Source organism: Anastrepha ludens, chromosome 6 (genome assembly GCF_028408465.1).
Source record: "Anastrepha ludens isolate Willacy chromosome 6, idAnaLude1.1, whole genome shotgun sequence".
NCBI lineage: Eukaryota > Metazoa > Arthropoda > Insecta > Diptera > Tephritidae > Anastrepha > Anastrepha ludens.
The window spans coordinates 15,953,459-16,241,816 of record NC_071502.1 but is presented as its reverse complement, the minus strand read 5'-3'; the positions used below and the strand labels follow the sequence as shown (position 1 = coordinate 16,241,816).

The window sequence follows — 288,358 nt, the reverse complement described above, 5'->3', positions numbered from 1 at the left end:
AGAGAGAGACATAGAAAGAATATATATATAAATAAATTCACAACATTTGCAGAGAATACAAATAGACAAAATTTACAAAAAACGGAGAAGGGTCGACCGGTGTAGGTAAACGCCGGACACAAACCGTGGCAACAACGCGCACTACTCCGAGCGTTTATCACCCGCACAAGTGCAGCGATTCTAGAACCGCAGCAACGGCACAAATTACCAGAAGGCAATACCAATAAAACCGACGCCGGAATTAATACCACTTCATAGTACGCACAAGCACTAGCCAGGAAACAGAAAGGCAGTGTTATTTCTCACTAGAAATCAGCAACCACAAGCAAACTTAGGAAAAATAGCCTAAAGTGTATCTAAGATATATATAAGGTATAACTCTCTCTCTCCTTCTCCTCTACGTTATATCTTTTTTCTCTCTCGTGGAACGAAAATTTCCAAAACGTTGCATGGCCTTGAAATTTTACTCTCCATTCTCGGGCTAAGAAGTTTCACTTCACAAATTTTCATTTTTGTAATATATGTAAAAGAAGTTAAATAAAAAGCCTAAAAAATTTAAATATTGTTTTTCATTTTTTTTATTGTAAAAAAAATTACTGAAAATACTCTAAATTTTCGAACTCTACACCACCGGGACTTCTTAAGCTATCAGACTTTCTGGTGCGTACTCTTATTTCAAGGCATTCAATTGATAAGAATGTTGACCTTAATGCTTCCAATAAACTATTTTTTTTTGATTTTTGTTTTTTGGAAAAATATACCGATCAGCACACATTTAAATTGGGATTTGCTTTATGAATAGGATTACCGCTATATACTCTTTAACCTTTAACTATATAAACCACGGCAGAGGTTTGCCAGGCAGTTGTAGCAGCCAGTGGATTGTCCGCAGCTGTAGAGAGAAGAATTTCACTGAAAATGACTGGACCTCCTTCGAATGAAATTAGTCAGCCCATGTTGCTGAGTACACAACAGACTTCCGCCGGTAATAGACTACTAATACGATTTTGGAGTTTGAAGCCTCTTCAGGCTTTGTTTCAAAACTGAACTAAAGGGTGGTTAAGTTTCAAAAGCCGGTGTTGATTTTGAATAAAATACAATTCTTTTAAGAAATTATTATCATTTCTCTTTACTATGACAATATTGGTATGGCTCAATTACGCATGGAACAAAATATCAGCCAAATGGCCGCCGCAGCCTCGACGGCACACCTCCATCCGATGGTCTAAATTTTCGATGACGCTGAGGTATAATTGAGGTTCTATGCCGTTAATGTACCGAATTATCTCATCCTTTAGCTCTTGAATTGTTGCTGGCTTATCAACGCACACTTTTTCTTTCAAATAACCCCAAAGAAAGAAGTCCAACGGTGTCGTTGACGTTTAAGTGTGGTTCACATTCAACATCGGCCCTTGAAATTTAACCACCCTTTAGAAAACGAGCCTAGTGCTAAAAATTGTGATGGTAAACGATGCTTGAATTTACCATTTTAGTATCAACTTGGATACCTGACCGCTATGACAAAATAAGGTTCATTTGCTTTATTGTTTACTCAAGGCAGAACAAGTAGGGTTGTAGGTATGAAAAAAGCCAGTTGAGAGGGATCGACTTAAGACTACTCATAAGTTACCCCACCTGTTGTTGTTGTTCCAGCAGTATAAACATTTCCGATAAAAGTAGGGGGAATGCTGCTGGAGTGACAGTTCGAATCGTTCTAGCAACGTAGCCATGGAACTGCCAACTGACAACACCAGTCGCTATAAACTATGCTCACATCTGCCCCAGATGTGTCTGTCCTGAAACACAATACTGGCAATGTTCGGCCTGGACTGGATTAAGATTAATATTTTCTTATGAAAATCAAAGCTATACCTTTGACTTTCAGGAATACAGCTCCCAATTATTCATAAATCTTCCTTATTTAGTCTGAAGGTGAACTGGGTATTGGAGATTACGGGTGTGATAATGGAACGCAAAAGATTTTCTGGGGTAGAGTCTTCCTCCATAGCCGTCATATCTCATACCGTATCTTAGTAGTACATTTGAATATCCCGGCTAGAATTTCATCCAGTTTAGTGAGTGAAAAACTTGGTATTCTGTCTTTTCTGAGTACACACACGAAAATTACAAATAAAGATGTCAGTTCTTATTAGTTGATTTTTTAAAGATTAAATGAAACAAATTCGGTTTAGTATCACTCTTTTGAAAAAAAAGAACATTATTTCCACATATATATAATATTATATATGTACGTAAGTATCAAAAGTAGAGAACCTAAGGTGTGACCCCCGCATGCACAAAGCTTTTTCGCATACAAGAAAGGCCTTTATCTACGTACTAAGTACTTCTATGCACAAAATAAGTCAACAAAAGCACACAGATTCAATTTAAATTTTGCATTTGAGTAAAAGATCAACTATTCTTCGCCTACAATGGCTTCAAGTGTTTGGCTGAAAGATAGCATATGCAAATGGCTGGGAAATTTGCATTTGAAAAGGACTCCATTGGACGCATGCTGTGCGCTCTTAAGCATGTCCTCCCAGCTGGAATTCAGAATTGCTGTTATGTAGCTCGCATACAAAATGTATGCACACTCTGACATATGTGTGTAAGTGTGTGTACATTTACATTTTATGCGCAATTTACATATGAGCACCAATACATGCACACACATATAGTATGCACGCGTGTACGTCTTGATATGAGTGTCAAAGTTTATATTATCTACAAGTCCATATTTGGAAAATTGTTCAAAATGAAATAAAAATTCATAGCCAAGTGCTTTCTAATGCCTTTCTGCATGTGCGCGCATTTGTCAAGTAACAAAGGCCGGTTTAAGCAGAAACTTAGCCAGGAGTTAAATTAACGAAGGTTTTTAGATAAAAAACTCTTATTAACGGAATCCTTTTTTTATTTGCCACATTTGCTACAAGAAGAGACAAATGGGAATGGAAATAGAAGTGAAAAAGAAAAGTGGGAATGAAAAGGGCAAGGAAAAGCAGACAGAAATTCAGAAGGAAACAGAAATGGAAGTGGAAAACGAAAATGGAAGGGAAAGAAGAAAAAAGAATTGGCAATAGAAATTCAAAAGAAGAGGAAAGGGGAATTTAAAAAAAGGAAATGGAAACGGAAACGAAAGTAGAAGTGTAAGTAAAATAAAGCAGAAGGAAAAAGAAATGGAAAAGAAGAAGAGGACGGGCAAGGAGAAGGGGAAACGGAACGAAAAGTAGAAGAAGTAAAGCAAATGGAAAATTAAAAGGAAACCGAAAATGAAAATGAAAAGAATAGCGTAAAGAAATTCGAAAGAGAAAAGCAGAAAGAGAAAGGAAGAAAGCAAAGGAAATGGAAATGAAAGGTGAAACTGATAAGGAAATGAGAAGGAAAAGAAAAGGAAAATGAGATAAAGAAGTAGAAGAAGAAAAAAGGAGATGGAATGTAAAACCGAAAATAAAAGTGAAAGGGAAGGGATGTTGCAAAAAAGGAAGAGTAGGGAAGTGAAAGCTAAATTCGAAAAGAAAAAGGAAAACGAGAAATGAAGAGGGAAAGAGAAAGCAAAAGTAGAAGAAAATAGAAAGAGCTAAAAAAAGGAAAGGAGAGGAAGGAAAGGAAGGGAAAGAAAGGAAAGGAAAGGAAAGGAAAGGAAAGGAAAGGAAGGGAAAGGAAAGGAAGGGAAAGGAAGGGAAAGGAAAGGAAAGGAAAGGAAAGGAAAGGAAAGGAAAGGAAAGGAAGGGAAAGGAAAGGAAGGGAAAGGAAGGGAAAGGAAGGGAAAGGAAAGGAAAGGAAAGGAAAGGAAAGGAAAGGAAAGGAAAGGAAAGGAAAGGAAAGGAAAGGAAAGGAAAGGAAGGGAAAATAAAGGAAAGGAAAGGAAAGGAAAATGGAAAGGAAACCAAAATAGTAAGGTGAAAAGATATGGGAAAAAGGAGAAGGAAAATGGTAAGGAAAACAAAAACGAAAGGTGAAAGGATATAAGAAAAGGAGAAGGAAAATGGTGAGGAAAAGAAAAAGGAAAGGTGAAAGGATATGGAAAAAATGAGAAGGAAAATGGAAAGGAAAATAAAAAGGAAAAGTGGAAGGATATACAATAGAAAAAATGAGAAGGAAAATGGCGAGGAAAACAAAAACGAAAGGTGAAAGGATATGGAGAAAAGGGGAAGGAAAATGGAATGGAAAACAAAAACGAAAGGTGAAAGGATATGGAGAAAAGGAGAAGGAAAATGGTGAGAAAAACAAAAAGGAAGGGTGAAAGGATATGGAAAATAGGGGAAGGAAAATGGAAAGGAAAGCAAACAGGAATTGTGAAAAGATATGAAAAAAACGAGATGGAAAATGGAAAGGAAAACAAAAATGAAAGGATATGGAAAAAAGGAGAAGGAAAATGGAAAGGAAAACAAAAAAGAAACGGTGAAAATATATGAAAAAAGGGGAAGGAAAATGGAAAAGAAAAAAAACGAAAGGTGAAAGGATATAGAAAAAAAGGAGAAGGAAAATGGTAAAGAAAACAAAAACGAAAGGTAAAAGGATATGGAAAAAAAAGAGAAGGAAAATGGAAAGGAAAACAAAAAATAAAAGGTGAAAATATATGAAAAAAGGAGAAGGAAAACGGAAAGGACCAAGAGGAAAGGTGAAAGGAAATGGAAAAAAGGGAGAAGGCAAAAAAGTGAGAAATGAGAGCGGGGAGGAGCATGAGAAAGGGAATGGAAAGAGAAAGGGAATGGAAAGAGAAAGGGAAAAGGGAAGGTAAGGGAAAGAAACCAGAAAAAAGGAAAGGGAAATGGGGAGGGGAAAAGAAAGGAAATGCTAAAAGAAGTTTCTAATGAAGACTGAAAGAACAATAGTAGAATTAAGAACCACCTGCTGAGTCAGGTGATACCAAAGCAACGCAAAAGCCACTAACAGCAATTAATTTAAATTTAATATATAATTGGCGCGTACACCCTTTTTGAGTGTTTGACCGAGCTCCTCCTCCTATTTGTGGTGTGCGTCTTGATGTTCTTCCACAAATGGAGGGACTTACGGTTTGAAACTGACTCCGAACGGCAGACATTTTTATGAGGAGCTTTTTCATGGCAGAAATACACTCTGATGTTGCCATTGCTTGCCGTGGGGCGAGCGGTATTAGAAAAATGTTTTTCTTAATTTTGGTGTTTCATCAAGATTCCGATCTATGCAATATACCTTTTTATTTAATTATTACAAAATTTTAAATGTCTTTGCTCTAAATTTTTAAATAAAATTCGAATAAGTCCGTGAAATATTACTAAAAAAGAGAAGTGCCAAGGGTGAGAAGCACTACGGGTAATGAAAGAAAAGGGAAGCCAACTCTACCGCGATTTATTAGAGTGACCAAATTAAAAATATATAAAAATGTATTTACCACGTGCTGGGTTTTCTATTGGCGTCAGCTCACATGGTGGAAAGCTTTTTAGAGGTGTACTACCTAGCAGCTGGTGTACTACCTTCGGCTGTGAGCGAATTTGACAGATATGCCGACGTCATTCGTTTTGTGTTTCACTAAGCTAAAGCTAAATTTTGTGAAGCACAAAACGAATGACGTGCAATCCAAAGTTCTCCTCAAAAAAATGTTGTTTTCACCATACCTAACGAGCAAACCTGTGCGTTTCCACGACATCCGGGTCGTTATATCCGGCCAAAGACTGTCACTCCAGCAGCATTCCCCGTATGAAAGTACGGGGAATGTTTATGCTTCTACAACAACAACAACAAGCAAACCTGGTATCTATCGTCCTTGGTCAGCTCATAATGGTAGATATTTCGGTCGGGGTCAATCATCTGGGTTGGTTTCAAAAATAAGTGCAGGTTCCGAAACTTTCTATAATATAATCTAGAAGAATTAATCTGATAGATTTCGGGTTACACATTTTATATTAATGCCAGTGTATTTTTAATGAATTTTGGACATAAATTGGTAAGCTCTGCAAAATAACGCAATCGCACCACAAGTTTTACTAAAATTTGGGAAAAGCTGAGCTGTTTCATGGCAAATGGGGTTTCAAACGGAGTGGTGCTTTATTATGTGATTCACTAATCAGACGCTGAAGAAGGTATTTTGACCTGCGGAGGTTATTATCTTCATATGTTGATAGCAAATGGTAGTCACGTAACAGAAATCAATTTAATTATATAGGGTCTTCCAATAAGATTTGTTATTTTGATATTCAAAAAAAAATGGTATTTTTTAATATAAATAATCAGATGTTTATTTCATTATAAAGAGCAAATTCTGCCGTTAATAGTGGAAAATAACATCAGGCAAATGACCACCACGACCGACCACGCTTACAGGACAATATTCTTTTCATGAAATTTTTCATTAACCGAATTACAAAGTGGCTGCCCTATGTCCTCGATAACCTCACGAATTCCATCTTTGAGGTCTTGAATCGACCCTGGGCTGTTGGCGTAGACCTTCTCTTTCATGTGTCCCCAAAGAAAAAAAGTCACAAGGTGTTAAATCACAAGATCTCGGTGGCCAATTGTGATCACCTCTTCGAGAGATAACACGGTCCGTAGACTTTTCCCATAAAAGATCAATGGTTTCGTTGCTTGTGTGGTACGTAGCGCCGTCTTGTTGAAAATGAACGTTGTCGAGATCAATATCATCCAATTCCGGGCATAAAAAATCGTTAATCATCTCTCTATAGCGATAGATAACACCTGTTATTGGAAACCCCTTTACTTGCAAAAATTTGTTTTTACTTGTATAACTCACAACTTAAGTGGCAATCTTCGTATTTGATGACATTTCAGCTACATTTGAACTGTTAAGAATGATGTCAGGTTTTCCCAGCAGGGTATTTAGTTCAGAGCGTGTACGTGTCAACACTCACACATGCATGGGTTTGCATATGAGGCACTTGCAATATGTGATCTTAATCATTTCAAGTTCTTATGTCAAATTTATGCGTTTGACCTAAATATCGCTACTGATACTAACGACGGCAACTGGATTAAATACATACACATGCATGCATATGGCTTTGTGCCTGTGTGTGTGTGTGTGTGTGTGTAATACGTTTGTAAGAGTAAAGCACCTGGCGTTGACCATTATTTTGAATTATTTGAAACCCGACAATTTCGGGCCTGCCACAGTATCGCTTAAGTGGAAAGTCCCATTTGTGGTGTTCGGCAGAATTGATGAGCTAACAAATTTATAGTTGGTTATGCATATTTGTATGAACATTTACCATATCTGCGTATAATGCTTGGTATATGTGTATGCGTATTTGCATACACTGAAGCTGGTGTATTAATGAACGCTTGACTTTGTGCTTGCGTATGCAGCTTTTCCATAATCTAAAGCATATTGAGTACCAATAAATGTTAATTTGATTGTGACTTCATGCCTCCTACCTCTTTTTGGTATTTGTTTCCTAATGGAAATATGCTAATTCATAAAATTCATATACTTGCGTATTCTCGAGGGTGCAGTCCTGCAGGAACATCCACTCGTGCGCTTCTAAAGAAACAAGATTATGGAGCAAAATCGTGTGAAATGATTCAAGTATTTTGGGGATTATATTATTACCTGTAAAATTTCGAAAACAAAATTTGGTTTTTTTTTCATAAAATATTAATACAATATTATATAATCCTTTAAGAATATGACAAAAAAATTTTTTGAATATAAATTTAAGTATTTCTTATATTATAGATCGTCAATCGTGACGACTCTATTCTTTGAGTTCGAGCGCTGGGAGAGGTATAGTTACGTTGTATTCAAACTTTAGACGCGTTTTTCTCAAAACTACATTTTTCGAATTGGGGTACACGATAACTCGAAAAGTTATTGACCGATCTCGCTGAAATTTTACACACATTTTGTGATATTACTTTCTATGTGAATTTACATTTTCGAAAATGTTTCGAAAAATAATTTTTTCGAAGCAAAAATAGTATAAAAATTCGCCCCAAAATTCATTTTCTAAGCATTTTATTGCGCGATTTTTTTCCATTTATTTTTAATTCATATAGACGTTATGACATTAATAAACAAACAAAATTTTGGTTTTTTGTATTCAAGTCACTGACGCCGATGCTACAATGCCCGCCGATTGAGAAGCCCCGGTGTGACCTTCCTGGAAGAACTGAGCGTACATCCGCCATTTTAAATGATTAAAATAAAAAAAAAACTTATTATATTATTTTAATGTGTATATAAACTGTGTGCCAATTTTGAAAAAAAATATATTGACTTATTCATTTTAAATAACTTTAATGGAAATCAGGGAAAATATGGCCGTTTACAGGTATCTGTCCTCTTATACATTCCCGGTAAGACGGGGACTGGCGTTGTCATGAAGGAGTATGGTTTGACCACCTCGATCAAGTCTTTTCAGTCGAATAGCCTCATTGACGTCATCTAGCTAGACAATGTGGAGGTGCTTGTTGATAGCGGCATTCTTTTCCAGCGTTTCCCATTGCACCATTCCCTCCCCGTCCCACCAAACACATATCACGAACTTCTTTGGATAAAGATGCGGCTTGATTCTCTGCTTTGGCGCATCTCCTGAAGTCACCCACTCCTTTCTTTGCTTCATATTGATTTATAGGCACCATTTCTCATATCTCGTGACGATTCAGTACAAAAAGCCCTGCTTATGACCGCGTGTTCCTCGATGGCGGAGGAGATGCTGAGAAACAATTTGAAGGTGACTTTCTTTGCTTTTTTCGTTGAGCTCGTGAGCCACCCAGGCTCCCAATTGTCCGGTAAATCCCATTGAATAAAGTGGATCGAAAACCGTTTTATGATCGCAGTTCATTTTTTCTGCCAACTCACGACTGGTTTGACGACCGTCCTCCGTTCTCCTTCAAAAATTAATTTCAGACGTTCTTCATCGAATTGGGAAAACCTTCCGCTGCGGGACGTGTCATCGACCTCAAAGACGCCATTTTTGAACTGTGCAAACCATTTCCGTGCTGTAGACTCACCTATGACACCTTCCCCGTGCATGTCGCAAATGTCCCGGGTAGCTTCAGCAGCTTTTGGCCCTCCATGAAAAGCAAAAAAGAACAGGTGTCGAAAATGCTCATTTTTTTTCTTGGGTATTCCATTTCTAAGCATCAAAACCAATAAAAAATTAAATAACTCATAAATACAATTAACATAGTTTTGTACAGCAGAAAGAATCCTATCGAATGAATACTTACCCGTTGCCAAACAGCAAGTAAATAGTTGTAAAGTAAAAGAAACTATAAAAACGCTTTGAACTTATTCCCCAGCCGAATAGTTAAAAAGTTACTCAACAACAAAATTGGATGATTAATTTTGCGCCACCTTGTATGTTGTACAGCTTCCCTTCTTTTGCTTCTTATTCTTATTCTTCATCTTCATCTTTGTCTTTTATTCTCATTCTTCTTCTTCGTCATCTTCTGTTTCTTCCTCTTCTTCTTCGTCTTCTTCATCTTCATCTTCATCTTTGTCTTTTATTATATTTTATTACATTTCTTTACATGAGTTTACATAAAATTCATTAAAATCACAGCTCCAATACAAATAACATTAAATAAATTAAAAAATAAAATATAACAAAAAGAATTTCATTTGTCTTCGATTGGCGTAGATATCCAGCTCAGCTTCCCTTGATGTCGAAGTTTGTCTTCCGTTTGATTTTTGAATCTCTAGCAGTCCTTATTATTCGATCACTGCGTGCCCTTGTTAAATGCTCATTCCAAGCTCGTCTTCTAGCCCATAGAAGTCTAATAATCTCAGTAACTTTCGTTTTCTCTCTTATTTCTTCATTTACGCAATCTAGATGAGTTTTTCCTGCGATGCATCGTAAAATTTGCATTCCAGTAGTGCGTAGCATTTGTTTTGTTTTGCTTTGCACATTCAGCTCGCGCCTCTGCACCTCACGACAGAATGGGTCTTACTACAGATTTGTATATTCGGATTTTACTTTTCGTTCTTAAGTACTTATTCCTCTCTTTTTATGACTCTAAGGCATCTTGTTACCTTGACCACTTGAGCACATCTTTCTCGCACGTCCCTAAGAATGCTGGGGTCACTGGAGATCTCCATCCCGAGGTATATAGTAGAGTGAGTGCTTTGCGAGTAGCCTCCGGACAGTATCTGATGATGCAATTTGCGTAATTTCGGGAAAAGTTCCACTAGATATCCGACCACGTAAACTAAACCGTCTCTATTCAAGGCAAAGTGAAAACCTACAAGGGACCAAAAGTTGGCACAGCGAATGGCGTCACTTGACAAATGGCAGCGAAGATGGGATCATTGTTCTTAAGACCGCTGGACGCACAAACTTATCCCTAACCTTGACACATGGTTACGGCGAAGACACGGAGAAGTGGACTACTTCCCCTCCCGGACACGGGTGCTTTTATGGGTGCAAGTTTTCCAAGCAAGTATTGCGTACGCTACACAAGCAGGATGAAGAAAGGCGAATAATAGAGCTGTTTCTGTACCGGAAAAATAATATTAAAGCACTGTCTGATCACACCGAACTTCCCGACAAGTGCTAAAGCTGACATGAAACAGTGTTCCAGAGGGGTCGACTCAGACATACGGAGCACAATTACGGACGCTTGAGTTAATGACTCACGACCATATCATACGCTTGCAGGAAGGTAGTGCACATGACATTATCGCACCCTTTCAAAGATCCATTTACTTCTTAATGGAGTAATGGAGACTATCACCGACGTACAATCTCCATACGTCTTAGGTTAGGAAAGCCTGGACGCAGGTTTCTTTTGTGGTTGTTATCTACCCTCGATGTAGTGCAAATACGGTCCCGGGGTAGAAGAGGAGAAGGTCTGTTTTAGTGGGAGCGTGCCCCAGATATCATTGGCGCGACGGCATCAATTGAATGTTTCTCACATTTTTATCCTCCCCTCACACAAAACAAAAATCCCGAGGCATTTAAACTTCATCACTTGTTCAATAACAGTTCGATAAACTCGCATCTTCCCGTCTCCCAAAAGTATGTTGGGTTTCTGGCACAAACACAATACCCATTTTGCTTCGTGCGTGCATAGAGAAAATCGGAAAATCGTTCATACTGTTCTGAATAATTCTAAACCAGGAGTTTGCTCCACTCTATAGTTTAGATTTTTCCTGCGGGGTCACATTGGTCTGCATTGATACGCACAGTTGTATGTGTGGCCAAATTTATGCAGTTTGGCATATGGTGTGGTTGGTATGATGATAATTTATTTATATAAATTGGAAATACGAGCCCAAATTGTATGCATGCGAGATGCAGTGCTTCGTGTACTGTGTCACAATACAAGCATACAAGTAAAAATATATACACACTCGCTTTTGTTAAAGACACTAAGGATTCAGTCCATTTCCGTGCTTGCTCCCTTGCACAGCCAAACTTATTTCAATGAGTTTTTGTATGCGTATCCTTGCGTGCCATCTACATAATTCTTACTAATATAATTACTTGTGAAATCAGGCAATTACATCGAAAAATTATCCCTCACATTTATGCGTTTTTTCCGATATATTTGAAATATTAGAGGCAAATGTGAACCTACATAAGTGTGGCAAAAACTAATTAACTGATTAATTTGAATTAGCCTGAGAAAGATTTAGTGTGACTACTTTAATTTTTCGTGCAAATACAGAGGGTATTTTTCAACGGAATTAGTCTTTAAAAAACACTTCAATTTCATACTGAAAAGCAGTCGATTTTATGAAGCCACCCTTCACACATCATGGAAAATAGTACAAAAAATGTGTGTCAAGGCTTTGTTCGTTCAAATTTTAACTGGGTTCTGCTCGTTCTGTACGACTGTAGATGAAAACCCAGACTTTTTAAAGTCAAGTCCTCACTGAACTACTTGACCATCTGGAGCCCGTCCGTACTGTTCGAGCTATGATTTCATAGGACAACAATAAAGGCAATCCAGATTTAAACACTTAAAACAAATGACATACAAAATGGTGAAGAGCCAATACTGACTACGAAGCTCAGTCACTATACAGGAATGCAAGAGGCTAATGCTATTATAAAAACTGCAAAGTGGTTGCATTTCAAATACATATTTAGTCCCCAACTATCCTCCAAAGATGTATGGCGTTATTTAAAAAATCTAAATGTGCGCGACTAGAATTACCCGGTAGTGCCCGTGTTCGAGTCTCCGAGCATGAAACACCAAATCAGAGAAAAAGTTTTTTCTAGCAGCACTCGCCCATCCCCAGGCAATAGGAAAGCTTCGAGTAAATTTCTGCCATAAAAAAAGTTCCTCATATCGAAACCATCTGACGTTTGAAGGCGGCGTTAAACTGCAGGTCCCCTCATTTGAGGAAAAATAGCAAGACGCACACCACAAATAGGAGGAGGAGCTCGACCAAATAACCAATATAGTGTGTAAGCGCTAATTATGAATACTACCCCTTGATCAAAAAGTTACCGGAATATGAGCAGAAAATTCTAATTACAAGTTACAAAAGTGATATTATGGCCTTCAAAATACTCCTCGTCAACTGCAACGCACTTATGCCAACGTTTGATCCAACTTTTCAAACATATTTCGACCTCGATTTTCGACAAAATTCGCTAGCTGCTTCACGTAATCGTCTCATAACTCCCAAATGATAGTCCTTACTAACTTTCTGACCTTGTGAAAAATTTCAAGGCCACGCAACGTTTTGGGTATTTTCGTTCCACGAGAGAGAAAAAAGATATAACGTAGAGGAAAAGGAGAGAGAGAGAGCTATACCTTATATATATATCTTTGATGCACTTTAGGCTTGCAAAAGCATCAATTACTACTTCACGAACTCAAAATTTTATTAGAAAATTCGGTTTAAAAGATGAGTTTCAATTTGAAGGCGCATAGGATTCAGAAATGTTGATATCTTCCATGGAAACAAATGTCATTAGAGATGATGGCATATCCTTGAAATTTGTGAAACTTGTGTTGCCATTTATTCTAGGCACCCTCGTGCACATTACAGACCACTGCTTCACAACTTTATCCTTCTCAACTCAGTGAAAAAAGGCTAAACAGATGCTGATGGTCTTTCAGCTATTTTGCCTAAAAATAATAAATATTTATCTATGGGTACTTTCTTAAATGATTGGAAGTTTACAATCATTACACCTTTTTTAAAAATGGAAGAAAAAATGATGTTCGTAATTATAGGCCGATCTCCAAGCTGTGAATCATATCTAAACTGTTTGAATGCATTGTAAAGGGCAGAACTAATTTTGCGGTTAAGTCTTTAATTAACCCAAATCAACATGGTTTTGTAATTGGCCGTTCTACAGCTACTAATCTTGATGTTTTTAGCGAATTTTGTATTTCGTCGTTTTCCAAAGGGCTGCAAGTTGATTGCGTCTACACTGACTTCTCTAAGGCATTTGACAAAGTTTCGCACGAGATTTCATTAAACACGTTGTCTTGCTTGGGCTTTCACTCCACCTTTCTGCAACGGCTTAAGTCATATATGACGGATAGACGGAGTTTTATCGAACCACTTTGTTGCTACTTCAGGTGTACCCCAAGCGAGCATCTTAGTGCCACTTCTTTTTGTCATTTTTATCAATGCCACAAGCAAATGTTTTACTTTTTCCAATTTCTTGCTCTTCGCAGATGAGGACTCAGTGGATGCTCAGAAGCTTCATTTCGACTTGAACAATCTTCATCGTTGGTGCAAAAGATCGCGTCTACCCTTAAATATTAAAAAATGTTTTCATTTAACATTTTCTAGGCGGCAGTGCATTTTTAGCACATCCTACACCAGTTCAAATGATGTACTACAAAGTGTGGCAGAGTTTAAGGATCTTGAAGTATTATTCGATATAAACTTTTCCTTCAGTGGCCACATTAATTTCATCCTTTCAAACTCATATTCGGTTCTAGGCTTCATCCGTCGCAGTACAACTCCACTGAATATTCTGATCCGTAAACCTATAAATTGCTATATACGTCTCTTGTTCGTTCTCACCTAGAGTACGCGTATATCATTTGAAGACCTTACGACCAACTCTCGATTAATAGAATAGAATGTGTTCAAAAATCTTTTCTTAAGCAAGCATTACGTTCTCTCCAATTTGAGTCTCCTGTTCCATCCTATAATTCTCAGCTAAAGTCTGTAAGGTAGATTATTAAAAATAAAAAGGGCAATGCTACTAGCCCTAGTGGTTATAGACCTGTCTGCATTTTACTAGCCTTTTCGAAATTTCATCATTCACCTACTGCAGTTTGGGTTTAGATCTAAGTAATAGGACTATCAATAAGTTCGTGCGGTTTTACAACAGATGGCGTAACTTGATTATTATTCCATCGATCCACATTTCCAAACATTCATTGGAGAGCTACTGTCGTAAGGCACAAACGTCAGTATAAGTTTTTTATTTGAAGCGTAAACAACAATATTTTTACCACACTTGAAAATGTCGAATTTCGTGCCAAATAATGTGTTTTTGCGGGGAATTCTTCTTCATTATTTTAATATGAAGAAAAAAGCAGCCGAAAGTCATCGTATCTTGGTGGAAGTTTATGGTGAGCATGCTCTATCTGAGCGAACGTGCCAGAAGTGGTTTGCACGCTTTAAAAGTGGTGATTTTGGCTTGGAAGACGAAGAACGCGAGGGTGCGCCGCCGAAGTTCATGGATACCGAATTGGAGGAATTGCTCGATCAAGATCCGGCTCAAACGCAAGAAGAGGTTGCAAAAACTTTGGGAGTTGATCAATCAACCATTTCCAAACGTTTAAAAGCCATGGGAATGATCCGAAAGGTAGGCCATTGGGTGCCGTATGAATTGAAGCCAAGAGACGTTGAACGCCGTTTTATGGCATGCGAACAACTGCTTCAACGGCACAAAAGAAAGGGTTTTTTGCATCGAATTGTGACTGGCGATGAAAAGTGGGTCCATTACGACAATCCAAAACGTCGGGCAACGTATGGATACCCTGGCCATGCTTCAACATCGACGTCGGCGCAGAATATTCATGGCCTGAAGGTTATGCTGTGTATCTGGTGGGACCAGCTGGGTGTTGTGTATTATGAGCTACTGAAACCGAATGAAACGATTACGGGGGATGTCTACCGACGACAATTGATGCGTTTGAGCCGAGCACTGCGAGAAAAACGGCCGCAATACGCCGATAGACACGACAAAGTTATTTTGCAACATGACAATGCTCGGCCACATGTTGCACAAGTGGTCAAAACATACTTAGAAACGCTCAAATGGGATGTCCTACCCCACCCGCCGTATAGTCCAGACCTTGCGCCATCCGATTACTATCTCTTCCGATCGATGCAACATGGCCTGGCTGACCAGCACTTCCGTAATTACGATGAAGTCAAAAAATGGATCGATTCGTGGATTGCGGCAAAACCGACCGAATTTTTCACAAAGGGAATCCGTGAATTGCCAGAAAGATGGGAAAAAGTAGTAGTAAGCGATGGACAATATTTTGAATATTAAATTTGTAACCATTTTACGTCAATAAAGTTTGAAATTTCGAAAAAACCGCACGAACTTATTCATAGTCCTATTACATATAGCTGCTCTACGTCTAATGTAGAAAATACTTGATGATCTAAGAATACAATTTGACAACGATGATCTGATCTATCTTTTCTTTGGCTCTGGTTTTATACAAGGCATTTTATTTGGTAAATTGTGACCTTTGATAAGCAAAAAGCTTAAACACCTTTTAGGATTTTTTGATAGCCCTGCCAAACTTATGATCAGCTTTCAGGAAGACCTCAAATCGTAATGTGCAAGGCTTGCTTCTCCACGTCTTGTTTTGTTAGGTGCGGAGTGCCACAAGGTTCTGTCCTTAGTCCTCTCTTCTTTAGTCCTTTTGTGAGTGATATATTCTCTGCGTGTCGGTGTGTCAATGTGATTGCTTAGTGGTAATAGGCAAAAGAGTTCAGTCATATAGAGTTCTCAAATCTATATATACAGGTTGAACGATATGAAGTGTTACCAACTTCACACTGCTTGTATCTGTAAAACAGCTCATGACATCAACGTCAAAATTGTTGTAATGACAGTCCAAGTCTCAGTTTTTTCAATTTTTTTTTTTCTGTGATGGAATTCAAACATAATAGTGGGATTGCGTTATATTTGACTAGAAAATCACAACCAACCATTGTTCGTGAGCTCAGTCACCTCAAAGTGAATAAAATGTTTGTGTATCGCACTATAAAACGTTACAATGATACTGGTAGCATTGCAAAACGCTACGGAGGAGGACCAAAAAAACCGCAACAACACCAGAAATGGTTCGAAAAGTGAAGGCTCGACTTGAACGAAATCCACGTCGAAGTGGAAGAAAAGTGGCCAAAGAACTGAAAATATCGCAAGACAGCATTCGACGCATATTGAGAAATGAGCTCAACGTCAAGGCTTACAAGTTCCGAACAGGCCACGATCTTTCACCCCAGCAAAAAAAGTTCGGTGCGAAAGAGCAACGAATTTGTTGCGTGGCGAATTTCCTATCATTGTGTTTTCTGATGAAAAAAAAATTTCCCAATTGAGCAGTTCATAAACACTCAAAACGATCGTGTTTACTTGACCGAACGCTCATACGAGAATTTGAGCCTACGTATGGCCACTCGAAGCAATTTCCCATCGCAAGTAATGGTTTGGGCCGCAGTGACCGCTGATGGACGCTCTCCAATCGTTTTTATCGAGCCTGGTGTCAAAGTGAATGCGACTTATTATCGGGAAAATGTTTTAGAAGCTGCTTTAGAGCCGTGGACACGCAAACATTTCGGTCATAGACCATGGACGTTCCAATAGGACTCGGCACCGTCTCATAAAGCTCGTGTGAACCAAGAATGGTTACAAAATCATGTTCCACACTTCATTTCGTCCACACAATGGCTTTTGAATTCGCCAGACGCAAATCCGATGGATTCATCTGGTCCATTTTGGAGAGCAAGGTGAGGAGGTAAAATTTATGGATGCGCTATAAAAAGCGATTATACGAGAATAGGCCAAAATACCTCAAGATTACATTCGAGCAGCATGCAACTCATTTTTTGACCGTTTTAAGGCTATAGCCAAGGCAAATGGTGGTCATATCGAGCTAAAGTGAATATATGTTAAAATTGTAATCATTTTTGAACAGTTTTGTCTTGGAAATCAATAAAAACTAATTTCACACAAAAAAAGTATGGTGTTTTGAATACGTAACACTTCAAACCAGCCTGTATTTTTTTCATATAAAAACGCTTTTCTTCGAGAAGGACTTTTTAGAGAAGCGCGCGCTCGCATAGTTGCAAATCTTGTACAAAATTCCTCGAAATTTCACCAAAACTTTATATTTTTCAACAATAACAGCTTTTAAAATTTTTCAAATATTTTTTTTTTTGTATGCACTTTTATAGCCCATTAAATTTTAGTACAAGAAAGTGCAAGTTTCAAAGAGCTATAAAATACGGTTAATTTTTATTAATTTTTTCGTTAACGGTGCTTAACTTTTTCTTTCATATAAAGAGAAGTTGCTCATCTACTTTTTAATAATGCACGACACTTTTTCCTCTATGGAAAAAAGGCGCAAGACTGTCAGAGAAAATATTACCAAAACTCAATGGGAATTTCGTTCGCTTTCAAATTTGCACAGATTTATGCTACATTTTTCACAAACATTTCCTAAAGATTCTAACACAGGTGGGTAGGTAGGACACACTTAGACCTTTCGTAGATCCATTGTCATGCCACTGCAACTTATCCTCACCCAATGGATTCCTTTTCAAACCATCCGGTAGCTTTTATAAACGAGTTTCACACAAAGTTTCGTTAGTTTTTGATGTGCTTTGTTCGCTACATCGGTTAAAAATGCCGTGTCAAGAGTGCGGAGCCTTCTTCCTCATAGCTAAGCTTTCACACTCACATAAAAGGTGTCTGACTGTTTCTTCTTCTTCTGTATTAAGACAGCTTCTACAGAAATCGAAGTACCGGAGTCCTAATCTTCTAGCGTGGCTGCCTATTTGACAATGACCAGTTAATACCCATATAATTTTTCTTATATATAGTTTCTCTGTTAAATCTTAAAAATTATCGGTCTGTTAGCGAGCTGTTCCATTTCGGCCATGTCTGTCTGCTTAGTTCGCATGTTGTGAGGTTTTGCCAACTTGCATTTACTTTGTTGATGGTTTCCATATCTATCAGTAGTTTACAAGTGGCTAAAGGCCTAGGTATCAGCGTCTAATCTGGTTGGAGATCAAGCGTTGTACCGGTTCGAGCAAGTTCATCTGCCTTGCAGCTTCCTGCAATATTCTTGTGGCCTCGCACACAAATAAAGTGTAGTTTGTAGTATTTAGATACGTCATTTAGAAGTTTAAAACATTCTGTGACTGTTTTTGACGAGTATGTTTTAGATTCTAGCGCTTTTATTGTCGCTTGACTGTCCGTGTATAGGTATGAAGACTTCATTTGTGGATAATAGTCTCGTTTTTATTACCGCAAGCCCCTTCTTTTACGGCAGTGGCTTCCGCCTGAAATACACTGCAGTGATCAGGTAGGTGAAATGATTGGATAACTCCGAATTTATCGAAGTAAACTACCCCACCTACTCTGTTCTCTAGTTTTGAGCCATCCTGTAGATGTTTATATCATTTTCTCTAAATGAAATACTTGAAGTTTTTATTAGTTGATTTTTTTTTTAATTTTACATAGAATAAGAAACTTGAATTATATAGTTTTTCTAATGTGGTATAATCTTTTTTTTTAAAAAAACTTGCCAATATGTAGTGCTTTCCTAATCCTGAAGCAGGGTATATTAATCACTCATAGCCTTAGATTAAGCGCACATGACATTTAGTCATTTAGAATGAAAAAGTTAAATTTTTGTATGAAAACTGTTGTCTAAAGACGCAACCTGTTCAAGTTTGTTAAGTGTTTTTACCGAATATCCACAGACATATTTATGTATGAATGCCAGCTTGCATTTCGATTTTCATTAACTTGCTTTTGGTTGCCACAAGTTATTATTTAATTTCATTAGAGTGCAATCAACTACAATTTTGTACCAGTGACATGATTGAGGTGTTGACAGATGTTATCGTCACATTCAAATAACAATTACGTGCAACGTACAGTGGATAAGTGGATAGAGTGTCGAGTGCACATAATTAAGAGTTTGTGGACTATAATTTCCTGTTCATATACTAATTCAGGTATGGCTCTATATAAATATTTTTGGAGTATTTCATGAGTGATTGGAGGCGTGAAAAGGAACACATGCGAGTATAATTTATTTATTGAAATCAACCCGGCCCAACACGTAGAAATGAAGCTATATATGTATGTGTGTATATTATACGACATAGTCGGTGTGTTCAAATGTATGTTCGAATTTCCGTGAAACCCCTGAATGAAAAAAAAATATATGACAATAATAGCGGCCGCCCCTCGGCAGGCAATGACTAACTTCGGAGTGTATTTCTGCCATCAAGAAGCTCCTCATAAAAAAAATATCTGCCCTTCGTAGGCGGCATACATCTATAGGTTCCTCCACAAATAGCAGGAGGAGCTCGGCCAAACACCGAAAAAGGGTGTGAGCGCCAATTATTTTTTTTTTTTTTTTTTATATTATAATATTATTAAGAAAAATGTTTAAGTTGCCATGCGGATCTACTGACAATGTGAGGCGTGGTAGGCACTTCAATAGATGGGATTATTATGTAACTATATAATAATAAATATTATAAAATATTATTGTAGTTTTGGCAAAAGCGACATTGCCTCAATTGCCCAAATGTTTTGTCGAAATTTTCGCGCCGCTAAACAAAAATTCGAAATTTTATTGTCGGCATATATTTCAATTTTCCAAAGACGTGCGCAATGTATATAGATATTTTTATTAAACTGTTAAGTGGAAGGACGGTAAGCTTGATAGCGAAGTCTTTAAATATATAATTGAGCAACTTCAATCTCCTGCAAGTTTGGCCGAGAATAAGACGAAACTCTTAGTAGAAGGACTAAGAGAAGCTTGCGATGCCTCCATACCCAGGCGAATAATGCGCCAAAACAAACAATATCTATGCCATTGGTGGATCGAAAACATCAAATCATGAATACGTGCGCGCTACACGCAAAGTGCAGCGCAGTAGAGGGCGTCCTGATCTGGTTGAAAATGTTCAAAATTTTAGATCAGCCAGGCAAGAGATGGCGCATTTGATCCACAAGCGGAGGAACTCACAGTCTCAAGCCGACACAAAACGGCCGATATTTTTTTATGAGCAGAAATACTCTCGGTGATTTGTCATTGCCTACCGAGGAGCGACCACTATTCGAAAAAATTTGTTCTTCGTATTGGTCTTTCACCGTACGTTCTCTCTGAATTCCTCTTATAAAATATTGAGCGATTCAGTTCTGGGGCTCGTACGATGCTCTCCAACATCAGATTAAAGAAGTCACACGACAGCGAGTCACCTTGTCTGAAACCTCGTTTGGTATCAAACGGTTCGAAGAGGTCCTTCCCAATTCTGACGGTGCTGCTGGTGTTGAGCAACGTCATCTTACATAGCTGTATCAGTTTTGCGGGGATACCGAATTCAGACATCGCGGCATACAGGTAACTCCTTTCCGTACTGTCGAATGCAGCTTTGAAGTCGACGAAAAGATGGTGTGTGTCGATTCTCCTTTCATGGGTCTTTTCCAAGATTTGGCGTATTGTAAATATTTGGTCGATGGTAGATTTTCCAGGTCTGAAGCCACACTGATAAGGTCCAATCAGTCTATCACTAGGTGGTACAAATATTTATGCAGTTGTTCACCTCCTTCTTTTAAGAGCTCAGCCGCTATATAGTCTTCACCGCTTGCTTCACCGTTTTGGAGTTTCTTAAGAGCCACAACGACTTCGTCCAATGTTGGTGGCAGAATACTGTTTTCAGTATTCCCAAGGCTGTTTTGTCAATAGACATAAATACATAAAAGCCACTAAGCCTTGAAGAAATACTATCGCGGATCAAGGGTAGAAATCAGTCGATGGGGAGGAATGCCATAGTGTTAATGGGTGCCTGTCCCGCATACCATTGGTGTGACGGCACTTTTGATAATGTTTCTGGCATTTTTATTTCGACCTCCTTTCCAAAAAAACAAAACAAAAAAAAATATGTTGAAATGTCACACCTCGCACCTTTCAACTTCTTCCTCGCTGTTGCTTTTGATTTCGCTTGTTTGAATATCAAATATTTCGAACTAAACCTCAATGGAGCTTGGACGACATTTGGTGCACTAGTGACTAAGTTGCCTAGGGCGCAACGACTACGTTGAAAGCAATGCTCTAAGTTAGCAATGTTAAAAAACAGGTTAACTGGTAAAAGGTTGCCAATAAACTGGCATAAAAGATGCATGTGCAAATGTAGCAAAAGTGAGAATAAAAGAAATTTGTGTCCCAAAATGGACTGACTGAGCTGAGCGCTCGATTTAGAAAAGCACTCGACTAGAGTAATAGGAATTGTGACTGTGCAGTGCAAAAACAAAATATGCCAAAGGAATTGTGAAAAGAGAAAATATGACTAAAAGTACAAACACGTTCATACATATATTCACGCATACAAGCACGAATGTAGGCACTACAAAAAACTATGAAAAACTCTACTTTCGGCAAATTAAATTGCGCTCATGCGTAACGTCCTCGCAACTCAAGCGAAATCGGTGAAATACACATAAAAATAACAGCGCAAAGTGCAAAAACGAGTGCCGCACATACATGCACACATACATAGGGGAGTATGCATATGGCTTTACGAGAAATATTTTTGTTTTGTTTTTTTTTTTTTGCTGTTTTTGTGTTTTTTCTACATTTCACTCGTCACTGAAAATATAAATAAGCTCGCAGCGTGCTTTGGTGCCCGATAACCCAAATAAAATTCGAATGGCCAGCAAATCAAAGGTGACCCAGCTCATGACAAAATACATATTTACACACATACTTGCACAAATAATGAGAAATTCGATAGATAGAAGAGCAGCGAATGTCAAAAAAAAAGAAAAAAAATTAAATAACAACTATTTGTTTTGCGAATAAACAAAGTCAAATGAATTTTTTGTAGTGCGCTTTTAGTTTTGATAACAACAAGCAGCATCCGGCTGGGTGCTCGCTAACTAAAAGTGTAAAAGTTCTGCAACTTTCGGCAGGTGTATAAATTGCAGAGGGAGCGCAATCTGACTACAGAAGCTAACGCAGGTGAAACGCATAAAATAATAGCGGAAAATATGAAAATAAAAAATAAAAATAAAACGAAATTGAGTAGCTCGAACTTACGCAAGTGCAAACATTTTTCAAATTGCTAATAGGTGAAATTGGATTATGCAAAAAGGGTATGGGGCGGAACAAATTCGTAGACAAGTTAATGCAATTTGAAGCGCAAAAACTTTGCAAATTTTAGTGCGTAGCTGAACTTTGCTTTAGACCCACCTAGGACTACCAGCAGTGGGGGATTTTAGCAACCAGCTTGGGACAAATATGAATTGCGCGACATGAACTCTTTTTTTTTTTTTTTTTTTTTTTTTTTTTGATAATTTATGGGCTCGATTGCGTTGAAATTTTTGTGAGGCAGGGTGCGTAAATTCAAAGATGTTTTGCAGGGGCCGCAATGGTAGAGGTTTAAAAAATAATAAAATAATATTTATAGTTCAAATTAGTTCAGACAGAGGATAACTTACTTATGAATTATGAATGGTCTGGGTCTCGAGGTTTTTGGATGTACACTAATGTCATGTATCTAAAAATTAGTTGAAATATTTCAGACCTTGGTAGAAAATGCTTCATAATCAAGGTTCGAAAAGGCTAATACAGGGTATCCACTCTTAAGCGGACACCTAACGGACCGACAAGTTTGTCCGCTTATGAGAAAAGTATAAAAAGAGTTCATAAAAAATTATAGTAGAAGGTTCTTAAAACAGTTTTATTTAAAAAACAAGAACATAACTATTATATATACCTATATATTAAACAAAGTTAGAATTTTCATAAAAACTTTTTTTAGGAATTCAAAAAAAAATTTTTTTTTTATATAAAATATTAAAAATGATTTAAGAAAAAGTTAAAAACGTCATAGTTAACAAAATGTAACACCCTGTATAAAAATTGTATATTATTTCTTTCTGTGTTTTTTTTTTGTTTTTTAAACAAAGTCAAGATTTTCATAAAAACTTTTTTTAGCAATTCAAAAAAAAAATTTTTTTTATTGTATATAAAATATTAAAACTGATTTAAAAAGACTTAAAAACGTCATAGTTAACAAAATGTAATACCCTGTATAAAATTTGTATATTATTTTTTTTTTGTGTGTTTTTTAAACAAAGTCAGGATTTTCATAACAACTTTTTTTAGGAATTCAAAACAAAAATTTTTTTTATATAAAATCTTAAACATGATTTAAAAAAAGTTAAAAACGTCATAGTTAACAAAATGTGACACCTTCTATCAAATTTGTATATTACTTTTTTTTGTGTCTTTTTTTTGTTTTTTACACAAAGTCAGGATTTTCATAAAAACTTTTTTAGGAATTAAAAAAAAAAATGTTTATATAAAATATTAAAAATGATTTAAAAAAGTTAAAAAGGTCATATTTAAAAAAAATTTAACACCCTGTATAAAAATAGTATATTTTGTTCTTTGTTTTTTTTTTTTTTGTTTTTTGTCGTAATTTATGGACTCAATAGCATTGAAATTTTCGTAAGTCACGGTGAATAATTCAAAGATTTTTTGTTGGATTCGATATGATCGAAATATTCCAAAAAATAATATTTATGGTTCAAATATTTCGTGAAAATGTTAATAAAATAAAATTAGAGCTAACATTCCCATAGTGTACGAACTACGATTTCTTTCATGTCCCTGCCACGGCTGACTTCGTAGTAGCGCATCCTGTTAACCCAGTTTTTCCCGATCCTGCTGACAGTTGCTCTACTTCACGAATGGCTCGATATCCGCCTTAAGTGCCTGAATTAATATACTAATAGATTGTTCGCACAATATCGGTGCTTCAGGACACCTCCCAGAAAATATGGATGCTCCAATTGACATCGGCGAGACAGCTGATAACAAGATAGCTTGGCGCTAAAAATATCGATTTTGGCGCATGTTGAGTGGCCAGAATTTGGAATTGGAATTTTTAAAAAAAGGAAAGGAGAGGAGTAACACAAAGATAGAGATAGAGATAGAGATAGAGATACAGATAGAGATACAATAGAGATACAGATAGAGATGGAGATGGAGATAGAGATAGAGATAGAGATAGAGATAGAGATAGAGATAGAGATAGAGATAGAGATAGAGATAGAGATGAGATAGAGATAGAGATAGAGACAGAGACTAGTCCTGTGAGAATTTTCCAGATTCTTTGACAAATTTGAGAATATGCTCCGATTTGAGTAAACGAATATTAGTCATTCTCATGACATCGGAACCCAAAATTTGTTGACTTGTTCTAACAAAGGCAGGACACACACTCACTCGGTGCTATCTGCCTCCTCTAATCATAATAGTCAAATCAGGTATTCAATGATTCTAATGGTAGTCAATTGCTGACCCCATGAGTTGCGCCCTGTAGTAATACCGACCATCAAGCGAACGTAGGTACATAATATTATTTTCTCCCAAGCTTTAGAAGAAAGTTCGATAGTTTTCTTTCCTAACAGTTTTGCAAATTCATCGGCTATTTCATTCCCTAGAACACCGCAGTGTCCTGGAACGCATATACCCTAAGTGCAAGCTTATTCCGTCTTGCAACAGAATTAAGGGGTAGTCAGAGGCCCGAAAAAATGATGATTCTCAATAATTTTTTTTCTAGTCAATTGCTTTATTTTACAAAAACAAAAGCATAGCATTAATGCATCATTTTTCGACTTGACTTTAGCAAAATTTCAAAAACAAAAATTATAATTGTAAAAGTTATCGCCATTTGTGTGGAGCCCGTTTCTCCAGAAATCCCTTGCGGTGATCATCACAAGTCCTTGGATATTCATCCTAAAACCAATGGGACAAGAGAAATTAGTTTTATTAATAGATAATCTTGGACCTGATCGAAGCTTTTTTTCAAAATTAACACCATGGTGGCCTCAGGAAATATTTTTCAGATTTTCGAGAAAAAAATTGACAATTAATTGTTAAAAAAAAACCAAAATTAAAAAAAATCCTTCTTCAGGTACGAGTTTTTTATGTTTTTCAAATGTTTTGCTATCTGCTCCGGAGCGCCCGAGCACCATTTGTTAATTGTTGAATAATTCCAAAAGTATTTGTCGGCGGCCGCCGTAGCCGAATGGGTTTGTGCGTGATTACCATTCAGAATTCACAGAGAGGTCGTTGGTTCGAATCTCGGTGAAAGCAAAATTAATAAAAACCTTTTTCTAATAGCGGTCGCCCCTCGGCAGGCAATGGCAAACCTCCGAGTGTATTTCTGCCATGAAAAAGCTCCTCATAAAAATATCTGCCGTTCGGAGTCGGTTTGAAACTGTAGGTCCCTCCATTTGTGGAACAACATCAAGACGCACGTCACCAATAGGAGGAGGAGCTCGGCCAAACACCTGAAGGAAGTGTACGCGCCAATTATTTTTTATTTTTTTATATTCACTTCAAATTTTCGCACAATATTTTTAAGATATTATACTTTAAGAACAGCAGAAAAATCAAATTTTTGAAAATTCTGTCTACCCATAACCCCTTCAAAACTGTTTGCAAAAACAAAAACATATCGGCGTGAAAAAAAGTTCAATATGTGAAAACAACTTTTTGAAATTAACTTATCTTCCAATCTGCCATTTCTAATAAATTTCTTTGATTGACTTAAATCCAAATTTTTTATTTCTTTTTGCAGATGCCGCAGTGATTAACCAAAGCTATTTTGAGTTCAGCTCATAAGAGCACAAGAACATGCAAATCAAATACTCAAAGCAAACAAACTTTGAAGTAAGCCTAATTTGAATATCATTGAGATTTTGGGCACCACTAAAATTTCTAAATCCTATTCGATGACATAAACCACAAAAAAAACTCAAAAGCTCATAGCAAATAAATTTTGAAATAAGGAAAGGCAAAAACAATTTATTACACAAATTACTTCCCACTCATTATCCACCACCATTACCTGGATAGCCAACAACTCTAATACTCATTTAATAGTATGCAAATAAACGGCACTCCTTCTTGTCCCACAATGGCCGCCTCTGAGCCACCAGAACCGCCGCCGCGCAATCCGGATCGCATTAATGCTTCGCTGCACAAGCTAAGTGAATCTGTAAGTACATGCATGTATGCATTTTTCAAACCCATTTTCCTCTGCAAATTGCATAAAAATAAAAATCACACAAGAAAATTCCAAACAAAAAAAAATAATTAAATAAATAAAAACGCCTTCTTTCTTACTATTTTCATTGTGCGCGCGGTATGTAGGTCTATGTGTGTATACTAAAATGCATGTCTATGTATGTGTGCCTCTTTCATAACATTTCTTTAAGCACAAACGTTGAAGAAGTATGAAATGCAAGCATATAAAAAGTCAAAATTATTGCATGCTTTCTATAACTTACTTTTCCCTTTCAACCTTTTCACTGCATTCTTTTCTTCACTTTCCACCTTGACATCCATGCGCATAGCATACCATTTTTTATGTCATTCTTCACCTACATACTTATAGAATATTTGTTTGTCTTCTCACCCGTAGTTGTGTGTGTGTATGTGGGTGTCTGTGTGTAATGCCTATAAAATTCCTTTGTGCACGTTCGCTCAACCGAGTATGTGAATAACTCTCAAATTTCAAATAACTTAAGATCGAATTTTATGCTTTTAAATTTTGCTATTTCCTCCTCACTTCATCTTTCTTATAAACGCCTGAACTATTTCAAGCTTGCTTGCACCTCTATGCATGTGTCCTCTATAGCTACAATCATCGTAAACGAGAATTTAATATTTTTTTGTCGCAGCTATTTTTATTGAGGTATTTTTTTGGTATTTTACACCTTAATATCGCTATGAAAATGATATATTTGATGTTTTTGTACAAATTCACTCACTTTTTTATATGCACAGCAATATTTATTTTTCGGGCTATCGGCAGGTTGGGTATTTGTTGAAGACGAACCAACGATGACTGATTTACGGTGGTGTTAGCCGCTTCGTACTGCTGATGAAGTTCATCAGGTTTTTAATAACAATGCCTGATATATCAAAGAGATAGCACCAATATACTTAAATCTTAGCCCCGTGAAAGGAGAGCAACTAAGAAGACGGCGCTGAGATGATTCCAGATCATCCCCCAAAAAACTGACGCAAAAACGACTTGAAGTAATGCCGAGTCTAACAGCATGGATTATTTTTTTCCCTTCTTCACTCCTCTCGGGAGCATAGTGCCCCGACAAGACTCTTCCATCGTACATGGTTCTGTGCTGCTGTTTTTGCACCGTCGCATAAGATGTTGGCATCTGCTAGTACGCGCAGCATCGACCTTCTCCAAGTGTTTTTAGGTCGACCGCGACCTCTGCTCCCTTGCGGATTCCAGTCAAGTGCCAGTCTCGTGATGCTATCTGGGGATTTTCTCAATGTGTGACCTATCCATCGCCACTTTCTGCGTTTGTTTTGCCTAAGAAGGGGTTCCTCATTCGTTAAGCCCTACAGTGCGTCGTTATAGAATAGAATAACGTCGTCCGGAATATTCTTCAGATGATGCGGAGGTATTTTTTGACGAAAGATTACAGCCTTTGTGTGATGGTGTTCGAGACCAGCTATGTTTCTCTTCCGTACAACAATACAGGCTTTACACATGAGCTGAATATTCGCAGTTTAGAGCGTCTGGAGACTTACGAACTCCCCCATACTGTGTGCATTTGCCCGAATGCCGCTCTTATTTTGTTTAGCCTGCAGTCGACATCTTCATCTGCTCTGCTGTCTGTCGTGATGATACAGCCGAGGTAGCAGAAGCTTTCGACAAATTCCACCGGCATCCGTCAATCAATATCTGCCTTGCGTTATTGTGGATAACTCACATAGCCTTGGTCGTGGTCCAGTCCGACAGTGTGCGCCAACGCGACTAGTTTGTCCGCCTTCGCTTGCATGTCAGAGAGTTTGCGAGAGAGGAGGCAGATGTCATCGGCGAAGTCCTCAAGATGTTTGGTGAAACTCCATACGATGCCTTTTTTGTGCAGGGCTAGTTAGCTCATGATGTCATCAAGGACGATGGCGAAGAGAAGGAGGACAGGGGACAACCTTCCCTTATGCCTGCGTTGGTAGTGTATGGATCGCTGAAATCGCCTTTTTGAAGCACTGCCAATTCGGAGTTCGCGTAGAGAGCTTTGATGAGACGGATTATCTTGGCGGGAAGTCCCTCGCTACTCAGTGCCAGCCATATGTATATGTATACCTCGCAGCCAATCTCCTTTAAGGACACCCACAAGATCCCTCGAGCGCCCCCGATCCACTCATGGCCAGAAAGATTTCGCGACCTTACAAATTTGTGTTAGGTTAGGTTAGGTTGGTATGGTTGCCCAAGAAATGAGCACACTTAGACGAAGAAAAAAGGTTTCGTACTTTGTGGTACCATTACGAAGGAGGTGAGGTGAAAGAGGAAGACCGATGGGATGCGGGGAGAGGGCGGGGAGAGTGCGTTCCTTAGAGTGTGCGGATTAGGAACGATGACTATGCTGCGTTTGCGTGAACCGCTTTGTGCTGCTGATGAAATTCTTCAGATTTTTAATGTCAGCGCCACCTATATCAGCAGGCGTAGCAAAGAAGTAAGAGCCAAGATGCCTGGATCTTAGCCCCGCCAAAGCAGGGTGGCTAAGGAGAAGGTGCTGAGATAATTCCAACTCATCCTCCATACATCCGGCGCAAAAAGGACTCAAGGCAATTCCAAGTCTCACAGCATGCATTCCTCGACAACTTCAGAAGCTCGCCCGAGCGCGCCCAGTCTACACGTGGTCAGAAGGATTTCGCTCGCCCGCCAAAGCAGGGCAGCTAAGGAAAAGGAGCTGAGATGATTCCACATCATCCTCCATACGTCCATCGCAAAAGAGAATTGAGGTCTCACAGCATGCATTCCTCGACAACTTCAGAAGCTCGCCCGACAACTTCTACACGTGGTCAGAAGGATTTCGCATGCCCGATGCTCGCTGAGTTGGTGCCATGCCCATATTTCCAGGAGCAGACCGCAGGTAGTCAGGGGGATCCCAATTCTCTCCTTTTGCGGGGAGATCACCTGACATGTCCCTTGGTTGGCCAGCTCATCCGCCTCACAGTTTCCTGCAATGTCGCTGTGGCCAGGAACGCAGATGAGGCTAATGTCAAAGAATTTGGACGCAATCGAAAGTGAGGACAGACATTCCCTGACCAGTTTCGAATACACCATCACTGACTCGTGGGCCCTTATTGCCGCTTGGCTGTCGAAGTAAATATTTACTTTCTTGACTGTTAGTATGCAAGTGAGCAGCCAATCGGCTGCCTCCTTGATTGCGGCTACCTCTGCCTGGAATACACTGCAGTGCTCCGGTAACCTGAATTTGAGTCTGATGGGGAGCTCCTCGCAGAAAACTCCTCCGCCAAATTTTCCTTCCAACTTCGTTCCATCAGTGAACAAGTTCACCAGACCCTGCCCCCAAGTGTAGCCCCCCCCCCCCCCCCCCCCGTCCACTCTTCCCTTGATGGGGTATAAGTGGAGAAGATCCCGGTTGGACTAAGCGAGAGTACACACTGATGCGTTGACATGGGGATGAACTCGAAGTTTCTAAGGATGCTTGAGTGCCCATAAGTGAGGTTGAGCTTATAACCCGAGGTCCTGAATCTGTTTGCGGTACGTGTAGCGGCGATTCTGCCTGCAATGTCTACGGGTACCACATTTAACACTGCGCTGAGCGCCAGAGTAGGAGTCGTTCGAAGCGCCCCACTGATTCCAATGGGTGCCGACCTCTGAACTCTCTCCAGCTTCTTAACCATTGTCGTCCTCTCTACTGAGTTCCACCAGACTATTACTCCATATAACAAGATAAGCGTTACAATAGTATTAAGGCTATTGTTGCCTTCTTTCCAGGAATGAGAGTGGAGAATGTTTCGCTCGGACTAAGCAGTGGTGCGCATTGATCAGTCCCCAAAGGGATGCATCTAAAGGTCCTAATGATACTTGAGGGTTCGTAATTGAGAGCAAACTTGTAGCCTGAGCCTTTCAATCTGATCGCAGGACTTGCTGCAGGAGCTCTGCCTGCAATGTACCACATTTAGCATTGCCTTAAGCAGTAGAGTAAGAGTAGTTCGAAGCGTCCCACTGATTCCAAGGAGTGAGACCTTTGATTGTGTATTTGCTCCATGTAGCGAATGCTCGAAACTTTTTCATGAAGAAGAAGATACTCAAGGCTGCCAGTAAAAAAATTGTCAAAAACCAACGCGATTTTTGAGGCTCTTTAAATTTTCGCTTTATTGTACCAAACTTTCGTGTGCTATAAAACTGCATACACAGAAATTTTTGTGTTTTCGAAAATTACAAAATTTTGTTGGAAATTTGTTGTTTCTCTCTAATTTGCACAAGGTTTGAAAATTGCATTGACGAGGCTTTTGTATAAGAATTTTTCATTTCACAAAAAAAAAACAAAAAAAAAAAAAATTTAATGCGGAACAAATAAGTGGGCAAAAGTTCTCAATAAGTCGTTGTGCCAGAGCTATTTGTATCTGCGGGCTTTCATTTTTGTCATAGCGCAATCAAAAGTGTTAAAATTGAATTACATACGAGTTCACTTTTTTGGCTGAATTTCCAAACAAGTATTGAACACAACAAACGCTAATTTCATTCACCTCCTCTCTGCATGCTTTCTGATGTCTCTTACGAGCATCACAAGTAAATTAACACCCCACTTCACCAGCTTCTCTAACGCTTCGATAACTTTTGCATTCACCTAAATGACTTCATTTGTGCATTTTTAAACAACTCCAAATAATCTCCTTACTTTCAGAAAAATATCAAATCGCTCGACTCCAGTATTGCAACGATTAACGAAAAAACGATTAACAATAATAAACCACTCAAGCCGATACTATCGCTGGACCACGGCAGTGGTGGCGTCAGCAACATCACCGGTGTAAGTGGCAGTGCTGCCACCACGACAACCGGCACAACAGCAGGACTAAATGTCAAAAGTGTAACACCAGCAAGCGCCACGACGGCTGCTGCTTCGGCCACAGTTGCCGCTTCAACTTTATCTTCCACCGCCAATCTACCAACCTCTACTACCACGCTACAACCAGCCTCACCAGCAGCGGCATTTGTGTATAGTAAACGTGGTACAGCGACGTCGGCTTCGGCGACGACTGCGTCAGCAACGCCAACAGCAACAGCATCTTCGGCAACGGTGTCAGATTTAACGTCTGGTGGTGTCGCTGATAGCGTCTCGCCGCTTAGTTCGAATGGCAGTAGCAGTAATCAAACACTTATCTCACCAATGACGATCGATAATCAGCAGCATCGCCTTAGTTTTCCCAATAAAAACGAGGCGCATGCAACACTTATGGCACAACAACAGCAACAACATTTGAATGGCGCAACTGCAGCAGCGACGCTACTAAATGGTGGCGGCACTAATGCGGGTAGTAATGCATTGAATGCCAATAATCCGAGTGTGAATGCGGCGACGGCCTCGGTAGTCACAGCGAATCATTCGAATGCAGCAACAAGTGCAGGTAGGATGGGGGGAAATTTTTTTTTTTTGTTTTTCGTTCTTCGCTTTAAGAGTGTACGCTAGAATCTAGTAGCCTATTTTTAGCAAGAATTTAAATACAGTTAAGGGTTGTTCTTAGTTTGAGAAATGTCAAGCTTTTTTCGGCGCAATACAGTATTTATATCGGTTATTACAAAAAGTATTTATTTTTAACCGCACACACTTCGGTACAAGGGTATTATAATTCTGATCACATAAAAGTTGTGTATATACGAGATAAATGTATGTATACCACAATCCTAAGAATGATGAGAAGAGTTGATTTATCCAAGTCTGCTGAAACATCCGGTCATCTGCCCGTGCGGACGACAACTCAACTAAATCTCGATATTTTCCAATTAAACTTGTTACACACAAGGAGGTGCAAAATTAATCACCCTATCGGAAAACTTATAATTTTTGCAAATGGCGTCGTATGTCAGTCATATTTGACACTTGTGAACTGGGCACATGATATATGTGAACAAAGAGCGAAAGAGTAGACAATTCAAAATTTAATTAAAAAATTTCAACAAACTGATTCTCTCGAATGTAGAAAAAGGACTGGCAGACCAAAAACTGGACGTGCTTTTGAAAATATTGCTATTTGCTGAATTTAAATTTGAATAGGTCGAGCCAAGGAGCACCAAGAGATTTGGTCAAAAAGTCCATTGTATTTAGAGCTTTAGAAAGAGGGTAGATAGCCAAGGAGGAAAGGGGAAAAATATCAGAGAAGTAGGATAAAAGAGATAGGAAAAAATACAGACAGAGGCAGAGGTAGTTAGTTAGTCCTGTGAGAATTTTCCAGATTCTTTGGTGAATCTGTAAATATCCTCCAGATTTAGGGAACGAATATTACTCCGTCTCACGACATCGGAACGCAAAACACGTAGCCTTGCTCTAGCAAAGGCAGGACACTTACAGAGAAAGTGCTCACTGCTATCCGTCTTCTCCAAGCCCGACAGGCACATCGGGTCTTCAGTGATGCCTTTTGGTGGTCATATGCTTACCCCATGGGTTGTGTCCTGTAATAATACCGACTCCCAATCGAACGTCTTTCCTTCCAAGTTTTAGTAAAAAGTTTGACAGTTTTCTGTTTGGACTTGTCACAAAAAACTTTGCAGTTCTGCAGCGCTCAAGACCGAACCATCACTCTTTATGTAGATTGCCTACATAATCGCTGATCCAATTCTTGATTCCCATTATTGGCTCTGGCCCCTGTGGGACACCGCTGATCCACGGTTGGCCAATTCATCGACAATTTCATTTCCTTGAACACACTGCAGTGTTCTGGAACTCATATAAGTGCAAGCTTGTTCTGTCTTGCGACAGAATTAATCTTCTTCTTACATTCTTGAACAATCTTTGAGGTTTGCTTCGCGTTCTCTAAGGCTTTCAGTGCAGCCTGACGGTCTTTCGACTGACCGATAGCTTTCCAAAGATAGCTGTCGAGATAGACTTGCTGCCCTTTGGACAATAGACCGTCTTGTTTGACGGTAGGTAACTCTACTGTCATTGCCTTTGCCTTGTCAGGTAAAAATTTATCTGCGTTGGATTGGGTCGAGGGTTTCTGGCATTCCCGTCTTCTGTCTTTCTTTGCCTTTCTCTTCTTCCCGTTTCCGTTCCGGAAGAGTGCAACTTTTTTACAGATGAATCCTCTTTTCCCCCGCGCTTTCCCGTTTCCATTACAGATGTCGAAGTTGACGGAGCTTATCTACGTTAGCTATTGCTTCGGCTTTCTTCGCCTTCTGTCTTCTTCGTTTGATCTGCCTTCCGGATAGCACCTGCGTTCGAACCACCAATAACTTCAGTCTTTTTACCGGGACTTACCTGAATTGATCCAGGTTTAACCGTTGTCAACGACTTACTCGATACCAGAGATCCATCTGGGTCTACTGAGAGATTGTCCGCCATCTCCACTGCCTCCACAACTTGTTCAGTTGCTTCGGATCGTTTCGACGTCGATGTATCGCTCTCACCACTGGATGTGAGTTCCGGTCGTAAGCGGATGTGAGATTTGGGCCTGCACATCCGATGCCCAAGCCACCGATTGCTGGACGGGAGCGTTTCTTGAAAGTGGGTTACCTCGTACAGAGAGATCTTTGTTTAACCTCCACATTGTAAGAAAGAAATGCATTTTATACCTCCTGCCAGGCCGTCGGTATGGTAAACTTCCGACGTTTCGCGGATGGGTGGAAATCCAATTTCTATATGGAGCTGCCCTAGTAGTTCTTGTTAGTCTCCATAACATGGAGGTCATCCCCGCGGCAAGGAGACCGACACGATAAGTAATCGATATCTCAACGCTCTCAACAATTAGGCATTCATGAATCAACTATATGGCAGATTTTACCTGTAGGTGTGCTGATGGAGCGCATTTAAATGATGTGAGTTTTCGCATGAAAGTATCGCGAGCGGTACCTAAAAGAATCTAAATTTTCATATGTTTTATTTTAAAACAACATCTTGAAAGACCCTTCAATAAATTTCCTCATCAGTTGTGAGACCCTAAATAAATATCACCGTTAAAGGCTATATATAGTATTTCATAAATAAGTGCACGCACATATGCAAACTGTTATCTTTTTATACGCGTCAGCTATCTGCGTAACTTTGCCGCTTTTGTTTTCCTTTGGCGCAGGCCATTGATTTGCCGCCATATCATTAATGTCACTCATACGTCCCGGTGGGCACATTAAAATTGCTCATCTTACATGAGCAGCAGATAAGTTATTGTATTTGTTAAAACTGTTTGCTTACGTACTCACACACGCACATACACACACACACACACATGCCCATATCAATATTAACACAAGTGTGGTGATAAATTTTCATTTTGGATTATATTAGTATTTAGTGTTTTCTGCCAACATTCACCCCACATTTGTTTATCGTTTTTGAATTTTATGATGGCATTTCAATAGCATTTAAAATATGAGTGTATATACGGAAAAATGAAAGCTCTCGAGTGGAGTTGATGCTTTTTATCGGTCTCATAATTTTATACGGAAGCTGCAACACTTTGTTTGCTTGTTTATGAAAAGCTTTTCCATTCAATTTTCTAATATAAATTGTAATAAAATGAAAAGATAAAAATAATGAACCGCACGTTGTGCATAGTAAAGTCCTCTTTTTACTTTACTTACTAAAAAAATAATACCATATGACGGTAGGCAAAATAGTCATTAGAGCGGGTTGGTATGAAACTCATATTTAGATAGTACTTGTTGTTGTAAAAGCGCCAACAAAATCAGCACTTAAATGCAAGTTTTAAAGTTTTTTTTTCCTTTTATGTAAGCTGTGATATGAAATGATAGAATTTATGTATAACCTTATGGCCTTTGAAGCGAAAATTTCTGAAGTTCATCTGAATATTACTGAAACTCTAATCTGGTTTGTGCAGGAATTAATGAAAACTGGATCACGTGCTATCCAAGGCTTCACTAAAAACATATGTTTTAGGATACTTCCCAGTTACAGAGGTCACTTTTGATAACTCTCTGCACTCTTCGGTCGACAGCTGAGTGCCGCATAAATCAGTGTTAGGTGCTTTCCATTTCCCTAGGGCAGGTCCGTAACCACGGTCCTTCCCTCAGTTACTCATATGGTGTATGGTAATAAACAAGCTGCTTCCTACTTTGCTATTAAATGCTACAGGTAACAAATGCTACATAGGATAACAAAGCCCTAGGCAGAGACGGGTTCGAAAACAATCGTGCAAACCTGGCCGCAGTTGCTAAATGAAGTAGCTCTATGAGCTAAATGTAAATCTGAAGAAAACTAGCATTGCCATTAGTATATTTCTTTAAGGAGTAAATAATGTTTCATTTCATCATATTCTGTGATGCATCTCGTTAGTGCCATTGCTTAATACCTCTTGCCAACAAGTGATTTAGATTAGATTAGATAAGTCCAAGCACACAGTCAGGAGACCATTGTACTACACCCGCATAGTTTCCAGTAGAAAGAATAGAGATAGGAAAGATAAAATGTGGGTGGTAAGACGGATAAATTAGTTTGAGGTCACTCTTCCGCAAATCTCTTGGATTCATTGAAGAAGCTGAAGAGATCCGGAAGAAGAAGAGTATGAACTTTATCCACACTCAGTATATCGTAACCCAATATCCTAAGTCTGATTCTGAAAAACGCCGGACAGCTACAGAGAAAATGCTCTGCAGTGTCGTCATCCTTAAAAGGCATATCGGGCTGACCCCCATGGCAGCCATATGCTGACCATAGGTATTGTGCCCTGTGTTTACACCCACCAGTACTCTCAGGGCCTTTCTGCTAAGTTTAAGAAGAAAGGTCCCTATTTTCCTGTTTGGTTCTTTCCCAAAAGCACTTGGCTACTCTGCACAAGTTCAACCCAGACTAAAGGCCTCTATGGGCAGACCTCATGAAGTCATCAATCCATAGTTGAATCGATGCTGAATTGACACCTAGAAAAGGTGCAGGACCTAGTGGCATACTTTCAGGGCATAAACATCGACATACACCTGTGTACACAATAATATGTAGCAGTGCGCACTATTAGAAAAGTTTCGACTATCTATATACATATATGTTTTATTTTTTTTTTAGAAAATTATAGTTCACACTACAAACAACCCGTTCAACCCTTGTACAAAATTAAAAAAAATTCAAATATTTTAATACGAAATTTTAGAGACAAAACTTAGTACGTAGCTCTCTATTCCACTAATTTCTGGCGAAATATTGTTTTCTACTTGATTTTTGATAATTTTTTCTTTAACAGTGTTCCCCAATTTCTCCATATACCGAATGCTCGATATTTTTGTTTTGCATAAAAGAAAATCCACAAAAAATTCTAATTAAAAAGTTGAAATATTTTATTTCAATTTATTCAATTTTTTAAAGTATTATGAGGTTCGAAATTTTGCGTTCAAAATTTTCGTCGGGATATAATGATAAATAAAAATAAAAACTAAATATTGTAAAAACCCAATAAATTATCAAAACTTTGCAATATGTCGCGCTGCTATTGCAAAGGGTGGTTAAGTTTCAAGAGCCGGTGTTGATTTTGAATAAAATACAATTTTTTTTAGGAAACTATTATCATTTCTCTTTATTTTGATAATATTGGTAAGGCTCAATTACGTATGGAATAAAATATCAGCCAAATGCCCGCTCGGCGGCACACCTCCATCCGATGGTCTAAATTTTCGATGACGCTGAGGCATAATTGAGGTTCTAGGCCGTTAATGTGCCGAATTATCTCATTCCTTAGCTCTTGAATTGTTGCTGGCTTATCGACGTACACCTTTCCTTTCAAATAACTTCAAAGAAAGAAGTCCAACGATGTCAAATCACATGATCTTGGCGGCCAATTGACATCGCCGCGACGTGAGATTATTCGGCCATCAAATTTTCCGCACAAAAGAGCCATTGTTTCGTTAGCTGTGTGACAAGTGGCACCGTCCTGTTGAAACCACATATCGTCCACATCCATTTCTTCTAATTCGGACCATAAAAATTTCGTGAGATGATATCACGATAGCGAACACTATTCACAGTAATTGCCTGACCGGCCTCATTTTGGAAAAAATAGGGCCCAATGATGCCGCCGGCCCATAAACCGCACCAAACAGTTACTCTTTGTGGGTACATTGGTTTGTCGGCATTCACTCTTGGATTATCATTCACCCAAATGCGGAAATTCTGCTTATTGACGAATCCACTGAGGTGAAAATGTGCCTCATCACTCAAGATGATTTTCTTCGAAAATTGGTCATTCACTGTTGCCTTTTCCTGTCTCCATTCTGATCATTGACAACGCTTGAAATGATCAAGTGGCTTTAGTTCTTGAGTCAATTGCACCTGTAAGCGTGTCAATGCAAGTCTTTATGCATAATGTTCATCAATGACGAGCGTGAGAGGTGCAATTGTTGGGCAGGACGACGAGTTGAGGTGGACGGCTCTTCAACCTCACTATCGCGAACAGCAGCAATATTTTCTGCAGTACGAGCTGTACGAGCATGCACTGGTGTTTTCACATCTCCTACAGACCCGGTTTGCTCAAACTTTTGCACAATTTTTCCGATTGTACGCACGATTGTATTTGGACGATTAAATTCACCGAAAAAATCACGAAGTGCGCGATTTGCATTTTAATTTGAACGCCTGTTTTCGTAATAAGCCTGAATAACTTTAACGCGTTGCTCAATTGTGTATCCTTCAATGGTTCAAATTGAATTAGTCTGAAATTGAAAAATGTCAAATGAAATGGAGAAAGAAACTTGACGTTTAGGTGCGATTTACATTTTACATCGGCCCTTAAAATTTATCCACCCTTTATATCCCTGTTGTTGCCAGGTTCCATCTCCCGGTATAGGTAAATGATTTGTATCTTCATTTTTGTTGTTAGTTAGCATTGCTTGCTTTTCTTCATTCACATCTTTTGTCATGAAGGCTTCTGCGACGGTTCAACTACAATTAAAAATCTGTTATCTAACGCTCCGGAGCGCCCGAGCGCCCGAGCGCCCTTTGTTAATTGTTGAATAACGCAAAAAGTATTTGTTGGATTCACTTCAAATTTTCACATAATGGTTTTAAGATATTATACTATAAGAAAATGTAAAAAAATTTTAAAGCGCTTCCATTGCAGCAGTCGGAGTAATTCTCACAGCACCTGATATACCAGGGTTTGTGCTATAGCTGTAATTTGATACCAATGTCCTATGTAGTAGGATAAGCCTTACTATTTGGGTGTAGATACACGATAACTTACTTAAAATGGATGTTCAGATGTGTTAACTAATAATATAAACGCCCATCAGACACATATATACATTCTGTCAAAAAAGTACTGGGAACTATCCAATAAAACGCAAAATTATTGTTTAATCATCAAAATTTATTTTGTCGCCTTTCAAATAGGCTCCATTCAAAGCAATAACCATCCTCCAACGATTAGTGCAGTCATCAAAACACCTTTTAAACGCATTTGAAGAGATCTTTTTCAGCTCTTTCAGCGAATTCTCCTTGTTGGCCTATATCGACTCGAAGCGGCGTTCTCGGAGTGGCAATTTAAGTTTTGGGAAAAGAAAAAGGAAAAAGTCACAGGAGGCTAAACCCGGAGAAAACGGTGGTTATTCGATGATATTTGTTGAGTTTTTGATCAAAAAAGTGTTCACATTATGAGCCCTGTAAGACGGTGCGTTGATCCTTGAATTTTCTTTTCACACATTAGGCCGTTTCCACGCACATTCTCTCTCTCTCTCTGTCTCAAACTTTGCATAAATAAGTAAATAATATTCTTAATTTACCGCAGAACCATTTGGAACGAGTTCCGAGTGCACAACACCATGATAATCAAAGAAAACGAGTAGCATGACATTCACTTTTGACCGACTTTGATGTGGTTTTTGGTAGTTTTGGCTCATGCTAATAGCGCCATTCTGCCACCTGTTGACTGGTTTGCATTTCAAATTTATATACCCACGTCTCATTACCTGTTATGATGCGCTGGATAAACGTTGGGTCCGAATTCACTTGCCCAAGCATGTCTTCAGCCACCTTCTTCCGATTAATTCTTTTAAAGAAAATTCAACTCTCTTGGAACCAGTCGAGCAGCCACGCGTGCTGGCATCTCATGCCCAAATTATAAAATGATATCCAATGAATAAAATGACAACATTTACTTTTTTCTTATATCATGAAATTAATAAGAGTGTGTTTTTGTTGTTGTTAAAAGTGCCTAGCAGGTAGATTCGTTGGAAAATATGTCGTGACTCAAGTCAGAGAAAGACAATGGTGATGGCTGCGGCACACGCTTCCAAAGCCGAAATATTTTCTTAGTTGGAAGGCACTAAAATGTAACCCTCAAGGCCTTTGCGAAAACTAAGACAGCCCACATTATCCTAGCGCAGATCTATCCACTCCGAGTATATAACAGTTGATAGTTCTTTATCTGGGAACCAGCTAAAGCAATACCGAGAAATAGACAGGAAGAGAAATCTTTTAATACTCCACTATGTGCCCTAGACATTGGGTAAAGGCAATTGATAATAACACAGGCCGACAAAATTTTTACCAACATTCAGACCCAGAAACCAGACTATATATTTCCGAAGGTTTATGATGCGCTGAATCCAAATCTGGCCTCAGAATTGCTCTATTAGTTTGACTTTTCGAGATATCCTAACCTAAAAGTGCAAAAAACCCCATTTTTGCCCATATTTGAGGTTATGTAGCCTTGCAGATGTTTTCTTTCACCAAAATTAAAGGATGGCATCTTTAAATACAACGCTTCTTTTTTCAAATGGCGTTTTGTTTACTCAAATATCATTTTTTTATCGCAGAGATATCGCATTTTGAAATTTTCATGTTTCGAAATTTTCCTACACCTGAAAATCGATTAAGATAACATAGACATGATATAGTCGCTTACTAATTTTCTTGGGCTTGAGGGCCTGAAATATATGGATTAATAGTATGTAAATTTGGAGTTTGTGGGAAAGCCTGCTTGCGGTTATGTGGGTTAGCCTGCTCGCGGTATGATAGGGGTGGTTTCTAGGGGTTAGGGCTGTGTGTGACTCGGTACCCAAAGGTTAGATAGTGTAGGGATGTGGTGAGTCAGCACACTTATGGTGTGAGACAAAATTTTAAGAAAAATAAGACTCAATTCAAGAAAATTAGTAATCGAATATATCATGTCTATGTTATCTTAATCGATTTTCAGGTGTAGGAAAATTTCGAAACATGAAAATTTCAAAATGCGATATCTCTGCGAAAAAAAATGATATTTGAGCAAACAAAACGCCATTTGAAAAAAGAAGGATTGTATTTAAAGATGCCATCCTTTAATTTTGGTGAAAGAAAACATCTTCAAGGCTACATAACCTCAAATATGGGCAAAAATGGGGTTTTTTGCACTTTTAGGTTAGGATATCTCGAAAACTCAAACTAATAAATTAATTTTAGTTATCAATCCGAATTTTGCATGGACAGAGAAGCAGATATTAGTTTAAATTATTTCGGATACTTTTCCTTGTAGACTAGTGTAATTAGACCGCTCTTAGGGGAGGCTCCAACTACACTTCTCATAGCTTGTCGAAGCTACTATTCAGAACCTTCTAAGTCTACGAAGAGGGAATGGAGATAGTTTCCGAAAGCCTGCGATGGAATAATTTGGTGCAGAGATTTTCTCACCAGACTTACACAAGGAAAGGTATGTACGATTACCGAAGACAGTTCGTTCACACAACAGTCGGCTCAATGTAAGCGGATTGGCCATAGACAATTGAGCATATGGTACGTCTGGTGAAGAATTTTAAACACAACAATAATTGGGTTCTTCGGTCAAGAAGTCTTGGTAATCTGAGAGGATTGCAAAACAGCTTCAGACTGAGAGCAAATCCATAATATAATTCTTTTCTTTTCTGGTATATCCACTATCATACAACCTCTTCAACTTCGTCGTGGAAGGGGTACTGCAGAGAGCTGATGTTCATCAAATGGCACTATTTTCACAAAAAGTGTCCAGCTCCTTGCATATACTGATGATGTTGACATTATAGGGCAGTGTAAGCGAGATGTTATGTCTATATACATATAATTGGCAGAGCTCTTGCTCCTATTTGTGGCATGCGTCTTGATATTGTTGCACAAATGGAGGGGCCTACAGTTTCAAGCCGACTTTGAATGGCAGATATTTTTTATGAGGCGCTTTTTCATGGTATATGGTAAAATGTTGCGAATTGATTCGTGAGACATGGACGCGCTAAGGTCACGAGCTACCTCTCTCAAGCTTGAGTGATGGTTTTTCAGCACCATTTCCTTGATTTTGTCAACGACTTTGTTTTCATCCGTTGAAGACGTTGATGGGCGACCAGGTCGGGGCAAATTTCCACGACTTCTCGGCTCTCCGCAAAAGTCTTATGCCACTCGTAGACCCGTTTTTTCGATAAAGCACACTCGCCATAGGCTTTCTGCAACATTTTCAACTATTCGGCACTTGAAATTACGTTCAAAACATAAAGTTTAAGACAAATTCTTTGTTCGATATTTTTATCCATAGTGAAAATTGCAGAGCCCACATGCGGTTGACGGATATAATTAAATGCCAAAAACAAGCTTATTGACAGATCACGCGCAAACTCTGCGTCACTACAGAGGGTAGTTGTACCAACATTCCAGCAAAAAAGATTTAGACAAATGTGTAACGCGCCCTTTTTAAATGAACGATATTTTGTGACAGAATGCATGTCCAAAAAAAATGGAACACTTACCAGTACCTAAACAGAAGCTCCAATTTTCTAATAAAGCTAATTGAATCACTCGTGTTTCTCTACACTTTTTGTGTGAACAACCAGCATGACTGTACCATCTACACTAATTATTGCAGATTTGCCACGGCGTATGAGTAATTTAAAACTAAAAGCTTGCTACTAATTAAATATTCCACAATGTCAACACATGGCCACACAATCTACCTACATATGAACAGGAATTAAAAGAAAAAGTCAGCAAAGCATCATTTCCATTCAAAAAGCTACCGACTATTTGCACTTTTCCCACTAACGATTTAATACATATATTAAAATGCATGTGTAAACTGATAGGTTGGCTCTGTAGCCAGGTATGCAAACAACTTTATACAATTCACCGAAAGCAACAAACATAAATACCAACACACATAAATACACATAAATAACTTTGCCATAACACCGGTCACACTTTAAATTCATAACTTCATCGAAGTATGGAATTTAATATTTTCCATTTCCGTATCAGGGATAGTGAAATATGAGTAGCCGTACGTATAGATAATCACTATGGATAGTAAGCATCCCTGAGTGGTGGTGGCCTGGTAGGGGATATGATAATTTGAGCAAAATAACAGCAAAACTTACTCAGAATCCAACCGGAGTGCTGTATGCTGGCTTGTTAGCGGAAATAGCCTAAAATGAAAATGTAGTGGATAATCATTTTTCTGCAAACGGCACAGTGGAGTTGGTGCTCCACAAAGGCAGACTTCAGACTTATTTCACACAGTGGGGCTGTGTATGCTGGTTAGCGCTGTTGAGCCAGATTGCTGGCTGCTGGTCGCCCACACCGCGCATGTAGTCTAGGTTATTCAAGAGGGACTTGGGCGCACATCCACAAATGAATATACATAGTGAACTCTGCCAGCCAATTTGCAGTGTTAGCAACATTCCAATGTCCTTCACAAAATTCTAATAACTGAAGTCTGGTGAGTTTTTTTTGTGTTTTTTGTTTGTAACGATAAGTGCAAATCACTTTCTGACCATTTGGCTTACGACTGGTCTGTGCATCTGTAGTCGAAATATGTAGTGAAAATACATGGGTTGGCAACTCTCTCGTTGCTGCCTGGTAGATTTTACTTTTTAAGCAACACAACACGTCAGTCGTAATGCGACGATGGCAATATGCACAAGCATTCCATTTGAATACGAGATGTGTGCGACAGGTATGCAGTGTGGGCTCTGCGCTAGTTCAAGGCAGCTTGGAAGTTGTTTGAGCTTTTATGAGTTGACTGCCGGCATGGAGTTGTGTGGGCTGCTGCTGAGCATTGTGGTGGGCTGATATCATTGATGGACCATACACGAGACTACCCCCCGTTGTTTGTGCGACAATGATGCGTTGCCGTTTATCGTCTATAGGGTCAGTTTGTGCGCATTTTTGGCTACTCAGACGGGTAGGTTATATGTAATTAAGCCCAGTAGGCGATATTTTCCATGCATCCCAAAGTAAAGTGATTTTTAATGTTCAAGGTGTATGAATATTTTATTATACAATACAAGAATGGGTTGGTTGGTTTAAGGGTGACCCCGCATCGGAGTGCCACATAGACCGCAAGTTGGGTCCGTAGTGTTCCCCTAGAGCTCCTTATATTATATGATTTCCCCACCTAACCGAGATTTTTATTATAGATTTTGGTCAAAGATATTAATTCGTTTCGATAATTTAATGAGAGATTCGATTTTCAGGTCCGAGAGTACTGAAAGATTGTCAATTTTTGGAGAGCCTAGAAGAGCGAGTCGACTCAGCAAATGTCTGCTCGATACTTCCTCATCTTCGTCCTCGCAGTATCTGCACAGGTCGGTTTGAGGAACCCCGAGCCGACGTGCGTGACAAAAGGCAGTGGCCGGTGATAAGAGATTTTATGTGCCTTAGTTCGTGTTTCGAAAGACTTATAAGGGTTTTTGTCTGTTTCAGATTGTAGGATGGCCAGATTTATCTGGTCGTAACGCAAGTAGTTTCCACTCGCCACCTCCTATCAGCAATGTTGTGAAATTCTCGATCAATAATCATTTTACATGTTGAGAGCGGAATGTGGTTTGTGAGTAAGTTAATAACATTTGATTGCGCAGCTCCAGCTCTTGCGACCTCATCAGCTTTGCAGTTACCTTCGAATTCACTGTGACCAGGTATCCAGATAACTTGGACAGAATTCTGAACACTTATTTCGTTAAGAGATAAGAGACGGGATCGAACCACATCTGAGTGGGTATAAGAGGAGCTGAGTGCTCGAACGGCCGCTTTATCTGTCAGTGAATAAGCGGATATCCTCTAGTGATATTCTCTTTTCTAAGATAGCTTTTGCAGCGTACCTAAATGATAGATTGATGTGAAGGGAATTGGAAAAGATTCCAAATCCCACTTTACCGTCTTGTTTTGAACCATCTGTATATATAATCAGAGGGCTATCGATTTCGGTAAGATCTGTCTTCCATTCTTCTCTAGTTGGGAGTGAACAGGAGAATAGCAAGGGTGGTGATGGAAGACTTACATAATAGTCTATGTCGGAAGAGATAACAGTGTTCCTGTTCAGTATGGCCGAATGGCCAAGATACTTTTTCCATTTCGATATAGACAAGAATGGGTTACTGTTTACTCCTTTGAAAGGTCGGTCGCATTCCATAGTTCCAATATTTCCAAAATCTTATATAGACTTGCCAAGTGCCGTCAGTTTTACAAGTTGTTTTTTTCCTGTTCACTCCTGTCGGGACCACAGGCCTGTACAAGACTAAGTCTCACGTTGGTGGAATTGCGCATACGTCAGAAGTCACTGAAGGTTCACCCACTTTCTCCATTTCAGCATGCCTATCAAATCGGAAAATCCTGCGAGTCGGCACTGCAAAACCATGTTGCTAGGCTAGAGCTGACCATCGACAGGAGGGACTACGCTAAGGGCATCTTTTTGGATATATGTAGAGGGGGTTTTTGATAATGCCACTTTTGACAGTATGTGCAGCTCTGCGAGTAGACACGTCGTAGATCGGGTGCTAGTGAATTGGATTCGTTTGAAGCTAGCCCAAAGAATCGTCACGGTGCTGGCGGGGGAGGATCTTCTGGTGTCGTCTGGGGTTAATCGAGGCTGCCCCCAAGGTGGGTGTGCTGTCTCCATTGCTCTGGTGCATGGTAATTGATCCTCTACTCACCACCTTAAACGACTCGGGAGTCTACAAACAAGCATATGCGGACGACGTTACCTGTTTGGTAACGAGCCCTTCGCTTATGAACATCTGTAGAAAAGTGCAGGAAACTCTGGATATTATTGAAACTTGGTGCTGTGCGAATGGGCTATCGGCAAACCCCACTAAAACTGGTATTGTCCTCTTTACCAGAAGGAGGAAGCTTGAGGGACTCGTTCTGCCTAAGCTACAAGGAGGCAACATCCAGCCAGACAAAGAAATCAAACATTTTGGAGTAGTCCTCGATAGTAAACTCCTCTGAAAATCACACATTGAAACAAATACATCCAAAGCACTGACTGCCTTCTGGCCGTGCAAGGGTGCTTTCGGGAAAACGTGGGGTCTAGCAAGGTCCTATGGATCTACGCGGCTATGATGAGACCTATTATCATCACCTATGCATCAGTGGTCTGGATGAGTAGACTCCCTCTCGTAAGAGTCAGTAGAACCTTATCGAGATTACAACGCACTGTGGCCATCTGTTGCACCGAAGCTTTTCCGACTTCTTCACGCCCGGCATTAGATGCTCTGGTTAGTCTACCACCACTTGATGTGGTGAAGGGAAGCCTTGAAGGCCACCTGCAGGTTGAAACACAATGGGAACTGGTACGGCCACTGTTCGGCATTGGAAAACAGACAAGGCATTTACTTCGATCCAACGATTCTCTCCATGCCCCTTCAGTCCATGCCATCAAGAGTCGTGCTCGACAAGAGATACAGTGTGGTACCGCCAAAGGTTTAACTGTGGTCAAACTCAGAAAATGAGCCCGGCAAACTCTGTTTTCGCCTTTTCACGGATCGCACGGTTCCTGCTCTGAGATCTACGCGCAAACCAGCAGGACAAAACTGCATTTTGCAAGAAGCGATGAACTTTGTTGTGGAAATCAGATGGAGAGGCAGATCTGTGTATATCTGCAGCAACAGCCAAGCTGCGCTCCTGGCTTCGGACAGCCCTAACCATATCTAGGGTAGTCGAGTCCTGTAAATCCAGGCTGAACTATGTAGGTAGACTAAATACTCTGATGCTAGCATGGGTCCCGGGACAAGTGTGTATCGTTGGTAACGAGACCTCTGACTGCTTAACTAGAATGGGATTTGAAGCCAACTTTTAAGCCCATTCTGCCACTCCCTTCTGCAGCCATGAAAGCCGCGGTTAGCAAATGGATTACTCTAACCCACAAACGAGCTTCGAAGGCTAAGAGAGGCTGCAGATGTACAAAATGATGTTACCTGTCATGTTCGACCGACTGTCGCAAATCTTTCTGTCAATAAGCAAAAGGGACTGCAGACAGCTGGTTGGACTGTTGACGGACCACTTTCTGTGGGTGAAGCACATGGAAAAGGTAGGCATCTCAGACGGCGTACTCTGCCCAGCATGTGGAGAGGAGAATGAGACGGCGGACCACTTTCTGTGCGTCTACCCCGCCTTTGCTCGAATCAGGCTTGAGTTCTTTGGCACTGATGTGTTAAGAAGCGACCACCTTGGCTCCTTGGCGTCACAAGATCTACTCAGATTTCTTCGGAGGTCGAGTAGATTTAAAGAAAATTCAAAAGGGAATGCGAGTGCAGCACAAGGCAAAATAAAAATAACAAAACAAAAACTAACGTGATGGTCAACACCGACTATTTCTGTGATTTTATCAACTCTCTCCCTGCACCTCATCGGTCCTTCCCCTCTCCTCACTTCCTTGACAATGGTATCACAAAGGACGAATCTCTCTTCGTGCAAGTGTGCCCACTCCCTGGGCAACCATACTAACCTAACCTAACCTAACCTAACCTATCAACATTTTCTTTTACGTCAAAAATGCCTGAACGGAAATATCAACTTGACAACGAGCATAAACTTTAAATTGCTTGATTGATACTTTGGGAGCTATCGATCACCACAGCGATTTACCGTAAAAATAATGGATTACTTGTGAACCCTTATAGGTTGGGTCATATAACTTAAATAAATGTAGGGGTCCTAAATAATAAGGCCTTTATGTGTCTAGGACAACTTTTTCTCTTGGTATAATCTTTAGTAACTTCACTTCAGTATATGGGGGCATCCTTTTATCTCTTTTCCTATGCAACTGTTTTATTTTTTATTCTCTCTTCTTCTTCACGAATGCATTACACTTTCATTCATTCCCCTCGTCCTCGTCCATTTCCTTATCATCCAAACTACTGGACTATAAATGAGTACTCAAACGAAAGGAGGTGTGCAAATAACTCGTTGAAGGATGAGGAAATTGACACACCCAATCTCGTAGTCATCAGAGCAGCAGCAATTGCCTGAAATTATTTGTTTGATATCCCAATGCAGAATACTTCGGCACTAGTTTCCAAACAGTCCAATTTGGGACTCTGTACGTATGTATGTAGATATGCATGTGACTGCACACTCACCTCCTTCAAATGCTAACGTAATAAGAGTGGAATTACCCAGAAAGCAGGGTTATCCCATTTTGCCCTAATGCCAGTCAGTCGAGTAGCGTAGATGTTCATTACAGGCCAGCATAGGCTGACCTCTTTCAAATACTGTCTGTCTGTATTGTCCTTGGCCGATACTGCCTGCCGCCTGCTGCTTCAATGAGTGTTTGCCAGTGTGTTGGTGTGCGCGCGTGTAGCTGCATTTCGGGTCAATTTTCAGCAGCTCTGTGGCCTGCATGCGAGCGCATGCGATAAGACAACTCACAAAACTGCTGCAAACTCAACGGACAGTCAAGGCTTTGCCAAACTATTAAGCCGGACAAGCCAATCTGCGTGCAAAACATCTTTGTATTCATAAGTACAGTTGCGAACACGAAAATGGCAGTACGAAAGAAAATATTAGAATTAAAAAAAAAAGAAATTTTCTTTGAAATTTTTTTGTATTTTTTAACCCAACACAAATGAATTGAAATCAGTTCTTTAACGAAAAACCGAGCGTTTTATAACAAAAGTTGGGGGAGGATATCGCGGGTATTCCTTTAGAAACTGAAGGTAAACTTCGGCGATAGCCTCCGCAATCTACCTCCATTTTTTCTTAGGAATTGCTCCCTCTTCTCCCTTATCGATGACGGTCAATATCTCACCGCCGCTCTTGACGACTTCACTAAATGTTGGAGGTTTATGGTTTTCCCAAGTCTGATATTACTATTTTTACCCATTACAGCGATTTAGCCTGTTCTCCAGTTAGCTGATCTGCTGCTACCTCTCCAAGTCTAAATAAGACCCTATTGGCCACATTTTTGTCGTAATAGCTTTGTTTGGAGGGAAAAACATGTTTAGCATTGTCCTACACTGGCAGCTCGTCTAGAGATGCTAGGCCTTTCTAACGCAGCCTACCGGTTAAACCTGGAAACAGGTGCTGACCCGCACTCCCTGCAAAAGATGGAGCTGAAATATGTGAATTAATTGCGCTAAGCAGAGTTGACCCCTAAACTTCTACCATCGACCGTTTGGAGTCGGGTTTTCCCAAGCCTCCTCGCCACCCGCTCCATCCTGCAGTACTCCTGCTAGGACCAGCCCTCTCGCTCAAACCCCTCGTTTTTTTTCCTTTTTTATTTCTTTCGGGAGCATAGGGCCACGACAAGACTCTTCCAAGGTACACGGTTCTGTGCTATTGTTTTTACACCGTCCCATGAGATGTCGGCAGCTGCTAGTTCGCGCAACATCGACCTTCTCCAAGTGTTTTTTGGTCGACCGCGACCTCTGCTGCCTTGCCGGTTCCAGTCCAGAGCCATTACTGGCGACCTGACCACTACCTTGCTTGCAGCTGTGGCAGTAGTCGGAGTCATCTTCATCGGTTTTTTTGGGAGAACCGTCTTCCTTGTTAGAAATATTTTTATTTAATTTCGAATCAATTTTTGGACCATGAGTGTCGAACAAAGAAGGTCTACCTGTACAGAGATCCATATTCACAGGTAAGACTAGATAGAACCGGAGGTCGGCAGGTATCTGGAACCCTTGGCTATTTTTGATCTGGATCTCTAGCCAATCTGCACTTCGGCACGGGACTAAGCCAGAGCCGAACTTGCTCATCATTCAAAAAGCAGCCCGAACCATAGAAATGGAATGCCCTCGCTCAATTTTGAAATGTAATTAAACGACCCGGTCCACGACAAGGTACCTCCTTGCCTTCGCGGAGGAAATTCAGGGTTAACATTAAAACAGTAACGCATTCTGACCAAGTTTATAAAATATTTGAAGAAAAACTGCATGGAAAAAGTTTGTAGTTACCAAGTTCTAACTAATATTTGGTTGAATTTCCCAAATTTTTTATTACGACATCACAACGGCGGGTAATTGAGGCCACCAGTTGCTCAATTACGGCCAATTGGAGAAAAAAAGAGAGGCGGCCAAGAAAGAGATAGCTTGATGACATCGAAGTCGACTTAAAAGCCATTAACGCTCGTAATTGGAGAAATGAGGCAAGATAGAGACTGAATTGGAGGAAGATTGTTGATAAAACTATGGTCCACCACAGGCTGTGAAGCTAAGGGAGACAGAGAGAAGTTGCACACTTCACCGCTGCGGTTCTTCAGTCGCGCATCTTAAACAATTTTCCAAAATTGTTGATTGTTATTCGGTTTGACATTGAGTAAAGCTCTTTTTAAGTCACACACAGATTTTCTATAGAATTGAGGACGAAGGACTGAGTTGGGCATTCCATAAACTCCAGCTTATTTGCGTGAAACCCACTTTTGGCCTTCCGATTTGTATGTTTAGGTTAATTTCCCTACTGGTAGACCTATTTTATTGGCATGTCGTCACTGTCTTACGGCAACATAAATATTAATGTCAATTTTGTGGATGGGGCCTGTGCCGAAATATGAGAAACATCCCCATACCAATATTTTTGGGCGCCTACGTTTCGTACTACGATTTTAGATTGGAATGCGGCTGATTTTCGGTGCCAAGTGAACGTCTAGCATATGGTTGTGAACCCGTGCCGCCATACAAAACTATTTTAGACTCTATGAAATATTACGCCACATGTCTTGCCTTAAGTATTTGGTATGAGCAGTGGCGTTTTTCGTGGTCTGCAAGCTGCTAATTCAGCTTCTCGTAGTCTTCTACGTACAGGCATATCAGAAACATTTAAGTTCGCTTCTTTTTTAATTTGTGTGTCTGACTTCATGGAACTCGTTTATTATAAGTCTAAAGTAACAAAGGAAGCAAAAAGTAATTTGTGAGTGTAAGGGTACGAGAACATCGAGATATTACGCCGTATAAAACCTAAGATTAAGTAAGAAGTTGACACAATAAAAGTAATGTGACTGTGGAAAGGAAAATGTGAGTCAAAGATCACACGAAGATCTTTGAATTCATGAACAGATTGAAGTAAATTATTATCAATGCTGTAGGATGACTGGAAAACATTTTGAGTTTTGGCGAAAGTGACATGAAAACATTTCTTAATATTTAGAAAGATGCCAGAGTTACTGCACCAGCGAACGAGCGCATTAATGTCCGTTTGCCACATAGGAACATCCTCATTTTTTCTAATGGCCGAAAATATTTTCAAATCATCAGCATACAAAAGAAAGTTGGCAAATGAAAATATACAAATATCATTAATAAATAGAACAAAGAGAAGAGGCCCTAAAATATTGCCTTGTGGCACCCCTGAAGATCCAATGAAAGGTTCCGAACATTCACCCTCATCATTACTACACATCGTCTAGGGGATAAATAAGATTTCAACCATTGAAAGAAAACAGAATGGAAACCAAGCGAGGCTAATTTACGTAATAGAATTGCATGAGAAATTCTATCAAATGCTTTAGAAAAGTCGGTATAAACACAATCGACTTGAAAACCTTCAGCAAAAGTTCCAAAGCAGTATTCACCAAAAGCAGCCAGGTTGGAAACTGTAGACGTACCCGAGATAAATCTATGCTGATTGGGCGAGATTAAGCTCTTAGTTGCAAAGTACATTTTTTCTTTTGCAATTCCATCGAAAAGTTTAGAAATAGTAGAAAGCTTCGAGATCAGCCTGTAGTTGCACACATCATTCTTTTTGCCACTCTTGAAAGTAGGGGTGATAGTTGTGATTTTCCAATCGTTGATAAAAACTCTCGAAGATAGAGATTTATTAAAAATAAATTTGAGAGGAAAGACAATAACCGGGCAGTTTTATCAGTCTGCGAAGAAGGTTTTAACCCCCAAATCCCATTCTCAATATCCGGGTAAACAAGGTTTAAATAGCCAAAATTCAAGAGTGAAAGTGGATTATCATGACAAGGAGAAAACGAGTACATATCATCACTAGTGAAATTAGATTTGAAAAAATCGGCAAATAAATTGGCTACGCCCACAGGAGTAAACGCTGATTTGTCATTAAAACGAGCCGCAGAAGGGACTTGCTTGACTTTTTAGATTTAACATTATCTTTGGAGCACCTTACAATTCTGCGATCGCCTTGCAGCGACAATTCTCGTTTTCGTCCACTTTTTCGCGCTTTTTCACAAATTTGATTGCATTTGAAATCATTTTTGCTGAACATCAAAGAAGAAGAATTCTGTGTAAGATCTTTCATCTGCCCTCAATTTCGGAATCTGCTTCGTTGTTCTGTGGTGAAGAGTTTGACCCAACATAAAAATCATTTTTGAAGGCTACTGCTATTTTCAAGCTCGCAGCTGTAGGCACATATGCACATACAATTTGAATATGCAGGCACATGTTTTGTGCTAAAATTTTGCTTTCACCTCTATTAATTCTACTATTGCGTCTAGGCTGCAAATGTCTTTGTAAGCTTACATGCATACATACACACACACACACTTACACATATATCTTTGTATATGTAGACCAGTTTCAACGTGCGAACACTCCGGCATGCACCAGGGCAAGTTTGAACTTGTATTCATTTTCATTGAGCGCCGCATGGAAGGAAATTCAATTTTCGAACCTGTATTCCAGTAGCTTTCTTCGGTTCAGTAGGAGAAGAGCAGCAATCCTGTCTAATTGCAACTTACATACATAGTTTTTGCTTGTTCGTACAGACATACAGACTGGTTTGAAAAAGATATTCTGATAACCCTCAATTGTATCACTGACAGCAACAAGCAATCTGTGAGTTTTCACTCCAATGACGACAGTTTTTTTTTTTGGTTTTTGAAAATGTGAATTTTTAATTAAAAGATATTATTGCCTCCTACACATCAAAGTTTGCTTGTAGAGCAAAAATTTCTTTATTGCGTGAGTGGAGTGAGTGAAACAGAGATTTTCTTGCACATTCGGTGTCACTTTGTGCTTTGTCAATGATTGTGTGAAGGATGCTTTAGAAGCTGACTTCGATTTTCTCCTCAGATTCGTAATAAATACCAAATTTGTATGTGATGAAGGCAATGTTTCTAAGTACTCAGTTATGCGTTGTAGTCTTTTGGCTTCTCTGTAATGAGTGTGAACATGAATGTAATTTATTTGCATCATCTCTTAATTCGCTTTATTTTTTCTAGCAAAACGGTCTGTCAAACTCTAGTTTTTTTCTCTAAACTAAAATATGTATTTTGAATGGGAATTCAGTATTGACTATTCATTATTCATTTTTCATTATTCCATATTCATTATTGTTTACTCATAATTCATTATTCATTATTCACAATTCGTAATTCATAATTCATAATTCATAATTCATAATTCATAATTCATAATTCATAATTCATAATTCATAACTCATAATTCATAATTCGTAATTCATTGTTCATAATTTATAATTCATAATTCATAATTCATAACTCATAATTCATAATTCATAATTCATTATTCATTATTCATAATTCATAATTCATAGTTCATAATTCATAATTCATAATTCATAATTCATAACTCATAATTCATAATTCATAATTCATAACTCATAATTCATAATTCATACTTCATAGTTCATAATTCATAATTCGTAATTCATAATTCATAATTCATAATTCATAACTCATAATTCATAATTCGTAATTCATTGTTCATAATTTATAATTCATAATTCATAATTCATAACTCATAATTCATAATTCATAATTCATTATTCATTATTCATAATCCATAATTCATAGTTCATAATTCATAATTCATAATTCATAATTCATAACTCATAATTCATAATTCATAATTCATAACTCATAATTCATAATTCATAATTCATAACTCATAATTCATAATTCATACTTCATAATTCATAATTCATAATTCATAATTCATAATTCATAATTCATAACTCATAATTCATAATTCGTAATTCATTGTTCATAATTTATAATTCATAATTCATAATTCATAACTCATAATTCATAATTCATAATTCATTATTCATTATTCATAATTCATAATTCATAGTTCATAATTCATAATTCATAATTCATAATTCATAACTCATAATTCATAATTCATAATTCATAACTCATAATTCATAATTCATAATTCATAATTCATAATTCATAACTCATAATTCATAATTCATAATTCATAACTCATAATTCATAACTCATAATTCATACTTCATAGTTCATAATTCATAATTCGTAATTCATAATTCATAATTCATAATTCATCATTCATCATTCATCATTCATTATTCATAATTCATTATTCATTATTGTTATCATCGGAGGGCGACGCAGATGATAGGTTTAAAAATGTGGGGCGTTGTATCGCACGATCTGGGTGGCCAATTGACAGGTCCCGAACGTGAGATAAAATGTTCACCGAACTCGCTTGTTGGATATCATTTCGCGGTAGTGCTCACCACTCACAGTTACACTACGATTCGCAAGTTCTTTGAAGAAGTACGGTCCAATGATGCCTCCAGCCCATAAACCGCACCAAACTGTGACCTTTTCTGGATACATTGGTAGCTCTTGCAATTCTTCTGGCTGATCCTCACTCCAAAATCGACAATGATTTCTACGCATTGAATATTTAAAGAAAAAAATTTACATACACCCAGCCTCACAATTTCGTACATCAACATTCTGAGCAATTTTGCCTATTGTTTGTTTTGTGTTTTTTTTTTTGGTTTTTTTTTGAAAATTCTTTTTTTATAGAAAAACATAGTTCCTCTACCAAAAACCGCATAAATCCAAAAAAATGTTTTTCATTGCTTATTGAAGAAAATTAATTAAATAAGCAAAAAAAAATAGAAAAAAGTAATGAGATATTTCAGCAGCTTTATACTTCCACTTTACTGTCCTAAAATTTGAAAGGATGCATTGCAAAAATCTTTTGAAGGGGGGATTTGAGATGAGGAGTTTGTGGAATTTTTCTAATATAAATTTAGCATGAAACTTATAAGGACGCTTACACTCTCAAATGAAAATGAAGTGAAAGGAAATAAAAAAAGGAAAAAGTCAAAAACTAGCATGTCTTTCTAGCTATCCAAGTATTCTAAGTATAATGTAAATGGTTAGACTCAGCAGGTATTCAAACATAACGGAACATTGATTTGAAATGCTACACGTTTCGTACCTGTCATAATTTAAACCATCGGAAAAAATAGTCACAAATAGAAAACAATTTTAGGAAAAGAAAACGGCCATGTCGAGAACGAATTTTGAAAAACAAAAAAAATAAAAATAATTGTAAGACACACATCTGCCACTTTTTAGTGTCTGCCTGGCGTTTGTTTACATTAGTCAACTTTTTTGAATTTCTCGCATTTTACCATGGATAATTTTGTTGAACAAAGAGTTTGTTTGAAATTTTGTGCTGCGAATGAAATTTCGTGTTCCGATGCACTGAAAATATGGCCAAAAATATTTGGCGAATCTGCTCTATCAAGAACAAGAGCATACGAGTGGTATAAATACTTTAAAAGTGGTGGAAGATTTGCGTCGTTCCGGACGCCCATCGACGTCGAACACCGGTGAAAACGTGACGGAAGTGAAAGAGATCGTGCTTGAAAATCGTCATACTAGCCTAAGAGAGCTTTCTAGTGAACTTGGCATTTCATATGGAACGGCACAACACATTGTGGTTGATGTTTTGGGTATGAGATGCGTTACAGCCAGGCTCGTTCCGAAGGACCTGAATTTTGTGCAAAAAAAAACACCGAAAGACGGTTGCTGAGGAGATGATTTCTGAAGCCCAAAGTGATTCAACCTGTCCGAGGAGACATGGGTCTATGAAGTTTACATGGAAACCAAGCAACAATCGTCTGAGTGGTGCTTCGAAGACGAGCCGAAACCGAAAAAATCGCGCGAAAGCCGCTCAAAAGTGAAGATGATGTTGACTGTTTTCTTCGATTGCCAAGGCGTAGTGCCCTTCCTTTGGGCCAGACAGTCAATAAAGAATATTTTTTATCCGTTTTTCAAGCATTTGAGAGATGCTGTACGTCGCAAACGGCCGGAAATGTGGGCAAACAATTCTTGGATTTTGCATGATGATAACGCGCCATCGCACCGAGCCCGAATTGTGCTAGCTTATTTGACCAAATACTAAGTAAATACCATTGAGCAAGCACCGTATTACCCTGATATGGCCCGTGCGACTTCTTTTTGTTTCCGAAGTTACCACTTCATAGAAGGAAATTTCAGTCGATAAAGGAGATCGAAGAGAATGCGACCAAGGAGGTGAAGACCATCCTTTCGTCAGCGTACCAGGGGTGCATGGAGGACTGGGTTAAACGTTGGCACATGTGTTACTTCAGACTAGTCATAGTTGAAAGGAGATAAAATAAATTTGCCTGAATTCCGAATGGTTAGATTAGATTAGATTTGTGGGGAGTTGGACAAGTCCAAGGACTCAGTCAGTAGACCATTGTGCTCCACCCGCAATCTACCTACAGGTTGCTTCTCTTGTTTAAGTATAACTTCGAGGTGGGATGTATAATGCTTGCAAATGGCGTCGTACGTCTATGATATTTGACGCTTGTGAACTAGACAGCTGCGTTTTAGAAAAAATCAATCAATGCAGGGCGTGAAGGTCAGAAAAGGTGAAAAAAGGAATTTTTCATATTTAGAAAAAAAGTTATTCACAAAAAAAAAAAAAGGATGATTAATTTTGCGCCACCATATTTAGCAATGCTATACAGCGGCATTTTTCGAACTCCCTTTTAATATTTGAAATATTTACTTTGCTTAAATGAATTTTTCAGTATTTAGCCGTAATATTTTCATGACTCTGCGTTCAGTCCCCCATTAAATCAAAATGAACCGAAATTTTGGAAAAAAAACAAAAATAAATTGAACCTGCGTATCAGAAATATAAGCTTTACTATGTATGTAGTACTGAAAATTCCCACACACATACACATGCGCATATGAAAGATATTAAGAAAAACCAAATTCAATTTTACAGCAGAAATTCATAACTTATTTATTATTTTCATGAAACTAAATGGAATACGAGTATCTGCAATTTCTCCCATTAGAGTGAGTTTTTTGTTTAAATGTAGAGAGTTTTCCATTTCAATATTTTCTCATCTTACTCTATTATGCGCATACTTACATATGCATGAGTGCAATTTCAGTTTAAATGCCACATAAACAAACTGAATCAATATTAATTGCTCGCCCACTTTGATGGCCTATGAGTAGGCATATGTGCTCGAGCACATGTATGTATGTGAGTATGCGTGTATGTGTGTGCGTAGATGCGTATAAACATGCAAAGCTGCACACATTTATTAAGTAATAACGTTTTTACTTGTGCCACATCAAATATTGCCGAGGTATTACATTCAGTATTTCGCTTCAGTTGAATTATACTTTTGTGGCTCCTTTTTCGTTTGAAAATAAATTGTTTTGCGGTTAATTTATTATTGCAAATGTGCAAGCCAAAATCCAATAAAGTTGCAATTGAAATGAGATTTCTTTATAATTTCAAAGAAAAACGTAAAAAATAAATTTAATAAACTGAAATAATAAAAATATTTCTGCAGTGAACTGTAAAAGAAAACAAAACCAAAAAATTCACTACCAACCACAAATAAATCGAGTATATCAAATTTAACGCGTAAAAGTGGCAGAGCCGAAAAATGGTGGCACTAATTTTTGTTGTTGGATTTATTATGCTTTATTACCCCAGAAAAAATATACAGATTTTAAATGTTTTTTTAATGCTCATATTTTTCAAGTAGATTTAAGCCCATAAAGTTGTATTTGCTTAAAAAAGTGGTTACTCATACGCCATGCAGTCTTTATGCGCTTTAAATGGCGCTACTAAAGCCAAGCGTGTATGAAATGAATTATTTTTACTTGGCGCCATGGTTAGAGATTGTGTTGCGATATTTGCCGCAGTTCCACTGGTTGTTGGCTGCTTATCAACGTTTTGTTTTAAACATCGCAAATTCGAAATTTATGAGGGCCTTGTAATGCGGAAAACTACAACTTAATTTAATTAAAATTAAAATTAAAAGAAATACATGCTTCGTTGTATGTTCAATGGGGTAGAAACTGCGGCGCGCCGGTAGGATTAGAATTAAATTAGTGGCGATAGCGACAAAGCGTGCGGTAGGGTGACTTCAAATCATGCATTTATTGTTACTCATACGCCCTCGTGCATAGAAGGTAGAGTAGAATAGTCTATATTAATAATGCAGTGCATTTTAGTGTGTAACTTGATGTTGTAGAAAGCTGGAAATCATGCTAATAAAACAGTGACTTTAAATAACTATAGAACCAGAATTTGATTAAATTTGAATTGTTTTTTTAATGAAAATATATTTATATAGGATAGGTATCGATTCTTACTATCAGCTATATTTTTATCAATATTGACTATTTTGCTCTTTTCTTAGTGCTTACTTCTTTTTTTTTTATAAAAGTATTACTTTAACAAATATCCTTTAAATTTAGATTTACAACTTCTTACAAAATTAGAAAAATTCCACAAACCTTTCATCATAACTCCATGGTTTTTAATTGGAATTTCTGGAACAAATTTGCTATTTTGTATGTAACTTTTTCAATTTTGGTATAAAAACGAGAGGTTGCTAGAAAATCGCGTTGATTTTTTATAATTTTTTTCTTTGATGGTGTTGCGTATTTTTTCTATAATAACAACATCGTTTTTTTTCTGTCGTGGGATAGTCATGATTAGGTTAGGTTAGGTTAAGTATTTGTGGCAGTCGGCTTAGAGTAGCCAACTCACCTTGCAGGCCCGTTGTGGTACCACTGTTTAACACGGGAATCTCCGCGTTTATTCGCAATGGAACCAGTTAGACTTTCTTATGATGCGTGGGATAGGATTTATCCCACCATTGCATAGTTTCGTAAGAGCGTCAAAAGAGTATTTTCCTAACAACCTTACACTACTCCTAACTAAGGCTGGTCAATTACAGATGAAGTGTACTAATGTTTCTTCCTTTTCCTCATCTCTACAACTTCTGCAGTATTCGCATTTTCGCATATACTCCTAGCCTAGAAGAGTGCCTACCCAGCCCATGACCGGTGACAAAAGCCACGACCTTTAAGTTGCTCTCTCTTGGAGAATATTATTTGTTATCCTTAATTTGCAGGTTGCAATAGGAACTCCGATATTGCCTCTATTTTCAAGAAGTACGTTTTCTGTACCCTTTAATACCCTTTAGTACCCTTTAGTAGTCTTGTTATCCCCTTCAATATTTCTATGCCCCGGACTAGATTTGAGGACGGTGCTTAAGGGGGGAGTCTGGTTTATGAGGTCTAAAAATTGCATCTCTTTGCGATTTTTTTTAAGGAAAAAATTAATTTAGCACTGCAAAGTTTTTTCTATCTTTTAATGAACATTTAAAAAGTATAAAAAATTTTTGTACTGGTTAAAATAAGTTGAAAAAAATGTTTAACATAGAAATTAGTAGAGCGCTGCAACGCTGGAGTTTCCAACTGGCGTACAAGATACAGCTCGTAATTATTATCTAAAGCAAAAAATTCAAATGGATTTCTAATTATCATGATTTTTTATTCTAGATGAACTAAGAAAACTGAGAGAAATCCAAAATTTCAACTTTTTGGAGGTCTTAAAGAAAAAAATGCCTTTCTATAAAAAAAAAAACACCAGTCTAACGGTTAGACGCGATAGAAGTGAAACCTTCCGTAAAACAAACTGAGAGAGAATAAGACGAAAGCAGCATTAGGAGCAAGATAATTATAGGTTCATTATAATATTGCTATAAAGTTCATATTTTATTTTCTTCATTTTATTATTATTCATCCTCAATGTTTTCAATTTCAACAAATGATACGAGTGGCTTATGATAGCTAAAATATGATACAAATGCTTTGGTTTCGATGTTGTCAACATGTCTTTGAAATACCGCGTCAATGGTTGTTTTTGATCGTGTTGTCGATTCAGTGCGATTGTTACACATTTTTAAATTGAATGTTGTATTGAGAACGTCAATTAAAGGAACCGCTTTGTCCAATGCAAAATTTACGTTAAGATCGCCACTTAAAATCATTGGAACTTTATTGTAATCTTTTCTAAGTATCCGCGATACTTTTGGTGTATACTTTATTACATTTTCGTGAATGAATTCCGTGATGCTATTTATTGATTTTTTTTTCTGTCGATATTCACGACACTTTTCTGCATTATTTTTCGGCATAATTGCGGTAAATATTTAAAAATGAAAATATTTACGAATATAAAAATACACACGCGGTTGCTATTATGAGCGTCCCCAGCAAAACCTGCGTGACCGAAACTCTAACACAATTACATTTTTTTGAATGTTACAAACACATATGCACGCAGGTTTTGCTGGGGCGTGACCGAACTCTAACACAATTACAAATATGCACTCGTGTTTGTTTGAAAATCGACTTTTTTTTTTGGTTCTCCGTCACCTTTGGAAAATGTGTAAACAGTAAGCAAACTTTATTCATATATTTTTCCTCATTTTTGCATCAGTAAAATTAAACAAACGCCGTAGCCGAATGGGTTGGTGCGTGACTACTATTCAGAATTCACAGAGAGAACGTCAGTTCGAATCTCGGTGAAAACACCAAAATTAAGGAAAACTATTTTTCTAATACCGCTCACCCCTCAGCAGGCAATGGCAAAACACCGAGTGTATTTCTGCCATGAAAAAAAGCTCCTCATAAACATAGCATAAAATAAAATAAAATAACTGTATAAAAAAATTTTTTTTCTTGTGATTCGAACCAAGGATTTTGGATCGGAAGCTCACATTGCTAGCCGCTCGGCTATCGCGCCATGCTGTCGGCGCTGGCCTAAAAGTTATTTAGTTCGTCGCTACGTGTATATGTAATATTCGTAGCCAAGAGTGTCGCTTTTTTCGTTTCACTTTTTCTCAAATCACTCCCAACGATTCTAAAGAAGTTTTCACTTCAAAAATGCACTTCAACTTGGTATAAAAATCTTGAAAATTTTTTTTTTATCTATTTTTAGTTCAAATAGAAGAGAATTTAATACTGAAGGGAACAAGCTATGATTCATTTCAAAAGGTTTATTAGTTTTTTTTCATTCATGTACGCCAATTCAAAAAAATTATAAAAATTCAAAGTCGAGAAAAGAAGATAAAGTTTGTACTAAAGCTGTCCGGTCACAGCGTAACTACCTAACGCTCGCCTACCTTTGGCTTTGTATCTACGGAAATATTGAGAATTAGGCTCTGTAACTTTGTGTGAATATTCTGAAATACTCGTATATTAGGAATCGCTTAAAACGAAAAAACAATTGATTTTTTGACCTTATAAACCAGGCTCCCCCTTAATATCCTTAGAACTGTCAGGCATTCCTGAGCAACCTTTGATCTTAGTATAACTGCATTCATTGATTTGATGACCGCCTGGCTGTCCGAGAAGATATTTATGGTAGATTTTCTTACAGCGTCTTCGTTAAGGTACACAGTTACTTCCTTTCTGGCTAAGACTTCTGCTTGGTGAACGCTACAGTAGTTCGGAAGTTGGACAGATAATTTCAATTTTAATTCTTTTGAAAAAATTGAGACGTCTTTGGGATTGACATGAAAAGTTTATATATAATTTTAAAACAAATTTATATGAACTTTCTTTGGCAAGAAAGGAACAGAAAAATAATTAAATTTGTGCATTTTTTCAACATTTTTTTTTTGTTTTTATTTTATTTTTTTTGAAAAGAACGAAATATTCCAGTAATTTAATTTTTTTAATTTTACTGAATTTCTGTATCTATATCGGGCAACACACAGATCAGAGCTTTATTTTCGCATTTGTTTTTTCAGGTATTTTTGGCTTATCAGTACTAATTTAAATTGCCCCTATCAGGCAACGTTTCCGTTTGATGGTGGCAGTGATGCCGACAATCGGTGTTTATAATTATTGCTGACTGTTTTGTTGAATGATGCAAAGGTGAAAAGTGACTATTCGTTTATTGTAATGGGACAAATGAATTCAGTAAAAAACTCTTTATTTGTGCCCTCATTCGCTGAGGTGATTTGATGATTATTTTTATTTTCTCACCAGTGTTAAATTAATCTAGGGAATTCTGTTTCTATTCATGAGTTTGGCATATTCCTTGATGTGCTATCATTTGCCTTCTTTTGCAAACAGAAATTTTTTTTTTATTAATAATTTTAAATAAATTTCAAAATTCGGAAATATTATAAAAGAACGACTAACGAGATTAACGGCTGACTAACCAGCCGATACATTCAATTGACTTTTGTGACATTTTACTCCAACTTCGACCACCAAAATAAGACCTAAGAAATGAATTAACTGAAGCGATTGAGTGGGTGAGCGAGTGAGTGAGTGACATGAAAATCCATTTTATGCGGCTAACCGAAATGATTGCAAATAAATGCAATCATCCAAAATCAATATTCACAACCAATAACGATGTTCTTGCTACATATACATATACAAGTACGAGGGTTGCCTTTTAGCAGGGTGGCCCTTGCAATACCTGAACTGTAATGCGATAATTTTTAGTATAAAATTTTACTTACGCGCTTCTTTGTTCTCCTTTCAGTGAGTTGAAATTTCATCTCGCCCAAAAGATGGTTTATACTCGTGCATATTTTCGTGCGATGTTTTATTATATTACGTTTTTCGATGTAAAGGGCTTTCCAATAAGTGGTGTTATTTTGATAAAAGTTCAATGGTTTCGTTGCTTGTGTGGCACGTAGCGCCGTCTTGTTGATAATAAACGTTGTCCAGATCAATACCATCCAACTCCGACCATAAGAAAACGTTAATCATCTCTCGATAGCGCAATCCATTCACCGTAACTGTTGTTCCAGCTTCATTTTAGAAAAAGTAAGGTCCAATGACTCCGGCGGATCATAAAGCGCACCAAACAGTCACACGTTGAGAATAGAGAGGCTTTTCATAAATAACTCTTGGATTTTCTGAGCCACAGATCCGACAATTTTGCTTGTTGTCGAAGCCACCGAGGTGGAAATGAGCCTCATCACTCAAGATGATTTTTCGATGGAACTCCGGATCGTGTTCCTGCATTTCAACGACCCAATCAGCGAAGACACGACTTTTTTGATGATCGGCAGGCTTGAGTTCTTGTGTTAACTGGACTTTATAAGCCTTAAAATCCAAATCTTTAGGCAAAATACGGTGTAATGACGTTTGTGGAATGCCTAATTCGACCAAAGAACGACGAGGAATGGACAAACCTTGGTTTTCTTCAACACTTTCGGCTACAACAGCAATATTTTCGGTTATTCTTGAGCGACATGCACGGGTTTTATTCTTTACATCATTAATTTGTCCCAACAGCTCGAATTTTTTCACCAATTTCTGTATGGCGATCCCACAAGGTGCTCCACGATGACCCAAAAATGTACGAGACTTACGAACCGTCTCTGCCAAATTTTCACCATTTTTATAGTGTATCGTTCCATTTTTATTACTGGCACAGTTTCTACTTGTCAAATATCAAAAAATGACAACTTCAAAAGTGACATCTACCGAAATAGTGGGCTATTCAAAATAACACCTGTTATTGGAAAACCCTTTAGATTATCGAGACAAGAGTACATTGATCAACTTACTTTGAATTTTGGCATAAAAGGGCCACACTTCTTCTTCTTGATTGGCGCGATAACCGGTTAAGTGATTTTGGCCGAGTTTAACAAAGCGCGCCAGTCATTTCTTTCTCATGCTAACCGGCACCAGTTGGAAACATCAAGTGAAGCCAAGTTCTTCTCTACCGCACCGAATACTTTCAGAGCCGGAGCATTTGCATTAATTCGGACGACATGATCCAGACAACGAATCCACTGGGTCTTTACTCACTGCGCTATGTTTATGACGGCGTAAAGCTCATACAGCTCATCGTTCCATCACCAACTTGCATTGGTCCAAAAATCTTCCCATAATCTTTCCCTCAAACACTCTAAGCGTCGCTTCATCGGATGTTGTCATCGTCCAAGCTTCCGTGCCATACGTTAGGGCGTGCATGATGCGAGCCTTGTAGAGTGTTAGTTTTGTGCATCGAGCGGGAACTTTACTACTCAATTGCCTACTTAGTCCAAAGTAGCACTTGTTGGCAAGAGAGATCTATCGCACTTAGGCCGCTAAAAAGCAGTTGTTGTGCGTCAGTTGACAACGCAAGATCATCTCGTGACATATCACGATATAGAGGCATTTTTAGGTGTTAGAGGGATCAGCATACATTCAATATTGCATGAGGAATTTGACGTTAGGCAAATGGATGCCACATAATTTGAGAATTGCCTCAAAAAGGACTCGTGTCCATTGGTATAAAGAAATGTGGAAAAAATTCAGCCGCGGTGGTTCCAAGCACTTCTGCGACTTCATGCGAGCAACAGGTGACGAATTTTGGATCTATGCATATGAGGCGAGAATAAAACTACCAAGTAAAGTTAGTAAACTCTAAATGGTGCACAGCCATTTATTAGCCAGAAGTTTTCTGCGAATTGGGAAAAGCCAATCGCCGAAGACCTAATCATCCTTCAGCAAGACAGTGCGAGCTCTAACGTATCGGCTCACAGAAGAGCGTTTTTGGGCACTCAACAGATCGAATTAATGGCTCATCCACTTTTCGGCATTCATTTGGCACCTAATCATCTTTCTTTTTGCTCCTGACCATCCAAAACTAAAATGCGTGTCAACATTTTTCAACACCTGCGGAAGCTCGTTTTTGGGGTATCCACTTTTGAGTGGCAAACGTGCTTTGAAATTTGGTTGAAACGAATGCAGTAGGAGAGTATTTTGAAAAACAGTAACGCCAAATTTCCTTATTATTTTATCGTGATTTCCTTATTGAACGCCAAATGTAAAAGGCAACCTTCGTATAACAACAAAAACTTCCTTTATTGCAAGCGCAAAAAAATCAAATCTAGCAAAAACGAAAATGATTATAAATAAGCAATAAGAAAAAAATCATACCAATGGTTTTTACTCAAATATAAAATTAATGGATTTGGGAATGGCGAGTGCCGTAACCATGGCAACGATGATGATTGATAGTGGACGAGCAGGCGGAAGAACCAAAGTCGAGCAGCTTATAATAGCCAACAAATCCATCAATGCTGTAAACCAACAGCAGTAACAACAGCAAAGGCCAGTAAAGGCCAAAAGCGTATTCAGTAAGAAGCACAGCAACAACAGCAGCAGTTGCGATGGCAGGCGCAATGATAAGTGAAAGTTGAGTTCAGTCATGCATACAGGCAGGCAGATTTGCAGAATTATTGAGAGGTTGCTCACCACTAATACCTCGCTTACTTACCCCCCCACCACCTTACTATTATCACTTTCTTGATAATACAACTACTCGAAAGCTCGCTGTACTTCTTCGCATACCTGCATTCAAGGTGAAGTCCAAAGTAAACAAGACTGGCATCATGGAAATGTTTCTGATGGCGCCATCTTTTTAATGAGTTAGTGCGTTGGAAGCTACATCCCTAGCTGACTGCCAGTGACATTCGGTTCAGTGGAAGCGAAGTTATTGGGTCTAAAGGGTCAGTCTGTTTGTATCATCGCAAAAATGAGTTTCGAACAAAGAGCTAATATCAAATTTTGTTTTAAAATCTGTAAAACGTTTACCGACTCAAATAGATTGATGAAAAAAGTGTATGGCGATGATTGCCTATCTCGTGCCAGAGTTCATGAGTGGTTCACACGTTTCAGAGATGGTTGTGAGGACGTAAATGACAATGAACATACGGGCCGCCCAAAATCAGTAATCCCCGAAAACTCCATCGAAATTGTTCGCAAAATTATCAAAAATGAACCTAAATCATCGTTGAAGTTCATGGAATCGGTGGTGAATATCTCCAAAACATCGATTTATTGCATTTTAACTGATAATTTCGGCTTACGAAAGGTCTGTGCAGGTTTCATTCCACGCAAGTTAACTGAGGACCACAAATTGCTCAGAATTCAACATTCGAAAGACCTCATTAAAGTGGCGAGAGAAGGCGAGAACTTCCTTTACAACATTCCAACTGGTTATGAAATCTGGTGTTTCCAACATGAACCTGAAACCAAGCGTCAACGTGCCGAATGGATGGCCCCAGACGAGCCACCACCCAAAAAATTGCGTTTGGAGAAGTGAAAAATCAAGTCGATGCTAATTTGTTTTTACGATTCCAAGGGAATTGTCCACAAGGAGTTCGTGCCAACGGAACCGCTGACGGACATTCAGGTCAATGACCTGAGACACTCTTTCGAAAAGCTTTTAGATCGCGCAAAACAGTGTATCGAGGCCAGAGGTTAGGTTAGGTTAGGTTAAATGGCTGTCCTAACTTGGGGCCCACTTGAACAAATATTCAAAATGCATCCGTTGTGATGCCACAGAGGGGAGAGGAGAAAGGGGAAGGGAAGGAAGAAAGAGTCTTGGGATTAGAGAAAGATGGCCATGCATTTACAACGACGCCAACGGTAACTGATTTATGTTCGTAATTAGCCGCAACAAACTACTGATGAACTTCGCCAAATTTGTGATATTTAAACCCACAATATCTGCATGTGGGAGAGCCCAAAAAAGTGAGCGTCCAGCGGTCCAAATCTTGGCCAGACGAGATCAGGGCAGCTGAGAAAAAGGTGTTGAGATGGTACCACCTCGTAAACACCTAACGGACAAAGTCCGGTACGGATACCTACCAAACTCGAGTGCTGAGACTTTGTTAGCCTTAGAAGTTCCCTCGAGTGTCCCCGATCTACCAAGAGGGATATCGTAACTTTGCACGTTTGTGGGCTAACCCAGCGCTCGCTGAGTTGACTGGAGGTCCATCATTCCAAGGGTAAATTACAGGTTCTTAAGGGAACCCCAATCCTCTCATTTTGCGACGAAACCGTCTTCAAAGTTACCTGCCTAGCCAGCTCATCAGCCCAGCATTTTCCCTCTATGCCGCTGTGACCGGGACCCCAAATGAGCCTGATGTCGAAGTATTCGGATGCAATCAAGAGAAAAGCCAGACATTCCCCGACCAATCTCGAACAACGAAGCCCAAGTCGCTAATTGCCGCTTGGCTATCGGAGTAAATATATACTATACTTCCTTAACTATAATTACCGAAGTAAGCAACCAATCTACTGCTTCCTTAATTGCGGCTACCTCCGCTTGGAAAACACTACAGTGGTGCAGAAGCCTGAATTTAAGTTTGATGGGGAGCTCGTTACAAATTACTCACACACCAACCCTTCCGTGCAACTGCGAGCCATCCGTGAATATGTTTGCCATGCCTTGCCGCCAGAGGCCAGAAGGAACTCTTTTTAATAAATAAACTCGGAGTTATCAGAACAGGAGCTTTTTTGTCGTTTCTATTTTAGCTCAGACTTGTTTATTTTGGACTACACCTTATATAGACGTATAAATGAAGATGCTGGCAAAAGTTTTGCTATTTAGTACGGTAGGCTAAGTTGGGTTAAGAAGGATGCAATGAGCCTCAATGCCTGAGTAGCAAATAAGTTTAAATAAAACAGCATCCGGATAACTATTTTAGAACCAATCAGCGCATTTCATAAAGTATATAATATTGTGTAGATTGTGGTTATATGAATCTCTGCCACAGTAGAATGTTGAATGTTTCGTTTGCCTTTCAGATTTTTCTCCAATATTACACAGCCATCGATTTTATAGTGTTCCATTACAATTCTATTATAGGTTCTTGGTTCGTTTTGTTGAATGATGTTATAGTCCGGTATGCCAATATAAATGTGTTGTGGATCTTAAATGGCTAATTAGTTGGTCCGCCATATTTCCTTGTATTTTTATACATGGCTTTTGTTCTTTCACTCTGAGCAGTTGTACGTTCTAGCAGGTTGCTGGCCTCACTTGAACGGGTTTCTGAACGATCTTTTTTCTTCTCTGGTCAGTCTGTTTATTACGTTACAGGTATTTCATTTCCTTCTTGCTACCCAGCTATTTCTGGGAGGCGTTCGCCATCTGCGATCGCATCCTTTAAGGTTCAAGCTCCTCCGTTGGCAGGGACAACCTGTACACATTGTCTTATTGTGGTGATTACTCCTTACTGATTATTCCATAGCTCCAATGCCCTTGTACTCGTATGTGCCTACTGGTGTTTATTCGGCTTTTAATCCCACACATAAAGCAGTCATTTAAATCTATTGACTGTGGTGTGCTATATGTCCTAGCAGTGCAAATGGGCCAATACAAATACTGATTTTGTCTATATGCATTGTTTTGTTAAACACTTATACCTGTATGTCTGTGGTGATGTGTTCACAAAGGATCCTGGGTCTTCCTTTACGTACTTGGCTCCAATTGCTTTGTATTGCTGCTGTGCATTTACTTAATTGGCGACGTCTTTAATACTTTTGTTGTTATAGTCGTGCATAGTTTGTTTTACACGAATTTCGTCCATCCTTGGCCACTCCGTACAACAACATTTTTCAAGCGCACGTTTTTTGTTGATTCATTTAACTTTGGTTGCCGTGGTGTAGTCTAAAAGATTTTAAGATTTTTTCCCAGATTTCATGTTGAGATATTTTGTGCATGCTGCCATAATTTCATTATTTTCATAATCATTAAAGTAAATACGCACAATATAAAAAAAATAAAATAAAAATAAATAGAATATAAATAAAAATAAAAATAAATTGAATGACATTTAAATAAAAATAAAAAAAATGAATAAAATATAATTAAAAAAAAAATAGGTGGCAACATCATTAAAAAAAAATTTTTTAGTTCAAACATATTAAATTATAAATTTTTTGACATCCACTTCATAGTACTTAATTAATCTGTACAGTTGTTGACGATTTTTGCCTTATGAGTTATGTGGCAACGCCATATATAAATAATTTTAACTAAAGTTTTTTTATTATTTTGAACGCACTTTGCTTGATACACACATACCAAGCTTTAATTAAATTATGTTATTAATTTTAATTTTTCTTTCAAATTAGGTGGCAACGTCATTTAAAAATATTATTGGATTAAAATTATCTTACTTGAAATTGATTTAATTATGATTTATTTCTTTTCAATTATTAAATTACTGTAATAACTTTCTTAATTTACAAAACAAAATAGATGGCAACACCAGCTAAAAATGCTTTTTTTTATTGAAGCTTTATGAAAATCGTTTCATTTAATATCTATAACTTTATAATCAACTGAAATGTTTGCTAAATTACTACTTTGTAAAAAAATGCAGGTGGCAACGCTATCAAACAAATTTTGTCCGGAATATTTTTTTTTAATATTGGCCTTGATCTTGATTTGCTGTAATACTGAAATCTATTTTTTAATAAATTACTTTTTTCCATAAAGAAATCACTATTTTGTAATAAAATGCAGGTGGCAACGCTGTCAAACATTTTTTTGTACAACAAAGGTATCTTTTCTTTACTCTGTTTTAATTATGATTCATTTCTTTACAATTATTATATTACTGTAGTCACTTCCTTAATTTACAAAAAAAAATAGATGGCAGCACCAGCTAAATTTTTTTTTTTTATTGAAGCTTGATAAAAATCGTTTTATTTCTATCATCCGTAACTATTATCTATAACTTTATAATCAACTGAAATTTTTAATAAATTACTACTTTACATTAAAATTCAGGTGGCAACGCTGTCAACGGAATTTCGTCTGGAACATTTTTTTTAAATATTGGCCTTGATCTTGATGTGCTGTAATACTGATATCTATTTTTTAATAAATTACTTTTCTTTTCAAACTCAAACAGGGGGCAACACCCTGCTAAAATCTATGTTTCAAACAAACGAGCCACAACCCAGTGTTTTCAACAAAAGTTTAAAATTCGGGCAATAGTTTTTAAGTGTTGTTTTTCGAAGAAATTTCTATGGTTTTTTAAGTGCTCATAATTATTTTGAAGGAGTCCAAGGCACTAATTAAAAAAAAAAATTATTATCCATTTTAATTCACGTTACCTTAAGCGATCTATATTCATTCGATTTTTGCCGTAGTTTTCGAAAATTAATTCACTAATAGGGTTGATCATTTCCAGAGTACGCAAAATCCCTTTATTGTTAATTATGAAAATGATCTAAGTCGGAAAGAGAACAATTAAAGCTAATCAGTTACATCAATCAGCTAACAGTTATAAAGAACACAAAGTTAGTCCCTTGCCTAACTCAAAGCTCTGCTCTCTCTTGCTTTCAGATTCCCCAACGAAACTGCGCGAAGAAAATGAACGGCTTGGCGCTGAAATTCACCGCCTCCGCAAACTGTTGGAAAACTCACCAGAAGGCGCTGTCGGCGGAGTGGATCTCTCAGATTCAAATAGCTGCGGCGATGCGCAATCGACCGACGGCAGTGGTGGCATACCCCACCAGCGTGTCGATCGTCTCGAAGCTGAGCTACGTTCGGCGAAGAACCAAATAATGACACTTCGTATCGAACGCAAAAAACTGCGCGCCGATAAAAGTGAACTACTGACGCAAGTGAAACAACTCTGCGCCTCGCTGCAGGATAAAGAACAAGAATTGCGTGATTTCATACGTAATTTCCAAGATCGTGTGCGTGAAACCGAAACGAATAATGCCAAACTGACCGGTGATCGAGAACGCGAGCGTTGGCAATTACTGAAACAAGCACGCGATGAGGCCGAGCGTTCTTTGACGTTGGCGCAACAATTGAATGCACGCGACTTGCAGTTACAGCGGCTGCAAGATCAACTACAAGAGGCACGTCGCCAACTTTCTGGCTGTCTATCGGATCAGGAAAGCTTGCTGTCATTCGCTCCGCTAACACCACCATCTGCCACTTCGGGTATGATTAATCAGATGACAACAACAGTGACAGCGAACAGTGGTATGCGCACTGATGATAGCGGGCGTGGCAATTCGAATTCACTGTCTGCATTTAGCAGCAGCTTGAGCGGTGGCTCAGGTGCAACGGCGGGTGATCGTAATTCATGCTCGAATGATTCGGGCTTGCGGAATAGCAGCGATCGTGAGAGCACCGGTGGAGATTTGAATTTCAGTGACGGTACTTGCGAGAACGGACCATGCATAACAGTTGACCCGGACAGCATTTCGTTGGTCTCCAGCCAAAATATGTATCAATGTATGTGAGGAGCGCATCTGAAGGAAAGCCGATTTATATTGCATTGTGAATTTGTTTTGTTTTTTCTTTTTTTGCAGATGGCACACCCAAGGAGCGTAGTCCAACTCTGTCACCTTTGAACTCTGCCGCCTACTCGAGGTATTCGCTTTATACTCCTTAAAATATAATAATACAAATAGACTAAGATTAATTTTTCTTAGATCTGTGGAGCAACTTGGCTCGCCTGTGGAATCGGATGGTACTGGTGCTGTGGCGCGTAAGTTCACTCCCAAAACTGGAACATTAAGTGCGCGTAATGGACGTGGTGGTACTTGGGGTAGCATTTCACGAGTATTTGCACGTTCGCGTAATAAAAATAAAGCTTTGTCGGCAGATGGCGCTGCCGAATGTAAGTTGAAATTCATCACATACCTGCTGCCGCACATGAATACTAAGCCACTAATCGCAACAACTGTGCATTCTAGTAACTCCTTTTCTTTCAGACGCTGACTACTCTTGGAGTCCACTCTCCGAAGAAGGCTATGCTGAGAAATTACGACTGTTGCGCGACGCTTCACAACTGCCAATGGAAAGGTGGAGAGCCTCACAGGTGCTCGCCTGGTTGGAGGTAGCGCTCGGCATGCCCCAGTATAGCACGCGTTGTGCGGAAAATGTGAAGAGTGGCAAAGTATTGCTCGAGTTGAATGATGGTGAGTTGGAGGCGGGCTTGGGATTGGTGCATCCAATGCACCGTAAAAAGCTACGCTTGGCAATTGAAGAGCAGCGACGCCCCGAAATGGTACGTTATCCCATGATTACACAACTGGGACACACTTGGGTGGCTTCCGAATGGCTGCCTGACATTGGACTACCGCAATATGCTGATTCGTTTCTACACTCGTTGGTTGATGCGCGCATGCTGGATACGTTGTCGAAAAAGGAGTTGGAGAAATTTTTGGGGGTGACGCGAAAATTCCATCAAGCCAGTATTGTGCATGGTGAGTAATAATGGAGAAAATTGATGATAGCTGCTGGCATTGAACAGAGATACTCGTGTGTAATATGTCGGTATTTTTATAGCCGGGCAAGGGTATTCTGATTTTGTTCAAATAACGGTTTTTTGAAATACCCTAATGACGTAAAGATAGCTATGGGGGAAGAGTTGTGCTTAAAAAGTAAAGCGGCTTTCCAAATTTCACAGGCAACGTACATTTAATTTTCAGTTTTCAGTTTTCGATTTTTTTTTTGTTGTTGTTTAATTGTGTTGGTGAACATGTCCGTAACATAAAGCTGTCTAGAGTTTGAAGTGGCCAGCATATTTAGTTTATTTTTGATAGATTAGTTTAAACTTGTTTTGGGAAGCTCGCCGATTTTCTGCTATCGCGAAAAATTTATAAAAAATCGGAATTTTTGGCCAAAAATAGCACAGTCATCTTGCCCCAAACACCGGATTTGCGTCTTTCTTATTCTAGTTATTATTCAATAATAAATATTTTTCGAGAAAAATAAAACGTCACCTAACTTTTTGAACACACCTCGCACAACATTGGCGATTTCTTTTTTTTTCATTTTTTTTATTAAAAATTTTAGATTATTTTTTTTTCATTTTTGTATTAGGACTTGATAATGTCTGATGAGATTAAAAAAACAACTTGGTAAAAACAAAATTTAGAAAAAAAAATTAGGAAAAAATTTTTTTTAGAAATTTAGAACAACAAATTTCTTTGTTTTTTATTTTTTTATTAAAAAGTTTGGGAATTTTTTTTTTTTCATTTTTGTATTAATGGCAGAGATAAGGCTTGAGAATGTCAGATGAGATTAAAAAACAATTTGGTAAAAAAATTAAAGAAAACAATTTAGAAAAAATTTTTTTTAGAAATTTAGAACAAAAAATGTTTTATTTTTTTTTTTTGGTTATTAAAACGTTTGGACATTTTTTTTCATTTTTGTATTAATGGCAGAGATAAGGCTTGATAATATCAGATGAGTTTAAAAAAACAATTTGTTAAAAAAAAAATTAGAAAAAAAAATTATAAATGAAAATTTAGAAAAAAAATTTTTTTAGAAATTTAGAACAACAATTTTTTTTGTTTTTTTTTATTTTTTTATAAAAAATGCTGGGAATTTTTTTTTCATTTTTGTATTAATGGTAGAGATAAGGCTTGATTATGTCAGATGAGATTAAAAAAACAATTTGTTAAACAAAAATTAAAAAAAAAAAATTTTTTTTCTGAATTTTTTTTTTTTAATTTAGAACAGAAAATCTTTTTGTTTTTTTTATTTTTTTATTAAAAAGTTGAGGAATTTTTTTTTTCATTTTTGTATTAATGGCAGAGATAAGGCTTGATAATGTCAGATGAGATTAAAAAAACAATTTGTTAAAAAAAAATTTAGAAAAAAAAATTTATAAATGAAAATTTAGAAAAAAAAATTATAAATGAAAATTTAGAAAAAAATTTTTTTTTATAAATTTAGAACAACAATTTTTTTGTTTTTTTTTATTTTTTTATAAAAATGCTGGGAATTTTTTTTTCATTTTTGTATTAATGGTAGAGATAAGGCTTGATAATGTCAGATGAGATTAAAAAAACAATTTGTCAGATGAGATTAAAAAAACAATTTGTTAAAATTTGTTTTTTTTAAATTTTTTTTTCTAAATTTAAACAGAAAATCTTTTTGTTTTTTTTTATTTTTTTATTAAAAAGTTGAGGACTTTTTTTTCATTTTTGTATTAATGGCAGAGATAAGGCTTGATAATGTCAGATGAGATTAAAAAAACAATTTGTTAAAAAAAAATTTAGAAAAAAATTTTTTTTTTTTTAATTTAGAACAGAAAATCTTTTTGTTTTTTTTTATTTTTTTCTTAAAAAGTTGAGGCATTTTTTTTTTCATTTTTGTATTAATGGCAGAGATAAGGCTTGATAATGTGAGATGTGATTAAAAAAAATGTGTTAAAAAAACAACAAAAAATTTAGAAAACAAAATTTAGAAAAAACAATTTTTTTAGAAATTTAGAACAAAAATTTTTTTTTTCTAATTTTTTTATAAAAAATGCTGGGAATTTTTTTGTTCATTTTCGTATTAATAGCAATTTGGTAAAAAAAAAATTTAGAAAAAACCTGTAGAAAAAATTTTTTTTTTTAGAAATTTAGAATAAAAAATGTGTTTTTTTCATGTTTTTATCAATTGCAGGGATAAAGCTTGATAATGTCAAATGAGATAAAGAAAGAAAACGTTGGGGATTTTTTTTTTTCATTAAAATTTTTTGGGAATTTTTTTATTTCATTTTTGTATTAATAACAGAGATAAAGCTTGGTAATGTCAAATGAGGTAAAAAACAGAAAACTTTCGGGAATTTTTTTAATTTTTTCATTGAAAATATTTGGGAATTTTTTTTTTTCATTTTTGTATTAATAGCAGAGAGATAAAAAAGAAAACATTTGGAATTTTTTTTTTATTTTTTTATTAAAAATTTTTCGGAAATTTTTTCATTTTTTATTAAAAATTTTTGTGAATTGTTTCTTTTTTCATTTTTTTATTAATAACGGAGACAACACTTGATAATCAGATGAGATAAAAATAGAAAACATTTGAAAGTTTTTTTTCATTTTTTTTTATTAAAAATTTTTGGGAATTTTTTTTTTTTTTCATTTTTGTATTAATTTCTGCTATTAAAAAATACTGATAATGTCAGATGAGATAAAAAAAGAAAACATTTGTAAATTTTTTTTTAATTTGTTTTATTAATTGAATTTTTTCTTGAAATATTTTTGGAATTTTTTTTTTCTTAAAAATAAGGTTTTCATAAAGTATATTTTATCCTACAAAACTAAGCCCAATAGTACGTAAAAATGTTTAAAAGAACCGAATATAATTCACTTTATAAAACTCACTACTAAAATTTTCAACATTGAATAAATCTCAAAATTACTCATTTTTTCTAAAGTTTTTTCCATTCACATCCAAAAATGTTTATCTATTATTACTTTATATATTAAGTAAACTATTTTTTTCTTTTGCTTTGAAAAATGTATTACAATGTTTTATATTTTGTCCTCCCCAGGCATTCATGTGCTGCGTATTGTGAAATATGATCGTCAAACTTTGGCTATGCGTCGCGTGCAATCAGAAAATGTGGATACAGATCCGATTGTATGGACCAATCAACGTTTCATACGCTGGGCCAGATCTATTGATTTGGGAGAATATGCTGATAATTTGAAAGGTAAGAAAGGAAGGGTAGCTACGTCGCAAATGCAATTGAGTACCCATAGAAAGTCGCGTATATCAGATTTATGTTTCTGGAACTTTAAAATCCAGTCGCATATGATATAGTTTCTGCTCTTGTAATATCAGGGAAAACTAGCTGCAAATGATTTTTCTTAGATGGCAGTTCGAAAAACAAGTGGAAAGTGTTTGAGTCAAGATAGTTTTTGTGAGAAACTTTATCGCTGCTAGAAAATACTTTCTTATATTTGTTGCTCATAGTGGAAATCGACCCCATAACATACAGCTAATATATACACAAACACACCCTAGTGGATGGGTATTTTCTAATATCAGTCACTTCTCGGTAGGCGGTGGTAAATCTACAAATAAATTTCTGCTATAAAAAGTTTCATACAGAGACCATTTACATATAAAAAATACTCAAAGACGGTATTGATAAGACTAAGGTCCTCCCCAAAACTTCAATAAAATAGACTAAAATTGTATTTAGCCTAATTGTCAAACCTAACTTAGTATAAAATAATCCAGTGACACCTAATTTAGGCTATAGAGTATGACTGCACTGTCAGTGGCACCTAATGGAGTATGACTGCACTGTCAGTGTAAATGAATTTGGGGTGGCAAATAAAGAACGAGCGATACATTTTACACACTTGAAATCGGGGGATCGATAGAGAAGAGAGCAGATGAACTTTTTGTAACCTCTGCATGCGACTAGCCCATTTCCGACAACTCTTCAGGCGAGTGGAAAAACGAGATCGTATATGTTTGCATCTCAGCCCCGCTAGGGTAGGGAATCTGCAGAGTAGATGCCGAGATCATCTCTTCTTTTTATCCTACGCGCAATTGCCCAAATGCCGTAGAAGGAACTTAACTCTATCATCTTAATTGTACAGTATGCAAATAAGTCTCGCACCACTAACGATATTCCCAGTTTTATTAGCATATACATTGCGTCAACCTCTTTCGTGCCCCACGTGGCAGCGCCCCGTACCATGGCAAGGCCACCGTTACAACCAGAGGCGGCCTGATATCAGGAGGGCTCCGTTCGAAGATAGCCTTGTTTAGTCCCCCGGCTGCCAAACCCACCCAATAGGCACGGGTCACATCACACCTTGGGTTGACGGAGTTTTTTTAACGAAGTTTACGCCTTCGGCCTGTCTCGCTCGCGGGAGACCTACTCTCCTACCTTCCATATCTGGGAGGTGTTCTCCTATCCACCCGAGGACGCGCCCTCTAGGGATAACAGGCTCCCCCAAGGGCACGTTCCTAGTGTAAGTTTAATTTAATCAAAATCGCGCTTCAGTGCTACTTGGGGAGTGCCATAATGGTACTTCACCCAATTCACCCAACATTAATTTAAACTTATTTTCAATAAAATTTTCTTTCATCTTCCTCCTTCTCCATTTCTTCAGACAGCGGCGTGCATGGCGGTCTTGTCGTATTGGAGCCATCGTTTTCAGGTGATACTATGGCCACAGCACTGGGCATACCACCATCCAAAAATATAATACGACGTCATCTCACAACGGAATTTGATGCGCTCATTTTGCCTGCAAGGTAAGGAATATTTAAGGCAAATTCTTTGCATTTACTTTTTCTACTATCATATCACCAAAAATTACTCGTATCTGTGTGTATGTAGCGTAAGTGTGTAATGAACTTTTTTTCTGTTAAATGTATTTGCTAGTAAATATATTTTATTTTTGTATTACATAAAAAATAGTGCCTGCGTTTGAGTTGTAACGAATTTGAAAATATTTTTCAATATTCATTCTTAGTTAAATTTTAAATTAACATTTTTCCTTTTATTTTTATATTAATTTTTTATTTATTTTTTTCGGTAAAAAATTTAATTTAATATTTTTTTCGGTAATTTTTTTTTTCTTTTTCAAATTCATCTTGCGTTTTACTTTGCTATCATGCACATATTCAAATAAATAGTAGATACACTCAACTTTGTAGGCTCATGGAGTATCGCATATCAACGCTTGTTAGTCTTCACATTTCACACGCTTGCAATAGTTTTGAGAATACCATATTTTTTTTGTCTAATTTACAATATTTTTCCCTCAATTATTCTATTTGGTTTTAGTATTTTTTCAATCAATTTAATTAATTTCTTGAGTTATTCATTTTTATATGTTTTTTTTTTTTTTTTTGTTTGTTTATCGGGATAGACACAATTAAGTCCATTATACTGCACTCAGGTTCCCTTTTTAATTTGCTTTAAATTTACTCGACCTCCGAAAAAATCTGAGTAGATCTTGAGGTGTCAAGGAGCCAAGGTGGTCGCTTCTTAACACATCAGCGTTAAAGACCTCAAACCTGATTCGAGCGAAGGCCGGGCAGACACACCGAAGATGGTCCGCCATCTGATCCTCCTCTTCACAAGCTTTGCAGAGTGCATTGTCTGAAATTCCCACCTTTCTCATGTGCCTTGCCCATAGAAAGTGGCCCGTCATCAGTCCAATCAGCCGCCTACAGTCCGCTCTGCTTGGTGACAGGAGGAACTGCGACAGTCGGTCGGACATGGCAGGTAACATCAGTTCAGTCCATCTGCAGTCTTTCTCAGCCCGCCAAGCTCACTTCTTCTACCCGTGGCTTTGACGGCTGCAGAAGGAAGTGGCAGAACGGGCTCCGGGACTCATGTTAGCATCAGGCTATTATGTCTACTGACATAGTTCAGCCTCGATTTACAGGACTCGACTGCCCTTGAAGTGGTTGGGGGGCTGTCTAAGGTCATGAGCGCAGCTTGGCTGTCGCTGCAGACACACATAGATCTGCCCCTCTATCTGGTTTCCACAACAAAGTTCATCGCTTCTTGAACAGCATACACTTCCGCTTGAAAAACAGATGCATGCATTCCAAGAGCAAAGTGCCACGTAGACCCCAGAGCCGGAGCCGTGCATGGCGAGGATCGTTGGATCGAAGTCCATGCCTACTTTGTTGTCCAATGCCGGTCGTCCATGAAAATAAATATTTGCAGAAAGTAGACAAACCTCATCTTCAAATCTTATTTGTCTCATGGAAACTAAAAATCAGTCAAATTTCATTTCCCACCTTTGTCTGTCGCCATACGAGAAAAAGTTGAAAAATTTCTCCACCCCATTTAGCACTATGTTGACGGGACTTTTTATATAATATACTAAAAGTAAAACTGCCGAGTACTGCTAGTGTTTTCCAACCAGATGCTTTTGCGATTCTGCAAGCCTACAAAATGCTTAGGGAACGTGAGAGCGAGGGAGTTACTAACATATTTTCCAATAGTCAAGCTTTGACCATACCACGATGCAGATTCAAACTGGTCGACCCCTGCAGGGAGGAGCTCAAATATCTGATCTGGGTTCCTAGACATAGGAATATAGAGGGAAATGAAATTGCTGATGAGCTTATCAGGAAAGAGTTGCATCAATTGGTCTTGGAGGCCTCTTTCTCGGTCATCGACATCCCCTGACTGTTAAATGGGAATTGCTCAACTTATTCTTCAGAAAAACGCAGAACGGATGGAGCGCCATTTCTTCGTGTGCTATTTCGAATGTTCTGAGTCGCCTACGTCTTTCAGGGTCCAAACTGTAGTACTCGTAGTATCTGTATTTACCGGTCATTGTCTGATCAGCACACACACGGGAAAGCTAGGGTTACCATTTAGCCCCCATTGCAGAAGCTGTGGGGACCTTTCAGAGAAGGAGACTGTTGAGCACTTTCTCGGTAAATGCCCGGGTTTGGCAGCTAGACGATTAAGGTGCTCCTTCTTCGACAGCCCGGGGTAGTGATCCAAAGTAAGTCTCATCAACTTTTTCCATTACGTGAACAGCTCTGGCTGACTGTAGATATCTGCCACTTGAAGGTCTCATTATGGCACGAAAACGATGCTTTAGTGCTACTAGGGTTGTGCCAGAGAAGTGCTCAACCATTTCCCCTGCCTACCTGCCTACCGAAAGATTTACATTTACAAGTATTTGAAAAACTTAGTATGCAGCATTCGATGTTTCACGTGCACATGAAATGTTTCGTTCTTCTTCTTCTTAATTGGCGCGATAACCGCTTACGCGATTTTGGCCGAGTTTAACCAAGCGCGCCAGTCGTTTCTTTCTCGTGCTAACCAGCACCAGTTGGACACACCTAGTGAAGCCAAGTCCTTCTCCACCTGATCCTTCCAATGCAGTGGAGGCCTTTCTCTTCCTCTACTACCACCAGCTGGTACCGCATCGAATACTTTCAGAGCCAGAGCGTTTGTATCCATTATGACAACATGACCCAGCCAACGTAGTCGCTGGATCTTTATTCGCTGCGCTATGTCTACATATGTCGTCGTAAAGCTCATACAGCTCATTGTTCCATCGCCTACGATATTCCCCGTCGCCAAAGGGCAGAGGTCCGCAAAGCTTGCGCAGAATCTTTCTCTCAAACACTCCAATGGACGCGTCATCGATGTTGTCATCGTCCACGCTTCTGCGCCATGCATTAGGACGCTCATGATGAGAGTCTTGTAGAGTGTTAGCTTTGTTCGTCGAGAGAGGACTTTACTGCTCGGTTGCCTACTTGGTCCAAAGTTGGACTTATTGGCAAGAGAGATTCTACGTTGGACTTCCAATCTGAAATTTTTATCGATGTTACTGCTGGCTCCCAGATAAACGAAGTCTTTTACAACTTCTACAGTGACGTGGGTGCCGATACGCGAGTGCGCCGACTGTTTGTTTGAAGACAGGAGGTACTTCGTTTTGTCCTCGTTCACCACCAGACCCATTCGCTTTGCCTCCTTATCCAGTTTGGAGAAGTCAGAACTAACAGCGCGGTTGTTAAGGCCGATGATGTCAATATTTTTCCTAGATACCCAAAAAACGTTCAGATCTGTCGCATTGGTCGAATAATATATCCAATGAAGCATCACTATCAATATTTACTCGAACATTCTAACTTCTTTTTTGCAAGAGCGAAAGCGGCAACGAAAATGTGCGCCATCGATCAATAAGCTCAGGATCAAAAGGATATTCACTCAAGTGCTCGAAATTCAAAGCAGAATAAAATTACGTAACGTCTAACAGCAGGCAACCGCCGTAGCCTCATCGGTTGGAGCGTAACTAAACGTCAGTAGTGCCCAGCCTCGAGTCTTCGTGAATGAAACAGCAAATGATAGAAAAAGTATTTTCGAATAGAGGTCGCCCATCCTCATTTGCCATTCAAAGTCGGCTTAAAAATGTAGGCTACTCGACAGGCAATGGCAAAGCTACGCGTGTATTTGTGCATTTTGGAGAAAAGGCTCCTCATAAAAACCATTTGCCGTTCGGAATCGGCTTAAAGCTGTCGGTTTCTCCATTTGTGGAGCAACATCCAGACGCACGCCACAAATGGAAGGAGGCGCTCGGCCAAACACCCAAAAAGGGTGTAAGCGCCAATTATTTATTTCTGTTTTTTAAGTCCAGTTGAATAAATCCCCGGAGCTCGCTTTAGGTCCAGTACTGTTTAAGTTTTTTTGTGTCCTTTTTTTTAGTTTTTTATTTATCTTTTAATTTTTTTAGTCAAATTTATATCTCTTTAATATCTTTAGCTGCAGTCATCCACGAATGAAACTATTCGACTATAAACTATTATGTTTAGACACACACACACACACATGTGGAAAATATTGCTTAAAATCTGCACCCACAAATTTATAAATTAAATACAATTAATTAATATGCGATAGGTTTGGTCAAATAGTGAATAAAAACAAAAAAAACGATTTCGAAAAAGTTTTTTTTTTAGTAAAAAAAATTTTTTTTTTGCTTTAAATTGAAATTAAAACTGGAAACCATTTTTCGAAGTTATTTTACTAGTAAATTATTATTAAAAAAACGGTTTAACAAAAGTTGTGTTTTTAGTAAACATTTTTTTTTTTGTTTTTTGCGTTTAATTGAAGTTAGAACTTGAAACCATTTTTCCGTTAATTATTATTACAAAAAAATGGTTTTACAGAAGTTGTGCGTTTAGTAAATATTTTTTTATTTATTTTTTTGTTTTTTTTTTTTTGTTTTTTTTTTGTTTTTTTTTGCTTTAAATTGAAGGTAAAATTGGAAGTCATTTTTCGAATTTCCTTTGCTAGTAAATTATTATACGCAAATTATTATTACAAAAAACAGTTAAGCAAAAGTTGTGTTTTAAAAAAAATATTTTTTTTTTTTACTTTAAATTGAAATTAAAACTTAAAACCATTTTATCTATCTAATTTGCTGGTAAATTACTCTACAGCGCTATTACGTTTGTTTCTGTTTACTCTTTTCCAATTTATTTGAAAATTTTTTTCTTTTAGTTGTTCAAATAAGCCACTACTTTCATTAAAAACTTGCGTTTTTTTCGACGCCCGCTTTGTGCTAAGTATTTGCATTGATACGCCAGCTGTACAATTTCAAGAAGCAAAAAAAGGCATTTCACAGAAGTATAATTTCCAATTAACAAACCACTAACACTGCTACTGCTAGTGCTGCTTCATTTCCATTTCATTTAGCGCGTTCATGAAAAATCATAAATTCATTCATCTCATCACTTCCCCTGCCCAGCATCTGCTACTAAATATATGTATGTATGCCATTTTCATATTATTTTAGTCTTTTTTTATTTACTGCTGCATTCGCATTCGCATTGAAAATCATTTGCATAATTTCCATTACTAAATAATCGTCTTTCCGCCCGCCTCTTCATTATCGCCTCTTCCCATTGCATTCATAGAACTTCATTAGCAAGTTTCTGTTTCTGTTTCGAACAAATACATATCTACATAAATGTGTTCTCTTTGTATGCATTTATATATGTATGTAGTGAGTATGTACTACATACATACATACATATACTTCTGCTAATCACTTTTTCCATTTGTACTACTCGTAGTTGAATATCTTCATGTGTTTGTGAAAAATAAAAATTCTCATACATTCATTGTTTTTTTTTGTAATAATGAATTCTCTTAAAAGCAATCAAAAAAACAAAAAAAAAAACATTCAAACGAAAAAAAGAGAAAGCAAAAAACTACTAATTAACATCGTTTTCGTCATTTCTCCCATTTTTTCCAACGATGAATTCTTCTCACAAACATGCATACCTCAACAACAACAATAAACTTGAATGAAAAAAAAACTACAATTATATATAAAAAAACTATGGCCTTCCCTGCATTCTGCAGATATATTGTTTATTGTCAAATGGAAGAATTTCAAATGGATAACTCACGACAATTGAATTTGAATCAAAAGCAACTAGGCAGATAAATCGTTGTTAAGTTATTTGATCCATTGCTTTAAGTATGAAATGCTAGATGTCCTTATAATTAATAACTATGTACTACTTACGTACGTACGTACATATGTATGTTTATGTGTATGTGTGCAGGAAATGTTATATGAAAATTTTGAGAAATTTGTGTAGAGGCCGTTGAGCGATACAATAATTAATATGTAATTTATGGATAAGTAGTTGCCTGGGAAATGCGTACTAAATAAATATATAAATGTTGACATTTGTACTTGTGTAGTAAGAAAATTGAGGTTATGATGACTTTGCGGATTTTAAGCAGGAAATGCGGAGTAACACTGTTGTCTACAAATTTAGGAATATAGTTAAATTATAAATGCTTTTCTATAGCGAAATGGAATTTTATGAAAAAACACAGTCTAAAAAGTCGCTTAAGTGTGCCAGTAGGAATGATATGCTGGAAAAATTAAATATCTGAGTGGGAACAGACAAGCTAGAAGAAAAATTACAGTCACAGGAGCGATTTTGACACTATTCGATTGATTTCTAAAGCAAATTAACCAAGAAAAGGTAAATTACTGAGTGGGAACAGTTAAGATAGTTCAAACAACTTGACTTATTTTGAACGTAGATTCGATTTCGATACAATTTGCATGATTTCTAAAGCAAAAAATTCCAAAAAATTTAAATTACACAGTGGGAACAGTTCAATTTGCTCAAAGAACTTCACATTTTGTGAAGTTAGAACAAAAATTATCAACGCCCGACCGATCTCAGCATGACCGAATTGATATCTATAAAAAAATCTGCAGCAAAAGCTGAACTACGAAGTGGGAACAGTTAATGGAGCTCAAACGACTTTATTCTTTATAAAGCTAGAATAAAAATTATAAACGCAGAACCGATTTCAGCACAGCCGAATTAATTTAAAAACAAAATATCCACGAAAAGCTAAATTGCGGAGTGGGAACACATAAGTTAGTTCAAACAATTTTAATTATTGTGAAGTTAGACTAAAAATTATCAGCGCAAGAACAATTTCGGCACAACTGACTCGATTTCGAAATTTAAATTACGCAGTGGGAACAGTTTAATCTCTTCAAACAACTTTACTTAATGTAAAGTTAGAATAAAAATTATCAACGCCGAACTGATCTTATCATGACCGAATTGATTTCTATTAAAAATCTGCAGGGAAAACTGAGCTCCGAAGTGAGAACAGTTAGTGGAGCACAAACGACTTATTCTTTATAAAACTAGAATAAAAAATATAAGCACAGAACCGATTTCAGCACAACCGAATTAATTAAAAAAATATATATATATATATCCAAGAATAACTAAATTATACAGTGAAAACAGTTTAGTGAGCTGAAATTGCTTTTCTCATTGTGAAATTAGAATAAAAAGTATCAGTGCAGGATTGATTTCGGCCCAGTTGGCTTGATTTTCAAAGCAAAAAATAAAAAACCCATTAGATTACGCAGTGAGAACAGTATAATTTGTTAAAACAACTTTACTTAATTAACGGCTCAGAGACGATTTTGACACAATTTGATTAATTTCCATAAGAAATCTGCAGGAAAAGCTGAACTACGAAATGGGAACAGTTGTTCTTTATAAAGCTAGAATAAAAGTCAATAACGCAAAATCGATTTCAGCACAACCGAACTCATTTTAGAAACAAAATATCCACGAAAAGCTAAATTATAGAGTGGAAACAGTTTAATTTGTTCAAACAACTTTAGTTATTGTAAAGTTAGTACAAAAATTATCGCTAGAGAATCGAATTCGGCACAATTGATTTGATTTCTAAAGCAAAGTCTGCAAAACAAGCTAAATTATGCAGTGGGAATAGTTAAGTGAGTTTAAAATATTTACTAGTATAAAGACAATATTAGTTAGCTACGCAAAATTGGTTGCTTTTCCCCTCGATCAGCCAAAGCGAACGGTAGGAACAGTTTAATTACTTCAAACACCTCCAAAAATCATATATAGAACAATAGATAGACACTTGCAATGATACCTAAACGGAAATAGGTCACTAATCTTCAAGGGAATTGCTCACTAATCTCTAATTAAAGTGTAATGTTCATAATTTTGTAAAATAAACATTTTTTAAAAATTAGTTCAATAATTCACTGAGTTTTATTTAGCTTTACTTTTTTTAACATCTGGTCGCATTGCCCGCGATTGCAGTTGTTGTTGGTGTTCTTCTGCTTTCAGCAGTCAAATCTCTCTCTCGCTACTGCAGTGTTGCCTAGCTTTCAATATAAAAACGCACTAAAATGCCCACTTAAAGAAAGTAAAGCAACAAATTTTTATTGGATTACTTAAAAAACTTAGTATGCGTGACAAATTGTCTTTAAAATGTGCGTTTTTTCAGATAAATGGATTATGAATATGAACGATTTAATTTATGAGTTTTTTGTTAAGGGAACGACTTATTTGCTATATTTGAGGTTATGTAACTAAGGTACTCTTTTTGTAAAAATTTCATTATGGTTTCTTTAGTATTTTCTGGTATTTTTTTGCTATTTTTACTATGAATACACCTCTTCATGATGATGATGTCCCACTAAGGATTAATGACCGGAAGAAACGATTACACCTCTATGGTTTTAATTCGCATTCAGTAAATTCAAACGTTTTTTAAAATGTGTAAAAAGATTTTCAATGTTAAGAAGAGTTGAGAGAAGAAGATTTAATATTCGAACATAACCTTAAAAGGTGCACAAAATTATATAATATTTTCACTTTTAAATTTTATAAGAACCAACAAATTTTCATTAGCACTAAAATCTCCTCAGAGTGACCATTTTTAACATTCTTTTGTTTAATAATAAAGTTTTTTTAACTTACAGTTTCGTTAGCTTTGAATTAAACAAAAAAGAAACATACCAAATTTAAAAATGTTCCAATTTTGGGTATAAAAAAGCACTAAATTTGCGAAGAGCAAATGGTTGGCAACACTGCACAACTCGGCAAACGTGATGGCACGCACTCTCTGATGGGCGCAATCTTCTTTCTATCATTCTTGATTTTATAAAGCCAAAATTATCCATCACGATAAAAGAGTTTAACTGGTTTTCAAAACCGTAAACTGAACAATTGTTTTGCACGAAAAATAAATCGACAGACGGGCTCATGCCATTGTCGTTAAATTATTGTAAATATTTTTTTCTTCTTAATATTACAATAAGTAAATTTCAAATTTCGTATATTTGACTTTTATTTGCAATAAATACAACTACTACTACTAGCATTCGAGAGTGCGTAGGCTCAAATCTCCGTGCATGAACATCAAATAATAGAAAAAGTTTGTTCTAAAGCCGTGGCTCCTCGGCAGGCAACGGCCAACCTCCGAGCTATGAAAAACCTCCTCATAAAAAACCATTTTCCGAGTGGGCTTTAAATTTTAGGTCCATCCATTTATGGAAGAACATCAAGACGCACGCCACAAATAGGAGGAGGAGCTCGGCCAAACACCTAACAGAAGTGTACGCGCCAATTATTTTTATTATTGTTTTTTAAGGGGTTAGCGGTAGTCAGAAGGCCGAAAATATTATGATTTTCAATCATTTTTTTTTTTCCTGGTCAATTGCTTTATTCTACAAAAACAAAAACATAGCATTAACGCATCATTATTTGACTTGACTTTAGCAAAACTTCAAAAAAAAAATTAATAATTGTAAAAGTTATCGCTGTTTGTGTGGAGCCCGTTTCTCCAGAAGTCCCTTGCGGTGATCATCCCAAGTTCTTGCAGATTCATCTAAAATCAATCGGACAAGAGAAATTAGTTGTATTAATAGATAAGCTTGTTTTTTTTTTCAAAATTAAATATATGGCGGTCTCAGGAAATATTTTTGAGATTTTCGAGAAAAACCCGACAATTAATTGTTTAAAAAAAATCGAAATATTTGAAAAAAAAATCTAAATTTTTGGGAAAAAATCCTTCGATCAGGCATGAGTTTCTTAAGTTTTTCCAAAGGAGTATAAATTTGATTGAAATCTACCAAGCGGTTTTTAAGTTACAGTGATCACCAGTTCAAAATACATAGTTAAAAAAACGAATTTAAAGTTTTTGTTTTTGCCCGAGCGCCCTTCGTTAATTCTTGAGTAATTCCAAAAGTATTTGTCGGATTCACTTCAAATTTTCACACAACATTTTTAAGATATTATTCTCTAAGAAAATGCAAAAAAAAATCCAATTATTTGAAAATTCTGACTACCCCTAACCCCTTAATATTAGACAGTTCGGAACAGATGCTGCTACTTGGGAGCAGTTTTTATTAAGAGATTTAAGATATGTAATGCAGGGTTGCTATCTTACTGAGGTTATAGGCGCGATATGTGCTTCAAAAGTGGCAGCTAACTTTTTTGAATTGAGTTTACGGTAGGCTGCGTGCTGCGCTTCTTCGCCAGACAACAGTGTTACTACCACCCAGCTGAAATTTAAATATTCAATACAAAACTGAACAACAGTGTGATTAAAGTTTGAAACAAAATCAGTAGCTTTTGATTAAAACAATCTACAACAAACAAACAAAAAAATTTAAAAAAAATCAAAAAAAGAAAGAAAAAAATCCAAAACTGTTTGTCACCTTAAAGCGAACTTTGCTATTTATTAAGTGAGTATAAAGTGAAATGTGTATAAAAATAGCACAAATAATTAGCCCAAGGGTGGAGAATGGTAACGGATAAAAATATAATGCAATATGCACACACACACGCAAATTTTCCATGCGAATTTTTTGCAACCGCTCGTATTTTCTTCTTTTTTTTCGTAATTATTAACATGCAAAATATACGCACAAGCTAAACTCATTAATTATAAAAATAAAATGAATGCATTTTGAATAATTTTTATTAAATTTTTAAGCTTGCATTTCGATTGCATTTTAAGCGTAAAAACCCAGAACAAAAAATAAATAAATAAAAATAATAGCAAATTATTAACCAACAAATGTCGTAGGATAAAATGAATACCACTAGAAAATACTTTACAAAGCAGCAGATGGGAAGCCGATGACGAAAATTGCAAGGAAAAACGAAAATCCTAATACGATGCATTTTTCAGAACCAGTTTTAATTTGCAGAAATCAAAACAAAGAGTAATAGCAAAGGGAAAATAAAAAAGAAAATATTATCACATTAAACGGAAATTGATTAGCACTAATTGCTAATTGATACGAAACAAATCAAACAAATCGAAATATAAGACTTTAACGTAATTAATAGTAGGGAAATTTTAACACACAAAACAAAAAAAGGCCAAAATATCAAAAACGCAACTACATAAATATTTATAATCAACAATCCTCCAACTCTAATTTAAGCAACAACAAAGTACTGGTCACTTTACAAAGCTAAAATTTCTTAGTCAATGAAAAGTAGCAGAATTTTGCGTTTTTTATTTATTACTTTCAACATGCACGTAACACTTTAGCAACGTACAAAATTTTTTATGTACTATACACAGAATTACAAATAAGATATAGAAATATGACAAAAACAAAATCAAACCAAATAAGATAAATTAACTAATAAATAAACGCTCAATCTTAGATGCTTTAGATAAAAAAAAAATAAATTCAGTTCAAATTAATAGGCGTCATAATGAAAACACATTTCCAATAGATGAGCAACAGATGTTGTTAGTAATCGTAAAAAAAAATAAGAACAAAAAATAAAAAAGCAACATAAGCGAAAACAACAATAAATCCACATAAACGAAAACAACAATAAATCCACTCTCCAATTCCAATTGATTTAAAACCTCTCTCCTCCTGCACCGGTCGGCACTCAAACGCCGTGAGCCAGCCATGTTGTTTGTATTACAATATTTAGTTGAAGTTTTTACTCTTACAAATACACGCATTTAGTCCAGCCATGTTGTTTGTATTATTTGAAGTTTTTACTCTCATACCAATACACGCATTTATATTTTTGTACACAACAAAAGTATATTGTAGTGCGTATGAACACACACATATAGAAATGGTGTGCTCGTGTAATACTTAGAATTTAGTAATACATACACATATACTCGTTATGTCACACGAGACCTAACAACAATGGGAAATGCATTAAATACACAATAGTTGCGGAATTCAATCCTTGCCATCATCGATGCGCTCTTGTCTAACAAAATACTCGTACATCTGTGTGCACACAAACATACGCCTTTGTAACGCCACATACATGCATACATATGTTGTATTTAGTCGTCGTCGTTTAGCAAATATTTCATTTCCTTTACTATTTGTCTTTTTTTTTTGTTTGTTTTTTTTTCGTCTTATAGAGTCCGTTAAATAAGCAGCTTAGTAGGACTTTTGAACTGTTGTTGTGTATGTTATTGAGTCGCTGTTTGCTTGCTTTAGAAGCTTTCATTTTGCAAAATTCTATTTCTACTCTGTTTTTTTTTTTTTTTTTAATAATAAGAAGCTTTGAATTGTGAGCGGAAGGTGGACTAAATATTACTTTACAAAACTAAATCGAAACAATGAAATTAATTTAAAAAAATAAATTCTAAATGTTGATAATTCGAAAGCGCTTTGCGCAGAAAGTTGCTTATTTACTAGTACACGTTTTCTCTTATTTATTATTCATTAGGCAATTTCGGTGTTCACTAAATTTACTAAATTCTGCTGCATTGCGCTCAAAGCTGTTGCAATTTATAAATTTAAATTCTAAGTTCAAAAATCGTTTTTTAATGCAATATTTCAATGACTTTGTTTAAAAATTTGCATCAAAGTTGAAGAGGCGTAATAAATTTGGAATCACATTGAATTTTATGCTTTTTTTTCATTTTTATTATTTTTATTTTTATTTCTTTTTTTATTTTTATTTTTTATTTTTTTGTTTTTATTATTTCTATTTTTATTAAAATCTCCGTGCATGAAGCAAGAAAATGATAGAAAATGTTTTGTCTGTCCTAGACAATGGCAAACTTCTGAGTGTATTTCTGCCATAAAAAAGCTCCTCATAAAAAATATATCTGCTTGGCCAACCACCTAACAAGAGTGTACGCGCTAATTATTTTTTATCCCAAGTAAGGCACGTTCATCGTTTTCCAAATATAAACACTTTGCCTGTTTCTAAACAAAAACCCTCAAATTCCATTCCGCCTGCGTCGGCTAGGGCATGTCGTGCGTATGGATAAAGAAGCCAAAGGAGCCGATGCAGAGGAAGACTATTGCTCCGGTGGAAAGACCAGGTGGAGGAAACCCTATGCTCGCTTGGTGTACAGAATTGGAGAAGGCGCGCGCGGAGCAGAGGCGCCTGGAGAGAGCTAGTGAGGTCGGCCGTAACTCGGTAACTGGTTGTTATGGCCACCTAACTAACTAACTAACAAATGCCATTCCTGAACCCCAAAACCGTATCCTTTCCATTCTTACTCCCGCACAATAGTCAGCGCATTATTAGCTTCTAAAACAAGCAAACAACAAAGAAAAACACACAGTTACACATTGCAGCAGTGGCGCCAGCAAGAGAAAGCGGACAATCGCGGTAATAGCGCAGACACACCAAAATTTAGCGAATACCCAACCAGCTGTGCGTTCCTTCTGGCAGAAAAATGTGAAACACAGATGGCGCTTCAAAGCAATAAGAAGACGTTGTTCCCAAGCAGCCAGAGGTGAGCATTCCCACTATTTAGGACTGATAGCGGCAGGCTAATCCCCAACCCTGTCAGAAATCAAAAAACAGATTAACGAAACCAACGCAGGACTGAGTCTTGTCGAGGTCCTATGCTCCCGAGAGGAGAGGAGTGAACAAGGAAAAAAAGAAATTAGTTGGCTCACAAGTTAGCGCAGTTGTCTTATTGTCTTATGTTTAGAGGTCTTGAAACTACAAGCAGCTAATTTTTAGAAATGTAAAAATTCATAATAGAGATTTAGGTACTCTTCTAACACGAATTTTGCACGAATTTTATTTAACACGATTTTCAATATTTTAAGAATTTTTCTCGATTCTAATGGAGCAAATAGAGTGAGTTTTTTCGACGCATTCGAAGCATTTTTAAAGTAGTTTAAGGAAAAGTCTCTGAAATTCGGTAGATTTTGGCCTCGCTGTTTAATAATTTATTTCTTATAATATATGTAATGAAATACAGTGTAAATTAAAGCACGAAACGAATTCTTAAGTGAACTATAAAAATAATTTTTAACTATTGTTTTACATGATTTTTTTACACAAATTTTTTGTACCCGAATTTTATGCGAACATATCTATTGTATAAAAAGCGAGTTAGTCGTATTAGCAAAACAAACAACAACAAAATCAAAAATAATTGATCTCTTTTTCTCCTATTTTCCCAAGTACCTACGGGGTACTTTGCGCATACCCCAAATATATTTTTAACCGCTTAGAGTTTACGACATACAGCAAAACGACACTTACGACACCCTTCGGAATAGCCACACATTTTTTGAAGTATTTCCTTTGGAGATTATTGTTTCAAGTGCAAACGAATGGAGCTCGTCATCAGCTGTATGAGGAAGGACGTACGCAGGATGTACGCAGTATGAAGGGATTGAAGAGCAGGCCGTGCGCTCTTATTTGACTTGCAACTACTTGGTGACGCAATACAACAACATTTAACGAAAAAACACGCGCGTAACACTTGTGATTATTAATCTTCACACACAATTTTTGCAACTTAATTTTAATTGAAACTATTTTCCAATAAAAACATAGTTCATTATTTAAAAAAAAAAAATTTTTTTTTGGTGCACCCTATAGCGACCATCGTGTCCACGACTAAATCCATCGTGATCATCGTGTGCCACTAAATCTACCCCCCCCCCCCCCCCCCCCCCCCCTCTTCCTTTTCTGAATCTTTCCCCTACTCCGGAACTATGGTGCCTCTTCTACTCTCCCTGCATCCGGGGACGCCAGTTTTAGAGCCAGCATCCTGCTAGCGACTCATTTTCTAATTAGAACGGAGGTTAGCATGTCGGTTAAGCGCCACTGTCCATGTTATGTTTTTTGAAGTGAAACTTCTTAGGCGTCGATGGGCGAGCGAGAATGGCGAGTAAAATTTCAAGGTCATGCAACGTTTTGGGCATTTTCGTTCCGCGGGAGAGAAAAAAGATATAACGTAGAGGAAAAGGAGAGAGAGAGCTATACCTTATATATATCTTATGTACACTTTAGGCTATTTTTCCTGAGTTTTTCCTTGTGGTTGCTAATTTCTAGTGAGAAATAACACTGCCTACTTTTTGGCGCTTCTTTGTTGCTGCAAACTTAACTATTGGAAATATATTTTTATACTTTTTGGCGTTATATTTCCTTGGTGCCTACTGTTTGGAGCGTCTTTTGGTCACAATTTTTTTGGCGTTTTTTTTTTTTTGGTGCCTACTTTATGGCGCTTATTTCTGTTTCCTGCCTAGTGCCTGTGCTTACTATAAAGTACTATCCATTCCGTCGTCGGATTTATTGGTATTGCCTTGCGGAATCGCTGCGTGTGTGCGGGTGATAAACGCTCGGCGCAGTGCGCGTTGTTGCCACGGTTTGTGTCAGGCGTTTACCTACACCGGTCGACCCCTCTCCGTGGTTTGTAAATTTTATCTATTTGTATTCTCTGCAAATGTTGTGAATTTATTTAGATATATATTCTTTCTTTCTCACTCTCTCTCTCTCTCTCTCTCTCTCTCTCATTCTCTCGGGCACCTCCCTCTTTCTTTGTCTGCCTTCAAAGTTTCACTTCTGTTTTTTTTTGTTTTTCATTATATAAGATGAATTTCATCAAATTTTCATCGAAATTTCCAATTTTTGAATTCGAATTTTTAGAAACTTTTGAGCATGCAGTTTTCTAGAGAATATTTCCCTCGACGTATGTAATATAATGCAGCTGGAATTTCATTCGGTCCTACGGACTTTTTATTTTTTGCAGAATTTATTGCTTTTGACACCTCTTGTTTTGTTATGCTTTGGATTCATCATCAAATAAATCCTTCACACATTTTTCCCAAGTAGTTTTTATTTCTTCTTGCTCTGAAATTATTTCACTTCCATCCTTCATGGTTCAAAGGTTAAATTATCTCAAAAATACGCTGATTTTTAACCTTTTTTCGATTGTTGCATTTTCGCCCAGATAAAACACACTTTTCATGTGGAGAAAAAGTTCAACACCGTTAGCAAAAGGAAATTTCCAAAATCAACGCGATTTTTGAGGCTCGTGAAACTTTCACATTTTTATACAGGAACTGAATGGTCCATAGAATTACATATTTTTTCTGTTTTTTTTTTATTTTTAATTTCTGTTCAAAAAATTAGAAATTTTGTTGAATTTTGCTAAATGTCGTGCAAAGTTAAGGACTTTGATTCAGCCGGCTTTTGTTGCAGAATGGATTATTGTATATTTTTTTGGAAATTAGTTAAAATTAATTTGAAAAAAAAAAAATTCAATGTAAGATTTTGTAATCACAATTGTTGCGTAGATTATTATATTATTTTTTATTTTTTGTTATTTTTTTTTTGCCGACGAGTGCTCACCAGCCACACCTTTGTAGCGGCAAGCACGTTTTGGGCATCTCACGTCACTGCTTTATTATTTATATTATAAATATATATTTATATTTAAATTAGAAAAAAAAGCAAGAAAACAATTTGTCTTTACTGTTATTTATATCATACGGTTTCTTAATGTATCCTTTTTTCCACTGCAATTTTGCGCACTCAAACACGCTTCATGCTATCTAACCTCACTTTTATGTAAGTAGTAGGTACATGCGCCTAGTAGCTCTTCGAAATGCTTTTATCTGCTGGTACTGCCTCAACTTTATACAGTAGGTTACTGCCATTCATAGCCATTAACTTCTATATGTAACTCAACTATAGCGAACTTTCGAAGACTTCAAATGCATTTACATAACTTTCGCAATCAATTTTATTTAGAGTTAAGTTTGGAAAAAAGTTCGCTTAGCAAACCTAATTTCTCAACTTGCGTCCATTTATTTCACTTCATTTTACTTTCTAATATCTACAACTACATTTGCGCTTACTTGTTTGTGTGTGTGTGTATGCGTACTTGTACTATAGTTCGATGAATTTCTTTTCTGAGTTTTTTTTTTGCTTTGTTTGCGTCCTCTTAATTTAACTTATACATTTTCAACTTATTTTCTTATTCATCTTGTTCTTCTTTCTTTCTTTTTTCATGTAATGTACATATATGAATGCGTCTTCTTCTTCTTCTGCTTCTGTTTCTGCTTCTTGATTTGATTCGTACAACTTTGACGTTGCCGTTGGCTTGTGCTACTTTTTATCTTTATCAATGCAACTTTTACGTTACAACAACAACAACATGCGCACACTTGTGCATACACACAAACCCACAAATTTGTATATGTAACTTTGTGATAAAACAAAACAACAACAAACAATGAACGAAAACTTACTTTTATATATTTGCATATTTTTTATTTTCAATTTTTTTTTTTCATTTTTTTGCAACTACAAATTTTTTATTCAACTTGCTGTCTTTGCTGTCTGTACAACCTCCACAACAACAACAACAACAACTAACGAAAAAAAAATAAAAATAATAATAAACAACCAAAAACCACAAACATCATTAATACTGCCTGCCTGTCATCTACAACTCGGATTCGATAAAACCAAAAAAAAAAAAAAAAAAAAATTCAATTCAAATCGAAAACATCAACAATCAATCATCAACCGCCAAATCAAACACAAAATACGTAACTTGCCCACATACACAAACAACTTTTACTGTCATTACCGTTAAACCACGCACACGTACACGTACATGTACACACACTTACAAACCCATACATGCCTGTACTGCCTGGCTATGCCGCTCGCTGTGTATGTGTTTGTCACACTTCGTTTGGTATGTAACTGTGTATTTGTATTTGTGTGCTTCTCTGTGGAACGAATACTCGTACAAAATACAAAATGAAATGAATAACGACAAAAATTTCAAATACAATACAACAACAACACTAACAAACAAATGTCAAAACCACACACACACACACATACATACATGACAAAACTAAACATTTACGCCAACTAATTTGAATCAACGCCAAATTCCAAACCAATAAAACTAACTCGAAACCAAAAAACGACAAACAAAAACAATCAACACCAAAAATCTCACAAACCACAAACAATCGACATCATTTATTTTTCGTATGGCTGTAACGAATGTGTCACGCACTGTTGTTGTACTGTTGTGTTTAGAGCGACCTTGGGCCAGGGCATACGCTCCGGTTGCGGCATAGTACCGATTACCGGACCGGGCGGCTTGCAACACTATGCCACAACTGATCGCCGCTCCAATGGCGCACTGCGGGTAAGTGTCTCAATGCTACTCACTTACTTATTTACCTACTTACGTAACTACTACTAATTACTAGCTAACTACTTATTCCAACTACTACTACTTATTCACAACTCATATGAATTCCGTATGCTTATTTAGTTTTATTTTTCTTCTTTGATTAATTAAGAATTTTTTCTTATTTTTCTTCAACCACACAAAAATTGTATTGCCTTGAACTACTCGTTATAGTAAAATTATTTGTGTGTATGTGTTTACATTTTTTAAGCAAAGAAAAAAGAAAAAAAAAACAAAAAAGAAAAAAAAAGAAAAAACCCAAAAGGCAAAACTCTTAAACTTTGTTTGCCCATCAGCTGATTCTTCAACTCTCTTTCAAACTTAGTCTGTATTGCTATGCAGCTTTTGTTGTCTTTAACGTTTTATGCGCATCCGTAAAGAAAAAAAAAAAAAAACAAATCAGAAATTACACTAAAAATCATGTCACTCATCACCTACCTATCACTCATACGTAACTAACTACAAAAACAAAAAACTACATTTAAAATATTTCAAAGAGTAATCACTTATTTCCTTCGAGTCTTATCACTTAACTGCAGTTGTTGAAATTCCCATTTAAATGAGCAAATTTCCATGCAATTGCTGTTGTATCAAGGCATGTAAACTCTCTCTCAGACCGCAGTCAACTCAACTCTGCTAGCCTAGCAGAAAATGTTAAGTTAACAGAAGTTAAGTTAACAGTGCATTCCATATTACAAATGGCAGCATTTTTTACAGGGCACTTTCAGGCGAAGTCAGAGACGCAAGTCTAGATTAGATTAGATTAGATTTGTAGGGGGTTGGACAAGTCAAAGCACTCAGTCAGGAGACCATTATACTACACCCGCATAGATTTCAGTAGAAAGAATAGAGATAGGAAAGATTAAATGTGGGCGGTAAGACAGTCATTCTTCCACAAATCTCTTGGATTCATTGATGAGTCTTAAGAGATCCGGAAGAGGAAGAGTATGAACTTTATCCATACTCAGTACATCGCAGTCCAATATCCTAAGTCTGATTCTGGAATACGTCGGACAGCTACAGAGAAAATGCGCTGCAGTGTCGTCATTTTCAAGACAGCATAGGCATATCAGACTGTCGACAATCCCCATGGCAGCCATATGCTGATCACAGGCATTTTGCCCTGGGATTACACCCACCAGCATTCTCAGGACCTTTCTGCTGACTTTTAGAAGAAAAGTCGCTATTTTACTGTTTGGTTCTTTCCCAAAAGCACTTGGCTACTCTGCAAGAGCTCAACCCAAACCAATGTCCCCTATAGGTAGACCTCATGAAGTCGTCAATCCATTGTTAAATAGATGCAGAATTGACACCTTGAAACGGTTCAGGGCTTAGTGGCCAGTTATAAGCTAATAAGCTAACTAACCAGCTGATAAGCTAACTCGTTCCCCGTAATACCACAATGACCAGGCACCCAAATAAGACTAAGACTTTGTTGTGTTTTGTAACACTATTTAGTTTTATCTTACATTCGCCGACTAACTTGGAAGAGCAGCGTGGGTTAGCAAAGGCTTTCAGTGCAGCTTGACTGTCACTACAAATTCCAATACTGCTACCTCGCTACTTTTTCTCAATTAGCCAGTATGCCACATTCACGATGGCATAGACTTCCGTAAGGGATACCGTGGCCATCTGTCCTGTGACATAGGAATATTATGCTTTCTAGGCGTAAAAAATTATGAAAATCGAATGTAAAACAACCAAACTGTCAAATGCCGAGTGAGCCGAAACACCTCCTAGTGCAAGGCTGCTTTGGCTATTAGTGATATCACCACAACTTTTTAGTAAAATTCCATAACTCACTTCTCTTTACTCCGATCAGCCTGAAATTTCGGGAGGTTGCTGCAAAAGTATTATGCTTTCTACTTAGTGCCTTTGTCTAAGTACCATCCAGATCCGCTACCATCACAGACTTTGGCACACTCCGTCAGTGTAGAAAGTGTGCTGATACTCCATTAATAGGTTCTCTAAACTTTACTATTGATCTCTATTTGGAATCAAAACGTACTTCCTACCGAAGCTAACGAAAGGCACCCGATTGTCCATTGGCATCGAGAAGTGTGCAAGTGGCAGTGTGCACCGCTCCGTCAACTGGTGGTATATCTGACAGTGGCCAGTGCTTTCTTCATTGCCGCAGACTCCGTTGAACTTGAGCCTGTACGCCGCCTTCATCGCTTCCTTTAGAATTTGAAAATCTAGAGGTTAAAAGTTCAGAATGGCATTAAGGGAGGGCATCACCAGATGTCGTACTCATGGCACCTGTGATAGCCAAGCTCACACTTCTTTGTAGCCTGTTTAGGGAGTTTACTCTGGAATTATCCATTGCAGCCTTCCACCATACTACAGAGGCGTATGTAATAATGGGTCTTAACAGGGGATGTACAACCAGTGTACTATCGCAGCAACTGCAGTTAATTTTTAGGTGGAAATAGATTATTACTAAATAAAATAAAATTCTGTTAACTGCGCATACAGTGCGTGCCTTTGAAAATCGTACAGTCAATCATATGTTCTGTAACGTTTAATTCTATTTTATTTTTTTGGCTAATTTATCACGGTTATATAGGCTACCAAACACAGCTTTGCTCAAGACTAAAACAAAAAAACTTAAAAAGATGAGAAAAAAATTCGTCAAACCTTCAAAACTTTTATTCGTTAGATGGAAGGAAGCAATGGTTCACCAAGGTCTGTAACGCTAAGAAGTGGTGGCGCTAGCCAAACTTGTAGGCAAAAATAAAATAGTAGGCTTGGACATCTGTGAATTAGAGTTGCCAATTTTCGGGACTTTACAGATCTTTGCGCTTATGAAAAGGTCAAAATATTCAGATAAATTCACGGTTCACCGCAATAGGCGAAGAGTTGTTTTGGCTATCCGAAAGATAGGACAAAGAAGAGGAAAACAACGAACGATACTTGGAAATGTGAATTTGTTATCATCGTCACCCTCATCATTGCGCAGCCTTACAGCCCAGGGGTGAGCTTTAACTTCGATCACGATTCCTTTCCGAGCATCTCGATCCTCATTAAAAGTTCTCCTGTTTATAGCACCCAGTGTTCTCAAGTCCATTAGAACTTATTCAAGTCGTTTAAGTTTTTGGACATCGTCGTGCTTTAGGCGCTACGGAGTTGTATGACTCAATTGATTACTGGGGACGGTCATCCCTCATGCGCGTAATATGACCCAACCTTGGCAGTCTTTGGGACTTCATGTCGCTTTTCACAATGTCCTCGCCATTGCATAACTGCAGCAATTCTTCATTGTCGCGTATTCGTTAGATAACATCTTAATAAAAGAATTATTGGTCTCTTTGCTGCCGCAATTGCTCAGAAGAAAATGTAGTTGAGCTACGAGGAAGTCATCGCCGAGAGAGAGGTGTATTTTGGAGAGTTCGACAAATACTATTTTTTGAAGGGGTTAAAAAATTCCCGGAGTGTTGGGAGAAGTGTATATTTCTAAAAGGGGACTATGGACAAATAATTTTTTTTTTTTTTTTGGAAAAAATGGTGTACATTTTTTTTTTGATCGCTGCAAGCTGCGTTGAAGAGTCAACTAGTACACAAATTTTTTTTTTTTAATTTAAACCCGTTAACATCTTTCAATCAAAATTTCTTACTTATTGAACCTCCCTCGTAGTTTGCGATCTCTCGTTTTGAGTTGAAGATGTTTTGTGACGGATTTTTCAAATAACACCTAAATTTTTGCTGAAAAAAACCGCGGTGGCAGTTAATTGGTATTTAGAGGAAGTTGGAAGTTGCTAGGAATTAAGGAAATATGAGGTTTTTGGCTAAGCATTTTCTTGTAAGAACAAAATGAGCAAAGCTGTTAGGGATTGTCGACTATTTGTTGGGTTTTTACTTTTTTTTCTTTTTTTTTTTACTTATGGAATATTAAAAATTAAATTAATTTAAATTATTAAAAAATAAATTAAAAAATTAAATAAAAAGAAATTAATTTAAATTAATAAAAATGAAATAAAAAAATTAAATTAAAATTTTATAATTTAAATTAATAATGATGAATTCTAAATACAACTCTGCAAACCAATCCTGCTCTCTTATACGAACAATTGTACTTCACTTACATGGAACTTTGTACTTTAAAATTATACACTAGATAGTAGGCGATGCCAAAAATGTAAAAACGGCAGTTAGAATAAAAGCAAGGCATATCTATACAAGGTAATAGCAGTTGTACAAAAACAAAAAGTTACATGTATTTTGTTCTTGCTTTTTTGGCACAAGTGTCAAAATAATTATTTCCAAGGCGAATTGAATTGTGAATAGTAAATAAACGCAAACAACTTTTTTCATAATAACAAAGTGTTCGATTTTGTTATTAAATGAATAAGCAGAGCAGATAAAAAGAAATTTGAGGAGAGATAAGTGTAAAAGTACATTTTGAATATTATTAATATCTTGCAGACAGAAATTACACATGTGAATCATCATCAACATTTGTGGGTCTGCGTTGGGGTGATGTGCATGTAAATGCAAGTAAGCAAGTAAATACTTCCTATATGCAGCACCTGCTATGAGGATTTCATAACTCCAAATTGAAAAGCTGCCGAAAAGCTAGTGAATAAAGGGATACTATAAAAATTCTCGACAAATGTTATTTGAATAAATTAAAGATGAAAAACTAAATCGATTTTTTTTCTATATCCGTTGTGAAATTCTTTATTACGTTATAAAATATCGTTAAACTAATAATTTATTACAGACTGTGTATATACAAAGGAAAATAAAATGGTATTCTTAAAATATAAAAGAAGCACATAATTTATTTCTGAACAGTTTTTCGAATTAGCCATATTTTATTTAAGCTTAAAGGTTTACAAACTACTTTTGTCTTTTTTATTACAATTTCTTTACTTAACTTATAGAATTGATGTTGACTATGATGAACTATATTATGATAACTATATAAATTACATTCGTTATGTACTACACAAAGCTAGCGTTATAATAATGTAACTACATGTACACATACATATATATATATGTACCAAATAGAAACATGGGTATGAGGAGAACACATATGTATATAAATTAGTTTACATGCAGGGGAAAACTGTTTGCTAATTTACGAATTAAAAGTGGATTTGTTCGCATATAAAAAATTAGTTTACTTCAAACTAATAACTATTTGGATTTTGGATGTATTGATTTGCGCCTCATGCTATCCTTACAATCGGGCACTGAATGGGACCGTCTTTTGCAGAAAATGTGTCCTACTCGCAAATGCGGATATATTCTTTAGTGCCATAACATTGCGAAAAGATATTTCAATATTTTTACCACCAAATATATCCATTCCGTCATCGTAAGCACCAATCTATTTGAAACAGTGTCCATTTACCGCAAATAAGCAACCAGCCATTATTAGTGTTTTAAATTGACATTTAAATTGTTCATCTTCATTCCGTTGATTCATTTGTAATGTAACCCCCCAATTGAAGCCACTACACACCAAAGGACTTGCGTTTTATTCAAACGTATCGGGACTAATGAAATCCATAACCTTCACTGGACAAGAGGCTCAGCCTGCTGTTCATATTTTAGTATAGGAAAACAAGCACATCGCCTTCTGCAGCATAAGCGTCTACCATACCGAGATCTGAAACATAAATTGAAACACATAAGACAAAAAGAAAGGAAAGGAAAAAAGAACCCATTTTGCTTACCATCGTTTTGCGCAACAACAAAGCAAATTCGCCTTGACACAAATTTTTGACAGAAATGCCAATTCGCTCAAGGCGAATTAATTAGCTCTTCTAATGATACTACCTTGTATAGATATGCCTTGAATAAAAGCGTGAATTACATCGACACGATTTTTCTTTCTCTGCGCGGAAATACTGCTTCAAATAAAAATTAATTCAGATTAATAAAAATTAAATAAAAAAATTAAAAAAAAATTATTAATTTAAATTGATAATAATTAGTTAAGATTAATAAAAATTAAATAAAAATAAATTAATTTAGATTAATAAAAATTATAATTAAACTAAATTAATTTAAATTAATGAAAAATTTATAAAAAATTTACAAGTAAAATTCTTTAATTTAAATTAATAAAAATTAGTTTAGATTAATAAAAATTAAAAAAAAAAAAACACTAAAAATTAAGTAAAAAACACTAAAAATAAAATAAATTAATTTAAATTAATAAAATTTAAACAAAAAAATTAAATAAACATTTTTTAATTTAAATTAATAAAAATGAAAGAAAAAACGAAATTTAAAATCTTTAATTTAAATTAATAAAAATAAGTTTATATTAATAAAAATTAAATAAATATTAAAATTAAAATTAATTAATTTAAATCAATAAAAATTAAATACAGAAAATAAATAAAAATAAATTAATTTAAATTAATAAAAATTAAATAAAAAAATAAATAAAAATTAATTTAAATTAAAAATTGTTTTGTGGAATTTGTTTTTTTATTTATGGGATTATCGTAGAAAAAATTTTTTTGCTACATTTTGAAAAAATTTTTTTTTTCATCAGTTAACAAAGAAAGTCTATTTCAAAATCATTTCAAACATTGCGGAAAAATAAATGTACGATTTTTATTTTTAAAACTCACTGTATTTACTTATTTCGGTACGTGTTACATATTTATATTTACATACATACATACATACATACATACATACATACATACATGCATACAAACTACTAAAAGGAAACTCCTACGCCGCCTCTGCATTTTCGTCTAACATATCCAGTGTCTTAACTATGTAATGCTCGTTTCGTTCTCGTATCTACTAGCAACTGCACCAGCTACTTACTTGTATATGAACATACGTACATACATACTAAAGTATATCAGTCAGTTTTTATGCAACTTGATAGTCTCAGTGTGTTGCGTAAATTTTCTGCATTCTATATTTTTTAATTTTTATTTTTCTCTTTCTCAATATGTTTGGCGTGTAACGAAATGTTTCTACTACATTTAGTGCTTACTCGACTTGGTCGGTCTCATACATATCTACATATATGGTATACACACAAAACCCACTTACACCCTACGAAATATTATTTATTTAAGAAAATTTATTTGCAAACTAGCCGCCTTATTTGTTGTCATTCAGATGTTGCATGTCGAACGAAGAAAAAAGTAGAAACTCATAAACACGCACACTCTCTCCACCACATTCGCTCGACCCACAAAAGTGAATCCACAACATTAAAGTGCCACATCTTATCGAGTAAACTTTCACTGAAATAAGAGCGCCTAATATATTCAACTGTCAACTTGTCAAGGAATTCAACAAAGATTGATTAAAGCTTTCATGGAACAACGTAACAACAGGAAACTTAGTTTGATAGAAACTTACTCAGAAATATTTCTAAGAAGTGTTTTTTTATGCAGCAATCCATTATGTGGGCGAAACTTTTCCAAATTATTTGTTGTATTGAGATTGGAAGTGCTTTGGGAAGGAAATGATTAGAAGATTTGCGAAATTAATTACAAACCGAATGTCACTTTAAGCAAGCGGCAACAGATATTCGAGAGAGGAACAAACAGTGGGAGAGTGGAGAGAGACTTTTGATTTAGTTAGCAGTACTCTGCCACTCAATACAACTAAAAATACTAACTTTCTGTAGAATTTGTGCATTATTCTACGAGATGCCGCCAACGCCGAATAAGCAAATCAATCGGGGAAAAACCTAGTTTGGCGAAATATGAGTTCCTGTCTTTTCTGTATTTAAATGAGAGCTCGGCAAAGCTTACAATCAACACGCGCACGAGTATTGCTACGCTTTTAAAATCAGGCGTTGTTCTAATACCAACGAAGCAACACAAGTGGCGGCTATGCTGGTAATTTTCTTTTGCTACAGTGGATATACAGGGTCCGGCACACGAAATGTAATCAATTAAAAAGGCCATAAACTTAGTTTCGAAAATTACTTTTATTCAATTCAAAGTAAAAAATGTGTGAAAATAATACAAAATTAAGAATCAATTTACTTTTGCTCGATATGACCACCTTTTGCCTTGACTATGGCCTTGAGACGACCCAGAAACGATTCGCAAGCTGCCCGAATGTGAATTGCCGGTATTTCACCCACTCGCAGACGTTTTTCAGCGCCTCGAGACAGGTGAGCCTGGAGTTCGAACCTTTCTCTCCAAAATGGCACAAAGAGAATAATCCATCGGATTCACATCTCGTGAATTTCAGAGCCGTTGTGTGGGCGTTATGAAGTTCGAAACATTGTTTTTCAGCCATTCTTGGTTCACTCGAGCTTTGTGAGACGTCCAGACTGAAATGTTTGTCTGTCCACGGCTTCAAAGCAACCTTCATAATACTTTCCCGATAATATTTCGCATTTATCTTGACACCAGGCTCGATGAAAACGATTGCAGAGCGCCCATCTGCGGTTAAAGCGGCCCAAACCATTGACTGTGGCGGGGGCTGCCTCCTGGTAGCCAATCGATGACTCAAATTCTCGTATGAACGGTCGGCCCAATAAACCCTATTGTTTTGAGAGTTTACGATTTGCTCAATTTCAAAATTTTTCTCGTCAGAAAACACAATTTTCGGAAATTGACCACTTTCGGCCAAGCAAAGCAACTCCTTCACTCTCTCAAGTCTGACTTGTTGCTGCTTTGGTGTGAGATCATGCACCGTATGGGATCTTGTAAGGCTTGACTTTGAGATCATTTTTCAGTATGCGGCGGATACTAAGGTTAGATATTTTCAGTTCTTTCGTCATTTGATTGGCACTTCGTCGGGGATTTCCCTCAGGTCCCTTCTTCACTTTTTGAACCATTTCACGTGACGTTGCAGTCTTTTGATGACCACCTCCATTACGTTTCGCGATGCTACCAGTGTCATTATAACGACAAATGGTGCGATGAACAAAAACTTTATTTACTTTAAGGTGCTCGAGCTCACGAACAATCGCTGTTGTTGATTTGTGTTGTGATTTTTGTCAGCCAAATATATTGCAATCAGACTATTACTTTTGAAATCCATTACTGATTTTCTTTTTTCGCGTTTACTCTCGGCAAAACTCTTCCGCGCTTGAAAACAATACTCTGGGCTATCATTTACGGTTTCCATGGATATTGAGGTTGTTGCTCGAACCAAAGATTTGTTGAGACTCTCCAAATTTCTGTGAGGTCTTCTACAATTCTGATCACAAACTGCAGTCCAATAGATTCAAATTTGGACTTCCAGAAATCTTCGTATACGTAATACACGTACATACACGTAATACTCAGAACAGAGTACTGCTCTACTGTTTCACCACGCCTTCTAAGACGTCCTCCTGGAACACTTTTGCCACAGCCTTAACCTCTTTTCCGCAGAAATGAAGAGCTGTAACGGCTTTACAAGACACTCCCCACCAAACTATTACGGAGGCTGGATGGTAGAAACTCTGAACACTTGGAACAACACTTTTTGCGTCTTTAGAAGTGTTTGCGTAGATTTTGTGGTTTTGCTTATTAAAAACTTCTTCAACAGTGAAAAGTTTCTCATCTGTGAAAAGAATATTTTCATGACCGTTGATCGCGTGCCACCAAAGAAGTTGTTTGCATCTGTCGAGTCTAATCTTCTTCAAGCGCGTTGCCAAGAGATGACCAGTTGACCAAATGCTTATCTGATTACCAGGAAAGTGAGATTCCATCAGCAAGCTGAGTGTCTTACTTTGCCGCTCCGTGAAGAAGCCATCAGATTTCCTAAGTGACCCCAGCTTTGCAGTTGGGTCCTTTTTCAGGATCCTAACCAATTTCGCTGTGTCACTCAGAGACTCATACCGCTACAGAATTCCCTATATGAGGCTCTTTTTTCAATTCCCGAATAAGCCTCTTGTAGTTCTTCTGAACATCACGGTATCGCTCCCAGTCCTCAGCAAGGTTAGTCTTGAGGGCCCAGTTTAGAAGTTTTCTCGACTCACGCCTCAACATCAGGAGCTCTCGTTCCACCAAGGAACGGGAGTCCGGTTAGGGAGAGGTCGAATTGGACAGGCTAACTCAAAACATTCAGTTAGGGCAGCGTTGAGTTTCTCAACAGCCGCCTCAATGGCCTGTTTTTTTTCGAAGTCTTGGTGGCGTAACGTCAGGGTCCCGCAACGCCTCCCTAAACTTCTGCCAGTCTGTTTTCCTGGGGTTTCTAGAGAGCAATGGCATTTGTGCCTCCTCGCCACACTGAAACTCAATGTACCTGTGGTCCGAGCACGAATCTTCGGCAAGGACCCTCCAGTTCTTGATTGACCACCCAAGTTTTGAGTTTGATAGGGTTAGATCAATCACCTCCTGCCTTCTAGCTGTTACAAACGTTGGCTGTGAGCCCTTGTTATGTAGGTCTAGGCAAGAGGACGCGATAAATTCGAATAGTCGAGAGCCCCGTCTATTGCACTTGCTGCTGCCCCAGATTGTATACTGGGCATTAGCATCGCAACATAGGATGAGGCCCAGATCGCGCCGCTCACAGAACCTCACGAGACTAGTGGCTTTCCCAAATGCAGCAGTTTTGCTCATTGCTGACTCAAATAGCCAGTTATGTTGACGGAAAATACCACTCAATGCGCCAAATGCATTTCTTGCCGAACGACCTTTTTCATAAAATATTTGGGTTAATTTGACGCGTAGTTCCACTGAATTTCATTTCGTGACTAAGTATGCCACAGCCGCTTACCAATTGTCTGAAAAAAGAACGATTAGTACAACATAAATAATTGCTGTTAAAGAGCTGCATCAGCTCTGAATCCACTCTATTTGTTATACGGCTATTACTGTTAACATAACAGTTTCTGTTAGCCCAGCAGAGTTGAGTCAGTGAAAGATGCCAGGTCTCTCAAATAGCTGCATCAGCTCTGAATCACTCTGTATTTGTAATATAGATCTCACTGTTAACATAACAGTTTCTGTTGAACCAACAGAGTTCAATCAGTGAAAGAGAGTGAATTTCGGCACATAAATAACTGCTGCTATGGCTTTTGGAAATATTGTATTAACTCCTTTCAAAACGAGAGTTTACCAGCTTTGTTATAATTGGAATTGCATAGAACTGCAATTAAGAGTCGATGAAAATAGATTTTCATGCGTTCCTTTTAAGATTTTCTTCCCCCATCCTTTTTAAACGACATCGTACAAACTCATCCCTGTTGAGAGCTGCACAGTCCACTACATTCTTAGGTATACTTGGTAGATCACCTAATGGTTTTCAAACAATGCATTTACTCATCTATAAAAGCATTTAACTTTAATGAATGGAAATTTTCAGTTGTTTTTCCAATCAAATTTCTACACTCACGCGCATACAGCCAGACAATTCGTTTAACATTATTTATCTACTAAAGTGAATAAAATCAAAATTAATAACAATACATGGCCTCAATGCTTTTTTGAAATATTTAAAATTTACAAACCCCAAACCAGAATACAGACTTTTTCCAATTTATATTTGAGTAATTAAATAAGAAAAGTTGGTAAAAGTGGCATACAAATTGGATATTTAAGAAAGTAAATAATGAATTAATTATTTAAGAGGTGATTTTCCGACAACAACAAGTAAAGTGAATTGAGTAGCTTAGAAAAATGTTGCTTTTGTCTTTAGTGCGCACACTTACAGGTAAAGCTGAAATGTTACATTAAGCGTCAAAATCTACAGACATTAAAGCATAAAACAGTGAAATAAAAGAGGTAAAAATAATTTTGTGCTGAAATTAAGAAAAGAATTTGGAAATAAGATTAATTATGGAATAGTAACACCACATATACAATACAAAGGCAAACATAGTTGAGTAGGTTATCAAGTTCATGCCAGAGGAATGCAAAAAAAAAACACAAAGAACAAAAAACAACCAAACAGTAGCTACTGTTCAAAGGAAGGATAATAATAATTTATAAAACAAAATTTGATTATCAAAGCTAATATCTTCTTATTAAGCGAGCAATTAAAACGAAACACCTACAAACTGAAACTATAATTCATTAATTAAACGGTAGGTTAATAAAACTTGAAGGTGTCACAGTGAAAAAGAAGAAAATAAAAATTAAATAAATAAATGAGAATACCAACTAATTAAATGGCGCTGTATAAGTGGAATAAATTAATAATAATGCATGCAATCGTTTTTATGCCTTTATTTGTAGTGACATTTAATCAATTTCGATATTTACCTTTGATTAAGTGTAACTTTTTGGGGCGGGCAGGAGCAGGTGGCGGGCGAGTTGTGTAAGTGTCATTGAAAAATGCGACGCGAGGCAGGGCAGTTCACTGGCATACGAGTATAAGTTACAGTGTGTCAACTAAAGGGTGATCTTTTTAGGCGCTATAGGAAAGTTTTTCAAAACAACACGTAAAATTCAGAGAAATGCATGAAATTTTTATTTAAATCGATAGTACATATAATTCAACACTTGAAGATTATTTCATGCAAATGTTGACCGCGACTGCGCTTCAAATGGTCCATCCGCTTAGTCCAATTTTGGCATACTCTTTCCAATGTTTCGGCCGATATCTCACATATAAATGTTTTAATGTTGTCTTCCAATTCGTTAATTGAAGCAGACTTGTCTGAATAGACATGAGCTTTAACAAAGCCCCACCAAAAAATAATCTAAAGGTGTTATATCGCACGATCTGGGTGGCCAATTGACAGGTCCCGAACGTGAAATAAAATGTTCACCGAACTCGCTTCTCAACAAGTCCATTGTCACGCGTGCTGTGTGGCATGTGGCACAACATGGCATGCAAGTCAAGCTCTCGCATTTTGGGCAAAAAAAAGTTGGATATCATTTCACGGTAGCGCTCACCATTCACAGTTACGTTACGATTCGCAGCATCTTTGAAGAAGTACGGTCCAATGATACCTCCAGCCCATAAGCCGCACCAAACTGTGACCTTTTCTGGATACATTGGTAGCTCTTGCAATTCTTCTGGCTGATCATCACACTTCAAATTCGACAATTCTGCTTATTTATGTACCCATTGATGCAAAAATGAGCTTCGTCGCTGAACACAATTTTTCGATAAAAAAGTGGATCTTCGGCCAACTTTCCAAGAGCCTATTCACCAAAAATTCTGCGTTGCGGTAGTTCGTTCGGCTTCAATTCTTGCACCAGCTGTATTTTGAAAGGCTTCACACTTAAATGCTTTCCCAAATTTTCCACGTTGTTCAGTAACGGAGGTCCAATTGTTGCGAACGGCGACGAATCGTTAATTGATGGTCATCATTAACACTGGCCGATACTGCTGCGATATTTTCTTCAGTTCGCACTCTACGTAAGCGAGTTGGTGGTTTGATGTCCAATGATGTAAATTTGGTTCTAAATTTAGTCACAATAGCTCGAATAGCCGCTTCAGTGGGTCGATTAAACTGACCATAAAATGGAAGAAGCGCGCGATAAACTTTCTTAACAGAAGACTCATTTTTATAGTAAAATTCAATGATTTGCAAGCCTTGGTTGTTTGTAAGACGATTCATGGTTAAATTATAGACCAAACTGAAGATGGTTGACAGTGAAAAAAAAACACGAAACGTGCGTCAGCTGTTTAAACCAACTGTTTAAAAAGATAATAGCTTAAAAATCACCCCTTCCATGAAATTATGTGTATAATCCGCTATTGGAATCTACAACTTTGCTCCATCTTTCAGGCAGCATACGGATTGCTCTGACGTAAAATTCAAGTATTTTTGACTTAATCCATTCATTGAACCAGTTTGCGATGCTCTAGTAAGAAGTGTACCGCTCTCCAATAAAGGCTGACTGCATTGATCGAAACAGATGGTAATCTGGTAATCCAAAGGTGGAATGTCTGGGGAATACGGCGGGTGGAGCAAGATTTCCTATTTCCCAATTCAGTCCCTCTAAATATTTCTGGACCGATTTAGCAACATGTGGTCTGGCATTGTCAGACAGCAAAATCAGTTTGTCATGTCCACCGTCCCATTCCGGCCACTTTTCTTTGAGAGCTCGTTTCAAACGCATTAAATGCAGTCGGTAACGATCGCCTGTGATGGTTTCAGATGATTTTAGGAGTTCATGATAGATGATACCCTTCTAATCCCACCAGATGTCCAACATAACCTTTGTAGCATGAATATTTTTTTTGACTGTCGATGGACATGGTTCACCTGGCAGGCTCCAACATTTTTGATGCTTAGGGTTATCATAATAGATCCATTTCTCATCGCCAGTGACGATGCGTTGCAGCAAACCTTTTCTTTTCTGCCTTCAAGAAGCATCTCTGACGACACCAAACGTCTCTCGGTATCCCTCTCCTTCTAGTGATGTGGCACCCAGTTACCTGCTTTCTCGACCATTACCAGCGCGTGCAAACGTTTGCCGATGGTTGATCTGTTAAGATCCAACTCTTTAGACATATCATCAAGGGTTCGACATGTGTCTTCATCCAATAATTGTTGTTGTTGAAATGAAATTGAATTTGGCAAGGTCGAGCCAAGAAGCATCGAGAGATTTGATAACTTCTAAAACAGACTTCAGGCTCAAAAGCCCATTATATTTAAAGTTCTGGAAAGAGAAAGGGTAGATAGACAAGGAGGAAAGGAGAGCAGTAACAGACGCAAAAAAATAGCATAGAATAGAAGAATAGAGGTAGTTAGACCTGTGAGAGTTTTCCAGATTCTTTGATAAACCTGAAAATTTCCTCCAGTTTGAGAGAACGAATTTTACTCATTCTCACGACATCGGAGCCCAAAATGCGTAGCCTTGCTTTAGCAAAGGCAGGTCACTCACAGAGAAAATGCTCAGTGTCATCCACCTCCTCTAAGCAAGACAGGAAAATTGGGTTATTAATGATTCCAATGCTGGTCATATGCTGACCTCATGGGTTGTTCCTGTAATAACACCGACCATCAACCGAACGTCTTTCCTTCCAAGTTTTAGTATAAAGTTTGACGTTTTCTATTTGAGCTTGTCCCAAAATACTTTGCAGTCCCGTAGCGTTCATAACCGGACGATCGCCCTTTATGTAAATTGCATACACAATCCCTAATCCACTTCTTGATTCCTGTAGAACTGATTCCGATTATTGGTTCTGGTCCCTCCGGGGGAGTCGCTGATCCACAGTTGGCCAATTCATCAGAAATTTCATTCCCTTGAACATCGCAGTGTCCTGGAACCCATATACATATGTACGAGCTTATTCTGTTTTGCAACAAAATTGAACTTCTTCTTACATGTTTCAATAAACTTTGAGCTTTGCTTTGTGTTCTCCAGGGTCTTTAGCGCAGCCTGATTGTCACTAACGACTCCAATCTGTTTCTCGCTCCATTTTCTCTCAATTATCCATTCTGCTACTTTCAGAATGGCAAAAATTTCTGTAGACGGGACGAAGGTAGACATCTTTGACATCAGATAAAAGAGGATTTTTACGCTAAAATAATGTCAAGCACTGCGTTCGCGACCTCACATAGTATACACCTTCAAGTGACCAGAGGTGTATTCAAAAAGTATTGCGAATTTCGAATTTTCGCGGCTTACGTATATTCGAATTTCGATTTTTTTGTGGCGATTTATTGGTACTCATGTCTCTCACTCATGCCGACGACTTCGGCCATTTTGAATGTTCAGTTAATTGTTGACAGCTGCTTTGTGTGTTTCGTGTTTCGGTGTTTCGGCTCATCTTCGATTTTTACCTTCTCAAAAAGATGGATCAAAGAACCTGTATCAAATTTTGTGTGAAAAACGAAATTAAGTGGGCGGATGCATTCCGAATGTTGACTGTGTCATACGGAGAAGCTACTTTGGACCAAAGCAACGTTTATCGGTGGTACAAAATGTTCTCTCTCTATGAGACCAAGAAGATGTTAACCACGAAAAGCATGCCGAACACTTCAACACAAGAAAATGGTTTTGGCCATTCGTCGAATCACCGTTAGAGAAGTTGCTGAGTACCTAAACATACCGATTGGCTCGAGCCATTCGATTTTTTTCAATCATTAGGGCATGTGACGGGTTGCCGCAAAATTCGTACCAAAACTGCTCTCGATTCAGAACTGTTTTCGACCAAAAGCAGCATCACATGAACATTGCTAATGAGATGTTGGCATCGGAACTCTGTCCGCGACGACCCAAATTTGCTCCTCATAACTGGTGACAAATCGTGGGTTTATGGTGTTATGACGTGGAAACCAAAGCTCAATCATCTCAATGGAAGCTGCCGCACGAACCAAGGCAACGAAGGCCGAAAAAGGCGCGCCAAGTTCGGTCGAATGTAAAAGTTTTGCTTACCGTTTTCTTCGATCGCAGGGGCGTTGTGCATAATGAGTTCTTACCACAGGGTAAAACGGTCAATAAGGAATATTACCTGCAAGAACACGATAACGCCCCTGATCACACATCGTTGCTTGTGCGCGACTTTTTTGCCAAAACCAACACTCAAATGATGCCACAGCCACCGTAGGAGTAACCCCAGATCTGGCCTCCTTTGACTTTTTCTTGTTCTCGAAACTGTAGAGGCCCATGAAAGGACGACGCTACGCCACGATTGACCATATAAAGACGGCATCGAAGGAGGAGCTGAACGAGATAAAAAAATGATTTTTTGAAGTGCTTTGAAGATTGGAAAAAACGTTGGCACAAGTGCATAATATCTCATGGGGATTACTTTGAAGGGGGGACAAAGTAGATATTATTTAATAAATAAATAATTTTTGAAAAAAAACACAGAATTCGCGATAATTTTTGAACACACCTCGTATTACTTGAGTGAACACAAAAATATGATAGTATCAGCAGTGACACCTCTTTTACGAGGGCGCAAAATTATTCCCCTATCCAATATTACATTTGGTAATACATCAATCCAATTCCATCGAGAGTAAAACCCAAGCCTTGCAATACGTGAAAATGGATGAATATTAATAATAATTTAGTATAACCTCAGCCAACTTCTGCTAAAAACAAACCTCGTCACTTAGAAAATTACCCTTTTTGTTGAAGGTATTTGATCAAATAGTTGCCAAACTGTATTTACTTAGGCCTGCCTCTCGGTAGCTCACTGGCTCTTGGCAATTCGCTGAATGTTTGATAGGTAGGTATATAGGGCTGCTCATTCGACTCCTGTGCCTTACATGTGTGTGTGTGTGTGTTGGTACAAAGTTATGTGTGAATTAACAATGCCATTAAATTAACAGTTAATTGTTGGCAATTGAATGAAATGAAACGTTAAATGACAACAAAAGTTCATGCCAACGCCATGCGACTGTGAGGGAGTTCCAATAGGCGCTATGTAAAAATATTTTAGATATTTCCATGGTGAGAATTGTATTGTAAGTTCATGCGGACATATAAATATAAACACGAATGTATGTATGTATGTAAAAATGCAACGTAATGAGCGCAAAATAAATGGGTCATTAATTAAAAGAGTTGCAACTGGTTAAAAACTGGTGAGCCGCATAACAGACTTCGGCCTATCTGCCGTTCGATTGATTGTACGTCATTGCGCAAGCAAAGGAGCGAAAAATTACTACAATAATGAGCAAACAAATGATTCTTACGCACGTACGATGGGCGCTCAATAATTACCCATATTTAAATAAACAAATAAATAAAAAGCAATTATAATTTTTCCAATTATGTTTTTTATGCGTTCGCTACCACGAGTCGCATTTATGTGTTAGCTGGGTTTTCACATAGGACACCGCCGACACAAATTTGTATGTGACGCTGACTTAACTTAACCTTTAACGGCCGAGAACTTTTTTTGTAATACTCGCTCATAAGACAACGGAAAATTAGGTGAAATTCTAAAACGTTTATAAGGATGGAAAATTCAACTAAAAATTTAAACTGCTTTATTTAGATATGAACTCATTATATTTACTAGACTTATAATTTTTTATAATCAACCAACCAGGGATGTAATATACAAAGTTGCAATATTTGTTAAAGAAAACTGCAGCGATGATAAGTACGAGTAACTGTAATGGAAACTGAATTATTTTCAGGTCCTCGTATTGGAGCCTTTCGTATTCTATCGCATAAGTCCTATGCCCCCGTAGCGGGGCCTTTCGGCCGTTAAGGGTTAATTTAATCTTAACTCCATTTCCCGCCGTCTGCGAGAACGGGTCGTTAGCTGTAGAATGCAAGATTACTCAACCGTCTACGAGCTCGCGAGCAAATAATTTGAATACTCTTGTTCCAAAAAGATTAGCTTAAAGATTAAGATGTCCCGTGTATGTAGTCAAAACAAAAAAAAAACAACAAAGATCGGCAACTTTTTTTCTTAAGTGCGACGCTTACCAAAATAAAGGCCAAGCAATTGGTCAATGCATCGATTCATGTTTTAGAGACTCTCACAATAAAAATAAGTCACAAGTCACCGGTATTTTTATTTAGACGTAATATTTTGTAAGTTTTGTAGCTTTGTATGAAACTGAGTTTAAGTCAGTGTCAGAAAAAAGGAACCGCGATTATTCATGAAGTATAAAAGATATATATTTTTACATGAAAGTATAGCCTGGCAGAAGTTCAAGCTTTGAGCCAGCTTTTCTTCGTAGCTCGTCGACAAGGAGGACCAGATTTTGCGAACTTGACGCACGAGTTGCTTTAAATCGTGGACTGGCTTTCCGGCAAAATGCGTTTTCATAATTCCCCGCACATTTTCAATGGGGTTGGCGTCTGGGAACTGGCAAGACCAGTCGCACAGACTGTAAATGAATGAGTTTTAGTTTCTAAGATACCCAGTAACAAAACAAACCCACATTATTAGACAATAACATATACATTTCTAGCTGTTATTTGATGATGGACTGCTTAAATCGCCTCAGTAGCGAACATCTTAATTACCGCCTAATATCGCCTGAAATGGTTTAGTTTTCATACCGACCTTCCAAAATATGTATGTGTAGATAAGTATAAAATACAAGGTGAAGTCCAAAATAAACAAGACTGAGCTAAAATAGTAGAAACTACTAGAGCTTTGTTCTGATAACTTCGAGTTTATTCATTGAAAATAGTCCGATCTGGCTTCGATACACAGCTTTACGCGTTCTAAAAGCCTTTCGAAAGAGTATTTCAGGTCATTGACCGGAATGTCCTTCAGAATGACTGCATAAGCCTTTTGAATGGTATTTATGACACCATTTTCCGAACAGGTAGAAGCCACAGTCACTTTTTCAAGCGGAAGTATTTGCGATCCTGCAGGCAATCAAAATGCGTAGGCATTACGGGAGCGAGGAAGATATCAACATTTCTCTCCGATAGTCAAGCCGCGATCAAGGCTCTGACGACGCCATGGTGCAGAACGAAACTAGTAAACTCCTGTAAGGAGGGGATCAAATCTCTTGGATAGGCCGGTAATATTTCTCTGATCTGGGTCCCAGAACATAGAAACATAGAGAGAAATGAAATTGCTGATGAGCTTGCCAGGAAGGGGACTGAATTGGCCTTGGAGACCTCCTACCCAGTCATCGGCATCTCCCTGACAGTTGTTAAAGGGGAACTGCACAAATTATTTCTGAGGAAAGCGCAGAAAAGATGGAGCTCCATTTCTTCATGTGCTATTTCGAAATCCCTTTGGTCCCAGTGCAATATATACAGGGGACTCAGAAAGTCCTCTGGACTCAATTTCCAAACTCGTAGCTGTGTTTACCGGTCACTGGACGATCGGCACACACGCAGAAAAGCTAGGGTGACCATTTAACGACCATTGCAGAAGCTGTGGGAACCTTTCAGAGAAGGAGACTGTTGAGCACTTTCTCTGTAAATGTCCGGGTTTGGCAGCTAGACGATTAAGGTCACTGCGTGCTCCTTTCTTCGACAGTTTGGGGCAGTGCGCCAACCTAAATGCCATCAATCTTCATCCATTATATCTGGCTGGCTGTAGATATCTGCCTGTTGGAGGTCTCATAATGGTATCAAAACGGCGCTTTAGTGCTACTTGAGGAGTGCCAGACTGGCACTTCAACCATTTCACCTAGCTGCATAGAAATCAGAGGGAGTGATTGATGGTTAAGATCCGATTTCTAGTCAAAAAATCAGTCACAAGAGTGGATCGATAAGATGGTAAATTCAGGGCGAATAAGACGAATGCGATGCATCAAATGCTTCAAAATGCCAAGATAGAAAATCGTATTGACGATTTGGCCCGTTCACACGAACTGCTTGTGGACAATTCCCTTGAAATCGTAAAAACAAATGAACGTCGACTTGATTTTTGACTTCTCCACACGTGATTTTTTGGATGGGGGATCGTCCTTCCATTCGGCACTTTGACGCTTACTTTCAGGTGCATGTTGGAAACACCACGTTTCATCATCAGTTACAATGTTGTAAAGGAGGTTTGCGTCTTTTCTCGCCTCTTTAATGAGGTCTTTCGAATGTTGAATTCTGAGCAATTTTTGGTCCTCAGTTAACTTGTGCGGAATGAAACGTGCACAGACATTTCGTAATCCCAAATGATCAGTTCAAATGCGATAAATCGATGTTTTGGAGACATTCAACTCCGTTTCCATGAATTTCAACGATGCTTTCGGTTCATTTTTGATAAATTTGCGACCAATTTCGATGGAGTTTTCGTGGATTACTTATTTTGGACGGTCCGTATGCTCATTGTCATTTACGTCCTCACAACCATCTCTGAAACGTGTGAACCACTCATGAACTTTGGCACCAGATAGACAATCATCGCCATAAACTTTTTTCATCAATCCATTTGAGTCGGTAAAGGTTTTACCGATTTTAAAACAAAATTTGATATTAGCTCTTCGTTCGAAACTCATTTATGTACCGATGACACAAACAGACTGTCGCTTTAGACGCAATAACTTCGCTTCCACTCAACGGAATGTCACCAACCTTTCACTGGAAGTCACTGGAATTTTTATGACGCCAGTCTTGTTTATTTTGGACTTCACCTTGTATATAGTTTTGTATCGATAATTGCATCTTGGTTAGTCTGAGAGCTTCGTGTAGAGCATCTGTCCTCTCTTTGGTCATGCCTTGCTATGCATTTAGCGTTTGCTGATCAACTTTCAATGCCAACTTCGCTTTTTTCCACGTTTTGCCATCGAAAAATCTTAAGCGATGTACAAATCGATATTTGGCTGTCACCAGTAATGGCCCGCTTTCTCAGCAAAGGCAGCTTTTCTCAAATATGGGTACTTGTTGACGCACCCACGTACGCGCAAATACATACATATATGTACTTATATATGTGTGTATATATGTGTATAGTATAGCTGACCCATTATTTGTCATTGCCCAGTTATATAAGTGTAAAAATAATTATTTAAATTGTATATGCCGCCATTTGTAGGGCAATTAATAAGTCCTTCCGCCTGCAACGCTACGCTCGCATACAGCCACAGGCTAGGTTCTTGGTGTAATTGTATATTTTATAAAATTGTTTTTTATGTATGAATTAACTTACTGGTAATTGGAAGCGTCGACGTTGGAATTATGCAGTCACATTGACGCATATTTCATGCGTTTGTAATTAAATATTTTTACCTCATTTTTATTTTTTTTTAATTTTTTTAATTATTCTCTTTCGATTTGCTCCATCATCGATAATCTTGTTTGAACTTTTATACATATTCATATATATGTATGTATTCTCATTTCTCTTCCCGCTTCTTTGCTCAGCAGATATCGGCATGGAAAGGATCACAGGTGAGTTGCGCTGGCTTTTGCGATTCAGTTTGTTTTTGTAGTTTTTGCTTAGTAAAGTGTTGTTGTTTTTATTTTTCACAGCACTAATAATTCATGTCGTTTTTGTGAGCAACATTTTGCCTGCAGCACAATTAATGTTTTATGAGTTTTTAAGCAAATATTTTATTTAATTTCATTTTCTACATAGGCACGAATTTTTAAGAATAATATTTTTAAATAATATTTGTCCGCAACCTGCAATAAAATAGAAAATTCAATATAGGCCTTAGGGCAACGAAAGTCACTTGTTTTTCCTCTTGTTCACTCCTCTCGGGAGCATAGGGACTCGATAAGACCTTTCCATCTTACACGGTTCTGTGCTGTTGTTTTTTTATCGTCCCATGAGATGTTGGCATCTGCTAGTTCGCGCAGCATCGACTTTCTCCAAGTGTTTTTTGGTCGACCGCGACCTCTGCTCCCTTGCGATTCTCGTCCAGTGCCATTCTTGTGATGCTATCTGGTGGTTTTCTCAATGTGTGACCTATGCGTCGCTACTTTCTGCGTTTGATTTGCCTAAGGATGGGCTCCTCATTCGTTAATCTCCACAGTGCGTCGTTACCGATGGTATTTAGCCAGAATATTCTGCAGAAGGTACGGAGGCATTTGTTGATGAAGGATTGGAGCCTCTGTGTGATGGTACTAGAGACCATCCATGTTGCACTTCCGTACAACAAGACGGACTTCACGCATGAGCTGAATATTCGCAGCTTAGAGCGCCTGGAGGTTTACGAACTCGCCCATACTGTATGCAATCGCCCGAACGCCGCCCTTGCTTTTCTTAACCTGCAGTTGATATCTTCATCTGCTCCACTATCTGCCGTGACGATGCAGCCGAAGTAGCAGAAGCTTTCGACAAATTCCATCGGGCATCCGTCATCCAATATCTGCCTTGTATTATTGTGGTTGACTTTCATGGCTTTGGTCTTGGCGATATTGATATCCAGTCCGACTGTGCGTGCCAGCGCGACTAGTCTGTCCGCCTTCGCTTGCATGTCAGAGAGTTTGTGAGAGAGGAGGCATATGTCATCGGCAAAGTCCAGGTCCTCAAGATCTCTGGTGAAACTCCACACGATGCCTTTTTTGTCCAGGGTCAGTTGGCTCATGACGTCATCAAGGACGATAGCGAAGAGAATGGGCGATAGGGGACAATGAATTGAATGGATCGCTGATATCACCTATGTGAAGCACTGCCAGTTCGGAGTTATCGTAGAGGGCTTTGATGAGGCGGATTGTCTTGGCGGGAACTCCCTTTCTACTCAGTGCCAGCCATATTGCGTCTCGTTTGATAATGTCCAACGCCTTCTTAAAGTCTACGAACAGCATGTAGAGCGGGGAGCGCCACTCAACTGATTGTTCTACTATAATCCGAAGTGTGTTGGCTTGGTCAACACAGCCTCGCTGAGGGTGAAAACCAGCTTGCTCGTCTCTTAAGGAGCTTTCGATGTCTTTGAACCTGCTTTGTATGGTCACGGCTACAATTTTCTAGATGGTGTTAAATAGGGTTATTCCGCGCCAGTTGCCGCAGTCACGCAGGTCGCCTTTCTAGGGCAGCTTCACTATGATGCCTTTTGTCCAGGATGGAGGCAGCTTTTCATTGCTCCAAACGGCGGTTATGTGGAGATGAAGAATTTCCACTGATATTTGTTGGTCGGCAATCATTAGGAAAGTCTTGCTTCAATGCGAAATCAGTGTCTCTCAATACTCCATACTTGCCATCCGATTTCTTTCAGTTTTGAAAAATTTGGTTTTGAAATTGTATCAACATAAATGAGAAGTTCGTATTGGTGGTGGGTTGATCATCGACCGATTTCCTTTGAAATCACATGTCAATAAGCAAAAGACAAAACATAGGTTTTTTGTTGCACTGTGTCAGAGACTATGGACTATTCGCCTCTGGACTCTTTTTTGTGCGTTATCGTTAAGCATCGATGCAGAAACGATTCAGACTCTTAGACGAAGATAAAGAGTACCCGAAATAGTCAACGTAATCTTAGGAATTCGGTTTGACAAAAAAAGGTTACTGCGAAACCAGAGAAAACAACACGGAAAAAAATTGGTAGCATTTCACTGGTTCACATATAATTTTTGACCAACCAACTTGTGTGACTTTAAGTGGTTTTGCTTTCAGGTCACTGAAATCTGAATGATTTCATAAAAATTTAGTGCTTTATTGAACTTTCATTAAAGAGTCTCTCAAGTCTCTGTCCCTTCTTATTTGGCGTACTCCTTCACATGAACGTCTCATAACGTCCAAATAACAGTCCTTGTTAACTGTCTTATGGATAAAACAGATATAACCTGTCATGTCCGCTCGACTGTCGCAGTTTCTCCTATCACTAAGCAGAGGAGACTGTAGGCGGCTGGTTGGACTGATAACGGGCCACTTTCTTTGGGCAAAGTACATAGAAAAGGTGGGCATATCAGTGCACTCTGCCCAGCATGTGTAGAGGAGGATGAGACCGCGGACCACTTTCTGTGCGTCTGCCCAGCCTTCGCTCGAATCAGGTTTGAGGTCTTTGGCACTGATGTATTAAGAAGCGACCACCTTGGCTCCTTGGCTCCTTGGCACCACAACATCCACTCAGATATCTTCGGAGGTCGAGTAGATTTAAAGAAAACTAAAAAAGCAACCCGAGTGCAGTATAATGGACTTAATTGTGTCTGAGTACTGTACTTGCCGTTCTAATCCATCCACCCACCGTAAGCAACGCTTTCTTTTTTTACTTAAAACGACGTGGTTATATTGGTTTCGGTTTATTCGCCTCACTCGCCTGATGAGTTGGTCTGATTTGCGTCTCGTACTCATAAATCCATGTCTTGCCTATAGTAATGATGCGTTTGACAAATGTTGGTTCGGATTCAGCCTTGGAAACCATGTATTTCTTGCATGAAGTTCTGGTTCTTTCGCACCAACTTTGCAGCAACACGGCGCAAAAACAAATCATCAGCAGAATGCCTTTAACAGATTCATAAGCAATGTTCCAGTCCTCTGCCAGCTCTCTGATGGTTAATTTGCTGTTATTGATCAACTTTTCTTTTACTTTATTGATGGTTTCGATGTCGATGGCCTGCCACAAAGTTTGACATGCTTGATGGACTCACGATCTCTTCTGAAGCGTTCATGCCACTCGTAAACGGGTGTCTTCTTTAGAGTATCATTTTCGAAACAGTTCTTCAACATCTCTAAGATGTTTGCGCCATTGAATCCATTTTAAACGCAAAATTTAATACAAATTCGTTGCTGCAAGGTCAAATCAATGTTTAAAGCTGTAGAGAATCGAAAACACGTGCAGAGTTAGATTTACCCAAGACGGTGTAACTTTCGCAAATTGTAAGCAATGACGATAAAATTTTGGTACGAATGTTAATCACAAATGTGACGAGCTAACAAAGGAAAAAATAGAACTCAAATGGGTTGACTTAGAGCGTCTCCTGGCGGTTGCTCCGGAAACTTTTTGATCAAATTTTTTTTTAATAAAATAGTGAAACCTCAAAGAATCTACATTTTAACATTTTTTTATTTTAAAGCAACATCTAGGCATGTCGTATGAGAGATCCTTTATTTTTATGTATGTACAGAACACTTTATTTTAAATTCAAAGTTTTAATTACTTAAAATTTGTTATACCACCTCCTTTGTTAGAAAGTATGACAAATTTCAATATTAAATATGATATTTATTTGAAATTTGTGCTTTATATCTAAAATGTAGCATGATAAACATTTTTTGTTTTTTGGAAAATAATATATGGCAACCCTTAACAAAAAATTTTGTAATTTTGAAATGCTTAACAATCAATGCGAAAATTAAATTGTTGCCTTGCTTCAAATAATCTAATATTATATTTTCATAAATTACATTAAGTGACAAATATTCAGATGGCAACCCTGTTCAAAATTTTCTCAAAACATACGTTTTCTCTTTCCCTTTTGTATGGTGTACATATGGCCGTTTTTCTTAATCAGTTTTTTATAAAATAATATGTGGCAAACCTTAAACAAATTTTTTTAAATTCTGAATTACTAGTCAAAGTAAAAAACAAGTTTGCCTACCTTATAGTATTTGGTAAAATTTCTGATGGCAACCCTTTAAAAAATATTGCGCATCTGAATTGCTTGAATTGAAGTTCATATTAAATTACGTTATTTGTAAGGAATTTTGGTGGCAGCTCTGTATAAAATTTCCTCGTTGCTGTACATATTTGCATACTAAAAATTTTTTTTATATAAAAAAATATAGGGCAACCCTTAATTGCAAAAATTTTATAATACGGAAATTCAATCAATGAGAAAATTAAATTCTTGGCCTTCTTCAAATGAAATAATACCATAATTATGTATATAAATTACATTAATGGACAAATATTTAGGTGGCAACCCTGTTCAAAATTTTCACTAAACCTACGTTTTCTCCTTCACTTGTATGGGCTGTACATATTGCCGTTTTATTAAAATAATTTTTTTTATGAAATAATATGTGGTAACCCTTAAAATTGTTTATGTAATTCTGAAATGCTTAACAATCAATAAGAAAAGTTAAAATGTTTGCCCTGCTTCAAATAAAATAATACTGTATTTTTATAAATAACATTAATTGCCCAATAGTCAGATGGCAACCCTGTTCAAAATTTTCTCTAAACATACGTTTTCTCTTTCACTTGCATATGCTGTACATATTGCCGTTTTACTAAAAAAACATTATTATATAAAAAAATATGTGGCAACCCTTAATTACAAAATTTTGTTAGTCTGTAATTCTTAACAATCAATAAGAAAATTAGAATTCTTGCCCTGCTTCAAATAAAATAATACTATTGTATATTTTTATAACTAACATTAATTACCAAATAATCAGATGATAACCTTGATAGAAATGTCCTTTAAATGCACGCTTACCCCAAAATAATTTTCCGTTCAATTTACTTCATTTTTCTTTTATTATATTTAAATATAATACACCTTTCAACTGTTTAAATTTTGCTTACGCCATTTTTTCTTAATTTTCTTTTCTACCCCTCAACGTAGAGTTCTCTCTCTAAAGCCTTCCGTTTCAATGCAAAATCATCACGTAGCGGAAACTCCATTGGGGATCGTTCATCCTTCGGCAACTCCACCTCTCCCACACCATCGTATAGTAGCTCCGAAGGTGGTGGAGGAATTTACGCCACTATAGGCGGTCATCCACCGCATTCAGCGCCGCTCTACCCCACCGCCGCACACCACTTCCCACCACCTACAACCGCACCACCACCACCACCGCCATCATCAGCCCCCGGTATTGGAGCCCACGGAAGTGGCGGCAATATCTTCAACTACGCACCGCCCGGACATCGTGTGAGTGCGCCACCTGTGAGTAGCAGCAGCAGCATAGCCGAGTCAATGACAGATCCAAATGCTTTGTATGAGCAACATCGACGTGTGAAAAGTATCAGTGATATTGGCATTTCGGCTGGAGCGAATAGTGTAATAGCCGGCGGAACGGCCACCCTGGGCGCAACGTGCACAACGGCAGTAACGTCAGCATCGCTGAAGAGCATCGGCAGTATGGGTAGTAGTAGTGGCGGTTTCGGTAGTGGAAGTGGTGGTGTCGGCGTCGCCAGCAGCTGTGGTAGCGGCGGTGGCGGCGGCTGTACTTCAGGCTCTTCCGGCTCACCTGTATGAGAATCAGTTATCATGTAAGACGCGTCGTATGCGTGCTTACATACATATCTAGATAAATGCAGTACATATTGAATTGAGTTGCAAATGGGATAATGTCAATAAATATGGAAGAAAAAAATTATTATAAGTGTTTATGGATAATACAAATGTATGTGAATAATTGAAAAATACTCATGCATTGTTAATCGCTATATTAAATGTGTAAGTATGTATTTATATTGGATTTACATGCATGCGCACATATATACATACATTCATAAATGTGGGTCAGGCGCCATAAGCATGCGAATGCAAGTTGGGGCGCCTGAAAGCTATTTACTACATTTTTGTCATTTCTGCATTAAACAGTCGCACACATACACATTAGGGTGGCCAAACAAAATTTGTTTATGCCTAAAAAATGGCCTAAACATACTTTGTAAGCCACCTAAACCAAATTTTTTTATTTATGCTACTTAAAACAAAAAAAAATTCTGAATGCTATCTAAAACCAACATTTTTTTATTTTTCCCACCTAACAAAAAATATTGTTTTAGGTGGCATAAAAAATATTAACAACAAAAAATTTTTTATGCCACTTAAAACAATTTTTTTTTACTTTATGCCACGTAACAAAAAAATTTGTATGCCACTTAAAACCAAATTTTTCATTTATTTATCCCAGCTAACAAAAATATTTTTTTTATGCCACCTAAAACCAAAATTTTTTTTTATTTATGCCACCTAACAAAAAAAATTTTTTATGCCACCTAAAACCAAAATTTTCATTTATTTATCCCAGCTAACAAAAATATTCTTTTTGTCACCTAAAATAATTTGTTTCATTTATGCCACCCAACAAAAAAAAATTTTATATTACAATTTTACAATTTTTTTTTACTTTATGCCACCTAACAAAAAAATTTTTTTTTATGCCACCTAAAACCAAAATTTTCTTTTATTTATCCCAGCTAACAAAAATATTTTTTTTGTCACCTAATTAAAATAATTTTTTTTCATTATGCCACCTAACAAACAATTTTTTATGCCACTTAAAACCAAACTTTTCATTTATTTATCCCAGCTAACAAAAATATTTTTTTAATGCCACCTAAAACCAAATCTTTTTTTTTTTTGTTTATGCCACCTAACAAAAAATTTTTTTATGCCACCTAAAACCAAAATTTTTTTTTATTTATGTCACCTAACAAACAAATTTTGTATGCCACTTAAAACCAAAATTTTCTTTTATTTATCCCAGTTAACAAAAATATTTCTTTTATGCCACCTAAACTTTTTTTTTATTTATGCCACCTAACAAAAAATTTTTTTTGCTACCTAAAACCATTTTTTTTTATTTATCTCACTTAACAAAAATATTTTTTTTTATGCCACCTAAATTAATTTTTCTTTATTTACGCCACCTCAAAAAAAATGTGTTTATACCACCTAAAACCAAATTTATGCCACCTAACAAATTTTTTTATTTATGCCAGCTAACAAACATTTCTTTTTTTTATGCCATCTAAACTAATTTTTTTTTATGCCACCTAAAACAATATTTTTTTTTTATTTATCCCACCTAACAAACAAATTTTTTATGCCACCAAAAACCAAATTTTTTTCTTTATTTATGCCACCTAGCAAAACTTTTTTTTTATGTGATCTAAAACAATTTTTTATTACACTTACACTAATTATTTTTTATTAATGCCATCTAAAACAAAAATTTTGTTTTATTTTTCCCACCTAAAAAAACAATTTTTTTATGCCACCTTACAAAAAAAAACAATTTTTCAACCCTAAACTTCAATTTTTTCTATTTATTTAAATTTTTCTGTATATAATATTTTCCCTTGCTACCCACACTTTGAAAGTTACCTTTAAACTCCCCTGCGAAAAGTGCACTTTTGCGTAAATTCGGTGTAAAAAGTCAACAGATCGGTATTAATTAATCCTCTCATCCCTCATCATCATCATTGTTGTCTTCCATGCCCGAAATCCCAAAAACAGGCCTGCGTCTTCATCTACACCGTTAATTCGTCTGAGCGGCGGGCGACCTCTGAATCCCTTCATCTATGTATGTACGCGGCACTTTCGAAAGAGGAGGCCTTCCTCTTGTTCTACTACCATCAGCTGGTACCGCATCGAATACTTTCAGAGCCGGAGCGTTTGTATCCATTCGAACGACAAGAACCAGCTAACGTAGCCGCTGGATCTTGATTCGCTGCGCTAAGTCTACAAGTAAGTCGTCGTAAAGCTCATACAGCTCATCGTTCCATCGTCTGCGATATTCCCCGTTGCCAAAGGGCAAAGGAACGCAAATCTTACGCAGAATCTTTCGCTCAAACACTCCAATAGACGCGTCATCGATGTTTTTATCGTCCATGCTTCTGCGTCATACAGTAGGACGGGCATGATGAGAGCCTTGTAGAGTATTAGTTTTGTTCGTCGAGAGAGGACTTTACTACTCGGTTGTCTACTTGGTACAAAGTTGGACTTATTGGCTTTTGGATTTGAAGGCTGACATTGTTATGGGTGTTAATGCTGCTCTCGACAGTGCGGGCAGCACTAACTAAGCTTCAGCGCTCAGAATGCGTGTGCATCACGGGGCGATGTGGACCTAACCTACAATTGCAATGGAGGTGATGCTTGAACTGACACTGATTCATAATGTTATTCAGCAATCAGCAACTTCAAAATCATAACTGTCAACAGTGACGTGGGTGCCGATAAGCGAGTCGGGGCGTTTGTTTGATGACAGGAGGTACTTCGTTTTGTCCTCGTTCAGCACCAGACCCATTCGTTTTGCCTCTTTATCCAATTTGGTGAAGGCAGAAGTAACAGCGCGGTTGTTAAGGCCGATGATGTCAATATCATCGGCATACGCCAACAATGTCCTATAAGAAATTTTGCCAGACCTTTGCTGCTCAATAAACCTAACCTCATTTTTCGCTAAAATATTTCATAAACGCAAAAACAGTTCTTTGCGTTTTATGAAAAATTACAAATTTTGTGTTGTGCCTCTTTTGAAGCAGATGTGCGAAATGTATTGTATGTATATCTACATACACACACACACACACACCTTTCTTACCACTGCAAATCCGCAGAACATATTTCCATGTTCAAAGTTTCCATGCCGGGATGCCAAGCATTTACATAAATGGAATGGTCACTCCATTCCATTTGGGCTTTGCAAATTTACCTTTAATTCATTTGCTCACCTCAGCCTGAGTAGATTACAAGCATTTGCGTCTGAATACTGACATTTATTATCTGTTCTGTGGCCTGCCGACTGCATTCGATTGGAAAAGTTAATTTGGAATTTTATGCCTCACTAGGCAATTATGCTAAGGTTATGGTAACCGTACATGAGAACTTACGTACTTACTTATATTTGTGTGTCAATGAAATGCCAACTATTCATTATGCAGCAATTATAATTTTCCAATGTGTAGACAAAGCCACAGAGCCACTGCAAACATTCAAACTATAATAATAATATCCATATCCAATGCTAATTTTCAGAGTGTTTTTAATGCCAGCATTTGCAATTGCGGCCGCCGTAACCGAATGGGTTGGTGCGTGATTACCATTCGGAATTCACCGAGAGGTCGTTAGTTCGAATCTCGGTGAAGGCAAAATTAATAAAAACATTTTTCTAATAGCGGTCGCCCCTCGGCAGGCAATGGCAAACCTCCGAGTGTATTTCTGCCATGAAAAAGCTCCTCATAAAAATATCTGCCGTTCGGAGTCGGCTTGAAACTGTAGGTCCCTCCATTTGTGGAACAACATCAAGACGCACACCACAAATAGGAGGAGGAGCTCGGCCAAACACCTAACAGAAGTGTACGCGCCAATTATTTATTTTTTTTTATTTGCAATTGCAGCTGCGTTTACAAAAGTGTTATTGTAGTTATTCAAGTATTAATTCATACTTGGGTATCTCCAGACAGGCTTATCCTGTTGGGAAATCGAGGGCATCCCAACTAATGGGCCTTTTGTGAGTTTCAAAGTGGTTAAACAACTGATATTCCTTTGTTTGGATGGGAGTATGATTGTTTAAATGTATGTATGTAGCTATGTATGTGTGTATGTATATATGTATGGGTTTTACCCTGTCCACAATTGTCACCGCTAGTGCGAAGTTTTCAATGCATTCACACTTTTTTTGCTGAAGACTATTTCAATCGCTATTTTATAATTCGAGCTTTCAAAGCTTCTTGCAAGGCTGCTGGTAATGAAGTTAGTAGTAGTTAATTTTAACTCATACTGCAAGTAGATGCCAAAAATTTCAGCTCTGCAGGATTGACCCAGACATTATATCAATAGCCAAGATTCTATAACAAAAGGTTGTGCAAAGTGTGACAACTGACTTCGGCTGCTGCTCAATGCATCGATGCAATTTGGAAGGATGAGAAAAAGGGGCAAAAGCCTATCTTACTTACTTACTTAGGCCGACCTCACTAGCTCTCTCCAGGCGCCTCTGCTCCTCGCGCGCCTTCTCCAATTCTGTACACCAAGCGAGCGTAGGGTTTCCTCCACCTGGTCTTTCCACCGGAGCAATGGTCTTCCTCTGCGTCAGCTCCCTTGGACTTCGCCCTCGAACACCTTCTTTGCTGGAGCTTCTTCATCCATACGCACGACATGCCCTAGCCAACGCAGGCGTTGGATGGCGATGCGTTGAACTACGTCTATGTCGGCGGGGAGCTCATACAGCTCGTGGTTCATTCTTGAACGGTAGTCTTCGCCAACGCGCAAAGAACCGAAGATCTTACGAAGAACTTTTCTCTCGAACACCCCAAGAGCGGTTGCATCGCTTTGTGACACTATCCATGCCTCTGCGCCATAAAGCAACACGGGTATGATGAGTGTCTTGTAAAGAGTCAGTTTGGTCATGCGAGAGAGGCCTCGACTACGCCATTGCTTACTTAGCCCATCTAACTTAGCCCATCAATACCTATTAGTGATTCTCCGTTTGATCTCCAGGCTGATATCGTTGTTGCTTTTAACGGCGGTTCCAAGATAAATAAATTCTGGCACAACTTCGAAGGTATAGTTGTCCGCAATGACGTGCGTTCCTACACGCCGTGTGTTCCGTGTTGTAGACAGCATATACTTCGTTTTACCCTCGTTCACCGCCAAGCCCACTCGTGATAATTCCTTTTCGATAGCCAGAAAACGCAGCGGTGACATCTCGCTTACAGCGGCCGATAATGTCAATGTCATCGGCGTACGCAAGGAGCTGGACACATTTGTAGAAAATAGTGCCCCTTCCATCACGAAGTTGAAGAGGTTGCATGACAGTGGATTGCCTTGTCTGAAACCTCGAACGGTATTGAATGGCTCGGAGAGGTTATTTCCTACCTTGGCGGAGCTGCTTGTGTTGCTCAACGTCATTCTGAAAAGCCGTATGAGCTTCGCTAGTATACCGAACTCAGACATGGTGGCGTACAGGCAATCCCTTATGGGGCTATCGAACGCAGCTTTATAGTCGACTAAGAGATGATGGGTGTCGACTTGCTTTTAATGGGTCTTTTCCAGGATTTGGCGTAATGTGAAAATCTGGTCGATGGTGGACTTACCACGTCTAAAGCCACACTGATAAGGGTCGGTCAGTGTGTTGGCAAACGGCTTAAGTCTTCCACATAGGACGCTATACAGTTGGTTAGAAGACTGATGCCCCGGTAGTTGGTGCAGATCGTCGGGTCACTCTTCTTCAGTACAGGACAAAGAACACTTAGACTCCAATCGTCGGTCATGCTTTCTGCTAGCCATATTTTGCAGATGAGCTGATGCATGCTCCCTATCAGCACATCGCCGCCAGTCTTGAACAATTCAGCGGGTAACCCGTCAGCGCAAGCCGCTTTGTTATTCTTGAGCCGCTGAATAGCAACTTTGACTTCGTCATGACTAGGTGGTGGAATGTCCAAATTATCGTCGATTGGCGGTATCGGGTCATCTTCTACTGCGGCGGAATTGTGTGCGTCATCGCCAGCAAGTAAATTGCTGAAGTGTTCCCTCCATATGCCCAGTGTGAACTGTGTATCCATAACCAGATTTCCGTTTTTATATCTGCAGGCTGATGTTCCGGTCTTGAAACCTTGTGTCAGTAATTTGAAATGGAAAAAACTGACTTTCGTGTGCTTATTAAGCCGATTCACCCTTAGAAACCCACTGTTTCGACTGTTGTTTGGTCTCCATGGTGATGGATCCATGTTTCGTCCACGGTTACAAAACGGAGCAAAAACCCCTCCATATTGCGATTAAGCAACGCCAAACCTTCCTGTGAAGTTGTTACACGATTGCGCTTGTGGTCGACTGTGAATTACTGGGTAGTCTGATAAAGGTAGCTGTAAAACACAAACTAACTGACGCAGCACGTTCAAATTTTGACAGGAGTCAGCTGACAGATGCCTGTCGACAGAAGCAGTATTTCTTTTTCAGTAAAGAGGTCAGAAATACCAAAAGTCACGGACTGATTGACCCGCCCTCATATATTTCGCTCTACTTTTTACTGCGTAATAGTACAGCCCTCGTATCTTCACGTTACAAGAAAAAAACTGGTTAATTTCTTATGGCACAGACTGTAATTATTAATATTTGTATCTTTGCTGACGCAGATCTTGTTCAAAGTAACAAAAACTCTCATGATCTATAGTACAAACGTTTAGCAGGAAAATCCTAGGGCTGCAGTCCAAGAATCCTGAGATGGATGTACATCTGAATAATAGGGACAATGATGGCATATGGACCGCTTGTTTGGGTAGCGAGAGCCGCACTCTCGACAGTGCCAGCAGCACTAACTAAGCTTCAGCGCTTAGCATGCGTTTGCATCACGGGGGCGATGTGGACCTGACCTACAACTGCGATGAAGGCGGTGCTTGAACTGACACTCCTGCATACATATAGTTGTTCAGCAATCAGCCAAGCGGACCCTATTGAATATTACTAGCGAAGGTTTCGGTAGTGAAAAAGTTATGTCATCTAAAAACATGGAATTGGTGAGTCTGCAGCTCCCACTTACCCAGCTACCCAGAGATGAACACCAAATTCATCAAACTTGAAAAGAAGTGCGGTATTGAACCGGACGACAAGGTACACTGGAGTACACCTGCATTTGAAAGGAAATCCTGGGCGTGAACCCTGCTCTGGTGCACAAACTTCACTGGCAACAGAAGACGTGTGCTGAAATATGTGGCCTCAGAACGGGTGGTTAAGTTTCACGGGCCGGTGTTGATTTTAAATAAAATACAATTTTTTTAGAAAATTATTATCATTTCTCCTTATTATGATAATATTGGTATAGCTCAATTACGTATAGAATAAAATATTGGCCAAATAGCCGCCGCGGCCTCGGCGACACACCTCCATCCGATAGTTTAAATTTTCGATGACGCTGAAGCATAATTGAGGCCTAATTATCTCATCCTTCAGCACTTTTCTTTCAAATAACCCCAAAGAAAGAAGTCCAACGGTGTCAAATCACACGAACTTGGCGGACAATTGACATCGCCGCGACGTGAGATTATTCGGCTATCAAATTTTTCGCGCAAAAGAGCCATTGTTTCGTTAGCTGTGTGACAAGTGGCACCATCCTGTTGAAACCACATATCGTCCACATCCATATCTTCCAATTCGGGCCATAAAAAGTTCGTTATCATCTCACGATAGCGAACACTATTCACAGTAACTGCCTGACCGGCCTCATTTTGGAAAAAATAGGGCCCAATGATGCCGCCGGCCCATAAACCGCACCAAACAGTCACTCTTTGTGAGTGCATTGGCTTTTCGGTAGTCACTCTTAGATTATCATTCGCCCAAATGCGGCAATTCTGTTTTTTGACGAATCCACTGAGGTGAAAATGTGCCTCATCACTGAAGATGAAGTGCGCGATATGCATTTTGGTTTGAACGCCCGTTTTCATAATAAGCCTGAATAACTTTAACGCGTTGCTCAATTGTATATCTTTCCATAATGGTTTAAATTGAATTAGTCTGAAATTGAAAAATGTCAAATGAAATGCAGAAAGAAACTTGACGTTTAGATGTGGCCCGCATTCAACATCGGCCCTTAAAATTTAACCACCCTTCATTTCGTCTTATCTTTGTTGATTTTAAGGCCAATTCTACCAGCTGCAAATCCAATATCCGCGATGGTTTTGGGTAGGGCGTGGATCTTTTTGCTGACAATTGATATGTCTGCGAAATGTATGCGATATGTATGCAAAAAATTGGGCATCAAACTCTCGTCGGGCAGTTACATTTCCTACCATAACTTTGTATCTATGGAGAATTTTTACAATCGACTTCCACAGAAATACGCCTAAAATTATAAGAATAATAATCTGTAAAAGAAAGAATCGATTTTTTGAAAATTCTGGACGTATGTAACCACTTAAAGCAAAATCCTGAGATTTCTTTCGGTTAAACAGCTATCAGTTACCCAAATCACTCACACATTTTCGCATTAAATAAAATCATGAACAACTCACAATAACGACCCACCTTTTTGAAAAATCAGCCCACTAAAAAAAATATTTAAATAAATTAGTGTATGGAAAAAGTTGACAGTAAAAATAAACCAATTATAAAAACATGTATTTACGTATTAACCTAATGAAACTAATTAATTATATTATCTAAGCAATAAATTTAATGAGTTTTCTATAACATGTAAAAAAATTCTTTGCATAGCACAAATGCGAAAACACGGAAAATAAATGTTTGGAAAACCGATTTAAAATTGCATAAGCCGGACACAAATAAGTTTAATTAAAAAAAAATGCAACAACAAGTGTATATTCGTATGTATGTATGTATGTATGTATATGTGTGGCACCACCACACACAACATTAGCAAAAATTAACTATAAAAAAGTAAAAAATGAAAAATTCAAAAATTCAAAAATTCAAAAAAGAGCATAAATCATTTGCTGCTATTGGAAACCCAATTATAATGCGATTAGAAGCTAATTACAAACACTCGATGGCAGAGAATTTGCGTAAATAATTTCGCCATGTTACGCAAGTGTCGAAAAATATCGAACACATGTTGATAGCCAATTACTGTTATTAGCAATTTTGAATGGCTAATGGCTAATGGCAAATGACAATGACAACATTTTTAATTAGTTGCTGGGAGGCTGCAGCAAATCAAATGCATACCAACAACACTCTATTAGCATAATAAAGTATGAATGGAGCAAAAATAATATAAAAACAAACCATAGAAAAAAAATTCGAAATAAAAACAATAATTAATCGAATTCAAAGAAATGCAAATAAAATAAACGTGAAAATAGGAATTAGCAACTCATTACATTAAACACATACACACACGCTCTTATGGATGTATGTATGTATGTAGAATATGTACCTACGCTGCAGTAGAAATGGAGGCGCACTCCCAAATAGCTAATTTCGAACGATACCTACATTTTGCGACCACTTCCGAACTAGCACAACAGGTGCATAGCGGAGTGGTTGGTGCCAAGAATGAGGGAATGCAAAATAGTGCCATCCCTAGGCCGTGACGACAGCACAAAAGCAAAACAAATGAGAAGGGGAGCAAAAATAAGCGAAAGCAAGTGGAGCGACTAAGTTAGGTTAGGTTCGACTTGGTTGATTCTGTAGATCGCACATAGACACAGAAATTGATCAGTAGTGATACCAAGTGTTAGTAAGGAGAGTTTATTTTATATTTTTTTCTTTAATACACATTTCGGATAATTTAAGTAGGCTGCTATTTTTTTGACGGAGAATAATTCTTGCCAACAGATGTTACTTTGGGCTCAGTAGGCAACTGAGAAGTAGAGTTCTCTCTCTCGGTGGACTTAACTGGTCCTCTACAATACGCTCATCATTTCCGTCCTAATATATGTATATGACGCAGAAGCATAGACGATGTCAACAGTGGATGAAGCAGATTTGGGAGCCTTCGAGAAAAAAATTCTACTTGAGATCTTTGGCCCCCTCCACGTAGGTGAAGAGTACCGCGTACAATGGAACAGCGAGTTGTATGAGCTATATAGGGACGTGGACATAGTTAAGCGTGTAAAAATACTGCGGCTACGCTGGCTTAACCATGTCACCCGTATGAAAGAAGAAGCTCCAGCGAGGCGAATTTGCGATACGTTGCTCCAAAAAGGAAGACATGGAAGAGGAAAACCACATCTCCGTTGGAAAAACCAAGTGCTGCAGGTCCTGTCTTCATTCGAGATTTCCAACTGGCATCAACGAGCGCAGGACTGAAACAGCTGGCGCGCCATTTTGGATTCGGCCAAAACCGACACACAGTTGTAGAGCCGCATAAGTAAGTAAGTAAGCTAATTTTTTGAGCTGCCACACTTTCTAATGTTGAAAATGGTGCATAACCTAAGTAGTTTATGCGTTGTTTTGTTAAGTGCAGGGCAGTGGCAGAGTAGGTGTTCCAGAATTCCTCTCGTTCCGCACTAGCTTTAGTTTGGTCGCGTACGATGGAGTGAGACAGTGACCCGTCTGTATCCCCGCCACAAGTTTCCACTACTTCCTGGGAAGAGATAAAATATAGTTTGTAGACTTGACATGGTGCCTGCGTAGCATGACTTTCGAGATCCTGCATGCGCTACAAGGAGCTGAAGCCTATCCCTTCGTCGGCCTGGGTTAAACGTTGGCACATGTGTGTTGCCTCAGACGGGTCATATTTTGAGGAGATAAAATAAATTTGCCTGAAATTTAACTCTGTTTTGCTTGATTTAAACATTCCCGGTACTTTCTGATCATAGCCACAGAATATCTAGTTGTTGTTTGCAGAAAGATAGTTGTATATCGGCTGTGCTAGCTATTGGAAGATTTGCGCCTGCTTTGGTTAGTATATCCACTTTCTCGTGCCCTTCAATTCCCTGTTTTTTTGGTTTGTGGAGGGTGAGGCAGAGTTCAAAATGCCTTCGCACTTACAGTGACCGTCGTCAAACTACGTCGAATGGGGTAGGCACTAAAACAATCCCCCCTTCTCTTCTGGGGAGAGACTCCCTTCCCGAAACTACTTTACATTACTTCGGGAAGGCCCAGAACGGTGTCCATTAAATGAACCAATACTATTCACCCACGTCTGGGTCCACCGTAGGCTCATCTCCTAATGTCTCTGTGCCGACATACCCGTGGCATGTGCGGCATGCTCCGAGGTTCCTCACACATGAGCGTATGGATGTTATACGCTATCAAGGTTTCTTTTGCACCTGCAGCAAAACAAAAACCTCGGAAGATGTTGCGATAATATTTTACCGCCTTGTGCCGTCATGAGCATATGACTCGAGCGTCTGTGATTTGTCATCAGTTAGTAGACAGTCCACCTCCTATCGAGGGCTGACTTTTTTTCTCTGCGTTTTGCGCTGCCACTCCGCGCGTTGCAGGTACATCATTACCCTCTTTGCAAAACTCTTAACTGCGTTCCAACAGTCTCTTGTTATGTTATTGATTGAGCTGTCTGGGCTCAGCTGTTCAGCCAAGACTAACTCAAGCGTTCTCCGTTCTTCGTTGAAACGATCACAGAAGAAGAACACGTGCTCGCGCTATCTATTGCATTGTTGCAGCTTGGACAGAACGGAGTTTCCTCTATGTGAAAACGATGGGGTGCTCCAAGAAACATCCGTGACCGCTCAATATTTGAGTTAAATAGTGGTCTACAACTCCAAGTCTTTTGGTTAATTTTGGGGATAAGTCTATAAATCCAACGTTGGTTAACAGACGAGTCCCATCTGCCTTGCGACTGACTTTTCTAACAAATTCAGATGTTCTGGAGCTTTCGCTTCAGTTGTCGGCTTTACTCCTTGTCTGTCATAAAGGTGTCTCATTTCCTGCACAAGTATATACATATGTATATTGGGAGCTTTCCAGCGCTGACGCAAACCAGGTCCCTTCAACTCCCTTGTGTCTTTGCACCCAGTAGACGGTAGCTTGTTTCTCACTCCCTATCTTATCCATCCTGTTTTGGCATTGTCGTACGCAGTGTGAGTTTCTCATTACAGCTACTATCCCTTTGATGGCTGCTTGGCTGTCAACGTAAAAGTTTATTTGAGAGTTAGAAGGAGTTCTCTCTATGGCTAAGTCTGATGCTTTCTTTGCTGCGTAGATCTCAACTTGGAACACATTTGTATGACTGTTCATAGCCTAATTCCTAACAGAACATTGCGAACCCAGCACCCTCTTCCATGTTGGAACCGTCCATGTATATGTCAAATGTGCGGCGCATTGAAAGTTGTCCCTTTAGCCATACGCCACTTCCTAATACTAGTTTTGGTTCCCTGTTGAAATTAGCTTGAGGAATAATGAAATCTGAGTTAGATTGTAAACCTCTGCATAGTCGGCTGCCGCCGCAGGCGAATGGGTTGGTGCGTGACTACCATTCGAAATTCAGAGAAAACGGAGGTTCGAATCTGGGTGACACACCAACTCGAGACTGGTCAATCTTTTATTTCGGACCTTGCTCTCCAAAATGGCCCAAAGAGAATAATCCATCGTATTCGCCTCTGGTGAATTTGAGAGCCATTGTGTGGACGTTATAAAGTTCGGAACGTTGTTTTTTAGGTATTCTTGATTCACTCGAGCTTTGTGAGATGGTGCCGAGTCCCGTTGAAACATCCATGGTCTACCATCGAAATGTTTGTCTGCCCATGGCTTCAAAGCAACCTCCAGATTACTTTCCCGATAGTATTTCGCATTTACCTGAACGCCAGGCACGATGAAAACGATTCGAGAGCGACCATCTGCGGTTAGAGCGACCCAAACCATTACCTATGGCGGGTGCTGCCTCCTCGTGACCAATCGATGACTCAAATTCTCGTATGAATGGTCGGTCAAATAAACCCCATCGTTTTGGGAGTTTACGAATTGCACAATTTAAAAATTGTTCTCGTCAGAAAACACACGGAAATTGGCCGCTTTCGCTCTCTCAAGTCTGACTTGTTGCTGCTTTGGTGTGAGTCATAGCCATCATCGCCTTTTGGATCTTGTAAGGCTTGTCTTTGAGATCATGTTTCAGTATACGACGAAAGCTAGGGTCAGATATTTTCAGTTATTTCACCATTTCATTGGCACTTCATCGGGGGTTTCGCTCAAGTCGCTTCTGCACTTTTTGAACCATTTCACGTGACGTTTGTGTGGATCTTTTCCAAGTTTCTGAGGTGTGGCCAAATCACGGGAGCCACCGTACTCTTTGGCTCGCCGTACCGCAGACTAGATGAGCCACCAAAAATATGGATATAGCCACTATCATCCTCTAATCTACTAGTTTTGCGCTAGTTCTAAGCTAATGCCCTTGGTTTACTGCAGGGTACGTTAATACTCACACATACATATGCACAAAAAAAAATCGAGTTTTAATCAAATTTGCACTGCGCAAGAAAACTTTTTGTAGTTAAACGGAATTAATTAAATTTGTTAGAGTTTGCATGCATACACTAATATTCATGCATACCTACACACACATATACATATATTTATACATAAATAGTTAAGCAATTTTCATACTACCAGAATCATTACTAATTGTAATTACTTTCGATTCTTACGTGGAATTCAAAATATGATAATTTGTATTTATGTAAATCTTCGGTTGGCGTGAAGTTATTGAAAAAAGAATAAATAAATAAATGAATCTTTAATAAGAAATTAAGTTTAAGTGAAAAATAAAAAATAAAAAATTTGTTTATTATACGAAAATAGAGTTTTTTTTTTACTTTTTTCTAACTAAATTGCAGTAATAAAAATGTTTAACCTTGAACAATGTCAAGTAAATTTAATCAAAGAATTTACTATTGAAATAATAAAAAAACTCTATATATAATATATATAAATATATATGTATAAATGTATGCATTAAACTGAGCTAAGCAAAAATGATTGAGCTCTAATGAAAAAGAAATAAAACAAAAATAAAATTTATTGAGCAAAAACCATCGTTGCAAGCGTTTCACTCGAAAATCATAAGTTGAGAGCTCGAAGGTTCCAAGTCTTTTCGCCTGGGGAATTGGAGTTGTATTTCTCAAGCAGTAGCTCTCGGGATAAGGGAAGCTTGCAGGATAATTAAAAACCTTCAGAAGCAGAAGCTTTTTCTTTATTATAGGATTAAATCCTGTTCAACAACATTTTATACAAGAAATTCGGTTATACAATTTGTTTGGTTATAAATAAAAAGTAAGTAAAAGTAAGTAAAATAAGTAAATAAATATCAAGTATCGATAGAGCTGGATGTCCAACACTCATTCCGTCCTCAGTTTTCACGTCATTGCAGATTTAGCTAACCTATTGTCAGGCATGCGTAGCACATGATATTTCCACTCCCTTTTTCGTCTTCGACTCCACCAGACAATGTCTTGCGTGTCACATGTCCCTCTAGTCTCATCGTTTCGCATACGATCTCTGCGGGAGTGTCCTGTGATTAATCGCAATGTTGCCATCTCAACCTTGGACATTGCTTGTTGTGTTAAACAAGAATTTCGCGGAAAAGAGCATACAATAATTACATAATTTGGGATGTCCCTTAAACAATTCAACTTAGAGAAGCATATGGCAAAATTCTTATCCGAGTTATGGAACCAAAATTGAGTGAATATTGCTTTCGAAACGCTTTTGCCACTCGATTTAGTGCGAGCTATAGAGAATTTGTTTTATGGAAGTTCGAGTTATTGGACCTCGACTGTACTAGTTTTACTAAAATTTTTTTTACATATTTTTTTTTAAATATTTTTTTGTTTTATAATAAGCCCAACGGCAGTAAACCGACAGAAGGGACGCAGTCCGCTTGGCGGATTATTTTTGATTCTGTGACAAGAAAGGCATTTTGACTCTGTTCGTCGAAAGCAAAAAATATTGAACTTTTTCTTCTTCTTGATTGGTGCGATAATCGCTTAAGCGATTATGATTGTGTTTAACAAAGCGCGTCAATCGTTTCTTTCTCGTACTAACCAGCACAAGTTGGATACGCAGCCAAGTGAAGCCAAGTCCTTGCGCACCTGATTCTTCCGAAGCACAGGAGGTCTTCCCCGTCCTCTACTACCAGCTGATATCGCATCGAATACTTTCGGATCCCTTCGAAGGACATGTCCTAGCCAACGAGGCCGCTGGGTCTTTACTAGCTGCACTAAGTCTATGGCGTCGTAAAGCTTACACAGCTCATTGTTCTATCGCCTGTGATACTCGCCGTCACTAACGTGCATAAGTCAAAAAATCTTTCGCTCAAACACTCCTAGTGACGTCTCATCGGATATTGTCATCATCCACGCTTCTGCGCCTTAGGACGGGCATGATGAGAGGCTTATAAAGTGTTTGTCTTGGGCGTCGAGCGAGGACTTTACTACTCAATTGCCTACTTAGTCTACTTACTTGGCAAGAATCTCTCTTGGATTCTCACGTTGGATTTCTAGGCTGACATTTTTGTCGATGCCGAAGTCTTTTACAACCTCGAAATTATAACTGTCAACAGTGAAGTGGATGCGGATAGGCGAGTACAGGGACTGCTTGTTTGATGACAGCCAGTACCTACTTCGTTTTGCATACCTCCTCGTTCACCACCATTGCCATTCGCTACTTCTAAAATTTTTATTTTTTATTAATTTTTTTGTCCTTGTTCCCTCCAGTCGGGAGCATAGGGCCTCGACAAGACTCAGTCTTGCGTTGGTTTCGTTAATCTATTTGCTTTCTGACAGGGTAGGTGATTAGCCCGCCGCTACCAGTCCTAAGTAGTGGGAATGCCCACCTGTCTTTGCTTAGGAATACCGTCTTCTTACTGCCCCATCTTTGCTTCACATTTTTCTGGCAGAAGGATCGCACAGATTGTTGAGGACTTCGCTACATTTTGGTGTGTCTGCGCTATTACCGCGATTGCCCGCTTCCTCTTGCTGGCGCCACTGATGCAATGTGCACTAACTAGAATTAGCTTTATTAAATATCCAGGATATACCGCAAGGAGGATTCTAGTATGGTTTAGTATCCCAAATTTTTGTTTATCATTTTCTTTTTTACTTAATGATTTCTTCTCGATCTTCCTTTAAATTTTTGTTTAATTGTTATTTTTTTCTTAATTTTTAGTGGTTTTTTTATTTGTTTTTTTTCGAAAAGTTTTAAAAAAACACTTCATGTAATGAAAAAAATGCATGCCAGCATAATTTAATAATTTAATCAGAAATTTAACCGAGAATTTGTAGGTAAATACTTTTTATTTATTTAAACACCTACGATCTCTTCTCATATACACCCCGTTGCAATATTATAAACACACCACTAATGTTTTTATTTAATTATAAAAATGTAGTTCATACTACAACAAAAACCATATAAGGCAAAGTTTAAGACTGTGTCCAAAACTTCTTCAAAGCTTTGAACTTTTTAACCAGAATTTTTGAGTTTTAATGTAACAAAGTGCAAGTTTCGTGTGTCTAAAAAATGCCGATAATTTTTAGCAATTTTTCATTTTTATTTTTTGTTGACAGTGACAAGCTTTTTCTTCCATATAAAAAACTTTCAGATGTACTTTGCGGAAAAATACGTTACGATGAATGATGGGGCCACATAAAAAAAACACACACACACAAAAGACCCATCCACATTGCCTTTTTTTGTTGGAAGGCGGGGCAGACGCACAGAAAGTGGTCCGCCGTCTCATCCTTCTCTCCACATGCTGGACAGAGTGCACAGTCTAAGATGCCTTTTCCATTTGATTTGCCCATTGAAAGTCGCCCATCACCAGTCCAACCTGCCGCCTACAGTCCCCTCAGCTTTGTGAGACAGGAGGAACTGCGACAGTGCAGACTTTCGTCGTCAGCTATCCACCCTTTTTCAGCCAGTACTCCAATTTTTCCGACGTCATATCGTCAAATATCCACAAAACAAACTAGCTATCGACTTCAAGCTTCAACTGGAACTTCAAAAAGGTCTCCTTCCAGCCATGTGCTGTGCTGTGAACTATACAGCCCTGCGAGCTCCCAAGCCGGAGTTAACTGAAATCTCGGAACTTGATTGCCGCACCAACAGCCTCACTAATTTTATTGATTATTTAATATCCAATTTTATATTTTTTTTGATGTCCAAATATCAGCGAATTCCCACTTCCATTTCAAATATTCCATTAACACAACTCAATTTTCTTTTATTTTACGCTGTGTTTTTATTTCAATCAAGAAAATTAAACAAAAAATTTATTTTTTCCATAAAAACTATTCATTCTATGAAATAATTTGTCGAAATAACACTAATTTCAGCATTTCATGCACGCCACCAGCATTTTTAGCCACACTTTTTGCCGCCACCACCAGTGCTGCGCTTGGCTCCACCACCGATTTTCTTGGTGCCAGACACCAGCTGCATTTGGCTGCAGCTCCAAAACAAAAACAATAGTAGAGGCAGACTCAAAAACGATAGACGCATTTTGAATATTTTTTCGCTTGTAACACTTTATAGGCGTAAGTCTTCCGTCAGCTACAGCTCGCCGGCAATTGATCCTACACCACTAACATTCCCACTTATATAGGCTGTTGGGAGGCTGTTTGCGTTAGGTGTTGGAATCTCTTGTTTCTATTTGTCACGCCCTGCAGAATTACATATATTTTTAGCTTAATAAAAGATTGTAGTTTTATTTTTTTTTGATAATAGTAATTAATTTTAACTGGCACGCGAAAGAATTTTCAACCTTTTGTTGTTATTAGAAATTTGATTTTGGGATTCACCCAAGGGTTTTCCATTGCAAAGCTCTGCTGAATTAATATATATCGAAGAGACTGATTTCTTTGCACTGCATAAAAAAATAGATAATACGTTTGTTCAATTCAATTAAAAACTAATTGAGAGATCCGAAACGTACATACATACATAGGTTGTGATGACTCAGTGAAGAGCTGGTCATGAGACAATGAGGTCTTGTAGGAAAACCATGATTTCACGAAGACCTTAATACCTTTTTGGGAAGTGAAGTCTTCATTTAACTAGGAACGAGCATTAACTCCTATAATATAATAACTCAACGGAAAATCTGTCTTACCAACAAGTTCTACTTTTTTTTTGGCTGAGGTTAGGTTAAAAATGTGTGTGGTAATTCCACTAAAAACATCCCTCCTCTTCTCTCCTCAACCACGGGACTGCTTCCGCTTTGCTTCGAGGTAGAAGTCTAAGACGGCGTCCTAAGAGAGACACATTCGCTTTTTTTTGTCGAGACAATTAGCAAGTCACAATTAAGTCCATTGTATTACACTCGGATTGTACTACACTCGGATTCCCTTTTAATTTTCTTTAAATCTACCCGTTCTCCGAAGAAATCTGAGATCTGAACATTAGTGACAAGAACCTCAAACCTGATTATAGCGAAGGCGGGGCAGACGCACAGGAAGTGGTCTGCCGTTTCATCGTCCTCTTCACAAGCTGGGCAGAGAGCACTGTCTGAGATGCCTACCTTTTCCATGTGCTTCGCCCACAGAAAGTGGTCCGTCATCAGTCCAACCAGCCGTCTTCACTGGATTCTGCGTAATGACAAGAGGGTTTACGACAGTCGATCGGACATGGCAGGTAACATCAGTTTAGTCCATCTGCAGCCTCTCACAGCCTTCCAAGCTCGCTTGTGGATTGTAGTAACCCATTTGCTAACCGTGGCTTTGATGGCCGCAGAAAGGAGTGGCAAAACGGTCTATGGGCCAAAGAAGTTACCCCTGGACCCATGTTAGCATCAGAGTACTTAGTCTACCGACATAATTCAGCTTGGATTTACAGGACTCGAATACCCCTGATATGGTTGGGGGGCTGTCCGAAGCCATGAGCACAGCTTGGCTGTCGCTGCAGACACACACACAGATCTGCCTCTCCATCTGGTTTCCACAACAAAGTTCATCGCTTCTTGAACCAACCGCATACACCTTCGCTTGAAACACAGACGCATGAATTTCGTGAGCAAAATGCATTTTGTCCCGCTGTATTCCACGTAGACCCCAGAGCCGGAGCCGTGTGCGGTCCTGGAACCTTCCCTGAAAATGCAAAAACTGTGTTTGCCGGGCTCATTGTCAGAGTTTGACCATAATTGAGCCTCTGGCAGCACCACACTGCATCTCTTTTCAAGTACGACTCTTTATGGCAAGGAGTCAAGAGGCGTGGAAAGAATCGTTGTATCAAATTCCATGTCTTTTCTGTTTTCCAATACCGGACAGAGGCCGTACCAGTTCCCATTGTGTTTCAGCTTGTAGATGGCATTCAAGATCTCTCCTTGGATGAAAGCATCAAGTGATGGTAGACTAATCACAGCATCTAATGCCGGGCCTGAAGTAGTCGCAAAAGCTCCAGTGCAACAGATGGCCACAGTGCATTGTAATCTTGATAAGGTCCTCCTGACTCCCACGAGAGAGAGTTTGCCCATCCAGACCACTGATGTATAGGTGATAATAGGTCTTATCATAACCGTGTAGATCCAGAGGATCTTGCTAGGGGAAAGACCCCACGTTTTCCCAAAGACACCTTTGCACTGCCAGAAAGCTGTCAGTGCTTTGGATGTCTTTATTTCAACGTGTAACTCCAAAGAAGTTTACTTTCGAGGATTACTCCAAGATTGTAATATGATTGCAAATTACGAAATTCGTTTTTTTTAATAAAATTAGTTTGTTAGCTTATTTAAGCTTAGAAATTGATTGAAATTCTCGTTAAAAGAAAGTGCTAATAGAGGCGAGAACCGTTTTCCCCTCATTAAAGTGAGGATTTGACAAAAACAGTCTCTAAAATACTTTATTTTGGAAAAAATATGTACAAATTGTGACGCTCTTGAGTCTAAACCTCACTTTATACATTTTTTATTAAAGATTTAAACTATAAAATGAGAGGAGATGTTCTGACGTGCGATTGTTCAACTCACTTTAAAGAAGCTTTTTTCTGCTAATTCCAGTTTTCTAAAATGATAAATAAGATTACGATTCCCCGAATATTCAGTATTCACTAAGAGCTCGTATTTCCTCTCTAACTAAGCTTAGGAGCCTACTTTCTGATCTTTTAGAAGGAAGATTAAAATGTTTGCCTCTTTTGCCCTGGACTGTCCATTCAGTGGCGTATGAATTTCTTGTCTTCACAGTCGTTGACAACTTTCTTTATGTTGGTCGAATTCTTGCCGATGAAATTTTGATGTGGCGCCTCATTTCGCTAGTCATTGTCATAACGGCTTTCATTTCCAACAAAATACAGATGCCATGAACCTTCGTTTGAAAGTCTGTGCGATAACTGCCCATTGGTCACCATCTTTTAAAGTACGGCCCAAAGACATCCGCACCCGCCTGTCCGTTCTCAAGCTTCGGCCTATCTGTGTACCACCTATCAATCAAAAGATTACTGCAGTGTATGAAAGTTGGCCAAAGGGCAGATTTCCTCCAAGCACTTTTAAGTTTCGTATCAAGAATTTTGTCTTCGTCATTGTCGTTTCTAAAATTGGGTTATTTATAGCCTTGAGTGTAATAAGAAATAGGCTGAAAAAAAGTTTTTAAAAGAAATTTATAGTTTTGAGAATTATTCATTGTTGAAAATATTGATATCGATTTTTAAAGCGAAATATTATATTTTTGTTTCTTTTTTTCTTTTTAATATTTTATCGCAAAATAAAATTTTTTAATTCTCTTTTTTTTTTTTTGTTTAAAAAAATGTATTTCTTTTTGTTAAAATTTTGTGAAAAAAATGTATGGGAAATTTGGGAGAAACATCCTCGATCAAATTGCTCAGTAATCTCTGAATGTTGCATAGTGGGATTTCTATAACTTTTTATTAATATCTTTTCGTTAAAATTTTTGGGACATTTTTATATGGAAATATGTGTAGCGAATGAGTGAAAAATATCGCTCTAGTAGCTGATAATACCATAATTTTCAACATTGAATAAATTTTAAAATCATAGAATTTTTTTCAAAATTTTTTTCAATACTCTTCTAGTTATACTCCAAAAAAGGTCGATCACTTTATATGGAATCGCTAACTAACGCAATGTGTGATTTTCAGAGTTAATGGTGTGGGGGTAAAAAAAGGTATTCCAGTAACAGGTGTTATGTGTTAAACAGGAGAGATGATTAACGATTTTGTATGACCGGAATTGGATGGTATTGATCTGAGTAAGCCAAACAAGCTACGAAACCATTGATCTTTTACGGGCGAAGTTTCCGGACCGCGTTATCTCTCGATGAGGTGATCACAATTGGCCACCGAAATCTTGTGATTCAACATCTTGTGACTTTTGTTCTTTGGGGCCACGTGAAAGAGAAGGTCTACGCCAACAGCGCAGGGTCGATGCAAAACCTCAAAGATGAAATTCGTGAGGCTATCGAGACATAGGGCAGCCACTTTGCAATTCGGTTATGGAAACTTTCATGAAAGGGATATTGACCTGTAAGCGTGGTGGTCATATGCCTGATGTTATTTTCCACTATTAACGGCATACCTTCCTCTTTATAATGAAATAAACATCCGATCATTTGTATTAAAAAAATTGCATTTTTCTTTGAATATTAAAATAACACCTCTTATTGAGAAACCCTTTACTTTCTATCAGTTACGAGCGAACAACTAATACTGAACATTTTTATGTGAACAGTTATCCCAATTAAATTTTCTGACAAAAATTTGTGTAGTACATTTTAGTTCTCAAAACTCTCTTGCAAATGGAGTCGAAGTGACCCGAAAAAAGGAATGCTTCAGGATAAAAATGTTCAACAAACTTGACTCTCGTGAAATTCTACTATAGAGCATTGAAAATAATATTTATATCAGAAATCGACTAATACCACCTTTCTTCCATGACCCAAGTCTGGAAACTTTGACCCAGAAATAAAAAAAATTTTCACTAAGAAAAAAATTAAAACCAACTGCACTATAACTTTGTTCTACAAGTGTAGTACTTTCAGGATTAAACGGGCAGGTTATTTAATTCACTTCTCACGGAATTTCATTGAAATTTTCTGGCAACTACATTGAAATCCAGTCGGAAGTGAATTGCAAACTTGCTTTATAAGGACGTTTTTCTGTGACACAGAAACTGTTCGACAGTGTTTTTAAAACTTTTATAAAGTCGGTCTCCATTAAACACATTTTTTTTTATTTAAATAAGATATTTTATTTTTACTAAACAGAAATGTTATTTAATAATTATCATAAAATTTGTATAATAATTTTTGATTAGAAATTAATTGAAACTCTTCCAAAACATGAAATTTATTTAACATTCTTGAGAGAACTAATACAAAAATTTTGTCATTTTTCTTCTATCTCAAACGAAAACAATTTCAACATATTGCAATTTCTCTTCACCATAACATTGCACAACAATTTTACGCCGCTCCTTCCTCAACGGTGTGGCACATTTCATCGGTTTCGGTTTCGGTTTAAAATGCTCTCTTCGTTCCGTATACTCCACACTCGTTGTGCTGCTCTCGCCACCACTCACATTCTCCTCCAGCTAGCGCCGTTCACCGGCATCATTAGTATCGGTGGTTGCGGGACGACGTGAGGTGGTGGGAGGACGTCCACGCGGTTCAGGATGTGGTTCGGCAACAACTAACGAACCCATACTGCCGATCAAGGCGAGTAGCCCGAAAACCAAGAACAACGATAACCACTTCATTGCTGTCGCAGAAAATGAATAAAGGAGTAAAATAATTCAGGTTATGTTTACCTCAACGCTTTTCGTTCGCTTTGTGAAGCTAATAATAGTGTCGCAACTTTATTCTGACTAACAATGAGCTGTGCAAATTTGATACGTTTTATACCATTCGCTTGGCGTAGAATCGCATAATAAATGAATATCAACTATTGTTGTTGCGACTAAGCATTTAGGCAGATGTCACAAACATAAATTCCTCTACTGATATGATCTGGGAATCTTGGCGGTTGTATTGAAAGCAAATCTTTAGTGTAGGATTTTTTTGTAGTCCGGCGCGGAATAAATGTCAAACGCGTTTAGATGTCAAATTCGAAAATAAGTCGGTTTTGTTTATGTTCCAAAGATTGCCAAGATCGATTAGCTGCTAATTGAGTTGTAAATTTTAGAAGAAAATTGGCGGAAAATCACTCGACCATTTAAGTATTTGTATGTGGAATTTATGCATTGTGTACAACGCAAAAAGCTTGGAAGAAAATGTTAATCAGTACTCTAGTGATGATTAAATTTTTACATTTTTAATCGGTTACTTGAAATTAAAAAAAAAAAATTAAATTTAACTTCATTGACCAGCAGCATGGTAAAAATCCACTTGTGCAGAATAAAGTTATAAGGTCTGTGTTCATGAATCAAATAATTTGCTACAAATTATCAAGTTTTGGTGTTCATGCACATTACAAACAACTTGCAAAGTAGGGGAAAGTGAGAGGGCAAATGACATTTTATTTTGAGTGGAAATTGCAAACTCTTACTGGATTCATTTTTACTTGGAAGAATTTGCAAGTGAGAAAAGCAGCTGATCGTAAGGTAAGAATAAACCCAAATTAAAATTTACGAATCAAGTCAAAGTTCTGAATTTATATAAAAATGGTGATTAAAATGAAGAATGTAAGTAGATATATATTTGATAAAATTTATAAAGATTATTTAAAATTATTTATTAAATAGAAATCTAGAAAACCAATGTATGTACTTCTGAACCACAGCCTATAATCACCGTTGCTGCAGTTTCCGAAATACAAATCGAAAGCATTGAAGATATCTATTGTGTTTTAGCTTGTACTTCTTGGTTATTAAGAGGTTAGAGGTTGTCAGAGGCCCGAAAAAATGATGACTTTCAGTAATTTTTTTTTTGCAAGTCAATTGCTTTATTTGACAAAAATAAAGACATAGCATCAATACATCATGTTTCGACTTGACTTTGCAAAAATTTCAAAAAAAAAATAATAATATTTGTAAAAGTTATCGCTGTTTGTGTGGAGCCCGTTTCTCCAGAAGTCCCTTGCGGTGATCATCACAAGTCCTTGGAGATTCATCTAAAATCAATCGGACCAGAGAAATTAGTTTTATTAATAGATAATTTTGAGCCTGATCTAAGCTTTTTTTTCAAAATTAACAATATGGCGGCCTCAGGCAATATTTTTCAAATTTTCGAGAAAAAAATTGAAAATTAATTTTTTAACACGTTGGCTGCCACGTCGCACAATTTCATGCGACACGTAAATGTTACCCTGAGGCCACGTCACACATTTTTGTACATTTTAATATGGAATTTTACATAGAATTTGGATTGTCTGTCCTGTGGTGAACATTTTGGTGTATTTCCCATGGCCGTTGTGTATTTTGAATGGTATTTTTTTGGATAATAAAAAAGTTGTAAATTAAAATGTGTCTTTTTATTAATTCTTTTAAAAATTAAAATCAGTAGAAAAACAATAATTAGGAAAAACAATATTTAGGAAAACATTCTACACATAGTTGCGGTTTATTGGGCAGTAGGTGGTGGTCCTTTTCAAGCTCTTTCTGGCTGTTACTCTATAAGCAGATTTTTTTGACATGGCATAACACAATACACAATCACGCCTTATTGTTTTTCCGTTGTCGTCCTTTCTTTTTTCTATAAAATGTTTTCCTTTTGTTATGGGTGCTGGAGACATGAAGTTCAATAAAGCATTTGAAGTCTCCTGCCGGAACTTAGTTATTGAATTTTGTTTGTTTGTAGCCTTTTTATAAAGGCATTTATGACAGACATTCCTAGTAACAGTTCAAAAGCCACTTTGCGGTACCACTTAACGCCTCTTCTGAGAGTGGTGGCGTAGGCGGTCATTTGATCGGATATATCAACACCTAATTTGGATTTGTTGTAATCAATAACAGCAAGAGGTTTTTCAAAAGCTCGTTGCCTTCGCTACCTGGTGGAAAACTAAGTAAAATAAACCAAAAATATCAAATACAACTCAAAAACTACAAAAAAATTACTGTCGCACATTTTCGTGCGACGTGGCCCCTCAACATGTTTTATGATCTCCCAGGCCATGTCGCATGAAAATGTGCGACACAAAAAAACCATTATAACTGCAAAATTAGAGACCAAAATAAAGTCGCGAGTAGTCAAAACTTATTTTTAGGCACTAAAACAAAAAAGAACATAAATAAGTTGTTGGCCTCAGGTGACCAAAATTGTTAAATGACACTGCTACTGAACGATCAAAATTCTAAAAAGGCTTTGGCAGCCAACGTGTTAAAAAAAATCGAAATTTTTGAAAAAAAAATCCTTTGATCAGGCAAGATGTTTTTATTATGTTTTTTAAAAGCTGTATAAATTTTATTGAAATCTACCAAAGAGTTCTTAAGTTACAGTGATCACCAGTTCAAAAAACATAGTTTTGAGAAAAATGCATTTAAAGTTTTGCTATTCGCTCCGAAGCGCCCGGGCGCCCTTTGTTAATGGTTGAATAACTCGAAAAGATTTGTCGGTGGCGGCATCATCGGGCCATTTTTTTTCGAAAATGAGCGAGGAGCCGCGGTTATAGTAAATGGCGAGCGTTACCGTGACGTGCTCAACGAGTTGTTTCCAAAAATTGAAGAGTATGACATGGACGACATTTGGTTTCAACAGGACGGTGCAACTTGTCACACTGCCAAAGTTACACTCGAACTTTTGGCTACCGTTTTTGAAAACCGAATAATCAGCCGAAATTCCGATATCAATTGGCCGCCTCGGAGCTGTGATTTCAGCCCGTTGGACTATTTTTTGTGGGGAGCCGTTTAGGAAAAATGCTATGCGAACCATCCAGAGACGATTGATGCTTTAAAACACGAAATCGAAGTTGCCATTCATGAAATTGGAGTCCAAACAATCGAAAATGTGCTTAAAAATTGGGTTGATCGAATGGCCTACTGTAAAGCCAGTCGTGGCAGTCATTTGAACGATATTATTTTTCATTCATAAATGACAATGTTCAATCTTCAAAATAAAAAAAAAAAAGTTTAAAAAAATGTTGATTATTTTTTTTTGTTTATAGCCGATTCAAAAAGCAAATTTTGCATGGCCCTATACCAGGTTGTTCAATAAGTTTTGCGGTTCAATAAGTGAGGGCATTGCTACTAGCCAATTTTTTTTTGTTTTTTGTTATGTTCAATCTTTGATTACAAGCTATTTAGTACCATTTTCTACAATGGAAAAATCAATTATCGTGCGGTGATTGAATTTTTATTTTTGGAAGGTTTAAAAGCAACGTCAACTTATGAACGAATGTTGAAAGTGGATAAGGACTTTTCGCCTTCAATTAGTAAAATAGAAAGATGAGTTGCTGAATTTAAACGTGTTCGTACGAGCTCACGGTAAGTACGTCCAAAAACGACAACAACAACGGAAATCGTAGAAAAAATACAGGATATCGTGTTGGAAAAACGTCGGGTGCCTAAAAGAGATTTAGTAGAAGCCCTAGGCATTTCATTGGGCAGTGTAAGCCATATTTTGACTGAAAAGTTGGGTTTCAGAAAGTTATGTGCTGTGGACACAATAGGTGCTGCATTCACTAACAATGGAATAAAAACACATACGAAAGCTAAATTTAGAGCATTTTCGAAAGGATAAAGTAGATTTTGTGAATGAAACTTGGGTTTATCACCATGATCATGAATCCAAACAAGAGGCTTAAGAGTGGTGTGAATCCGATTTTTCGACTCCGAAACGAGTTCGTGCCCAGAAATCGGCCAAGAAGGTGAGAACATCAGTTTTTGGGATGCATAAGGAATTTCGTTTATGAATTACTTGCAAATTGGTGAAATAGTAAATTCAGTAAGTAAGCACTATTAAATGAATAATAAAATCGTTTGCAAATAAAAATGTCCAAAGGTAAGTTTTATTATTAAAGCATTAGTATTCCAAACAAAATCATAAATAAAAATTGAAATTTTCTTTTGGTTAAACAACTCGAGTCGTCTTCAATAAAAATGTATGACAAGTACTTCATTTATAAAAAAATGCTAAATTCTTCTACGATAGATCAAAATTTTGTGACCTCAAATAAAAACCTGAAGTAAAATGTTTTTCCATCAACAATCCACTGATATATAAATAGTATATTATTCTTAAAACAATAAGCATTGTCCATGTCCAATCTGCCTTAGTGTTTGTTGTGAAATCAAAGTCCAAAACTAATGTATAGACAGATGGTGATGATGATGGCCCACGGCAACAGGATGCGACACAACGACTGGATGCGACAAAACGACTGGATGCGATACAACCACCGGATGGGCGACCACTACAGGATGCACCACTTTTCTAACGACTACGACTGGGCGTTCTACCAGCACTACAGGATGGGGATGATGTAGAATTCCCGGTGCTGCGCCCACACAAAAGAACGTCGTTGCAGCGTACACGAATAAGGCGAGAAGGCAAATAGTTTTGTAGAAACGCATTGTAACGAAACTGGTTTAGGATCTGTTTAGTTGATTCTACAAAGTACCACTGAATTTTTCTGCAAATATAGCTACATTTTATACTTTGTAAGTAAAGGGAAAACTTAATTATCTCTCAAGAATTTTTAAATGTTTATTTGACTTTAGCCACAAAAACGCAGATAAATCTGAGTCTGCCATGTAAGCTAACCGCATAGCCACATTTACATGCAGGTGCGATATGTAAGTTTGTATGCATGAATTGCTGCAGTAAAAAATATGTTACCAACAAAAACAAAACACAAAAATATGTTAAAAAAAAATAAAAGAAATCTTACAAAAACACAAAAAAATGTTACAAAAGAAAAAAACAAAATGACCTTTGCAGATACTGCGAGGACGAAGATGAGGAAGTATCGAGCAGGCATTTGCTGTGCAGTTGTCCCGGCCTAGCCAGAAGTCGACTCGCTCTTCTAGGCTCTCCAACAATTGACAATCTTTCAGTACTCTCGGACCTGAAAATCAAATCTCTCATTAAATTCTCGAAACGAATTAATATCTTTGACCAAAATCTATAATAAAAATCTCGGTTAGGTGGGGAAATCATATAACATAATGAGCTCTAGGGCAACACAACGGAACCAACTTGCGGTCTATGTGGCACTCCGATGCGGGGTCACCCATAAACCAACCAACCAACCAAGAAAAACACAAAATACAATATGTTACAAATAAAACAAAACATAACCAAATAAATATGTTACAAAAAAATAAAAACAAAAAAAAATGTTACAAATAAAAAACACAGAACAAAAAATTAAAAAAAAAGAAAAACAAAAATGTTACAAAACAAAAAAAAATATGTTACAAAAACAAAAAAAAACAGAAAACATATTTACAAAACAAAAATATGCTAGAAAAAAACAAAACACAAAAATATGTTACAAAAAAAAAGCAAAAAGCCCAAAAATATGTAAAAAAAAAACAAAAATGTTACAATACAAAAAACAAAAAAAAACTATGTTACAAAAGAAAAAAACCGAAAACAAAATATGATACAAGTAAAAAAAAACCAAACAAGAAAGTATAAAAAAAAAATGTTACAAAACAAAAACAAACAAAAAATTTTTTTTAATATATTTTTTTTTTATTTTATTACTATTGCAATCTAGTTAACAAAACTAATAAGCAATTCATTTTACATATATTTAATTAAATTAAAACATCTCAAGTAAAGACAAAATTTTATGAAAAGAGATCATGCGGTTTCGTCCTTTTTAATCTTCTCGTGAGGTCATCAGTTACAAGTAATTTGGCTGCTTCATCATTGACGTGCTGTTGAAGTCTCTCTTTATGTTTATTTGCGAATTTTTTTATTATATCCGTAATGGTGTCTATATTAAGATCCTTATGTAGATTGCAATTACGACTGTACCACGGCGCTCTAACGATGTCGCGTAATACTTTATTTTGGAATCGTTGAATGATGTTTTTGTTGCTTTCACTGGTGCAGCCCCAGAGCTGTATGCCATATGACCACACTGGTTTCAGTATTTGGCTGTATAAAAGTATTTTGTTATAAGTAGAGAGTTTAGAATGTCTGCCTAACAGCCAATTGTACAGCCATTTTCTTGTATTTAAGAATTAACTCCTCGTGTTTTTTCTTGACATGTGCTTTCCATCTCAGCTTAGCATCTAGGGTCATTCCTAGATATTTTGCCGTATTTGCATGCGGTATTGCCGTATTATTGATAAATATTGCTTTATAATTTATATTTCTATTAGTGAAGCCAACATGCACAGACTTGGTTTCGTTTAACTTGACACGCCATTTTTTGGTCCAATTTTGAATTGCATTTACTGATGCTTGTAACTTCTGAATTGCTTCTAAGTGTTTTTCATCAGTTGCTAATACTGCAGTATCATCGGCAAATGTTGCGGTTGTTGTATTGCTGCATGTGGATATATCGTTAGTATACAAGAGATACAAAACTGGCCCGAGTACACTGCCTTGCGGGACACCTGCTTTATTCTAAAGTATCTGCTCGTTAAGTAGGATTTTAAAATGTTTGAGTATTGGATTGGTAGAACTGCTTGAAGTTTATGGATTAGTCCCTCATGCCATACTTTATCAAAAGCTTGCGATACATCCAGGAATACCGCAGACCAGATTTGTTTTTCTTCCAGTGATTTCTCAATTACATGAGTAATGCGGTGCACTTGATTGATGGTTTGGTACAAGGTATTTTGCATCTAACAATGGTTTTAATCTTTTTAGCAAGATTTTTTCAAAAAGCTTAGATAAAATTGGTAACAACGATATTGGTCGGTATGATGTCACATCGTGTGGTGGCTTTCCTGGTTTTGGAAGCATAATAACTTCCGCTATTTTCCATTGTTGCGATACATATTCTAAACGAAATGCAGCATTAATCAAATGTGTCAATTTGTCAATAGCATTATTGGGCACCCCTGTTATAAGGTCATAACCGGGTGCTTTTTTGCTATCTATTTTATTTTTAATAGTGTCCTTTACCTCTTTAAAGGAAGTCAAGGGGATTATATCGATTTTTTGTGGAATAGGATGAGGTATATTTTCTAACTCATCTCCTGCGTTAGGATGAAAAATGTTTTGAAAAAAAATGTTGCTAAAATATTTACAAAAAAACAATATGTTACAAAAAAACACACAAATAAGTTACAAAAAACAAACACAAAAAAACGTTGAAAACAAAGCTTTTAACAAAAAAAAAAAAATATGTTACAAAAAACTGTTAAAAAAATAAAAATATGTAGGTTTTTAACTTCAAATTAAAGATTCTTAATTTCAAATTAAATTTTTTTAAGAGCAAATAAAAGTATTTTAATTTCAAATTAAATTTTTTTAAGAGCAAATTAAAGATTTTTTATTTCAAATTAAAGTTTATTAATATAATATTGAATATTTACAATAAAAAATGAATACTAACAAGCATAAGAATCAGAAAAAGTTAAATAAAGCAATTTGGATAAAGCATTTAATGCATCGGTTGTTCTGCTACAGCCAGCGGTAGTTTCCTAGACATGCCAACGTAATAATTGTTGAAATCAGTAGAAGTAACAGGGGTCATTGATATTTCAATAATCTCTACCAAATTTTGATTATTTTGTGGATCGCCAGCAAATTTCGTGCAGACAATTTTATTTTTGAAAATACCTTTTCTGTAGGACTTAACATGTGTTGATTTCTACTAAGTGGACTTCTCGGCAATACCCCCACTCGAATATGTTTCTCCACCACTCGCTCCAGACTTTTCAACATGTACGATGTCAAACTAATTGGTCTAAAACTTTTTGCTAGGGAATAGTCACCTTTTCCTGGTTTGGAATAAATACTACTCTGACGCGTCGCCATTGGGATGGTATATAACCAAATGCAAGACAGGCTGTGAAGATCCATTTCAGGGCATCAATCAGCCCGTCTCCTCCTTTTTTAAGCATTGCTGGATATATTCCGTCAGGTCCAGGGGCCTTAAAGTTCTCAAAGGAAGACAAGGAAAACCTTATCGATTCCCTTGGCACTATCCGACTAGCAATATACCAGCTGTAGCTAGAGGTTCCACCGTTGCTACCGTTATTGTTCATGCCACTCTCAACTTCAGAGAGAGTTCTACTACCCGGAAAATGGGTTTCGAGTAGAGCATAGGTAAGGTAGGAATAGGTAAGTTCTCTTCATTTTCTAAATTGCTACCATCAGAATCTTCTGTGACCTGCATTATTTTGCCGATAATGACGTTTATTTACCCGACTTTCTGTATTATCTTCAACAGTTACTTCTTTATGTGAGGTATTGGTGTTCATTATCATAAATTTATTTAAAGGTTTTAAGGATTTTGAATTTCAGATATTTATTTTAAAATAAATAATAATTACACAACAAGAAAAGAAAAGTTTTATTCTGTGTTTACTGCGATTGCTAAACTTTAAACAAGTGTTTTTACCCTTATTATCAGCAAAATAAACATATTTGGAAAATAATAATTAATTATCATATCATATTTTATAAACTTTAATTTGAAATTAAAAATCTTTAATTTGAATTTAAAAAAAAATTTAATTTGAAATAAAAAAACTTTAACTTGAAGTATACAGCCATGGTCATATAAATAGCACATTTAGACTTTGAGCGCAAAGAATTGAATATGTTTTTAAATAATTATTTTTTATTGGGAAAAAAGCAACATACAAAATAAAAAACTTACTTACTTCTACCTTAAAACAAAAAAATGGTCAAAAAGAATTTCAGTTCTGATTTCATTTACGAAAACATTGATAACTCACGAAATCTCCTGGACACACAAATAGCACATCCTAAAAAATTCCAAATAAAAGCAAAAATAGTAAACAAATCAGATAGCTAAGTAATAATATTGTTTTACCAGATTAGTATTTTGTACTATGTCCACCGTTTTTGATGATTACTTCTTCGAGCCGTCGCTCCATGCTTTCTACAAGCTTATGGCATCTTTCCATCGAGTACCACCAAGCATCCTCAACTTGGGCCCACAAATCATCAAAATTTGTAAAACTTTTGTTGGCGATTTTGACCTTAACGTCATTCCACAAATTTTCTATTGGATTGAGATCAGGGCTCTGCGCCAGCCAATCCAGTACATTAATTTTTTCTCTTCTCCATTCGCCATTGCTTCACTCTCTTTACAGTATGCTCATTGGATCATTGTCCTGCATAAATGTCCAATTTAATGTCATAAACTCAAACACAAATGGTTCCATTTTATTCTGGAGTATATCCAGATACTGAAATCTATCCATTTTACCAACCACGCGAACAATCGGCCCAACACTATGCCAGAAAAAAGCTCCCCAAGCCATGATGCTTCCGCCGCCGTGTTTAATCGTCTTTTTTGTTTACCTAGGATTTAGCGCTTGATTTTTGGACGACGTACAATAGTTTTCCCATCTGGTCTTGTCCTATTTATTTTGGTTTCATCGGTCCAGAGTACGTTTTTCCAAAAGTGAATAGATTTGTCTTTGTGGGCTTTTGCAAAGGCAAGTAGGAGTTTGACATGTCTTTGAGAGGAGTGGGTTTTTCTGCTTATGCAGCCAAACAGCTGGGCTTCGTTAAGTCGCCTTCCTACAAGCTTTCTGGACACCTGTAGACCAGATTATTGGTTTATTTCAAGCATTAGTTGCCGTGCCGACTTAAAAGGATCTGCTTTGCTCTTGCATATTATAGCTCTATCCACATCAGTTTTTCGCGGCTTTGGTTTTCTTTGCGTTTTGTTTTCCTTAGATAGGATAAATCTTTCTTAACTAAATTACGATAATTAAAAACCATTTTCCGAGAGCACATTATCATTTCAGTTATTTCTGCATAGCTTTTTCAGTTTTGACTCTTACGGTATATAAGAGCTCTTTTCTCCGGCGTGCAATGTTTTCCACGTCCCATTTTTAGTAATTACTTTAAAATTTTATTTGAGAAACAAAAAATTATACTTAAAATCGCTGAAACAATATTTTAAGGTTGTACTCTCCGCTGCACAAGTTAAAATGTGCTATTTTTGTGTCCACTTCAAAATAGCAATAAGCATAAATAAAATAGAACGCAAAAAATTCCATCGAAAAAACGCTAAACTCCTCGCATAAATAAAAGCGTAATAAATGTAAACAAACAAATTTGTTTGATCAAATCAGGGTTCGTATTAAAAACTTAACTTAACATGCACTTGTGGACAAAATAATAGGTGTGTGCTGAATCTGTACTGATTTTACGCCCAATAGTGTAATAACTGTTATTTATTTTTGATACCGCTACATTTTAATGAAACAAAAGGGAAACTAGAACGTAAGTAAAAAACATTTTTGCGACTCAATTGGTAATTTTGCGTGTTATTGGAAAGTAATGATTGTTTGATTGAATTCGCTTGGCTATAAAAATAGGTGTATCAGCATTTTTTCGGAAATACCTTGTTATTTGCAGTGTTATCTAGTATGTTACGAACTCTTTAAAAAAGAAGTGTGAGAAAGAAAATCGTGGACGGCCAAGATTGACGGGCCCGGCAGACGATCGCCGTATAGTTCTTATGACCAAAAAGGATCCTTTAGTGCCTTCGCGACTAATCGCAGCAGAAATGGGATTGAATATAAGCTCGCGGACAATACGCTAATCTACCAGGACGAAAAGCTAGAAGAGTTCCACTTCTACGAAAGGTGCACATACAGAGAAGAAAAGCATTTGCTAATGAGCACAGAGATTGGTGTGGTCCTACTGGAGAAAAAAAGTGGCGAAATATTTTATTTAGCGACGAAGTAAAGATGAATTTATACGGTAATGATTCCAAAAGAAGTGTACGCCGCCCGAAAGGCAAAGAATTTGCGTCTCAGTATACCAAAAAGACCATTAAGCATGGAGGCGGAAACATTATGGTGTGGGGATGTTTCTCTTGGCAGGGTGTTGGTCCTTTATTTTGGATAAAAGAGACAATGACCGCGGTTGAGTATAGGGATATTTTGCAAAATGTTACGCTTCCATATGCAGAAGGAAACATGCCTTTGAGATGTTGTTATCAGCAAGATAATGACCCCAAACATACCTCGAGATTGGTGTCGGAGTGGCTAAGATATGCAAACATAAGTTGTATGCAATGGCCAAGTCAATCCCCTAATCTCAATCCTATTGAGAACTTGTGGAGTGATTTGAAGAGGAGACTGGCAGACTTTGCATTCCAAAACAAGGAGCAATTGTGGCACAAAACCAAGGAAATATGGGATGCTACCCCTTTAGAAACCTGTCAAAAATTAATAAAATCCATGCCCAATAGAATAAGCAAACTTATACAGAACCATCGAGGATATACTGGTCATTGAAATACTAGCGGTTAAATTTAAGTTGAACTGTCTTTTTGTTTTGTTTTTTGTCATATAATATTTCACACCTATTATTTTGACCAATGGTATTTTTTTGTTATAATTAAATTTTCATTTGAGTGTAAAAAGTAAAATTAATTTCAACATATTTTTATTTAATGAAATAAAACATTACTAAAATAATAAAAAAAACTCTTGTCTTAACAATTTTTTGAATGTCTATTAAAAAAAATTTGTTGCACCTATTATTTTGTCCACAAGTGTATAAGTTTCACATTTGTGCTATTTATCTGTCCATGGCTGTATATGCTACAAAACCAAAAAAATATTACAAAAACAATGTTAAAAAAGAATAAATATACCTATATATGCTACAAAAAAAAATTATACTATATATGTTACAAACAAAATATGTTACAAAAAAAACAAAAACAAAATATGTTACAACATGCGCTCCTCATCGTTTATTTCTTTTGATTTTTTTTTCTTTGATATGCAAATCTTATTACACATCAAATCTTACTACACTCTCTATTTACTAGTGTATATTTGTATACAAATACAAAGCAATTAATTTCTAGTACATTTCAGTGGCTCTATTAATGTCTTATAAATTAAAAACACTCAGCAATAAATTTAATTTAATTTCGCTCGTCTAGCAAGCTTTTACGGTGCCATCTTCCACCAGCAAGGCTGGCGATTTTTTCAAATTCTTCTCAAACTTCTTCTCGAATGTTTTCAGTTGTTTCGCCGTTAATTCTGCGCCACCAACTTTGGTAGAATATTTTTTTAATATGCGTTTTTTTAGTTTTTCCACCGCAATGCCATCTGCATTCTTTCGCACAATTTTCTCTAGCACAACACTCCATTTGAAATCATATTCAACTTCACCATTCGCTTCCAACGTTGTATCATTAACCGGCTCTTCAGCTACGATTAGCTCTTCTGTTTGCGTCTTTTGTTTTTTCGATTTCTTCTTGGCTGGTTCGCTGTCTCCATTAGTTGCAGCTTCAGCTTCCACTTCTATAGCAGTTGTCTTTTGTTTTTTCGATTTCTTCTTGGCTGGTGCGCTGTCCCCATTAGTTGCAGCTTCAGCTTCCACTTCAATTGCGGTTGTCTTTTGTTTTTTCGATTTCTTCTTGGCTGGTTCGCTGTCCCCATTAGTTGCAGCTTCAGCTTCCACGTCTATTGCGGCTGCCTTCGCTTTCTTTGATTTCGCTGGCTTCGTTGGTTCAACATTCTCATCCGCTACATCTTCACGATCCTGAGACTTTTCAGTTTTGGCTTTTTTATCCTTTTTAGATTTTTTCTTAGCTGGCTCTTCGTCGCCCTGCTCCTCGCGAGTTGCTTCACGTTTCACACCATTTTGTGCTGGTTTGTCTACGCCATTTTTCGTTACCGCTGCATTTTCCTTTTGTTTTGCCAACTTCATCTTTTCCTGCTCTTTTTCCAGCACACTCCATACTTCCTCAGTTACACGCACTGGCATGTGCATACAATTTTTGGTAAAGTTTTGGAATTTCACTTTCTTTCGTGGCACATTGTCCACACTCTGTAAACGTTCAAAAGCACCGCGTGCCTGTGGGCTCAATTTGTAATCGCTCGAGTCGAGTATGGCGCGTATAATGTCCATCCAGCTCTCCTGCTTTTTGGCACCTGAGTTCCTTGGCTCCTTTTGTACGTAATCCTTGCCAGAGTATTTTTGCGCTTCTGTAATACATTTAGTGTGCGCCACGTACTCCTCTGCGTGGAAATCTTTTAGACAATCCATGCAAGAAACATTTTTTGGAGCGCCGCGGCATTTGGTATTGTAGTGTTTCTCAACAGACGGTTTCTTGACAGATTCGCCACAGTGATTGCAGGTGAAAAATACCATTATAATGCTGATAAAGTGTAATTATTTCAGTAGACAAACAAATTCACTAAACAAACGCCGGAAAAATCGCGCAGCAAAACGTACCCAAACAAATCGCACGTGCTGAGTACAGAGCGTTGCCAGATGTTGAGCGGTAAACCAGCTGTTCAGAAACATGCGCAGCACAAACAGTGCATGTCAAACTGTTAGCAGTTGTTTGTAAACCAATGCCAAATGGTTGCAGAAATTTAACTCACTTGTGGCTAATCTGGAAATGAAAATTTCTAATTACTTGGTTAATGTAATGGAATATATGAAGAAATTATTATGGTGTAGATGCATTTAAGATACATATTAAGATTTAGTAAAAGAACTGAAGCATTTAAAATACATTTTTATTTAATACTGGTTATACTTTTGATTCAGTAGAAAAGTAGGGCTGGCTTTCCATGGATATTACGTTAAATTTGCTTATAATGTTTAAGTGCGCGAGTCGAATTTAAAAATTATAACACATAAATGTAGTCGCTATACCAGCCTTTCGATTTTTAGTACTTTTTATAAATTACCATTAAGAATTAATAGCAATATTTATCGTTAAAAATGCTTAATTTTTGCATAAGCGTAAAAAAATGCCCTAATACAGACGCTTATTTGACTTAAATACAAACACAGAAAAGAAACAATATTCACTTATAAAAATTCTTTATTAATATAAGATTTTATTTAAAGCCATTTTTACTCAATACTACCACCAATTTTATTAAAATTCTATTGTTACAAATATTCTTTTAAATGTGCGGGACGAACTGTCAAAAGAACGATAGTGAGAAAAAAATGAAGAGAAACCGAAAAAACCCAATAACCAACAATGACGTTCGATAGAACTTTTGTACTTTTGAAAAGAGTTAAGTTCACCTTTGGCATTAAATATAAAATATAGTGAAATTTGCAGTAAAATTGCAATAAAATAGTAATTTCATAAATTGAAGAAACTTTGGAGATGCATAGTATTATAAAGGGTGGTTAAGTTTCAAGGGCCGGTGTTGATTTTGAATAAAATACAATCTTTTTAAGAAATTATTGTAATTTCTCTTTATTATGATAATATTGGTATGGCTCAATTACGCAAGGAAAAAAATATTGGCCAAATGAGCGCCGCGGCCTCGGCGGCACACCTCCATCCGATGGTGAAAATTTTCGATGACGCTGAAGCATAATTGGGGTTCTATACCGTTAGTTTGCCAAATTATCTCATCCTTTAGCCCTTGAATTGTTGCTGGCTTATCAACGTACACCTTTTCTTTCAAATAACCTCAAAGAAAGAAGTCCAACAGTGTCAAATCACATGATCTTGGCGGCCAATTGACATCGCCGCTACGTCAGATTATTTGGCCATCAAATTTTTCGCGCAAAAGAGCCATTGTTTTGTTAGCTGTGTGACAAGTGGCACCGTCCTGTTGAAACCACATATCGTCCACATCCATATCTTCCAATTCGGGCCATAAAAAGTTCGTTATCATCTCACGATAGCCAACACTATTCACAGTAACTGCCTGACCGGCCTCATTTTGAAAAAAATACGGTCCAATGATGCCGCCGGCTCATAAACCGCACCAAACAGTCACTCTTTGTGGGTGCATTGGTTTTTCGGCAATCACTCTTGGATTATCATTCGCCCAAATGCGGCAATTCTACTTACTCACGAATCCACTGAGGTGAAAATGTGCCTCATCACTGAAAATGATTTTCTTCGAAAATTGGTCATTCACTGTTGCCATTTCCTGCCACCATTCTGACCATTGACTACGCTTGAAATGGTCAAGAGGCTTTAGTTCTTGAGTCAATTGCACCTTGTAAGCGTGTAAATGCAAGTCTTTATGCATAATCGATCATCAACGACGAGCGCGAGAGGTGCAATTGTTGGGCACGACGACGAGCTTAGGTGGACGGCTCTTCAACCACACTATAGCGAACAGCAGCAATATTTTGTGCAGTACGAGCTGTACGAGCATGCACTGGTATTTTCACATCTCCTATAGACCCGGTTTGCTCAAACGTTTGTACATTTTTTCCGATTGTACGCACATTTGAACGATTAAATTGACCGAAAAAATCACAAAGTGCGCGATATGCATTTTGATTTGAACGCCCGTTTTCATAATAAGCCTGAATAACTTTAACGCACTGCTCGATTGTGTATCTTTCCATGGTTCAAATTGAGTTAGTCCAAAATTGAAAAATGTCAAATGAAATGCTGAAAAAAACTTGACGTTTAGGTGTGGTTCACATTCAACATCAGCCCTTGAAATTTAACCACCCTACATATATGTTACAACAAAAAAAAAACAATTTTATAAAAAGTGAAAATTTTCAACAAAAAACCACGCGATTTCTTAGTCCAAATATTCAACTGCGGCGCTTTTTTGTTCAAAAAAAAGTGAAAATTAGGAGTAAAAAATTGCCGGATTAGTCGGTAAATCATTATTTTTATAAAAAGTGAAAATTTGGACTAAAAATCAGGATAAAATAGTATTTTCATAAAAAGTGAATTTGGTATAAAAAATCGCTTCATTTTTTAGTCCAAATTTTCACCTGCGCCGCTTTTTTGTTTGAAAATGTACATACAGTGACTCACAGCTTATTTGATGCAGCAAAAAAAAAATTATTAAAATATCAAATAAATTTTATGGTATTTCCATTACAGAAAAAAATCTTATATTTTTTTATTGTTAAATAATATGTTAAATATGTTAAATATTTTATTTAATCTCAAAAAATAACAAAAAATGTTTCTTCATAAGAAAGATATGGCAAATTAAAATAATTCAGTTACAGTTTTGAGGTCACAGCTTAAATGATGCACGAAATTAAAAGTAAAAAAACATAAACACAGTAATAGTTCGATTTCATGATTACGGCTAATACTTAGTGGGGTATCCCTTTTGATTCAAAAGAGCTTTCAATCGGGAAATCATAGTTTCTACAAGTTTTGCTGTATAATCGGGCATACATTTTATCTCATACTTCCTGTAGTGCCCGTTTCAGATCAGAAGCATCACAAATATTGTTGTTTCTTATTTTATTTTCCAGCACTGACCACAAATTCTCAATAACGTTGAGATCTGGACTCTGTTCAGGTGTCTGTACTACATGTGGGCAGTTCCAGATAAGCCAAGTTTTTACAATACCAGACGTTTGCTTGGGATCGTTGTCTGGGTAGAACCTAAACGAATCTCTGATGCCCATTTTATCCACACTTTGTTCAAAATTATCTTTTAGCAGATACAGATACATCTCTTTATTCATGTTTCCTTCGATAAATGTTAAGATTCCAACGCCTGAATAGGACATGCAACCCCATACCATCACACTGCCCCCGCCGTGTTTAACTGTAGAGCACAAATTACTTGGTTGAAGCGCGGTGTTTGGTTTGCTCCAAACTCAGGACTTCCTATCAGACCTGAGAAGGTTAAATTTTCTTTCTTCCGCAAAAACAACGGACTTCCAGAACGAAATGTCTTTGTTCAAATGTTGTCTGCAAAACTCTATTCTTTGTTTTCTATTACGAGCATTAATCAACGGCTTATTTCGGGCGTACTTCCAAGAAAATTTTCTTCGCGCAGAACACTACGAACAGTTTCAGAGTTACAGATGTTGCCTAAGTATTTTTCGACTTCGTTCGTTAATTTTGGAGCACTTAAATCGGGGTTTTCTTTAACTCTGCGAACAATCCACCTCTTATCTGCATCATTAAATATTTTTTTTGGCGCAGATCTGCCCTTATCTTCTATCCTGTTTTCGTGGCGAAACCTTTCTATAATGTGCTGGACAGTTGAGGAACTAATAACAACAATTTTCGTTGGCTTTTTTGCAATTTTTCGTTGGCTTTTGCCCTCTTTATAATGACGAATAACATCTTTCCTTGTTTCGAGTGAGGTCCGTTTTCTCATTTTAAAAAAATAATAAATTTTTTCAACTTTTCTTTACAAACATTTTTTGAGAATGAAAGGTTAACAGAAAAAATACATTTCACCTTTACTGCATTCTCAAAGAAAATATAATATAAAATACACTGCATCATTTAAGCTGTGAGTCACTGTATATTCATGTTACAAAAAAAAAAGTTTCTTCTTAATCGGCGTATCCATGCTGGATGTTCGCGATTACATACAAACGTTATTATGATCTTAGTCGTACGGTTATCAGGTCATATTAATAATGATGTCATTATATTTTAGTTCTGTTTTTCGCTGCTGCTGTTAGTTCGCCGATTGTTTTGAGGCCTGCTCACTCTTTCATGTTGTCTAGGCATGTCTTTTCTTCCTACCAATTCCTCTTTGTCCTTCAATTTTTCCTTGCATCAGCAGTTTTAAAATATCTTACTTGTCACCTCTTGTTATGTGTCCGAAATAAGCGACTTTTCTCCTTTTTATGTCCGTAAGCATGTTCCTAGCGGTTTGCATTCTATTTAGCACTACGTCATTTGATATTTTGTCATTCCAGCTTATTTTCAACATTTTTCTGTGGCACCACATTTCGAAAGATTCTAGTCGGTGTATGCTTACGGTTTTCAATGTCTATGCCTGGCATCCATATAAGAGTGTTGACTATACATAACATTTTAAAAATCTTGTCCTTAACCCGATTGGTATGTCCCGGCGTGTCAGTATCTTTTTGATCTTCATGAAGGCCGCTCTAGCCATTTCTATTCAGCCTCTTATCTCCTGATCGTTGGTCATTCAGCCATACACCCAGATACCTGAAACATTTTGTTTTGCCACCTATGGTTAGTCTCGCATAGGAATAGTATCTGCTGCTTTTATTTACAATAATAAATTTGGTTTTATCAATATTTATGTTTAGCCCGAAATCTTTGCTGTGTTTTTCAACTTTGTTTAGAATAGTTTGGAAAAAAAAAAATATAAAAATAAAATAAATTTTTCGGCCTCCTCCTTTGCCCCCCAACCAAATATGTCGTGATAGTACTGGAAAGCTTTGCCGTATAGTTTAATAAAAGAACACTAGATATAAATTCCCCCAATTCAATTAGAATAACATTCACCCATCTGGCAGCTCAGAGTGAGTGAATGCATGCATGGGGGATAAATAATTTACCGTTAATTTACCTTGGTTGGCTCAAAAATTTATATAAAGTGAAATTTATGTTTTTGTGCGTCAATATTTATAAAACTGTTTATCAAACAAAGCGGAATCAATACAATAATCATTTCGTATTTCAAACCGAATTTCACATTAAAATCTCAAGTGAGTACATTTCATTTTTAGTACACTTCCATGGACTTCTCAAAGAGTTCCGCCAAGTCCTCGCGACTTTGCGCTCTCGGTGCTAATTTGGTTATGCGCTCCTGTGGCAAAGCGCCTTCCACCAATGCTGGTATATCGCCGCTATTGAATCCCAACGCCTTTAGGCCATTTTCAATGCCAGCGCGTTGCATAAAAGTGCGCACTGTGTCGGCCAATATACGCCCTGCGTCGTCAAGTTTGGCATTGCTTGTGTCGGCGCCAAGCATTTGTGCTGCCTCCAAATGACGTTCGGGGCATGCGGGCGCCGTAAACTGGAATACGGCTGGTGCACTTATAACCACCGACAAACCATGTGGCACAATCGGGTGTGTATTGGCATAACCTGCGGGTCGATACTGGCGTACATTACCGGATATTGGATATGATAAGCCATGACAAAGGTGTACACCAGCATTGCCGAAACCAACACCAGCCATAGAAGACGCCAGATGCATGCGCGAGCGTGCTTCCACATTGTCGGCTTGGTAAATGGCATTAATAAAGTGCTCACGTATTATTTGGAGTGCAAAACGTGCCCACACATCGGAAATGGGATTGCGTCCTTGGTAGGGTGGCCGTAAGCTAGGATCAGCAGGTGAGGGACCACGTTCGCGATAGTCTACGGCAGTGAAACTTTCGAGTGCATGACAGAAAACGTCAAAACCACAAAACGCAGTGACACGCTCCGGTTGAGTGAGCGTGTGCAGTGGATCGATGATGGCTGGAATAAATAATTGCCTTAATAAAATATATTTCCTACACTTATAAGTTTTGTACTTGTACCTAATTTGGGTTTTAACAACTTGCTAGAAATTCCTGTTTTCGCATGCAACTTCTTATAATCGAAAATAGCCACACCGGTAGTCTCTGAACCGGTGCCTGAAGTAGTCGGCAGCGCGATCATCGGTTTCAATGCGACATTTATCTACAAAGAAAACAGTAAGCAAGCAACGATTTTAGCAGAATAATTTCAAAGTGTTGTAATTTGTACAATACCTCCTTACCCCTACCGATCGGTTTGTTCACATAATCCAAAAATTCTGCCTCTCGATCACAAGCGAATAAATTGGCTGCTTTGCAAGTGTCAATTACGGAACCACCGCCAATCGCCACAAACGCATCAAATTGTTTTCCCCTTGCGAAGGTCGCCGCATCCCATAAGCTGGCGTCGGTCGGTTCAACGCGTGTCCGATCATAAACTTCATATTGTATGCCATAGCGGCTGAGCGAATCGAAAGCTGTACGTACGCTGGATAATTTGGCGACATTCACGTCGGTTACCAAACAAACAGACTTTGCACCCCAGTTGCGTAGATCAGCGCCAAGTTCGGCTGAAACGCCTGGACCGAAACGTATCGTAGACGATGACATCTATGCATTAGGCGAAAGAGGCAGTTATTTACTATTTCGATTTAATTGAATTTATTGCAGTGTTCACCTCAAAAGCGTATTCCATTTGGCCCGTTTGACTGGCAGCCGCAGCCACTTGTCCAGTGCCAGAACTGTAGCCATGCGAGTGCGCTGGACAGCTGCAGCTAAAGGCAAATTATTAATTTAAATTGATGCTGATTTGATTTAAAACAAATTTATTGATTGATTTGCAAAAAAAAATCAAAAGAACTTACGATTTGCTCACAATGGCTTGCATTAAATTGATTGCATTTTTACGCGACATTTTCGCTACACAAAATTTAATAATACTTATGTGTGTATCTATGTATTTGCTCGATCAGCTGTTTTTTTGCTACTGATAAGGCGCCGTGTGTGTGTTTGTGTGCGTGTGGACAAGGCTGTGCTTCTATGCGCCCTGCAACCGCGATGAATTTAGATTACTACTGAGTGAAGAGCGCGTAGAGCGTTGATCTTTTATAGTAGGGAGTTTCTGCGCGAGCACATAACAAACAGTGGTTAAGTAAATTTTATTGTTTATTTAACTTTATTTTTTTTGCTTCTTAAGTTAGCATCACTCCCTCAGCGGCATTATTTTATTTATATGCATTTGCAGCTCTCTGCTGTTTAAGTTACCATCACGCCCGTGAGCACCTAGCAGTCAGTGGTTAGAGTTTTTTTTTATTTTTTACTGTTATTATTTTTTTTTTTGCTTTTTAAGTTAGCATCTCTCCCTGAGCGGCACTATTTTATTTATATGTACTTGCAGCTCTTTGCCATAATGGAGAACTCAGCACTCTCTTCTGCTTCTGATGAGCATAATTTTGATCACCAATTCGCTGGCGATATCTTTGATTTTGAGAATTTATGGCATGAATATGGCGCTGAAGCGCAACATAATGAGCAATTCATGGACTTAGAGCAAAGATTTTTTAAGCAGCTGAGAATATCCGAAACATCTGACGAATGATATGGTCTGTATATTTATTGTAAAGTTAGGTGTCTTTTCTTCCCGCCTTTTTTTCATTTTGTTACTGTGTTAATACATTTTTTATGCGTTTTTAGAAAATGCTTACGTTTATGAATTTGTAAAATATGCAATAATTCTGCTAGCTTTAAGTTTTGAATAAAATATGGTAAGTTTATATTAGGTTTTATAGAATTTTTCGCAAATTGCAAGGCCCTTGTGAGGCATTTTTTGTCTAAATTTGTTATGTGCAAAATGTTATTTAAAATGTAAACATAATTGTTTTTTATAATGTTGATTTGTACAAATGACAAAGTTGCACTTGAGGCATCAAAAATTGTAATGCATTTGTAAAACTCAGGTTTCAAAAGTATTTGGTTTTTAAATTCGTAAGTAAGAAAAAAAAGTATTGTAATTTTTTAAATTAACATTTCATGATTATCGGAACTCCACCAAACGGTGGCGAACGGTTGTTTTTTAAAGTTAGTATTACATTTTTATTTTTTTTTTTTTTTTTTTATAAATAATATTTAAAATGATGAAACTCTGGAGTCATCAGTTTTTGTTAAACAAAAAAATATGTACCTTAGTAGTTTGTTAAAAAAATATGTACTTTATTTTTTTTCTGTTAAAAAATATGTACTTAATTTTTTTTTTTTGTTAAAAAAATATGTACTTAATTTTTTTTTGTTAAAAAACTATGTACTTAATTTTTTTTTTGGTAAAAAAATATGTACTCTATTTTTTTTTGTTAGAAAAATATGTCCTTTATTTATTTACTTTTTTTTTTGTTAAAAAAATATGTACTTTAAGGCATGAAATATTCTTTATGGTATTGTCCTTAAAAATTATACATTCCAAAAATTGTGATTTATGTCTCTTCATTGAGATTTCAAACTACATTTAAATGCGCCCAATTTTATCTCTCCAAGTGTAATTTTCTCGCTTGATTTTATATGTAAAACATTTTTTAAAACATTTATATTTATTTATTCAAAATTTCATTTAAACTAATTTTTTAATTCCATCGTTTTTATTACTGTTTATTAATTGTAAATTTATTTGTCACATCAATACGGTTTTAAAGCCTATGCTTATGTAATTCTATGCCTATTTGACTTTTATAAGTTCAGCCCGCGTGTTAGACTCTAAAATTTTTTATTATTATTTATTAAAACATAGTATAAAATACAATGCTTAATGTCTAAAATAGAGTACAAGCAGCTTAGGCCATCGAATCTTTAATTGTCTCTAGGTATTTCTAAGTAAAAATATCTTTTATTACTCACCAACTTTGTACTTTATACTGAAAGTGCAAACTTTCAAAAAAAAACAGATTTTTTTTAAATATATTGTAACTCAATTTTTCTTTCAATAAATATTTTTTTAGTTATGTACACAATCCATGCAAAGTCAGAAAGATGGCACTACTGGCGCGTATCAAAGTTATGTTTATTTAGCAGCATCTCTTGGAATAGACGTACCTCTAAAGGAAGAGGTTAAATATCTAGGAATAAAAATATTATATAATATATAAGAATATCTTGATTAAAAAACTCACTTGGGAGGCCCACCTCAACTCAGTAATAAAAAAGGCACCGAAAAACCTTTGGACAACAAAACAATTCTTGGGTAAATCCTGGGGTCCGAACGCTAAAATGACCTCCTGGATCTACACCCAAATGGCAAGACCTATTGTACTATGTGGGGCTTTGGTATGGTGGGTCAAAACAAATCAAACTACTGCTATATCAAAACTGTGTAAACTACAAAGGCTAGCGTGCCTAAGCTTAACAAGGGCCACGAAAACTACCCAACTGTTGGCATGGAAGCGCTTTAAAATTTACCACCACACATTTAGCAATACAGAGAAAGCTACTATGCAAGCACTCTCTTCTCATATGAAAGAAAAACTTAAACCAGGAGATCTTACTGGACATCTCAATATCTTGAACAGGGTTCAACATGCAGTATGCATCACCCAGGCGAATGACCACACGGAACCCATACTCAATTTTATAAAGAGATACAAAGTTATCTTCCCTTCTAGGGAAGAGTGGAACACTAACCCAACATGGTAAATGAATGACGACTTACAAAAATGGTAACAGATGGTTCCAAAGTAGGAATAGTGGGGCCTAGAGCATACAAATCCTTAACACTTAGTACAGATTCCACAATTTTCCATGCGGAGTTCTTCGCCATAATGGAAACAGTGGAAATCATATCCAAAAGGGGGTTTGAGAAAGTAAAAATTAAAATACTTTCGGACAACCCATCGGTTCTCAAAGCCTTGAATAGCTCACAATCATGTCAAAAGATATAATAGAGTGTAACAAGGCACTCAACAAATTGGCCACTCATAATCAGGTCTATCTGAAGGACACAAAGGAAACTAGTAGGCAGACTTTTATGCCAAGGGGCATTTATTGGGCCAACGCTTCGCGGTACTACCAATATGATAGTAACGAGTAATGGTGCGATTAACAAAAACTGTATTTACTTTAAGGTGCTCAAGCTCACGAACCAGCGATTGGGTTGTGATTTTCCAGCCAAATATAATGCAATCAGACTATAACGTTTGAAATCCTTTACTGATTTTCTTTTTTCGCGTTTACTCTCGGCAAAATGCTTCTACGCGCTTGTGAACAATACTCTGGACTGACATTTAGCCAACTAACAGAAAGCTGATGCATGGAAACAACGCGCTGAAAAAGTGACGCTATACATCGAAAATAGTCGTTTTATTGTTCTAACTCAACGCGCATATCGCAAAAAGTATCGCGGCAAACAGGCACCGTCTGACAATACTTTTCGCCGTTTGGTGTCGAATTTTTTTGAGCACGGGACAGTAAGAGATCGTCAACATTGCGTTCATCAACGACCAAGACGTTCCAATGAACTTGTTGAAGCAGTGAGGGAGAGCGTTGCCCAGGAGCCAACAGTGTCGTATCGTCGTCGCGCTCAGCATTTTGGCGTCAGTGAAACCACAATGCGGCTCATTTTAAAGGATGATTTAAATTCGTTTCCGAATAAAGTGCAATTGACACAAATAATATTGCCAACAGACCATTCGCTTGGAATACGGCCAAACAGCCGCAATGGTTGACACTGAACCCAATTTTTGGAAACAAACTTTAGTGACTGACGAGGCACATTTTAACCTCTCAGGCAGCGTGAACAAACAAAATTGCCGCATTTGGGGAACTGAGATCCATTAAACGCCATTGCATGACCGAAAAGGAATTGTTTGAGCCGGCATTTGCGCCAAAACCATCATTGGTCGATGGAAATCGATATCGCTGGATGTTGGATCATTATGTTTGCCCGCAAATGCGTGAGAAAGGTTTACACGGTTACTGGTTTCAACATGACGGTGCGCCATGTCACACTGCGAATGCAACAAATGAATTTCTGCAACGAAAATTCCCGGGACGTCTACTATCAAAAAGAGGCGACATCGACTGGCCCCCCAGATCACCTGCGGACTTGGTTTGGTGGGGTTATCTGAAAAGTAAGGTTTACGCCAACAAACCGCAGACTATTGACCAGCCTAAGGCAAACATTCGTGCCGTAATCGACGGTATAAAACCCGAAATACTTGACAAGGTGATCACAAACGCAGAAAAAAGACCGCAGTTTGTGATTGCTAATTAAGGTAGCCACTTGATTGATCATCATCATCTTCTGGCTCTACAGATCTTTGTGAGCTTTGGCCTGCTGCATGTGGGACCTCCATACGTCTCCAACGCTTGATACTTTTTTCCAGTTCGTTATCCTAAGTTTCTTGATGTCGTCCTCAAGTTCGTCGGTCCATCTTGTTCTCGGCCTTCCTCTTGCTCTAGTGTTGAACGCTCTGGCTTCTACGATTTTCTTCAGCGCCCTCGTACCGTCCATTCTTGTAATGTGACCTAGCCATCTTAACCGCTTTGCGCTTTGATGAAACGTATAACATTTTCGCCCTTTATCAGTTGATCTAGCTCGTCGTTCCATCTTATCCGCCACTCGCCGTGATCTTTGATTGCTCCGAAAATTCTTCCGAGTACTTTTCGTTCGAAGGCTTGCAGTTTTGTTTTATCTGCTACAATTAGCGTCCACGATTCAGCTGCATAGCATAGTACTGGTCTAATGATGGTTTTATACAGAGTCAATTTGCATTGTCTGTTTATTAGTTTTGATTTGAAAAGTTTCGTTAACGACGCATACGATCTGTTTGCTGCTAGAATTCTCTCATCGATGGTGAGGCTCATTGAATTGTCTCTACTCAGTTTGAAGCCTAAACAGGTAAAGGATTCAACGATTTCAAAAGAAAAATCGCCAATTTTCAGTTTGCCCGATGTTGGTTTATTTTGTCTGGTCATCATCATATATTTCGTCTTATCTTCGTTGATTTCAATACCAATTTTACTAGCAGCAATTTCAATATCAGCGAAGGTTTTGGTTAGGACGTGGATATTTTTGCTGACAATTGCTATGTCATCTGCGTATGCGAATAATTGGGTAGTTTTGTTTAAAATATGTCCAGTCTTTTTTGCGTCACTTACTTTATCGATGGCACAGCATAGTATAAGATTGAAGATTGTCCAGTTTTAATTCTGAAGGGGTCGAATTTTTTATCTTGTATCATTACTTTGGATTTAGTCTCTTTCAGAGTCATCATCACTATTCTGGTTAGTTTGTCTGGGATTTTGCATTTATGAAATATTGTGGGCTTGAAATAAGCTTGCTTGAAATCAACAAACAGCATGTGCAGTCCATTGCTATGCTCAAAACATTTCTCCATGGACTATTTGAGAGAAACAATTTGGTCTATTGTTGACCTTCTAGGTCGTAATCCGCATTGATACTCTGGAAATACTCTTTCCGAGTGGCCTATAAGTATTTTGTTAACAATTCTTGTGAAGATTTGATACGTTGTGTTGAGTAGGGAAATCCCGCGATAGTTTTGCAGTTTAATTTAACGCCTTTCTTGTGAATGGGGAGTATTATTGCTGTGTTCCAGTCGCCTGGCAGTGTTTTATTGTTCCAGATCAATGTCAACAAAATTATCCATGGTAAAATGCGACAAATTGAAAAAAGTTGACTGATGCAAACAAACGCCAGGCAGACACTAATGATCCGGTGGCGCTAAAAAGTGACAGATATGTGTCTTACGAGGGGTGCCTTTTATATGTCGGGATTAGAGAACAAAAACAAATTTTAATCATCGAAAATCACTTTATTGTTTTTTCAAAATATTCTCCATGAAGATCTATACACTTTTGCATGCGTTTGAACCAATTGTCGAAGCACTTTTGCCACTCTGAATGAGGTACCTCCAAAACATGCATTCTGAATGCCGCAACCGCTTCTTCAGGTGTCGAAAAACGTTGAACTCTCAGTTTGATTTTTACGTACGGGAATAAAAAGAAGTCATTCGGTGCCAAGTCAGGACTATACGGCGGATGACCCATTAATTCGATGTTTTGGGTGCTCAAAAATGCAGTTGTTTGAGCCGATGTGTGAGACCTCGCATTGTCCTGGTGAAGAGTGATCCGTCTTTGGCGATTGGTTTTCCTAATTTCTTGGAAGACAACTGGCAAACAAATGGTTGTGTACCACTCACAATTTACTGTTCTGCGTTGTTCTAGTGGTACGGTTGCGACATGTCCAGTTTTTCCGAAAAAACAGGCGACCATTTGCTTGGAAGTGCTTCGTGCGCGAACAACTTTTGTTGGATTTGGCTCATCTTGAAACACCCATACAGTCGACTGCTGTTTACTTACGGGCTCATACGCGTAAATCCATGATTCATCACCTGTCACGATGTCATAGACGTGTTTCGAAGCCCCGCGATCGTATTTTTTGAGCATTTCCTTCGACCAATCGCCAGGAGCCTTGCAATATCAGTTCGCGCACAGCATCAATGGTTTTCGGAACAACAACTGATTTTGGACGACCTTCACGAAATTCGTCTACGACCACGATTGAATTCACCATACCATCGATGAACACTGGTCCTTGATGGAGCTTCATCGCCAAAAATTGAATTAAGTTCATCCATGCAATGTTGCTGAGTTAATCCACCTCGAAAGTTGTAAAAAATAATCGCACGAAAATGTTCACGATTTAATTCCATTTTTGGACCGAGATGAATCTTTAAGTTACTGTAAACAACACAAATAGCGCTGGTATTTCAAAACGTTCTGAGTACGTAAAAGCCAAAAAATGTCAAACTTTGCGATACAGCTGTCAGTTGCCAGATTGCAACACCAGGGTTGCCAAATCCTGACATATAAAAGGCACCCTTCGTACAGTTCTACCAATATAAGAAAAAAATATGGACCGGTTCCCACGTGCGCGGTTTCCTTTAAATTAAACATTCCCGTTACTTTCCTCGCAATTAAAACATGAATGTGTATTGTTTTTTCCTTTTCTCGAAAATCAAGCTTTTATTAAATTTTTCACTCATTGCATACATAAAATTTGCGTTCGATTAGGAAGCTATCAAACTGCATAGTACAAACATTAACTTCGAGAAAAGTTTTGTAAATAGTTATACATATATATTGATTTTGTTTTTTGTTGTTGGTTTTTGTATCTGTGTAAATTATATGTAATTATAAAATTATCCAATTAAATTTACGCCGAAATTACGTTAAGAACAAAAAAGTTTTTTTTTGTTAAAAAAATAATTTAAATTTCCTCTTTGCGCGCGCTCCGCTTGAATAGAATAGATAATAATTGTTTTCGCAATTGAAGTCAAATACATAGCAAGAAAACTTGAATGTATGCATGTGTGTGTAGAATGTGTGCATGTATGTATTGTATGAACTAATATATAAAAAAAAGTTTGGGAAGAATTTGTAGTATAAATGTTTTTAAGGTAGCAAAAAGCTGCGAAGGTATTCATATAAGATTTCACTTAAACATATATTACAGAAAACATTCATCATTATATTTATAGTTAATATGTAAATATGTATTATTTATTATTTATTGTTTATTATTTATTTATAAATTGTGTACAGTAAAATTTACTTCATTTTTTACTCATTCACCAAAATGTGGATTACCGCTCGTGTCTTGTCTTTTTTGTTTCTATACAGCAAAAAAAAAAAAGAAAAAAACGCCAGTTCTTGGATGGTAATTATTATTATTTCTTTTTGTGTATTTATGTACGCATAGCATAAATTTTGAAAAAAAAATGGTGTCCAAAAATTCTCCAACGATGGCACTAAGTATTGGGTTTTCAAATGAGTTACGCCAAGGCAATTGTGGCTGGTTGTTGGGTTGGCTATCGGTTTGGCGTTCTTTCTTTCTCTTATGAATTTATTATTAGTTTTTCTTTTTAAATTAAATTAATTGTAAATTAGTTGATTACACGCTTTTATAAGGCTTTTTGTTTTGCGCTCTTCTAGTCAATTATTATTACATACACCTTTTTTGATCACTTCTTTGCGCTTTTTACTTAGTTGGTTAGTTGGTAGGTAGGTCGGTCGGCGTGTGTTTTGCTTGCAAATCGTGCTTGGGAACCGCAAAAAAGTAGTTCTTAATTATTTTTATTATTTTTTATTTTCTTATTTCGCGTGGTTAGGCTTAGTTAAGTACGCTTCTGCATCGGTTTAAATAAAGTAAAATATGTTTTTGTTGTATTTAAAGTTTAATTCGGTATTAATACTTTGTTCCCACCTTAAATTACAAAAATTACAAATTTCACATTTTTCGTTTATTGTGTGTGTGTGTGTCTCTTTGTTTTTTAGTGTTGTTTGTGTTTTGCATTTTACTATTTTTCATATTTTTTATGTATATATTTAGTTTTGCTTAAAATTAAAACATTTTAATAACAATTGGTTGTGTTTGAGTTTTTTGTTTTTGTTTTTTTTTCTTCTTTCTTCTTTCAACCTCGCATTCCCGTTTTCACTTTCATGCATCCATTTCCAACAGCTGTTGTGGGTGTGAACTTTATTCCCCCCCTCACATTTGCCTTTAGCGCCTGTGGCAATTCTACTTTAGACCTGATTGATTGGCGCATAGCGATGCACTTTGGGCACCTTCGGTTCCTTCACCTTCGGCTTGATGTCTTCGGTGAGTTTCTGATAGACGATCGAGTTGTTGGAGGAAGCCAATAGCGCCATGCGATAACGCTCGCCCCGTTTGCGCACCACAACCGTTACAATCTTGGCTATGACAATCAACAGCATTAACAGGCACGTAACGATCACTATAACGGGTAGCAGGAATTTGTAGCCTACATAGTAGACGTGGCCACGTTCAATGATGATTTCCTCATCGGCGTTGCTTTCATTCGATTCATCGCCATTAAGCAGGAATTTGTCTGCAATAAATCAAAATTGAGTCCACATTAGAAATTTATTTATTTTATATCTACAGGGTTTGATTGAAAAGTAATGAGCCTTATTTTTTTAAGCAGTTTTATTAAACCTTTTGGCTTATGCAACTAATATTCTGCAAAATAGGACCCTTGAGCGTCAATACACCGCTGGTAGCGGTCCATCCACTGCAGGAAACATTTTTTAAACTCATCCGCCGGAAACGCGTTCAATTCGGCTGTCACAGTTTTTTGGAACGCCTCGATGGAGTCGAAACGCCTCCCCTTCAGGTGCGGGAACAAGAAGAAGTCCGGAGGGGACAAGTCTGGGCTGTAGGGAGGGTGGGGAAGCACCGGAACCCCCATCTTGGCCAATCCAGGGGTGCTGAGGAAGGCGGTGTGCGCCGGCGCATTGTCGTGATGAACGGTCTAATTGTTGACGAGGTCGGGCCGAATCCGGGCGTCGCGGTTTTTCAGCCGAAGGAGCACTTCTTTGTAAAATGCCGCGTTTACAGTGCTTCCTGGAGGTACAAACTCCTTGTGGACGTTGCCTCGAGAGTCGAAAAAGATTATCAGCATGGTTTTGAACTTGGATTTCGACATGCGCCTCCCGGCCTTCCTTGAACGACTTGTGCCACCGTTTACCTTTAAGCCTCCTTGAGTAGCCCAATGGTTTCGGTACTCGTTTTGTTTAGCTTTACGCAAAATTTGATCGAGTAACGTTGCTCCAACGATCGCTGCATTTTCGCCACTGCAAAACCCTAACACACTTTTAAAACAGATTTCACGCGCGGAGCGATGTTGACTACACCGCTGTCGCCAGCGAACTGGGACCGGTTTCTAGTGGAAAGGGAAGGTTTTCCACCAGCCGATTCGGTTGATCGCTTGGCAGACGCTCCGCGCGGGAAGGCTCATTACTTTTCAATCAAACCCTGTACCCCCAACTACTTACTCAACAAGAATTGGTCTTTGGTTTCTTTGTGCAGATCCACTTCTTCCACATGCATGCCAAAGTCGTGCAGCTTGGTGATGTCAATCTTCTTTTCCGCTTCCGCTTCCTCGTTATTGTTGTTGTTCTTCTTGTTATTGTCGTCTTCATCGTCATCCTCGTCATCCTCATCGTCTTCATCATCATCATCGTACTCGCTATCATTCTCATCCTCTTCATCGTCCTTATCCTCTTCAGCGTTGTTCTCTTCCTCTTCCGCACTCGCTTCATCCAAACCGCCCGCAATTACCACCTCGCTCTTATCTGTGTCCTTTAGTATCTTGTGTTTGTAGCTCTTGGTGTTCTCCACGATCTTCCACAAGCTCTTCGCATCGTTGTCCAATACCTTATCCACCTGTTCGATGCGTTTTTCCAAACTCTTTTGCTTGGTCTTGATTGTTGTGCCTTCTTGGTGGCGGCACACTTCATGCGCTAGCGCTGCCCAGTCGGCCTGTGGTTGGTAATCAACGAAACTGGTGTCCCCGTCAAGGTTGGCAAGTGTTGGCAGCTTGTTGGTGCCCAAGTTGGGCGTGAGCGAAACGTAGCTGATGAAGTCTTGGAAGTCTTCGTTGCACTTGAGTGGATTGTGTGAGATGTCTAAGGTGCGTAGGTTCTTGAAGCTGCGCACATCACCGGAAGATACGCGTTTGATTTGATTGGAGGAGGCATTGAAGCTTCGCAGAGTGTCATAGAATTTGTATTTACGACCCATGCCATATTGGTTTTCGGAGAGTAGCGAAGCCAGTTCACAGTCACTAACGTCTAATTCGCGCAGTTTTCCCAGCGGCATGAATAGACGCACTGAGAGTTTGCGTATTGGGTTGCCGGCTAAATTCAATTTTGTCAATTCGTTGTTGTTCATGAAGAGTAGCTCATCCAAACGGGCGATCAGATTGTTGCTCAAATCCAGTTCGGTCAACTTGGTGAGGCTGGCAAAAGTGTCGCGTTCCAAGTTGTTAATGTTGTTCCAGGCGAGCTTCAATGTCGCCAAATGTGGTAATGTCGAGAAAGTTTTGTGGCCAAGTGCGCCAATAGCGCAATTCGATATGTCCAAAAAGTAAACGGTAAAGAAGCCACTATGGCTGTGGAAACCATCAGTAGGCAGCTGACTCAGACGTGGATTGTCGTTCAGGCGTATGACATCCAATTCGGAATTCTTAAAGAAGACCATGCTATTGATCTGATCCAAGTCATTGATGGACAAATCAATGTGACGCAGACTCTTGAGCGCCAAAAAGGAATCCGGCTGGATCGATGAAATACCATTACCCTTGAGGTTGAGGTTAGTGAGGCCAGTCATTCTATCGAACATGCCATGATGGATGTGTTTCATATTATTGAAGCTCAAGTCAAGTTGTTGCAGATCGCCAGTGCCAAAGTGCAAGTCGCCGGTAATGGAGTTGTATTTTAGATGCAAAATGGCAAGTGCAGTGCGATTGAAGGCAGTGGATGGTAGAGATTTTAAGGCGTTGTACGACAGATCCAATTCCTCGATGGTCTCTACGGAATCGAAGACATGTTCGGGAATCTTCTGCAAGTTATTCTGCGATAGATTGATGTACACAACATTGGAGAGTTGAGAGAATGCTTGTGGGTGCAGCTCCATTAAATTGTTACGTGACAGATCCAGCTCCTCAATGCTCGAGGACTGAAAGGAGAAAATACAAAAGAAAAAAAGGAAGAAAAAATAAGTTGCAGTTCGGGTAGCAAAACTTGTTCAATAGGGGCATAAAATAACTATGCGGAGTTCCAGCAGAGAAATTTCGTTGCTTCATACACCTTTTCCGGGTGGTTTTGCCGAGCTCCTCCTCCTATTTGTGATGTGCGTGTTAATGTTGTTCCACAATTGGAGGGACCTACAGTTTCAAGCCGACTTCGAACGGCAAATATTTTTATGAGGTGCTTTTTCATGGGAGAAATACACTTGGAGGTCTGCCATTTCCTGCCGAGGGCGACCGCTATTAGAAAAAACTTTTTCTTAATTTTGGTGACCGAGATTCGAACTGACGTTCTCTCTGTGAATTGCGAATGGTAGTCACGCACCAACCCATTCGTCTACGGCGGCTGCTTTGCTAGAGTTTATTTGCTCTTCTAAGGAAGTAGGCGGTGACTGCCGTTGTCGAATGAGTTTGTGCATGACTAGCATTTGTCCAAGAATTGAAGAGCTAGACATGTTATTTTTTGTGAATAGCGATCGCTTCTTTGCCGGCAGTGGCAAACTTACGGGTACATATTTATCTCTTGTGAAAAAGTATTTCATAAAAAACCAATCTATTCTATGGAGCCAGCATCAAGATTTAAACCATAAATTGGTGAAAAATACTTAACTAGTAAACTCCTGTAAGGAAGAGATCAAATCTCTTGGGTGTGCAGGTAACATTTCTCTGATCTGGGTTCCAGGACATAGGAACATACACGGAAATGAAATAGCTGATGAGCTTGCCAGGAAGGGAACTGAATTGGCCTCAGAGACCTTCTACCCGGGCATCGGCATCCCCCTGACTGTTCTTAAAGGAGAACTGCACAAACTTTCATGAAAGCGCAGAAAAGATGGAGCTCCATTTCTTCATGTGCTATTTCGAAAACCCTTTGGCGCCAGTACAATATACGAAGGACTCAGAAAGTCCTTTGGAATCCTCGCCATTCAATTTCCAAACTCGTAGCTGTGTTTACCGGTCACTGGATCGTCACCCACGCGGAAAAGGTAGCGTTACCATTTAACCCCCATTGCAGAAGTTGTGGGGACCTTTCAGAGAAGAAGACTGTTGAGCATTTTCTCTGTAAATATCCGGGTTTGGCAGCTAGACGATTAAGATCATTGGGTGCTCCTTTCTTCGACATCCTGGGGCAGTGCGCTTTAGTGCTACTTGAGGAGTGCCAGACCGGCAGGAAAGGTCTGATACAAAAAACATACGCGAAGAAGTCGGAAATAGTTAGACTAAGTGCCCTTAGAGTTGCCTGCGCTTTCAGGACAATGTCGTATCAAGCGGTGTGTGTCATATCGGGTATAATGCCACCAAATATAATGGCCTCCGAACTGGGTAGAGTCTACGACAAAGCCAAAAGCCTTAAGAGGCGACTAACGGCGGAAGAGCGTAAGGAAGAAGGACAAGGAAGCATAAATGAGTGGTAAAATCGCTGGAACCTAGTGACAAAAGGGAGGTGGATGCATAAACTCTTCAGAAGCGTGCAGGCATGAGTTGAGAGAAGAAATGGTGACACGGATTATTACTTGACACAGTTCCTGACGGGACATGGATGCTACAGAGACTCGGCCATCTACAGATACATCTTCAAAGATTCGGCCATGAGGATGCAGCAGACTGCTCGTTCTGCAGCAACGGTAGTGAGTACGCGAAACATATCTTCTTATCCTGCCCGAGATACGCATCTGAGAGAACGTCAATTGAAGAAATGATTAAAGAAAGAATAACCTCAGGCAAAATTGTACATAAATCACATGCTGGGCCAAGATGAGAGAATGGCCCGCAAATGCGTTACGGGAACTGCGGAAAAATGAATGGGAACGCAGTATACAAAGAAGGCAAACAAGTAATGAAGGGTAGACAGAGACAGAAACATATATGAAGAGCCATACTGGCCAGCTTGGCGCTGCGATACAATGCTTAAACGGCGGTACCGCAGAGTAAACAAAAGCTACAGAGGTCGGAGTTAGGGTTTAGTACGTAGGTGTACTGTTTCGCAAGTCCAGTTTAGTAAGTTAATATGGACTGTGCCTGGTCCCGAATGAGGTGCACCTTTAGCGATCAGTATGAATCGTGCATGCCGTCTATGTGGGCGGTATGTATGTAAGGTTCCCCCTTCGGATAAAAAAAAACAAAAAGAATTGTATTTGTATTTGAAACAGTTACTTGCATGCCCCTATCCCTGAAATCCCCTTTGCGTTGACAAATTTTTGTCGTTTTACTTACATTTAAAAGGAAGTGCACATTGGACATTACACTCAAATCGTTGCCTGATATGGTCAGCAGTCGCAATTTCTTATTCTTGGAGAAAGTGTTGGGATTAATGACAGCCAAACCAACATTTGTCAAATTCACCGAGTACAGTTCGTCCAAGCCATGGAAAGCATCCGGATGCAGGAATTCAATGGTGCAATTCGAAATTTTAATCGAAGACACATATTTCAAACCCATTTGCAGGAAGAATTCTGGGCCCAATAATATGGGATATTTCGGTCCGACATCGGTCACGATCAGATCGGTAATATCCGAACCGAATTTCTGTGTTTCAGGATCAAATCTGCTGCAAGTCGCTACCAAATAACTGTTAACATTGCGTGCGCAGACACAGTACCTTGGGCAAGGCACATTCTGATTGAACACAATCTCTTCATCATCGGTAATATCGTCGTCTTCGTTACCATCTTCGTCGTCGTCGTCATCATCATCATAGTCATCTTCGTCCAAGTCTTCGATTTTCTTCACACTCTGCTCCTTATTGCTATCAGCCGTTTGGGTATCCTTTGACTTGGAAGATGACTAAAGTTTATATAAATAAAAGTAAGTTATGGATGTGAGCAAACTTAGTTAACAAACACTGACCAGTTTTTCTTCCTTGATCGGTTTCATTTCCACCTTCTTGCTATTCTTCGCTGCTGCATTCATTTCGCCCCTTGGCTTGGCGGTTGTGCTGGTTTTCACCTTCTGCGCAGACTCTGTATTAACCAGCTCATCGTCATAGCTGTACTCATCGTCGTAATCATCGGAGTCATAATCATAGTAATTCTCCTCACTTTTGTTAGTCGTGGCGGTGGAGTTCTCCGACTTGAATTTATTGGGCAACAATTTATTGAATCTAAAATAAATTAAAAAAAAAAAAATAATATCAATAATAGCGTGGTCAAGAGCGTTCAATGCACGCACACTCGTACGCATCGTATTTGCACATCACAGCTTAAGCTTGGTTACCTTGGATCATCGGCAAGTGCGGCGCTATGTTTGGATGCTTCAATCAGATCGTTGAGCGTCTCATCGTTCAGCTGCCGATGTTCGGCATGTTCAGTTTCTTCGATCAGTGTGTTGATCGCATCATCGCTCAACTGTGGATGTGTCGCAGCCGTAGACATTGTTTTTGTGGCCGATTTTTTGGCATGCTTTGCCGCCGTCGCTACGCCGCCTGTTGTGCGCGCCGTTTCAGTGGCCGTTGTCGAGCTGATCGGTATCTCCTTCACTTTGGGTGTGGAAATGCGGATGCCATGCTCTATCGAATGCTCCCAGTCTAGCGTATCCTCCTTGGCTACATCATTCAAGATGTTATTCTCCTCATACAACGATTCTTCGGCCGAATGCAATGTGCTGGTGAGTGTCAACTGAAATGCACTCAGTGCGATGAGCACTAGGAACACCAGTGCCTGCTGGTTACCCATGGTGAGAGCTGGAAGCAGATGACAAAACAAATGCAAAATTAGCAGATCTGCAAAATTATTAAAAATGCAAAATTTATTCTTTAAAATGTAAACATAAATTCAAGCTTTTTCGTTGAAAAAACAGGTCTTAGTCCTACAATATATATATATAATTGGCCATACACCCTTTTTGGGTGTTTGGCCGAGCTCCTCCACCTATTTGTGGTGTGCGTCTTGATGTTATTCCACAAATGGAGGGACCTACAGTTTCAAGCCGACTCCGAACGGCAGATATTTTTATGAGGAGCTTTTTCATGGCAGAAATACACTCGAAGGTTTGCCATTGCCTGCCGAGGGGCGACCGCTATTAGAAAAATGTTTTTCTTAATTTTGGTGTTTTCACCGAGATTCGAACCTACAATAGAATAGGTGAAAAAGAAGAAGCGAAAATCTAACAAAATAAAATGATGATTAGCTGAAAATATAAACAATAAGGGCTAGGTTAGGTTAACCTGGTTGGCATTAAACCACGCATAGACCTTTTGGTCCCTAGCGATACCAGATGGAGACCGACATCTATGAATACCGAAAGTAGACATCAAGTGAGATATCAGCGCTTTTTGGCAAATCTAAGCAGCGCTGGGAGATCCGCTTTTGAGACGTCCTCCAGACCCTCAAACAATGGGATCTCAGGCATTTTAAGCGCGTTTTTAGTAATGCCGGACAGACGCACAGAAGATGTTCTAAAGTTTCCTCAACATTCTCTCTATATTTCCTGCATTTGTCTGTGTTAGCACTCCCTATCTTGTACGCATGTGCAGCCAATAGATTATGACCGGTCAGCATACCTATTATAGTTCTGCAGTCCTTTCGTGTGAGAGGAAGTACGAATTGAGTTAGTTTTTTTGTCGTTAGTTCTACACATAACTTTTGCTGTTTTGCATGTGGTCAGATTAGTCCACCTACCTTCCACTCGCTTTTTCATGTAGTCGTCCATTTCGTCCTGTATTTAGCGGTTTTTGTATGCCGTTCTCTTGTTCAAGTTAGACTACCATTTTTACACTTTTTGCTATCTCATCTATTATTTCGTTTGCCTTTGTGACCAGGTACCCAGTAGATATGCAGCCTACTGTTTGCGGCTAGCCTTTCTATGGCCTCCCTGCTCCGTTGAACATTTTTGATATGAGCTTATTGCTTTTATTGCTACTTGACTGCCCACGTATATATTAATTATTGAGTTCTTTCTTGTTCTTGTGTAGGCTAGCTCCGCGGCTTTCCCCACAGCAAAAACTTCCGCTTGGAAAATACTGCTCTGATCGAGCAGCTTGATAGGCTGCCTAATCTCTAGTTTTGAGCAGTAAATGCCCGCTCCCACTCCGTCTAAAGTTTTACAGCCGTCTGTGTAGATGTGAAAAGTTCTATGGCCAGGCTTCATGCCTTTGTGCCATCCCTCCTCTTCAATTGTAGTGCGAAACCTTCTCTCCCAATTAAAGTACCGAGTCATGTAGTCTGTGCAACCTGAGCTCCACTTTCCTATTGAGCTGTGACCGAAGGTTCTGCAGGTGAATACTTCAAGGAATACCCGCGGATTTCGCTGCCAGATTTTCCGCCACAAGGTCAATAGGTGGCATGCTGAGTATCATTTCCAGCGCCGCCATTGAAGTGGTTGTCATCGCTCCAATTATGCACAGAGCAGCGAGTCGCTGAATCCTTTCCAGTGGCATTAAGTATGTCAGTTTTCTTGTCGCAGTCCACCATACTAGGATCACATACAGCAATATCGGTCAAACTACTGCCGTGTAGCACCAATGCATCAGTGAGGGTGATAGACCCCAAGTAACGCCCAACATTCTTTAACATGCGCACAACGCGTTACTGGCCTTTTTCACCCTTTCCTCGACATTGTGCTTCCACAGCAATTTACTCTCCAGTATTTCTCCGAAGTACCCTGCATGATCTTTGAGAAGTACTTCGTTGTTGCCTAGCTTCGGGAGGTTCCACGCCGGGATCTTGTACTTCCTTTATTCGACGGAATAGTTCTTCGTCCGTTTTTCCGCGTTTATCCCTAGCCCTGCGCGAGATGTCCATTGGTGTATAAACCATAAAAATACTATTAAATTTCGATTTTAATTGAAGCAAAATTTGTTAAATTCAATTTAAAGGCACAATTATTTCTATATAATATTTGCCTTCTTGCCAAGCAGAAAAACAAAAAAAGGAGAAACTTATCAGTTCAGCTTTTGTCGTTTATTTTTCTTTTTTTGTAGGCGTTTTAGTCTCCTAAATTTTGTTTCATTATCTGTATTTTGTGTACATGCATTTTGGCATGTTTGTACAAATGCAGATGTATATATAAGATAAAATAATATGTATATGTAGGCTTGTAGATACATATCTACATACACCTGTGTTCAAAATAATAGGAACGCGATGAAGTACCAAGTTTTAACTTTTTTTCTTTTATATTTAATTTTGTTTTTTTTTAATTTGAACAGCATTTGGAGGTTGCGATTGACAATTACGAGCTCGTCGTAGTCCAGCACTTTGGTTACCTAGGATCCAGCATTAACACCAACAACAACGTCAGCCAAGTTATTCAGCGAAGAATAACTCTTGCTGACAGGTGCTACTTTGTGCGCGGTAAGCAATCGAAAAGCAGATCCCTCTCTCGATGCACCAAAAAAAGCGCTATAAATTACTCATCCTCCCGGTCTTACTATATGGCGCTGAGTCCTGGACATTAACGAACACAGATGGGCGGTTATTCGGAGCTTTCGAGAGAAAAATTCTCCGCAAGATCTAGGGTCCATACCGAATAAGATAAGGAACCACGAGCTGTACGCCGACATCAACATAGTGAAGCGCATTAAAATTCAGCGGCTGTGCTGCCCAGGTCACGTTGAGCGAATGAACGCGGGAGTGAACAGAATGGAATAACGCTCCAGCAAAGAAGGTGATCTTTGCACTGGTGGAACCCGCAAAAACAGGACATCCTCATCTACGTTGGAAAGATCAAATCGATGACGACCTCCTCTACCTTGCTCGTGAGTCCATTACAGTTCAATTGTAGAAGCTTGAAGTTGCAGTTGTAACTTGGAGTGTGAGGGACGCGTGTGGTTGTCTATGTTGGGCCTGCTGTGTGTTCCGCTGTTGTTGTTGCGGCCTGATAGTGGTGGGCGGCCATGCCACGGGGGGCGGTTGCGGGAGCAAGGCTCTGCAGCAGGAAACAACGAAGTCAGTTGTCCACTCACGGGTGGTGCGCAGGCCAGAGCATCTGCGAAAGTGGCACAGCCATTGCAAAAATTGCATTTGACTCATGTCAGGTTCCGAGGTATTCTGGTCTGGCACACGGAACAGACTGTGCGGGGGACCAAGAGCTGCTGGTTTGTCTCCGCACTGGGGTTGGAGCAGGATGGAAGAGGATGCGCTATGTTTGGGGAGTTGTGTTGCGCCGATAAACTCCTTACCGTGGAGGTATGGCTTGTGGTGGCGGTTGGTAGTGTGCCGCCCCTTAAGGCATCGGACGCCTGGTGGCGGGAATAACACGTGGCCATATACCGTGTGGACCACTCTCTATGTGACTTAAGGCCTGAACAGGTCTTAAGGTGGCTACACCCGTTGCACTTATTGCTCCTAACCGAGGGTGGAGCCGTTTATGGCAAACGCAGCAATAGAATACCTCTGACCCAGGATTGGATACAATACCAGCCCTGAGGAGAATTATTTGGAGCAAGATTGCTGCATGGCATTGCTTCTGTGACGTAAGAGGGGAGGTGATAAACGGACGATGAACTGACCGCACTTGGTGTTTTCTAACTGGTGTCAAAGCGCAGAGGCGATTGGCACAACATTTTGGTAGCGGCCATCGGTTGTAGTTGCCAGCTAAATAAGTAAGTAATTTAATTTTTTTATGTTTTTATAAGAGTATAGTGCATTCTACAACAAAAACTATGTAACTCAAGGCTCCAAAACTGACAAATATTCAAAAAAAAAGTAAAAATTGCCGTCAAAATTTCCATTTTGTTGTTAAAACAAAATTGTTAAAGCCAAATTAGAGCTTTCCACAAAAGTGTGAAAGTTGCGGTGATCGGCACAGTGCACTTGGTATAATAATTTTAATTAAAAAAAAATTAGTAGTATAAATCTGTTCTCATTCATTAAAAATTTAGTGCATATAATTTTTTCAGCGCAAAAATTTATAATTTTAAATTTTTGTAATTTTTTACTAGCTTTATTTAATTTTTTATTAATTGAATTCTGGCAATTTTTTTTATTTTTATTATTTTTTATAATTTTGTATAGGCTAAATTTTACTATTGTAATTTTTTGGAATTTTTTACGAATTTTATTTATTTTTTATTAATTTAATTTAAATTTTTTTTTTTCAGAAATTTGTCGGCGTAAATTTTTATTATTTTAATTTGTTGGAATTTTTTACTAACTTTATTTCATTTTATACTAATTTTATCTTGCCAACTTTTATATTTTTATTTTTTTTTATAATTTTTATAAACGGAGAAAATTTTTATTATTTTAATTTTTTTGGAGTTTTTATTCGCTTTATTCAATTTTTTTTTTAAATTTAATTTTGCCATATTTTTTATTTAATTTTTTGGAATTTTTTAATACTTTATTTAATTTGTTTTTTAATTTCATTTCGCCAATTTTTATAATTTTTTTTTTTGAGTTTTTTATATACTTTATTTAATTTTTTTAAATTTAATTTTGCCATTTTTTATTATTTTAATTTTTTTGGAGTTTTTTTATAATTCATTTAATTTTTTTTTTTTTTTTATTTAATTTTGCCAAATTTTTATTATTTAAATTTTTTGTAAAATTTTACTTACTTTATTTCATTTTTTTAAATTTTGTTGTTTTATTTTTAATATATAATTTTATAAAAAAATTATCACAAATCAACGTGATTTTTTAGCCACTTGAAATTTGCACTCAAATTTAATGGGCTATAGAATTATTCCTTCTGCAAACCCAACAATTTTCTAAAAATTCTGAATAAAAATTGGAAATTTGGATGTATTTTTTTTTAATTTATTAAATTTTTGTAAATTTCTTAAAAACTTTGCAGCTTTTTTTATTTGTAGAACGCAGTATACGAATACAAGTACTTTCATAAAAATAAATAAAAAAAGGTGACACAAAAAACCAAAACTTTAAACTTGGTAATTCGTTGCGCGCTTATTATTTTGAGCACAGGTGTACATATACATACAAACATACTCGTATGTATGTTTTGTCTAACATTTTTAAGCTCATAAATAAGTCTGCTCACGCAGCCCGCTAACGCTATGCAAGATTGTTTCTATCAAATGCTGTGATAGGAGTAACTACAAATTGTTTTTAGGTGTACCTGCCTGCATAGTGCAAATATGATGATGCCACACACATACATACGTACACACAGCTACACAAGTAAACACAAATCGTTTTGTCGGCACTCAAAAACCTGCTTGGAATATGCATTATATGTAAATGAAGATTTCTCTTATATTAAACTAACTAACGAGTTGTCTGGAGAATTTTATGGAAAAATTCCATGTTCGATTAATGTTTGGCATGAAATAAGAAAATCAGTTGAATTACTTTTCGATCAGATTGAATTAATTCTATGCAATTTACTATAATTTCAGTTAGCTGAATATGGAAAATAATTGAATTAGTTCTACATAATCAAGTAGTTAGGTTGGGCGTGCCGCGAACGTGAGTGGTTCTCCCAGCGACAGTCAATTATAGACACAAATGCGTCTGATATTTATTTATATTTAACTTTTCCTCATACCAGCCGAACCAGCTATTGGCTCTGACGAGTTTCAGCAACATAAATATTGGGTCGATGTCCGCAACCTGATTTAGAGCAGATGACCTCGGATACCACGAAAAGCTTGCACACAGCGCGTGACTACTCCTTTTCACATACTTTTTGAAAAGCCACACCGATCGTGTTTGCTTTCTTTTCTGCTATTAGAGAATTCCCAGAGAGAATAGACACTTCGTTAAGTCCTTTAGTTTTTAAGTTCAATTCGTATCAGGTATCCCCAGATACTCCAGCGCACAATGCGAGTGTGAGGTGATAAATCGATTTTTGTTTTTCCGAGTTCTGGAAGGCTCGCATGGCTCTTCCGCTTGTCTACCTATAAGAGCTCTAACGACAGTAGAGCTTCATTTCCTTCCTTCTCACATTTCGTAATCAATTCGAACGCAATTGCAGCTTCATTTGCCTAGCGACCCGATAGAGATCCGTAACTTAGTTCCGTAATTCAACAGTTTGTTCATGTAACCATACATTTTCGAGTACCACCAAAATAATATCGTATTGTGTGTTCTTTTCCAAGCAGAATCTGCTTATTCGCTCCCTACTTTGCAAGGAAATCTACCATGTAGCTCTTCGTCATGAACATACCTATGTGGTTGAACCCAACCGAAAGTTTTCTCAGTAAAAATTCTGGAAAATTCGCTTTTTTTCGGCCTTCCAACTGTATATAACCCCTTAACTTTATTCTAATTGAATTTATTCATTCAAAAACTTGCCCAGCTACTAACTACTTTCTTTCTCAGTCAATTTGGGCGCGCTTATTAAATCTAAAATGCATATGTATATGTGTGTATATATGTAAGCATGCGTCAAACACAGAGGTATTGCAAAAAAAAACAAAAACATTTTAAATATTTATAGCGCATTTTAAATATTTATCCAGACTTTTTCATACTCTAATCTAATTTTAATTTCCGTCAGTAAAGTCGTTTGTCTTGTATTACTGCTGTTCGCCATTTATGGAGATTCCACTTTTAAATTAATCTTTTTTTACAGAAGTAAAATTATAAAAGAAATATGAGAAAAAAAGTAAAAACCTGTTAATTTAAATGTATGTTTATTTTGCTGCTGAATAATTATGCATCTTAATTGAGTTGAATACTATATTACATATTTTAGGTGGAAGAAAACAAAATGTAAAATCAAAAAGGAGAAAAGTATAATGTAAAAAATTATATTTCAAGTACTCGCGGATACAAATTCATAATATAAAATTTTTTTACTAAATATAAAAAAATTATAATTAATTTCTGGTGCTTCAAAGTGCTTCAATGGGTTACCAATACATGTATATATATATGTATATCTATATATTTGTAAGTACCTATGTATGCATACAATTTTCATGATTTCTAATTAAAAGAACGGCAGTGGCAAAATTGGTTTGCCAAATTTCGTTTTGGTGATTTTTCACTCAAATATTAAAAACACTCTGGTCGTCCAGTTGAAGGTGATAACGCTTTAATCAAAGCAATAATCGATTCGGATCGTCACAGTACAACACGTGAGATTGCAGAGAAGTTTCATGGGCCACATACATGCATTGAAAATCACTTAAAACAACTTGGCTATGTTGAAAAACTCGAAACATGGTTTGCTCACGAACTGAAAGAAACGAATTTAACCCAACGCTTAACAGCTGCGATTTGCTAAAGAAACGTAATGAAAATTATCCATTTTTAAAACGACTGATAACTGGCGATGAAAAATCGGTTGTTTACAAGAATATCAAGCGGAAAAGATCGTGGTGCAGGCCGGATGAACCAACTCAAACAACATCCAAAGCTGATATTCATCGAAGGAAGGTTTTGTTATCAGTTTGGTGAGATTTCAAAGGAATTGTCTACTTTGAACTCTTACCACCCAACCGAACGAGCAATTCTGATGTCTACATTGAACAACTAACGAAATTAAACAATACACCAATCCAACATTATTGGAGCTTGGTTGGAATGTTTTGCCTCATCCACCATATAGTCCTGACCTTGAACCTTCTGATTACTTTTTTTTTTTTTGATCTTTACAAAACTCCTTATTCAGTTTTTTGCTAATAAAGACCAGAAGTTTTATGAACGTGGGATTATGGTGCTGCCTGAATTACAGAATAAAGTTATTTAGTCCCATGAAAAAATTGTTTTTGAATTTCTTAAAAAAATCCGCACTACTTAGTGGCCAACCCAATAGCTTTTTGCAAATCTCATTTTTAATTTCTCAGACACTTACTTACAAATTATGCCTTCACTAACATTTTTTTGATATTCTGGCTTTTGATAGGCGATTCCTGCTTACGCTTTGATTTTTATTGCTGGCTGGGACACTTAATTTTTTATCGAACAAAGCATTAGCTTGCAATAGAACTAGGAAGGGTGTAGTGCAAGTTTTTAGGAACTTAGACGTAGAATTTCCAATTATCGAAGAAAACAAGTTTTATTAATTTTTTCTTTTTATTTATGATATGATATCACCACCGGTTTTATGCAGTTCATGGTGTTAAGGCTTCGATCCCATAAAGAGCACATAACTTTTTATCCACTTGCGATGCAGTTTCCCTTTGCGGAAATACAAAAGCTAAATATGACGAAAATGATTAAAAAAAACTTTTTTTACTGATTGGCAGCTGAATTGCCATCTACCAAATAACAAAATGTGTTTTACATTTATACTACGTCTGCAAACCCAAAAATTCAACTGAAGTGAAAACCGCAATTACTTAGTTGCCAAACCAATAGTTTACTTTTCAAAATAGTGCCCTTTTAAGTCGATACGTTTGCCCCAATTTTTTAATTTTTCGAGATCCAAAGACACCGGACATTTGTTTCATCGATAACCTCTTCGCTCGACTCCAGCCTCTCACCATCGAGCTCTATTTGAAATCATCATGAAATAGTCCGGAGAATATGTTGGATAAGGGAGCAATTCGTAATTTAGTTTTTGAAATTTTGTCCTTGCAGAAACGGACTTATGCGGTGCACAGTGGCCATTTTTCAACCAATTTTGTTCAAAAATGGCTACAGGATCCAACCAGTTTTAATTTTTTTTAAGTGCTCATAAATGATTTTAGAAGAGATCATCTAATCCCATATTTCAATTAAATTTTTTTATTTTACTCTAAAAAACACCCTTGAATTGGGGTATTTTATGAAAAGTTCAGACAAACTTTAAAAATAAAAACATGTGCGCATTTGAATTAGGTTTGGAGGTTTTTATGGCAGTTCCAATCAACGGTAATACATCAGAGCAAGTACGCAACTTATTCGTTGAACACCAACACCAATGATAGTTGAACTTTGCTTTGCGTTCTTTTACTGCTCAACCAGTTTCATCTAAGCTAGAGAAATTGCCGCTGACGGCCCATCCAAGCATCCTAATAAAGGGTGCTTAAATTTCAAGGGCTGATGTTGAATGTGAACCACATCTAAACGTCAAGTTTTTTTCTGCATTTCATTTGACATTTTTCAATTTCGGGCTAACTCAATTTGAACAATGGAAAGATACACAATCGAGCAACGCGTTAAAGTGATAGTCACAAAGAGTGCGGTTTATGGGCCGGCGGCATCATTGGGCTGTATTTTTTCCAAAATGAGGCCAGTCAGGCAGTTACTGTGAATAGTGTTCGCTATCGTGAGATCATGACGAACTTTTTATGACCCAAATTGGAAGATATGGATGTGGACGATATGTGGTTTCAACAGGACGGTGCCACTTGTGTCACAGCTAACGAAATAATGGCTCTTTTACGCGAAAAATTTGATAGCCGAATAATCTCACGTCGCGGCGATGTCAATTGTCCGCCAAGGTCATTTGATTTGACACCGTTGGACCTCTTTCTTTGGGGTTATTTGAAAGAAAATGTGTACGTCGATATACCAGCAACAATTCTAGAGCTAAACGATGAGATAATTTGGCACATTAACGGCATAGAACCTCAATTATGCCTCAGCGTCATCGAAAATTTGGACCAACGGATGGGGGTGTGCCGCCGAGGTCGCGGCGGCCATTTGGCCGATATTTTGTTCTGTGCGTAGTTGAGCCATACCAATATTATCATTATAAAGAGAAATGACAATAACTTCCTACAAAAATTGTACTTTATTCAAAATCAACACCGGCCCTTGAAACTTAACCAGCCTTTATAACACGCTTTGTTTGAAGATCTTCGAAAATAGTGCCCCCATATTCCTTTTGCCATACAAATCCCCATACGGCTTTTGTACCTTCGTATTCCATCGCATAGTAAACGTCTCTAATGGTGACTGCACGCGGAACGATCGCATCGATAAACTACAAATAATTTTCCGCGCTTCCAGCACTATTCTGCCATGTGATAAAGTTTTTGTTTCTATTCCTAGCCGTTTTTCGCTTTTGGCGCTTTATATACTCTACGAACACTGGACGCATTTCGGTTGACATTTGTCACCTTGGCTCCAACAAAATCTTACTACACTACGTGCAATACGCGGGCACAATGATTTAATTCTTTCGTAAGCAATTAACACACACAGGCCTATAATTGACACCTCATATTTTTGAAAGCTCGCTACATTTATGCGATTATTATGACAATTTGTACGATTATTTGCGCCTAATTGCGAACAACAAAGGCGAATGTCTTCGAATGTTTTGCCTAAAGTCGAGTTACTATGCAAATATGATTTTACTTATTTGTTGTAATTTAAGCTTTAAATGTCGAATCTACATAGGAGATGTAGAAACTTGACGAGTATTGCATTTGTACATGTGTATGTGTGTAAGTGATGCTAGGCTTTTGTATACGAGTATATAAATTATATGCAAATGAATTCATTTCGCACCTACGCAAATTGAACGTCGCGACAGGCCGTTTAAAGTGAATTTCAACCCATTTTGTGCCGTGTTTATTTATTTTTTATTTTTAATTTTTTTTCTTTCTTTAAGCAACGGCATTGTCGGTTGGATTAGCGCCTTTTCATAGACTGGCTATCCGACAAAGCTGTCAGCCTTAAAAACCTACCAAAGTTCAACGATATAGGCAAATGTACATATGAACATACATATATACATACATATGTATGTAGATATGATTACCATGCATCGAATCATTGAAGTATTGCACATGCACACACACTCGCACATATGCATGTTTTTCCTATATGCAAATTCATGGGTGTAGGGCTTGTTCATGTGCGCTTTTGAAATTGGCGGCGTCATAAGTGTCGTTTACTGCGCAATTTGCATCACATTAGTGCACGACATAAGTTTGCATATGCACATGCATACATACAGTTAACATATACTTGCATACATACGAGGTGTGCTCAAAAAATAAGGTTGATTTTCCAAATTTCGCGGGCTAAGATCGAAAAAATGGATCAAAGAAGTTGCATCAAATTTTGTGTAAAAAATGGAATTAAATGCTCAAAAACACTTGAAATGCTGACAGTGGCATACGGTGAGCGAACTCTGAGTTAAAAAAAAAAAAATGTTTACAAGTCGTGCAAACTTTTCACAGAAGGTCGAGAAGTTGTGAATGACGACGCTCGCTCTGGACGCCCCAGCACATCAACAACCGAGGGAAATGTTGAGAAAGTGAAGAAAATTTGTATGGAGAATCGTTGAATCGCCGTTAGAGAAGTTGCTGAGGATGTTGGGGTTTCGGTTGGCTCACGTCATGCAATCTTTTTGGAAATGTAGGGCATGAAGCGTGTGGCAGCGAAGCTCGTTCCAAACTTGCTGATTTTTTACCAAAAACAACGTCGCATGAGCATCGCTCAGGAATGGTTGAATGACGTGAACGATGATCCAGATTTGCTTAGAAGGGTCATAACTGGTGACGAATCATATACGTATATGGTTATGACATCGAAACCATAGACCAATCGTTCCAATGGAGGAGTCCAAGAGAGCCAATACCAAAAAAATCACGCCAAGTTCGAGGCAACCATCGAGGCGATCCAAACAACTGTGACAGCCGAATTGAACGCGATTCCGGCGGATGAGTTTAAAAAATTTTTCCTGCAGTGGAAGGACCGCTACCAGCGGTGTATTGACGCTCAAGGGTCCTATTTTGAAGAATATTAGTTGTATACACCAAAAGGTTTAATAAAACTGCCTAAAAAAATAAGGCTCATTACTTTTCAATCCAACCCTGTACTTTGAAGTTATGCGGTGTTTGCGTGAAGCAATATAAAAAAACGACCAGAATTGTGGAAGAAAAAAATGCATGGCTTTTGCATCTGCTCCCTCATCTTTGCTTGTGAGAGGTTATTTGACCAAAAGCAACAGCGTTATGATGCCTCAGTCACCAGATTTGTCGCCCTGCGCCTTTTTCCCGTTCCCAAAATTGAAAAGACCCATGAAAGGACGGCGTTTTGCGACGATTGAGGAGATAAAAACCGAATCACTGAGAGAGCTCAAGGACATACCAAAAAGTGCATATCAGAACAGCTTCGAGGATTGGGAAAAATCGCTGGAACAAGTGTATTATATCTGAGGGGGACTACTTTGAAGGAGATGAAATGGAAATTGATGAATAAATAAATATTTTTTGAGAAAAATGAAATTTCACCTTATTTTTTGAACACACTTCGTACATGGACATATAAAGAATTTCAGGCTCTGTTGTCATTGCGAAAGAATGCAACGAAGAGCAGAACAAATTTAACTTAAATTCAAGGAACTAAAGAAAATGTGGCCTACAAGCTTACATGCACCTAATTATGCACTTATGTACATATATATTGTACTTACATACTTTCATACTTCTTTAAGTTATTATATAAGTATACTTATCTACTCTCATACTTAGGCACTTGCATACTTATGCACTTATATACTTAAGTACTGACACACTTGTGTACTTACATGCTTATGTACCTATATACATACATACTTACATACTTGTTTACTTTTTTACTTATATACTTACGTACTTTAACATTTCTGCACTTACATATATACTTGTATCATTACATACTTCTGTGCTTGCCTACTTGTATGATACTTTCGCACTTATGCACTTACATATTTATGTAATTATGTACTTACATACTTCTGTACTTATATACTTGTGCACTTATATACTTAACTACTTACACACTTGTGCACTTACATGCTTCCGTATTTACATACCTGTGTGCTTACATACTTATGTAATTATATACTTACGTACTTAAACACTTCTGTACTTATATACTTTTATCACTACATACTTCTGTACTTGGAGACTTGTACTTTCACACTTATGCACTTACAGACTTATGTATGTAATTATGTACTTACATACATCTGTATTTACGTACTTGTGAAGTTATGAACTTACATACTTATGCACTTATATACTTATGCACTTATATACTTATGCATATACTTACGAACTTACATATTTACGTCCTTATATACTTACGTACTTACATACTTTTGTAACTTATGCACTAACTTTATGTACTTATGCAGTCATGTACTTATATATGTATAATACTTATGTTCTTATATACTTTATACTTACGTACTTACATACTTCTGTACTGATGTACGTTTATAATTACATACTTCTGTATTCGTATACCTGTGCAATTATGTACTTACATACTTATGCACTTACACACTTATGTGCTTCTGTATATACATACTTATGTACTTATGCTGTCATGTACTTATGTATATACTTATATACTTACGTACTTACATGCTTCTGTACTTAGGTACTTATGTCCTTATATACTTACGTCCTGTACTTACATATATATATATACTTATATCCTTATATAACTACGTTCTTATATACTTATGCACTGACATACTTAGGCACTTACCAATATCATAAGTACATATATACTCGTACATATGTACATGTATAAATCCATACATCCATACATCCATGTAATCATTACCAGCCAATCAGTTAGTTTCCCGTTAATTAAAAGCCATATAGAATTGAGCTATTAAACGGAAAGCTGATATATTTATTTTACAAATTTCATAATGCCAGCAACTGCTGCTGCTGTCGACTGCCATTATAGTTACTATAAGAGTATGTGTGCGTGTGTACACTGCATTGTGCTGCATGCTTGCTTTAATTTCCACTTAGGCCTTGTTCAAGTTACTTAAGTATATTTGTACACATCTCACAAGCAATTGTGTGCACTTGTGTAGGTACATACACACACACACACACACGCGTATGCCTTTTTCGTATAAAATATTGAATAAAATATTTTGCACAAATATTGATTTTTATGGTCACTACTTAAATATTTTTAATCGTACGTGACATTTAAGTTAAGCATTTTTAGGATGACAAGTCGGAATGTACTTGTGTCTAAATATTTTACATAAATATACAGGTAAAATAAATTAAATATGCATACAAACTCGTCTATGTAATATATGTGGGTACATAACAACCACACAGTTACTCGCAGTAACTGCAGACTAAAGCTGAACTACTCCAGTTTGTGCTGCTTTCAGTGGCTTTTTCAATCCCCAGCAGACATTTCAGTTGGCTACTTTAAAGTAACGATTTCATTGAATATGATATTTACGGCCTTCTGCTTGCATTTTAAACAATAAATCTTTTAGGCAAAGCTGAAATCTAACTTTTTCATAAAATTCTGTGTGCTTTCGATGACTTGCCGTCAAATACCGGAACGTAAATTGCCCCACAATACACCTGATTTTCAAGCCATCTCTTCCGCTTTAGATTTTCAGTAACAAAACTTTGTGATTTCATCAGCCCGCTGCTCCCCTTCTCATAAGCTCACTCTTAGCTCTCTACCCAAATATGAGCGGAAGAATATTTTAGGGGGTCCTTAACCTTATATTTTCCAATTTGAATTGCTTTTAAATCAACGGAACACGAAAAGCAGATTATCCGCGTAGCTAATGTCGTATTGGGCAACTGTTGCCCTACCCAACCGTTTTGCACTAGTTTGAGTCTAGTCACGCATGGAGTAGCTTAAAAGTAATCTACCCAGTTTTGAAGGCACATCACCCACAGATGTAGAGTTGCGTGTTTAGAATTTTGCCAATCACTTATTATTAACAAAATCAGTGTTTATTTTCAATTATTACTTCATTGTTAATATTTATGCGATTTGTCTTGTTATTTGTATGCCTGGAGCTAACTCGTTTTTGTTTTGCCTAATTACTGGTTAACTGTTTGGCAGCTAATGAGATGCATTGAGTTTGTTGCTACATAGTTTCAAGCGTGGGCGAATGAAAATTAAACTGAAAAAGAAATACACAAACTTGTAAAGGAACAGGTGAAATGGTTGAAGTGCCAGTCTGGCACTCCTCAAGTAGCACTAAAGCGCCGTTTTGATAAACAGAACTTGAAATAAAAAAAAGTTCGTGCATTCGTTATATGGAGAAAATGGCTTACACCGTTACGGGAAAAAATTACCAAAATTCAACGAGAATTTTGAACCAATTCAGATTAGGTGCAAGTTATATTAAAATTTAGTGGCCCAAAGAGCTGTGTACCCAATTTTTTGTTTTAATTCTGATAAAAATGTTTGAGTTATTGATGAAAAGTTGTCGAATTTTTATAAGTCTTGTGCAAAACTTTAAACTTTAATTTATATGATATTTGTAGTAGAATGTACTATGTTTTTATAAAATATTTTTTTATTATTTTTATATTTTTTTATATTTATTATATACTTATTTGATGAACAACATTTTTATAAAATATTTTTAAAATGAAAAAAAAGAATATATAAAATAAACAAATGTAGTCAAAACTCATTAAACTATCGTGCACCTATTTTTTTGGTTTTTTGTCCATGGGGTCTATATTACCGAACCTCTACTCATTCTCATTATCTTTACTGGATCAGCGATCAGGGCTGACGATTGCCAATCTTGATAGTTGAGGCTGATCGAAAATGCTAATTTCTTTCTGTGTTTTAATTAACAAAGTATTTATTTAAATTTTTATTTATTTTTTCATAAAATAATTAGAAAAAAATGAAAATTAAATATAAAACAATTAAATTAAAAACATTTGCATATATAAATATATATATTGAAAAAAAATCGCACACAAATGTGATTATAAATTTTGACATTTAATTTTTTAATAAATTTTATCTGATATCTATCTGGTAAGGAATAGAATTTCATTTCAAAAATAAATTTCGATTTCTTATTTTTATTAAATTTATAACTCCGTCGAGAAAGAAACTCACATATCCCTTAAGATTTAAAATTTCGACATTATTATTGTTATTATTATTCTTATTATTATTATTAAATTTGTTAAAATTTTGTTTTTTGAAGGCGTCGCTTAGTATCTTAATCGTAAAGTAGTTGCTGCAGTCTAGAATTGTTGTTAGATTGCTGCTATAGCTCGAGATGGGGCAGTGCTTTAGAATATGTTCTATACTAAGGAGTGTATTACACCGCCTGCCTTCTCGTAGGGTTACGCGGCTGTAGTAGCGTTCAGATATAAACTCTTGTTCTGGCTATTGTGATACATTTTTCGCGTGAGAGATCTTTGTGGTAATTTGGTCGTTCGCATTTGAGGTTGTTGGTCCTTAAGAAACAGGTTGACGGTTCCCACAAGCTATCTCTTAATGTTCTGTTCACTGTTTCTATGGAGCTGTACGAGAATATGACGGCCCGTTTGTTGTTTTTGGCAGCGTGGTGAACGGCAAAATTAATTGCCGCTAGTTCGCCGTTGAAAATACTAGCCTTTGGTGGAAGAAGAGCTTGATGGATTGTTTGCAAGGTTCCGTTCTTCCGTTGTTCTCCAACAGCATACGACGGTGATTTTTCGAGTAAAGAGCCATCGGTGTAATAAAAAATATCTACTTTACAGTTTGCTTTATATGGTAGGAATATTTTGTTGTAAACTTCTGGTGAGGTGTTATTTTTGTGGAAAGTATTTAGTGAGATATCTATTGAAATGTTTTTGTTTGCCCTAAATGTGTCTGGTGGTTTAGGTGGTATTGGCGTATGCTTGTCCAGTAGGTATTCAGATATAGCCGCAATACTGCAGGTGCTTCTATAGCTTTGACTGACCGGGTTTCGGCTAGTTATGTGTTTCCAAAAGTCTTTATGTAGAGGATGCGACAACGTTGTGATTGATTTTACCGCCAGCTTTGCGGATCGATTTCAGTGTGGCCAATTTCGACATTATAATTTTTTAAATTTAATTTTAACTAATTTTTAATAAAAATATTGATAATTCTTCAACAAAAGCCATAGGAATCGAAAGTCCACATTTCGTACGAAATTCGGAAAAATTTTCTTCCACACAAAAAATATGAGAAAAAGTTCCACGCCGTAAGCAAAACAACAGAAATGTTGTCAAAAATTAACGCGATTTTTGAAGCACTGCAAACTTTCTTTTTACTATACAGGGTCTGGCACTCGTAGTGTAACCAACTTCAGATCACTCGCGCAGCTGATGTTCGTGAGCTCGAGCACCTTAAAGTAAACAAAGTTTTTGTTTATCGCACCATTACTGATTACAATGATACTGGAGGTGGTTATTAAAAGACTGCAACGTCACGTGAAATGGTTCAAAAAATGAAGAAGCGACTTGAGCGAAATCCCCGACGAAATGCCAATCAAATGGCGAAAGAACTGAAAATCTCTGACCGTAGCATGCGCCGCATACTGAGAAATGATCGCAAAGTCAAGCCTTAAAAGACCCAAAAGGCGGATGATCTCACACCTAAACAGCAACAAGTCAGACTTGAGAGAGCGAAGGAGTTGCCTCGTTTGGCCGAAAGCGATCAATTTCCGAAAATTGTGTTTTCTGACAAGAAAATTTTTCACATTGGCAATTCGTAAACTCCCAAATAGTTACGGTTTATTTGACCGACTATTCATACGAGAATTTGAGTCATCGTTTGCCACCAGGAGGCAGCACCCGTCACAGGTAATGGTTTGGGCCGCTGTAACCGCAGATGGGCGCTCTCCAATCGTTTTCATCTAGCCTGGCGGCAAGGTAAGTGCAAAATATTATCGAGAAAGTGTTCTGGAGGTTGCTTTGAAGCCCTGGGCAGACAGACATTTCGGTGGTAGACCATGGACGTTTCATCAGGACTCGACACCGTCGCACAAAGCTCGAGTGAACCAAAAATGACAAAAAAACAACGTTCCGAACTTCATAACGTCCACACAATGGCTCTCAAATTCACCAGACGCGAATCCCATGGATTATTCGCTTTGGGCCACTTTGGAGAGCGAGGTCCGAACTAAAAGATTCACCAGTCTCGAGGCGCTGAAAAAAGCCATTCTCCGTGAATGGGTCAAAATACCTGCAAGTCACATTCGGGCAGCTTGCGATTCATTTCTGGACCATCTCAAGGCCATAGTCCAGGCAAAAGGTGGTCATATCGAGCAAAAGTAAATTGATTCTTAATTTTGTCTTCTTTTCACATATTTTTTACTTTGAATTGAATAAAAATAATTTTCCAAAGGTTAGCCAGTTTGCTAATTCAGTTAGGGCTATATTGTAATATCTCCTATAAATAATTATAATAATAATTTTCCGAACTAAATTTATGGCCTTCGTAATTGGTTACACTTCGAGTGCCGAATCCTGTACTAAAATTTAATAGGCTATAAAACTACGTACTCAAAAGCTTCCTAGAAATTCTGATTAAAAAGTTGGTAGTTTTGATCAATATTCGATGAATTTTTCCGGATTTCGTACGAAATTTGGAGTTTTGATTCATACAAATTTGGTTAAAAAATTATCTATATATTTTTTTTTTAATTTGTTAAAATTAAATTAATGAAATTAGATGCCAAAATTTTAAAGCTCAAGGGATACGTGAGTTTTTTTCCATGGATGTATAAACTTAATAAAACTCAGAAATTGAAGTTGATTCGTTAGCAAAAAGGAGATTTTGAAGTGAATTGTCGGAAAAAGGAGCTTTGAGATGTCCTCCTTTTCATTTTGCAATTATCTTATTTTTCTTTAAATATTTAAAATATTCTAATTAAATCTTTAAAATATTCTAATTAAATATTTAAAAATATTAAAAATCCACTTCACTTCCTGCTTCTTCAGAGTTTTCGTGGCGAGTTGTGTGGCTCCTACAATTTCGCGGCTTCCGTAAAACACCAGTGGCAAATGGCATGTAAAATTTGCGTTAGTCAGCGATAGTCTTTTTTTTTTAATTTCAATAACTTCATAGGTCAGTGCCGAAGCTAGTCAATAACTCGCGCATATAAAACCCAACGCAAGCGATAGCAAAGCCTCGAATTTCGCTTTTCACTTTTTGGCAAGCGCAATGACAGTCATTTAAAAGCCAATCTAAGGGTCAGTGCTTATCCCATTGAGGTACGTATGCAATTCCATCTGCTACTCCTGGCAGTGTTGCATGACTCTCTTGTCATGTCATTTGCCGCTTTGCACCCGCTCGTTCTGCTCACCGATGCGTTCATCTTCGTTGCGTTGCATTGGTCATTGCCATCAGTATTTCTGCAATTATCTTTTTTGCCATACCATCATTCGTTTTTCTTGCTATTGTTGTTGTTGTCAGCGCCATTAATGTCACATTGGATTTAGTGTCGGTAGACGTTGCAGTGATTATTGTCGTCAGCGCCGTCAATTGCATCATCAGCTTAACGCTTTTCTGTCAGATATTAACAGCTTACATGCATACTTACTCGTACATACATATATACATTTATATTTATATTTATTAAAAATTATTCCAAATATGTATATACTTATGTAGGCATGCACATATTTTCACATCTCCTTCAGCTCCTCCATATTCGTCGCGATCTCAAACGCTTTGTAGAGAATGCCTTTGGTGGGTGTGCCATCAGTGACACATAGAAATATTTGTATGTAACTAACATCGCAAAGTCAAGGCGCTTTTTTCGATGCATTATCTCGTTCACTCAACTTGAACTAACCAACCAGTTAGACTTTCGTATGAAGCGTAGGATAGGTTTTATCCCAACACCGAATAGTTTCGCAAGAGCATCAAAAGTGTGCTCTCCTAACAGCCTTGCACTATTCCTAGCTAAGGCTCGACTTTAACAGATTAAGTGTACTACTGTTTCTTCCTTTTCCTCGTCTCTACAACTTCTGCAGTATTCATGCGAAAATACTCGTAGCCTAGAGCAGTGCCTACCTATGTAGCAGCCAATGACCGGTGATATAAGCCACGACCTTTGAATCGCTCTCTCTTGAGAGGTTGATCAATTCTCCTGCTCGTTTCTTATCTATTTGCGGCCAAATTAGCCTGGTTGTAACACAAGTATTTTCTCTCTCCAAGATCTAGTGGCCTACTGGAGAATATTATTTTTTATCCTAAATTTGCAAGGAACTCTGTTTGCACACAGTGGAAGATTAGTTCCCTTTCTGACTAGCCATGGGCCTTGCAATTTCCTCAATATCTCTATGTTCCGGAACCCATATAAAGCTAATATAATTTAAAGGCATTCCTGAGCAACCTTTGATCTGCCGCGATTAATTTGATGTGTGTTAAAGTACACAGTTACTTTCTTTCTGCCTAAGACTTCTGCCTGGTAGACGCTACAGTAGTCCGGAAGTCGGGCAGATAATACTAGACCTAATTCTTTAGCGGCCGCCGTAGCCGAATGGGTTGGTGCGTGATTACCATTCGGAATTCACAGAGAAGTCGTTGGTTCGAATCTCGGTGAAAGCAAAATTAATAAAAACATTTTTCTAATAGCGGTCGCCCCTCGGCAGGCAATGGCAAACCTCCGAGTGTATTTCTGCCATGAAAAAGCTCCTCATAAAAATACAATATCTGCCGTTCGGAGTCGGCTTAAAACTGTAGATCCCTCCATTTGTGGAACAACATCAAGACGCACACCACAAATAGGAGGAAGAGCTCGGCCAAACACCCAAAAAAGGGAGTACGCGCCAATTATTTATTTATTTTGTTTTAATTCTTTTGAAAAAAAACTTCATAGCCTACTTTATTTTCTTGCTTTCCCTTCTTCTCCACGGTCTTTGAGTTTGCCCTTCTCTCGTTGATGAGGTGTTCGTATTGAAGAGACTGTTCAAGGGATGGGTTGAGGGAAAAAGTAGTCGATTTCTTGTTTATAACTACGTATCAAAAACTTAATGAATTTCAAAAAAATACTATCAAAATTCTCAACGTTTTAATCAGAATCTTTGGAAAACTTCAAGGTGTACAGTTTTTTAGCCCATTCAATTTATGCTCGAAGTCATGCAAAAATCGCTTTGATTTTTCACAATTTTTTTTTTTTGTTTTTTGCATACAATGTTGACAATTTTCTTCCAAATGAAGCACATGATGCTCGCTCGAAGTTCCACTAAAAATATATGCACAAACGGCGGGTTTACCTATTTCGGTTTTCTGTCTTATTATCGTGAAGTGAATGGGTTGAGTTCAAAGCCTTCGTTGCCTTTATCTTATCGTAGTAAATATAAAGTAAATACCTCGGAATACCAATTACTGTAACATAAGATAGGTGAGAGCGAGTGTGTGGTGGAAAACTCATAGCGCCGTTGAACCAATTAAAAAATCTTCTACAAATATTTTTGTCTACAAAACGGGCATAAGAGGAGACAGAAGGAATGGAGGCAAAATAAACGTAATGAAAAATTCTCTCTGTTCGCATTATGTGTGCACGTGTATTGTACAAGGTGGCGCAGAATTCATCACCCTATCGGAAAATTTATAATTTTTGCAAATGGCCTTGTACGTCAATCATATTTGACACTTGCTAACTAGACAACTGCAGCTGGACTCCATCTAAGGGGTTCTGTAAGAGCTGTAGAGGAAGCGAGATAATCTTTCCAACACTTCCTATGCGATTGAAACGCACTTCGTTAGATTATCAGTAAACTATTTCTCGGAAAATTTTAGCAGTTTGTATCGAGTCTCACTAATTTGATTGAGGACAGATTAGGGTGGGACTAGTCGAGCTTTTCATGGGCATCAAAATGAGTGAACTCTGTTTTTGCAAGCAGACCATTTAACTTAAGCTGCATAAGCGATTGCAAAGGAAAGGGTAACTTCTTCTCTCTGATCCAGGAAAGGCAAAGAAGATGGGACTAAACCGATATGAAGATTGAATGGAAATAAATAGGGATAATTTTAAAATCATCACAGGAATTCCAACAGGTCATTGTAGATTGAATCATCATCTTATTAATCTGAGAATATACTCCAATGCAACTTCCTGGTTCTGCAGGGAGAAAGATGAAACCGCCAAACAAGTGAAACCGAGATGAAACCGTATGATGCAAAAACACCTGGGTAAACATATTTTACCAGAGTAGGAAATATAACTCAATAAATCAGGACAAAGACTAAAATCTATTGAAAAAGTTGGGCTTAAAGAAACACTGTGAAAGGGGCAGAACAGATCTTTCAAGTCGCAGTATTAAAGATTTCTACGAAAAGTAGTTCAGTTTCATAAGTGTGCCGATATTTTTGTGGCACCAGAAAGCGTCAAAGCCAAGTAGTGTGTAGTTTTCCAAGCATCTTCCAATCGGAGATGTATGTAAACTTAGACAGTCAGGCGGCATTCAAGGCTCTCTCATCATTTGAAATTACGTCTACGCAGGTTTTTGAGTGTCTAGGAATGTACAGTCGCATCCCAGGGCGAAGTAGCGGATTAACAGAAATCGAGCCCTTCTTTGCTATGCGACAACAAATTACCGAGTAGAAGCTTAGGAGTGCAAAGCAGAGGCTAAGCGAGGTTTTTTTTCCTTGTTCACTCCACTCGAGAGCATAGGGCCTCGACAAGACTCAGTTGATTTCTGTCAGGGTAGGTGATTAGCCTGCTGCTACCAGTCTTAAGTAGTGGAAATGCCCACCTGTCTTTGCTTAGGAATAACGCCTTGTTACTGCTTGGAGCGCCATCTGTGTTTCATATTTTTCTGGCAGAAGGATCACACAGATGATTGAGAACTTCACTAAATTTCGTGTGACTTCGCTATTACCGCGATTGCTCGCTTCCTCTTGCTGGCGCCACTGATGCGATGTGTAACTGTGTCTGTTTTCGTGGTGTTTGTTTTGTTTTTGCTTGTTTTAACAGCCACAATGCAAAGAAAGCACTGACTTTTGTGCGGGAGTAAGGATTGGAAGAATGCTAAGGAGATAAGCTGAGAATCCTACTGGATTTTTTCACAGGCCACTGCAAACTGCGTAGTCATCTGCGCATAATCGGGATGTGGTCCGCTGATTCTTGTTGTTTCTGCGACCAATTCCAGGAGACTCCAACGCACCATCTCAGCGCTATAGCGCTACATTCACACCTTCTTTTTCAATGTAGTGCTATAGCGCGGAGAGGATTGAAACATCTCGACTAACTGCAGCCAGAATAAAGGTACATGCCCTCAATCTTACCCAGCCCTATACTAAGTTTAATAAGGGAACTAGAGCTGGATGGGTGAGGAGCAGAGGGCACAAAGGACCATGATGTCGAAGTAAAAACCTCGAAGTAATCTAATCTAAACCTAATTGAAGCCAAGTGGAATAATTCTTAAGTGAAAATATAAGTCTTTTAAGTTCTATGTATTTTCCTTTTTTTAGCAGTGTTATACTTTGACCTCTAACACAATTCGCTGGGTTTGATGATCGAGTCGGTCGAGAAAAAATGTTCTAAGTAGAAATTTCCTGAAATGATTTCGAAAATAACTAAAGTCCACTATGCAAACTTTTACGCTATGAAAAGTAGTTTTTTTTCAAAAAATTTTGAATACTTTCGCTGGTCATAATCGTCCAATAGAGCACGGAATAAAATATTAATCGAAAAATTTGAGTCGAGTGGGTCGGCTTAACACATAAAAACATCAGCGCACGTTTCCTTTCGGCTAAGTAATAGAATCAGCGCAAGATTTTAGGCCAATCAGTCTCTCGTCTTTACTGTCAAAAACCTTTGAAAGACTTTTGGATATACACCTCAGAAGCTCTTTGGAGAGCTCTGATAAATCAAATGCACCACATGCGTACCTTAAAGGCAAATCCATGGAGACAGCGCTTCACGAGGTAATCCGAACAATAGAGGGCTCTAGAACAAACATTACATCATGGCGGCATTACTCGATATAGAAGGTGCCTTTAACAATGTTAGTATAGATACCACCCATAGGGCGTTAATAGACTAAGGGGTGGTCAATTGCATTAGTAATTGGCTCATCTCTATGCTAGAAACCAGGATCATCAAAGTTAACATGGGCAATATCAACATGGGCTCCCCACAGGGGGGAGTATTATTATCAGTGGGATCATCCAAAGGGCGTTAGGCGAGCTTCACTCTTGGGCCACAGGCTCAGGGCTAAGTTTAAACCCGCGTAAAACAGAGCTTATGCTTTTTATCACCAGATATTAGGTACCAATCTTTACCTTACCAAATATTAATGGACAAACTCTCTCACTTTCACGTAGTGCAAAGTACTTAGGGGTAATTTTGGATATGTATGTAGATGGAAAGACCAGACGAAATGCAAAATTAGTAAGTAAATTAAGTAATCGTCGACATTGATAAGCATGAAACGGCGGGAGGCCTAGAGATTAACGGCAGTCATAACTGGCTTTTGGTCTATCGGAGAACAAGCAGCCAAAATGGGTATCCCTCACAACACATACTGTCACAGTTGTAAACAACCGGAGAAAAACGAAGCAATCTTTAATTTCCTCTGTGAATGCCCTGCCCTATGGAAGGACAGAATGTTAACCCTGGCCAAACCGCTATTTGAGAGTCTCGAACAACTGTCTGGCTTGGATGTCAACAATCTAATAAGGTTCTTAAATCGCATAGATTGGATAGAGTATTGCTGTAAATAATCGTTAGACAAGTTAATAACGAGGATGTGGCAACAAAATGATGCGGAAACGCTAGTTGATAATTCACCACTTTAACCAACCAAGCAATAGAAAATATGACTGCTTTGAGGAAACGCTTTTTCTGTCTATTGTTTAGCTATTAAAACGGACGATATCGGCTTTCAACGAGACAAGCAATTTATTTCAAAAGGGAACTCGCAGAAAGAACAATTTCACATTATTCTGCAGCAATTTGGCAGCCATGATCGTTCGCCTTGGTACTATTTTCTGTAGACTATCTGGAGTGTAAAGATCATAGAATAAAGCAGGAGCTACTGGTACTTTGAGAGATAACAGTCACTTTCGTATGAGACCTCTAACAGGCAGATATCGACAACCAGCCAGAGCTGGTGATATAATGGAGAAGATTGATGGGATGTTGAAGAAAGGAGCACCCAGTGACTTTAGTCCTCTAGCTGCCAAACCCGGACATTTACAGAGCAAATGCTCTACAGTCTCCTTCTCTAAAGGGTCCCCACAGCTTCTGCAATGGGGGTTAAACGGTAGCTCTAGCTTTTCCGCTTGGGAGCCGATCGTCCAGTGACCGGTAAACACAGCTACGAGTTTGGAAATTGAATGGCGAAGAGTCCAAAGGACTTTCTGAGTCCTTCGTATATTGTACTGGTGCCAAAGGGTTTTCGAAATAGCACATGAAGAAATGGAGCTCCATCTTTTCTGCGCTTTCCTCAGAAATAAGTTATGCAGTTGCCATTGAACAACTGTCAGGGGGATGCCGATGACCGGGTAGGAAGTCTCTGAGGCCAATTCAGTCCTCTTCCTGGCAAGCTCACCAGCAATTTAATTTCCCTCTATGCTCCTATGTCCTTAAACCCAAATTAGAGAAATGTTACCTGCTCACCCAGGATATTTGATCTCCTCCTTACAGGAGTTTACTAGTTCGGATCTGCACCATGGCATCGTCAGAGCCTTGATCGCGGCTTGACTATCGGAGCAAATTTTAATATTTCCCTCGCTCCCGCGTTCCTTAAGCATTTTGCATGCCTGCAGGATCGCACAGACTTCTGATTGAAAAACACTAGCAGTACTCGGCAGTTTAACGGAGATAAATAAATTAGCTGATTTAGAGAAAATCTCTGCTCCGACTCATCATTCATATTGCATGTAGAAAATAAACCCACACTTGAAAGACTAGTGAACCCGAATTAATGTAAGCCACCCTGTCCTGATATCCACGCTTGCCTGCTTATGTGCCTTCAAAATATAATATTAGTAAAATCACTCGCAAACCAATAGCAAAATAAATAAAGTCGATACGAAATTAATCACTCATTAATATTTGCCAATAAGGTATTAATATTTATTTGTGTAAGACTTACGGCATGAAAACTAGTAAAACCAGAAAAAGCATGCGCTCGCTTTGCATCCACAAATGCCCAATTGCGGGAGTAGGAAGTGATTAAAATAACAAACAAGAATAAATAAACAGCACAGCCGCCAAGCCACTTATATATTTACACAAATACATATGTACATGTGTGATTAATTGCGTTTATTATTTTAAAAGTTGATAATAGAAATGGCAATTATTGTTCTAACGCCCACAAAAAAGGAAAGCAACAACAATTTCCCCTACACCGATGACAAACAGTTAAGGGAAAAATAAAATAAATTTTAGTAGTTAATTAGCGCTTAGCATCATCGAAAGCACACAATCTGTGTCAGGTATCAGGTGTCAGGTGTCGGGCTGATCACGGCCTTATGACTCGTACTTTCGGAGTGTGGAAAATTATAGCCACGCAGTGGCGCGAGCAGAGGTGGAAGATAGAAAGAAAGCTTATGTAAATTAAGCTGCCCACAAAACTTTTCTTGGGTGAAAGGCGGTTTTAGTTTCGAATAGTTTCTTAGTGACTCAATGTGACGTTGTTTTATGTAGATATGTATGTAGATATGTGTGCATATTCAACAGTATGTATTCTCAACAGTTTTACATATTTGTCTCATTTACTAAATTCGATGGTGTTTACAGAAAGATACTCGTACATATTGGAGAAGTATGATATTTTTATTTCGTTATTTTTTCTTTGGTTTTTTTTGTATTTTTTCTTTGGTTTTTTTTGTATTTTTTTTTGTGTTTTAAATAAATATTGATTACGTTCATAAAGTTTAGCACTTTATGACTCTTAAATTGTCTTAGAACATTTTCTAAGCAGGTGGTAATTTTAGAAGTTAAAATCTTTTTCAAATTTAATAAGTTTTATATAAATAAATTTTAACATTTTGTGGATAAACAAACCAGTGTTGACTATTTTTCTTTTCTTTTTGGACCTTCTTCATTTTGTATACAAAAATTAGTGCTTCGGCTTGAATTGAAATTTGAAATTTGAATAAGTCGAGCTAAGCAGCACCAAGAGATTTGGTGGCTCCTAAAACACTCAGGCTAAAAAGCCCATTGTATTCAGGCTCTGGAATGAGAGTAGACAGTCAAGGACGAAAGGAGAAAAGTATCAGAGAAAAAGATAGGAAAGAATAGAGACAGGGATAGAGATAGTTAGTCCTGTGAGAATTTTCCAGATTCTTTGGTAAATCTGTAAATATTCTCCAGTTTTAGAAAACGAATATTACTCATTCTCATGACATCGGAACCCAAAACTCGTAATCTTGCTCCAGCACAGGCAAGAGATAGTACTCAAGTACTTCTCCAAGCAAAACAGAGTAGTCAGAATTTAAAAAAAAAAATTGAAAATCATAATTTTGTCGGACCACTCACTACCCTGCCCTACTAAATACAATAAATGTTTTAATTCCGATAGAAGAGCAGTGCCGTTTTTTTATTAGCTTTTTGTTTGTAAGGAAAGTGGAGCTTCCTAAGATACATACATACAAACATACAACTCTAGGGCAACCACAAGCATACCATTTCAAAACTAAGGTACTCTAATCCGCTTAATTACGCCGCTAATTGAACACTGATCTCCTTATTTAGCATTTTAAATCGAATCACAAGATTTTAAGCCAAAGTCAAGCCAAATTCGTCTTAAAGGCTAAACTCTGAAGTCAAACACACCGTAAGTAGAAAAACGTGAAATTAAAAAAAATTGTTTTTTTATATACCAAAAGAGTGTATCTAAAATGAATAGCGTTTTCCCTTTTGCTAATTTAGCGGTCATTAGACTTTGCCGGTTTCCAGCGAAATAAATCAAAATTAACACCTACAAAAACAAAAAAAATACACCTACAAAAACAATAAAAAAAAACATGGCTTAAATCAGCCAAATCAAACGGCAACGAACAATAGTTAAAAAGTCAGTGTTAAAAACAGAGATGATATTGAGCGAAACCCTAAACAGAGTAGCTATAACAACAACAACAGCGATTGACCTTGTTTCTTCATGTGTGAATGATCGCACAGAGTGGCGCATGCGCAAACATACAAACCTACCTGTCTGACATAACAACCCTACAATAAACCAGCTGAATTTTTTTGCTATATGAATTTTTATGTTTTTTTAATTTCGAAAAAATTACTCAGTTTTCTTAACCATGAATAAGTTACTAACAAAAATAATATGTAGCAATTGATAAATATTAACAGCAAAACAACATTTAAATATGTTAACGAGGCAAAAACAATGACGCCACTCCCGCTCCCCAAATGTTTGTTTTGTCTGCTGACTTACGGCTATTGTTGTGAACAGTTGTTGTAAAGATACGGAAATATGTATGCGATAAGTTCGTATTGCGTGTGGCGATGTATGTGCGCGTGTGTGTGTGTGACATGCAGGGGCAATGAAATCCACTACTACTACACTTCGGCTTTACAGCTGAAGCCTGTTGTACGGCTTATATCTCTTTTCAATGCTAGCAACTGGGGCGATAGCCAACGAAGTGTCAATTGCCAACCTTTGGATCAGAGTTGTACTAGTTAATGAACTGGTTCATAATCGATAAAAAACAGATGCTTAACTCCATCAAAAGTTATTATTATTATTATTATTATTATTATTATTATTAAAGGAAAATGCGTTTTTGAATAAGTTGAAATATCGGGTGCTTTGTAGAAGCCATTTATCTATATTTAATTGGCGCTTATACCCTTTTTGGGTGGTTGGCCGAGGTCCTCCTCCTGTTTGTGACCTATTTGGGATGTACAGATGGCTTTTTATGAGAAGCTTTTTCATGGCAGATATACATTCGGAGGTTTGTCGTTGTTGTTGTTGTTGTTGTAGCAGTAACTTTGCCCCGTCAGTGTAGTGCAATCACTGGTCGTCTTCTTCTAGCTTTTCTAACGGTAGGCCAAGGAAACTTGCTGTTTCGGAAGGTTGGGTCCAGAGGGAGAGGGATGTTAATATAGATAAATGGGTTTTAAAGGGCATGTGAAAAGGTGGTTAGTGTCGTGCCGGGTGCCTTCACATGACGGGCATACATATGTTTTGTATGTCGAGGTCAATTCTGGATAAGTAGGAGTTTAATCTGCTACAGCATCCAGAACGTAATTGGGCCAAGGTTATGCGGGACTCTCGGGCAATCCGGACCTCTTCGTTTGCGATTGGGGGTGGTTGGACTCTGATAACGGCATTAAGGGGTGGGGAGCTTAAGAAGGTGGTAATGATCTCTCGATGAATGTCGTTTGTGGTCTGTCTGTACACTGTACGATCCAGTAGTTGTCTGTCTGTTTTGTCTTGGAACTCGTCCGCGTAATTAAGGAAATGCCTCCTGACGTGCCTAGGAGGTGGCTCAGGCTCAGGCAGATGTCTGCATGGGTGAGGCCTGCGGTAACACCCTGCCTGCTGAGTAGTTTATTGTGCTGCCTCACGGGCAGCATGTGGGCCTCGTCGTGCAGATGTTGTATAGGGCACATCAAGAGACATCCTGTCGCGGTCCTTATTGCAGTGTTTTCGCAGGTCTGAAGCTTCGTCCACTGCAAATCACTGGTTCCAGGCGACCAGACAGGCGCAGCATAATTTATAACCGGTCGGCCTATTGCTTTGAAAGTCGACAGCAACATTTCCTTGTCTTTTTGCCCCAAGTGTTGCCGGCAAGCGACTTGCGACGTCATTGCCTGCCGAGAAAGGCTCATTTGGTGTTGCAGGCACGGAGATTCGAACCTGCGCACTTCCAAATGGTAGTCACGCACCAATCCATTCAGCTACAGCGGTCGCAATGGCCATAGTTGAGAGAAAAACACTGTAATAATCATCATTTTAGTTGAGCCCTAGTAAAATTCAAGCTTCATAAAAGTGGTTTTGTTTTTTTTCGTTTGGTCAAACAGTTACGGCCAGTTAGTTTTAGCAAAATTTGTATAAATTATAATTTATTACTATTTATTATTTTTACATCATTTCTCATTTTTTCTATTCAAACATATTGAATACAAAACAAACAAAAACCTTTGCCTCAGATTTAATCTCTAGCGTTCTTTCGAGCTTTTCCGCTTTATGTTTCTAAAATCTAAATTACAAACTTTGCAGTGCCAAGTCTGCTTGTATTAGGTCATTAGCGTGACATAGTCGTATAAACGTGAAAATGATGTCACAACAAGCAACCAATTCGAGTAATCGATAGGAGCAAAAGTATAATATTTTTCGTGGAGTGGCGATTGGATGGCATAGTGTCCCCGTAGTGCGCTGCAAACGCGGGCTACGCGTACCTTCATATGCGTGATTGGACAATAAAAGTAAAACCAAAACCAAAAGCGAAATCGAAATCGAGCTCGTCAAACACAATAAATAAGTTTTCGAATAATAAAGAAACCACGAGCAATGCCCATGCCGGAACAAGTAATGAACGTACAGCGAATGCTTACATATGTATGTGTGTACGTAAATACATGCATATGAATATGATATGCTTTTTGGGGGTATCTGTATAAAATATCCGTTATTTTTTTTTTTTATCGATTGTGCATCAATCAAATGCACTGCCATGGGTATCTCTGGGGCACTGCTGTCCGAAAAGGTGCGCTTGCTGATGCTTGACCACTGCCGCCAATGGGATCTACATGGTTGCATGGCCATTTGGCGGCACTTTGGACTTTTATTTATTTTCTTCTTGTTATTCTTTTCATATCTTCGTCTCTTCTTTCGCTATCTTTGAGTTCACTCAAATAAAAAGAAAATCACATTCAATGACATAAAAGTGGACACACACAGCGCTTATAGTTCGAATGTGGCTTGCTTGGAGGTACAGTTTGTATGTTTGTGTGTATGTATGTATGTATGTTTGTGGGTATGTAGATGAATGTGTCGAAATACAAACCGACAATTATGTTATTATCTGCGCAGATGTAGGTGGTGGCCTCAGAATGAATTGAACTCAAGAAGCACTCGTGAACTGGTTTAAAGTTGATAGTTGGTTTTATGAGTTAGAAAGTTTTGAATGGCCCAAATTATGTGGGCTCCAAAAACAAAAAAGCATTATTTTTTAAGTATCATATTTGCGCAGGCGTCGAAGATTCGGATGGGAAAGAGATTACTGAAAATCTTATGCTCAAAAGCTAGTAAAACGAAAGACAAAAAAACAACAAGTTTTCATACACTCATAAACTTACACTGTTATTTGAGGCTGAGCCTAAGTATTGCAAGACTTACTCGTGCGGATATGAATTTTAAATTGTACAATACGAAATTGTCGATGAAACGTTGAAAACCAGATTACCCAAGCCCGGAATTTTACATGAGACGCTGGAGTTTCAAATGCATATAAAATGTAAAACAATATAAAAAAATGTAAAAATATGTAAAAAAATAAAAAAAAAATGTTAAAAAATATTAAAAATGTAAAAAATATATAAAAAAATGTAAAAAAATTAAAAAAATGTTAAAAAATATAAAAAATGTAAATATATATAAAAAAAATTAAAAAATTATAAAAGAAGTTAATTTAAAATCTAAAATAGTATTAAAAAATAAAAACAGATGCTTTAACTGAGATTTTGGTTGGCAATGCGAGAAACAAAAATTTCGAAAAAATCCCTAAAGTAAGCTATAAGGGGTTAGGAGCAGGCAGAGGCCCGAAAAAATTATTTTTTTCAATAATTTTTTTTTTTGCTAGTCAATAGCTTTATTTTACAAAAATAAAAACATAGACTTGACTTAAGCAAAATTTCAAAAAAAATAAAAAAATAATAATTGTAAAAGTTATCGCTGTTTGTGTGGAGCCCGTTTCTCCAGAGGTCCCTTGCGGTGATCATCACAAGTCCTTGGAGATTCATCTAAAATCAATCAGACAAGAGAAATCAGTTTTATTAAGGGGGAACACCACTGTAAATGCGCAAAAATTAAGTGATTTTCATGAATTTTTTTTTATAAGTAGGGATGACTATAAAAGGATCGGACAAATTATAATTTATATAACATATATTCAACTATACTGACATCAATTTTTAATAAAAAATATTAAAAATTACAATTGTCATTAATATTAATGCAATGACGTCATAAAAAACTGATGCACCCTGGTGTCCACGATACAGCGGTGAAAAATCTACTCAAAGCAAAAAACAAAAAAAAAAATCTTAATCTATACATCAATGGCCATCGTCGTACGTGGTGGTGTTTTTTTTTTTTTTTTTTTTTTTTTTGAGAAAATGGTGCCGGTTTGAAAAATTAGTTTATGTTTCTACCCTTTTTTTGTTTTCGAAAGGCTAGAAAAATATTAATTTTTAGAATTTTTAAAAACGGCTATGTACGACTGTAGCCAATACACGAGCAAAAATTAAAAAAAAAAACAATTAAAATCGGTTAATACGTCTTCGGGGAATCGAGGTTACCGTGTTCAGAAAAGTCGTTTTGAGAAAAATGCGTTTAAAGTCTTCATTGGCCGTTGTAACTCACTCCCTGCACTTATTGTATTGGGTTTAACTTCGTCAATTTTCAAGATTTTAAGTTAACATTTTTTTACATATTTTTAAATATATCTACTTTAAGAAAATGCAAAAAAAATTGAAATTTTTGAAAAAAGAAATCCTTCGATCAGGCACGAGATTTTTATGTTTTCCAAAAGCAGCATAAATTTTATTGACATCTACCAAGCGGTTTTTAAGTTACAGTGATCTCCAGTCCAAAACACATAGTTTTGAGAAAAACGCATATTTTAAGAAAATACAAAAAAAAATTCCAATTTTTTGAAAATTCTGACTAGTTCTAAGCCTTTAAATCGTATGTGAAAATGACTGAAATGAAATTGCGTGTTCCTCAGACAACTGTGCAAAAAAGCATTTTGACCGTCGTATTCTTCATGGATACCAAGAAATTACCGCTGGTCACTTGATAATTCATCATCTCATCGTTCAATGATCATCTCATTCTGAATGAATTCTGGAAAAGATGCAAATTATGATATTTCGCCGAACCATTCGCCGTAATCACCTCATTTGGCACCCAGCGATTATCAGCTGTTCCATAAGCCGCATTTAGCGATGTTAAGAAAGCGCAATGCGTCGATTGAAGTCGTTCAAGCAGCCACCTGGACTGCCAACCTGAACAACATTCCGCAAAAGATAGAAAAATGGATAAATCGTTTGATAATTTCAGAAAGCGGGAAAAATTGTGTGCTAAAACACATTGCGAATATTGAGAGTATTGATTAATAAAAAATATTTCTCACAAAATATGCACTGATTGCTTCTATTTGCAAAAAAATTATTATTTTTTTTTTGTTTTTCATTTTCGGTTTTTATTTTTTTGTGTTTCACAGAAGGCATACAAATGTGTTTGTATGTATGTCTAGTTGTGTGATTCATATACATCCACTCATTGCAATACCTGCAAACTGCTGTATTTCCTTGTCTTGCTGCTGTTGGCCAAGTACCAGTTGCCTTCTAGGGCTGCTTGTCAGCGCGCGAGCGTGGCTTATAAGGTAACAGCTGCTGAAAGGCGTGCAACTGACTTGCCTGATGAGATAAGATACGATATTATCTTGCTTTGCAGGATTGTCAGATATACATTTTTCCAAATGCAAAATACTACGTGTGTGTGTGTGAGTGTTCGAAAAGAAAAACGCAAAATAATAAGGTGGCGGAAGTGGCGATGTGGAGTTTTTATGAAGGGCAGAATGAAAGAGAATAAAATTCTATAACTTAAAGTATAAAAAATATGCGAAATATTTTTGGAAAGAGGTAACCTGAATGGTTTTGGATGTGATTTTTGTTATGTCAAGTATTTTAAGTACCGTTCCGGTCGATTCCAAGATCTTTACTACTACTCCAGCTACAGAGAGCACTTAACTACTAGCAGTAACGAAAAGGAGCTTCGAGCGAAGCAAAACAGTTGATCTCGCTTTTTGCGCTACCATCTGTTAAAATTCAGAGAGGTAGCGAGAGCAGAGCAATGTTTTCTGTTGTTACTGCTGCTACGAAGTAGTTGATGCAAACACTGGCATGAACTTTTGACTTTTTTGTTGGAAATAAAATTACATTTAAAAAAATATTTTTTATATAACACAAAATAAATAAACCAATAAAATAAAATAAAATAAAATAAAATAAAATAAAATTAAATTAAATTAAATAAAACAAAATAAAATAAAATCAAATAAAATAAAAAATATTTAAGATTATTTTTGCTTTAAATTTCGTCTATAGAAATAATTACAATTTATTAAATTTTTTTTGCTCGCGAAAACTGATTAATTTTTGGTATTTTATATATTTTTTTAAGATTAATTATTTCTTTTGTGTTTGCTAATAAATAACCTGTCAAGCAACTTTGAAAAATATGCATTTTGTTGTATTTTTTTCAGCCGAGATTTGGTTGCCTCTTCATTAGTCTATATTTTTTTAAAGTATGAAGAAAATAATAATAATAAAAAAATGCATGTCCTGAAAATCATAATTTCTTGGGTGTTTATTATTCATATCAGAGAAAGTACTCACAGATTGCAAAGTATGCTCGCTCGATTATTTTTTATCTATAGGCCGTTTGGCAAAGGCAGGCTGAAATGAAATAAGATTAAAATAGGAAATTAATAAGTATTATTCAGCTAAAAAAAATAAATAATAAATTAAAAAAATTTATTATTTTTTATAAAAAAAAATAACTAAAAAATGTTTATAATTCTTATACAAAACGAAACTGATTTAAAGTTCGCTATTATTATGGAGTGAAAAATAGAAATAAAAAAATAACCAAAAACTAGTAAAAAATTAACTACTAAATAAAAAAAAATGGTTATAATTTTTTTAATTAAAAGTAAAAGAAATTGTCAAATATTTTCGATTGCTATTAAAATTTAGAAAAAAAAATACAATTATGAAAATTTTTTTTTAATTAAATTGATTTAGAAAAAAATTATTTTAAATTAAATAAAAAAAAAAATATTTTAATTAAAAATAAATTAAATTGAAAAAAAATTTGTTTCTTGAATTAAATTTTGTTTAGCAAAATTTCAATTAAAATAAAAAAAAATTTCGATTACTATTGAAATTTAGAAAAAAAAACTAAACTGAATTATGAAATTTTTGTTTTTAGTTAAATTGATTAAGGAAAAAATTGTTTTAAATTAAATTTAAAAAATATATATTTTAATTAAAAATAAATTAAATTGAAAAAAATTGGTGTTTTGAATTCAATTTTTTTAGCAAAATTTAAAAAAAATAAAAAAAGGCAAATATTTTCGATTACTATCAAAATTTAGAAAAAAGAACTGAACTGAATTATGATTTTTTTTAATTAAATTAATTAAGAAAAAAATTGTTTTAAATTAAATTAAAAAAAATATTTTAATTAAAAATAAATTAAATTTAAAAAAAATTTTGGATTACTGTTGAAATTTAGAAGAAAGAACTAAATTGAATATGAAATTGTTTTTTTTTTAATTAAATTGAATTAAGAAACACATGTTTTTAATTCAAAATAAATTAAATTGATATAAAAAAGTTTGTTTTAATTTAAATTTAAAAAACAAACATTTTTTTAGTTCAAAACAAATCAAATTGAAATAAAAAAAAATTGTTTTTTTGACTGAAATTTTTGATTTTGAAATTTTAAAAAAACAATTCGAATATTTTCGATTACTATTAAAATCTGGAGAAAAACAATTTGATTGAATTATAAAATAAAATATTTTAAATTAAATTGCAAAAACAAATTTAATTAAAAAAACCGTTTTTTTTAATTTTTGATTAAATTTTTCAAAATTTTAATTAAATTAAAAAACATTTTTTTTAATTCAGTTAAATTTTTTTTTAAGTACTTATTGAATTAAAAAAATTGGTTTTTCAAAATAATTGCGTATTCACTGCACACCAAGATTCATTAAGTGGAAATAAACAGGCAAAATAGAGGTTAAAACTCGGGGGCATAAAAGTTATAAGTTTCTCGTAAAAAAGTTGATTAAAAACAAGTAATGGAAAGAATGTATTTTTACGTTGTTGATAAGAGTTCTGCCTAAGAAAATGTATTTTCCAAAATTTATTTTTTACGTTACCCGCAGTTAAAGTTAGTAACCAATAAGTGTTACTAGCAAACTTTTATTTTTTATTTCAAACTTTGGGCAACGTTTTTTAGCTTGGAAACTTCAACTAACAGTAATTTTTGGTCTCTATTAAAACGCATGCCCTCTCGCATACTGGTAAAAATATAAAATGAAAAGCATAATTCAAGTACGTTGCTTAACTTTTAGCCAACACTGTATGCACTATGCGTTTAATAACTTCATTTCGAAGAACTGCAAGCTGAGCTAAGCTATTGAATAAGAACACCTATCATTACAGTACTCAATCGTTGCGTACATTACACTTTATACGAGTATGCGATCACATTGACAATTATCGAACACTTACGCACACACACAAACAGAATAATTGTTACGAACACTCAAAAGTAATCAGCCATTATGGGTGAGCTAGATTTCGAAATCCGACACAGCTTAAACAGCAACGAACGACCGATCACCCCTGTGCGGTCACACACCTACATACATACATACATGCACACATACGCTATACGAAGCATATTGCTCTATGTAACAGATATACGAGCACATATTGTATTTGTTTTTATTGTAGAAGTAACTATTTTTGCCGGTGTTGGATTTAGCAGGTTATGTAAACAAATACACCTAAATACATAGGCGCTTATGTAAACATATGCGATGTGCTTAACATGTAAGTCCCTTGCTAACTGTAAAGCGAGACAATAATTACTACAAAAAAAATAAAAAATAAGTATGCCTACAATGCAAAAAAAAAAACAATGTGACGGAGTCACAAAGCAAAGGCAAGGAATGATAAAACCAAAAAAAAACTTAACGTTTTTGTTATAGATAAAAATAAGCTGCATATATGTAAGTGTAACTGTGTCACAACTGCATTGACGAGTTCTACGTACCTAGAGAATTTAAGCCTTATTAATCACATTTCGGTTAAAAGTTGACGATAAAATGACAGTGCGCCATAAATCGCTAGCAGCTAAAATAAACTGAGTACAGTGAGGGGAAGAATAATTTTCAGTTAATTTGAGTAGAAGAATTTTTAATGCACTTGCAGGTGCAGGTCAAGCATTCAAGCTTAGGCACAAAAATACATGCGTGGGTATATATACATACATACATATACACATATCTATGCAACTGCTACTAAACATGCCATCAATGTCTAAATATGCCTGCGCACAATGTGAAAGGTGTAGAAAGAAAAGAAGATTTGAAAAACAAAAACACGCACTTCCCGCTCTCGTACATAACTTACTTCCCCTTCTGCTTTTACGCTCAAGCGAGCACAGTATCGCCACAGGAAAATAACAAAAATTCAACAACTAAAAAAAATTGCACAAAATTTGCAGCTGTCATTAGCAAGTTGCGGAATTATTCGGCGCAATTTTATGAAAAAAAAAACGAACTAAGCTTCCTTCAACTACTTGGCCGTAGGGCCTGTATGATAGGCCCTCCACTCATTCTCTGCTACAAAAAAAAAAACAACAATGTGTCTTCATACATTCCACTCTCTCGAAACATGTATGTATGCAGGTAGTAAGGGAAGAGTAACGAACTGTTTAATTATTCCGCTTCTGGAATTTGCGGTCTTTCAGCTAAAAACAGCTGGTAGCAACAACAAATGTTGTTGGACATTTTGATGAGCATGCGAAAGTGATATGCACCTAAATATGTAATATATGTATTAAGGGATACATAAATGGATGCACAGCTGTTTTGAAATTTATTTATTTAGCTTTTTTGGCATATAGGTTTTTTTAAAGCATGATAAAAATAAATATTTAAATAAATATATAAAAAATATTTATATAATAATAATAATAAAAAAAATAAAAAGAAATAATAAATAATATAAAAAATATTTTTGTTTTTTGGACATAATAAATTTTTTCCATATAGAACGAAGAAGTCTCCAATATTCAATTGCGCTATCATGATTGTGCAGTACAACAATTTAATAAAAATATTACTTAACACACACACACATGTTAATATTTAGGAGAGAGGATGTCACTAGGACCAACTTTGCCGAACACAAAAGATTGCTCCAGTCCTAGACCTCCTATTCCAATATCTTGATCAAAGCTTTCTTTGACACTCATCCGAACCCGCACTGGGTTTTCGTCTTCGGTGAGCCTTAGTAAAATTGTCTACTTCAAAACTAAAAAAAAAGCACAAAAAAAAACAAAAAGCACAAAAAAAAAACAAAAAGCAAAAAAAAAAACAAAAAAAAAAAACACAGGTATTGTTTCTAGAAACTGTACATATGTCACAAAAATATTTACCGCTATTTAAAACAGCAATCATTGAGCGATTTTCGCGATATATATTTGTTGTAGAACGAGTGACGTAGAATCCAAAGTTCCCCTCAAAAAAAAATTTTTTTTTCACCATACCTAACGAGCAAACCTGGTAATCTATTATGCTTGATGTCAACTGTTCTAATTGCCAAAGCCGTTTTCATTCATTCTCGTATTTTATTTTTATCTTTATTAAATTGCTTTTTGTTGTTGTTTTTTGTTAATGATTCTCATTTAAATTGTTTCTGTATCATCCATTTTAACATCGCGCCCATGTGTGTTCCGTTGCACCTGGCTTATATGCAGGTACTTTTCCCCTTGCAATTATCTTCGGGATTTCCCCAATGCATTCGCAGCCGAGAGTATTAAAATAAAGTCAGACACTCAGACACTTCTTGCTGCGCCAAGCCGAACATGTGATCCCAATTTAAGTGATATATTTGCCATTTGCACATAACAACAAAGTTAACATAATATTATTTTCAATTAAATACGAGTATATGCAAAAATATACGCACGCGTGTGTGTGTAATGTTAATGGAGTAATTATACCGATTGCAATTAGTCAGGTGTTTGAAATTTAATCTGATTTTCTATGCACTAAATGCAAACACATACATGCGAGGACATACAAATATATGTACATAAATACACTCATGTGCATTTTAAAAGTTTGAAATGAGATTATAAATATTTTTTTATAAACAAATGTTTGAATTCATGAATGCGTTGAAGGCTAAATTGAGCAATGACCAGACCAGCAACAAAGCAACAAGTACGAATACATCTGTGTAATGACAACAACAAAACAAACAAATCAATGCAAATTTAGTTTGTTGTAAATACAGGAAATATATGTAATGTACGAAATGACGTTTTATGAGGCAAATCAAAAAGCGTGACTTGGGCTGGCGGCGAGCTGGTTTGCTGTAAAACGCAATGCTGAGTTATACATAACCGCTGGTTTTATAATCCCATTGATCCGCTTCCGCTAACCGCTAAAGATTTATAACAGTGAAAGTGTCATGGTATGGAACGCAAAGGCTGCAAGTAGAGTGAGACGTCTGCTCCTTGTAGATGGTGTTAATAATCGATCAGCATCAATATGAAAGAATATTGGACGGCAATTTGAAGGTTTGCGTATATGGTTTGGGTCTTAGCTGGTTAGGCATAATGAAACTGCAGCTAAAAAACTGAGCCTAAATTTAGTAAATAAAGTCCACTAACAAAAGCAACGTCGGCATTTGGGCACAAACTAGCTAAGTATTCTTACAGCAGTAAAAATAAGAGAGAGAGGATACTAAGCTACCGTTACTTTGCACCAAGTTTCTCCTCAAACTTGTGATGTATGGTACGTGCGGATTTTTTTCAACGATTGAGTAGTCTTAGAGTTTTTTATTGTTGCGAATCGAGAAAAAATTATGCAGGCTAATACAGGGTGGCGCCAAATTAATCACTGCATAGAAAAATGTATAGTTTTTGCAAAAGGCATCGTCCAGCCAGTCAAATTTGATATTTGTGAACTAGGCAGTTGTAATATATAAACAGACAAGCAGTGCAAGGTCAAAATAAAGATAACCATCACTCAAAGGCTTTTTCTTCGTTTAGTAAAAAAGTTATACAAAAACAAATTTGGTTTATTACTTTTACGCCACCTTGTATTTGCCTCAACTGACCTTTGTGAAAGCGATCATACAGGCAACAAGAAAAACAAAAGAAACCTCGGGCAATGACATTGATGGCCTATGCTCCAAGGTAAACAACTACCTCGCCTGCCTTTCTCGCTTCTTCACTGCGAGGAATTTACAACTCTTCCCCACCAAATCCACGGCGACCCTTTTCACCACCTTGACAAAGGAGGTCAAGCTACAACTCAGGGCGAAAGCCGATGATACACAAATTCCGACGGTTAACAACCCCAAAATATTGGGAGTTACCTTTGACAGCTTGCTCTCCTTCTCAGCGCACACAACCGCTATTGCAGCTAAAGTAAAGAACCGCAACAAGGTTCTCAAGTCGCTCGCCGGCAGCACTTGGGGCAAAGTCAAGGAAATGTTGCTGTCGACTTTTAAAGCAATAAGCCGATCGGTTCTAAACTATGCTGCGCCGGTCTGGTCGCCTGTAACCAGTGATTCGCAGTAGACGAAGCTTCAGACCTGCCAAAACACTGCATTAAGGACCGTGACAGGATGTCTTCTGATGTCCCCTATACAACATCTAGATGATGAGGCCCACATGCTGCCCGTGAGGGAGCATAATAAACTGCTCAGCAAGCAGTTTTTGCTAGGGTGTTAGCGCAGGCCTCACCTATGAAGACACCTGCTTAAGCTTGAGCCACCTCCTAGGCACGTCAGGAGGCATTTCAGGAGGTAGGTACAGTGAACAGACATACCATAAACAACATTCATCGGGAGACCATTACCACCCACCCCCGAATGCCGTTATCGGAGTCCAACCACCACCAATCGCAGACACGAAGAGCTTCAACTTCCCCGAGAGTCCCGCGAAACCTTTGCACAATTACGTTCTGGATACTGTAGCAGATTAAACTTCTACTTATCCAGAATCGACCCCGACATACTAAACATATGTCCAGCATAAGGGGTGAAGGCACCCCGCACGACACTAACCACCTTTTCACATGCCTCCTAAAACCGACTCATCTAAAACCCCTCTCCCTGTGGACCCAATCCGTCGAAACAGCTAGTTTCCTGGGTCTACCGTTAGATGAGCTAGACGAAGACGACCGGTGATTACGCTACACTCACAGGGCAAAGGTACTGCTACACCAACAACAAAAGAAACCTGTCGAATCATATTCAACTTGCGAAAGCACAACTAACGTAAGGTAGGAAGAAAATTAAAAAACAAAATTGAAGAAAAGTTTCTAAATCAACTTAAACCTTTTTCTAGAAGTATGACAGCTACCTTTGTTTGTCGCTTTATCTTAACGCCTTAACACACGACATTAAAAATGAAGAAATATGAGCGCTGAAAACAAAGAAACAGCAGCAACAGCAAAAATCTGCTGTCAATACTGAGCTCGCCGCGTATAATGACATGAAAAATCCACTTGGCAGTGTCTACAACATTTGCGAGTGATTGCTAGTTACTTTGTTTATAAGCACAGAAGTATCTAGATTTCTTTATATGTATGTGTGTAGGCATCTACATATAAGTATATGCACATCAATCGAAATATATAATAATATATGTATGCATCTGTATTAACTAGAATTTATTTGCTTGTCAGCGCACGTCAAATGGCTAAGGCCCATGCATCAGAAGGAGTATCGCCAAAGCTACCGTTTTTCACGTTGACTAAATGCCTTATGAAAGCTATGCGCATACATATGTACATGCATACATACATTATATTATATTTACATATGCATATATGTGTATGTGTATATGTGCATACCTATGAAAACATGCAAAACGTCAAAAAATTCAATTTGTTCACCAGTAAGTTTGAGGGGTACACAAATTTCCTTTGTTGCTAACTTATCCCTACTCGATAATGCAGTTAATTCAATTTCGGCACGTACTTGTACTTGTAACCGAACATAGGTGCTCTAATCAGAGGTACTCTTATAGCTACTGACACCCGCATTGCTTCGCTTTCGTATACACACATACACACATGCATACATACATTCGCTCGTACGCGTATTTACTCCCCTGTTTTTGTATTATGACGCGCATATCACCTGTGGCACATTGATTTGCTTTGAAGGCCGAGGATTTAATTAAATTGACAACTCAAATTTGGTTGCTACTCCCAGTAGCCTTTGTTATTGTTTTCTTTTTTTTGTTGTCCTTTTCATATACCTACAAAGTATTCGTTAGTGTTATTGCGCTTTATTGAAATGTGTGCCACTAAATTATGCACTCTTATTTATTGACATGTTTGTGATCGGTGTCTGATTTGGCTTTAGTTGCGTTTGGGTGCCAGAGAAATGCCTTGTGGTGAAATGCCTGCAGCGCCGGGGGGCTAACATGAATTGCTCAAACTGTTGATCTACTTGATTGAAAGGTATTTGTGCGGTTGACATTTGCAATTTTTTTATCAATTAGTTAATGCCCTACAGGTATGCATATATATCTACGTGTATAATAAATGATCACGTAAGACAACAATTGCGCACGCGTGTGCAGCGTTCAGATGATTTTTATTACCTGGTTTTTCATGATTTATTTTTTTATCATGCTTTTTCACATCTCACACAGTCAGAGCTATAAAGAAAATTGTTGAGCTAATCCCCCGAGCTCAATTTCTTTCTAGTTGTGAAATGATACTCTGCGATTGCAGCAAAAAAATCGCGTTCGAGTTGCATCAAAGAGCTTCCTCTGCTTGATTGTCAGAAATAACCAACCATGCGTTTTTTGGTTTTTGCTTCGACGCAGTGCGCCAGTCGTTTCTTCCTCACGCCAACTGACGCGAGCTGAACACAACAACTAAAGTCAAGTATTCTACTATTCTCTACTTGACCATTCCAAGACTGATGAGCAGACATTTCCCCTTCTCTGCTACCATCAGCAGATAAATCAACGAATATTTTCAGCGCTGGAGCGTATGCGTCTATGTGTTTAACCTGGCCTAGCCAGTCCAGCTGCTATATCTTTATTTACGAGGTTTGTGTTAGCTGTAAAGCTTACATAAGCTCTTCGCTCTATTGCACAGTGGTTCCATTTGTATGCAAAAGTGGTCAACAATCGTTTTATCCGCAATTAAATGAGATTCCGCAATGCAACTGGTTACACTCGTTACTCTTTGTATAGACTGAGAGCAAAAATACGCCTACCTTACATATAACGGTATTTTTAGAAAATCCAAAAACTACGATATTTAAGTAACTAACGAAGTCAAATTGCTAAAAATTGGCATGTGGCAAAATACCAGGACTTATTCACAATTTGTTTGTTTCATATTTAGGTTAGGTTAGTATGAAATGGTTACCTTTGTGATGTCATTGTAAAGGAGGTGAGAAGACTATACTTTGATCTTAGCCATAAAGCCGGGAAGCGTTCCCACGACAGTCGGTTCTACGTAACCGAAACGATCCGGATTTACATATATCCAGCCAAGGAATGTCAATCCAGCAGCATTCCCCGTATGTGTATAGGGAATGTTTATGCTGCTGCAACAGCAACAACACAAGAAATCCAGTCAGAAGGTAAAAGAGTTAAACTAAAACCGAAACTAAGGTTTGTCACCGTTCAGGCTTCCAGAAACGAAAGCCGTCAAGGCCACAAATCATTTAGCGCTGCCCAGGATGCACCGGTCAGATCGCCTCGTATTTAATATAATTTTAGTAATTTTTTTATGAAATTATAGTTTATTCTCCCACATAAACCATATAAATTCAAGTTTCAAAAAAAAAAATTGTAATTAGAATTTCACTCTTTATAATCAGAATTTTTAGAAAAAATTCAAGTATGATATTCAGTTGATTAGCCCATTCAATTTTAGTGTAATAAAGTTAAGTTTCAGTGGCTTGAAAAATGCATTGATTTTCGACAATTCTTCACTGCCGGTGTTGGATGCTTTTTCCATATAAAAACTCTCGAGCATTCGTTACAAGGAGTAAATTTAATGGACTATCAGATGCATATTCATTTCAGTGAAATTCTGTTCCATATAAAAAATTTGTTCAAAAATATGGATGCGCCCTTTTTAAAGCCGATTTAAATTCCAAACGCTGGGTGAAGTGAGATAATGGATTTCTGCATAATAGGCATTAAATAAGTTATCTTTAAAAATAATAGTTAAAAAGTGGGGAAATACCGGTGCAGTTCAACAACTACAGTTCACTGAATTACTTTACATTTAACCTTTAATTTTTAGCATTAAAATTTTTTATTTTATTTTTAGCATTTAACTAGAAATCTATTAAGAAAAACAGTAAATGTAAATGGAGCTAAGCGCGGAGACTTATAATAATGAGAAAAAACGTAGTAATTCAGTGTTTTGCCATTGTTCAAGTGAAAATAATTAAAATAGTAATAAACAGCGGCGAAGCAAAAAAAGTGACGAATAAAAAGTGAAAAAGAGTTAGTTACTACTTAGGCAAACACGCGCCCTGCTGGAAATTCAACTAGATGACTGTATTACAAGGAAAAAAGTTGTGCGCTGGTATGCATTCATACTTTGGGTAATTACACCTTCGTACTTCATTTATTTTATTTTTATTCTTTTATTTATTTTTTTATTTATTTTTTTATTTATTTATTTTTTCATTTATTTTTTTTTTAATTTATTTTTTTATTTATTTATTTTTAATTTATTTTATTTTTTTTCTGTTTTTTTATAAGACAATTTCTTAATATGAATTTTTTTTACATGAAGAAAATGCGAAACATTAGCAATGAAAAAAGAGTATCAAAAATCAACGAAAATTTTAAGCCACTTCAAACTTGCATTTTGAGCCGCGGTGTGTTAAAGAATAATTTTTTAACATTAAGTTTCAGTCCAAAGCCATGTCCGAGAATGATAAAAATCTACGTTCAAGAGGAAATTTAATTCTTTAGAAGTAAAGGTACAAATCTTGGATCGCCTTTTGAAAGGAGAAAAAGCATCTCACATTGGAAAAAACGTCAACTTGAATGAAGCAACAGTCTGGACTATCAAGAAAAATGCAAAAGAAACAAGAAGTGCAGTTGCTACAGGATCATGAACATCCGCCAAACGTGCAGCACGGCCCCCGAGCGTCAATAATTGAGAAAATGGAAAAGACACTCAGCATTTGGATTGCTGATTTCGGTGAAAAAAATTCCATTAGATGGCAATATCATCAAACAAAATGCACTAAAAATTGACAAACATCTTAAGGGGTTATGGGTTTCGTGGGTTCAAAAACTCGATTTTGGGTGGGTTCAAAAGCAGATTTTTGGCTTATTAATTTCTACAACATTTCAAAAATATTATCCTAAATTTTCAAGTCGATCCGAATAATAGTTTCGGAAAAGTTTGAATTAAATAAATAATTTTTTAGATAGAAAAAAAAAAATTGAGAATAGGCCTTTTTTACCCGACGAAACCCCTTAGAGCACATGGAGAATCCCCTGCCAACCCGAATTTTGCAATTCATAGCATAAGTATCCTAGGAGAATTTGCGTCAGCTTATAATGAAGCCGCTAGGACGTATCCAGGAAAAATTAAAAACATTATAGAAGAGGAAGGATCAAGTTTTCAATACGTCGACGAAACTGTGCTTTGGTGGAAAAAAAACGCCCAGTAGAACCTTTATAGCGAAAACAGAAAAACATCAGCCGGATTTAAGGTGTCTAAATTTTGCCTAACGCACCTTTTGTGCAGAAGATAAAACCCTTGCTAATTTATAGATCTTTAAATCCTCGTGCACTTAAAGGCGTAAATAAAAACACCTTACCGATATTTGTTTTTTTTTCCTTGTTCACTACTCTCGACAAGACATTTGTCTTGCGTTGGTCAGGTTAGGTTTGGCAGCCGCATCGCACATAGAGACAACGATGCCACTTAGACCTCGAAATTGGTCCGTTGTGAGCCGCGGGCTGGGCTACATTTCCCTCTCCATATTGAACCATCCTGAGCTTTTGACAAAGTGTAAAAGGTTGTTGATACCTAAAGTGTATAGATTATCTATATTCGTTATGAAGTAGGATTTTATAAATTTATTTCCAAATCAGTTTCCTATATAATGTTTAGTCCCAAGTACTTGGTTTCTTCCGAAATTACAAGAGCTTCTCCTTGAGCATAATTGGACTTAGCTGAGGGATACTGTGTTTCCTAGACCACACTTTTCTGCCCACCTAGAAAGTATATCTAGAGCATTTTGTATTAGGTCTCTTAATGTAGATACAGATCTTGCGTTGGTTACGTTAATCTATTTGATTTCTGACAGGGTAGTTGATTAGCCTGCCGCACTCGAAGTGCAACCAACTTAAACCAGACAACCAGAGTACTCATACTTAAGAAAAAACAAAACAAAAAAGAAAAAAAAACAATTGCTTGAAAGTATTCGTAATTACAAGCAGTTTATCGCAAGCGGTAACCTTTTCCTAGCGGGTCTTTTCACCTCATTTCATAACAACATTATTTCGCTCACTTAAAACGCGTTGAAAAGAAGTTATTCATTACCCATCCAACGAGTACTCAGACCTTCAGTCGTGTCAGTTAATCAGTCTACCCAAAACAATTATTGTGGTTTTGGTACTACATTGCGCCAGTATTGGTGCGAATGAATACTCGCTTAAATGTGTGTGATGATTAACCCGTTGAATGCGCGACGACTTATTAAGCAAAGCGCGTCGCGACTATTGGGCTTGTCGGCCAACACCAACTTTGATGATTGGCAGCATTGTGAACAACGAAAACGAAATGAATGATGGACGTTAATGGCGCCTTAACGTCAACATAGACATAAAAAAAAAGAAGAAGAAACAAAAAACAAAAAAAAAATAAAAAAAATAAAAATACAAAAAACAAAAAGGAAAACGAAAACGTTTAGATATGAAAAGATATTTAGGTGAACGTGCGCGACTTCTTCGTATGTATGAATTCATTTCTTAATACCTTTTATTTGCTCCTGCTGTTACTCTGCTACTTCGTTAAATTATCTCTATATACATTTTATGTTGCTAATCTCTACACTCTGTCACAACAAATCACTGCGCAGGTGATGAGTAATGTCGTGAATTGGAGTTCGGAACATATTGAAGTTGCTCGGGCGGCGGCGAGTTACTCTTTTCGCTGATTCGCTACTCGTTCGCACGAACTGTGTACGTGTGTGCGTGTGCGCGCAGCGGTTTGGTAATGAGATTTGTGCTATTCGTGACTGGGACAAAGTCAAAAGTGACAATTTTTAATAGTTGTTACATTTTTTTGGTGTTGTTGTTGTTGTTTGCTGCCTAGTTAATTATTTTTATTGTGTTTTTTTGTTTTTTTTGCGTGTTGGGATTTGCTATCGATGACGTGCCATTGTTGAGAGTATGAAAGTGTGTGTGTGAGTATGAGCGACTACACGCGCCTAAACTCACGCACGTGCTGTGCTTGCTTACTATTTTTCCCCTCCAATATATTTATCAAGCATTTATTATTTTAAGAATACTACTTCATTAAGTGGATTTTCAGTAGTAATAAAACATTTAATTTTCATTGCTAGTCGCTGCACAATTCAAATAAAATATCGCTTTATTAACTTAATTAAGAAAAATTTTCTATTTGTATTTCCATTTCCCTTTCCTGGAAGATTTTTCGAAATCTTTTGTTTTTGTTTTTATTGTTATTGGTATTGTTGTTTTTATTCAATTAAGTGCTTGCCGCGTTAGCGATAGTACAAAAGCCTTGCCGAGCATGAGACAACAATAACAATTCAATGTCTCTGCATTGAGTGCATGACATAAATTAAGTGCCTCAGTGCTTGGCTTAATCCGCCAGCTGCTACGAAAACCGAACGGATGTGATAAGGCAACAGCAGCAGCGATCGAGACGACGTTTGTCAATTATTTGACATTTATGGTTTTTCAGTATTTTAAATGGATTCTAAAAACATTTTAGAGTACATATCGTAGAGATCCCGCAAAAGAGGCGTAACTCAAAAGTTTTTGTTAGTCAGAAAGCGCGTACAACAAAAATGTCTACAGTCTCGCGTAGCAGCGCGTGAGGGGAGTAAGGTAACTGTAACTGGTAAGGTAAGGTAAGGTAACTGCCATAAATTTACAACAACAACTAGTTCGACTCTTCGCTCACTAGAAAATATCTGCAATATGAGAGGTAAAAAAAATGTAAAAACTCGATTTTTGAGTTATGCCACTTTTGTGTGCTAAGTGCGCGGCTTTGATTTCCCATGACATCAAATACATGCTGACCTAACTGTTTATGCGGGTTCGATATATTTGTCACTCATGCATGCAATTTAGGGTGTTGCCAGCCAATTGACATATACTCTCACACATACATACATGCATACTTCCCCTTGCACTTGAGCTGCCAACGTTCAATTCAAACAATTGCGCCCTGCTCACTTGAATGCAGGCGAGTAATATGAATTTTATTTTGAATTATCACGTAAACTGTGGCATTGCTTTGTTGAACTGTCAATTGAGAATTTCAAAACAAACATAAAACAAAGAAATAAAAGTAGAGACTCATCATTCCGAATGGTGTTCTGGTGTCATAAATTCCAGCGACTGCACGCTTTTGTTATGCGCACAAATGCACTTTTTACGTTAGCTTTTATATATAAGTAAATGCGTACTTTTGCATTTGTATGTTTTTTATGCTTATTCTGTTCGACAGGTTCCGGAAAGTAGCCTAATCTATGGATAAAGCAGCAATTTATTCTACGCTGTGGTTGAGCGCAATCTGCCATTTAGTTTTTAGACGAAGTGCGAAAACGAAGTTTTGTCTAAACTTGTTTTGAGATACTAAAAAGTGGGCAAAAAGATTCGCCTTCTCGATAAATGTCGTCTTAATGCTCTGTTCTTAGGTAGTATCAAAATTTATTCGAATCTCAATTTTGAGTTTTTTATAATGTTTTTTTTTTGAAATTATAAAAAATAAATTAAAGGAAAAATATAAAAAATAATAGTAAAATTAAATATAAAAAATAACTAAAAGAAAAATATGAGAAAATGCGAAAATATAAAAAATCTAAAAACTCAAATTTAAAAAAATATATATAAAACGTAGCTAAAATGAAAAATTAGGAAATATAGGAAATTATTAGACATTTAAATTAATGTAAAAAATGTGAAAAATTAAATTTCAAAACTTCAAATTACAAATAAAATCATAAAAAAAATATGAAAAATAAATGGAACAAAAAAAATTAGTTTTGAAAAAATTTGAAATTGTAAAAAAAACACAAAAATTAGATATTGAAAAAAAATTTAAAAAGTGAATGAAATGGAAACTATGAAATATGAAAAGCCAAATATAAAAGTGTGAATTTATAAAAAAAGTAAAAACTGAAATCCTTCAAAAATATAGAAAATAAATAAAATGAAGAATATGGAAAAATGTGAAATTATAAAAAAACAAAAACTAGAAATTATAAAGAATATAAAAATTTAAATTACAAAAATTGAAAGATTGGAAATTATAAACAATTTAAAAGATAAATTAAATGAAAAATATACATAAATTTGAAATATATCAAATACGAATAAAAAAAATTTTTAAATTATAAATTATAAAAATAAATAAAATGAATAATATAAAAAAAAGTGAAATGTGTGAAATTATAAAAAAATTATTAATTAGAATTAATAAAAAATATAAAAAGTTGAAGTGCTAAAATTAAAAATATAAAAAATAAATGAAAAGAAAAAATGAATTGTAAAATATTCAAATTATGAACCTTAAAAAAAATTTAAAATTGGAAATTATAAAAAAAAAATGTAAAAATAAATTAAATGAAGAATATGAAATTGTAATATAAAAAAATATAAATTAGAATTAACGAAAACTATGAAAAATTGAAGTTCTAAAACCCGAAATTTTAAAAAGTTAAAAAATTAATTAATTACAAAATACAAAATATGAAAAAGTAGCATAAAAAAAATTTAAATTATAAATGAATATAAAAATAAATCATACGAACAAATGAATTGTAAAAAATCTAAAAATTAAAAAAAAAATCTAAAACAAAAAAATATAAAATGAAAAAAATATGTACAATAGTATGAAAACATTTGAATTATAAAAAATTGAAAAATTAAAAGTTATAAAGAATATAAAACACAACAACAAGCACAAAAGATAAAGAAAAATTTAGAAATTCGAAATTATGAAAAATAAATTAACTGAAAAATAAGAAATATTAAAAATGTGAAATTGGAAATTATAAAAACAAATAAAAAATAAATGAAACGGAAAAATGATAAATAAAAATATTTAAATTATGTTACACTGAAAAATTAAAATTATAGAAAGTACAAAAAAAAAAAATGAAATTGAAAAATTTCAAATTATAAAAAATTAAAGAATTATAATATAAATTATAAAAAATATAAAAATGTAAAAAAAAATTGGAAATTGGAAATCGTAATAAATTTAAAAAACAAATTATATTACAAAATATGAAAAAATGAAATTAAAACAAAATTTAAATTACAAAAAATATATAAAATAAATGAAACGAAAAAATGAATTGCAAAAAATTTAAAAATTTTAATTATAAACAAAAAAAAAAAAAAATACCTCAACTTACCAAGCCCAAGTCAGTAAATTTAACGATTCATTAGCAATTTCTCGCCCCATGCTCAAATAGAAGTTAAATGCAAAAAATTAAAGTTAGAAAAATTAAAATAAAAAAAATTATGAAAAAAAATTAAAAAAAAAAATTTAAATAAAAAAAATTAAAAAACACAATTCAAATAAAAAAAATTCAATTAAAAATTCAAATAAAAAGCAACTCCTGGCCCAATCAATTTTTTTCTTCTGGTACAATTTGTCGACTTATCTACATATTTTAATTCATAATTCGCAAACAAATTGCATTTTATTTAAGTAATGCCCGCACTTATCTCACGGAATGGCAGCAAAAAGGTGCATAATTCGAGTTGTTGATCAAAAAACAAAACGCACAATAAATCCGAAAATGAATGCCATCGTTCGCGCGACTTATAGAGATTTGTTGTCAATATAATGTCACACGCCACAAAAACATGTAGGCGCATGCATAAACACACAAGCATTTCTACATCTGCACACATGCACATTTGTCCATCTGCACTAGAAAGCCACAAAACATGCCTCAAACCGCGTCTTTGTAGGTGAGTTTGTGGCGCGCGAAAGGTGTGCAACGAGCGTTCATGCCTTTGACTTTGGCTCTCACACAAGTAGACATAAATTCCTGTAGACAAGCGTAATAATGAGCGTATAAATATAAGTTTGAATGCGGCGTGAATAGGTATGCATGTGTGGTTAACTATGCCTGCACATACATACATATACACACATACACAGATACGTGTTGAATGACACCCTTTTTTGCTAGCGTTGCAGCGAAGAAAGTGTACGAAGTGCAACTTAGTTGAATGCAAGTGAGCCATACAAATTTATGCCTGCTTGCGTGCTTATGTAAATTTGTTTGTATACATACACAGATATAGGTATTTGCATTTACATACCTACACCTACATGCATATATGTACATATATATGCGCCAAGGGATTTAGTCGAGAGAAAAGCGCTGCGCTGTGATTATGGCCATACATTATGATCATTCACGCACGTCTAAGCCCCGAAGTGGAGATAGACATACACACACACACCTAAGCACATTTAAACCATCTACTTACATACATTTGTATGTATGTATGCACATTGCCATAAATCCCAAAGAAAGCTCCTCTGATCGTGCGCTCATTTGCTCCACAAAACTTTACTCTACACAAACGTGGGGAAAAAACGCACATAAATCACTTAAATCGCTTGCTTGATCAACTGCATAGCCTTATCATTAAGCGAATATTATTTCACAAAATAAAAGCGGAAACGTAGACCGCAAAATATAATTATTGCCCTTTGCAATGTGGCCGTTTGCGGCGAAAACTGCCCAAATTATGCGTCCAACCACGAAGAGCCAGAAGGTCAGTTGCGGTGTAATCACTTCTTGCGCCAATTTAGTTGCCAAAATTGGAATAAAACCGGTATTTGAAATTAGTTTAGTTGGAAATCAGTGATGAAATTACACAAAAAAGTGATTTAAATTAGTTTAGTTCAAAATTAGCGTTGAATTTACACAAAAAAATGACCCTAAGCGACTTTCTTCTATACCAACTTTTTCGCACGAGAAGCCATCAGCTTTCAGTTTTCTTGCATATGGTAAAAATACGTAGCCGAATGGGTTGATGTGCGACTACCATTCGGCAGTGCGTAGGGTCGAATCTTCGTGCATGAAACAGCAAAATGATGGACAAAGTTTTTGCTAATAGCAGTCGCCCCTCGGCAGGCAATGGCAAGCCTCCGAATGTATTTCTGTCATGAAAAAGCTCCTCATAAAAAAAATATCTGCCATTCGGAGTCGGCTTAAAACTTAAGGTCCATCCATTTGTGGAACAACATCAAGACGCACGGCACGCATAGGAGGAGAAGCTCGGCCAAACACCAAATTAAAATTAAATTTTTTTTTAATTCTTAAGAAATCATTGTTTTTTTTTAATTTTTTGTTTTGGAGTGTATAAGGACTTTTCGCCATCAATTAGTATAGCAGAAAGATGGGTCGCTGAATTTAAACGTGGTCGTACAAGCCTTGGAGAAGATCCACGTCAAGGACGTCCAACGAACAGCAACAACACCAGAAATCGTTAACAAAATACAGAATATCCTATTGGAAAACCAACGAGTGACTGAAACAGATTTCGGCGCCGAAACGAGTTCGTGTCCAGAAAAGGGTCAAAAAGCACCATCGGTTAGCATTAGTTGTTTGGGATGCGAAAGGAGTTTTGATTGCGGATTACTCGCGAACTGGTAAAACCATAAATTCTGAATTATTCTAACCTTCTAGAGCAGCTGAAGGAAAATTTTCGTGAAAAAGTACCCAGTTTGCAAAAGAAATAAACACTTTTCCATCAGAACAATGCACCTTGTCCCAACCGTTCCCCCGACAGTCGGTTCCACGTTACCGGAACGACCCCGATTTTCTATATATCCGACCAAGGACTGTCACTCCAGCAGCACTCCCAATGCATGTATGGGGAATGTTTTTGCTGCTACAACAACAACAACAACAGCATTTTGACAATGGAGTGAATTATAGTTCGAGTTGTTGGAGTATCCCCTGTGTTCACCAGATTTGGCCCCTAGCGACTTCGATCTGTTTCCAGACCCAAAAAAATGGGTGGAAAACGTTTTTATCAAATGATGAGGTCATACAGCTGTGGAAGCGTTTTTGTTTTTTTTTTTCAAATGTTGATATTTTCTGTTTTTTTTTAAATGTTCATATGCTTTTTTTTAATGGTGATATATGTTTTTTTTTGTTTATTTTGATATTTTTTATTTGTTTTTTTTTATTAATTTTAATAATGTTTTTGTTGATATTTTTTTCTATGTTGATATTTTTTAATTGTTTTTTTTTTATTTTTAATAATGTTTTTTTTTCAAATGTTGATATATTTGTTTTTAATGTTGATATTTTTTTGAAATGTTGGTATTTTTTATTGTTTTTTTTTTTTTGGTTTTTTAATTATGCGCAAATAAAAGCATTGCAGTTTTTTTTTTCAATTATAAAAAATTAAAAGCAAATATAGAAAAAAAATTGTTTTAGTTTTTCAAGTGTCGATATTTTTGATTCTTCTCCATTGTGCGCAAATAAAAGCGTAGAATTTTTTCTTTACTTTAATAAGGTAGATAGAGGTAAATATATAACATAAAATAATAATAAAATTCCAAAAAAAAAACACCAAAAACAGTTTTTTTTCACATTTTAATTTTTCTTTCAAATTTTGGTTTTTTTGTTTCAAATTTTTTTTTGTTTTTGGTTTTTTTAAATGTTGATATTTTTGTTAATGTTGATATTTTTTTATATTTGTTTTTTAATTATGCGGAAAAAGAAGCATAGATTTTTTTTTAATTAAAACCTAACTTTCAATGGAGACAAATATATAATAGTAAATATTATTAAAATTACAAAAAAACACCAACATTTTGTTTTTTTTAATTTGATTTTGTTTGTTACACATTTTTATTAACTTTTTTTTTCAAATGTTGATATTTTTTATTTTTTTTTTAATTATGCGCAAGTAAAAGCGTGCAATTTTTTCTCTAAATTAATACCTAATTTTCAGTGCAGATAAATATATAACAGTAAATATTATTAAAATTACAAAAACAAAACACAAACAAAAATTTTTTTTTTTCAAATTTTGATTTTTTTTTGTTTCAAATTTTTATTGATTTATTTTTTGTAATGTTGATCATTTTAATTTTATTTTAATTATGCGCAAATACAAGCATAGAATTTTGTCTTTAAATTAATACCTAACTTTCAATGGAGATAAATATAAATATTATTACAATAACAAAAAAAAAAACACAAAAAAAAATTTTTTTCTTAAATTTTGATTTTTTTTTCCAAATTTTTATTTTTTTTTTTTTGAAAATTTGATTTTTTTTTTCAAATTTTTATTTATTTTATTTTTTTTTAATGTTGATATTTTTATTTTTTTAAATATGCGCTAATAAAAGCATACAATTTTTTTCTCTAAATTAATACCGATCTTTCAATGCAGAGACAAAATTTGAGACATGAACTTTGAACTCAAATGCCATCTTCCGCGTTGGCGTGGTGCCACCGATCAGCGTGCAAATATTAGAGAAAAAAACAAACCAAGTTGTGTGTTGTAAATTAACGTTCGTCTGCAGCGCAGTGCCACTGCTGAACGCGCCTTCCTCATTGCTAATGAACCAAGCAGAGGAAAATCTACTGGCCACAACTATTGGCCATGGCCATTAACTGTTAAACTATTTACACTAACAATTGGCAGTATTAGCAACTTGTTCACGCTTTCCCAGCTCTTTCTAATATTGTCATCACAGCAACGGTTGAAATTACACACACGCATATACATGTATTTGTGTGTGTTTGTACATAATGAAGTGTGTATGTAAAAGCTAAGCTGCTCATCCAAAGCAAAAGAAACATGCAGAAATCTACGCAAGCGCACTAAAAATAACTATGCGCAGCGATTCTTCAACAGAATCGAAAAAAAAAACAAACAAAAAAAATGTGTCAATTATGCGGTTGGCACGCCTCTGAGCCCGTAAGCTACAGCTCACGTAGTACAAATCAAGTTTAACTTTTCTGCAGAAAAATTTAGTAAATGTCAAAAGAAAAACGAACTAATGAAATAATGAAAATAAATAATTTAACACTTTGGCTTAGTTTTCGGATTGAGTTGCGCTCCGACAGCATTTTCGGAAAATACAGTTTAAACGTGTTTGGGTTACGCTTAGCAATTAGCCAAACATTAAATGGTAAAGCTGAAGCCGAGACAACAAACAACTAAGCAAGCATACATGCATACATACATACTTACACACATGCATATGTGTGTGTATGTGTATCAACATAAATATGATGTCATTTAGTTGCAAGCGACTAGCGATTCCAGCGAAGTGTTGTTGCGTTTTTATTTTTACGATTTTTATTTTGTTTTGTTTTCCACGAAGTGAATGCCAATGGCCGTCAGCTATCGGTAAGCGCTTACTAGTGGCCATTTAATAGGCGTTCAACTAAAACGTGTTAGTCATTTACGATTACTTACAACGGCATACATACATACGTGCCTACAAACACACGTACATACATACATACATACATACATACATATAATAATAGACTTTGTATGCGAGTTAATAGTTTTTCCAATCATTTTTCAAACGAGAATCGAATGCGTTTTTTAATAGCCAAAACTTGTTGGGATTTTTCAAATTCGCACTTTTGGATTTAAATAGAATTCGCAACGTAGCTGGTTTGTTGGTGTGACATAAAAATATTGGTTGCAATTAAACGGATTCGGTATATGAAAAGTGTGCAAGTTTACAACGCCTTCAATGGCTATACATTTTTATGACGTATTTCCCAACATTCTGGCTTATTGCTTCTTTTGCCTTGATTGCGCCTGCTAATGCAAATTGTTTGCGTCACTTGCAAATTATGGAACCCCAGCAAAAAAAATAAAAATAAAAAAATAAAAAACGAAAAATGAAAACGAAAATACAAAATATAAAATAAAAACAATCAAGAATCGAAAAGTCTGTTTCGTAGAAGGCAATTCTGGTTGAATTAATGAATTTCCATGCCCATTTCAACACACTTGCATGCACACATGCCGCCGCAGTTACAATTTGCATTTATTGTTGTAATTTTTTTTTTTTTTTTGTTGAAAACTCTAATTAGCGAATGCAAGCCACTTTCCGGCGAATAATAGAAATTATAGCATTTTATTGTATGGCTTGAATGTTGCTAAATTGCGCGCCACGAAGCAAATCGGCATTCAATGCAAAGTAATAAAATACGAGGGTCACTACAAAAATAATAAACGCAAGAATTGCCATGAAATTAGTGAACGAATAAACGCAAATAAGAGTGCGAATTTTCGATATATCAAAGTGGGAGAAAAATTTTACGAACAGAAATTTAGGTGTAGATTTTACTGGTCGTAAGTTTGAAACAATCGATTTGGGTTTGCTATGAAATTACTAACCGACTGTGTGCAATCTTGGCTATTTACCTTTTTTTTAATATTAAGTGCGCAACTAAGTTCTCGCTGTTTTTTTTTTTAATGAAAACACAACTTTATTCTGAAAAAATGGTTACAAGTGAATAATTGAAAGTACCTTCTACTCAAATATGAACGAGACGTTATCAATAAAACGGTCCGCGGATGACATATGGCAAAAATAAATTTTTTGTTTTTTTGGTAGGACTGTTATAAGCTTACATGGCAATGTAAGTCATATAGTTTGTTTTCTGTGCTACTGTAAACAAGTCAAGCTCGAGTGTGTGAAGCGACGACGTAGAAGCATGACCGGGCAGTCCCCATGACTTTCTTTTCTTTGGATTGCTGTAATGAATCCATTTTTCTCACCCAAAACCCTTCCATTTTTGCCGCTAGAGCAGTTGCTCACAGACGAAATAACGACGTTCAATACCCCTTGGTTTTAACTCATAAGGAACCAAAGTCCCCTGTGTCTGTTTACTGAATCATTCCCAAAGCAAGCAATCGCTTGGAAATGGATTGGCGGGTAACTCCTAATACTGAAGCAAGCTCTTCCTGCGTTTGACATAGATCCTCATTGAGCAGTGCCTCCAATTCAGCGTCTTCGAAGGTTTTTGGCCTTCCTTCACGCGGACGATCGTCAACATTAAAATCACCGTCTTTGAAGCGACGGAACCAATCTCGGCACGTTGTTTCACTTAAAGCAGCATCTCCATAAACTTTTTGTAGCTCTCGATTCGCTTCAGCCGCCGTTTTTTTTTTTAATGAAAGAGGGAAATCAACACTTCCCGCAAATGAAGATTATTCGGCACAAAATCACACATTTTCACAAAACCAAAAGTATTTGATACCAAAACAAAATCACTAATGTTTCGAGGCGGCCTGTTTACCATATGTCTAAGCTTGGTTTATGACGTTTAGGTTATGTTAGAATCGACTAGCACACACTGATGGCGGCATCTATTGATAAACAGCGGGAACTTAGTTGTGAACCTAATAAAAGTCCAGTTCATTATAAGGTGCGTTTCCTAATCATAAGAGACTGTTTAATTAAAGTGATCGTTTAACAAAAGTATACTTTTTTCGAATTTTTTTTTTCTGTGTCTAGAATATTTTGGTATTCTATGGAAGCATCATTTGCTTTAACCGTTTTTTTCATCTATTCTGCTAACTTTTTAAGTAAATTTACATCTAGAGAAGCCCATTCCTCCTTAATTGCCGTTTTGAGCTGGTTGGTGTTCTCGAATTTGCGACTTTTGACTAATATACCCCAAATGTTTTCGATTGGATTTAGATCCTGAGAACACCCCGGCCAGTCCATAGTTTCTATGGAACATTCACTCAAATACTGCCTCCGTTTCCCTGCTTACGTGGTTTCGGGCGTTGTCTTGCTGAAAAACGAATGGCACTTCCCGATTATTCTGAATAAAAGGAACGAGACTATCTTTCAAAACGTTTTCGTAATTCCCACCATTCATTCGCGATGATGTAAACTGTATATCAAGAGTTGCTTTCGATGTAAACGCACCCCAAACCATAACAGAACCTCTACCGAAGTTGCGCTTGGAAAATAAGAGGGGCTCTTGCGCAAATCTCTCCAATAATTTAAAAGACTATCGAGTCCCTCAAGGTTTAATTTTTTTTCATCCGAAAATATAACCTTTTTAAAAAATTATATTGGGCAACATTGAAAATATTCCAAATGTCTCACTGTGTCCCAGTTGGTGTCTAGGTGTTTTTCTGCAAACTGAAGACGCGCCAGCTTGTGCCGTGGCAAAAGATGGTGTCCTTTTCTTATTTTTGATAATTTTAAATAATGGCACCTCTGTAATGTGCGCCAAACTGTTGTTTTTTGAAACCTTATTTTGAACAACAGCGGCCAAGACTTAGTCGAGTTAGAAGCTTTTCTTATGATTGCGCGCTGTTCTCGACTTGATAGTGATAATTTTCTTCCAACGGGCTTCAGAATGTTGTAATTCTCAGGACTCTGTAAAAAATTCCGGATAACACAACGACTTCTGCCTGTTTTTTTGCAATTATTTTGATTGACAAGCCTGATTCCTTTTAAGCCAAAGTTCTTCCACGTTCCTCTTCGGATAATATTGCACCCCTCGGCATTTTAGTTTAGTCTTATCACTTGGAAACGCCGAAAAAACTAGCAAAAGTGCAGCTTCTTGCAAAAAGATAACGGTTCTACAAAATAGAGTTAGCTTTCGCACCAAAAAGATTTGATGGAAGTCTTAAGTCTACAACTGTTGAAATGACGCCAAATAAAAGCTACTCCGTAAGGGACGTGTAATCCAGTTTGGTAGTTCAAAAATTGTATACCAAAGATGTCTTAAGATTATGAAATCACCTTATAAGATATACGAAGCATATCCAAGTTTCAAAGTTTGCGCAAAATTTCTAAACATTCATTAAATTTACACTTTTTATTGAGAACTACCATACAAAATTTGGGTATGCAGTTTTATAGCCTTGAAAATGTAATAAGTTTTATTAAAGCGCAGCGGATTGGCCACGTCATAAGAATGCCCAACGAAAGAATCCAAAAAAAAGGTGTTTACTTTGTGTCCAATTGGAGGAAAAAAGAGAGGCTGACCAAGAAAGAGATGGCTCGTTGACGTCGAAGCAGACTTAAAAACGATGAACGTGCGTAATTGGAGAAATGAGGCAAGAGAGAAACTGAATTGGAGTAGGATTGTTGATGAAGCTATGGTCCACCACAGACTGTGAAGCTAAGAGAGAGAGAGAGAGAGTTTTAAAGCCTATTTAATGCTGGTATAATGAAGTGCAAGTTTGAAATGACTCAAATTTTTGTTGATTTTTAATCAATTTTTTTCTTAACTTTGTTGCACGTATAAAAAAAATATCGTGCATACGAAAAAACAAAAAAAAAATTCAGCTATTTGTCTTCTGAAAAAAAAAGTTCTGTGAAAAAGTTCTTTTTCCTTCACCATTACTTTAAGTTCTTATAACAGTCAGCATTTTTCCATTAATTCCGAATAACTTTTGATTCAAAAGCTTAATTAGAATTCTCGATATGCAATCTACTAATTTTTTCTTTTTCTAATTTTTTCTAATTTTCAGTTTTTCACAAGGGCGAAGCAGGCGGTTGAATATCCCAAATAGAGAAATAAGTTCATAGCTGTACTCTCGTCTTGAGACCCCAATTCGAAAATCGTAGTAAATCGTCGTTCGAGAATTTACGTTCCAACGTTCAAGTAACTGTAAACACCACCAGTCGCGGTCGAATTGCAAAACATTCTGAAAATTGTTGTAATTTAAAACAACGAACATGTCAGCTAGTACCGAGCAACACATAGCGTTGCCAGGTCTCACAATATTTATAGTGTCCCTCGTAAAAGAGAACGCTAAGGAGGAGGTGCAATCTTCGCGACGAGTCATATGGGCTGCTATGCTGCCTTAAACACTCCAAACGCATTCGCGCTTCAGCAATCACATTGACCTTGAGCTCAGCAATAATAGGTGAGCCATTAATTTTCGTTATTTGCTTTTATTTATCTCGGTTTTTTATTTGCTCTACAAAACAAATGAAGAAATTAAGTTGAGACTGTGTGAGTAAGTGTGGCAATGATTGCAAATTCAAGAGAGGGGAAAACGACAAGATTCAAGAGAGTTAAAAGGTTTTCAGAAAATTTTAAAAATGAAATAAAAATTACAAAAAATTAATTTTAATTAAATTAATTAAAAAATTTATTTGGAAAAATTATTGATGCAGAAAATTCGAAAAATTATTAAAAAAAATTTTTTTGGAAAAATTATTGATGCAGAAAATTTGAAAAATTATTAAAAAAAAAAATTTTTTCGAAAAATTATTGATGCAGAAAATTCGAAAAATTATTAAAAAAAAAATTTTGTAGAAAAATGTTTGATGCAGAAAATTCGAAAAATTATTAAAAAAAATTTTTTTGGAAACATTTTTGATGCAGGAAATTCGAAAAATTATGACACAAAAATTTGTTTTTTTAAACTATTCAAACAGAAATTATCTAGTTGCCTTTCTCTATTTAATTCAATTCAAGGAAGGGAAACAGAGAACATTCAAGAGAGGTTAAAGGTTTTCATAAATTTTGAAAAATTAAATTGAAAATTTCAGAAAATTAATTTTTTTTTCAATACGTATTGATGCAGAAAATTTTAAAAATTACTAAAAAAATTTTTTTTTTGGAATAATTATTGATTCAGAAAATTCGAAAAAATTGTTAAAAAATAATTTTTTTTAAATTACTGATGCAGAATTTTTGAAAAATTATTAAAAAAAAATTTTTTTTTGAAAAACTGTTCATTCAAAAATTTTCCAGTTCCTTTCTCTACATGACGAAGTCATTCCATATTCAAAAATTAAACGATTGGCGATGTGTTTTTGTTAAGTATGGCAATGATAGCAAATTCAAGAGAGGGTGAAAAGAGAAGATTCAAGAAAGGTAAAAGGGTTTCAGAAAATTCCAGAAATTAAATTAAAAATTTCAGAAAATTAATTTGTTCTCAAAACCTATTGATGCAGAAAATTCGAAAAAATAAAAAAAAATTTTTTTTAGAAAAATTGTTGATGCACAAAATTCGAAAAAAAAATTTTTTTTGGAAAATTTATTGTTGCAGAAAACTCGAAAAAATTAAAAAAAAATATTATTTTTTTGAAAAATTATTTAAAAAAAAATTATAATATATATTTTTTTTAAATTATTAAAAACAAAAATTATTGTTGCAGAAAACTCGAAAAAATTAAAAAAAAATTATATTTGTTTGAAAAACTATTGATGCAGAGTTTTTGAAAAAATTATTAAAAAAAATTTTTTTTTTTTTTAAAACTATTCATGCAAAAATTATCTAGTTGCCTTTCTCTATGCGATAAAGTCATTTCATATTCAATAGTTAAACGCTTATCGATGTTTTGTGAACAACGAAAAAAGGTATTGCCTATCACCACATTTCACCCCACATATGGATGTATGCAGTACGCCCTCTATACTTGGATTGTTCAAAGGCTCGTATGATTAGTCAAAAGTTATTTTTCAGCAAAATGTAAAATAAAGCAAACATTTTGCTTTTCATCAGCATGTTGACACATTTATCAAACAAGCCGAAAAGTTCATACATTTCCAAAGATAAAGACTTGATAAGATAAAGTTTGAGAAATGATGCATGAAAGCGCGTCATGCCTAAGCAAGTAAAAGATGGCATAAATAAATCATAAAAAAAGTCAGCACAACATTTTTGTGTTACTTAAGTACATACACACCTACCACAAATTACTGAAAATACATGTAAATGTGTATATTTGGGAAGCAGCAAAAAGTGAGGTTAGGAATGCTCGGTAAGCGACTTCAAATTCGAGTAACTCCCATCTGACGACACTACTTACAATAAAGTGCTTCTGGAAAATGATATTTTGTTGGTTGAATCAAAAAAAGACAAATCATCAAACCATCCCATCAAAAATTATTTGCATATCTTTGCACTTTTCATGAAATAACTTAAGTCGAGTTAGCGTTTTTTCTACCAGGCACTAAAAAGCTTGCTTTTCTTGAAATATTTAAGCAATTAATCATTTATTTTCGTAGCTTATGTAAGCGTCTTATTAAAAGTCCTATAAATACTAAATTTGTCTATGACAAATCGGAATTTGTTTGCCCCAAAGCAAAAACTTGTAAAGTCACATGGGTTTGTTTTGCCAGAAGTCTGCAGTTGTGCATGAAAATTTTTATATTTTATTTATTTACCTCGAAAGTCAATATTTCTTTTCCAAACAAGGCGAAGAAGAGTCTGAACTATGTGAAAGTTCAGCTGGAGTTCTCCAAGGCTGTCGTATGGGCCCCATCCAATACTTGCTATACAAATACAATCTACCAGCTTTTGAAAAAAAAAAAACAGTCGGAAAGTTCGTTTTTGTTGTTGTTGTTGTTCTTGTTGTAGTAACTTTGCCGTATCAGTGTGGTGTAATCACCGAACGTCTTCGTCTAGCTCATCTAACGGTAGGCCCAGGAAGCTAGCTGTTTGACGGGTAGGGTCCAGAGGGATAGGGGTGTTAGATGAGTGGGTTTGATGGGGCATGTGAGAAGGTGGTGTGCAGAGTGCCTTCACATGTTGGACATGTAGGATAGGTAGGAGTTTAACCTATTACAGTATCTAGAACGTAATTGTGCCGAGGTTACGTAGGACTCTCGAGGAAGTTGGAGCTCTTCGTCTGCGATGGGTGGTGGCCGGGCTTCGATACGGAACGTTCGTCGATGATACGAGTGTATTAACAATTGACTCCCACATGGGGGCCTCCCAAAAACTCCAAAAAGGACTTGCTAAAATAATTCATTGGTTGAAAGAGTCGCGCGTTAAGCCAGACGAGACCAAATCTTCCCAAGTCACTTTTATACTAAATCGGGACACTAGCTCATCCGCTCAATAATGGAATAATCCCCCAAACTAACGTCACAAAACATATCGGCATGCATCTCGATAGCAAACTGACATGGAAAACTCATATTTTCACCAAACGGAAGCCTGTAGGAAAAAAGTACTCAGAAGCCTATTTTGGCTACTACATCCCAATTCTCATGTTTCTCTCGAAAGTAAGCTCTCAATTTATGCAGCTATCTTGAAACAGCCATGGAAACATGACATTCAACTTTGGGACACGGCAGCTAACGAAACACCAACAACGAAATACTTCAAAGATTCCAGACGCAAACCCTCAGAATGATCTCGAACGCCCCTTATTAGAGCAGAAATGCATCGTGACCTCAAAGTACGCGCAATAATTGAAGAAATAAGAAAATATGCCTCCTCATACAACCCCTGACTCCAATCGCACACAAACCCTCTTGTCACAGAAATAATTGCAAATACCATAACCTTCACCAGACTCAAGAGAAAGTGTACGAAAGACCTCATGCGATAAAGTAAATAAAGTTTTTGTATATCGTACCATTACTCGTTACAATGATACATCGCATCGCGAAATCTCTTAAAAGATTGCAACGTCACGTGAAATGATTCAAAAAGTGAAGAAGCGACTACCCGACGAAATCCCCAACGAAGTGCCAATCAAATGGCGAAAGAACTGATAATATTTGACAGTAGCATCCGCCGCATACTGAAAAATGATCTCAAAGTCAAGCCTTACAAGACCCAAAAAGCGTCTGATCTCACAGCAAAGCAGCAACAAGTCAGACTTCAGAGAGCGAAGGAGTTACTTCGCTTGGCTGAAAGCGGCCAATTTCCGAAAATTGTGTTTTCTTACGAGACAATTTTTCAAATTGAGCAATTCGTAAACTCCCAAAACGATGGCGGTTTATTTGACCGACCGTTCATGCCAGAATTTTAGTTATCGATTGGCCACCAGGCGGCAGTACCCGCCACAATTAATGGTTTGGGCCGCTGTAACCGCAGATGGGCGCTCTGCAATCGTTTTCATCGAGCCTGGCGTCAAGGTAAATGCGAAATATTATCGGGAAAGTTGCTTTGAAGCTATGGGTAGACAAACATTTCGGTGACAGATCATGGACGTTTCAACAGGACTCGCCACTGTCTCACAAAGCTCGAGTGAACCAAGAATGGCTAGAAAACAACGTTTCGAACTTCATAACATCCACAAAATGGCTCTCAAATTCACCAGACGCGAATCCGATGAATTAATTTCGTTGGGCCATTTTGGAGCGCAAGGCCCGAACTAAAAGATTCACCAGTCTCGAGGCGCTGAAAAAACCTATTGCCCGCGAGTGGGCTAAAATACCTGCAAGTCGAATGCGGGCAGCTTGCGATTAGTTTCTGGACCGTCTCAAGACCATAGTCAAAGCAAAAGGTGGTCATATCGAGCAAAAGTAAATTGATTCTTAATTTTATATTAATATAGTTTCACACATTTTTTACTTGTTTTTGTGTTTTTGGTGGGTGAGGCTTGGGCATCGTTTGGTGTGGCCATTAAAACGATCTCTCCTCTTCTTGTGGGGAGACACCCTTCCCGGAGCTGCTTTCTATATTACTTCGGGAGAGTTCAGAATGGCATCCATGAAGCTCCAATTCTATTTACACACGTCTGGGTCCACCATATTTGTAGCTAGCTTTCATGCTATAGGCTCGTCTTCTTGTGTCTCTATCTGTGCGGCTTCGCTTTGTTGCACTGTGTCGAGGTCAATCCTTTCTTTTTCGTAGTACGTTCTCGATGTATTTCTTTACCGCGTTCCAGCTGTCCTCGCGTTCGAGCATTTTGCTGATTATGTTGCTCGGTGTGATGTCGCCAATCTGCTCCCTCAGAGCATTTCTCTCCGCGAGCCATCTGTTACAACCAAAAAACGTGTGTTCAGCTTCAACGCTCAGCGCTTCGCAGTATATACATTTAGAATTGGTTACCTTGCCCATGCGGTATGGGTATCTCCGGAAGTATCCGTGACCCGAGTGGAACTGAGTTAAGAAGTAGTTCACTTCCCCGAAGTTCCTTTGGACCCATTTGTAAATTGATGGAATAAGTTTCGCCGTCTATCTGCCACTCGGCTCAGTGTCCCATCGGCTTGGCCCCCACAACATGGTTCGCATGGTATCTCCGTTCTGAGAAGCTAGTGATGACGTGTTTCCTCTTGGAGTCTCACACATCTATTCGTTTCCGGACCATGAGGTCGACGGGTATCTGCCCGCTGGTCACGGAAACTGCTGCACCTGAGACAGTGCGGTAGGCTGAGGCAACTCTGAGTGCCGCTCTTCGTTGCATAGCCTCCAATGCTTTGCGCTTGGCTTTGCAGTTTAGCACAATTCCCCATACTTCGCTGCCGTACAGGAGAATTTAGGTTTTTTTACTTTGAACTGAATAAAAGTAATTTTCCAAACTAAATTTATGGGCTTTTCAATTGGTTACACTTCGAGTGCTGGACCCTGTAGAACTACTTAATACTAAGACAGAGTGCTCTCTCTCTCTCTCTCTCATGCGGATGCCTAAGTGGCAAGTAAAAAATTTGTCCCTACAAAAACACTCCCGCTCCATCGAGGCAACGCGAGATCACCTTCGAGTGTGAACCTACATTTTGAATGACGCTGCTGTAACCCAAATCTTGGCAGCGCAGCTTGGATGCATTCTTCATAATCGCCTAAAGCTGGTGTTCTCAGACTAGCATTTGTTTACTTGTTTACAAAACACTCCTCATGAAGAAAGGCTGAATTCAATAGAAGTCGGCGAAGTGCGCTTAAACCAGTCGTTTACTCATCGAACGCTAAAATTCATCAAATTATGGCTTACAAAAATCAAATTAATAAAATTCAACAAAAAACAATTAAAAAAAATATATTTTAACTTTCCTCAAATTTTGTTGCTGAGCTTTTAAGACCACCCAATATGTCCATATGTATACATACATACATATACATATAAGTATAGTACTCGCGCATATTTGCTGATAGGCTAAAATATAGGTAAATAAAAATATATTTAATTTATATTTTTGTTGTCTATTAAATTTCATTGGGCTTATTCATTAAAATTCTCTACAGACACAATTTTTCCATTAAATAAATTTATTGCCAATAAGCACATTCAAGCGCCATAAATTCGACTCTCTCGTTTTATAATATTATAATGAATATTTTCAGTTTTTTTTCATTTGTTTCCAAGCATTCACGTCTATCCATTTTATTCGTTTACGCTACCACATCATAAGAAAAAAAAACACATTTTTATCGCCTCGTGCGGCCTAATCGTCGGCCAAAGTCTGTAGAAAGTCATTTACAAAATTGAAAAAGAAATAATAGAAAAATTTTAAATAAATAAAGTGGCTATTTGAAATATTTATTAAAGTAGTTAAGCTTTCAAATCTACAACCGTTGTGTTATTATATGATTGCGGAATGCATATAGGTATGTAACTATTGGTATGGGTAGGTAGGTAGGTTAGATGGTTACGTGCCGTTTTGATACCATAATGTGGACCACTACCTGCGAAAAAATTTAGGGAAGAGCAAACCATCTACAGCCATCCCGTGCTGTTAATGTAGAGGAGAGAAAAGGGATGTGGGCTGGAGAATTTCCTCAAGCCATCCCCTAAGGGCACGCTAAGGAATCTCAAGCGTCTAGCCGCCAGAGCCGGACTATAGGAATGCAAGGGAGAGCTTTCACTAGGAATGTGAATTTTCGGGTTTTTAGTTTGTAATTCGGTACTGTCCGGAAACTACACTATAAAAATTACTGTTTGTTTTAATTACAGCGTGCGCTTAAAAAATAAATAAAAGTACTGAGAGTATCAACCGCCAAGCGTAACCCAAATTTATTCCAAACTAAGCCAGCAGATGCAATACACAGGTCTGTTGCAACACTTGTTTGTGAGTGAATTGTTGATAATCATTAAAATGCGTTTTGTGCAGGTAGTAGCCGTTTTTGTAATTTTAGAAAAAACATAAATTTCCTCACTCAAAACTATTGGCATCTCATATGGCTTTCTATTAACCCTGAAGCTTGCGAAGTGCTCGTGAAAGTCCGAGTCAATTTACCTTTCAGGCTAACTGCTCTGTGTGCCGGATATTTTTGGCTGTCTGTGTTTTCGCCACCTAAACTCACAATTATCCGCAAAAAGCAAATAAAACAGTGTTGTAAGTGCAGTTGTTGTAAGTGCAATTACAGAATTTGAATCGACTAGTTCCGGCATTTTCAGGAATCGGGATCCTGATAATCCGGGATCTTTGGATTTACATCACAACATATACAGAATTTGCCTTTATGTATAATAAATATTATATAATATTATAAATACTTAACCCTTTCAGCCTGGTTGAGGCAATTAATCCCAAAAAAAATAGAAGTCTAGTCAAATATAAACTTTAATGGAGCGACCCTACAGTTTTAAGCCGAAATTTAAAAAAATTGGCAATATGCCGCGAAGTCATGCTTAACGATTATCCCGCGGTGGGAGGGGAAAAGAGCTGGGGTGGGGCTTTAGTTCGTGAGCCGAAAAGCCGACATGTCCAGCCCCCCACAAATCTAATATAATCTAAGGGCAGACCAAATAAAAGATGGGTAGATACAGTTGTCGATGATCCCCGCGAACCTACGCGCTTCCGTATGACAGTCACGCAACAACTCATTCGGCTACGGCGGCGTTAAGTGCATTTAAAACAAACCATTTCTCTTAGCATTTAAAAGGTTTTATGTCAGACAGTAGAAAGTATTGACTAACGATAGAAATGCTCTTACCTTTTTAAAAACTAAAAAGTATTTAATAATAAATTTTCATGAAAAAATAGCGACAACTTATGCAAACCACCGAAGCTCAACTCTTAAAGTCGATATATGCGGGCTACTTTAGAAGATTTTGATCAGTATTTTCATCAGAAAACAAAAAAATTGCAAATTTATCTAATTGTTCGCATGCTTCCCCCATTTCCACTGAAACTATCCGGCCAAATTTGTAATTATAATAAAACAAAAAACATTTAACAGTGTATCGAGAAATATGATTCTACAATAGCAAATAATTCTTATCGATTCTCGTTAAGAAAGTCATAAATGTTTTATTCTTTAAGGCGTAATAAACTAAGTATTAAAGTCGCCCGGTGTATATGTACATATCTATGTATGTATGTATATTGTAGATATAGAAAAATTTCCTAACACTAGCGATATTTATAAATAAACTTTAAATTTCCATTGAATTGTTGCTAACGTTTTTCAAATGTCACTGTTATTGGATTTACACAAACAGAAATCGAGACGAGAAAATCATCTAACGATCACCGATCACCGATCGCTTTTAGATTTGTAGGTATATTTAATGATTGAAAAAATAAAGCTGCTTGTTCGACAAATACACTTTTGCTAATGCACAGGCACAGGCATGGACACATATCTACACATGCACGAATAAGCAGCCATGCACACACACAGGCATACAGGCATATGGATATGTATAGGTAGACACAACAAAGGTATCGTATGGCGGCTTCATTAAATTTACATAAAAGTAGTCAACTGACTCGTTTGCAGTGTGAAGAGTTGCTCAAAACAAAAGAAGCTAAAATTTATAGTACTTAAAAAAGGATTGGAAGACAAAAAAGACCAGCAAGTGAATTGTGAGTAAATTTTACGCTATTTAAGGCGATTTGTGCTTACGAATTATATAAAAAACAAAAATATAAAAAAATGTTGTTTAAAAAAAATAATTAAAAAAAATTAAGAAAAATAGTTAAAAAAAAAAATAAAAAAAAAAAAACAAAAAAAAAATTTAAAAACAATAATAAATAAATAAATAAAAAATAATAATTAAAAACAATAAGAATTTAAATAATTAAAGAAAAAGGTTGAAAATGAATAAAAAACTAATAATAATTAAGAAAAATAGTTAAAGAAAATAATACAAAAAAGAAAATTAAAAAAGAATACTAAAAGAATATTAACAAAAAATAATAAAAAAAAATTATTAAAAAGAAATAATCTAAAAAAATACTAAAAAACTAAATAATAAAAAAAAGAATTAAAAAAAGTAATACAAAAAAACAATTTAAATAATAATAATAAAAAAACTTAATGAAAAATGGTATTAAAAAAATTATTAAAATAATTTAAAAAAAGTTTCAAAATAAATAAATAAAATAATAATAATTAAGAAAAGTAGTTAAAAAAGAAATAATAAAAAAAATATAATTAAAAACAAATAATTAAAAGATATATAATTAAAAAAAATGATTAAAAAAAATAGTTAAAAATAAATAATGTATAAAAAAACAACTTAAATAAAAATAATAAAATATAATAAAAAAAACAATTAATAAAAAATAATAATTAAAAATAATTAATATTAAGAAATAATTAAAAAATAAATAAGTAAAAAAAAACTAATTATATTGTAAAAAACAAAAAATATATTAATTAAAAAAAAAACAAAATATATAATTAAAAAAAAAATAAATAATAAAAATGTTAAAACAAAAAAAAATTGTATAAAAAAAAAATGCAAAAACAACTATTTATGTCGCATAATATAAAAACTACATCATTTATGACTACCCCTTAAACATTGCCTAAACGTTATGTCATTATAAAATTAATATTTTATTACTATGCGAAGCCATTAAAACAGTTTAAATCACATAAATATGTTTGGGCTACAAAAAAAATCACGAAGTTCACATTAAAAATACCGAGGCTAAATCAAAAAAAAAGCAAACGCTAAATCTAGCTTCAAAATCATTAACCTGTCCCCACTGTTGCTTAGTGCGTCTCACATGACCAGCAAGTGGTGAGGGAGCAGAAAAACAAACTCAACGTTGCCAACAACAGCAAGTTGAGCAAATGCACAAGCCCACCAAGCACAAAAATTGCGTTGATCTTCAACGAGCAACGAAAAGCAATAGCCATCTGTGATGGTCTGTAGTAAATAATATTAACGCAGCTGAATCTTCTCGTATTCTTCAACCGAGACCTCTACGTCAACATTTTCGTCATCGTCACTCTCGTCATTATTATCTGCACACAACTTCATTATCATTTGCAGTTCATCAATTTTAGCAAACATTTTGCTGCTTCGATTCACGCAAAGACCGACCGACCATCTGTTGCTGCTATTGATGCTGCTGCTGCTGTTGCTGATTTTTGTAATGGAATGTTGGCTGGCATTCGAATGCTGAGCGTTTGCTCAATTCTAGTGGAAATATTTGTCAGTCGCAAATAAAATGAGAAATACTTGAAATACTTAAAAGTTATGCTTAAAAGCGCGTTTGACCACTTTGAAGTACTCGACGCGTACGTGAAATTTATTTGAAGATGTATTTGTACACATACCTAAATTCATAAACGCTGAGTATCACTGAATGTGGAACAACAATTAAAAAAAAATTTTTTTTTGTGCAAATTGAATATTTGTTATAAATATTCCATTTATTTTGATATTTTCCAATCTCATACTTAAAAAAACGAAAAACTTAAGTAAAACACTGTAGACCACATTTGGAAGCTTGTTTGGCTATCTGATTTTGACTATCTGATTTATTAAAGTTTAGTATAACAGCGATAAGTTTGAAGTGCTTACTGTTAGCCGTATATAGTAGAAGTGGTGAGGTTTAGTAGCTGGCAGTCTTAAGCAAGCTCCACATATTTGGCATTAACGTGAAATTGAAATTTGAAAAGGCCTAGCCAAGAAGCACCGAGAGGTTGGTAACTGCTAAAACATTCAAGCCGGTTTATCCCAAGGTCTGCAAAGTAAAAGCGCAGATAGTCAAGGAGGAAAGGAGAGAAGTGACAAAAAAAAAGAGATTGGGTAGAATAGAGACAGAAACAGATATGGTTAATTGTGTAAGAATTTTTCAGATTCTTTGTCAAATCTGAAAATATCCTCCGGTTTGAGAGAACGAATTTTACTCGTTCTCACGATATCGGAACCCAAAACTCGTAACCTTGTTCTAGCAAAGACAGAACACTCACACAGAAAATGCTCAGTGCTATCCGCCTCCTCTAAACAAGAGTAACAAGACAGGCAAATTGGGTCTTCAATGATTCCAATGGGGATCATATGATGCTGACTCCATGGGTTGTAGGCCTGTAATAATAACGACCATCAATCGAACGTCTTCTCTTCCAAGTTTTAGAAGACATTTCAATATTTTTCTGTTTCGGCTTGTCACAAAACACTTTGCAGTTCTGCAGCGTTCCAGACTGGTCCATAGCTCTTTATGTTAATTGCAATCTTGCATCTTGTCTCGCGTGTTCCATTTTTGCCACTACCTAGACTTTTAGATTCGGGACTAGCAACTCTAAATTTGTCGGGCAGTTGACAAAACGAAACGTTTCAAATGGCATTCTAAACTTAGTGACTGATTATCTGCCCGGTTAGTAAAACTCGCTGCATTGGTTAGATAAAACGATATATATAAAAGAAAGAGAAGAAAAAAAAGCCACTATATGAAAATGCTAAGGAATGGCTTATAAACTGCCACATAGAGAATACAAGTTTGCCCGACTTTTTTGTAATTAAAGTTTTTTTTTGTTTTCAATATCTTTTATCTTTATCTTCAATACCTATTAGTAAACGTTATCGCTTCTCCAAATGAACTCGTTTTCGCCACTTTTTATTACTTTATTCCTATTGCTCGCTTGCGGTCTTTGCTTCACTTTTATTGAGAGTGTGGTGAGAATGACTAATGACGGCGACTCTTAACTAAATAGACCGGTTTTCTTCTTAGTGTTTCGAATGCACAAAATGTACGAAAAAGGAAAATGAAAATGGAAAATAAAAAGATAAATCAAGGAAAAAATAAAAAAAAAATTAAATTAAATATTTCTGACATCGAAAAAACTGCTAAATAAAAGCCGATATTAGAGCGGGAGGGGGCTGCTCACGCTTCTCACGCCTTCAACTACCAGTTGATTCTAATATGCGTGCATGCATGTGTGCGCTCATGTAAATAAATAAATCCAACACGGGCTTATGCTTTATGTATGTTTGTGTTTATGTGCTCAGTTTTTTTACTGACTGACAACTTCTTGCCGAGAATATTTGTGTGGGCCGCTAACTGCATGTTGCTGCAGCTGCAGCATTCAATGCCGTCAATTGCAGAAACTAGCAATTGGCGACACACATAATTTTCATGCATGCATAAATAAGTGTGTGTGTGAGTGTGTATGTCTCCCTCTACTTGAGCCTATCCATAATTTACCACTGACGGCACTAATGTCTTGCTGTGTAGGTATGTATGCCTGTGTGTGCTTCTGCATGTAAAGAACCGTTCATTCGCCGCCTGAGGTGAATATTTAAAACGGTGAGTTTGCGACTTGTTTTTCTCCATTTGCTGCTCTTCATAGTTTCCTCGTGAGTAGTGCACATACATACAAGCATACATACATACATACAAATACGAGACATATGAGCTCAGCATATTCTCGCTTGCTCATAGTTACATAGTCACACAAAATGAATATCTACATATGTATGTGCATGTGTTAATGACTGTATTTGTATGCAACCATGCGCCTGCGTAAAATGTGCAATGTTTGCAATTTTGTCTTTGCCCACCTTTTGAAAATTTCGCTTCGCATTGCGATGCGTTTTTGCTTACCCAAATCACACACAGCTGCTTGCATACATTCCACAAAAAGTGTATTTGTATGCGCACTTTCCTAGCGGCCATATGTAAGTATGTATGTAGTTCGCTCCACCGACTTTGTTGGCCTGTTTGCATTGACGATAGCGTGGCCGATTTGAAAATGTGTCCCTCATTCTTCATGGCACAACCTTAGTGCCCGTTCCTGCTGCGCGAAAGGTATGTAGGTAAAAGGAATGATGTATGTTTGTATGTATGTTTGTACCTATGTAGTATTGCAGATACACACCAGATTTCTATATAGGACCTTCTAGTTGGGCATTTGTTTTTGTTGGATAGTTTTGCTTATTCTTATCTGTCACATTGCTACTAGGGAGTAAATGTATGTATGTATGAATGTATGAGAGTAGGTATGCTTGTATGTATGTATGTATGCATGTATTCGAGTATGTATGTATGTATTTATGCACGTAAAGAGCTATGCTTGCTCTGGCAGCTGTTTCTCTTGTCTTTCTTGCTGTTTTGGTTTTACCGTCAAACAGGAATTTGTTGTTTATTTTGTTGTCAATAGCGTCTAGTCGCGTTCTTGGTGGTGTAGGTGCTCAGCGTGACTGACTAGCTGTATCTATAATTTTTTTAATATTTTTTAAACAAATGTTTGTATGCCATTTATCGATAAGAAACCGTTAACCTTTTCACTCCACGCTTGCGCCATGACAAATTTTTCAGTCACCAATGATGGGTAGACAGACGTCTGTTGTTGTGTAGACTTCAAAAATCATTATCAATTTTACGATTCGAAAAATCAAGAAGAATTTGAACAAATCAAAAAATCAAATATTGTTTATGCAGCTGCGATGCTTTGAAATATTTTAAAATTTATGTGCATGCTCTATTAAAAAAAAAACATGAATTTCCGATAAATAGAACCATTTTGTGGCAAATATTTTTTAATAATCCATATAAGACAATAATAACCAATGTGGAAGAGAGACACTGAAAATCTCTTTTCATGTTTCATTCGCCGTCACACGGGCAAAATCGTTTAATGGCGGCAGTCGCAGGGCACGGAAACAGCATGTCGCTAACGCCAACGGAGACACCTACTCGGCGTTACCAAGGTACGCCAAATTTTACTCAAAACAGAGGCAAACCAGGACCTACTCCAGTGGAAAAGGCAGCAGCAAAGTCAGCAAGACTTCTGACGAGCTTCCTGAGCATTCCCATGGTTCCCCTCCCGGTTCTACGTTACTGGAATGACTCGGGTTTTCCCCGACCAAGTGCTGCCACCCCAGTAAACTAGCCCTGTCTAGTGTACCGTATCCCACGTTCTTCCTGAGCTCTGCCAATAAAGTTGAAGCAAACAATATGCTACTACCAATGCTAAATATGGTAAGAAGCTCAGCCATCTCGTCGGCAAGTTGGGTTCTGAAATAGATGATCTCATCCGTTTCGGTGAACCGCGGCACAACGTGCATGGCGATATCAAAAAACGGTGCAGAATAATTAAGTGCTGGCATACGGAGCTAGTTATGTAACACGAGGCGGAGCAGAAGACATCATGTTCTGTCCCCATGAGCCAAACGGTGGAAGTCCAAACAACAGCCGACAGCCGTGTCATAAACACACAAAGTCCACTACAAAGCGGTTAGCGATTCACGGCTCAATCGAGCCCCAAGGAAAACTCGCAAGACTCTGAAAAGACTCCGCAAGCAAAAAAAAAAAAGGAGAGCTGCAGCCTCAGCGGAGAAACAAGAGCAATTGGTAAGTTCGGTGGTAACGCAAAAGGAGGAAGAGTGGACTAAAGTTGTCAAACAGAAGAAGGACAAAAAGGCAATAGCAATAAAACCAAGGGCAGATGCTTTTATAAACCCTAAAAAGTCTAACCGCAGTAAAATCCAACTCAGAGCTCAAGGAATTTAGCGAGCAGGTGAGAACGATTCGGCCAACACAGCAGGGACGACTCCTAATAGAGCTAAAGCGCCGAATTGAAACCAATGCCGCCAAATATCAGTCAGTAATTGAAAAAAACACTCGCGAACGGGCAAAAATTGTTTTCTGGTTTTTCCGGTGCAGATATATTCTACAACCCGTTAACGCATAAAGCGGAGTACGTATTTAACCTATTTTACTAGCAAAAATAATCCTGCATTTCTCAAGCAGCGTTCTGATGTTTGCCATCGTCGATTTCTTCCTTTTGATTAAAAACCAACACAGAATTCAGAACTTTCTTCCACAAAAGAAGAAAACGAATGAAGCAACTGTCAAAAATTGCTTTAAAATTGGAAACACGAATATGAAGCGCAAAGCGTGTCGCCAGTATGGGAGACAAAATCCCCTATCTCTTCCGCGGCCGTCCTTCACCACTGCACAAAATGCTTTCCTTCCAAATGTTTCCCTGTGTAAATGGGCACTTTGCTTTCATCGCTAAATGCAGTTTCGGGAATAGCCGGAATAGTCGGAAGATGTTATTTCAAGCGAATACCACGAATGGTACAACGAAATAATGTGACTTTTTGTCAGAAATTCACGCATAATTCTTGACCTGTGGATGGGTGCATTATCGGTTTTTGGTGTCTGTCAACTTGTTTAGCGCAAATATTCAATTGAGCTTACGAAGTTCTGAAAAGGAATCCCCTGACGAGCCTACAGAATAATAATCAGTTTAACTTTTTCGTTTCAGAAATCCTGTTGACAAGCCACCTATCTTGTTTTTAAGACGCTTACTTTGTTGCCACGCTACTACAATAAAATATGTAAAAAAAAAATTTTTTTCTTGTATACTATTTGATGTCGATAATAACATACTAAAGGGTGGTTAGGTTTCAAGGGCCGGTGTTGATTTTGAATAAAATACAATTTTTTTTTTAAATTATTGTCATTTCTCCAAATGGCCGCCGCGGCCTCGGAGGCACACCTCCATCCGATGCTCCAAATTTTCGATGACGCTGAGGCATAATTGTGGTTCTATGCCGTTAATGTGCCGAATTATCTCATCCTTTAGCTCTTGAATTGTTGCTGGCTTATCGACGTGCACCTTTTTTTTTTAAATAACCCCACAGAACAAAGTCGAGCGGTGTCGTTGACGTTTAGGTGTGGTTCACATTCAACATCGGCCCTTGAAATTTACAATAACCACTCTATAAAATTAAAAACGATCGTATTTTATTTTCTTAAAAAACAATCCTGAAGAATATCTATAAAAAAAAAGTATTTGGCCAGACTACTACCTTCAGTGACTTCCACACAGACTATTTCTGCTAATTTTTATTGAAATCACTAAATTTGTCAAAAATATACCTTTTTCTTCTGAAGCTAATCAACGCCCTCAAAAACTTTGTTGCCTTCGATGAAAGATTAGCTCAATTTAATACAAAAATTCATTCGCAATTCTTTGCTCGAAACTCATTTCCGACCGCAGCATGAAACATACAAACAAAGATAATGCAATAACTACAGTTATTTACATCCAAATCACATACTTAGTCCGCTGTACGGCAAAGCTGGACAAGAATATCGAATAAAAGATGATAACTTAAACAAATTTTATTTATAGAAGTTTCGGTTATTTTTGAAATAGAGGGTACATACTGCCTGCGGAGAGATAGGAGGAAGATAAGAACGAAAAAATATACATAAATATACTTTTTGTGTTTTTTTTTTTGTTTGCTACCATTAAAAGTGAATGAAACTTTCATTGAAATACGTAAATTTTTGGGTTCACGGCGATCAGTGAAAGTGCATAATCATAAATGTTGCTCCAGGGACGAAAAGAAATGTTTGTGTGTGGCATTTGCGTGGTCTCTCAATCAGTTATCAATATTTCGTGTTCCGTACAGAATTCAAAGTTTCGTATACTTATTTAAAGCAGATTGCTGGGCATGCGTAGAAAAAATAAATTGAGTGCAGCTGTTTACAAGTCCACAACTTTTCAATCAACTAATTTCTTTATTCCGTAGAGAGTTAAGGATTTGGTAATGTGTGCGCTGAATCTCTTTTTATTATTAGTTAAGCAGCCCAAAAGAATTAATCAATTCGACCAATGAACTCTCAGAACTGATCCGGTCCAGAACGCCGCAGAACTGCAAAGTATTTTGTGACGAGTTCGAACAGAAAACTTTCAAACTTTCTACTAAAACTGGGAAGAAAAGACGTTCGATTGATGGCCGTTATGATTACAGGACACAACGCATGGAGTCAGCATATGACCATCATTGGAATCATTGAGGACCCAATGTGGCTGTTGTGCTTGGAGGAGGCGGATAGCACTGAGCACTTTCTCTGTGAGTGTCCTGCTACGCCTACGAGTTTTGGGTTCCGATGTCATGAGAATGAGTAATGTTCGTTCTCTAAAACTGGAGGATATTAACAGATTTGCCAAATAATCTGAAAAGTTCTCACAGGACTAACTATCTCTGTCTCTGTCTCTATTCTTTCCTATCTCTTTCTCTGATACTTCTTTCCTTTCCTCCTGACTATCTACCCTCTTTCTAGAGTTCTAAATGCAATGGGCTTTTTAGTCTGAGTGTTTTAGGGGCCACCAAATCTCTTGGTGCTCTTTGGCTCGACCTATTCAAATTTCAATTTCAAAAAAATTTCAATGAATTCCCAATCGAACTCAGCATCAAACGCAGACAATTTGGCTGAATAGGCCACACTTTGCGCAAAGATGACGGCGAGCTATGCAGGGCTGCTCTATGGACCAAAACTTTCAAACACCAAAAACCTCCTAACGACGCATGGTGGATACGGACTTATCAAACTCAAATATAACTGAAATTCTTTAAAACAACTTTTTTTTGTCAGAACAACTAACAAGTCCAGCACTCAGTTAACAGTAAGTCCATTGTACTGCAGTCGGGTTTCCTTTTTAATTTTCTTTAAAACTACCCAACATCCGAAGAAATCTGAGTAGATTTTGTGGTGCCAAGGAGTCTAGGGGGTCGCTGCTTAACACCTCAGTGCCAAAGACGTCAACCCTGATTCGAGCGAAGACCGGGAGTCAACCAAAGGCTGGTGGACTTACAAACTCATACCACACCTGGAAGGGTGGATGAATAGGAAGCATGGCGATACTGACTACTACCTAACTCAGATAGCTACCGGACTCTACTGCTTCCTTGAATATCTACACCGTTTCCAGCTGGCCGACAGCCCGTTTTGCCCGAGTTGCTGGAATACAGTCAAGAGCGTCGAACATGTGGCCTTTCACTGCAAACGTTTCAGTGGAGAACGAGCAATGCTGGCGAAGGCATTCGAACACAGGTGGGCAGTGGAGATCAAGTGTTAAACAAACCTGCGACAGGTACAGACGCTTGAGTCAAACATATTTACGCAAAGAAAGAAAGGAAGAAAGAAAGAGCCTTTAAGGAGCGATTTGCATCAAAATAGAAAAAAAACCCGCGCAAGTTGGAGCATTCCCTGCATATTTTTAGACTTTATTTTCTAAAATGTAGATATTTATGATAGACGTGAACTGAATAACTCTTATATGCCGATTACAAAATGCATTGCGGGACTTTTTTTTTATAAATTTCTTTAGAAAATAATAAGAGTTTGTGGCATGAATGCAGTTTTTTTATAGATGTGTGTATGTATGAATTTTTCCGCATTTTAAAAATAATGATGAAATGTGGTTTTCCTAATTTATTTTAATCACTTCTTGGTAACTGCAACTCTATAATTAAAAGCTGTTCTCGATTTCACAACTAAAAAGGCAATTCGCCAGTCGGACTATTAAGGCGAGTGAGGTAAGAATCGCAAATGAAAAGTTTTTGCCAAACGGAAGACTGCACTGGAGGCTCTAGAGAACGCAAAGCAAACTTCAAATATTGTTCAAGAATGTAAGAAGAAGCTTAATTCTGTTGCAATATGGAATAAGATTGCACTTATTTGGGTTCCTGGACTCTGCAGTGTTTAAGGGAATGAAATTGTCTATGAGTTGGCCAACTGTGGATCAGCGGTTATCTCACTAGGACCAGAGCTTATAACCGCAATCAGTTCTACAGGAATCATAAATTGGAGCAGCGATTATGTATGCAATTTATATAATATAAAGAGCCATGGTCCAGTCTGGAACGCTGCAGAACTGCAAAGTGTTTTGTGACAAGCCCGAACAGAAAACTGTCGAACTCTCTACTAGAACTTGGAAGGAAAGACGTTCGGTTGCTGGTCGCTAGTATTACAGGACACAACCTATGGGCTCAGCATATGATCACCATTGGAATCATTGTAGAACCCAATTTGTTTGTCTTGTTACTCTTGTTTAGAGGAGGCGTATAGCACTGGGCACATTTTCTCTGTGAGTGTCCTATCTTTCTCAGAGCAAGACTACGAATTTCGGTTTTTGAAGTCATGCGTATGAGTAAAATTCATTCTCTCAAATCGGGGGATATTCTCAGATTTACCAACGAATCTGGAAAATTCTCACAGCACTAGTTCTCTCTGTCTCTATTCTATCCTATCTCTTTCTCTCTGTCACTTCTCTCCTTTCCTTCATGACTGCCTACCCTTTCACTCTCCAGAGTTGTGAATGCAATGGGCTTTTTAAACTGAGTGGCTAGGAGTGACCAATCTCTCGGTGCGTTTTGGCTCATCTTTTTCAAAAAAAAAAAGAAAAAAAAAAATCCGTGGGCTGCTGAAAGAAGTTATGCGTCAGGAATTACAACAAATACAGGGTGTACTATCGCAATCTATGCAATCAATTTAGTGAATAACTTTGACAATTCTTTACCTATCGGTGTCGTGATAGAAAAGTGACTTATTTGCCCTTCGAAAACTTTTAATCCTTTACTGAAAACCTTTCCTTGGGCATTATCTTCAAAATGGGCATGGATGCCGCAAGTCCAAAAAAAATCTGAGTACTATTTACTTATATTACCAACATGTCAGTTCCACACAGCAAGCGCATCAATCGGCTTTCAAAAAGGGTTCTGTGACCCTACAATCACAATCTCCGGGTTGGACTCTGCCAGACTTCTTCTTGTGGAGATTTTTGAAGTGCTAGTTAGTTGAGCTCCAAGATAGAGCTCATAGATATATACATATAATAATTACATATGTAAAGGGTGATCAGATAGGAGTTACTTTTTTCCAATAAGGTTGTTTTGATAGTTCACGCGTGACTACTGTCAAACTAAATACATAATTTTTTTTCAGTATTCATTGACATTTCATCGTGGGAAGACTTACGTCTCAACAACGTTTACAAATTGTACAATTCTATTACGAAAATCAGCGCTCTGTGAAAAGAGTTCATCGAGAGCGCTCAGGTCAACTTATGGTGTACAGCGATAAGGCCCATTTTTTGCTTAATGGCTACATCAATCAGCAAAATTCAGGTATTTAGGTATGACATATGGGCTGGAGGAATCATCGGCCCATATTTCTTCAAAGACAAGGCAAGCGCCAATATAACAGTGAATGGCGAACGCTATCCCGCCGTTTTAAACGATTTTTTTAAACTGGAAGTTGAAGTCAGTGATCTCCACAACATTCGGTTTCAAAAAGACGGCGTTACTTGCCATACAGTCGGGAAACAATGGACTTAGTGCGTCGTCGTTTCCGTGAGCAATTTATCTCTCGTCTCAGATCCGTGGATTGATCACCAAGATTTCCACCAAATTTCGCGCTCGAGTTTCGAGCCAGTGCACTTAATGAACTTTTTTTGTTAATGGAGTGTGGAAGTGATGGAAATTTTCATAAAAATTTGATTGGACTTTGATTCGTTTTTCTATGCATTTTCACAGGGTTACTAAAAATTGTTGAGATACTATTGTTTTGTCGCTACCTTTATTTCTCGCTACCTTTATTTCTCGCTTTCTCGCTTTTCACCTATCCCCCGCTACGCGTATATCGATCACACTTCTACTGGGCAACTACAACATCTGTTGTCTGTGTCGTGTCATGCCTATTCATAACTGTGCTCCTTTGTCATCTGACACTACGATTGCTTACAGTGTCAACACCTTTTGCTGCAAAACCCGTCAGTGACGGCGAGCTTTGCATTGAAAGCTCAGCATTGAAACAGTTCAAATACTGGCTTGTAAGTGTTTATCAACCGAAATTGCGACTTATTAATATTATAACTTGGAACATAACTCGCCCACATGAAACATGTGGTAACCACATGCACTCACACACACACACACACTAGCACGACGAGTACATGCGCATATAATGCAGTTAGAGGTAAAGAATATACTGATGACGACTACATGACAAACTGGTGGGGTGACAAGACGACGTCGGGTGTATGCGCGGCGGGTGCGCCAATAAGCTATACTCATACTCAACTACTAAGTATATCATACGAAGCCGCGACTGACCAAACCACGAGTGTGCCGCAAAAGCGTTAAGGAAATTCTATTTTGAGATATCGCCGTGTCGAGTGGCGGCGATCAACGCTCGCGAAAAAAAAAATTAAGAAAAAAAAAAAAAACACAAAAAACAGTAACAAACAATCACACAAAGCAAACGAATGACAAACAAAGGTAGCGACTTGCGGATGAGTAGAAAGCAAACGGAATGAAAATCGGAAGAATAACTGCTTACAAATACAAATACGCACACGAATACATGTGTACGCGTATGTTGTACGTACGGAGGTGAAAAAGAAGGTAGGTACTGTGCTGCATAGTTAGTTGGCAGTAGCTGTGGCGCTGTGGTGGTAGTGATTTGTCATACGAATGTGTTGGGGGAAAAAGTGGTAAGAGAAACGTGCTATGTGCACGAATTTGTATGTCGCTAGAAAGAGTTAACTCTACACCTTTGAGCTGATGACATTTGACGCTGCTCTGTCAACAGTCGAGCAACCAACCAATAAGCCAGTCAACTCCTTAAACGATGCCGCGACTACGACTACGACGACGACAGCGATTTTTTGAGTTAGTATTTTATGGGTAGTTATTTATTATTATTATTATTGTTTTATTTTTACTTAAAAATTCACGTAGGTAGGTAAAGGTGCTCGCTCGTCGAATTTCAACTCAATTATATCACCAAAATATACTACATACAAATACCTTCATGCACATGTATTTGTATGGAAAAAATGTGCAACTTATATTCATATTCCTTCGTGATGTTTCTACATATAAAAATCGCAACTCACCTTGAAATTATAATGTTTTTTCGAGCTGCTGCTGCGATGTATTTATGTATTATATCCTCTTTTGAGTATTTGCGTTTTCAAACGACGTAAATTTTTTAGGAAAGCTGAAAAAATGTTTTCTCTGAAATACGAAACACAATAAAGGTTCAGAAAACCTGTTGCCGTTAGTAGACAAACCAAAAAAAAAAAAAAATCAAAACCAAGATATAGAGAAGAAAAAAAAAAATCACCACAAAAAAGAGAAAAAAATCCGTCGCTATACTTTAACTTTTTCGTCGGAATGCACTTTTGAATCACCTTTTCGGTAAAAGCTGGTCTTTAAATAATTTTTATATACAATATATTTTTGTTTTTTTTCTAAACAAATTACTAAAAATTCACAAAACTCAAATCAGTTGAATTCGTTGCTAAAAAACAAAATCTTCACTGTTTGTCTGTGCTTAGTCCGTATGGGTAGTGTGTATATTTGTACGTATGTATGTACATATATATCACCTCTATTTGCTTTGGAATAGTATTTACCGATTGATTTGTATTTCGCTAACCGCTCTACGTTTTCAGACACGTTTTTAACACCTGTTGGTGTTCGAGACAACTGAACGCTCTGGAAATTATCACTCGGCTAATAACCAATACGATTCCAATCGGATTGCCGAGTGTGGCGGCGACGTTCGTCCAAGTGTGGTGAGTTGACGCATACACAGCCACATTGGCTTATGTGTGCGCGCGCGCTTGCTTATTGTCGCACTGCAAGCGCACACAGATAATCACTAATACAATGATACCTGTTTGTGAGACACCAACACAAATGCAGATTTCCGTGTGAGTGTGTGTGTGTGTAGTGCAGTTGCGTTTGGCACTGCAGTTGGTGAAAAACGCCCACAAAATCGATTGAGTTTAGTGTGCGTGCTTGACTGGCTTTGTGTGCGTGTGTGTGTGTGCGCGCAATAGAGATATTTAGGAGTTGTTAATGCAGTGGCTGTAAAATGTTTGATTTGTGATTGTTGAAAGTTTGGCGTACACTCCAAACGTTTGGGCTGTGAGTGCTTTTTCTTGGTTTGAGAGGCATTGTATGTGGAGAAGCAAATGCGCAGCAGACTAGCAACTAGAATTTTGAGCTACAGGGTGATTTTTTAGCTATTATCTTTTTAAACAGTTGGTTTAAACGTTTCGTGTGTTGTTTCACTGTCAAACATCTTCAGTTTGGTCTATAATTTAACCATGAATCGATTCAGTTTGGTCTATAATTTAAGCATCGAAACGAACAACGCTTGCAAATCATTGAATTTTATTATAAAAATGCGTTTTCTGTTAAGAAAGTCTAAGATCTACTTTTTTATCGAAAAATTGTGTTCAGCGACGAAGCTTATTTTTGGATCAATGGGTACGTAAATAAGCAGATGTGTCGATTTTGGAGTGAAGATCAGCCAGAAGAATTGCAAGAGCTGCCAATGTATCCAGAAAAGGTCACAGTTTGGTGCGGTGTATGGACTGGAGGTATCATTGGACCGTACTTCTTCAAAGATGCTGCGAATCGTAACGTAACTGTGAATGGTGAGCGCTACTGACTTGCATGACATGTGGTTTCAGCAAGTCGGTGCCACATGCCACATGCCACACAACACGCGTAACAATGGACTTGTTGAGAGCCGAGTTCGGTGAACATTTTATTCCACGTTCGGGACCTGTCAATTGGCTACCCAGATCGTGCGATATAACGCCTCTAGATTATTTTTTATTTTTTTATTTATTATTAATTAAAAATTTCATGCATTTTTCTGAATTTTACGTGATTTTTTTTTATAAAACTTTCCTATAGCTCTTGAAACTTTACTTGAAACTTGCACTTTGTAGTACTCAAATTTATTGAGCTATAAAATTGCATACACAGTTTTGTTTTATAATTTTGAAATTTTTTATCAAAATTTGTCGAACTTTTAGAAATCTTGCGCAAAGTTTAAAATTTGGACTGTTGTGGTCTTTGTTACATAAAGGGGTTTCCAATAACAGGCGTTATTTTGCATACCCCGCTATTTCGGTAGATGCCACTTTTGAAGCTGTCATTTGTTGATATTTGACAAGCAGAAGCTACGCCATTAATAAAAATGGGACGATACACGCCTGAACAACGCATTGAAATTATTAAAATTCACTATAAAAATGGTGAAAATGTTGGCAGAGACGGTTCTTAAACTCGTTTCGAACATTTTTGGGCCATCGCAAAGCACCCTGTCGAACCCCAATACAGAAATTGGTGAAAAACTTTGAGCTGTTGGGACAAGTTAGTGATGTGAAGAACAAAAGACGTGCATGTCGCTCAAGAACAGCCGAAAGTATAGCTGTTGTAGCCGAAAGTGTTGAAGAAAACACAGGTTTGTCCATTCCACGTCGTTCTTTGGAATTAGACATTCCACAAACGTCATTACACCGTATTTTGCATACAGATTTGGGTCTTAAGGCCTATAAAGTCCAGTTAACACAAGAACTCAAGCCAGCCGTTCATCAACAACGTCGTGTCTTTGCTGATTGGGTCGTTGAAATGCATGAAAATGATCCGGAATTCCATCGAAAAATCATCTTGAGTGATGAGGCCCATTTCCACCTCGGTGGCTTCGTCAACAAGCAAAATTGTCGGATCTGGGGCTCAGAAAATCCAAGAATTATTGCCGAAAAGCCTCTCTATCCTCAACGTGTGACTGTTTGGTGCGGTTTATGGTCCGGCGGAGTCATTGGACCTCACTTTTTCGAAAATGAAACTGAAGCAACAGTTACGGTGAATGGATTGCGCTATCGAGAGATGTTTAACGCGTTTTCATGGCCGTAATTTGATGGTATTGATTTGGACAACGTTTATTTTCAACAAGACGGCGCTGCGTGCAAGCAACGAAACCATTGATCTTTTATCAAAATAACACCTTTTATTGGAGAACCCTTTATATATTATGTTATAAAAAGTAGGGGTTATTAGTTAAGTTCAGAATTAAAAAAAAATCGATCTCTTGTTTTTTCGATATTTCGAAACTATAGTATCTTAGGAATATACTGCGTAATTTTCATGCGGAGATTATTATATTATAGCTTTCGTTTTTCTCGAAACTTCTTTTTCCGGCACGGTCTGCTTGATAACTCATACAGTTTTTTTAATATTTGTTGATGCGGCTTTTTTCAAAATATTTGACTGTGGTTTCTCTATAGTCTGTCGAGACGAATTTTTGATATTTTTCTTAAAAATGTTTATAAACATAATTAAAGTGTGACATTTATGTCGTAAAACGCATACTTTGTTTTAAAATGCCGTAAATTGCAGGGGTGACTACCGTACCTTAAATTGGGTTGTACAAAAATTTACTTCACCGAAGTTCCTACTATGCGATGTAGCGCCATTTTTTATTAGCTTAGCCGTATAACTGCCGTTTGTTTCGTTTCTGCAGCGGTCTTGCTATTGCTTAGCGTTTCGTCTTTTATTTAGCGCTCTTCAGGTTTGCTATCTCTTTCTTCCATCCACTAGTTTCTTAATGCACAAAACTTTTCCCTTTCAAAGGCTAGTCAAAAGTCAATTGAACCGCTTATCACTTGAACAGCTGGCCTTGATGCTGTGTGGTAAGCAGACGAAATTCTCAGAGCTGCCGTTCGTTGTACCATTGCTAGGAGCTCACATCGGTGATAGTCTTTAGCGCATTTGCTCACAGTTCATCACCATAAAATAGAGCGTGGTAGCCATCATTGCATACCGTTTTCTTTGTGTTGGCCCCCTTGTGTTTGCCATTAGTCTACTGAGTAGGGCTGCCATCTTAGCGGCTTTCTCTGTTGCGTGTTTGATTTAGGCCCAGAAAGCTAGTCTTGGATCCACTCTTATGCCTAGGTACAGTAAAATCCTTTTGTTGGTTAGCGTATTTGGGAAAGTGTGCATGCTAACTGCTAGTGGAATGTGCTTCTTGGTTAGATGTATTAACTCGGTTTTCTCTGAGGCTAATTTGAGGCCACGTGATTTAGCCATATGGACGTGTTTCCGTATTATGACTTGGTTAATGGTTAATCCATTCAAGTATCAAGTCTTCATCCGAAATGATGATAAATGTTTTAGTAGCATATTCCCTCGGCCCTATGTGTCCCTGCCCGTGAGAGCAATAGACTTAGTGATTCCATTTCCATTTTAATAATTATATAATATGAAATGCACTCTTATTACCGTTTTAACACTTAATAGATATAAACATAATAATACGTCTCACCTCCTTCAAGGTAAGTGGACAAATGCGACACTTACTATATTTCTTACAGTGGCTTTATATTCTACGAGGGTGTATTGATAAGTCTTTAGAATTGCGATATCTATCGGTCATTAATTTACTTAATTATTGTGATCGTTAAAAGTGAACTGTCAAGAGCGAGCTGTCAAAATTTCATAACAAATGGTCAAACGGTACTTTTTTGAGAATTATTTTTGCAAAACACTATTGTATTTTTATTAAAAATTGAAAAAAGTGAACTTCGTGCTGTTATAAGCACCAAAGATGAGCCACGCTCTGGGAGGCCAAAAGAGGTAACGACTCCAGAAACGGTGGAAAAAGTGTACAAAATTGTCACACAAGATCGAAGAATTAAATTGAGAGAGATTGCTGACATTGTGAACATTAATTATGAACGTGTGCATAACATAATACATGATGAATTGGGTATGAAAAAGCTTTCAGCAAGATAGGTGCCGCGTTTGCTAACTCCTCTGCAAAAAATTAACCGAATGTCGACTTCAAAAGTTGGTTTAGAAATGTTTAACAGAAATCCATCGGAATTTTTGCGTCGTTTCATAACGATGGATGAAACGTGGATTCACCACTATACACCAGAGTCTAAAGAACAGTCCAAACAATGGGTAGAACGTGGCTCAAGTGCTCCAAAGAAGGCAAAGGTCGTTGCATCAGCTGGTAAGGTTATGGCATCTATTTTTTGGGATACACAAGGTATAATTTTCATAGATTATCTTGAAAAGGGTAAAACCATCACAGCTGAATATTATTCATCTTTGTTGGATACATTGGACCAAAATATTAAGCAAAAACGGCCACATTTGAAAAAGAAGAAAATCCTCTTTCATCATGATAACGCTCCTTCACATTCATCTTGGAAAACGCAGGAAAAAATAAATGAGTTGGGCTATGAATTGCTCCCTCATCCGCTATATTCGCCAGATTTAGATCCCAGTGAGTGACTTTTTCCTTTTTCCAAATATGAAAAAATGGCTCGGCGGAAAAAGATTTGTGTCAAATAGTGAAGTTATAGCTAAAACAAATGCTTATTTTGAAGGTTTTGAAAAAACTTATTTTAGAGAAGGAATAAATATGTTAGAAAAGCGTTGGAAAAAAGTGTTGACTTAAATAGATTATGTTAAAAAATAAATCAATTTTTTGTTAAAAAACCAATGTCTAGTTTTTCATTCTAAAGACTTATCAATTCACCCTCGTATAATCAACGGGGAAGAACCGAAATTTCGCAAGAGTACAAAAATGTTTATGTAATTTAGAATGTTACCACACATAAAAATGCACTAAAGAAATTATGTAGCACAATTTTGAACCAACTAATAGTATGCCTTTGAAGAAAATGGACTTACACCATTTTCAAAGTAGCTATTTTATATTTGTAACTTTATTAACTACGAAAATTTGTAATGATAAAATCAAAGAAAATTAAAAATTGTTTTTTTTAATTTATAAATAAAAAGTTCATAGTTCATTTTTATCATTAACTAATCTTTTGCAAAAATGGACTTACGCCGCTTTAAAAGAAAACCGCTCACACATTGCTGAAAAATAACCCAAGCCGCAAACACTAGCACTTATTTTGATACATACACGAGCAGATCACTCCAGCAAATTTCAATGAATTTCACTCCGTATGTGAGTTTACTGATTTAACTCGCACACACACACACTGATATATTGCGTCGTGCACTCGCCCATATATTCAAAGTGATGTTCATTATACACGCCTAAAAGTATGCATGATCAAAATGTATGTAAATGTTGCGGTTATAAACATTGCATTAAGAGTCCCAATAGGAAATTATTTACATAAAATAGTTTATATAAAAATTACATGCAAGTACTTCGTCCTGCCATAAGTTCTGTTACAAGTTATGTCCGTTGTAGATACGAAATTATAATACTTTTGTTTTCGTTTGTTCATTTTGACTGATTTTTTGACTAGAAATCGCATTTTAACCATCAATCACTCACAGTATTCACCTGATGTGGCTCCCTGTAATTTCTGCCTATTTGGAAAATTGCATTTGCAAAAAAAAACAAGTCGCCTTCAAATTGCTTCTCAGCATCTCGCCCTTCAACGAGCAACACTCCGTCATAAACAGCGCTTTTTATACCGAATCGTCACGCGAGATGAGGAATGGTGCCTATACATCCATATGAAGCAAATAAAGGAGTGGGTGGCTCTAGGAGATACGCCAAAGCTCCGAGAGTCAAGCCGCATCTTCATGCAAAGAAGAAATTGTTTATTTTATTTTTTTTGTTCGCTGAATTCATGAAAGAAATGTCGAATAGAAGCGAGTTATTGGAAAAGCTAACGAACATAAGTGAAGAGTGCTCCGATATAGAGTCAGATGCAACAAATTCTGAACTATCATCTGAAGATGAAGCGAATTATATTCAAAGTGAAACATCTGACACTGAAGATAGTGATGAAGAGTCCATCACCAATGATGAAAATAAAAGTGTCATCTATATGCCCAGGAAAAGGTATAGGGTGCTAAATAGTGCAGACTCTGATGAAGAAATAAAAATATCTTTCAGGAGACCGAAACAGCTGCCGATGGCACTGTATTGTTAAAATTTGACGAAGGTGGTATTCCTGGAAGGTTACCATCTACTTGTATTTTCAAGGGTGTGAAAGACCCAACAGGCTACGCAAAAAGGAACATTAAGGCAGATAACACAGGCCGACGCATCTCAGACCCAGAAACCGGACTATATATTTTCGAAGGATTTTGATGCGATGAATCGAAATCTGGCCTCAAAATTGCTCTATCAGCTCTGGTCTTCGATATATCCTAACCTAAAAGTGCAAAAAACACCGTTTTTGCCCATATTTGAGGTTATATAGCCTTGCAGATGTTTTCTTTCACCAAAAAAATAGGCTGGTATCTTTAACCCTTCTTCTTTCAAATGGCGTTGAGTTTGCTCAAATACCATTTTTTTTCGCAGAGATATTGCATTTTGAAATTTTCATGTTTATAAATTTTCCTACACCTGAAAATCGATTGAGATAACATAGACATGATATATTTGAATACTAATTTTCTTGAATTGAGTCTTATTTTTCTTAAAATTTTGTCTCACACCATAAGTGTGCTGACTCACCCCACCCCTACACTATCTAACCCACGGGTACTGAGTCACACACAGCCCTAACCCCTAGAAACCACCCCTACCATACCGCAAGCAGGCTAATTATTTGAGCAAACTCAACGCCATTTGAAAAAAGAAGGCTTGTATTTAAAGATGCCATCCTTTAATTTTGGTGAAAGAAAACATCTGCAAGGCTACATAACCTCAAATATGGGCAAAAACGGTGTTTTTTGCACTTTTAGGTTAGGATATCTCGAAAACCAGAGCTGATAGAGCAATTCTGAGGCCAGATTTGGATTCAGCTCATCATAAACCTTCGGAAATATATAGTCTGGTTTCTGGGTCTGAATGTTGGTTAAATTTTGTCGGCCTGTGTAATCCTGTCAGTGCATTCTCGTTGATAATATATAACTATATTATCAAACATATAAAAAAGTGCACAGAAGAAGAAGGCCGGCGAAATTCGAAGAACGATTGGACAACATCATTACCCGAAATACGTGCATTTATTGGGATTTTATATGCTCGTGGAGCTTACGAGGCAAAAAATTTAAAACTAAGTTATTTATGGTCAGCAAAGTGGGGTCCCGAATTTTTTGGAAAAACTATGGCCAGAGAAAAGTTCAAGCAAATCCTACGATTTATTCGGTTTGACATAAGAAGCGAAAGAAGTAGACGCCAACAAACAAATAAATTTGCCTTGGTTTCGGAAATATGGAACAAGTTCATTGAAAATAGTCAAGCTTGCTATCAACCAGGGCAAAATATAACAGTTGACGAGCAATTATTTCCGTCAAAAGCCAGGTGCAGGTTTACCCAGTATATGCCTAATAAACCCAACAAATTTGGTATCAAATTCTGGCTTGCATCAGATGTTAGTAGCAAATATATTTTAAATGGTTTTCCTTATTTGGGGAAAGATGAACAACGAACATCGTCAATGCTTCTCAGTGAACACGTTGTTCTGAAACTGTCGGGCCATATACAAACTGTGGAAGAAATATCACGACCGATAACTTTTTCACCAGCTTGTCACTCGCGACAAAATTATTGGCCAAAAAAACAACTCTAGTTGGAACTATTAAAGCAAACAAAAGAGAACTACCCAAAGCAGCCAAACAAAGGAAGGATACGATGCCTCGTTTTTCCACTCTGCTATATAAATCAGATAATTGTGTTCTTACACTATATAAAAGCAAACTAAATAAAAGAGTAGCTGTCACAGAAACAAAACAAATAATATATGTGCAAAATGTCAAAAATATGTTTGCGGAGATGTACACATAAAAAGATTTCCACCTTAATTTGCATAAAATGTACAAATAAAAGTGAATAAATTATTTTTTTTTCCAAGTGAAGTAAATTTTTTTTATTGTTAATATGTACTAATAACTATAAATAATATAAAAAATATTAAAAATTAACTTTAAACAAATTTCTTTACACATTAGTTATTCTTTCATAATGCAGTCATTTTGACTGCTTTTGAGCAATATATGTAGGTATATAACAGGTGGCGCTCAAGTAATCCTCCTATCAGAAAATGCTATAAATTTTGCGATTGGCCCCTAATGTCAGTTCTGTTTTGACATTTGTGTAGTAAACACATGCGAAATACACGTTAATAAACAATGTTACGCTACACTGCTCCAGAACGCGGAATATTGCTGACTATTTATTTGACCAATAATCGGTCGGTGACTTTGGCACAACGTGAATTCCGTCGCAGATTTCCTCGCCGTCCAACGCCTACTGGTGAAACACTGCGACGTTTAGCCCCGCGCCTCGAAGAGACTGGCGCAACACGAGATGCTGCGAGCCGTGGCAGACCCCGGAGTAGCCGTTCTGCAGAGAATATTGCTGCTGTAGCCGAGGATGTCATAGAAGCGCCGTCGACATCGACCAGACGACGTGCCACGCAAATGGGTTTCAGACGGTGGTCTTTACAGCGAATTTTGGTACAAGATTTGAAGATATTTCCGTACAAAGTCCAGACGGTGCATCAGCTGTTAGCTGCTGACCGCCTATTGCGTCTAACATACGCTCAAGCCATCCTTAATCACCACCAAAGGAAGATGATTTTTCATCAAAAATAATCATGAGTGATGAGGCCCATTTCCATCTTAGCGGGTACGTAAATAAGCAAAATTTACGCTTCTGGGGAACTGAAAATCCGCGTGTAACCCACGAAGAGCCGTTACACCCACTCAAAGTCACTGTATGGTGTGCTGTTTTCGCTGGAGGAGTCATCGGACCTTTTTTCTTCGAAGACGTCGCGGGCCAAACGGTTACTGTGAATGGTGAGCGCTACAGAGCAATGATCAACGAATTCTTTTTGCCTCAACTTGATGAATTAGGATTGGAAAACATGTGGTTCCAACAGGACGGTGCAACGGCACACACTGCACGTGCCACAACCGATATGCTGAAGGATGCATTTCCCGGACGCCTAATCTCCCGTTTTGGCGATTTGCACTGGCCAGCAAGATCGCCTGATTTGACCGCTCCAGACTTCTTTTTGTGGGGCTTTTTGAAGTCGCGGATTTATGTCCACAAGCCTCAGACTCTTGCAGCTCTTAAAGACAATATCCGTCAAAAATGTGAGGACCTATCGCCGGAAGTTTTGGCCAAAGTGATGGAAAATGCCATAAAAAAGGCTCAAACTGTGGGCAATTAACTGTGGCGGCGGCCATTTACATGACATCATATTCTCGACTTGATGTAAAAAAAATTAAAAGAAAAAATAAAAATAATCCACAAGAAGAATCAAAGCTTTTCATTTTTTTTAAATTACAGCCAAAAAACATCGCAAGGTTACTTTTGTACTATACTAACTTTCTGTCTTTCTAGTGTTAATCTGAGTGACTGCATTACATATTGTTATGCCTGAATTCTGTCGCCTCATTACAAACCCTGTTTCATGGGACAATTTTTAATACCTCAGTACAGCAGATCTAGTCGGTATATACAAATTCGCAGCTGGTCCTTCAAGAATTTGCATTTTTATGTTACTTTAAGTCAAAACTAATTCAGAGACTTGGCACCAGCGCTTTGATTGAAAGTGATGTAGCATTTGGTTTTATACGTAGCCAAATGCAGATAGAAAGGAAGATCAAATTTATTGCATTACTTTATTTTTTTTTTCCTTTTAGACTTTCCTGGACGGTTTGAAAAGGGACCCATAGTGTAATGATAAGCTCCAGTGGTATCACAATGGACCTATGAAAGATCTAAGTGTGTCATTGCGACAGCCATCCCACCTATCTACCTACCTAGCCTTTCCCTTTCCCTTACCACCCTCATCAAATTCACTTGAATCGCTTGCTGTGAAAACAACCCGCTGTGGATTTACACAGTCTCCAGCGATTAACCATTTAATTTGATTCAATCACACATTTGACCAAATTTGTAATCACATCATTATCAGGCAACCCAGCAGCCTGCACATTTTAACAAAATAAACTTCAGCTCCACCAACACCAATGGCATCAACGGCACATTGTTGCCGTCATCCAGTAACATCAAAAGTAAATACTTAGAGGTGATGAGTTCGAAGAAAAATGCCGCCACAATTTTACTGCCCATATACGTAGGATGGACAACATAGAGCACCTAAACAGACACACACGAGTATAAAGAGGAAAAGACGAAAAAAAAAAAAATAAATAAATGAAATAAAAATAAAAAACAAATCGCCGCCGCCAAAGCATCAATGCCTTGCAATGTCGCTGGTGGTGCCTGCGAAGAGTCGCCAACTCAACTTGGCTAATTTCGCCAAATTTGGACGTATGAACTAAACAACGGCCGCATATTTGAGCGTAAAAAGGAGGAGCGAAAAAACTTGTCATTTGTGATTTGATAATGTTTCGTTTTATCTTATTGTACCTTCAAATTTGATTTTCTGTTTTTCGCTGCACATTTGCAATATTTTTCCACTCCGCATTTTTTCATTGAAAATCAAAAGCAAAAGTGCAGAAAATTGTTTATGTGTTCGGCTGTCAGTGAGACAAACTACAGCATATAACGGCTGACATTCGCGGACAGCCGCTGGCGTTTTTGTTGCAATGACTAGTTTGCCACATTTGGTGAAACACTTTCCTTTGTTTCTATTTATTTACTTTGCTCCTTTGTTTATTTGTATTAAATGCGTTAACGAAAATGTTTAGCGAGAGCCGACAAGTATTTGGTGTTACGCCAAATGCATAATTCGTTTTATGTAAAATACTAAGGCATTGCATAGACAAATTGTCACATTAATTAACTGTTAAATAAACTGTGCACAGTCGTCGAAGATCAGAAGTAATGCCAAGCCTGGCTTGGTTATCGATTTTGAGTTGCTTGTGCAAATGGGTGTGCAGTGCTAGCAACTTGCAACATTAGCACGAAATTGTCAGTAACAATGAATATTACGCATGCGCACTCGTATTTGGCAGCGCGAGGTCGCTGTTTAGTGCGCAAAAATCACCCGATTGCATTGATTGCAGTCTTTTGTAGAAATTTCAATACTAGACAAACAAAAAGCAACAAAAAACAAAAGCAAAACAAAAAAAGCAATAAAACAGTTAATTTTGCATAGTACAAAATAGCAGGGTGCCCATTATAATGCCCCATAAACTGCCAAAGGACTTTTTAATTATAAGGTAGATACCTATGAATTGAGTTTTTTTTTCAATTTCAAAAGTTTATTAACAAAAAATGGTTACAAATTTAATCTTCAAAATAACAGCCATCGCTAGCGATATATTTTTCCCACCTCTCAGGCAATTTGTGGATGCCGCGCCAAAAAATTGGCTGTCTTTGGCCGCAAACCAATCATCGAGAAATTTTTTGGCTTCTTCGTGAGAATGGAAGCGCTGCACAGTGGTTCCGCCGCGTAGGAAGAGCGGTCATAAGAACTTTTGGCGTGATAAATGACTTTTTAGTACGTTTTGAAGTTGAGAAATGTTTTTATTTGTTAAAAAAACATTAAGACATATAAAAAGTAATCACTACATATTATAAAACAAAGTCGCTTTTTCTGTCCCTATGTCCCCTTATACGCTTAAATCTTTAAAACTACGCAACGGATTTTGATGCGGTTTTTTTTTAAAGATAGATTGATTGAAGAGGAAGGTTTATATCTATATAATGTGAAGAAATATATAAAGGGGGCGTGGCAATCGGTCAAAATGTGGCAAAAAAACATAATTTTTTTGTTTTCACGGCCATAAATCATAAACGAATCAACCAATTAAAATGAAACTTTCTTGAAGTTTAACTTTGAAATATTTACTTTCGTTCTGCATCAAAAAAAAAATTGATTTATTTGTTATTTAATCAAAATTGTTTAAACAAAAGCAGCTCTTTTTCCAAAAAAAGCTGTTTGTGTGTGTGTTCGCTGTCAACCGAATGAAGCAACAGGCGTTAAGCGATAATCTCACCACACCGCATTAATGTTGAATTACATCGTATGGTGACGTATGTATGTATGTATTTACGAATCGCTCGCATTATTTCATTTCGGACGTATGTACATATGTATCTATGTATGTACTGAATTCCATGTAATTATATGTACATACAATTTTACAGCGAAATAAAACGCTATTTTCAGGTTCTATATTAGTAAATCGCACATAATTAAAATACAGTTTTTGAATAGTTTTTATTGATTCGGAGCGCGTTTAGTTTGCTATCAATTCCATACAATAACATTTTTTGTCATTTACTTTTTACGACAACTAATAGCTTATTTTCGAAGCGATTTCAACAAATGGGTACAACATTAATCCTTATCCAATTAAATACCTTAAATACATTGTTGTTTTCATATAGATCTATGTATATGGCTCTTTACAGCATATAATTAAAAACAATATTTTTCAAGATATTACATCAGTAATTAGTAATTGAGATCTACCGGAAAAATTGCGTTAGCTGTTGCGTCATCCGGCATTGCCGCTACTCTTTTGGAAAGAGGCCGAACCACACACTCTACAATGAAGCACCCGCTGAAAATCGCCACCGATGATGATAACAGCGTCTGTAGTGTTTCTAGACAGAGCAATACAGGAAAATTGATGCGTGACTGCTCATTAATAGTCTGGGACGAAGCTACCATGTCAAACAAGACGTCTGTGGAAGCATTGGATAGGACAATGCGCGATTTGCGCAACAAAAATGCACCTATGGGTGGATGTACAATTCTGTTCTCAGGAGATTTCCGTCGGGCTGACGAAATAAATGCTTCGCTAAAAAGATCCCACCTTTAGTCGTATGTCAATAAATTAGAGCTTAAAACTAATATGAGGATTTCGTCATCTTCACGTGAGAACAGGCTATTTCCAGAGATGCTGCTAAAAGTTGGCAATGGAGAATTAACACAAAGTGAGGGAAGGATTAACCTAGAAAACCTTTGTGTTTTGATAGACAACATCCAAGAGTTAGTCAACAATGTCTATCCAGACATTGATAACATAAGTTATAAGACAATATCTTGGTTTAAAGAAAGAGCTATTCTGTCACCAACTAACGAACAAGTAGATAAAGTAAATAACTTGATTATTTCAAAGATTGATGCGCCGACGAAAATATACTACTCGGTCGATACTGTTCTCGATTTGGAAGAAGCTGTTCAATTTCCTACAGAATTTCTAAATTCTTTGAACCCGTCTGGACTCCCTCCTCACAAAATGGAGCTGAAAATAGGTTGTCCTGTTATTTTATTAAGAAACCTAAGTCCACCTAAACTTTGCAATGGCACGCGTTTGCTGGTAAAATCACTGAAAACTTTCATAATAGAGTGCACAATACTCACAGGATGTGGTACCGGAGAAGATGTATTGATTCCCCGAATCCCTCTGATACCATCGGATCTACCATTCCAATTTAAACGCTTACAATTTCCGGTAAAGACATCTTTTGCAATGACCATTAATAAATCTCAGGGTCAAACCTTCAACGTTGCAGGCTTAGATTTGAGTGTTGACTGTTTTTCTCATGGCCAACTGTATGTCGCTCTTTCAAGAGTAACCTCTAGAGAAAACATGTTTGTATTGTCTAATGACAAGAAGGCTATGAACGTTGTATATAAAGACATTCTGTAATATAGTAATTGTTGTAAAAATAAAATAAATACATATGTAAAAATGTAAAAAGTTAATATGCAAAAATGTAGGGTATGAATTTAGATATCCCAAAGATAGCAGGAAATCTTCATGCTATAAAGAAAGGGGAATTGTTTTACTCCAAATTTAACGCGTGCGGGCCACGGGCAATAATGAATAAGCCAAAACTACTGGATCGATTTTAATCATTTTTTCAGTGAGTGACATAGGGTATATATTTTATACCCGTGCGAAGCTGGGCGGGTTGCTAGTATATATATATAATAAGAATATACATAAGATATAATAATAATAATATATAATAAAGTAATATATAATTAATATAAAAAGTCAAAGGAAAATTAGGTACACACATTTTTTATATACAATTTTTTTTTTGCATAAATCTTAAATTATAAACAATAATAGAAAAAAAAACATTAAATTCCGAAAGGATGAGCATAAAGTATACTTTGATGCCAGTTAACTGATTCTTATTTATGAAAACAATAAAATATTCACTTCCAAAAAAGTTAATGTACTTAGAAATACAAAACTTTTAACTCCATAAATCTAACACTTCTCTTGACCTCATAGATTTCTTTTTACATGGTAATTTTCGTAGACTATATTAGATATATGTAAATGGATCGGAATTAAGAAGAAGCCTGTGCAAAAGATCCGTGTTAGTTACAGTTCTTGAGTTCTTTCTGGTATTGTCACGTCTGAATTGTTTCACTAATTTATTACATGATTCAGCTGCCTCCTCTGATAATTCTCCAATTGATAATAAACAATGATCGATCACCTCCGACCCATGAATGAGCACTTTATGAACTGATGCAGGTAAATTATACCGTGAATATTTACTAACTAGAATTTTAGCAGTAATGCGTATATTTTGAATTTATTCAAATTAATTTTAAAACCAGATGAAAGACATTGTAGGAGATAACTATATCTGTTTATAACGTGTTTGTCTATTCCTGTGATTTCGGATGATATGGTTGAATGAAGGAAACATTTTCGTGCTGTATTTCCATCATTAGAGGTGCCTCTTCCTCCAATTCGCGGTTTGTCAACTATCAAGCCTAATTGTTCTCTAAACTCCCTCTGAACAAATTCTTTTCTCTTAGCTTAAAGTGCTTTTTCCTCAGATGAACGTGCTTACCACCTTTTAAATTCGATTCAATAAAAAACATGAATAAAGTATTCAAAAAATATAATCCAGATGAAATAGTCCATCGGACTTGCGTCTGGCAAATGCGAAAGCCATTGTGTGGACGAAATGAAGTGTGGAACATGATTTTTTAACCATTCTTGATTCACACGAGCTTTATGAGACGGTGCCGAGTCCTGTTGGAACGTCCATGGTCTACGACCGAAATGTTTGCGTGTCCACGGCTCTAAAACATTTTTCCGATAATGAGTCGCATTCACTTTGGCACCAGGCTCGATAAAAACGATTGGAGTGCGTCCATCAGCGGTCAATGTGGCCCAAACCATTACTTGCGATGGGAAATTGCTTCGAGTGGCCATACGTAGACTCATATTCGCGTATGAGCATGAGCATTCGGTCAAGTAAACACGATCGTTTTGAGTGTTTATGAACTACTCAATTGGGAAATTTTTTTCATCAGAGAACACAATGTTAGGAAATTCGCCACGTTCGTGCAAGCACAACAGCTCCTTTGCTCTTTCGCACCGAACTTTTTTTTTGCTGTGATGAAAGATCGTGGGCTTTTTGGAACTTGTAAGCCTTGACCTTGAGCTCATTTTTCAATATGCGTCGAATGCTGTCTTGCGATATTTTCAGTTCTTTGGCCGTTTTTCTTCCACTTCGACGTGGATTTCGTTCAAGTCGAGCCTTCACTTTCCGAACCATTTCTGGCGTTGTTGCGGTTTTTTTTGGTCCACCTCCTTAGCGTTTTGCAATGTTACCAGTATCATTGTAACGCTTTATAGTGCGATACACAAACATTTTATTCTCTTTGAGGTGACTGAGCTCACGAACAATGGCTGGTTGTGATTTTCCACCCAAATAACTATAATGCAATGACCCTATTACGTTTGAATTCCATCACAGAAAAAAAAGAATCAACAAAACTGAGACGCAAATGCTTTTGATGGCTTAATACTGTGGGCAAAAAGTAAGGTGAATTTGGTTGTAAAATGAAAAACCTTTATTTATTCTTGTAAATCAATTTCATCCCCTTCAAAATAATCCCCTCTCGATGAAATACAGTTATGCCAACGATTTTTCCAATCCCCGAAACATGCCAAATAGTCCATTTCCGGTATAGCCACCAGCACCTTCTTCGATTCAGCTTTTATCTCCTCAATCGACTCGAACCGCGTTCCCCGGAGTGGTCTCTTGAGTTTTGGGAATAGCCAGAAGTCACACGGAGCCAAATCAGGCGAATACGGTGGTTGCGGAACGATATGCGTTGGATTTTTTGGCGAAATGGTCACGAAGAACGAATGCAGTGTGAGACGGTGCATTATCGTGATGCAAAAACCAAGAGTTGTTGGCCCATAATTCTGGTCTTTTTAGACGAATTGCTTCACGTAAACGACGCATAACGCTCAAATAATATTCCTTATTAACAGTTTGGCCAGGTGGAAGGAATTCATAGTGCACCACACCACGAAAATCGAAAAATTGTCATCATGACCTTTATTTTCGAACGACTTTGACGTGCTCTTTTCGGTCTGGCCTCGCCTTTAGCACGATACTCGTATTCGCTTGATTGGTCGGTTGTTTCAGGGTCGTGAGCATAAATCTAAGTCTCATCTCCCATAATGATGCATTTGAGCTTGTCCTGATGGTCTGAAAGCATTGTTTTACACACATCAACGCGACGACTTTTTACCAAGAAATTGAGAGTTTTCGGTACCAAACGAGATTTGACTTTTCGTAGGCCCAAATGGTCTTTCAAAATGGTTTTCACAGATCCTTCTGATATTCCGATCATATCAGTAAGGTCTTTAACAGTCAACCGACGATTTTTGAGCACTAACTCCTTCACTTTATTGACGTGTTGGTCATCTGTTGACGTCGATCTTCTTCCGGACACGTTCTCGATCCTGTTTGAAGTCTTTGTACCACTTATAAACATTTTTCTGCGACATGGTCGAATCACCAAATGCCTTCTGCAACATGCTAAACGTTTCCGCAGCCGAAATTTCATTCCGCAAACAAAATTTGATGGCACTTCTCTGCTCAATCAAATCAGACATTGTAAAAATCGAAAAATGCACTCTTGGTCGTTCGGTAAACACAAGCGTAAATATATTACTGATAATGACATTCACATGAAAGTTGTTATTAACAGATGTTATTAACAGTGCTGCCAACTCATGAAAACAATAAATAGAGCGAAATTTTAATCCCGCGAAGTTTGACAAATAAATTCACCTTATTTTTGCCCACAGTAGTATAAACAATATAATGAACTGTCATTAGAACAATTTTGACGTTGATGTCATGAGCTGTTTTGCAGATACAAGCGGTATGAAGTTGGTAATACTTCATATCGTTCGCCCTGTATATTCAAGTGGTGATGGAGACTCACTACCAAATTTCGTCAAATCGGTTTGAGTTGCAGGAAATTCCACTCGATTAGTTGGGGGGTTGAAATGATATTAAAATCCCTTAAGTAGCCGCTTTAATTAAGGCACTAATTCTAGTATTTCACTTATTTGACCTTTATAATAAAAAATACAATTTTCCCGCTTCAGTATCCCACAAATTCCCGTCTAATTAGAACAAATGATTAATTCGTCACCAGCACAAGGGCCAAAATTCTTACAATCAAATCGAATGGACATGTGCACAATCATAAATATCTATTAATTTGGGCACCTACTACTCCAGCCCGAATGTGCAGTCGTTCTTTAAGTGCAATAATTCACCGCAATAACTCCCAGAACGCGGGACAATTGAATTTAATTGTGTGCACTTGAGTTGAAACGCGCGCCGGGGTCACTGGAGCACAACACACCAGCGCGCAAGGGATGCCCAGAACAACAACAAAAACACCCACAAAGACAGTAATGAGCGCAGCTTTAATTTCAACTGCTGTGGGCTGCATAGCAGACATGGAATTGGATTGCTGCAGAACCGTTAAAAGTAAATTGTGTGGACCTTTCGTTGTTTATATTGCAACAATTTAAATATTACGAAGTGCACATTGCACACACAAACATACATACATACATACATACATACATACATACATATATACATAGTAAACACACGACAAAGAAATAACTGAAAGCGGTAATAAAAAAGGCTGTTTAACGTACACAGCAACAGACGATACAAAGCGCACTTTAATGAGATTTAAATAAACAATCATTACCAAAGAACGAACTCTTTGGGTTATTTTGAAGGCCGTTCTTCCGCCACAGACTTTACAGCGCCAAGTCTGACATTTTCATTGAGCCATACCACCTCACTGCTTCTTGCCTTTGCTTGCCCAGCGTTTGCCCTGCCATCCACACCTCAAATACGCGCGAGGCAGCACACACAACAAGTAGTCAGACAAAGTCAGCAGCTAGCCGGTGTGTCGGTCAAAGAGTCATCGACACCCACCCACCGCTAAGCACTTAGCCCATGTGCCGCCAGCGATGGCAAAATAAAATCCACTTCAAGTTAAGCGAACAACAACACAAATCGTACATCATCGAACACACCCAAAAAGTGGCGTCACTTCATTAGCAACAATAGCAGCAGCAGCAGCATCCGCAGACGGGTACAGTGTTTTGACGCAGGGAAGCATGTGAAGAGAAAAGAGAAATGAAAATAATGCAGTTATAATAATAATAACATTTAATAATAATAATAAACATTCTCCAATGGCATTAAAATACTTAGTGGACTTGATAAGTGCCGAAAGATCAGAATAGTTAAAGGGAAAGTGGTTTATCGACATGTAACTGCGGCAAGTAGCGGACTCAACATAACAGAAATGGAACTGGCAGAGGTATACAAGTATCAGGTCAGTCCATAAGTTCGTGCTTATTTTACCCATAATTTCACTTTTGTGCGATTTTTGCATGCATGAAATTATTCGCGGAATATAACGGAGCTACTTGTATTTTCTTTGATATAATATATGTATTGTACATTCAACAAGTGATTTTAATCGCGGATAGAAGCAAGTGTTGTTAAAAAATAAAATAGAATCTTCGAACGCGTATAAGAGGCATATTTTGTATTTTTTTATAAAAGTGGTAAAAATGCAACAACTGCTGCTGCAGAAATAAACACTGCTCACGGAGAGGATACCGTGTCATCGACACCACCCACCCAAATTTGACAGTCGATATGATAGCTCAGAGGTTAAATGCATCGCATGGAACAGTTCACAGGCACCTGGTGCAGTTGGGAAAGGTTTCAAAGCTGGGAAAGCTATGGTTCCGCATAGACTTTCCCTTGCCAACCTTCAGTAGAGAGTGAATGTGTGTTCTCAGCTGCTGCAACGACTTGAAAATGAAAGTTTTTTGAACCGTATCGTTACTGGTGAAGAAAAATGGGTCCTTTACAATAATCCTGTTCCCAATGGTTAGATAAAGATGAAACACCAGAACCGACCCCGAGAGATGGCCTTCACCCCAAGAAGAATCTCTTGTGTATTTTGTGGGATATGGCCGGTATTGTTTATTAGGAACTTCTGGAACCAAACCAGACGATAACTGCTGATTATTATTCCCATCAGCTATCAAACCTGAATGAGGCACTTAAAAACAACCGACCATCTTTAGTGAATAGACGCAAAGTTTTTTTTCACCACGATAAAGCAAAACCTCCTACCGCAAGGCAAACATTAGGCAAGCTGAATGAGCTCTGATGGGAGCTAATGCCGCATCCAACATACTCTCCGGATATTGCACCTTGTGATTATCACCTTTTCCGTGGACTTCAATCCCATATGAGTAACAAGAACTACTCCTCAAAAGAAGCTATAAAAAGGGATATCGAAGCGTATTTTGGCTCCAAGGACAAACAATTTTTTGAGCAGGGAATTAAAAATTTGCCGAAACGTTGGGAAGACATTGTAAATAATGAAGGAAAATATATTATTGATTAATAAATACTTTAAACATTTTTTTACTAATGTTAAAACCACCTTTAAAAAACGCACAAACTTATGGGCTGACCTGATACCTTGCAAAGCAACAGCATAAATACGATGCAAATGAGAAAAAATCTGGCAAAAACCAAATCCACGCTATTAATTCATTTATCGTCCCGGTGGTACCATATAGCTTCGGAATTGTAAAATGGTCATCTACTGCAATAGAAAATCTGCAGCGTATAATACGTACAATTATGACTAAATACAATGCGCGCCATCAAAAAACTCTGTCGTTCGAATGATGCTACCTAGAAAAACGGGCGGCAGGGGACAGATTGATGTTGGAGCACTGCATGACAAACTTATCTTAAGCATAAGAGCATACTTTCAACATAAGTGTTCCCAATTCGATCTGCACAAACCTGCAATTGCTACGGATGATAATTACACCCCACTTCGGATGAATCAATCCTACGAAATCAGGAACGCAACCACAATAGATGAAAGATTCAAAGATGGTCTGAAATGGCTGTTCATGGCGTGCATCGAAAAGACTTGCTGAGCCCACATGTCGACCAAAAATTGTCGCACTTATGGCTTACCAAAAAGTCGATATTCTCCGAAACGGAGGGTACCATTTTCGCCATACAAGATGGTGTGATTCCAACTAGAAATTACATTAAATAGGTAATGTGAGATCCAAATGCCGCTGCAGACAGAGGTCGAAGATGCAATAATCGGAGTGAGACATTAAACCATGTGCTAGCGGGATGCACCACACTGGCGAATTCTATGTACATGAAGCGACCCAATGACATCGCGAAAATAATTCATCTAAAACTGACGCAGATGTACGACTTCAATCCAAGCAAAATACCGTACTTCAGATACATTCCAGAACCTGTTCAAGAAGACTCCAAATACCTTTTGTATTATGACCGAACAATTTTAACGAATGCAACAAGAGATCACAATTGGCCAGACATTTTCTTGATCGATAAATTTCAAACGACTGGTTATATTATTGATATTGCTGTTGCTCTGAAATATGCAGAAAAAATATCAAATTATTATCATTTAGGGATTGATGTCAAAGTTAAGGAAGGTGTACATCCTGCCAATTGTCATCTTAGCGCATGGACTAGTGCATAAAAATTTAGCAGACAACGTCAAAACACTTCAGCTCCCGGAATCTCTCATTTTTGATATGCAGAAAGCAGCTCTACTTAATTCTTGCCATATAGTTCGAAACTTTTTACAGTGAACGCATTGATCTTTATCAATTTGTCAATTATTTAATATTATACAATATTTCTAAGTGCAATATTAGTTATAACTTACGTGCCTTCTATATAAGGGCTTTTCCAATAAGAGCTGTTATTCCCGTCAAAGATCAATGGTTTCGTTGCTTGTGTGGCACGTAGCGCCGTCTTGTTGAAAATAAACGTTGTCCAGATCAATACCATCCACTTCCGGCCATAAAAAATCATTAACCATCTCTCGAAAGCGCAATCCATTCACCGTAGCTGTTGCTCCATCTTCAATCTCGAAAAAGTAAGGTCCAATGACTCCGCTGGACCATAAACCGCACCAAACAGTCACACGTTGAGGATAGAGAGGCTATTGAACAATAACTCTTAGATTTTCTGAGCCCCAGATCCGACAATTTTGCTTGTTGACGAAGCCACCGAGGTGGAAATGGGCCTCATCACTCAAGATGATTTTTCGACTGTAACAGCAATATTTTCGATTTTCGGCTGTTCTTGAGCGACGTGCACGGGTTTTATTCTTCACATCACTAACTTGTCCCAACAGCTCGAATTTTTTCACCAATTTCTGTATTGCGGCCCGACAAGCTGCTTCACGATGCCCCAAAAATGTTCGAGTTTTACGAACCGTCTCTGCCAAATTTTCATCATTTTTATAGTGAATTTTTTTTTATATTTAGTGAGTTGTTTAAGCTTGCATCGTTCCATTTTTATTAATGGCGTAGTTTCTATTTGTCGAATATCAAAAAATGACAACTTCAAGTGACATCTACCAAAATAACGGGCTATTCAAAATATAACCTGTTATTGGAAAACCCTTTAATTTCGATAACATCGAGGACTTCCTTGCTCTTACTATATGGTTTCGAAGTTTTATTTTGAAACTACACGAAAACAGATGTGAGCCATTGCATGTTTCTCAAATGCTCTTATTTCTGTTCACTTTTCGTATATGCTCCAAACACTGTGTAACATCGGCGATACAGACACCGGCACCGGCCTCAACTAACATCATTCCATCGCACACCCAAAAGCAAAATATACTCGTACACACAAAACTTTAATTGAATATTTTCGCTTTTATTGAGATTAATGGAAGCTGGAATCTTGTGGTCGGTCGGTCCACTGGTATGTTGTTGGTGTTATTTTCACTCGTTTCTTTGCTTCACAATTATTTTCTCTCTTTCTTTTTTGCTTTGCTGCTGGATATCTCCATAGAAAAGTGAGTTAATTTTCTGCTCGTTTATTTAATATCTGTACATTTTTTTTTGGTCCACACATACATGCATAGCTTGGTGTATAACCGCCTATTTGCATATGAAAATATGGTTTTTGTTCTTTTAGTATTTCAATTATGAATATTTGCGCATGAGAGATTTGCTGCACACAGACTCGGTTAATGGGGCGGCGCGTGGAGTGTTTGAACTTGAAAATGTTCACCTTGCACAATCGCCATTGTGTGCGGATACGGACGAGTATTTTCCTTCTCAAGGTGGGCGGGTATAAGTACACGGCGTATTTTAGGCATTGCCGTCATCGTATGCGCTTTTTGTAGTCTGATTTGTGCATTTTATGCGAATAATTTTAAGTGGCTTAGTTATATATGGGTGTACTTTATACGTACATATATGTAAGTGATTAGCACGTACTTTGTATGTTAGATGCTTGGCTGGACTGCTTTTCCGATTTGCGATTCGAAACACCTTGAATGAAAACCAAAGCTGTCCTACAAATGGCGGAACCTATACTTTTATGTCGCCTCCAAACTGGGTTTGGTTTTTATGAGCCGCTTTTTCATAGCAGATATGCACTCGGAAGTTTGCCATTGCCTGCATAGGGCCCACCGCTATAAGAAAACTCTTCTCTACAATGTCAATGTTCCATATCCATAATCGAATTTGGAAGACCCTGAGTGAAAGGCAAACACAAAATTAGTCGGCTGTGTCTTTTGTTTTTTATATCCTTCAGTAAAAGTTCAACTGCGAGGCTTAAAGGGGCGATTCCAGTGATTCAAGTAATTTGGACATTTTTGTATATTTTTCTGAAAATTTTTGTTTGTAGGCTTGAGTATAATAAAAGTAAATAAAAAAAATGAAAAAAAATTGTATATGATTAATTCAGCGCTAAAAATTCTGGTATTTAAATTTTGGCTTTTAAAGTATATTTTGGGGTTTTAACATTTTACATTTTGTTAAATAGTTCCTTATAAACTATACTCTAAACAATTTTTTTTTTTTGGATAAAATATGTTTTAATTCTTTTTCTTTTTTATTATAACTTCTAATAGTTTTAAATTTATTCAAAGCTGAAAAAAATGGTATACGGTTTTTGAAGTTAAATATCTTCGGTCCTTTTAACATTTATAACTAAAACAAAAAAATTTTATTTTGGAAAATATAGTTTTAAAAAATTTTTATTTTTAGAAAAAATACACTTAAACAAAATGTTTTTTTTTTGGAAAAAATTTACTTTAAAGAAAAATAAATTTTATCCCAAAAATTAAAAAACAATGTATTTTTCCCAAAAAAAAAAAAAAATCTGAACATTTTCGTTTATTCCTCGGGGAATTGTTTATTAATAGGTTTGCGTATCATAAAAGTTAATTGAAAAAAATTTTGAAAAAAATGTTTTAGATTTAAAATAGGGTACTATTTTGAGTCTTTTAACATATAACATTATTATTTTTAATTTTTTTTATAAAATATACTCTTAACAAGTTTTGTTTTAGGATACTTTAATTTTTTTTTAATTATAACTTGTAATAATTTTAAATTTATTCACAGCTGAAAATTTGGTTTCGGGCTTATAAAGTGAAATATTTACAGTTCTTTTAAACATTTACAATTTTTTATGACTATTTGTTAAAAGTATTTATAAAGAAATTGTTTCTAAGATATTTTTTATCCCAAAAAATTCTTTTATTTGTCCAAAATTTTTTTTTTATTATTTTTGAAAAAAAATTTTTTATTATTTTTCTAAAAAAATTTTTTTTAACTAAATCTAAATCTAAACATTCTTTTATTAGAAATTATTATAAAACTTTCAGGGATCACTGAGCACAGTTTCAATTATTCACAAAAAAAATAAGAAAGCAGTCTGAGAAGTGGTGATTGCTCAAATTAATAGAAAAAGAATTTTTTTAAGTATTTTTGTCAAAAAAAAAAAACTTTTCTCAATAATTTTTAACCAAAAACAAAAAAAAAGAAAGAAGTTGTCTTAGAGGTGGTGCTTTCTTAAAATTAATAGAAAAGGCAAATTTTCTCAATAATTCAAAAAAATGTTTTTAAATATTTTTGTCAAAAAAAAACTTTTCTCAATAACTTTTAACCAGAGGCAAAAAAAATTTAAGTGTATTTTTATCCCAAAAAAATGTTTTTCCCCAAAAATTCTTAAGTATTTTTTACCCAAACTATGGTTTTTGTTTTGTTTAAAAATTATTGTTTTTGTTAAAAACCATTATTTCAACTATTAATAAAAAGATAAGAGAGAAGTGGACGAGGGTGTGTTTTTCAAAAATTATAGAAACCAATTTTTTTCTGAATAATTTCTTTAAAAAAAAATGAAAACTATTTTTTATCCAAAAAAATCTTTATTTGGTTTAAAATTATTGAGAAAACCAATTTTTTTATATTAATTTTTTTTTAACTTCTGGTTAAAATTATTAAAAAAAAATGTTTTCTATCTCTTTTGAAAAACACCCCTTCTAAGATTTTCTGTTGTTTAATTTTTTCTCAATATTTATTGTAAAAAAAAAATAAAATAATTTGAAGGTATATTGTAGCAAAGAAATTATTTTTGTTAAAAATGTTTGAGAAAAAAATTTTATTCTCTCAATTAGACTTCTTTTTATTAATATACTTCTTTCTTTTTATTAAATTGTTTATTCTTATCTTTTTATTAACAGTTGAAACTATGCTCAGTAATCCCTTAAATTTGTGAATTGGATCTTTATAACTTTTCCGAGTTATATTCAAAGACGTACAAAATACCAAGTATAGATATCGCAACCCCTTTTAGTGCTGTCAAAAGTTGCTTTAAAACCAGCGCAGATTGAAGATATGTGTGATTACTTCTTCCTCGGATCGCTTCCAAGGCTTAACGTACTGTGAATATCTGGTTGATTGTTGATTTTCCAGGCTTAAGGCCACACGGATAAAGTTCAATCAGTTGGTTAATGTTACACTCGCTAGAAAGTTATTTATGATAGTTGGAAGACCAATTTCGCGGTAGCCGGCACAGATTGCAGTCATGTGCTCCTTTTCTACTGGACAGATCACCCTTAAATTGCACTCGACAGACATGCATTTATTTGAACATATTGTGCATAGGAGCTGCTGCATACACTTTACCAGCTCCTCGCCTCCTTGTTTGAATAATTCAGCTGGCAGTCTGTCGATTTCGGCAGCTTTTTTGATCTTTAACCGCGCTTTTGCTCTTTGCTCGTCGTAAATATCGAGTAACCTTACTTTTCGATATCAGACTTTTCTTGAGTAGTTATTCGAACGTGTTTTGGTGCATAAAAAAGTGTGCGGCTCTTGGCTACAACTAAGAGTTGATGTTGAATCCTCGGATTGTACGTAACTCTAAAACGCTAGGGGCGTGTCTTCCATGTATCGCAACATGATCAACTTTGATCCATGTTCCACTTTATAATCAGAAGCTTTAGAGAAAGTTCAAAGTATTCAGTTTTATAGCCCATTGAATTATAATACAATATAACAAAATGTAAGTTTGAAGTCGCTCACAAATCGCTTTAATTTTAGACAATTGTTTTTTTTTTTTTTTTTTTGCATAAAGTTGCGAATTTTCTTCCATGTATGAGGGGAGCCTTTTCTATTTCGGGATTTGGCAACCCTGGTGTTGCAATCTGGCAACTGACAGCTGTATCGCAAAGTTTGACATTTTTTGGCTTTTACGTACTCAGAACGTTTTGAAATACCAGCGCTATTTGTGTTGTT

The 288,358-nt window shown here is 36.9% G+C and overlaps 5 protein-coding genes across 11 annotated transcripts; 1 reads left to right on the top strand and 4 right to left on the bottom strand.

The window, feature by feature from the left end:
• Positions 1-25,792: 25,792 nt before the first annotated feature.
• Positions 25,793-122,003, top strand: LOC128866371 (kazrin). 4 transcript variants are annotated; one of them, XM_054107042.1, is made up of 11 exons: positions 25,793-26,206; positions 30,900-31,623; positions 69,572-70,477; positions 70,555-70,615; positions 70,678-70,865; positions 70,960-71,454; positions 74,520-74,681; positions 76,102-76,246; positions 94,127-94,238; positions 115,868-115,891; positions 120,956-122,003. In XM_054107042.1, the coding sequence occupies exons 1-11, from the start codon at positions 26,093-26,095 to the stop codon at positions 121,589-121,591; spliced, it is 3,567 nt and encodes a 1,188-aa protein (XP_053963017.1). In that variant the 5' UTR covers positions 25,793-26,092; the 3' UTR covers positions 121,592-122,003. The 4 variants fall into 4 exon arrangements, with proteins under 4 accessions (XP_053963017.1, XP_053963016.1, XP_053963018.1 ...); XM_054107041.1 differs by having other exon boundaries at positions 70,942-71,454; XM_054107043.1 differs by lacking the exon at positions 115,868-115,891 and having other exon boundaries at positions 70,942-71,454.
• A 21,684-nt stretch (positions 122,004-143,687) lies between these two features.
• On the bottom strand, positions 143,688-144,303 carry LOC128867447 (uncharacterized). Its single transcript, XM_054108650.1, has one exon. The coding sequence runs from the start codon at positions 144,171-144,173 to the stop codon at positions 144,009-144,011; it is 165 nt and encodes a 54-aa protein (XP_053964625.1). The 5' UTR covers positions 144,174-144,303; the 3' UTR covers positions 143,688-144,008.
• An 11,993-nt stretch (positions 144,304-156,296) lies between these two features.
• LOC128866126 (cell growth-regulating nucleolar protein) lies at positions 156,297-157,758 on the bottom strand. Its single transcript, XM_054106631.1, has one exon. The coding sequence runs from the start codon at positions 157,642-157,644 to the stop codon at positions 156,424-156,426; it is 1,221 nt and encodes a 406-aa protein (XP_053962606.1). The 5' UTR covers positions 157,645-157,758; the 3' UTR covers positions 156,297-156,423.
• A 4,999-nt stretch (positions 157,759-162,757) lies between these two features.
• Positions 162,758-164,885, bottom strand: LOC128867738 (probable hydroxyacid-oxoacid transhydrogenase, mitochondrial). The gene is made up of 5 exons (XM_054109197.1): positions 164,556-164,885; positions 164,369-164,465; positions 163,927-164,301; positions 163,714-163,855; positions 162,758-163,651 (listed from the first exon to the last, which is right to left on the bottom strand). Exons 1-5 carry the CDS (start codon positions 164,603-164,605, stop codon positions 162,909-162,911), a joined length of 1,407 nt encoding a protein of 468 aa, XP_053965172.1. The 5' UTR covers positions 164,606-164,885; the 3' UTR covers positions 162,758-162,908.
• A 6,799-nt stretch (positions 164,886-171,684) lies between these two features.
• Positions 171,685-262,220, bottom strand: LOC128868217 (uncharacterized). Of its 4 annotated transcripts, none has more exons than XM_054110052.1 (8): positions 262,126-262,220; positions 261,604-261,724; positions 214,398-214,457; positions 179,517-179,982; positions 179,151-179,403; positions 178,518-179,087; positions 174,550-176,233; positions 171,685-173,603 (listed from the first exon to the last, which is right to left on the bottom strand). In XM_054110052.1, exons 4-8 carry the CDS (start codon positions 179,972-179,974, stop codon positions 173,278-173,280), a joined length of 3,291 nt encoding a protein of 1,096 aa, XP_053966027.1. In that variant the 5' UTR covers positions 179,975-179,982; positions 214,398-214,457; positions 261,604-261,724; positions 262,126-262,220; the 3' UTR covers positions 171,685-173,277. The 4 variants fall into 4 exon arrangements, with proteins under 4 accessions (XP_053966027.1, XP_053966026.1, XP_053966028.1 ...); XM_054110051.1 differs by having other exon boundaries at positions 261,901-262,200; XM_054110053.1 differs by lacking the exon at positions 262,126-262,220 and adding an exon at positions 262,099-262,116.
• Between the last annotated feature and the right edge of the window lie 26,138 nt (positions 262,221-288,358).

Bases quoted from the DNA above. Each gene is read 5' to 3' on its own strand.
- LOC128866371 (XM_054107041.1), top strand. From the start codon at position 26,093: ATGCAAATAAACGGCACTCCTTCTTGTCCCACAATGGCCGCCTCTGAG. The intron at 31,624-69,571 runs GTAGGATGGGGG...TCTTGCTTTCAG, and splicing joins GAATGCAGCAACAAGTGCAG to ATTCCCCAACGAAACTGCGC. The intron at 71,455-74,519 runs GTGAGTAATAAT...TGTCCTCCCCAG, and splicing joins TCAAGCCAGTATTGTGCATG to GCATTCATGTGCTGCGTATT.
- LOC128867447 (XM_054108650.1), bottom strand. From the start codon at position 144,173: ATGAAGTGGTTATCGTTGTTCTTGGTTTTCGGGCTACTCGCCTTGATC.
- LOC128868217 (XM_054110052.1), bottom strand. From the start codon at position 179,974: ATGGGTAACCAGCAGGCACTGGTGTTCCTAGTGCTCATCGCACTGAGT. The intron at 179,404-179,516 runs GTAACCAAGCTT...AATTTATTTTAG, and splicing joins GCACTTGCCGATGATCCAAG to ATTCAATAAATTGTTGCCCA. The intron at 176,234-178,517 runs GTAAGTAAAACG...TTCTCCTTTCAG, and splicing joins ATGTGCACTTCCTTTTAAAT to TCCTCGAGCATTGAGGAGCT.
- LOC128866126 (XM_054106631.1), bottom strand. From the start codon at position 157,644: ATGGTATTTTTCACCTGCAATCACTGTGGCGAATCTGTCAAGAAACCG.
- LOC128867738 (XM_054109197.1), bottom strand. From the start codon at position 164,605: ATGTCGCGTAAAAATGCAATCAATTTAATGCAAGCCATTGTGAGCAAA. The intron at 164,466-164,555 runs GTAAGTTCTTTT...ATTTGCCTTTAG, and splicing joins CAAGCCATTGTGAGCAAATC to CTGCAGCTGTCCAGCGCACT. The intron at 164,302-164,368 runs GTGAACACTGCA...CCTAATGCATAG, and splicing joins AAATGGAATACGCTTTTGAG to ATGTCATCGTCTACGATACG.